Below are 248,007 nucleotides of genomic sequence, written 5' to 3'. Positions count from 1 at the left end.
ACTCATTATGTTTGGTCCATTGTAAATTGTTCTTGAGTTCAGGTAAATGGCAATTTATAACACTGAAAGAATCAAATTGTCAGTTTTGTTGCCTTTGTTTTAATTAAGGATACTTTGGAACCTGTAAAAGGGTTAATAGTTACTTTCATATGCTGCCTAACTATGGAGTATTTTAAACTAATTATCCACATAACTGTCCTCCTTTGCAACTGAATAAAATCTTTTTATTAAAATATTGTAATATATTTTTTTTTTATATTTGGCAGTTTTCATTAGCACATTATTTTTCCAGTAGGAAGACTCTTCTGTGGAAAGAAATCCTCAAAAATGCTACCTAAAGACTAAAGTGTTTGTTTTAAAAAAAACAAAAACAAAAAACTACTTTTCTCCTTTTAGACTCCAGAAACAGTTTCCTCCTAAAGTGACTTCCTTTCTGGAAATGATTTTTGTTTCCAACCATGTTGAGAATCCTTTTTTTTTTTTCTCATTCCTTCTCTCTTATTCTTTCTCTTTCTCCCACCCTTCCTCCGTCCTTTTGCTTTTCTGGTAATAGCAGAGAGGAAGGGGGGGTGGGCACAGGGAAGAGGGAAAAGAGAAAACAGAGAAAGAATTGCATGCCATTACGCCTGAATATATCCTTTACTTGTAGATAATCCCATCCGAGTTGCACTTTTGCCTTTTATTTCCGTTTTTGGACACCTCTTTTATCATCCAGCCAGCTGGGACAGACAAAGCACTGTTGGTGCCCTGAGCGACAGAACTCTGGTCGGGGGCTGGCTGTAAATTGACGTGGCATGGAAATTCTCCGCTAAGTTGTAGCAGTTTGCATGTTTCTCCTAAGACCAAGCCCAGCCTCCCAGAGCTGTAGCTTAATCATCATGGGTTCAACGACTTTACAGAAAAATGGATAGAAAAAGTCTTCGGCTCCTTCCTTTGGACTCAAATGTTTTCTTTTTGACTACCTATGGTTTAGCTGGAAAAATCAAAGCAGTTAAGTCTGTAACTTTCTTTTTGCAGCTAAAACAACAGAATTTGCTGCTCTCCCTCCCCTATCCTGCAATTTAATTCCTTACAGATTTTGCTATGGGGTGCGGACTTAGAAAGCTAGAAGACCCTGATGATAGCAGTCCTGGAAAAATATTTTCTACCCTGAAGAGACCGCAAGTGGAAACAAAGACAGAATTTGCTTACGAATATGTATTGCTGGATTTTACTTTACAAGGTAATTTTTGCTTCTATTTTATTTGTTAAATGAAATCTTTCAGAGAAGGCACTAGTTTTTTTAAGTGTTGCTTGTGAATTTTTAGACTAGTCTTCACGATAGATTGTGTAAGTCTAACAATAATGCTTTGTTTCCTGATTATGTTTTTGAAAGATTTTTGTTTTGTTTGCTTCGTTTTTGTAATATGGCTCATATGTACTTTATAAGATTAGAAAAAAATGCCTGGAATTATTTCTTTCATTTTTAAATCAAATGCTTATTTGTAGAAGGATAGATAAAAATATTTGACTTCCCAGCCAAAGAGCTGTAGCCTTAATGACAGTTTGGGTCTTGAAAAAGATCTGAAAGTCACAAGAAGGTGGCATGTAAGGTACATGATTTGCATCGTGAGGAAGAGTATTTGCTAAGATAATTCTGAGGTTTCCAACTATGTAAAATTTTGTGACTGTGCTAATCATTTTATATTTTTGACCAAGCTAAACTTGAAGTTTGAAAATACAGTAAAAAAAAAAAAAAAGTAAGGAAAAAAAGATAGTCTTCTGTAAGACACTTCCTTTGCTTGGTGCCCCGTCCTTAACAGAGAAACTCCCTGTTCCAGAAAGTTAGAAACACAAATAAACAAGCCCAGATGGCAGCCCTGCGGAAGGAGCAGAGGCAACTCAAACTCACAAATACTTTGCCTCACTTCTTTTGGAAACTTTAGAGTATACAACTGCGTGGATAAAACTGAGCTTTTAAAATAGAACAATATCTTTAATCATGAGATACTGAAAATGAAATTTAGGATGTCTTGCTTGCTGTTAGAATTTCCAGATATCAGTATTTTAAGTTCTTATTACAAAGTTACACTTTCATTCTAATAAGGTACACATTTTATCAGTTAATAGAAAGTTTATACTAAATTAGTTATCATGTTGGATATTAATTTCTTTTCAACTTAAACACAAATTCTCCATTTTTTGGTTTGTTGTGTGAACAGTGCATCTTTGTGCCAGAAGCAAGAACAGCCCATTTTTCTTTGTCAAAAACTGAGCTGGCCAGCAAGCAAACTCCCTTCCAGGGACATACAAAATCTGTACATATACTTTCAACATATTCACATTTCTATTTTTATCTAAACCTAAGGCTGCCGAGGAAAAAATGTCAATACTCTTCATTTTATTTTTAATTATGGAAGTTAAAAGTGGATGGAGGAAACAGTGACAATCAGAGAACTAACCAATCACGTGAATTTTTTCCATACTTTTCAAAAACCATCCTTTGAGAAATATTCATGATGTGCCATGTTTTCTCCGTTGATTGTTCTTATCCGTTATTTTTAGGGCAAGTTTCTGTAAATTCATAGGACACAAACACACACTTTCCTTTACCTTAAAACCTTGTCTACTCAAACTTTAGGCCAGAGCCATTTTGATCTGCACTTTAAGAATTGCTGCACAATCCGCCCTAGGATCCCAGGTTTTAAAGTAACTTGACATTTTTTTTCTGCTTTATTTCCTTCTAACCATGCTAACAGTCTCGAACGAATGTGTATAAATGCAGTCATGCTTGAATCAGAAAGGTCTACAGCTTTCTTCAGGAGGCATTCTGGCTTTGTTTTTCCCGGAAGCCCTCCTCTCTGTGGAGGAGTGTCATTGCTCCCTCCACCCTAGGTGTTCGGAGGAGGTAACGGAATGTCACACTGTGAAGTGTAGGTACAGGCACAGATGGCCAAGGTTAGCACAGAAAGCAGGCACATATTTTAAAGTTGCATCTGGTTCCTATTTGGTTGAGGCACCGCGTCTCCTGGTGCCCCTTTCTGTCCAGTTCTTCCACACTTTTTTTTGTTGTGTTTGTTTTGTTTTTGCCTTTGCCTTTGCCTCAGAAGCCAAGACTCTGTATCCCCCCCCCCCCCAACTGCACAAGCCACCTTTCTTTATCCTGTTCTCTGACCTCCACCTGCCCCTCCAGTGTATAGAGGAACGAGGCCGGGGGTGGGAGAGTGGGGAGAACATGCCAGCCTTCTGTTCAGCGCGGGCAGCTCTGTCCTGGGATTGCTGTGAGTTCTAACTAGTGGCACCTCCTGCTTCTCAGGGGCCACTGGGAGCGACCTTTCAGGAAACAGAATGGTCTGGTGACAGCTGTGTGTGCTCATGACCCGCCTGTCTCGTACCTTGTTTTCCTCCTTTTTTTCCAAACAGAGGACATGAGACAGAGAGTAAAGTCTCAGTGGGTCAAGAGGAGGAGGCCCTTTGAAATTACCAGGACCCCGTGTTCGGAAGCCTAATTATCCTGAATGATTTCTTTATTTTCCATTCAGTTTCATTCTCTATCTCTCTCTCTCTCTCTCTCTCCCACCCCCTCTCCCTCTCCCTCTCGCGTGCTCTCTCTCTCTCTCTCTGCTTCCCCACACTTTTTTTGGATGGGTGGGCAGGGGGACTTTGAGCCATTATTTACATCTCCATGGGAGAAATAATAGCACAGTCATTAAGTACACAGGACTCTGGAATCAAAGTTCCTGGATTCCGAATCAGGCTCTTTCACTCTCTAACTGTGGCAGGTTTGTAAACGTTGCTATATCTCAGTTTCCCCTTCTGAAAAAGAAGGGTTCTGATGGTGCTCACATAATAGAGTTGTTTTGAGGATTAAAGAGGATAATACAAGATAATCCACTTAATAAAAGTTAACTATTATTATCCATCCTGGCTTTGTGCCAGGTCTACCAACTGCACTAGTGAGATTTTGGTACAATTTTTGTGATAAGTTTTCTGGATTATTGTATAGTAACCCACGAATGCGTATTTATGAGCGTGTGTGAGTGTGTATATGAGCGTGTTACAGAATTTCTTAATGAATAGTTAAATTAACTCTGCAAAGGATCCAAAAGTGTTGGTTTCATCCTTAAAGCCCAGAAAAGAATCTGAATAACAATAGCCTTAAGGATTTTTAAAGCACTTACAGCTTTAAGATTAAAGGAGTTTTTACAATACTAAAAACCCAACAGGACAGATGGTAGCTTTGAATTTCTATTAAAATTATGTAAAATATATGAAGTAAAATGTTGCTGGCCCCTAACTTGCTTCCTTATTATTAAAAGAAGAAACTCTCATTTTTTTTATCACTGCTGTTCACAGCAATCAATACATATAACATATGTATTCTGTAGAAGATGCTGATATATACTGGAAATACAAAGAGGAATGAGACAGTTTCTGCCCTCAAGTATTTTATATTCTAAAGGGTCAAACTGGACAAGATCATGAACGCCTCAAAATCAGGAACTAGATCTTATCCACCTTTGTATCCCCTGTGGGTAGCACAGTGTTTGGCACATGAACAACGGTCAATAAGTTTTATTGAATTAATGAATAAAAAAGTATAATACAAGATACAAGAGATGTCAGAAAAAGGAAAAATCAATTTTGAATAGGATCAGTTGGAATTGGAACCAGGACTTTAACTGACCCTGATGAACATTTAGGGCTTATTAGTCAGAAAAGGATTAAGAGGTTGAGACATATTCAAGGACCACTGACTAGAGCAGTGAGCAAAGGGGTGGGGGCAGGGGGAGTTGTTGGAGAAAGGGAGAAAATTAGGTTGGAAATAAATGGAGTATGAAATGCTGTGACCTGGCTAAGGAAGGATTCTTTTATTCTACTGGAATTACGTAGCTGTAAAGGCTTTTGAATGAGTAGTCAACAGGTACAGAGAAGTATTTTTAGAAGATTAGTGTGAGATTGAGTGGGAAGAGATGGGAGCGAGGCTACTGATTTAGAAGGCCTCTTGTAGTGGTCAAGGCTACAAGTGGACAATTAGGACACGCATGTGGGGAACAGCAAAAGGATGGAATGCATGGGGCAAATATAAGACGATATGAAGAAGGAACTTACTAGCTTTTGGCTGGCTGGATATGAAGGGACAGAAAGAATGAGGAATCCAGGATGACTTCCTGCTTCTGAGTAAGTGAGTGACTGAGCCTGAGTAACTGTGGAAATAATGATGCCTCTCACAGTAGGAAGGGCATCCCAGAGAGTCGGTGTGTGGTAAAGAGCAGTTCCGTCACAGGCATGTTGCATTTGAGGGGGCAGTGGACATCTTACAGATACATCAGGACTGCTTCTATGAGAGACTCTTACAGATACCAGAGCTGGAGTATGGTGATTTCCACAAGGATGAATTGAAATAGGGGAAGTCTTAAAGAGAGGGAATGTGGGAAGGGCATAAGCATCTTGGGCTGAGTTGTCAGGCATATTTAGCCATAGTGAGACAATTCAACAAAACGACAGAGAAGGAAGACAGTCAGGACCATGTAGCACCAGAGAACACAAGGAAAGGAAAGGCTTCAAAAAGCAAGAAGTGGTAAGTAATTTTAAATTGTAGAGAACTTTTTAAGAATGAAGATACAGCCCTGAAGAGAACGCGTTGAGGAATCAACAAGCAGCGAATAAAGGATCAGAAATGAGGGAAGGAAGCGAATGGGAGAAGAAAAAGAGAAGGGAAGGGTGGGTCCAACTAAATTTTCTGTATCTGTCTGAGTCTATTAAGTTCATGAGCATTTCCTCAAACAGTCAAAAGTGACGAAATTTACTCAAACATGAATGTAATCCCTGTCATAGTGCCTAGCCCAAATTCCTACCAGGTGATAAAACCTATATGGGGAGTCCCATTATATTTGAAATGGTGAGGTATTTGGTTTAGAAGAATAATAAAACCTCACAAATCCAGACTATTGTGGAAGAGAATGATCCCAGCCTGAACTGAGAGAGGAGAGAATCTCTCATAATAGCGTGTACAGTTGATCCTCTTAAATACTGATGTTGAGAGAAAATAGATACCCATTTCTATCGGCAGTGTAACTTATATCTTCTATCCTACATATACTACTTATATCTGGGTGGACAGCTACTCATTCATTGCACTAATATTTGCTGAGTACCTACTGAGCTAAGAGCTAGGGTACAAAGATAAATAAAGCCTAGTCCCTGGTCTTTATGAACCTGTACCCTAGTGAGCATCCTACGGAGGGACACCCAGTGAGAATGTGTACATCATACACTATACTATGATACAGGCTATGCTGGAAGGGTGAGGGTTATAGAAGCATATAGCTGATTGGTGGGATCCAGAAAGATTCCTTAAAAGATGGGTCACCTCCATCTGAGGTAGGATGTAAAGTATGAGTAGGACTTAGACAAAGGTTTGTACCCACAATAGAGAAAATACAACTGCAAATTTATAAGGAAAAAACAAACAACCCAATAGGAAAAAAGTGCACAAGGAATTTGGACAGGCACTTCACAAAATAGTTAATCCAAAAGGTCACTGGACATATGAAACTGTGCTCAACCTTATTAGTAACCGGGAAAACGCATGTGAAAACCACAGTGAGATACCACTAAAAATTATCCAAAATGGCTAAAATTTTAAAAGACTGATGATACCACGTGTTAAACTGTACACCATTTTGAGGGGGAAATGCTTTAGCATTACCTGGTTAGCTGAAGATACACCAAATACAGACATGTGCGCATGCGTACTGTGAGGCACATACAAGAGTGTTCAGGGAAGTGTAATTTATAATAGCCCAAAAGAATGAACAACACAGAAATCCAAGAATAAGAGATTAGAAAAATCAGTTGTGGTATACTCACACAATGGAACACTATACTGCAAAGTCAGCAAACTCTTTCTGTGAGGGGCTACACAGTAATTATTTTAGTCTTTGTGAGCCACGTGGTGTCCATCACAATTACTCAGCTCTGCCATTGTAGTACCAACATACCTTATGTTATGAAATAAGCCATAGGCAGTACTTTGCCAACCTGGACTGTACTGCAGTGAAAATGAATGAACTAAAACTATGCAACCTACACAAGACAAATCTCACAGGCATAATGCTGAGTGAAGGAAGACAGACACTGGGGGCACCTGGCTGGCTCAGTGAATACAGTGTGCGACTCTTGATCTCGGAGTTGTGAGTTCAAGCCCCATACTAGGTGTAGAGATTACTTTAAAAAAAAAATAATAAAAATTAAAAATCTTTAAAAAAGAAGAAGATAGATGCAGAAGGATATGCCACATGATTCCATTTATATAAAACAAAAATGGACAAAACTGAACTATGGTGTTTAAGGCTGCATTCTTGGATAGTAGACTAGAAAGAAGAGAAAGGAAATGATGGCCATAAAATCCAAGATAGCCCAGAGTGGGAGAGGGGGATTGTGATTGGAAAGGGCAAAATGGAAAGCTTCTGGAGTGCCCGCCATGTTCTGATTTTTGAACGGATGGTGGTTACCCACGTCCTGTCAGTGTTTATGTTTTATTTTATTTTTGTATGTCAGTGACATTTCTACCCCTACCCAAAAATCTGTAAAAGATTAAAAAAAAAAAAAAGGCTAAGTAGGAAGTATAGGTAAAGCAAATAAGGCTGAAAGACAAGATATACAAACTCAGAAACGAGAGAAAATTTCATGGTCTGTCCGGGAACCACAGATAAAACAGAATGGATGGAGAGAAGCTCAGGAAGGAGGCAGCAGTGAAACAGAAAGCTGCACGAGTCTGAAATGGTCATAATTTGATCTTTCATTTATCTGTCTATAGTAATGAACCCGTAGTTCAATAGAGTTTTAGCATATTTAAAACTACAGTTACATTACTTCAATTAAATATACTAATGAGTGACTATAAAAATGGCAGCTTCCATGGAAACATAAAAGATTACATAACTTGGATATTGTTCATCTAGCAGTTCATATTGCTAAATAATTTTAAGCATTTTGATAAGTAGAGTAAACCAAATATTCCTTTTAATATCCATATGTGAAATTGCTTAACAATTTATTATAGTCCAAAAGCTTTAGCCTAACTCATGTCTGAACTTTCACAAATTCTTAACATGACCCAAATCAATGGAGTTTTACTTTCTTATAGGCACTGAAGTGTATGGCTGTGGAGTAATCTTGTCTGGTTTAATCGCAGCCTCACCACTTACTAGCAATTTGGACAAGTTACTAGATCTCCCTCTTCCTGGGTTTCCTTATCTGAGAATAATGATAGTATCTACCTGATGGAGTTTTGTAAGGGTTAATTAAGATTAGGCATGTAAAGCATTTCACATAGGGCCTGGCACAAAATAGGCATTTGGTATATGTTACCTATTATTTTTTACTATAATTCCTAAATATATATGGAGATTGACAGTCTATTCCCTTTTGAAAATATGGCGAAATTACTTGCCAGTGTTTGTACATTGTATGTTTATCTGAGGAAATAATGTTTCATAAATATTTCAAAAACACATACCAGTCTTCAGAAGTAAACTGGTGGAAAGAACATATATATGTCTTGGACAGTTTTCATAGAGTTATGTCATCAGAGCAAAGCTTTTGGCATTGAGCAAGTTCTTAGCTTTATACTGGAAGGTAAATCTTTCTGTTTCTAAAATGTGATCTTTGCCTAAGAAGCTTTTAAGCAAATGAGCATAAAAAAGTCTATTGATATTTTATTTTAGAAACTATGAAGACAAATGTTGAAATGTTGCTTGACTTTCAGTGTGTTTCAATTTTAATCATAGAAATCCACTTTGCATTTATACAGTTTTCAAAGCAATTACAAAATATTTTCTTTCATCAGTAATCCACAATAGTCTTTAAGGTATAATAAAGCATTTACAAAGAATGCAGCATCAATTTCACAGTAACCAACCACACCCAATAATGCTGTGAACAGCACCATTTGTTCCTTCTCCCAAAGAGCTGAGAAAGAACGGAAGGTGGCTGCAGAGCTAGGAGGAGGAAGACGGATGGCTTGCAGCTGCTGCTCACCGCCTGTGCTGTTCAAATTCTAGCCAAAACAACTACCACCTCCCCCTGAATTTCCTGGTATCAAAAGTAATAGAGCCAAGGGGTGCCTGGCTGGCTCAGTCAGTAGAGCATGTGACCTTGAACTCAGGGTTATGAGTTCAAGCCCCACATTGGGTATAGAGATTACTTAAAAACAAAGCCTTAGGGGCGCCTGGGTGGCTCAGTGGGAAGCCTCTGCCTTCGGCTCAAGTCATGATCCCAGTGTCCTGGGATTGAGCCCCACATCGGGCTCTCTGCTCAGTGGGGAGCCTGCTTCCTCCTCTCCTTCTGCCTGCCTCTCTGCCTACTTGTGATCTTTGTCTGTCAAATAAATAAATAAAATCTTTTTTAAAAATTTAAAAAATAAATCTTGAAAAAAAAGTAATTAGAAAAATAAACAACAACAAATTGACCCTCTGATATTACTGCCCCAGTATAAAGACATCAGATCAAAGGCTTGGCCTCAAACACCGAGCATGTTGTGGAGGGGAAGTACTCACTCTGGTCAGCACTGATGAAAATTCCTCTCTGCGCACAACTCTCCCCTTCCTCACACCTCTCAGCTCAGTCAGGCTTTCAGTCTCTTCTCGGCACAAGTAAGAATCAAAGGGACTTACATGAAGGGAAGTCCTCATAAAAATTCCTGGATTTATTTTTCCTCTCTATGCTCCTGGCTTTACTTTTCTTGAATGATGTTTAAAGCAAGTCCCAATGTCAGATAAGGAGGACAATTTGTTAAAAGAGTGAACCCCAGCCCTTCTATCACCATCCTTCTCCTCTTCCCATTAATGAAGAATTGGATCACTTTTTCTGTGTCCTAGGATGCTGGACACTGTCTATTGTGATCTAGGTGGCCCGGCCTGGACCTGAGCAGGCTCTAGTCAGCAGAGTTCCTGGTGTGACCCACAGCAGAAGTTGCAAACCAAGGAGATAATGGGCCATATTCAGCCTTCAGACAGGTCTCACCTGGTGTGCACAGTATTAAAATATTTGAATTAACTATCTTTTTTTTTTTAAATGTGCAAATATTACATAAGAATCTGGATTTGGGGGCCGCCTGGGTGGCTCAGTGGGTTAAGCCGCTGCCTTCGGCTCAGGTCATGATCTCAGGGTCCTGGGATCGAGCCCCGAATCGGGCTCTCTGCTCAGCGGGGAGCCTGCTTCCTCCTCTCTCTCTGCCTGCTTGTGATCTCTCTGTCAAATAAATAAATAAATAAATAAAAAGAATCTGGATTTGGGGTTCTTCTTAAAAATTAGAAGATCCAATAACAACTGGGCCCACATGCTTATATGGCAGCCCTTAGCTGAACCTACTACTCTCTTTGGATGAGGTTCTGAGTCTTTTCTAGGTCCCACAGCCCCCTCCAGAACAGGTCCTTTCTTCATTTTAACAGCCTGGTGCCTTCAGCTGCCTTACTGGACACTTAAGTGTCCTTACTGGGACTCGGTGTACTAAGTCAGTGAGTTAGGAAGCCCTGATCTGGACTGTGAGCTTCAGAGCACCTAATCCACAGGGTGAGTTGGGACACGAGATCTAGAGCATGCATAAGGACCTCTGATCTAGAGTGTGAGTTAGAGACCTCTAGAATTCTACAGGATGGGAAGCAGTCCGTGTTTTTGGAATAAATCCAAATCTCTACAGTGATCTTCTTTCTGGAAATTTTTTAAGTGTCTTTTTTTTTTAAGATTTTATTTATTTATTTGACAGACAGAGATCACACGTAGGCAGAGTGGCAGGCAGAGAGAGAGAGAGGAGGACGCAGGCTCCCCACTGAGCAGAGAACCCGATGCGGGGCTTGATCCCAGGACCCTGGGATCATGACCTGAGCCGAAGGCAGAGGCTTTAACCCACTGAGCCACCCAGACGTCCCCTTTCTGGAGATATTTAAACCAACAATGACATCCTTGAAGACACCTTCACTGGAAGTTCTCTTTCCTGAACTGGACCACCAAGAGACAAACACAGCCCTGGTGTCTGAGTGTTTACTCTGTGCCAGGCACTGGGCTCACGTTACTATTGAACAATCTATGAAGTACTACAGTTACTTATCCTTGTCTCAGAGAGGCAAAGTAACTCATTTCAGATCTAGTAAATGGCATAATCATGATTTGAACCCAGGTGATTTGCTTCAAGAGCCTAACACCCTGAGGAAAATACTGCATTGCCTCTCTTTCTGGAGGAAAGGACCTTATTTATTTAACAAAGCAGGCAACCATTGTATGGCACATACTGCACGCCAGCTACTTTCTAGGAACAAATATTAACTAATTTAATCCTTCTGACAATCCTATAGGGTAGATCCTATTTTGGGTGGGGGAAGGGAGGGGTAGATCCTATTCTCATTCTCACTTTGCAGATCCTATTCTCAATCTCACTTTCCAGGCTAATAAGTGTCAGAACTAAAATTCGCATCCAGGTTCTAGAGTCTATTTTCTAAACCCATGCTCCATGAGAACCCTGGAGCTCTGTTCATTGAATATGTTACACCTAATTTTTTCATTTGTTGGTCTTTTAGTAAGTATTCTTAAGCACTTACCGTAACTGTCATGTCTGTGCTGAGGGCTGCTTATCGAAAGGCACAGACCTGGGCACCTGGGTGGCTCAGGGGTTTAAAGCCTCTGCCTTCAGCTCAGGCCATGATCCCAGGGTCCTGGGATGGAGCCCCACATCGGGCTTTCTGCTCTGCAGGGAGCCTGCTTCCCCCTCTCTCTCTGCCTGCCTCTCTGCTTATTTGTGATCTCTCTCTGTGTCAAATAAGTAAATAAAATCTTAAAAACAAACAAACAAAAGGCACAGAGCTGCAGATAGAAGAACACACACACTTGAGGCAGTTCAATACTGACTATAAGGCACTGAGCCCAAAGAAACATGATCTTTACATAAACTTATGTTAAGATATAGTTGTATAATTTTTTTCTCCCTCTCTAACTTTTCTAGATTTCTCAGTTTGTAATTCCTCCGAAAACCGCTGTGTGTGTGTGTGTGTGTGTGTGTGTGTGTGTGTTTAGAGCATTAACATTTCTTTTGCTTTGAGACTCAAGACAATAACCTTACTTTAGTGAGAGTACAAGAGGGTGTGGAGTTGACCTGGAAAGCTGGACTTATTCCGTTGACATCACCAGAGAACGAGGTGTTCCTTAGAAATACATTCTCCACCTGAACAGGAACCCCCTTAAGCACCAATGTTATTCTGTTATAACTATCTTCTTGGTGATAGTTTTTAACATGTTACATAACTCTGCCTTTGAAAACCATATTCTGAAACAAGAGAATGGAGGGAATGAGTTCATTTTCATGATCAGTTTGGGACAACGAAGTATAGAAAGCCCATTAAGTGACCCTAAACTGTAAAGTTTTTATAGTTCTTTTATCTAGTTTTATAATTCATTTTATCCCTCTGATGTCATCTGTCTCCTTGTTACTGTCATTGTGTCCTTGCTCCTCCTTAGTGGGTCTCTGAGCCTCGACCAAATCACTTGGCACTGGACATGAGATGCTTTCAAGTTGTACACACAGGCAGAGTTAAATAACGCTGAGTCTCATAGTTGTGCCCTTTTCAATTCTCTTTAGCCCTTCCAATCAGTTTGGAATTAATGTATCTTTAACACCTCTCTAATGGCTAATTTTCCTTTTCAACAAAGAGAGAACAGAGGTATGGTTCAGAATCTTTGGTAGAGATCAGTATCTGGCTAGAATCTAGTATTTTCATTGTATTCATTTGTATGACAGCTTTCTACTTATGGTAAGTGATTCTGCTTTTATGGTCATATGAGAAATATAGATTCCTTTTGAAATAAATGGAACTTTAAATGAAAAGTAAGAGGCATCTGTGTGACTCAGTCAGTTAAGCATCTGACTCTTGTTCTCAGCTCAGGTTTTGATCTCACGGTCGTGGGTTCAGGCCCCCGCACTGGGCTCCACACTTTAAAAAACAAAAAAGAAAAGAAAATTAAAAGAGGAAATTTAAGAATATGGAAATCCAATGGTACTCAGATATGACAAAATTTGTGAATGTGTGCTCAGTGACCTAAGTTTGGGATACACCACCTCAGTCCAAACACGCCTGGTAGTAAGGGGAGCTGAAGGCTCCAGGCCTCTCATGGAAAAGCGGGTGATCCTTGCGAGGCCCGAACCTACACTTAAAGACCTGAGTGTGTCAGACTCATGCTGTGCTTCCCAGCCAGCTGCAGCTGGGGTGAATACTCGTCCAGGTGGCTGTCCCCTCCACCGTTCAGCCAGTGCCACACCAGCCTGCTGCTTCTGTGGGACAGCCCTTCACATACATCCAGATGGCATCCTGGGTCCTCCCTTCCTTGACACATAAATTGTGGAACACCTGTAAGGGCCTTCAGACCCCTCACTATCCTGAACACCTTTTTTTAATGTACTCCAGCTTGAAACTGCATCTGATTTGGCCCTTAAATTGAACATAATCCACTTATTAATTCAACAAATATTAACTGAGCGTCAGTGTGGTAGGCACTGTTCCAGGTATAAAGAAGTCGTGGTGAACAAAGTGTGACTATCCCCCTGCCTTCATAGAGCTTTCAGTGTGGTGAGGGAGGCAGACCCTAAATAAGATAACGGGGTGACGGGCACCTGGGGGGCACAGTCAGGTGGGCCTCCAACTCTTGATTTAGGCTCAATCATGATCTCATGGGTCAAAGTATCAAGTCCCAGTTTGGGCTCCACACTCAGCGGGGAGTCTGCTTGAAGATTCGCTCCCCTGCCCCTCCCCCGACCCGCATGGGCATGTGCGCACAGGTACCCACTCCCTCTCTCTCAAATAAATCAATCTTTAGAAAAAGATAACCAGGTGAATACACTAGTATATTCTGATTATTATTTAGATGGTGATAAATGTGTAGGGGAAGGAAAACAAACGAAGTATTCCAGTGTTGCTATACTGAGCACAGAATTCAGTGAGCCAGCTTCCTGTGGAGGCAATTTTCTTTCAGATGACCATAATCACATTAGATTAACTGCTAACTTGTTTTTTTAAGATTTTATTTATTTATTTGAGAGAGAGACAGAGAGAGAGAGTGGCAGTATAAGAGGGGGAAGGGCCAGAGAGAGAAGCAGACTCGCCACTGAGCAAGGATCCCGATGTGGGGTTTGATACCAGGAACCTGAGATCATGTCCTGAGCTGAAAGCAGATGCTTAACTGGCTGAGCCACCCAGGCACCCCTAACTGCTAACTTAAAATTAATCTGTGGTCAGCTGAAGTCTCTAGGGTTTCCTCCTTCCCCCACCAAATGAACATGTATTAAATCAGATTTTTCTCATTCTGTGTTTTGAGCTATGAAAAGAACTAAGAATTTATCCCTGTTCAGATTTTTTTTTTAACATTTATAGCACCCAACCAAGAGTTCTTCAAATCCTCATTCTCTTAGCCAATGTATTTGCAACACTTCTTTGTATTTAATTATCATTTTTCATTGACTCCAAAACATTGTTGATTGTAAAACACATTATTACTTTATGTACTGCTAAGGGAGAAAAAAATGTATGAATTAAACTATGACTTACTACTTTCTCACTTAGTTAATTTTTGCCAATGATAAAACATCTTTCAGACATTTTTAAACATTAATTATTCCTTCCACCTCTCTCCTACATACATAGAAAAAGGAAAACTAAGTGCAATAAAAATATCCCTGAAACATCTTTAATTACACTCAAGCCCCAATTCTTCCAAATCATTTTCAAACTCAGAGCCTATGTGTCCCCTTTTTTCCATATAATTTTTTCCTCTGGGCTGTCAGGAGCATTAGAAATGCCACATTTCTTAAAAGACTGTTGGGCTTCTCTCTGAAGCACCTGACACCCATTCTACAGGTTTGCCACTGGGGCTTCCTTGATATTGCCAGAAGCTACCAATGGCAGTTTTCAGGCAAGAAACAGGGAACTAGGACTCACAGTTGTAGTTCAAGTGATCCTTAAATGGTGTGTTGACTGAAACCTCAAGCACTCTGTTTAGTCATGCCATATGGGAAAACAACCCAACTTCACACAGGTAATGATATCCACTGTCATTATCACCTGCCAACAGTAGTAGTTAATGCCAGGACAGATTTTCAAGCCAAGGCATATCCCTTACTCTTGTATTGAATTTTATAATTTATGAAGACACACTTTCATAAAAATGAAATGCTCATCTCTACTCATGTATTTTTAAGTTATCATCTGTAATCTACATACATCTGTGTTTCACTTTTGTCAGGTAAATAGTATTTCTCATAAACTTCAAAATTTCTTATACTTTCATGAATTTTTAAGTTTTCATTTTGCAGCCTACCTCATTAAGGTCATCATTAAAACCAATGGGAAAGCATCAAAGTTTTTTTTTTATTTATCTGTCATCATTTTGAGGAAGAAGTAATAAAACACCTTTTTAACGGGGTGCCTGGGTGGCTCAGTGGGTTAAGCCTCTGCCTTCGGCTGAGGTCGTGATCTCAGGGCCCTGGGATCGAGCCCAGTATCAGGCTTTCTGCTCAGCAGGGAGCCTGCTTCCCCCTCTCTCTCTGCCTGCCTCTTTGCCTGCTTGTGATATCTCTCTCTGTCAAATAAATAAATAAAATCTTAAAAAACAACACCTTTTTAAACCAATAAACTAGTGCTATTATACTTTAAAAAAAAAAAAAACTTTGACCTAAATGTAATACCTAAAGCTATAAAACTCCTAGAAGAAAATATATGGGAGAACCTTCATGACATTGGATTTGGCAAAGATTTTTCAGATATAATGCCAAAAGCAGAGGCAACAAAAGCAAAAATAGGTAATGGGACTATAACAAACTTAAAAACTTCTGTACATCAAAGGGCACAATCAACAGAGTAGAAAGTCAACCTATGAAATGGGAGTAAATATTATATCCAGAATATATAAAGAACTCCTACAACTTAACAACAAAAATAACCCAAGTTAAAAATGGGCAAAGGGCTTGAATAGGCATTTCTCCAAAAATGATACACAAATGACCAAGGAGCATATAATGTTCAACATCACTAATCATTAGGGAAATGCAAATCAAAACTACAATGAAATATCACCCCATACCCATTAGGATGGCTACTATTAAAAAAAAAATGTACTAAAAACAAGTGTTGACAAGGATGTAAAGAAATTAGATGGTAAACTTTATATTTTCCCACAATAAAAAAGGTTCTATGTCAAAGAAAATATATATCCTATATGTACATATTAAAATCTACTTTCTCCTTCTGAATTTGATGACCTTAGATACTTTATATACACCGTTGACAGGAATGTAAAATCATGTTGACAGGAATGTAAAATCATGCGACTACTATCGAAAACAATATGGCCATTCCTCAAATAATTAAAAATGGAATTAACCATATAATTCAACAATCACACTTGTGGGTATATATCCGAAAGAACCAAAAGCAGGATCTCATACAGATATCAGCACATCACCCTTCATAGCAGCAGTATTCACAATAGGCAAGTAGAATCAACTCAAACGTCCACTGATGTATGAATGGATAAACAAAATGTGGTATATAGATACAATGGAATCTTCTTCAGTCTTGAAAAGAAATCCTGTCACATGCTACAACATGGATGAACCATGTGCCGTTATATTAAGTGAAATAAGCCAGTCACAAAAAGACAAAATAAGTTGACCTACGAACAATACAGGTTTGAACTACACAGGTTCACTTACATGCAGGTTTTTTTATGAATACAGTACAGTACTGTAAATGTCTTTCTCTTCCTGAAGATTTTCTTCATAACATTTTCTTTTCCCCAGCTCACTTTATTGTAAGGAGACAGTACCTAATACAACGTGTTAACCGACTATGTTGCTTCCAGTTGACAGGAGGCCATTAGTAGTTAAGTTTTCAGGGAGTCAAAAGTTATCTGCAGATTTTTGTCTGCATGGGGGCTGATGTCCCAAACCCCACGTTGTTCAAGGGTCAACTGTAATGTATGATTCTACTTATATAAAGTATCTAAGGTCATCAAATTCAGAAGGAGAAAGTAGATTTTAATATGTACATATAGGATATATATTTTCTTTGACATACAACCTTTTTTATTGTGGGAAAATATAAAGTTTACCATCTTCACCATTTTTTTAAAAATTTTATATATTTATTTAACAGAGAGAAAGATCACAAGTAGGCAGAGAGAGAGAGGGAAGCAGGCTCCCTCCTGAGCAGACAGCCGATGCAGGGCTCGATCCTAGGACCCTGAGATGGTGACCTGAGCTGAAGGCAGAGGCTAACAACTGAGCCACCCAGGCGCTGCTTCTTCACCATTTTTACGTGTACAGTTAGCGGCATTAAGTACATACACATTATATGCAGATAAAGATTATAAGCAGATACCATATAATCTTTAATGATGAAGGTGGCATTATGGAACTAAAATAAATAATGTTAATTATTATGAACTGCTGAGCACCTGGTAAAATACAGAATCGTTGAAGTATTTTCAAATATTCTATATTTACTAACAACTTAAGTGCCTTTTGAACTCAGTAAGTACCTCTTATATATCAGCTGCTGCAGCCCTCCATTCCCTGGGATGGGGGCAATTTCACAGAGAACAAGCAGAGCGAGGGTTGCCTGAATTGCTCGGGGAAAGCAGACTTTTCCCAATCCTCAGTTCTTGGTTTCTGGGGTTTCATTCCAACTTGTGGCACGAGAGTAGACTAGGTGAGACAACGTGGGACCAAACATGACTCCAAGCACAGCAGCAAGGGAAGCAAAAGCAGCAGGATGGAGAAGCTCTCCAAGCCTACAGCCTCATTCTGTGTATGGGATGTGGCCCTTTGACAAATTTCTCCAGTTTTCACTCCAAGATGGAGCTAGTTACACCCGATGTGGCTCCACCTCTCATTCCTTTTTAACCTCCTTTTCTATGTGGTTTTCTCATCGCAATATTACTAATGTAAGGAACATAAAATGGGGCCTGAAGTTAGAGCCGACTGAAGTGAATATGACCTTGAACTCTCCCTGGTTAGATTCTCACCAGGATCTTTACCACCTTCACTTTTACAATCAAAAGAGTAGCAATTCCACAACACTGCCCATGTGTTCATTCCCTGTGGTGTCTCCCTCCAACAAGTCCTAGAGAAATGGTACTTTTGTTCCTGAACTTAATAGATAACTTTTTTGGTTTCCATTAGCTAACATTGATGGCTTTCCCTCCTTTATGCAAAAATTTCACCTCCTAGTTCCCCTTATGAACAGAATTTCCAACTTAATGTAATAACCTAAGGAAAACACTGGGCACAGAAAGAGTCATAAGGTAGGTTCCTTGCCCTGAAGAAGAGACAAACATAAAAACAAGTAACTCTCATCAAGTCTGAAAGGGAACTAGCAGAACCACAGCACAGGGGAAGAGGTGATTCACCAGGCGCAGGGAGCAGGAAGGGAAATCAAAGCCTGGCGGCGTGAGACAGTGTGCAAGGTTCAGGAAGTGCAGTAGTACACGCCCGCCCAGCAAGACGCACCAGAAAACCGGTGACAAGAGGGAAGGCTGAATGAGAAGAAAGAGGCCAGACCATGAAGATTCTTTGGTATCATGCTAAAGCATTTCCACTTTGGACAGTAAGCAACAAGATCTATTAAAAGATTGCATTTCTTTAAAATGTTGTGGAATTGGTATGCAATTCTAAAAATAAGTTTAGGTTATGTTTCATTCCTTAGTCTTAACAGTTTATTCTGTTTTATAGTTTGTCCTTTTCTTTGTTTGGAAATCAGGATTGGTCGTTAAAGAGTAAAACCATATGAATGGCAGAGTGATCGCCTCACAACCACGCAGGACAGGGCCGTTTTTGCCATGAAACCCATCTGTTCCTTCAAAGTCCAAGATGATTCTCTGTGTTTTCGTTCCTATACATAACGATAAAGAAAATATATTGTAAATAGAATCGTGTAAATCCAAAGGAGGATCAGAATTTGAGGAAACGGATCTGTCTTGGTTTATTTAACTTTCCTATTGAGTGTTTTATTTTCTTTTGGGAAGTTGGCAGGAATACCCAGTGTTGGAGGTTCTGTTCCATCACGTGGATATTAGTGTTAGGGGAGGTGGGGATTTCCTCTGACCCTTCTTCTTTGTCTGCCTCTTAACCTCCTTCCTGTGTTCAGGCAATTAGCAGCAGTTTTTTGCTGGACTCCGCTGACCAAACTGACAGAAGGCCAACAGCCAGCATTGCCTATACCTGGAATTAATTTCATATGTTTTTTTACTCAAGAGAATCAAATTGCAGGTCTATTTCTAGATACAAATTCTTGATTGTTTTCCAGAAAATGAGGAATATTGTTACAGAAAATAAAATTGTTTTTTAAATTAATTCTGCCTGAACATGAAGAACATTTTCCCAAATAACACACCCTTTTCCTTTTGCTAAAAACTGTACACAACATACTGCTCTGTAGTTTCTACAGATCTGCCCTGCTTCAAAGAGATAATTCAACTGCGTATCAATTTTGCATTTAAAGTTCCTCTACATTTAGGAATTTTACTTATTAAAAAAGAACGTCTGGGGCACCCGGGTGCTCAATCAGTTAAGCATCCAACTCTTTTTTTTTTTTAGTTTTATTTGCCAGAGAGAGCACATAAGCAGGGAGAGTGGAAGGCAGAGGGCAAAGCAGGCTCCTGCTGAGCAAGGAGCCTAATCCCAGGACCCTGAGATCATGACTTGAGCCAAAGGCGGACGCTTAACTGCCTGAGCCAACCAGGTGCCCCAAGGGTCCAACTCTTGATTTCACCAAGGGTCATGATCTCAGGGTTGTGTGGTTAAGCCCCATGTCAGGCTCTGTGCTGGTGTGGGACTGCGCAAGCTTCTCTCTCCCTCTGCCCCTCCCCCAATTCTTTTTCTCTCTCCCCCTCTCTCGGGGAAAAAAGACTTTCTGGTTTCCTTTACTTTTCAATTCCTTTCCTCAAGCATTTATATAAGTATTGAAATCAGTATTCTTCTAAGTGAAGTAAGTCAGAGAAAGACAAGTATCATATGATTTCACTCATGTGGAATTTAAGAAACAAAACAAGAGGGGTGCCTGGGTGGCTCAGTGGGTTAAAGCCTCTGCCTTGGGCTCAGGTCATGATCCCAGGGTCCTGGGATCGAGCCCCACATCGGGCTCTCTGCTCGGCAGATAGCCTGCTTCCCTCTCTCTCTCTGCCTGCCTTTCTGCCTACTTGTGACCTCTGTCCGTCAAATAAATAAATAAAATCTTAAAAAAAAAAAAAAAACAGGATGAACACAGGAGAAGGGAAGTAAAAATAAAATAAGTTTAAAAACAGAGAGGAAGGCAAACCGTAAGAGACTTTACAGGTAAGAGAACAAACTGAGGCTTGCTGGAGGGGAGGAAGGTAGGGTGTGCTAAATGGGTGATGGGCATTAAGGAGGGCACTTGCTGGAAATGAACACGGGGTGTTACACGTGATAGAAATAAGAAAGCACTTGACGACCTCTGCTTAACAAATATCATTACATCCACTTGTAATTTTTAGATTTGTATTAATTTTATATTAAAAAATTATGCATCGGGGGCACGTGGGTAGCTCAGTTGTTAAGCATCTGCCTTCGGCTCAGGTCACGGTCCTGGGATCAAGTCCCATATTGGGCTCCCTGCTCAGTGGAGAGCCTGCTTCTCCCTTTCCCGCTGCTGCTCCCTCTGCTTGTGCTCTCTTGCTTGCTCTCTCTCTGTTAAATAAATAAATAAATAAAATATTTTTTTAAGTTTAATTTAATTTAAAAACAAATAAATAAATAAATAAATATGCATCTTATCCTGTTCAGAATTGTAAAAACAATTAGCTCTTCAACTTAATATTGTTTCTCTTATGTATGTCTTCAGTATCTATTAATGGAATACAGTCACTCAAAGGAAATCCCAAAGAATAAAGCTACCTTAATTGAAAAATATGTATAAGGCAACTCTACTTTAAAACATATTGGTAATATTACATATCTACCACCTTAGAAGGTTACTTTTGCTTTTTTCCACAATTAATTTAGATATAATACATATTAGTGTAACTTTATTTGAGATTAAATCATATGAATATGCTTCCTATTCATTAGGATTATCACACATAGATAGAAATAATGTTTTATAAAATAATATTTTATAAATGTGCAAATTTCTCATTGCATTTGCTATTTCAGCTTCGCCGAACCCAGAAGTCATCAAGATAAATTCAATTCCAGATATAGTAACAAAAGTGGAAGACTACTATCTTAAAGGATACATTGTTGGAGCCATTCATCCTGTGATACAACCTGTGGGGCAGAGGAAACACCTACCGGCAAGTTACATGTACAGAGTGGTGCTGTTGCGCTGGAAATCAAGGTAAGCCTAGGGCTCAAGGACACAGACGAGGAGCTGTTGAGACAGTTTCTTCAGCTACAAGAAAAGGAAGTTTGAATGTAGTGATGAGGATTAAAGGATAATTAGGGAGGTTGGTTTAGAGCACATTTTCCAGTAATTCAACCTGGACTGAGAGAAGGAAACTTACACCTCCTTCCTTTTAAAGCTCCTCATTGATTTTAGCGCTTTGCAGAAAATGGATCCTACCTGAGGATGTCGGTGAACAAAGGAAAAGGAAAATAGACTCAAAAAGCTCCTAGAACCTTCAGCAGAGCTACCGTCAGCTACAGGTCGTGTCACCGGACTGAAAGAGCTGACTGGACCAAGGAAGGCCACTTTCACTGAGCGTTGTTTTTTTTTAACTGTCCTATAGTATTTTATTTATAGTGGCGACAGAAACCCTCTCTCCCTTTTAAAACTTTCACAGCAGAAAGACCTACCTGCCAAGTTCTCACAAATCAGATAGACTTACCAGCTTTTTCCAAAAAAAAAGTAGGATGTAAAAACCATTTTTAAACTTTTTTTTAATAGCTGTTTTCCCAAACAATACTGCAACCATTTTTGTCAGCCTCGCTTGTAAGTTTGATAGTTTTCAAAATAGAGTTGCCCTTTCCAATGAAGAATGAAAATAACCAATAACATATCAATAACATATCAATTTTTTTTTTTTTTTTACACAACGCTGGCACTATATCAAGCCATCTCAAAGACCAGGGTAAACACTGTTTTCTCTTTTTAGTGCTGGCCTAGTAATTGATCACTTTAACTAGGAAAGGGCTAAGCAAGGAAAGAAAAATGAAATAGAGGGGGAAAAAATGAAAATAGAAGGGAAAAAAAACCAGGAAAATTGCAAAATCAAACAAACAAAAAAGGACTTTAAAAAATTCCAGTTGTGGGGCGCTTGGGTGGCTCAGTGGTTTAAAGCCTCTGTTTTCGGCTCAGGTCATGATCCCAAGGTCCTGGGATCGAGCCCCGCATCGGGCTCTCTGCTTGGCAGGGAACCTGCTTCCTCCTCTCTCTGCCTGCCTCTCTGCCTACTTGTGATCTCTGTCAAATAAATGAATAAAATCTTTAAAAAAAAAAATTCCAGTTGTGCTTTTAAGGGACACTGCCCTGCTACTCAGTAACTGCCACCTTATAGAAATCTGAGAGGGTTTGTATGGCCCCAGCTTTCACCATGAGATGGAACTTCATCTGGTATTTCAAGCATTAGTGAATAAACATGCTATTTTATCTCAGGGTAGCAACGCTTATATCCTAATTACAAATCTATTAAACTATGTATAAATTACTGTTCCTCTTTTAGCATAACTTCCAGTGGACTTAGCAGTGCTCTGACAAGACTAAGAATAAGCAAGGGGTAAAGATCAGAAAAGGAAAAAAGGAAAAAGACAGGATGATAGTTTTTTGCACTTAAATAGGACACTTACTTGTGCTTCTGTACAAAAATGAGGTATAACAGTGATCTGAAACCATTTCTCACAGTTTTTATTAAAACGACTGGTGAATTTTTTTCTTCCATATTAAATTAGAAAACAAATTAATAGAGGTTTAAACTAAGAAAATTAAAATTAATAGAAGTTACTCTGTTTTTCTAATATTTTTACCTAAGAAAACAACCATTAGGCTTAAGGGGAAAAAAATAGTCTTGACCTTATTTATGAGTTGCTCACTCATTTTAACATTGAGCATATTAGCTGAAAATAATCAACTAACTTCCAACATGAATATATTCTCTGTTACAGCCCGAAGCATTTGGCAGTACCCAGTGGACAAAGATGCCCGAGACTTGTGATTGAGGAATGTCCTCTAACTGATGAGACACAAACAAATGACATAGCAAAAGAACTGATAGAAAAGGTACATGTAGGGGCGCCAGGGTGGCTCAGTGGGTTAAGGCCTCTGCCTTAGGCTCAGGTCATGATCCCGGGGTCCTGGGATCGAGCCCCGCATCGGGCTCTCTGCTGAGTGCAGGGCCTGCTTCTCTCTCTCTCTCTCTCTCTCTGCCTGCCTCTCTGCCTACTTGTGTTCTCTGTCTGTCAAATAAATAAATAAAATCTTTAAAAAAAAAAAGAAAGAAAAAAAGAAAAGGTACATGTATATACTTTTCCATGTGGTATTGAGAAAAACTTGGTATTTCTTCTTCATCAGTTTCCTTTCTTACTTTAAAAAGAACAAGGAAATATGGTCAGTGACTTCTCCTTCCAAAGGTTAAAACATACTGAAGCACACATACCAAATTGTACACTTGGAAACAGCAATGCAGGCCAATGAAACAGAATGGAAATGCCAGAAATAAATTTACACACATATAAGAAGTTTGGCAATAAACCTGATGAAATAAAATTGGGGTACAACCATCATTTAGTAAGTGCTGCTCAGAAAATGGATAATTGTTCTGTAGAAAAATAGACTCTACACATTTTAAATGAGATAAAGGGGTAACTTTTTTACCTAAAAAAAGTCCAGAAGAAAATGAAAGAGTATACTGAGTAGACATACTCAATTATAAATAGGTTGAGGAGTTTGAGTATATAAATATAACTTATATACTAGGAAAACTAAGCTTTAAAAAAAGAATGGTGGGGAGGAATTCTCAACAAATGTGTCCTATGGGAGCTTCATTTAGAATTTACAGGAAACAAATCCAAATACATGAAAGTAATACCCAGTCTTGAATGGAAAGACAGAATCCATGGACAGCAAAATACAAAAGCAAACACGAAAGACACTTGGAAAAAGGGTCAACCTAACTAATAATTTTTAAGTAAAACAGTATTAATACCTCACCAATATTAACTGAAAAATTAAATTGAAGATATTAAATCTAGTGTTGAAAGAGCTTTAAGAAAGTGTTTGTATATTGCAACTGGTATTGTAATGAATTAGTACAGTGTTTCTGAATATCAGTCTGGTGATAAAAATCATAAATCCCATTTTACCTCTTCTATTAGAATCTATCCAAGAAATTAACTAAAAAATGGAAAGACTTGGGCGCCTGGGCGGCTCAGTCAGTTGTGTCCAACTCTTGATTTTAGCTCAGGTCATGATCTCAGGGTCTTGGGATCGAGCCCTCAGTGGGGCTCTCTTCTCAGCAGGGAGTCCGCTTCTCTCCATCTCCCTCTGACTCTCGCTGGTCCCGCCCCCTGCCCCCCACTCTCCCTCTAAAATAAATAAATAAATCTCTTTTTAAAAAGAAAGAAAAGGGGGGAAATAATTTTTATATGAAGATAGTTTAGTGATCAGTGAATAAGGGGCCAGATTCTCAATATCGGAAAACCAAGGAGGCGGCAATGGTACATCCATACAATGTAACAGTTTATGGAGATTGAACAAGTATATTGACTGTTGACCTAGAAAAGTCTACATAATATAACTTAATTGAAATTCAAATAAAAACTGAACAGTATATATACATATTAATTAAAACCCAGAAAAATTATACATTCATGAGTATTCTAAATTGATGGGATTTTAAGTGAAAGTTTGTTCTTAGTTGCACTGACGTATTTGTAAGGTTTTAGCTTTTTTTTAAAGGAATACAGCCAAAAACCTAAGGCATTTCAAGTAAGCAACTGTGAAATTTGTTCACTGTTTCTATTATTGTCACCAAGTTTTAAATGGCCATGTGTGTCTGTAGTTTCGTGTACAGCCAGTTATAGCTGCTAATGATGTTCCCTTTTAGGTATAATGTCACCATTCAGTATTGTTTTCAGGAACAGTCCTTGAGACTAGATTTTTATAAACAACCTACACATACTGTTTACTACTACTATTCTGGGAAATTTCAATTTATTTTTCTGGGAATAAATCCACTCCAAAAAATTTCTTTTGAAACAAAAATGTAACTACTAATTTAGTCTTGATAGATCACCATCAGAGCCCTTGTTTTGCATTTAACTTCCTGGACACAGTTAAAGATCTATTTAAACAGGAAAGTAACTGTTCTTCCAACAATTAAAGTAATGGGGTTATTTCATGAAGAGAAAAGCTTCAGGAAACATAGCACGTGAGCTCTTTGAACATTTGCTCCATGTGTGGACAAGAGCCATAGATGATGCCAAAAGTTATTTTGGAACAGCTGTCTTACAAAAAGAGTTTATTGTTAAATAGCTAGATTTTAAGTCATTTTATCATTATATCAATATTTACTCTATTTTTAAAATTAGGTTTATGAGTGTTTTTTCTTGGGATTTTAAAATAAAAATAATATTTTAAAAATATCAATCTTCCAACTTAAAAAAATGGAAAAAAAAAACATTAATATTCTATTTGTTACCAGACTTTTCCGGATAAAACGTCCTAGTAATAGAAAATAGAAAAAGCCTTCTGCACTTTTTCACCCAAATGAACTAATAAGGCCTAGAGGAAGAACTGACAATAAATGTACCCCTTCCCACCTGCAGCACCATGCCTCCTTACCACTTCTCCTTCCTCCCCCAGGACATCTGATACAAAGGACAGTTTGTGGTTATTTTTAAGGCTTCATGCATTGTTACAACCTCAGTATGTTCATTTATAAGAATAAATGATACTGTGTCAGTGTCGGCCTCTGTCCCAGCTCCACACACCCACACCTCTGTCCTGCTCAGAATTCTCTTTTTTGGCTGATGCTGAATGACCATTGTGGGCATTGCTGTCTGGTTTTGCACCAATTGTTCCTGGCCCCTTTCATTTATTTCATTTCTGACCATAGGTGTTTGCATTTGCAACATCCACCATAAGTCTTTTTCCCCTCCCAGGTAACATTTAAAATATTTAATTTAGGGGTGCTTGAGTGACTCAGTAGGTTAAGTCTCTGACTCTTGGTTTTGGCTCAGGTCATAATCTCAGGGTCAATGAGATCAAGCCCCACACCAGGCTCCTCACTCAGCAAGGAGTCTGCTGGATGATTCTCTCTCCCTCTCCCTCTGCCCCTCCCCACACATGCTCTCTCTCTCTCTCTCTCTCAGATAAATAAGTCTTTAAAGAAATCATTTAATTTAAATGTTTAAAACAGTGACCAAATAAAAGATGTTGTTATTTCTTCATTTTTACTTATTTAACAAGTACTTATAGAGCACCCACAGGTACAAAACAGCACAATACAGAAATGATTAATACACACACACACACACACATATATATATATATTATATATATGTATATACAGTCCTAGCCCTCAAAAGAATTGCCAGTTTAACAGAGGAGAAAAACTAGATACAAAAAGAACAAAGAAATGAAGCAAAAGCAGAGTAAGGGAAAGGTGCCTAGCAGATAATCATCACTCTCAAGGTCTCACATTATTTCACCTCATTATATTATGTGCTCCTGAATCCTGTTCTTTAACTTACATGATTGAATCTAATCATGTGCATTTGGCCCGATAGAAACAGCATTAAGATATAAGCATACGTGAAAGCTTCCTGAGAACGAATCAGGCCTACGCATTATATGTAACACATTTGTCAAGAATTAGACTTGTAACATTTTTCTTTACCTGCATCAAGAAAACAATGCTGTATGTTTTTGCTTTTAAATTAATGTTCTCATCGCTTCTCGGCCTTTTGGCTAAGATCAAGTGAAATTCATGTTTCTTCTTTATTCATTAGGATTGTGTTGTTTTTAGATTTCTTGGAATAGTTTTTAATATTGCCTCAATGAGAGAAACCGTTGTTAACAAGTCTGTAAAAATCATGTTATAGAATTATTAGTTCTTCCCAAATAGTAACTTTTTGAAGAAAAACATGATTCCTGTTCTCATAATTTCTAAAGCGTATCTGTTTGAAGTTCTGTTTGAAGAAGTCACGGTAATAGTGACTTAGGAGGAGTGCTTTATTGGAGGTTATTACTCTGTGTATGAATGGGTCTTTGCTTAGTGGTCAATTTATTTCTTCTTATGGGTTTCCTTAATAAGCCTATAGGCTAACTGATGAAGTAATCAATGTAAATGAATTTTACATTTTGTTCTATAATCTCTTTTCAGATTAATATAGCTGCTAAGAGAGGAATGAAATTTGTTGGATTCATATCACAGCCTTACCCACCACTTAAATTTTGCAATGGAACCAACCATGATGGAGATACGGAATCAACACTGTCTGTGAGACACACTTCAGAGGAAAACTGTAAAAGTTGGAATGAAGGAACATTGAGTGGGCAATCATCTGAGAGTGGAATTGAGGAAGAACTTCATCATGAAAGTGGACAGTGTCAAATGGACCGAGATGGCAGCCCCAATTACTCTAAATCCAGAAGGGGAGAAGGTAATAGACGAGAGAAGTAGAAATAGTGCAATAGTTTAAATTTAGCAAAAATAAATTTTTCATTTTTCTTTTAGAAATGTGAGGCAAAGTAAATTTCTAAAGATTATAAATACTGAGTAAACTAATACAAACTTGTCTTGAATTTTTTTGAAATTATTATAGCCAAAAATAAGATAGGGCAGATCTTCAAATAGCTGTTCGTGGCATGGTCGTACAATGCCATCCACATAAGGAAGTTTTGTTTTGAAAACTGGTTTCCATCTAGTCATTCACCAGCTCCTGTATAAAATGGAGGCTGTGTGTGCACAGAAAGTGATTCTATAAACATAGAGAGCTGTTCTGACTCATGTTTGTTTTTAAAAACAGTGTGTGAGAATTTTAGTTTTGGCTTTTCCCATTTCATGGATGGTTTTTGTCTTTGAAGTTAATTGGCTTTCTTTGATCATCAATTAGAATAAGAAAATGCAATTCATGATGAAACCATTAATATAACAATAGTGCCTGCATCCTAAAATAACCTTAAACATTAGTCTTATTCTACTTTGCCAACTGGCAAGTCTTCCAAAAAATTGAGACTGCTTTTTCATGTATTTTGGCCTGCTCAGAGTTTTCTGCTACCTTCGCAGGCGTGCTTTAAAAGGCACTACTAGATGCAACATGGAGGGTTAAGGGGGTAGGAGAAGAATAAATGAAACAAGATGGGATTGGGAGGGAGACAAACCATAAGTGACTCTTTTTTTTTAATGTTATTTATTATTTATTTGACAGAGAGAGAGAGAGAGATCACAAGTAGGCAGAGAGGCAGGCAGAGAGAGGAGGAAGCAGGCTCACTGCTGAGCAGAGAGCCCGATGCGGGGCTCGATCCCAGGACCCTGAGATCATGACCCGAGCCGAAGGCAGAGGCTTAACCCACTGAGCCACCCAGGTGCCCCCATAAGTGACTCTTAATCTCACAAAACAAACTGAGGGTTACTGGGGGGAGGGGGGTTGGGAGAAGGGGGGTGGGGTTATGGACATTGGGGAGGGTATGTGCTATGGTGAGTGCTGTGAAGTGTGTAAACCTGGCGATTCACAGACCTGTACCCCTGGGGATAAAAATGTATCATATGTTTATAAAAAAATAAAATAAAATAAAAATAAATATTTAAAAAATAATAATAAAATAAAAGGCACTACTAGAGAAAGTCAAAGACGATGCATACCTTAGAATTAAGAGCTCTGGAGTCAGACTGCCTCAATTTCTTCATAGAAAGGGGGTTGTTGTGAGAAGTTGCTAAAGATAAGACACTTAGTCCAGTGCCTGCCGCAGAATCAGTTCTTTATTAAGTTAACTGTTGTTGACTGATCCTTTGATCCGTGCCAGGGCTGAAACTGCACACTCTGGTGTAACACACCGCACACACACACACCGGCCTTCCAGGTTGTAGTGAGATGTACTCAACATTCTGAGTATGGCAGAGACCCACTCGACCATGATCAGCACCATCTTTTTAAGAATGAACTAGAAGCATTTTCTAATTCATCATCTCACCCCTCCTCACCACCACCACCCTCCCATTTTCTTCCCCAGCTCCCTAGCTAACAACCATCCCGATTTTCCTGCAGTGCAAACATTTTAGGAACAAAAGGGTTGTTGGAGCTATGGTCAGAGATCTATTTTCTATCTTCCATACAATGCTATCTTTAAAGTCCTGCTGGTTCCCATCCTAACTTCGATAACATCAGGTGTTTATTCCAGTCCTTTTAAGTTCTAAATCCAATATGCTACCAATTTAATTAAATTATCCATCTTTAGTTTCTACTTTCTTTTTTTAATTTTTTAAAAAATTTTTAGAGGGTGGATGGAGGGACAGAGAGGGAATCTTTTTTTTTTTTTTTTAAGATTTTATTTATTCATTTGACAGAGAGAAATCCCAAGTAGGCAGAGAGGCAGGCAGAGAGAGAGGAAGAAGCAGGCTCCCTGCTGAGCAGAAAGCCCAATGCGGGGCTCGAACCCAGGACCTGGGATCATGACCTGAGCCGAAGGCAGCGGCTTAACCCACTGAGCCACCCAGGTACCCCCAGAGAGGGAATCTTAAGCAGGCTCCATGCCCAGTGCAGAGCCCAACCCAGGGCTTGGTCTCACAACTCTGAGATCACTACCTGAGCTGAAATCAAGAGCCAGACGCTTATCAACTGAGCCACCAGGAGACCCTAGGCTCCACTTTCTAAATAGTTTAAATCATAAACTTCTTAATAATTTGTCTATGACAGTATTTCTTAACTTTGTGTGCAGGGGTGGGATGGTGGCAACATGAGTTTGAGGGAGAGACACACAAAAGACCTCTTAGAGAATCTGCTGAAACCCATGGAGACTCAATTCAGAAAAATGTACATGGGGGCACCTGAGTGGCTCAGTTCGCTGGGCATCCAACTCTTGGTTTTGGCTCAGGTCATGATCTCATGGTCATGAGATCTAGTCTTGCATCTGGCTCCACACTCTGAGTGGAGTCTGCTGGAGTTTCTCTCTCTTTCTCTCCCCCTGCCCCTTCCCCTACTTGAGCACTCTCTAAACTAATTAATTAAGTTAAATTAAATCTTTTTTTTAAATGCACATAACAAAAAAATGCACATGACATACATACCTCCAAGTACTTTTGCAATACAAGTGGCGTTGGTCTTCCAAAACATAACCATATAGGTGGGTCCATAGACCACTCCCCAAGTCAAGAATTTGTCAATTTATAGGGCACCTGGGTGGCTCAGTTGGTTAAGCCTCTGCCTTCAGCTCAGGTCATGATCTCAGGGTCCTGGGATCGAGCCCCACATCCAGCTCTCTGCTCAGCAGGGAGCCTGCTTCCCCCCTCTCTCTCTGCCTGCCTCTCTGCCTACTTGTGATCTCTCTCTGTGTGTCAAGTAAATAAATAAAATCTTTAAAAAAATTAAAAAATAAAAATAAAATCCCTGACTAAGGACTGACAACAAGCTATTAAAAAAAATTATAGATGCATATATACAATATCATACTGCTTTAAACGTTTTTTTAAACTGCAAAACATGATATATATTAATGGGTATATAAATGTGCATTAAGAGAGTAAAAGCTTGAATGAGAATAATAAACACCAAATCATTATAGTAGCTACTTCTGGAGAATTGGCTTAGGGAAGATTACAAAGTGAGCCTCAACTACATCCATTTCTCATTTCCTGGAAAAAAGTCTAAAGGAAACATGGCATAAGGTTAACATTTAATAAAGCTGAGTGGTAGGTAATTTTATTAATTCTCTATGCTTATCTGTTTGCTTGAAACACATGAGTAATTAAAAGAAAATTTTAGGAACCTTTTTAATAAGTGAATAAATAAATATTTTTTCTTCTTTCTGAATATCTATCCCCAGATAACAAATTGTATATGGTATTCAATGTTTTTGATGATGAATCAACCTGTTGGACCTATCAGGAAGGCGTCCTGTCAATGAAAGTAACAAGAAAAGGATCTGTCATTAGTACGCTTGATGCTGATTGGCTGGAATTAACTACATTTTATTATAAGCAAGGCTTGTCTTTAATTGATTCTTTTGTATGCTGGGAAACATCTAAAGGTAAGTTATATATTATGATATATTCATAACTAAAGAATTTGAGCTGTGTCAGAGCTGGTGGAAATGTTTTTGCCTTTCAAGATCTGTGGCTAAAAGGACAGGTATTAATCATTAGGAATTAGATTGCAATTATGACATAGCCATGTAGCTCTAATTTAAAAGTTTAACCATCATGCTTTCCTGTTGCCACTGCTTTTGGCAACCTTGAAAGGAAAGAAAATAAACAGGTGACAGAATTTCCACTAGACCCAAAAAGCACTAAGGAAAACCTTCTTCCCTCTGAGCCACAGGTCCTGATGACCCAGATTTTGGACAGTGTGTCACATCTGGTCAGGGCCAGTGACTAAGAAGCCCAATCATGTTCCAGTTTGTATGGCATGGGTTGGCATGACCGTAAATGAGAACAGCAAGGTGTAAACAGCAGGCCTTTCCACATCCCTGTGAAACAAAGGTCTTCAAGCTCAGCCTCCTTGAAGAGATGGCCTGTGATCTGTCTTCCAGCCAAGCACAGACTTGTGAGTGGGGCTCTGAGAACACTAAGAACCTGGAGGATCCAATGCCCTCTGGTCCCTTGTGCCTTTCCTATGTTCCTTTTTGTGCAAGATAACATGACAGTAAGATGAGCGGAACATCCTCAAGCCCTGTTTTCCCATCACCACAGCTGCATACTCCTCCCCAGGGCTCAGCTTTCTTTCCTGAAGAAGTTGATGCGCCCAGAGGCTGGGCACAGATTCCCCCTGTGAATCATAATAAAGAGATTGTGATGATAGATAGACGGATAGATGATAGATAGATAGATAGATAGATAGATAGATAGATAGATAGATAGACAGATGCAAGCTTAACCGTCATATGTGGTATAATTATAGTGGAATGTTTGCTGTTGGGTTGTAACTGTCAGGAATAGACAAAACTGTATGATTGACTAGGATTTTCCAAATAAGATGCGTTATAACAGCCCATTTAGGAGGATTGTAATTGCATTTGACAGTTACTGTCCAAACTTACACACTATCTCAAATTTGGACACTATCTACCATGTATTCTAGTCTATATCACTCTATAATTTATATAGAAAATAACCTTTGGTTCAAAAATGATATTGACTCTATTTATTTCTGCCCCCTTTTATCTTTCAACTTCCCCTAGCCTTCCTCTTAGTTGCAATGGAACATGTAATCATTCATGTCTATCACAAAAACAAACAAATCTTTCCAAAAATTTCTTTCTAGAGAAACTATTTTGAAAAAGAGATTAGTGGTAAAAGAAAAGAAAAATTCATGGTTAGGAGATTTGAAAAATAAGTTAGGAAGGATGAAGGCTATGAAAACCAGGGTAATTAATTACCTCAATGAGGTTAGAGGAAAGAAAAATAAAAGCAAATAAGATGAGATCTCAATATACCTTATTATCATTAATTGGACTATCATTCCGGAGGCGCCTGGGTGGCTCAGTCATTAAGCGTCTGCCTTCAGCTCGGGTCATGATCCTAGGGTCCTGGGATACAGCCCCATGTCATGTTCCCTACTCAGCGGGAAACCTGCTTCTCCCTCTCCCACTCCCCCTGCTTGTGTTCCTTTCCTCGCTGTGTCTCTCTCTGTCAAATAATAAATAAAATCCTTTAAAAAAAAAAAAAACCATCATTCAGTATGGAGTTTCCTCAAAAAGTTAAAAATTGAACTACACTACGATCCTGCAATTGCACTACTAGGTATTTCCCAAAGAATACAAAAATACTTTGAAGGGACACATGCACCCCGATGTTTATAGCAGCACTATCAACAATAGCTAAATTAGAGAAAAAGCCAAAAAGTCCATCAACTGATGAATGAATAAAGATGTATGTATGTTTGTGTATATATACACATGCATACACACAAGGGAATATTACTTAGCCATCAAAAAGAATGAAATCTTTCCTTTTGCAACACTGTCAGATGGAGCTAGAGTGTATTATGCTAAGAAAAATAAGTCAGGGAAAGACAAATGCCATATGATTTCACTCATAAGTGGAAGAAACGAAACAGATGAACCATAGGGTAAGAAGTAAAAAAGAGGGGGGAGGCAAATCATAAGACACTTTTTTTTTTAAGATTTTATTTATTTATTTGACAGACAGAGATCACAAGTAGGCAGAGAGGCAGGCAGAAAGAGACGGGGAAGCAGCCTTCCGATAGCCCGATGCGGGGCTCAATCCCAGCACCCTGGGATCATGACCTGAGCCGAACGCAGAGGCTTTAACCCACTGAGCCACCCAGGTGTCCCTTTTAAGAGACTTTTTTAAAAAGATTTTATTTGTTTATTTGAGAGAGAGAGAGCATGAGCAGGGATTGGGGGTGCTGAGAGAGAGGGAGAAGCAGACTCCCCACTGATCAAGGAACCAGACATGGGGCTCAGTCCCAGGAACCTGGGATCATGACCTGAGCAGAAGGCAGACGCTTAACTAGCTGAGCCACCCAGGTGCCCCATGAGACTCTCAACTACAGAGAGCAAACTGAGGGTTGTTGGAGGAGAGGAGGGCAGGAATGATCTAAATGGGTGATGAATATTAAGGAGGCACTTGTTGGGGCACCTGGGTGGCTCAGTGGGTTAAGCCTCTGCCTTTGGCTCAGGTCATGATCGCAGGGTCCTGGGATCGAGTCCCGCATCGGGCTCTTAGCTCAGCAGGGAACTTGCTTCCTCCTCTCTCTCTCTCTGTTTGCCTCTCTGCCTACCTGTGATCTCTGTCTGTCAAATAAATAAAATCTTTTTAAAATTTTTTAAAAAAGGAGGCACTTGTTATGATGAGCACTGGGTGTTATATGTAAGTGATAAATCATGAAACTCTACTCCTGAAGCCAATATTAGAGTATATGTTTAACTAACTAGAATTTAAATACTTTTTTTAAAAAATCAAAAAAAAGAAAATCAGTTTATCAGTAAACCAGGCATACCTTAACTAACAGAACTAAAGACTTTGGGATGGACATCGGGGAGGGTATGTGCTATGGTGAGTGTTATGAATTGTGTAAGACTGATGAATCACAGACCCTTACCCCTGAAACAAATAATACAACATGTATTAAATGGAAAAAAAAAAGAACTAAAGGCTTTGGGTAATTATCTAAAATTATCAAAAATCATGGTCCAGAGGCAGCTGGGTGGCTCAGTGGGTTAAACCTCTGCCTTCGGCTCAGGTCATGATCTCAGGATCCTGGGATCGAGTCCCGAATCAGGCTCTCTGCTCAGCGGGGAGCCTGCTTCCCCCTCTCTCTTCCTGCCTCTCTGCCTACTTGTGATCTCTGTCTGTCAAATAAACAAATAAAATCTTTAAAAAAAAAAAAAAGAATCATGGTCCAATAGGTTCTTTTAACTAGAAACCAAGACTAAGGATCTAGGCCATTGGAACACCCAGAAATTATGGCCCATAACACACAGCCCAGAGCTGTGCTCAATAGATATTCCTTAGTATTTTTGGTTATTATAAACTTCTCCCAAGTTGGCCTTTTATGGAAGCACCAAAATCTAGTAAGAAGAGCGGATAAGACCAGGGTTTAAATGTTATGTCCTCAACTTAGAAGCGGGTGATCTGGAGAAGTTAGGGAGCTTACGGAGCCACATTTTCCTGAAAGGCAAATAAAAATATGCCCTGCTTTACTGCTGTGAAAATTTAATAAGACATAGGGTGTACGAAGTGACTCCACCGTGCCCCGCCCCTGCCAGAGCTCCTTTCGGTCTGTGGGTCTCTCCCCGCGGCTCACCGAGGGCCGTCACAGCCCCGCGGGCCGCCCGCTCGGAGGTCGGTGTACGCTTCTGTAGTTCTCTTTCTTCTCTTTCTCCTTCTCTTCCTCCCAGAAAGTCTAAGTTGGAGCCATTTCAAATTTTGGTTCGTGACTAACTGCTGAAGGAAAAACGAAAAATACTCCTTTCAAAATCCCTTTCAGGCCTGCCGGCCTTGGGCCTCGCCTGGTGAAAATAAAATCAGCCCCAGCAGTTGCCAGCCGGAGCCTCCGGAGGCCTTTTGTTCGCAAAGCCTCAGAAGCTGTTAGAGAGCCCCGGGGAGAAGCTCTCCCTCTCAGCAACTGGGAACGTCTCATTAGCCATCTTACATGGAGGGCTTTGCCAAGGCCCTAACGAGCCACCACGGTGTGTGGGGTCTGGCGAGTCGGTGTGTCACTCGGGACTTCCCGACGAGCGCAGGCAAGCGGCGGAGGGGACCTGTGACCCACGCCTGTGTCACTGTGAGAAGCAAGTCAGCGGAAGCAGGCTGAATCGGTTGCTTTGTTCTGGGATATGTGATGCCTGACAGCTAGAGCACGGGGGACACAATGTGTGTTTTGTTTTGTCTTGCTTCCATCCTCTTCCAAAATACTGTCAGAAGTCAGCCTGTCACGAGGAATAGACAGACAAAACCAGACGTTGCACAGACGTTTAAATACATTACTGCACAAATCTCGTTTTATAAAATATCTTCCTCTAGAGACAGGAGAGGAGGAACAAACTTTTAAAAAGTTTTCTCCTTTGGTGGGGTCACGGTGGAGGGGTCGCGAGGTCTGTGAATTCTTCTTCAGCGTCCTTTCCCACGCACCCTCAAAGCCTTTTCTGCTTCGAAAAGCTCCCCGGGAGAGGCACCCAGTGGCCCACTTGCTGTTCTTACAGCCTGAGGGTTCCCACTGCGGCGGCCTCCTGTATCTGACCTTCTCCAGCACTGCCAGGCCCTCACCAAACTGGTCCTCTGCTGGAGTCACTGCATACGCACTGTAGGGCAAAAACCCTAAATGGTCCCAGGAGAGCCTACAACAGGCTTCCCCAGATGAGCCAACAAAGACAAAGCACTTTATTTTACCAGAATGTGTAGAGTTTCAGTGGGCAGTTGGCATGGGCCGAGATGAGCGGCTTTGCCAGCTGGTAGAAAACACACACACACACACACACACACACACACGAGGTCCTCATACTTTACTAGCCTATAAACGCCCCCATCATTGTCCGAGAATAGCCTCTCCCCACCTTGAGTACACTCGCATTTTAAGGCTACATTTTAATTTTTTTAGGAATTTTTAGACTTAAATTCATTTCGATCTCTTCACTCCTATAAAAACGCTTGTGTGGAGCTAGCAGGCCAGCCGCACCAGAATGAGGAGTGGGGTAGAGTACTCACAAAGCAACATGTCCTAATTCACTTCACATGAACCTCAGACGAGAGTAGGGACATCTTCCCTCCTCTCAGAAGGCTGGCCCGGGGCATAAGGCAGTCGGGCAGCAGCGGTGTGGAAGCATACATGTCTGACTTCAAAATTGGGAGAAGCGCGGCGACCTTACCCAACGTGATACTGTAAGGAGGGGTCGAGAGGTCCTGCCTGACGAATCACCAGTCACACCGAGACTGGAAAGCCAGCATTCGAGAGCCAGAGACAGACCGTTGTAGGCGGAAGAAACACCCCCAGATGTTCAGAAACCCCAGGGCGGGAAGGAGTATCAGGGGAAATGTCTGTGTCGCTGGAGCAGGGTATGAAGGGAGACCGGCTCCAGGCAAGGTAGGAGAGGTGAGCAGCAGCTGCTCTTAATATAACGCAACAAGAGCTGACCTGTATTTGTACGTATTATTATATACCAGCATTGTTCTAAGCACTTTACAGTTTTTAACTCATTTAATCCCCACGGCAACACCATGAGGTTGGCATGATTATTCCCCTTTTATAGATAAGGAAGCTGAGGCACAGAAATATTAAATAAAAATGTGCCCATGCTCATGTCCCGAGACAGTGAGGCACCGGGGCATCTAGGTGGAGTGTGGGCTCTTAGCCAATTAGCCGTCCTGCCGGGATTGATTTTTTTTTCCTTTTTTTGTCATCCTACCAGGATTTTTATTCCAAGTCATTCGCTAAAGATTTAAAGAGGGACTTATGACCTGATCTGCATTTTTTAAAAGAACCTCTTTGGCCTCATTTTGGGAAGTGGATCAGGGAGGGCAAGAGTGGAAGGGGGGTGCCATTAAGAGGCTGTTGCATTGACTCATACAGAGATGAGGGTAGAGACGGAGAAAAATAAACAGGCTGAGATTTGTTTTGGAGACAGAATGTTTATGAATAATCTCCAAATGAGAGTTTCTATATGTGCTCTCCAGTCCTCAGAGATGGTCCAGGCCAAAAATGACACGTGGGCCAAAAATACTAAAACAAAAGGTTACTTTTCCTCGCATTTACAGAAATGTCAATGTCACGTATAGCTGAAATGAATGTGTCAGGACACGTGTCCAGACAAGTAAATCGTTCCCTGAGAGTCCTTTAAGCTTGTGCTTCTCAAACCAGGGTCCAAGTACCCTGGGGGTATGCAGCCTTGTGCTAGGGCGTACAAAGGTTCACAGGATAAGACTCTTCCTAAAATATCAGTATTACTCAAGATGGGGAGATGGAGAACCACACTTTTTTACATATAAGAACATACTTGAAAAGAATGCAAAGTTTGCATGGATTTTAAGATACAGCCTTAGAAGTGAGAGAATTATTCTTGCCACACTCGAAGTACACTTCCAACTGTTCTTGGAGACCATCCTCAAGGACAAAGGTCTAGTTGCCTTTGCTATTGCTGGTATTTGGCTTTAAAAAAAAATTAAGCAGCACTGCATCAGGTCAACAACCTGTAACCTTTTCATATTACGTACACATAGAAAATGGTAATATTCTATAAAGCACACAGGTAGAAGAGGATAACGTTTTTCTGAGTGGGAGGGGGCGCCCTACATCTTGGCACTCCTGTAGCAGGCTCTCTGCATACCAGCGAGCCAAGGCATACTGGGTGGGAAGCTCTGGGATGTGTAATGTTAAGAAGTGACCCCGTTCGGGAAGAGTTATTAAGTAATTGGTCAGAATTATCACCTCACCCCATTACCTGAAAGATTTAACACACCAAGCACCCAAACAGTCACTCTCCATGAGACCGTCCCTGCCACCCTGCCTTGCCACCACTTCTGTTAGGGCGAATTTTTCAAGTAATGTAAGTACTTTCTGCTGTAATTATCCTTCGTCAGTGGCTCTAGGGATTGGCATGGGCCCCAAGAAGGTCAGCCAGGGTTCTGGGAGCTCTAAAGTGAAAGGGAGGGACCTAAGTATAATATCCACATAGTAAAGTGCGTTAACCTCACGAGTACAGCCAAATAGAACACAAACGTTCAAGATATAAAACATCTCTTTATAGGTCAGTTGTATCTCAATAAAGCTGGGAGGGGGGAATTTAGAGGGGAGGGAAATGGTACAGAACAATTCCAATATCCCAGAAAACCACCTCATGACCCCTCCCAGTCAATATGCCCCCCCCCCAGAGTAAGCACCCTTTTGACAGCCACCCCCATAGATCGGTCTTGCCTGTCTCTGAACTTCACACAGATTGACAAATACAGTATGTACTCTCTATCTGGTCTCTTTTGCTCAACATAGTATCTGAAATTCATTCCTGTTGCTACACAGCAGTGAGTCTTGCTTGTTTATTCTTGTGTGGTATTGCTCTGTATGAGTCTAGCACACTTTCATTCTCTCTAAACCAAAAGAATTTAGAAGTACTAGGGTACCCCAATACTGAGAATAAGGAAACAGACACAGAGCCACAAACCCGATGGTTCTCACATTATATAATCCCCAAGTAAATAAGAGGCAGATTATAATTACACAATTATCACAGCATATAATTATTTCTAAAATTCATACCCCCATTCTAAAAAAGGACTTGGGGCATACATAGTTTTATAGATGGTGTTATGATGCTCTAAACTTAGAGTCAGAAAGATTTACTTCCCCTGGTCACTTTGGGGTGACAGTGGACAAGTACATTTAAAGGAAGTGGAACATATACATATGCTGTAATCAGAAAACTTTTTTAATTCCAACTAGTAAATTAAACTTTACTGGGTTTTGGGAAACCTGTCTGAACAATGTAAATTCTTCATGATGCTCTGCCCTAGCTGTAAATAATGTAAATAATAATAATAGTAGGGAGTTTCTCTTAAAGTTCACAGCCTATTAATAAAAATCAAAACTAAAAATTACATTGAAATTATGATTGTCTTTTTTATCTTTAAACTTAAAAGATCACTTGAAAACTTTGTAGGTTATAATTTAGATAACTGTCCACCAGGGAGACCTTGATGTGACATTGTACAGTATAAAAAACCAAAATGTTTAACCAGCACGTGACCATGGGAAAATTGTCTCCTATTGCAAAATAAGACACAAAAGAACGTCCATAAAATCAATTAAGTTTTCACCAGCTGGTTATTGTCAACTATTCAAGAAAATGTCAGAGGCCCTCCCTTAAAACTTCCTTCCCAGCAGGAATTCTTTTGACAATGACCTCTGTGTAAGATTTTCCTGTTACCATTCTTTTATGATTTTTTTAAAGCATCATGGAGGTGAAGAATTGTTTTGTGTTTACAGTTTTTGAAGTGGTCTTACCTCACATTAGTTTTAATATCACACCTGTAACTTCAATGATTAACATTTTTTATGTTTTCTCTCTTACTGGTGTAATTCATACACATAAACATACAGACCGGAAACCAAAATTTGATTTCAAGGTGAAGGTCATTTCCCGATGCTTTCTAGGCTTAGGAAATCCACTTGCTTCCCATTGTACAATATTATTTTATCTTGGTTTTCTTATCGTAGTTTTTATATTTACAGTGTGATTTTAATTCAGTAAAGTGCAAACCTGTCTTGAGCTTTCCCACAAAAAAATATAATAATAATAACCTTCAAAGAGGAGGAGGAGGGGGATGTTGATTCAGCCAAAACAAGAGCTTATTCATTTGTATGCTTTCATTTCTGCTTACTAAAGTGTTATCTAAGGATTTAAATGATCTTAAGAGACACTCAGTATTTGCAACTCTTCTTAATTGTATCCTTTTCCTCACAGGGGACCATCTGCCTAAATCTTTGGAAGGATTCTTTATCTACGAAGAAGAGGGTTCTGGAGTTCCAGGTTCCATTAGGAAAGGAAATGATGCCATCGTAGTAGAACAATGGACCGTTATTGAGGTAAACTGCAGTTTTCTGACAGTTTAGCTTTACTTTTTTATTTAGTTTCACATGACAAAGATCTTCATGGACTAATCCAGGCAGCATCCTTCAAACACGTGTCTGTGCAGGGTTCAGAATTTCATCACAAAGATATCACCAGACTTTGTTCACATTTGTGAAAAGGCGATTTCCTTTACTCAATGTCCCACTTCATTATAAGACAGCAAAATAATCACCTGTATCTAGATAGCAGTAGGTCCCCATGCTAATCCGAAGTAAAGTTCCCTGGCACTGAGATTCTCTTGACGCAAGCCATGACAACCGGCTAAAACTGAAAAAAACTCGGTCAATAACTACGATTTTATCTCCAAGCAAGCAATGTGACTGACTTTTTTATTTACCTTGTGAATTAACTTTCAAAGGCAAAAATATCCAAAAGGTGTTCTCTCTCTCGCCAGGCCAAATATGTACACACAGCATTGTCCTTCCTAGTCAGAGGTGACATTGCTGCTGATGTTGTGCGCTCTGCATTCAGATGTCCCCGAGTGGACTGCCCTTGAGGTGTACAGACTGAATTCAGGTATATCGCGTTGTGTGTATGAGGTCCTCACTGACGGGCTCCTTCGTGGACATGGTTGCAGTTCTGGCCTTCTAAGGGCATAGAGAGAGGCATAGCTCATTTTCAAAGAAACTAGAAATCCCACTGAGCGGGGAGAAAAGGATTTGGGGAGAGAGGTAAAGCTCCAAGTAAAAATCAATTCCAAATGAGTAAAAAGCAGGAAAACGACTCCACATCTAAGCCCCACTCACCTTTCACGTCCCCATCTCCACTCCCTACTCTTGTCCTCCCTTCCCAATCCCTCGACCAGTGCTTCTAAAACTGTGGTCTATAAACTACTTGGACCCAAATGACAACGGAGCTTTTTTAAATGCAGATCCCCAAGCCCCGTACCTTAAAGTCTGATGCCTGAACAAGACCAGGGGAACAAGAGAGAAGGAAGGCGCAGACTCTGGAGAACCATATGGAAACCTCTCTCCACGCTGATCCCCAGTGTTTCTACCTTGGTTCAGGGTTAAAAGGCAGCAGGTAGCAGAAAATGAAGGAAGAGTGCAGCTGGTGAAACCGCGTTTCGTGGAGCGTGAATTCCCTTTCCTGTCACACCCACCTCCCTTCATCGCAATCCCCTGTGTAGTGGGTTGTCTTTGCCTTTAAGACTGTGAGCGCTTTTGCTTATTCACACAGGGGTACGAAATCAAAACGGATTACGGCCCCCTGCTGCACACTCTGGCTGAGTTTGGATGGCTCCTGACAAGCGTGTTGCCCACACCTGTACTAAGACATGACAGGTAATGCCAAAGGATCCTTACAAACTCTCATTTAATCCTAAAACATAGCTCATTTGTTAGAGAACTCAGTTCAACGAATGCTTATTTCATGTCTACAAAAGGTATTTCACCGAACTTCCAATCTGATTTCATGAACCTTGGAGATCAGCTCATCTAATCCCCTCCAGTTGTAGATGTACCAGCTACAACATCTCCTTCGGGCAGGGGCGCGGGCAAGCTCGGGTTCACCAGGCAGAACCGGGCAGGGGTGTGGAGACTGACTCCCAGCTCAGGGCCACTCAAGATACCAGCTCTTGCTAGAGTGAAGATCGAGTGGACATCAATCAGCAAAACAGAACAACTCGGCCCCCTCTGTAGACCCTTTGTCCTCTTCGGTACTGTGTGTGCAAATGTGCCCTCGCCACAGTGCACAGCCAGCGTCAGGACCGCAGTGCAGGCCGGGAGGCCCAGATGCAGAAGCACAGGCACTGCGGCCTCCCCCGCCTCCAGTGAGGTGGCTCAGCGCCCCCCCACCCCCCCACCCCCGCCAGACTTGTTAGCTGTTCGTGCTCAAATGAAGTGCGCGCATTAGAACCAAAATGCCTTTACTTCCCCAATACCAACCTTTCTTATTTCTTTTCCTGGGAAGGAAAAAATGAATCGTACCTTTTTTTAAGAGAGAGAAAGACAGAAACCGGTAAGTCTTCCATATAAAGTGCTTTGCTGTCCCAGGGACTCAGCCATGTTCCCTCTACCTTCTTTGGCTTCCAGAAAATGATTGAGTGCCAGCCTGGCTCTGCCTGGGCATGGCTGCCTGCAGAGGACAGCACAGTGCCAGTGGCCTTCCCCTTCAGTGGCCTCAGGGGCCCACTGATCAACACTGAGTAACTGTCAGGGGTAAAGGTGGCAACTCCTTTCTCCGTCTCACCCACCCTCGCCCCTTCTCTGGGTTTTCCAGCCCAGGATTTACCCCTGTCCAGTATCCCAACTTCCTCACAAACTTTAAAACATGTGATTGCCATGGCTTTATAATAAAACCGCATCTTCTTCAGACAGGGAGAGGGACAAAGATTGATGCAGAGTAAAGATACTCAAGCTTTGAAAGGAGGGGTTAGATAAGCAATTGGTCTGCTTTTCGTCTCAGGGATCTGTTGGTAATTGTTCTCAGATGACTTGTGACAACTCCCTGACGCATTATTTCCCAACTTTTTAAACCTGGGACATTCCTGTTAGGTCACAGTACAGAGATAATTCTCAAGATTTGGTCTTCAGACCAAGCAGCGTGGACCCCCTGGGGACCCCATGCACAGACAAACGCTGGAAGCCCACCCCAGTGGAACAGTCAGAAGCTTCGAGGGTGAGACCTGTAAATCTGCATTTTCACAAGTCCCTGAAGCTCCTTAACTTTAGAGGAATTTTGCAGAAGGTAGTGAGAAAGGAACGCCTGATCCCTGCCTTTCTACCCCGCACAATCATGCCCAAGCATTGATCTATTCCACTCCCCACCCCCTCTGAGTGACTTGTGTATGCGGCCTTCTCATCTCTTTTTGGTGATTCTCATGGGTGTATAATTTAGGGTGTCATCTAGCTCATTACTCTGAATTCTGAACCTTTCATTTTCCTTTTTCATCAATGAAAAATATATTTATCTTTCCATTTACTCAGGGATTCTGCTCTCATGAGTCTAAGTTTTTCTTGGGACACCTGGCTGGCTCAGTCAGTAGAGCATGTGACTCTTGATCTCAGAGTCCTGAGTTCAAGCCCCATATTGGGAGTGGAGCCTACTTAAAAACTTTTTAAATATTTTCTTAAAGTGGTATGAATGACTGATTGGGCACGGATTAGTTCTAGCCTACCAGGCTGGGCTGGGGCTCCTCCAGCATCTCCTGCTTCCGGTTGGTTTGGGGATGAGGACAGGACTGAGACTGAAGGTGGGAAGGAAAAGCCCTCGAGTATAATGTGAAGGGAGAGGGTGGCAGAACCTGGAGCCACAGTTGACTTGACCATCTTGTCCAGCGTGTCAAACTACATAAGGTCACAGGCTGTCCCCATTGAGTAGAAGGCTCGGCTCACTGGAAAGAGGAGTGGCCGCACGTTGTTTCTGAAGCAGAGGTAGCACCACTATCTCACCACCATCCCAGCTTCTCCTGTCCCCTTAGGACGCTTGAGGCACCATGGGGTCAGAGCAGGGCTCTCAGGCCCTCCTTGTGAAGCCTCATCTAATGTGTAATTAAAGAAGCAAAAAAGCTAGTTGCAGGACTGCCTATTTAACGACTGTTTGTAATAGCAAAAATCTGGACGCAATATCAATGTCTATCGAAAGGAGTGGTGTGTGTGAGGACTGAAAAGCTGCACAGCAAATTCTAGCAAATGGTCAGCTCCTGGGATTACGGATGGGGGTCAGGACTACTTTGTCTTTATACGTTTTCTGTGATTTGACTTCTTACAAGGAATACATATCTATTCTGTGATTTAAAAAAAAAAAAAAAAAAAACGATTTTAGGGGCGCGGGTGGCTCAGTGAGTTAAGTGTCTGCCTTTGACTCAGGTCATGATCCCGGAGTCCTGGGATTGAGCCCCACATCGGGCTTCCTGCCAGCAGAGAGCCTGCTTCCCTCTCTGCTCCTCCCATCACTCCTGCTCTCACTCTCCCTCTCTCTCAAATAAATAAGATCTTTAAATACATACATACATACATACATACAATTTTAAAAAGTAAAAAAAAAAAATCAATCAATTAATGAAAAGATGTGAAAGCTATAGGTAGTGTCTGTCTTGAAGGAGCCTGTGGCTGGTTAAGCTTGAATTTAGTACATAACCAGGCTTGCACTCAGGTTGAGGCAGGTCAAGCTTACGTACCTCAGCAAGTGCAGGTTGTACAAAGAGTGAAAAGGAGAGGATAAACTTCCAATTTAGATGGAATCTTCACTTAGTAATGAGATTAAAAAAGCATCCCCACTTAGCAGATCCCCACTTAGAATCTGCTATTTACCCTGGATAGAAGATAGTAGAAAAATACTTTTTTTTTTTAATTTATTTATTTATTTGACAGACAGAGATCACAAGTAGGCAGAGAGGCAGGCAGAGAGAGAGAGGGGAAGGGAAGCAGGCTCCCTGCTGAGCAGAGAGCCCAATGTGGGGCTTGATCCCAGGACCCTGGGATCATGACCTGAGCTGAAGGCAGAGGCTTTAACCCACTGAGCCACCCAGGTACTCTGGAAAAATACTTTTTAACAATAATCACCCTTATGCAACAAGGCACACTAGAATAAACTACTGTTTATTCTACTGTTTATTCTACTGTTCTCCCATATGCAAGGAACATCATGTAATATTGATATTTATTTTGTTCCTTCACTTTTTGTAACTTGGGTCCTTTCAGGTGTCTGCAAGGCCTAGGATGAAAGTGAAAATTCATTGTTATTATCTGGTAACAAAGATGATTGCTAAAACCTGTTAATCCTCTGCTTCGTCCAAATACGCTCTCTCTGCCACAGTCACATCTTGTCTTGGCTGCTTCAGTAGGCAGAAAGGTTGTCCTCACTGTCAGCCGTACCATCTTTAAACATAAAGAGAAATACTACAGACAGTTCATGTTGGTCAAGGTAGAGGGTAGAGCCGAAAAGTTTTTTGGTCTCTAAAACTAGGAGAGTCCAGGCTGTGAACTAAGAACAGCTCATTTTAATTACAGCCTCACCGTGAACTAGCCATGGGACCTTGGGAAGTCACCCAACCTCCTTAAGTCTCATTTTCCTCATCTGGAAAATGGTACAATAATATCAACTTCACTGGATTGTCATAATGATTCAGCAAGACCATACCAGCAAATACCCATGCCAGAGGCTCTGCAAACCAGGCTAATAAGTTAGAGCTATCTTATGGAAACCAATCCTTTAGCAGAGCCAAAATCCTGAAGAAACTGAACCTAATTATACTAATTACACAAGGGTGATCACGCCACCTGTCCTAAATCAGGATATTCCAGAAAATGTAGATACCATAGTTCACTCTATGCCAAATCAGCCCTAAGGATTACAAGCCAAATAAAGGAACAGAAATAAATAACAGCTATAAAGATACAGACTTACAGAGCACGAGGGTGGCTCAGTTGGTGAAGCGACTGCCTTGAGCTCAGGTCCTGATCCCGGGTCCTGGGATCGAGCCCCGCATCAGGCTCTCTACTCATCGGGGAGCCTGCTTCCCCCTCCCTCTCTGCCAGCCACTCCACCTGCTTGTGCACTCTCTCTCTCTCTCTCTCTCTCTCTGTCAAATGAATAAATAAAATGTTTAAAAAGAGAGAGAGAGAGAGAGAAAGATATAGACATACAAGTATACCCGCACCGAGAAAAGCCAATATTTGTTATGATCTTTTGGGAGCGCCCACATGTCTGCAAACATGACTTAGAACCAACCATTGCCAATAAAAATTTTCTTCTTTAAATGTTTTTGCCTCTTACACAACAGTAGTGTCTTAAGCAATTTCAACTTTTCCCCAGTCTTCTGTCACTTAAACCATAACTTGAATGGTCTATACATAAGGTATTTTCCTCCCATTTCTTTCATTACTCAATTATATTGTTACTGGATTGCATAAAAGTATTTTCCCAGTGTGTCCTTACACTAAGGTTGTTGCTTCATTATCCTAGGCAATATCACACCACCAACGTTTAAAGCGACATTGCCATGGAAACTTCATAATGTGGTAATCAGATAGCACTACATTATTCCAGGATTTTTGTCGTCAGCTGTGAAAACTTGCCAGAATCCCTTCTTAATCGTTATCACTATGTAATTATACAAATGGGCCCAATTCTTTTCTTTTCCAGAAATCAAGATGAAAATTGACACTAAACTCTTAGGGCAAATCTGGTAGAGGATCAAATTACCTCAATGAGCAGCTTAATATTGCTGACCTTAAAATAATCACCAGAATAAAATGCGAGAGGAGCCCAAGTTCCATCTGTTTGGCTATCTCAAACCAGCAAGGTCACTCCCCTCTTCCTGAATAATAATCTGGAAAGGGAGGAGGGAGGGAGCATTTTAACAAGAACCCAAGGTGATTCTGATGTACTTTCAGAACACTGAATTATAGCCTTACGGAGAGAGAAAGCAAACACAAAACAGAAGAAAGGTGTATACCCTCGTTTTTATCATAGAAGACAAAATTTAAAGACAGGGTCTTTTGGGTACCATGAATCAAGTTATACTGTTCCAAGAATACAAAAAATCTGGTCCTTAGGAACAAGACCTGAATAACAAAAAGAGGAAACTGTCTTCTCTCTGTGATGGGGTGAGAGGGGGGCCTGCTCCATCTTGCATTCTCGGCAGCCCTGTGGTCACCACAGCCCAGAAGCACGAGAAGTCTATGCAGCCGTTTGAGACACTTAAGTGCCCCCGTGATTTCCTCTCAACCCTCAAGTGGCAGCCAAAGCCGGGGCTGCATATTTATAGACAGGCGAGGGACAGGCTAGGGCTTCATGTCTGGTCCGTTTTAATGCAGTTTTCTCCCCTTCTAATTTAAATTCTGTAGAAACAGTACGCTGTAATTCAGAGTTAAGTTCATAGTAATCGTGCAGTGAGCAGCATTCTGATAAGGCCGCATCTTTTTAAATAATCTGTTCGTCTCCTGCAGATATTTCCAGTTGTCCCCTCCTCATCTGAACTTGAAGTTGTGACATTTTTCAGGCAGAGAGGTTGGGAGGAGCTAAACTGTGGGACTGCTCTTTTTAGTTTTGTAACGTAAGCACACTAACGTGAGTATGACCCTGAGAAACAAACCAGGGTCATCAAGCAAAGGAACTTTGTGACGAAGCACATAGATATAAAAAGGTGCATGCTAAAATTGAGTTTTATAATTTTGCTTTTAAAAAAGTGAGTTTTATTTCCTGTTTTAAAAGCAAGAATTTACTCACTTATCTGAGTTGCAAACATTAAACATGGCAATTAATGAATGAATGAAATGATGCAAAACTAATCAGAAAAATAAATTAACCTAACAATTCTGTTTCCTCTAGTCTAATGGATTTTGGAACCAACAATGAACGCTTTTGTAAGAGCACGTTTGTTTCATAAATGACCAGGCAGTTGTAGATAACCAGTTCATTTGGAACCAGCTTAGCTGTATTCAAACCGAACCACATTTTCACATTTTATTTTAAAATGTTCTTTCAGTTCAACTCAAATACCTACTGAGGGCCTGGTATGTACAAGGCAATATTTTACCCACTCTAGAGGCTGACTGTGGCCTCATAATTGGCTTGGAGACACAACACAGTTACAAGTAACTAACGCAGCTACCCCTGAAACTAATAATACACTGTATATTAACTAAACTGAAGTTAAATTTAAAAAAAATTTTAAACACACAGACAAGTAACAATACAGAACCGACTGTGACAGGTGCCTCCGCAGAGGGCTAGAACATGTATTCTCAGGAGCAGTGATACTGCCCCGGGGCAGTGAAAATTGGTTGTGGGAGGAGGTGAAAAAATTCTTAAGATACTACAGTGGTTTGTGGCCCTCTAAAAGGTCACAGAACATAAACATAAACACAGCATATCTTTAGTATTAAATTTTTTTTTAAAGATTTTATTTACTTACTCGACAGACAGAGATCACAAGTAGGCAGACAGGCAGGCAGAGAGAGAGGGGGAAGCAGGCTCCCCGCTGAGCAGAGAGCCTGATGCGGGGCTCGATCCCAGGACCCTGAGACCATGACCTGAGCCGAAGGCAGAGGCTTTAACCCACTGAGCCAGGCACCCCAGTATTAAAATTTTTATTTATTTATTTTTTAGAGAGAGAGATTGAGAGTCTGAGCAGGAGGGGAGGGGCAGAGGGACAAGCAGACTCCCTGCTGAGCAAGGAGCCAGACTCAGAGCTCCCTCCCAAGACCCTGAGATCCTGACCTGAGCCAAAGTCAGACACTTCACCAACTGAGCCACCCAGGTACCCCTCTTTAGTATTAAAATTTAAAGGGGGCGAAGGGGACACGGTGCCCCTGGCTCAGTCAGTGAAGCCTCTGACTTTGGCTCAGGTCAGGATCTTAGGGTCCTGGCTCTACACTCAACAAGGAGTCTGCTTCTCCCTCTCCCTCTGCTCCTCTCCCTGTTCCTCCTCTCTCTCTCTCTCTCAAATAAATAAATAAAATCTTTTAAAAAATTTAATGGGGGATGTGGGAAATTAGAGGAAAAAGATCTAAAAAGAAATTAGAGGAAAAATATCTAAAAAGTCTTCTTGAGGAAGCGATAATGAAAGAGTTGAGCAGAAGACAGGTGATATGCTTGAGGACTTCAGTGAAGGAGGAGGGCTGGGCTAAGAAAACTGTGGTGTCTGAGGGAGACCTTCAGGAAAGAACAGATCTCCCCAAAGCAGAGGAGAGGAGAATACGCCCGATGGCAGACAGGGCTAAGTATTTATCACTCAGTTTCACCTCCCGCAGCAGCATTCATCTAGTGGCCGCCTCTAACACTCTAAAACACAAGGATTCTGAGACTAGAACCAGGCTTAGCAAGAAGGAACACAATGACCGGTTAGTGACGTCTGCCACGTGCGCAGAAGGCCGGAGGTTGATGTGTGAGCACCCCAAGTTATCTCCTTTCTCTGGCAGCCTTAAGCAAAAACAAATTAACAAACAAACAAGAGAAAACAGGAATGTGCAAGATATATTCAAGGAAAAGTGAATACAGGCTGATGAATTCCTAAAGACCTCCTCTAATTTAAAACCCAAAGAATTCAAGACTGATTTTTGCCAGATAATAAATGTGAAAGGGGAGGGAGCATATGTATCACGTGTAAACCTACAAACATTCTCCCGCACGTCACCATTGCATGTACTCCTGAAACAGTCTGTCTTCAACACACACGGAGGAAGTACCCAAAACACAAATGGGGGTAACTGTAACCACTTGTGTAATTTCCACTGGACAGTCCACCTGCTGTTGGAGCCTTAGAAGCACCCTGTGTATTTCCTACTCTCTTCACTCAGGGGTAACATCCCAGTTTTTAGGGTAATCACTTCCGGCCTTGGCCTAAGAGTTTGATCATTCATGTATGTATACCTAAACAATGCTGGTTTTGAAATACATACATATATGTACACACACACATATATAAAATATATTTCAACGTGTTGTTTCTTTCACTTAACATTGTGAGATTTACCCTTGTTGTTTCCTGTAGCAATTTATTAATCCATCCTGCTTACTGGTGATGGCGTTGCCTCCAACGCTCGGTTCTGACAAGCAGCGCTGTCCTGGACATGAGCAGGGATCCTAGTGCACGGGGCCACGACCTTCTCAAGGGTATAGATCTAGAAGTGGAAGTGCTGGGCCATAGGGCATCTCTTTAGCTTTATTAGATAAATGCCAAACTCCTTCCAAGTGGAATGTTGCAGTTTGTGCTCCTAACCACAGAACAGGAAGTCCCTATTGCTCCAATAAAAATATTGTCAGATTTTTACATTTTGCCGTCCTAGTGTGGATACAGTATGATCTCGGTGTGGTTTTAATTCGTATTTACGTAGTTACTACTGAGATTAAGCATATTTTCATATGTTTATTGGCCACTTGGATTTTTCTTTTGTAAAGAATCTATTTAAATCTTTCTCCTACATTTGAAGTTCTATTTATAAGACTTTTTTATATATATATTGGATATAAGTCCTTTATTTGTTACATGTGTTGAAACTATCTTCCCTAATTCTTTGTGGCTTGTCTTTTTACTCTTTTTGTGATATCTTTTGATTAACAGAAATTTTTAATTTTAAAATAAGCAAATGTATCTATCTTCACCCTTCTTGGTATATTAAGAATAATCTTCCCCAGGGCACCTGGGTGGCTCAGTGGGTTAAAGCCTCTGCCTTTGGCTCAGCTCATGATCCTAGGGTCCTGGGATGGAGCCCTGCATGGGGGGGGGGGGGTCTCTGCTCAGCAGGGGGCCTGCTTCCTCCTCTCTCTGTCTGCTTCTCTGCCTACTTGTAATCTTTGTCATATAAATAAATTAAATCTTAAAAAAAAAAAAAAGAAGAATCTTCCCCTATCCTAAAGCAGGAGAAAGGGGAAAGGGGAGAAGTGAATTATTTTTACATTTGGCTGTAATATGAGACATTTTAATATCTCTAATTAACATAAAATTCTCTAGGTACAGTTATCATAGCTGGTGTACCTAAAGAGTAAGTTTTGTGAGGAGGAGAAGGAAGAGTTAAAGCTTAAAAGAGTCATACTAAACATCAATGAACATCATAGATGTAAAAATACCTAAGAAGCCTTTTATTTCGCCTCCAAGACTTTGCTCACTTGTTATGATTTTTTTTTTCTAATGCATGTTCTGGACACCAATACATTATCATAGAAACCAAATGACCACTTTTTCATAAAGTATTTGAGTCTTCAAATATTTACTGAGCACCATTTAGAAAGGGGACCTTCTGGGGCGCCTGGGTGGCTCAGTGGGTTAAAGCCTCTGCCTTCGGCTCGGGTCATGATCTCAGGGTTCTGGGATCGAGCCCCGCATCGGGTTCTCTGCTCAGCGGGGAGCCTGCTTCCCTTCCTCTCTCTCTGCCTGCCTCTCTGCCCACTTGCGATTTCTGTCTGTCAAATAAATAAATAAAGTCTTAAAAAAAAAAAAAAAGAAAGGGGACCTTCTGCTAGTTAACATGCAAGATGCAGAGGTAGGGAGATAAGATCCTCAGGGAGCTCAGACGTGGTAGCAGGGAAACGTGTACCCCGGGAAAGGGAATGAGCTCTATGTGATGTTCCATGGGGGCCTCAAAAGGGAGGTGTTGCTCTTCAGTTGAAGACTGAAGACTGAAGACTTTCTGCAGGAGGGCATCCTCAAAATGAATCTCAAAAGATGAGCAGCCCGGAAAGAGGCAGAGCTGGTGTCATGGGCACTCCAGTGGGAGAATGCCACAAACAGGAATTCCAAGATGAGACATGAGCAACTGACAATTCACACAGGACTATCAATCTTGGGTTTTTTTTACATTTTAAAGAACGTAGAAAGACTTGCTCCCATCTACCCACAAATTCTAAGTGCTTCAGCTCTGTTTCAAAGATCCGTGAGGGGCACCTGGGAGGCTCAGTCCGTTAAGCGTCTGCCTTCAGCTCAGCTCCCGGTCGCAGGGTCCTGGGATTGAGCCCCGCACCGGGCCTGACGAACGGGGATCCTGCTTCCCCCTTCCTCTGCCTGCTGTCCTCCCTGCTCGGGCTCTATCTCTGTCAAACGAATACATAAAATCTTTAAAAAAAAAAAAAAAAGATGTTTGAAATCATAAGCAAATATTGGACCAAACACAAGTTCATGTTGTCCTCATAACTTCCTACAAAAATAATCTACAAGTTTGAGTATCACTAAAGATACTACCGCATGGTGAGAGAGCCGCTTCTTAGTCTTGTTTTTGTGCTTGTTTTAAGTAATGCTGTTCACTCTTAACTGAATTCATGGGGTAAATTTTTTAAGGCACAGTTTCATAATACACCTTATATGTGGTACTTAAATGCCAAACGGGCCAATAACTTACTTACTCCTGTCTCTCCTTCCTTTTGCCATACGAACACCAGAACCTGTGCGGTCTGTTTAAACAGTCTAATTGGCCCAAGGGAAAAATGAACACTTGTCTTTATTTTCTTCCTTATTCTCCGGTACAACTCCTAAACATTATAAGCTGAAATGATACATTTGGGAGATGCTACATAATGTCTGAACTTCTGCAAAACAGTCTGTGCTTATCCATTCATTACGAAGTTTTCCAGTCAGAATGGAATTAAATTAGGCCACTCCTCTCTGTAGTCAAGGCTTTACTGAGTTCATTCTACATTTCTTTTTTTTTTTTTTTAAGATTTTATTTATTTATTTGACAGAGAGCAAGACAGCAAAAGAGGGAGCACAAGCAGGGGGAGTGGAAGAGGGAGAAGCAGGCTTCCCACCGAGCAGGGAGCCAGACGTGGGACTCAATCCTAGGACCCCAGGATCACAACCCGAGCAGAAAGCAGACGCATAACAACCAAGTCACCCAGGCGCCCCTCTACATTTCTTGTATAGATAGTATGGTGTTGTAGGAAATAGAGGAGACTCAAGACAAAACTCCGAAAAAACTCTGGGTCTCAATTTCATTGTCCATAAAATGAGGAAAATAATATCTTCTGTGCTCACCTTAAAGAGCAATCCTAAGGGGGTGTCTGGCTGGCTCAGTCAGTGGAGGGTGCACCTCTTGAGCTCACCGTTGTAGTTTCGTGCTCCAGCCTGGATGTAGAGATTATATAATAATGAAATCTTTTTAGAAGGTGGGGGACTATGATAAGAAACAAGCGTGCTCATTTACATGGAAAGGACTCAGTACATCAAAAGCAAACACAAATCCAAGTTACCCTTCTTAGTTCAGTCCGTGAGGTCTTCTGCTGTTGGAAGTCATTCTTTTTCTTGGTAGTCTGTTGAGGCCATAGCAAACCCCACTCCCTTAAACAACACCAAAACAGAAAGTCTTCCTTTTGTCTTCATATGAAAGGCATAGGAGGAGGTAAGGAAGAAGAAGGAAATTTTATTGAGCGTCTACTACGCTGCAGGATCCGTGCTAAGAATTTTTCTTCCACCACCTCACCAATACTGTAAGAACCACCTCTGTTTTACAGAAGAGAAAGAGAAGGCTCAGAAAGTCTGGGTGACTAGCTCAGCATCACGTAGCTAGTAAGTGGCAACACTGGGATGCAAACCCAGCATTGGTCTGACTCGAAAGCCAAATATGCTGTTTCCCCCACACTCGACTACCTCTCCAATAAATATGTCACCGACCAATGATGTGTCCGCACATTTCAAAGCTGGTCAAAAACCCATTTTCTCTCCCATCTGTGGCCTGACTCCTCTGCTTCTGCTGTAAATACAATCCTGGGCTCACTTTGCCCAGATCCTACGCTAGTGTTGGCCCACATTGAAAGGTGAGTGTAATACCAAGACAGAGAGCAAAAGGCCCTTGTCCCATGGGACAGCAGCAGTGCTGGTGGCCTTCTTGCTTCTTCTAGGTCTATACCTGCCCTCTGGTTTTTGCCTGATCGTAGGTATGAACTGAGAGCTGACTGGGGCTTTAACCTTTCACTCTACTTCAACAGATTTGGTCTGGCGAGACACCTGGACCTGACCTGGTTCTCCCACCAGTCTCATTTTCCAGGAGGCATCACCATCTGACCTTTGCCTTATCTCCTTTAATCTGGATCAATGTCCCAGATCCCACATGGACTTTGGCCTCTGGAGTCATGCTACTTTCCTGGTCCCCTTTCTGCACTAATGACCCTCCTTCCCCTTCCCCAGACTGGGCCCTTTTATGCCTTCCCTGCTCCCCACCACTGCTTGCGGGGAACTGATCCCCCCAGGCCTTCCCCGGCTGACCTGTCCCTCATGCTGCCTGTGCCCTCACGCTAACAAGGGCACAAGGGATCATCTGCTGCCCTCGGGAAGGAAGAACTAGTGGATGTTTTCGCATCTTTGTAGACTATTCCCTTGACCATCTTATCCTTGCAGCTTATACTCTTGACCAACACAGGTTGTGCCAGAAATCTTTCAGAGCTTGTGTGTAAATCAACCGTTTCTCAAAAGCCGCGTTCATTTCTATTACATCAAAGCATGATTATTAATAATGTCTATTAATAATAGTATAAAAGAGAATTTGAAGATTCTTAAATTCCTCGCAGGAAAATTGTTGTAGGAAATAGGAGACAAAGGTTCTGTTCTCTAAGCATCCAGGGCATTTGAACAACTCTCTGGTCCTGTAATGCCATATCTGTCAAATCCTTTCAGAATTGTGCTACGGGGCAAATATTCTATCCCAGCTCAGTAAATAGAATTACTTCAGGAGCCACAAGAGACTGAAGCACTCAACCTGCCAACTAGCTGTCCCTCTGTAAAGCTTCAGACTTCTTTCCCTTAGTTCCACCATGTTTAAATTCTTCAGACCAGAAAGAGTTCCATATCTCACAGTCGTTCTGAAAATAGCAGGACACATTTTAAATCAGAATGGCCCTGGGGGGCTTGGCTGGCTCAGTTGGAAAAGCATGCAACTCTTGATCTCAGGGTTGTGAGTTCAAGGCCCACAGTGGATACAGACATTACTTAAATAAATAAACAACAAAGACAACAACACCAAAAGAAAACTTTTAAAAATAAAACTTAATGTGAAAAAAATTCAGAATGGCTCTCAGAAAACCAGGAACATAGCAGTCTCAGACATATTTCAAATTGAGGAGCTTGTACTCAGGACCTCCTCAAGATATGGAAAGAGACTGTCCTCCCACAGTCTTACCTGGGCTTCTGGAGACTGTCTTAAGACAGTCGGCCTTTGAGAAATCATCTATTCATTTACTGTTTTACCCCATTAGGAAAGGTTGCGAAGCCTGCTCTAGTTCAAACATCACACCCTAGGGCATTCAGACCTGTACCATCCTATAATGGGTTGGAAAGAACTCACTACAGGGGTCATTCACAATCCCTGCCCTGACATTCTCCTGCTTTCTATTCAAGAAGAATATATCCTTCCTCATCTTTGCATAGTTCTAGGCCTGGTTCCCTCGTGGGATTCTCTAGCTGAATCATACACTTTGAACAGTACCCAGAAGCAACCACTGATTCAGGGGTACCCTCTCCCCTGACTTTTCTCTTATAAGATATTCTAGATTCTGAGACATTTCCCTTCCACTTAACTCCACCATACATCTCATTAAATGAATAGGAAAAGCAGAAGGAATAGACAAAGTAGAAGGAAATCACATTTGTTGTACACCTTCTAGTGGCAGGCACAGCGGAGGTCTTCATACACATCCACATACTTACCCTTCGCAAAGTCCCTGACGGGAAATGAAAGTTAGAGAATTTTAAAACTTTGCTAAAGTCACCAGCTATGAGGTGGTATCATCAGCTATTATGGAAGAGCTGGGATTTAAACCCTGGAACTCTTTGGCTCCAAAGCCACTGCTTTTCCAGCATATCCTGTACGTCCCAAACACAGACCAGCCTATTCTGCACACTGTTAGTCTCTTCCCTGTATGCCTATGTCATAATCCATGTCTCCTGATGCTTGTTCCCAAAAGTAACAAAATACGGTTGGCCCTTAAACAACATGGGTTTGAACTGCACGGGTCCACTTATAAGCAGATTTATTTTAATAAATATAGTACAAAACTGTAAATGTATTTTCTCCTCCTTATGATATTTTTCATAACATTTTCTTTTCTCTAGCTTATTTTATTGTAAGAATACAGTTTATAATATATTTAACATACAAAATATGTGTTAGTTAACTGTTAATATATTTGGCAAGGTTTCCAGTCAACAGCAGGCTCTTAGTAGTTTTTGGAGAGTCTAAAGTTTATGTGGACTTTTTTTTTTAAGATTTTATTTTGGGGGCACCTGGTGGCTCAGTGGGTTGAGCCTCTGCCGTCCACTCAGGTCAGATCTCAGGGTTCTGGGATCAAGCCCCATATCGGGCTCTCTGCTCAGCGGCAAGCCTGCTTCCCCCTCTCTCTCTGCTGCCTCTCTGCCTACTTGTGCTCTCTCTCTCTGTGTCAAATAAATAAGTAAAATCCTAAAAAAAAAAAAAAAGATTTTATTTTTAAATAATCTCTACCCCCAAACTGGGGCTCAAATTCACAACCCCAAGATCAAGAATCAAGAATCAAATGCTCTACCTACTGAACCAGCCAAGTGGCCCCCCATGTGGATTTTTGACTGGGGTGGGGAGGGGAGGGTGTTGATGCCCTTAAGCCCCACGTTGTTCAAGGGTCAACTACACTTCATACCAAGTCTTTTCTTCTAATCAAAGATAAAGTTAAACTAAACTGATATTAGACTAGAAGCATTCTTTTAAAAATAAAAAAGAAACAGTCTCTCATTACCACTTTGGGGAAAATTTTGCTATTTCTCAAAATTCAACAGTAGCAGTAAATTTGGGATTTTCAGATGGTGTCGGGTTGACATATACCGCTAGGGCCGGAGTTTCAATGTTGCATTTGTTTTCCAGAAAAAGAGCTCCGCATAAAATGCAGCTAATAGTGAGGTTTTGTTTGGGTTTTTTGCATAATAAAAGTCGTAACTGAGCAACATTAGCTACAGACACTCCTCCCATAAATCCATGGAGACTGTGAAAAGCATTTCAGAGAAATACAAACCCCAAGGAGTCTTTGGCAAGGGGTAATTTGCCATGATGATAGTTAAATAAGGAGAATACTGAGTAGCTGACTACAAAGAAGCATCTGAAAATAAAACTAGCTGTGGCTCAAGCCCCTCATCTGAAAATGTATATAAAATCTCTCCCATGTGGCAGCCTAAATTAGTCTCCTCTTCTTATGAGGCAAATTTGACAATGCATACCAAGAAGCTTAAATCATGCCCTTTTGACCTAATAATCCCGCTCCTGAGACTTTATCTCAAAGAAATAAGTCGTAAGAATAAGGAAGACTATCCATATTTTACAGCAGCATTATTTAAAATTTAGTGGAAAATTGGAAACAACCTAATTTTCCAATAATACAGGAAAGGCATAATGCATTTTAGTATCTTAATTCTTTGAGAGACTGCAGCTATTAAAATATGATCACAAGTGTACAAACAAGGAAAGGGGTGTTTAATGAAAAGCATAGAACACAGAAATGTGGAAATTCACATGTTGATAAAGACTAGGAGGGGGCAAAAAAAAGATAAAAATACATTAGCATATTGAGATTACAAGTTCTAAACAAATTTTTCTTTGGTAAGGACTGTATTCAGCTTTTAGGCATTTTTTCTTGTTTTTCCAGTTAGAACTTATATAAAATCATATTTCATAATTATTTTTGGATCAGAAGATTATTTTACAAAGGATACATATGAAATATTCTAGCCAAGGATGAAATTGAGAATTACTAATTTGCAAATACTAATGTTATTGCTTTAATTTGCAGTGAAGGGAATTTGGCTACAAAACAAGTTGTGTTCCTTCAGAGACCAGTTATGTGGAATTCAGCGGCTCAAACACCAGAAGTGAGTAAAACGGATGCTTTATTACTAAATGTTCTATTGAAGCATTTAATCCTTAACTCTCATTGTGATTCTAAATGGTGAATACAGATGAGGAAATGTGGACTTGATATGGAAATATTCTCTAAACCAACATATAGCAACAAAGGAAATGTGTCAGTAACTCGGTGCTGGGAGACAGTTCTGAAGGGGATCAAAATATGTCACCCCAAAATCTGCCACGTGGGCAATGTATTATTTTCAGCTGAACGCAGTTAAGAATCACAGACATAGGAGTAACTTTCTATCCCCTCCCTTTGTGATAAAAAGCAGGGCATAAATTTCCTTTTTTTTTTTTTTTTTCTTAATAAATTCCCCTTTTTAAAGATAACACAGGGTCGCCTGGCTGACTCAGTAGACTCTTCATCTTGAGCTCACTCTGACTCTTGATCTCAGGGTTGTGAGTTCAAGCCTCATGTTGGGTGTAGAGATTACTTAAAAAATAAAATCTCAAAAAAAAGGAAAAAGGTAACATAAATTTCCATTTGTAAAGTTGTCCTCCTTCCCTATACTAGGAAGAGAAGACGCCTACTAATCATCAGAGAGGACTTATTGCTAGATGCGGCACTGACTTGAGTCTACATAAGTAAATCTTACTAAAATAACCCTTATCTTCCATTAGGTTCACCACATATGCACCTTTCCACAGTCTGCTGCCCATAGAAGCCCAAAGCCCTGTTCCTTTGTCTAGTCACTTTGCTAAAATCATATATAAGCTCCCAGGTCTAACTGCCTCTTTAAGTTTTCACTTTTTCTTTGTGAAGCCCCCATAAACATCCAAAATAAACCTTTTCTCATGTTAACCTGTCTTTTGTTAGTTTAACTTGCAAGCCTCATGAGATAAGAGGGTAGAGGAAAATTTTTGTGAGTGCCTAATATTGCAACAGACATACGGATGGCCCACACACATGTGAGAAGATGGTCAGCATCGCTAATCATCAGAAAAATGCAAATCAAAGCTGCAATGACAGATCACCTCATGCCAGTCAAAATGGTTAATATAAAAAAGATAAGAAATGAGAAGTAGTGTGAGGATGTGGAGAAAAGGGAACCCTTGTGCACTGTCGGTGGGAATGTAAATTGGTGCAGCCACTGGGGAAAACTGTATGTAGTCTCCTCAAAAAACAATAAAGCAGAATTACCATATGATCCAGTAATTGCACTTGTGGGCATTTATCCAAAGAATGTGAAAACACTAATTTGAAAAGAGATATGCACCCCTATGTCTACTGCAGCATTATTATTTACAATAGCCATGATATGGGAAAAGTCCAACAGTCCATCAATAGGTGAATGGATAAAAAAGATGTGATCTCTGTCTCTCTCAATATGTATATGTATATATATGGTAGAATATTATTCAGCCATAAAAAAAAAAATAAAGTCTTGCAGTCAGCAACAACATGGCTGAATCTAGAGGATATAATGCTAAGTGAAATAAGTCAAGTAGATAAAGACAAGTACCATATGATTTCACTCATATGTGAAATTTAAGGAACAAAACAGATGAAAAAAGAAAAAAACAAAAAAAAAAAAACAAAAAAAAACAAAAAAAAAAACACCAGACTTAAATATAGAGAACAAACCTGTGGTTACTGAGGGGAAGTGGGTGGGGAGATGGATAAAATAGGTGAAGAGGATTAAGAGTGCACTGATCTTGATAAACACTGAGTAGTGGATGCAATTGTTGAATCACTATTTGTACACCTGAGACTAACATAGCACTACCAATACTACCATGCATTACCAATACTGTAGTTTTAAAATAATAATAATAATAAATAAATAATAAAATAAAAATATTATAGAGATTCCATTTATATGATAGTCTCAAAAAGATAAAACTTTAATTGGAGAACAGATCAATGGTTGCTAGGAATTAGAGTTTTGGGGAAGGGAAGTGATAAAGGGATCCTATGGAGGTTTTAGAGGAGATAATGGAACTGTTCTGTATCCTATTGTGGTTACACAAAACTATGCATAGCTGTGGAAATTCATAGAACTATATACTTTTAGCATATAATAATCTAAAAATTAAAAGATTGCTTTATAAATCACATAGACTACATTTCTTATGTCTTTGTCCTTCATTAAAGACTTTCCTTGGTAGAAACAAAAAGAAGAGTAGAACAGATGAAACTAGGACCTGGTTCTTTGAAAGAATTAATAATATCAAAAAACCCTTGGCCAGACTTATCAAAAAGAAAGGAAGAAGGACCCAAGTAAATAAAAGTATGAATGAAAGAGGAGAGATCACAACCAATACGGAAGAAATACAAACAACTATAAGAACATATTATGAGTAACTATATGCCAGCAAATTAGGCAACCTAGAAGAAATGGATGCCTAGAGACATATAAACTACCAAAACTCAAACAGGAAGACATAGAAAACCTGAACAGACACATAACCAGTAAGGAGATTGAATCAGTCATCAAAAATCTCCTAAAAAACAAGAGCCCAGGGCCAGATGGCTTCCCAGGGGAATTCTACCAAACATTTAACAAATTGATACCTATTCTTCTGAAGCAGTTTCAAAAAATAGAAATGGAAGGAAGATTTCCCAACCCTTCCTATGAGGCCAGCATGACCTTCATCCCCAAACCAGACAAAGACCCCACTAAAAAGGAGAATTACAGACCAATATCCCTGATGAACATGGATGCAAAAATTCTCACCAAGATACTTGCCAATAGGATCCAACAGTACATTAAAAGGATTACTCACCAGTCACCTGGGTGGCTCAGTGGGTTAAGCCTCTGCCTTCAGCTCAGGTCATGATTTCAGGGTCCTGGGTTTGAGGCCCGAGTCAGGCGCTCTGCTGGGTGGGGAGCCTGCTTCCCCCTCTCTCTGCCTGCCTCTCTGCCTACTTGTGATTTCTGTCTCTGTTGAATAAATAAATAAAATCTTTAAAAAAAAAAAAAAAAAGAGAGACTACTCACCATGACCAAGTGGGATTTATTCCCAGGCTGCAAAGATGGTTCAACAGTTGTAAATCAATCAATGTGATACACTACATTAATAAAAGAAAGGACAAGAACCATATGATCCTCTCAACAGATGCAGAAAAAGCATTTGACAAAGTACAGCATCCTTTCCTGATCAAAACTCTGCACAGTGCAGGGATAGAGGGAACATATCTCAATGTGATAAAAGCCATCTATGAAGACCCACAGTGAATATCATTCTTTCTTTTTTTTTAAGATTTCATTTTTATTGATTTGACAGAGAAACACTGAGAGAGTGAACACAAGCAGGGGGAGCGGCAGGGGGAGAAGCAGGCTTCCCTCTGATCAGTGAGCCAGATGTGGTGCTTGATCCCAGGACCCTGGGATCATGACCTGAGCCAAATGCAGACGCTTAATGGTTGGTCACCCAGGTGCCCTGCAAATATCATTCTCAAAGGGGAAAACCTGAGAGCTTTTCCCCTAAGGTCAGGAACTCAACAGGGATGTCCACTATCACCACTACTGTTCAATATAGTACTAGAAGTCCTAGCCTCAGCAATCAGACAACAAAAAGAAATAAAGGCATCCAAATCCACAAAGAAGTCAAACTCCCCTCTTCACAGATGACATGATATCCTATGTGGAAAACCCAAAAGACTCCACCCCAAAATTGCTAGAACTCATACAGGAATTCAGCAAAGTAACAGGATATAAAATCAATGCACAGAAGTCCATTACATTTCTATACACTAACAATGAGACAGAAGAAAGAGAAATTAAGGAGTCAATCCCATTTACAACTACACCCAAAACCATAAGATACCTAGGAATAAACCTAACCAAAGAGGCAAAGGATCTACACTCAGAAACCTATAGAACACTCATGAAAGAAATTGAGGAAGACACAAAAATTGGAAAAATGTTCTATGCTAACAGATTGGAAGAACATTATTGTTAAAATGTCAATGCTACTTAAAGCAATCTACACAGTCAATGCAATCCCTATCAAAATACCATCAACTTTTTTCACAGAACTGGAACAAACAATCCTAAAATTTGTATGGAACCAGAAAAGACCCTGAATAGCCAAAGAAATGGTGAAAAAGAAAACCAAAGCTAGTGGCATCACATTGCCTGACTTCAAGCTCTATTACAAAGCTGTCATCATCAAGACAGTATGGCACTGGCACAAAAACAGACACATAGATCAGTGGAACAGAACAGAGAAGCCAGAAATGGACCCTCCACTCTATGGTCAACTAATCTTCAAAAGAGCAGAAAAGAATACCTGATGGAAAAAAGACAGTCTCTTCAACAAATGCTGTTGGAAAAATTGGACAGCCACATGCAGAAGAATGAAACTGGACCACTTTCTTACACCACACACAAAAATAGGCTCAAAATGGACAAAAGACCTAAATGTAAGAAAGGAATCCATCAAAATCTGAGAGGAAACACAGGCAGCTAAGTCTGTGATCTCAGCCACAGCAATATCTTGCTAAACACATTTCCAAAGGCAAGGGAAACAAAGGCAAAAATGAACCACTGGGACCTCCTCAAGATAAAAAGCTTTTGCACAGCAAAGGCAACAGTCAACAAAACCAAAAGTCAACCAACAGAATGGGAGAAGATATTTGCAAATGACATAACAGATAAAGGGCTAGTGTCCAAAATCTATAAAGAACTCATCAAACTCCACATCCAAAGAACAAATAATCCCATCAAGAAATGAGAAGACATGAACAGATGTTTCTGCAAGGAAAACATCCAAAAGACCAATAGACACATGAGAAAATGCTCCACATCACTCGCCATCAGGGAAACACAAATCAAAATCACAATGAGATACCCCTCACACCAGTCAGAATGGCTAAAATTAACAACTCTGGAAATAACAGATGTTGGTGAGGATGCCAAGAAAGGGAAACCCTCTTACACTGTTGGTGGGAAGACAAGCCGGTATAGCCACTCTGGAAAACAGCATGGAGGTTCCTCAAAAAGTTTAAAATAGAGCTACCCTGTGACCCAGGAACTGCACTACTGGGTATTTACCCCAGAGATACAAATATTGTGTCTGGAGGGGAACCTGTACCCCAGTGTTTATAGCAGCAATGTCCATAATAGCCCAACTATGAGAAGAGCCCAGATGTCCATTGACAGATGAATGGATATAGAAGATATGGTAGATATAATATACAACTGATACTATTCAGTCATCAAAAAAATGAAATCTTGCCATTCATAATGATGGGGATGGAGCTAGAGGATATTATGCTAAGTGAAATAACCCAATGAAAGAAAGACAATCATCATATGTTCTCACTCATCTACGGAATTTAAGAAACAAAACAGAGGATCATAGGGAAGGGAGGGAAAAATAAAACAAGTCTAAATGAGCGAGGGAAACGGGGAGCCTGGGTGGTTCAGTGGGTTGAGCCTCTGCCTTCAGCTTGGGTCATGGTCTCAGGGTCCTGGGATTGAGCCCCGCATATGGGCTCTCTGCTCAGCAGGGAGCCTCTCCCTCTGCCTGCCTCTCTGCCTACTTGTGATCTCTCCCTCTCTGTCAAATAAATAAATAAATAATCTTTTTTAAAAAATGGAAGAGGAAAAAAAAATGGGAGAGGGAGACAAATCATTAGAGACTCTTAATCATAGGAAACAAACTGATGGTTGCTGGCAGTTGGGGGGAGTAGGGAATGGGGTAACTGGGGGGTTGGCATTAAGGAGGGCACATGACATAATGAACACTGGTTATTATATAAGATTGACAAATCACTGAACTCTACCTCTGAAACTAATAATATATGTAAATTAATTCAATTTAAAAAACAATAAATCTTGCCCCCCCCCCAAAAAAGACTGTCCTTGATAATGAAATTCTCATGAAGTAAGGCTATGCAGGGTTAAAGCAATGTCCTTCCTATCTTGTTCCTTTTATCTATTCTTATTTTTCTTTTGGTGGGAGGCCTCTAAATGAATTCAAGGATGTGACATTCAGTAGGATAAGAGATTCCCAACCAGGATTTTAACTCCATCTATTAAATGTTCCCAACTTTTTCTTCCAAGATTTTTTCTTCTAAGATCTTTGGAATTCAGAAAAGAATTTCTTTTTTTTTTTTAAGGGAGAAGATATCTTTTTTTTTTAAATTTTGATTTATTTATTTATTTATTTGACAGACAGAGATCACAAGTAGGCAGAGAGGCAGGCAGAGAGAGAGGAAGGGAAGCAGGCTCCCTGCCAAGCAGAGGAGGTAATTTTAGGTAATTTAGGTAATTTTAGGTAATTTTTTATTACCTAAAAGTCTCTATTTCAGTTAGATTCTTCAGCCCATTTCTCTTTGATAATTATATAAAACTATTTAGTTTCCACTAACTCAGAGTAGAGTTTCCACTCAGTGGTGTTTTCAGGAGTAGAAAACAAAACATGAAAAGGATTCCAGGGGATGGGGTGCGTGTGTGTGTGTGTGTGTGTGTGTGTGCACACGCACACACGTGTGCACGAGCGTGCCACACTCCCCAAGCCTCCATACCTTCATCTATAAAATATGGACAATGTTAGTACTTACCACAGGGTTGTGAGGGGGATTCAATTAGAATACATGTAGAGAGCTTAGCACAATGGCTGGTCATATGAAATGTTGCTTTTGTTTTCAATAGGAACATTTTTCTTTCAATACTCGATAATTAAACACTACAATAATTCTATGGGAAAAGTGAAGAAGAATCTAGAAATTCCTAATGACACTCCATTTTCTCCAGCTAAAAATTACCTTCAGCTAGTATGCCGGAATGTAGTGTATTAATGTTTTTGATTATCCAAAAAATATATACATATACATATACATGAAATATGGTAACATATTAACATGTTTAGAATTAGGGTAATGAGTATATAGTGTTTGTTGTATTAACCTTTAAACTTTCTGTCTACTTGAAATTTTTCATAGTTAGAAAGTTGGGGAAAATCAAGCTAAAAAGCATTAGTGATCAACAACTTTTTCATGTTATTAATCAGTAACTAATTAGTTACTAAGATGCTATACCAAAAAGGCCCATAAAGAATGATTTAATACAACAGATGAGTCTCTCTCTCCCAATAGTCTAAAGATGGGCAGGACCTCCAGGGTAGGGCAAGGCTCTGCTTCATGACTGGTCAGCCCTGCTGCCCTCAACATTTGGCTTCTACCTCTGGACCCAGGGCTGGTCACAGTTGTTGCTATGTCCAGCCAGCAAGAAGGAAAGAGGAATTCCAGACATTCTTCAAAGGCACTGACCCTTAAGTCACATATTTCTTCTCGCATCCCATTGACATGAACTTATCTATGCCACCATGAGGGTTTGCAAGGGAGGCTGGGATATGCCATCTGGGCAACCATGCGCTGGTGCCACAGTGAAATAGCACATGGCTGGCCACAAATTGCAAGGCATCAGCAGGGAGGAGTCCCATTATTGAAAGAAGGAGAGAATAGGGAGACATGAGTTTAATGTTTAATTTATTTTATTTTCCTTCTTTAGAGCAGTTTTACATTCAAATAATATTCTTGTCTTTAAAATTTACCTCAAAATGAATGATTTCAGGAGGTAAAGCCTTCTTGGGCACATCTATGGAATCCTTTCTCTAACACAAACGTAGAAGTGAAGAAGCAGCAGCAGGAAAATGTTCTAAATTAGATCTTTTCCAAAGTAGCTATAATGAGGTCATAAAAAACTAAGAAATATTTAAGGTACACCTTAACTTCTTTCTTTACCTTACAGTGAGACAATTACTAGACTTTGTTCTTACTTTTTCAGTCATTTGAAGTTGATATGAAATTATCTGAAAATCACAAGGGTCATAATTACTCATCAATTGTTAGTATCTTCAACTGAGGTCCATGTGAAATCAAGTCAGGTGCCAGTGTAAGCACAGGATGTCGCGTGTCTCAAAGAGCATTTAGTAAAATTCAAGATAAAAGCATTTTGCTTTTATATTTAATGATGTTCTTCACCTAGGGAATGCTTTCACTCAAAGCAAATGGGTTTTTCCTGGTATGAGCTGAAGAGGAGGAGTGGTCCCTGCTGCCACAGGGCAAGGTTCAGGCTGGAAAACAGCTCTCTTCTAGGCCACCCATGCTATGACCTCTTGGTGTCCCTCCCGGGCATGTAAGGGACAGAAACCCTGCTCAGACAGCCTATGTATATAAGGGAATTTATTGGCTTCTAGGTGGGAAGGATACTGGCATAGCTTACAACATCAAAAAAGGGCTCAAAGAACCCTCAGGTACCGACATGAGAGAGTCAATATCGCCGGGATGTTCTTCATCTACTTGCTTCATCTTCTGTGCGCATATGTGCAGAAGGCTCCTGCTAGGGCGGGCACGGCCACCTCACCAAAAAGAGCTTCTTAGGGCACCTGGGTAGCTCAGTCAGTTAAGCATCCAACTCTTGATTTAGGCTCAGGTCATGATTTCAGGGTTCTGAGACTGAGCCCCCACCGGGCTCTATGCTGGGCATGGAGCCCGCTTAAGATTCTCTCTCTCGGAGCGCCTGGGTGGCTCAGTGGGTTAACCTTCAGCTCAGGTCATGATCTCAGGGTCCTGGAGTCGAAACCCATGTTAGGTTCCCTTCTCAACAGGGAGTCTGCCTCTCCCTCTGCCTCGCCACTCTGCTTGAGCTCACTCTCTCTCTCTCAAATCAATAAATAAAATCTTTAAAAAAAAAGAAGAAGAAAAAGAAAAGATTCTCTCCCTCTCCCTCTGCCCTTTCCCCACCCTCTTCTCTAAAAAAATAAAGACCTTCTTTATCCTACAGTCCATCTAGCAATCCCAGGGAAGGACTCTGATTGGATCTGATTGGGCCATGTGTCCACACAGCAGCAGAGAAGAAGGTGGATAGGAAAACTGGTTTTTCCTTCCCAGACTTGAATAATTTTGACAACCCCAAACTGGGATGCCCCAGGAACAAGTTCTGTGAGCAAGCACGGGTTGTGTCTCTCCATATGTTTTCAAAAATCTTTCAAACTCTTCCAAGTGGTACTAGAGCTACATTTCAGCTTGCAGAGTCTTCCTGATCCCAGCCCCGCAAGCTTGAGACACACAAGGAAGACACGTCCTGAATGTCCACTCCAAGTTTTTACTGCTTTATAAACTTCATTCTTTCCTTTTTGTTTTTAAGACCCTGACAGTGAAAAATGGAAGCCAGAATGGTAGGATACCCTAAATTCAACTGACTTGTCATTGAGTCTCATATATTTGAAATGGGTCACCCATTTTTAGCAAATATTGACACTGATTCTCAAAAGTTAATAGATTTTTAAATTTTATAGTGAAAATATCAGAAAAAAAAAAAAGAAAAGTTACATGAATAAGCCTGACCATGTATCATGGAAATTTTCTCCTCATTGACATAAATGCTAAAAATAGAGTGCTAAGTTAAAAAGTGTGTTGTACACATCTATGTGTGCATAAGCAAATACATATTTACAGAAAGAAACAGTAAAATATGGCAAATTTTAACAGTGGTATCTCTGCAAGATAGGATTGTGGGTGGGTTTTGTTTTTCTGTTTTTGCCAGACTTTCTACACTGAACATGTATTATTTTTGTAACTGAAGGAAAATTATATTTGGGAAACACACAAATCTTTGACCTTAAATCTACTCATATTTTTGCAGCTGTGGATGATATTGAGTTCGAAGAATGAGATAAGATACTTGGGATCTAGTTTGAGACCAACCGTTCCCTGACCTTGGGCAAATCCTGTCTTTCTTCTGGGCCTGGATCCTACCTCTATAGGATGACGAGTAATAGTAGATGATCTCTCAAGACTGGTCGGGCTCCTACATTCTAAATTATGAGAACATTGCAACTTGATCTGTTGGAAAAGCTATTAGCTCACATGGAAAGTGGGGTAGGGGAGGCAATAGCATTGCTGAAGATGTATTTATTAAGATCATATGGTAAAAAAGTAAAAGTGTTCTGAAATATTTTTTAGACTTAGCATGCTAGGTATTGTCATCTTCTAATATTTGAAATTTACATTTGGTGGCTGCTTACTTATTAATACTTATCTAAAAGTAAATTACTATGAGTATCATATCATTCTGAATAACATCCACATTTTATTAAGAAAATTCTCCTTGAGGGGTGCCTGGGTGGCTCAGTGGGTTAAGCCTCTGCCTTCGGCTCAGGTCATGATCCCAGGGTCCTGGGATCGAGCCCCACATCGGGCTCTCTGCTCGGCAGATAGCCTGCTTCCCTCTCTCTCTCTGCCTGCCTTTCTGCCTACTTGTGACCTCTGTCTGTCAAATAAATAAAATCTTTAAAAAAAAAAAAAAGAAAAAGAAAAAGAAAAAGAAAATTCTCCTTGAGTATGTGAACTGGTTGACATACAATAAGGAATTTATTGCAGAATTTACATTTGGCCCTGTTCCTGGTGAGAAAGGAAAGATCCAGGCAGCCAAGTGCTCCCAGGCATCCCTGCCTTCCTACTTTTCTCTCAGTCAGCGCTGAGAGGTCATTCAAGAGTGAGCGCGTTCCTTCTGCGTGTGGGAAAGGGCGCCAGTGGTCTGGCCACACTCATCAGCCCTTCCTGCAGCCACGAGGCCGAATCCTCACTGACCAGCTCCCGGGGACAGAGAGAATGTGCCATTCTCAAACTTAACACCCGAGGATAAAGCCGTCAGGTTCCACTGCTTGCATTAAATCCCATACTTCTGGTGTGAGAATCCAAAAGAAAAGGATCTGAGATCTGATATTTGCATTTGGTGAATACAAGGGGGCCAATGGAAGTGTCACAGCACAGCCCTGTCTGATTTGGGACCATGAAGGCTCTTGTTGAGGCAGGACCCACTCTCCTTAAACTCGCCCAAGGCCTCCAGTAACTCTGCCAAGAAAAAGAACTATAAACGCCTTCTGTGCGACTTGCTAGGGGCTGCTGCTTCCCACACAAGCAACGTCACACGTGGTGGTTGCATTCCATGTTGGCCTAGTAAATCTAATTTAATAAGGCTTTTGTTTGCATTGTATATTTGCCATGAAAACCAGCAGACAATACTTTCGTATTTTACACACTAAGTTCAACAAACCTATGGGTTAACAGAGTTTTCTCAGACCAGCCTGGGCATCTGACTTCTACATTTTGTTCCTAAGTTTTATAATTGTACCTCTTGCATTTAGGAAAATACGATCCTAGGTCCTAACTAACATATAAATGAACTTCTAAGAAATAAACTGTGTAAATTGGGAAATTACTATGCTTTTTTATTTATCTTTTTAAATTTTATCTTTATCTTTTTCTGTTTATCCTTGTTCAGACTTTTGTACCTAAGAGGATGTGATCATATTCCTTTTTTTTTTTTTTTAAAGATTTTATTTATTTGACAGACAGAGATCACAAGTAGGCAGAGAGGCAGGCAGAGAGGGAGGGGGAAGCAGGCTCCCCGCTGAGCAGGGAGCGCGATTGCGGGGCTCCATTCCAGGACCCGGGGTCATGACCTGAGCCAAAGGCAGAGGCCTCACCCACTGAGCCACCCAGGCACCCGGATGTGTTCAGATTCTAATATGTGCCGTTATCAGTATTAAAGATGCCATTGTAGGGGAATCTCATCAGGACCCGGAACATCCACTTGTTAAGTTGCTACAATTTCCTCCCCGAGATTTCCTTTTATTGACTTAGATACCTTATTTTGACTTGTCACCTTGGCAAAGACCATGTCCTCCTCACTCTGAACCGCACCAGGGACATCGCAAACACATCCACAGTTTCTCGGAGAGTCCGCAGACCGAGCTGCTCCGGCGGGCTGCAGCAGGACGAGGAGAGAGGGGCTGCGCGACCGGGAAGACCCTCGTGCCACTCTGCAATATAAACGTGGTGGGAATCATGGTGACTCCTCGGCGCCGTCAGTGTCTATGGGACCTGGGTGTGAGGTGGCCAGCGCAGAACTTTTGGGCTGTCTGGCTCCTAACCGACACCAAGAAGAAAAATGGAACTTTAATATATTTTTACCCTGTTTTGTTCCCCAAAGTACGATCTCGGCGGGGTTCTCTCCCCCGAGCCCGAGGGGCCCCTGTACGGGTACCAGACACGTACACAACCCGTCAATGAGCAGAAGGATGCGCCGGGAAGCTGCTGCGCGTGTGCAACAGACAGGAGCTCGGTCTCACCTGGGGGGGGGGGGGGGGGTGAAGGTGACTCGGAGCTGGTCCTGGGAGACGAGCAGGATTTTGAAGGGAAGCGCGGAAAGGACATTTTGGGCAAAGTGTGGTCTGTGCTAGGGCGGAAGGACAGGAAAGCCCCCCCCCCCCCGCCCTTTTCACCTCCCGTTGCCCATCTCTTGTGTTTCAGAAGAGAGCCAGCCGGCACGTGAAAGGTGAGGACAGGAGCAAAGTCACCAGCAGGAGCATCGGGTCGGACACGGCCGCATCACCGCCCGCAGAGAGCAGAAACCTGCCCGAGGAGCGCCCCCTCTGTCCGTCGAGGGAGCGCTGGGCGAGCGAGCGCAGGCCGGGCCCGCACGGCAGCGGCTCCGGGCTCAGCAGCAGCGACAGCGCGCTGCGGGACCTGGACGACGGGCAGTTTGACCAGGAAGACGGAGTGACTCAGGTCACTTGTATGTGACCGACGAAGTCACGCCACAGAAGGCCCTGTAAATAATCATTCCAATAATCGCCAACTGACTTTATTATATTACTTCATCTGCATTTATGTAATACCTTAAATTTTTCCAGACTCAGGCTTTCCTCTAATCTGCATAAACTTTGGTTCAACCTCAGACAAGGAAACATAACCAACATATTTGTAAATTTAGAATCATGTTTACACCTCTCTCAACTAAAACATCTGTTTAAACAGATGTTCCACTAGGTTATTAACCAATAATCTACTTCAGTTTCTCATGAATGTACAGGGTGTACTTTTCGTTCAGTTCCTGGAGAGAAAACTAAATAGATCAACCAGTATTTCACCTAATTAGAAAGTTCTCAGGAAGTCAGAATCTTACTTAAGTTAAAAAGCAATCTATCTCTCTCTTTGAAATCCTTCTCTCTCTTTCATATACCTGTAAAGGGCAAATTAATGAAATACCTATTTCCTGAATATAACAATTAATCCAAATTTTGTCTTTTAGTGATGACATGTATATACAAAGCAAGCTCCCATTTGTTAAAATTTTCTTCAAAAACATCATTTTGTATGTCTTTGCTTTTAAAGAAAGGGTCACCAAGTTACCAACCCTGTACTGACTCATTGAGCTTCAACTTTACTGCTTCTAATGGCCTAGATATAGAGGAAAGCAGTCTTCCTCAAAATTCAATATGAAAAGAACCCATAATCTTCAACATTTAAAAACTTTAGTAGAATGAAATAATTTTCTTCATCTTAAATTGCAAGAATAAAAAGGTACTCAGAGTCCATGTGTATGGAGACCCATCTCTTCTATCTCTGCTTTTCTTGCTCTGCCTTGCCCAGTCTTTCATAAAGATTAAAATTCTACATCATAGAGGATTTTCATCTATCTATGAAAGGCTTACTTTGAAATGTGGGAATCTTCAAGTGAAATACAACTGACTTTGCCATTGATGAATGCAGCCTATTATCTATTTTTATTAGCATTGGTGTTGACATTATAAGATCATTTGAATAATAAAATGTCATTTGTTACTGGGCTATCATTTTTTATCACAAATGCTCATAATATGCTTTGTACATATGATGGATAATTATTACATGTTATCAAATATAAAGTATGACTAAACTGGGAAGATCTCCATGAATTGTTGACAAGATCAACATGGAATTACTCTACTTCTACCACGCAGAAGCATTACCTCTGTAAGTATAAATGAGCTGATGATCATTTTGCTTAGTATTATACCGGAAATAGCTATCAACAATATCTGTAGAAATGGGTTTTTTTTGTTTTGATTTTCAGATGAACTTGAGTCCCATATTCAGAGTTGGTGAGTTTTGGGTAGAAACAAATATTACTTCTGGAGCCCAAAAAGTGTTATGAGTTATGAAGCACAGAGAATGTTCTCAGAAAGGTCAGTGATTCCAATACCAAGATCTAAAAGAGACTCCTGTATCATTTTTGTCACCACACAGAAGGGACTTCAAGTATTAAAAACAGAGATAGAAATTTATACTTCTAATTTAAAGGAAAACTAGGGAATCTATCAATCACTTAATTTTTTAAAAATTGTGTTAAGCATCTATTTTTTACAGTTTGCTTTTAATCCAAATGTTATTTCTTCTTGTTAAAAAAAACTTAATATGAAAACTTAGCAGTTATATCCCCAAAACCTATTTTTTAAGCATTTACTCCAACAACTACCCTTAAGTTACATGGCAAAACTGTATTACTGTGAATAAATAATGACCAAGTGGTTCTAGAGCATCTTAAATATATATAAGTAGCTCCAAGTCTATTTAAAAAAAAAAAAAGATAAAAAAACTTGGACTCTATATGCCCAAGGAGTTAAATGTGACCAATGATTATCTGCAACTGTATATTTAGTTCTTTTCATGACACTATGTAATTCTAGGGGCCCTAGCATGTGAACATATGAATTACTAACACCTATAAGTTATAACACAAAAGTATTAGGATCATAAATGTGGGTGTCAAGTTGTGCCGTTCGCCTCGGTGCAGTATCTCCAGGACTTCTGTCTGGGGTCTTAAAGACCAGCTGTCCGTTCCTTCCCATTTGAATCGAAGGTCACCACCCTCTTATCTTCCATGAGCAACATTTAACACCTGCTCCCCAGAGAAACCGCCTCTGAGCTGATGAGCAGCTCTATCAATGTCACAGCCGTTCCCTTCAGTGTTAAATAAATGAACAGATAAACGGGCTTTCAAGAATCTTCAGACACCCATACAAGCAGGAGGCAGAGCTATAGTCAACCCAAACCACAGCTATGGTCAGGAGCAAGTGTTTATATATTTGAATATAAATGTACCAGAACCGGTTTCATTTCTTTCATCCTGGGAGAGCTGAGAAACCGTCTCATTTTCCTAGCCTTTCCCCACGACCTTGACTCCTCACCACCACGCCTTCTGGGCCCGAAGGACTGTGGCTCTTTCAGCATCAGGCTAAAAAGGATTTCCTTCTCCCAGATCCTCAGGGCCCCAGAGTACCCCTGTATGGAAAGCCTAATCAGCGGAGAATTCACATGGAATATGTGTTAAAAACGGAAAGCGTCTGTCACTAAACATGCGAAATCAATTTATTAGCAGGTATGTAGGAAAGCTGGCTAAATACCAACCATCAGAATTCGGAGCACATCCATTTACATAATATTCCGTGTGGCTATTTATCATGCCTTGAGAGTGAAATTTATTTGTGCAATTACCTTAAGTTTATAGAGCCAGTTCTGACAGGTGATTAAGTTCTAAGATGGGGCTTGAGGTGGAAAATTAGGTAAAACTTTAAAATAATGAGCCCGGTTTCTGATATGGTCATAAATCCATTCCAAAAATGGATTCCAAAAGTGTTTTGACCGTTCATATCATTGTATGTATCAGTATCAAGGTGATTCTTGGTAGGCTTATACAAGCAGCATTTTTAGTTGGAAGCAACAGAAGTTGACCTTGGCTCATTTTGCATTAAATTTATTTCAAAATTTAATTTCAAAATTTATTTCAAAAGATATCTAGAATTGGACTTCATCAAAATTTAAAACTTCTGTTCATTAAACTCAATTTTAGAAATGAAAAAAGAAGCAACAGACTGGGAGAATATGTTTGCAAAATACATACCTGACGAAAGATTCGTATCTAGAATATATAAACGGCTCTTGCAAATCAGTAACAAAAAGACGCAGTACCCAATTTTAAATGGGCAAGAGGCTTACACACTTTTTTTTTTTAAAGATTTTATTTATTTATTTGACAGACAGAGATCACAAGTAGGCAGAGAGGCAGACAGAGAGAGAGGGAAGCAGACTCCCTGCTGAGCAGAGAGCCCGATGCGGGGCTCGATCCCAGGACCCTGAGATCATGACCTGAGCCGAAGGCAGCGGCTTAACCCACTGAGCCACCCAGGCGCCCCGAGGCTTACACACTTAATGAAAGAAAATACAGAGACTTCTGCTCCCAGAAAGATGGAGTAGATTCCTCCCGTGAAGTATGTATATCTAAAAATCCTGAACATTATATATAAAACAAACACAAGATGACCAGTGTCAAATTCCTTGGTTTTATTTTTCCTCACATATCTCAGACTTGAGACCTGAAGAAGCCAGTAATCTAGAAATGCCCCTGTTGCAGATCAAAGCACGCTGACAAAAACCTAGCAAGACAGCAAACATTCAGACAATAACCACTCTACTCCGGACAAACTCCAATAAAACCTGTGACCTCACCCCTACCTATAACCAGTGTGGACTGAACGGGAAGCATGGATTTCCACCCTCACAGGTCTATACGAAGGGGCTCCAATACCTTGGATAGAGTGATGTCAGAGAAGGGCAAGCAGGGAACCATAATTTCAACCCCACTGGCCAGTAACCTTATCCCAGCCCCCAACCTTATCCCAAAGTGTTAGTGGAGATCACGTAGGAAGCTTGGACTTCACCCCCATCCAGTAGCAATGAGGTATGTCTGTCTCTCCCCATTGTGGTGGCCTCAGAGGAGGCTTCGTGCAGAGTCAGGACTTTAGCTATTGTTCTGTGGTAATGAGGCCACTTCCACAGAGGCGTCAGCAGGGACTATGTACGCAACTGGAACTCCCAGCCCTGCACAGGCCAGCAGTGGAGACGAATACCCACATCAGGCATCAACAGAGGTTGAGTGGGGAACTTGTTTTTCTACTTCTACTCAGCACCTTGCAAGCAGTACCCCATTTCCCACACTTGAGTCGGGTCAGAAAAAGCCAGATGATACAGAAGGTATATATGAGATCTAGAATCTCATAATATAAAAATATCCAGTTTCAGGAGACAATTATCCCTCAAACCAGGAACTAGAAAGATCCCAAGCTAAATGAAAAAAAGACAAAAAATAGATGCTAACAGTACAGAGACATCAGAACTAACTTTAAAAGTGTTTGGAGAACCTACGATGAAAAATGCTTCAACAAACAATTATGAATGTGCTTAAAACAAATGAAAAAAAATAGAAAGCATCAGCAAAGAAATAGAGGATATAAAGAAGAACCAAGTGGAAATTTTAGAACTGAGAGTTGCAGTACCAAAATAAAAAGCTCAGTGGATGGGCTCAGCACAGAATGGAGAGGACAAAAAAAAAAAAAAAAAACGGGGGATGGGGGGTGGGGGCTATCTATGAACTGAAAGAGCAATAGAAATTACTCGATCTGAACAACAGAGAGAAATAGATCAAAAAAAAAAAAAAAAAAAAGGACAACCCCTTCAGGGTTTTGGACTGTAACGAAACAACAAAGGTGTAATATTCACATCATTAGAGTTCTGGGGGCTGGGGGGAGTATTGGAGAAAGGGAATCGGGTGGCTGAAAATTCCCAAATCTGTTCAGAGACAAACTAACCTTCAAGAAGGTGAAACCAATCTTCGATGTTGAAAATCACAGTAGTGGCTGCTTATGGGGTTGGGGCGGTGGAGGGGGAGGTGACTGTTAACTTGGCTCACGCAGGGCTGCTGTAACAGAATACCACGATCCAGTGGCTTTTAAACAATAGAAATCTGCTTCTCACGGTTCTGGAGGTTCAAAGTCCAAGATCAAGGTGTTGGCAGATTCAGTGTCTGGAAAACTCTGCTTCCTTATTCATAGATGGCTATCGTCTTTTTTTTTTTGTTTTTGACCTAAACTCAGTTTAATAGTGTATTAGTTTCAGAGGTAGAATTAAGTGATTCATCAGTTGCATATAACACACAGTGCTCATTACATCACGTGCTCTCCAAGTGTCCGTCACCCAATTACCCCATCCCCCGACCTCCCCGCCAGCAACCCTCAGTTTATTTCCTTTAACTAAGGGTCCCTTATGGTTTGTTTCCCTCTCTGATTTTGTATTCTTTTTCCTTCCCTTCCCCTGTGTTCACCTGTTTTGTTTCTTAAATTCCACATGAGTGAAATCATATGATATTTCTTTTTCTCAGACTGATTTATTTCACTTAGCATAATACCCTCTAGTTCCATCCATGTCCTTGAAAATGGTAAGATTTCATTTTTTGATGGCTGAATAATATTCCATTGTATATTATTACCACATCTTCTTTATACATTCATCTGTCAATGGACATCTGGGCTCTTTCTACAATTTGGCTATTGTGGACACTGCTGCTCTAAATATTGTGCAGGTGCCCCTCTGAAAGACTATGTTTGTATCCTTTGGATGCATAGTATTGCATTTGTTAGGCCATAAGGTAGATCTATTTTCAAATTTTTGAGGAACCTCCATACTGTTTTCCAGAGTGGCTATACCGGCTTGCCCTCCCACCAACAGTGTAGGAGGGTTCCCCTTTCTCGGCATCCTCACCAACATCTGTTATTTCCAGAGTTGTTAATTTCAGCCATTCTGACTGGTGTGAGGTGGTATCTCATTGTGGTTTTGGTTTGTGTTTCCCTGATGGCGAGTGATGTGGAGCATTTTTTCATGTGTCTATTGGCCTTTTGGATATCTTCTTTGGAGAAATATCTGTTCATGTCTTCTGCCCATTTCTTGACAGGTTTATTTGATCTTTGGGTGTGAGATTGATAAGTTCTTTATAGATTTTGGATACTAGCCCGTTATCTGTTATGTCATTTGCAAATATCTTCTCCCATTCTGTTGGTTGACTTTGGGTTTTGTTGACTGTTGCCTTTGCTGTGCAAAAGCTTTTTATCTTGAGGAGGTCCAGTGGTTCATTTTTGCCTTTGTTTCCCTTGTCTTTGGAAACGTGTCTAGCAAAATATTGCTGTGGCTGAGATCACAGACTTAGCTGCCTGTGTTCTCCTCTCAGATTTTGATGGATTCCTTTCTCACATTTAGGTCTTTTGTCCATTTTGAGCCTATTTTTGTGTGTGGTGTAAGAAAGTGGTCCAGTTTCATTCTTCTGCATGTGGCTGTCCAATTTTTCCAACAGCATTTGTTGAAGAGACTGTCTTTTTTCCATTGGGCATTCTTTCCTGCTTTGTCAAAGATTAGTTGACCATAGAGTGGAGGGTCCATTTCTGGCTTCTCTGTTCTGTTCCATTGATCTATGTGTCTGTTTGCGCCAGTGCCATACTGTCTTGATGATTACAGCTTTGTAATAGAGTTTGAAGTCAGGATGTGATGCCACTAGCTTTGGTTTTCTTTTTCACCATTTCTTTGGCTATTCAGGGTCTTTTCTGGTTCCATACAAATTTTAGGGTTGTTTGTTCCAGTTCTGTGAAAAAAAGTGGATGGTATTTTGATAGGGATTGCATTGACTCCTATAAATTGCTTTAGGTAGCATAGACATTTAAACAATAATTGTTCTTCCAATCTGTTAGCATAGAACATCTTCCCAATTTTTTGTGTCTTCCTCAATTACTTTCATGAGTGTTCTATAGCTTTCTGAGTGCATAACCTTTGCCTCTTTGATTAGGTTTATTCCTAGGTATCTTAGGGTTTTGGGTGTAGTTGTAAATGGGATTGACTCCTTAATTTCTCTTTCTTCTGCCTCATTGTTAGTGTATAGAAATGCAACAGATTTCTGTGCACTGATTTTATATCCTGTCACTTTGCTGAATTCCTGAATGAGTTCTAGCAAATTTTGCGTGGAGTCTTTTGGGTTTTCCACATAGAGTATCATGTCATCTGTGAAGAATGAGAGTTTGACTTCTTCTTTGCTGATCTGAACGCCATTTCTTTTTGTTGTCTGATTGCTGAAGGTAGGACTTCCAATACTATGTTGAACAACAGTAGATAGCTGTCTTCTTGGCATAACTTCACATGGTGGAAGGGGCAAGGGAGCTCTCAGACTCTCTTTAGTATGGCAATAAAGCCCATTCGTAAGGACTCCATCTCATGATGTAACAAACTACCAAATGCCCACCTCTCAAAACATCAACTGAGGATTTCAACATTTGAACTTTGGGGGGACATAGCCATTCAGTATATACCAACTATAAAGGCACACAGGGGAACTTTCCGGGGTGACAGAAATGTTCTATATCTTTATCTGGTTGAAACCCAAATAAAGGGTTGAAATAACACAAGTGTATGCAATTGTCAAAAACCCATTGAACTATATACTTACGATAGGTGCATTTTATTATGTATAAATTGTGTCTTAATAGAAGAAATACTGATTGGAGAATTCACAGAGTTGTCAGGAGGACTAGAGAACCAAGCTCAATGTTAAGCTTCCAGGACAAAGTGCAGATCTACACAAGAGAACAAGCCTGTTGAGGCACCAAGGGCCACTGTTGGGACTCCAACTGTCCAGGTCACAGCTGTAACCTTTTTCAGGACCTTGCATCCCCTAAACCCAAATGTTTCTCCTGCCATCCTTTTTGGCAAAACGACTGCCCTTTGTTCAACATTCTTCCTCTCCTGACTCGCTTGTGAATCAGCATCTCACATGGGTGAGCCTGTGCTCAACTTGGGAATGAGTCTTCTGGGTTCTACTGAATTAAGAATATGAGTGGCATTCATCAGGCTCAATTCCCCAAACATAGCCCATATGTTTATTTATGGTGTCAAGTCAAACTTTGGTTGGACCTTAAGCAAAAAGATCAAAAGTTACTATCAACAATAACGGAACAAACCAACATCCTGTGATTCCTGATATATGCTGAGAAGGACACAATATCATTTGTGGCTCTCCTGGCAAAAAAAAAAAAAAAAAAAAAGCACAGCCTGAATAAAATCATTAGGAAATGCTAGATGAACCCAAACGTTCTATAAAACAACTGACCAACATAGCTTTAAAAATGCCCAGGTCATGGGGCACCTGGGTGGCTCAGAGGGTTAAAGCCTCTGCCTTTGGCTCAGGTCATGATCTCAGGGTTCTGGGATCGAGCCCCACATCGGGCTCTCTGCTCAGTGGGGAGCCTGCTTCCCCCCCCTCTCTTTGCCTGCCTCTCTGCCTACTTGTGATCTCTCTGTCTGTCAAAGAAATACATAAAATCTTAAAAAAAAAAATGCCCAGGTCATGAAAGACAAAGTACATGAAATATAATAGAAACTGTTGACAACTAACTGCAATCCATGACCCTGGACTACATCCTAGATGGAGAGGAGGGGTGGCTGTTGTGTCTACAGGAAGTTATATAACATAACTAGGACTATGGCCTGCTGATTAGAATATAATATTGTATCAATGTTAAATTTCTTTTTTTAATTTTTTAAAAGATTTTATCAGAGAGAGGGAGAATGAGAGCAAACACAAGCAGGAGGAGCAGTAGGCAGAGGAAGAAGCAGACTCCCTGTCAAACAAGGAGTCCAATGTGGGACTCGATCCCAGGACTCTGGGATCATGACCTGAGCCAAAAGCAGACACTTAACTAACTGAGCCACCCCAGCGCCCCTCCATGTTAAGTTTCTTGATTTTGGTTACAGTACTGTGGCTATGTAAAAAAATGTCTTACAAAACAAACACAAAAATATTTAGACACAAAGGGACTAATGCCTGGCACTTAACTCTCAAATGATTCAGAAAATTAAACGTGTGTACGTATCTATGTTGAGAGACAGAGAAATAGAAAATTTGATAAAGCAAACGTGGCAAAATGTAAACAATGGTAAAACTAGGTAAAAGGTATATGACAGTTCCTTTTTTTAGAGTAAATTTTACACCCAGCATGGGACTCAAGCACATGACCCTAAGATCAAGAGTCTCAGACTCCACTGACTGAGCCAGCCAGGTGCGCCAAGACAGTTTGGGGGGTTTTTTGACAGCTCCTTTTACTCTTCTGGCAACTTCTTTGTAAGTCTGAAATTCTATCAAATAAAAAGTTTCCAAAAAAAAGTTCACCAGTCAGCCAGGAAACATGACATATGTTTACTACAAATAGCAGCTTTCTTTTTTTTTTTTTTTTTTAAGATTTTATTTACTTACTGCAGGATGAGCATGAAGAGGGGAGAAACAGAAGGAGAAGCACACTCCCAGCTAAGCAGGGAGCCCAACGTGCTGCAGAGGTCCATGCAGGGCTCCTGGGGGACTCCATGCAGGGCTTTATCCCAGGACCCTGAGATCATGACCTGATCCCGGAGGCAGCTGCTTAACTGACTGAGCCACCCAGGTGCCCCACAAATAGTAGCTTTCAAGGGGTTTGCTATAAAGCAGCAAATGCATGACTTTTAGAAAGTCTTGGTTCTGGGTCTCATTTGGGTACTGACACCTGGTATCATGGCTTATAATAAAGCTTATCCTCTCCACCAATTTAGTTAAAGATCCAGCATATTCTACTCAGAATTCTTACAGTGTGTTAAAAGGCCCCTTGAGGATATTAAAAATGCTATAAAATAATTGTATTAAATCCTGTAAAAATTTCTAACAAGAGATGTCAAGCCCTAAAGAAAGGAAGGAGATTAAAACTACTGAGTGGCTCATATTTCCCAGGCCCGGCGCTTTCACATGTGCTGTCTCATCCTCACCACAGTCATCTAAAGTTGGGTTTATTCCAGTTCACAGATTTGGAAACTGAGATCCAGAAAGTTACAGCAAATTGCTAATGATGCATACCTTTGAAGGAGAGAAACTAGAATTCAGAACTTGGCTTGATTCCAAGTTCACTGATCACTGGGAAGTGATAGATTTTCCAACTCAAAGTAGTATTTCTCTTTCCTAGAATTTCCTTTGTCCCTTTCTATTCTGAGCATTTAATTAGGTGTCATTCGAGCTCTGCAGGGAAGACAATGGATAATACCGGAAAGTACCAACGGAAGTAGTGATTAATCTGCCAGATTTTCCTCACCACTGCTAAACTGTCTACAAATCAATGTCAACAGAGAGCTAAACTCAAAAAGCTCCATTCATGACTAATCCTTCCAACTCCCTCACAAAATATCAGGCAACAGTGAGATTGCCAGGATGGCAAGACACTTATGGGAAAATCCACTCAATACTTTTGACTTATTAGGAGGAAACTCAAGAACGACTTATGTGTGATTGGTCATTCCCTAGCAGTAAAAGAGAAAGAATAAAAAGAAAGCTATTACTTATGAAACAGGAAAAAAAAAAAAGGAACTAATTAAAAAGGAGGTCACCACCTAGGAACATAGTTGAGAAGCAACTAGACATTAATTGTCTTCAGTTCATCCTCTCTCTGCTGTATGATATTAAACAAGTTGCCTAACGTCTCTGAGATTTAGTTTACCTGTAAAATGGGGACAGTAATATTGATTTCGGGGGCAATACTGAAGATTGCACAAACACAGCATCTGCCACATTTCGTTGTTGTATATCTAGACAGCAGCTTCAAAGGACAATCAGCTCTAGTAACACAGAGAACAAGTTTTATTTTTTTTTAAGTTCCTTCACCTAGTAAATCATTTCCCTACAAAACTACTATCTCAGTTGCTGAAAAAGACATTCCAAAGCATGTACCAAAGCATAAAATGTCAGTGAAGCAAAACAATAAGAAATGTAAATCAAGTTATTTTCTCATCAAAAATGGGATTACTAAATAAAACACTAAGGGGAATGAGAAGACTTGCCTGCATGGAAAGAAGTTTGAATGGACCCATGAGTTTCACTCAAATGTTCCTTTTTCCCTCCCTGGTAATCATTGCTGTGTCTGAGCCACTAGGCCTGGCTCTGGCTTGGGCTGGCTAAGAACCACCCAAAGAGACATATGGGAAATCCTGAAGTCCAGGCTTTCCAACCTAAGAATTTCTTTTATTGGTTATGCAAAAAAACACTAAAATGTGATCTAATGGGCATGCTGATCTTTAGGGATGAAGTTGTCTTCCAGTGTGAACTGGCATCTCACATGGGTGAGCCCATGTTAAAATTTCAAAAAAGAGAACCACTCACATCACTGTAACACATGTGGTTAGTACAAGTGATTTTCTATTTCTTAAGGAATGTCTTTTGAAAATCAATCTGAGGGTTTTGGAGGGGCGGGGTGTGGGGGGTTGGGAGAGCCTGGTGGTGGGTATTAAGGAGGGCACGTATTGCATGGAGCACTGGGTGTGGTGCATAAATGATGAATTCTGGAACACTGAAAAGAAATTTAAAAAATAAAAATTTTTTAAAAAAAGGAATGTCTTTAAATTTCAGTAATTAGTATAAAACTGAAACACACCAAATTTGGATATTTTTTACATTTCCTTCTTCTTTCCCAGACTAAAGGAATAGCCTAATGTTTATACTACACGTACAAAAAGTGAGATATAAAATTTCAATATTTTGGGTGCCTGGGTGGCTCAGTTGGTTGAGCAACTGCCTTCAGCTCAGGTCATGATCCCGGACTTCCAGGATCGAGTCCCGCATCAGGCTCCCAGCTCCTTGGGGAGTCTGCTTCTCCCTCTGACCTTCTCCTCTCTCATGCTCTCTCTCACTCATTCTCCCTCAAATAAATAAATAAAATCTTTAAAAAAAATTTTTTTTTCAATATTTTTTTCTGAAAATATTAGTTCCTTAACCACACATCATTTTTTTGAATTTGTTCTTCTGGGAAACTATGCATCTCAAACTTTTTATTTTTTAATCCCCTCCAAAAGTATTAAGATTTCATTTTTTTAAAATGTCCATCTTTATGATGCAGCTGCTGTCTGACGACAATGTATGTGCGTCTCTCCGTTTCTTCCCACATAGTTATGTAAAGAGCTACTGCCACAGACCCATGTTACAATGAATGAGATTCATTCCTTATTCCAAAATACCTTCCAGATGAATAAAAGATTTAAATGTAAAAAACAAAACTATAAAAATATTGAAATAATATATGACCAAATATTTAAAGCATAATTCAAAACCCAGAAGCCATAAAGGAAAAAAACTATGTAAATTCCAAGACTAAATATTTACAACTTCCACCAGGAAAACACTCCATTAATAACACCAAAAGGAAAACAAAAAACTGGAATCGAGAAATGATTGAATTATAGGGGCGCCTGGGTGGCTCAGTGGGTTAAGCCTCTGCCTTCAGCTCAGGTCATGATCTCTCAGGGTCCTGGGACTAAGCCCCGCACGGGCTCTCTGCAAAGTGGGGAGCCTGCTTCCCCTCTCTCTCTGCCTACCTCTCTGCCTACTTGTGATCTCTGTCAAATAAATAATTTTTTAATTAAATGATTGAATTATAAAGGGCTAATATTCTAAGTATACAAAGAGATGTTAATAAAATACAGATACACGGCCAAGTAGAAAAAAAAACTGCAAACAACACAGATAGTTTTTTTTTTTTTTTTTAAGATTTTATTTATTTATTTGGCAGAGACACAGCGAGAGAGGGAACACAAGCAGGGAGAGTGGGAGAAGGAGAAGCAGGCTCCCCGCTGAGCAGGGAACCCCATGCGGGGCTTGATCCCAGGACCCTGGGATCCTGACCTGAGCCTAAGGCAGACGCTTAATGACTGAGCCACCCAGGCACCCCCACAAATAGGTAGTTTAAAAAAACATATATAACCAAGAAAAAAGATGATTTCAACTCACTAATAAAAAATTGCAAAACACCAAAAAAAAAAAAAAAAAGATGTCATCTTTCTTCTCACTGAGCTGGCAGAGTTTTAAAACGATTGCTAATACCCACTGTGGCCCAGTGCGTAGTGGAGAGGAGCAGCCTTCTTGTGGAGTAACCGCTGAGACAGCCTTGAAGATGCAGGAACGGTGGGATAAAAAGACAGAAGCCGGACACAGATGAAACAATGGGAACTGCTGCACTCGTCTGGGACTGCTGACTGCTGGTCTTGCTACAAAAATAAAAAATAAAAAAATAAAAAAGCGATCTTGTTTGGATAAGCCACTCCTTTTCAACACATGCGGCGGAAGGCGGTCCTACTCATACGAGGAGTAGCGCAGGGCTCCCGCGCTGGCGGCAGCAATGCCCAGAGACATGCGAGGCAGCACCGCAAAACGGAGGAGGCTGAGCTTTGGAGCGGGGACTGAGTTCAGATCCTGACCCTGCTGCTCGTTCCTTGGACGCTGAACAACTACTCTGAAGCTCAGTTTCCTTGTATGTAAAATGGGGACAGCAGCAAATCGTATGAAAACGAAGTGGCATCATGTGGGAATGTACTTACCACAGTTTCTGACACCAAGTTAGCTGCTCGATAAATTGAAACTAATTTTTTTAAATGTCTAATTTTAAGGTTTTTTTTGTTTTCAAAGATTTATTTATTTATTTATTTATTTATTTATTTATTTGAGAGCGAGAGAGATTGAGAGCACAAGTAGGCAGAGCAGCAGACAGAGGCAGAGGGAGAAGCAGGCCCTCCGCGGAGCAGGGAGCCCAATGTGGGGCTCGATCCCAGGACACTGGGATCATGACCTAAGCCGAAGGCAGCCGCTTAATCAACTGAGCCACCCAGGTGCCCCTAATTTTAAGTTTTTGAAATAGTTCCTTTTCGTATGGCGAACAAGATTTCTCCTGGGAAACTTCAGAATAAATACAGGGCATCTTTAAAATGGGAATATCCAGGGGCACCTGGGTGGCGCAGTGGGTTAAATCCTCTGCCTTAGGTTCAGGTCAGGATCCCAGAATCGTGGGATCGAGCCCCTCATCCGGCGCTCTGCTCAGCGGGGAGCCTGCTTCCGGCCCACCCACCCCCCTCCGCCTGCCTCTCTGCCTACTGGTGATCTCTGTAAAATAAATAAATAAAATCTTAAAATAAAATGGGAATCTCCACAAACATTTAAATATATTTCTACTTGGGCGCCTGGGTGGCTCAGTGGGTTAAGCCGCTGCCTTCGGCTCAGGTCATGATCTCAGGGTCCTGGGATCGAGCCCCGAATCGGGCTCTCTGCTCGGCAGGGAGCCTGCTTCCTCCTCTCTCTCTGCCTGCCTCTCTGCCTGCTTGTGATCTCTCTCTCTCAAATAAATAAATAAAATCTTAAAAAAAAAAAGAAAACCATTTAAAAAATTAAAATATATATATATATATATTTCTACTAGTTAATAAAAAGTTTCGCCACTGCTCTACCAAGTGTATTAGGCAGTTGACGGGATCTCCAGAAGAGCCAGAGCCCCAGGACCAGATGCTCAGCAGCCAAGAGCAAATCACGTCTGCGGACAGTCATGCCGTGTCACTAGGGGCACAGAGGCCGCGAAAGGCAGGTATCTCTAATAGAAGACGGAGGAGAATATATTTCAAGAATGCTTTTTAGTTTTCAATGCTCAGGCCCTTGACAGGGATGAAATCCTCCTCCCGAAACAGACCCCCGGTGAAAGGACACAGATTCGCTCGCTCACCCACTCATTCATTTAACAAATATTTATTGACTCTCGGTCAGACGCCATGGTAGGGACTAGGGACTAGAGAACAAACAGGCAGTCTTGCCCTTCCAGAATCAATAAGCTAGCAGAGAGCTATAATAATAGAAATAATGATATAATTGTAGTTGATGGAAAGAAATACTCTTACAGAAAGCAAAATTTGCTAGGAGAACATGTAACAGATAAACCTAATATATTCAAGGTCAGGGAGGGCTTCTCTAACCAAATGATAATGATAAATAATATTTCTAATAAGAGCATGTGTTTGTGTTATAAAATTATAAGCAGATCGTTCTAAATGAAGACCTATAAACTTTTCAGGGGTCCCAAGAAAGGTTTGAGACCAGTTAAAAAAATATGGTGGCTGTAAAAATAATAAAAACTGCAAAACTAAAATATTTAATAGCTATGAAATATAAAACTTATCAACATTAGTTCCCCTCATACTCACGAAAATGTCTTTAATTTTGAAAATAATAGGTAGATTAGCTTTTCTCAATTCCAACAAATTTCAGAGAATGTGTGATTATTGATGAGAACACATAGCCAATTGTAAACTGAGTGACCAACAGAGAGCCCAATTCTTAAAACCATTCACAAAAAACCGTTCAACTTTATATTTTTAAATATAAAAATTACATTTAATGTGAAAGGGGGTTACATTTTAATATATTTGGTTTTGTGCAGGATAGAATCCATTACCTACAAAGATCTTAAAATTGTCTGACTTTTAAGGTCTTAGGCAGCTCAGTACACGGAATCCCAGACCATAAAAGCAGCAGGTGGCTGTGTCAGGGTCTTTAGCGGTAGATATAGGTGGTCGCAGGCACTGGACAAGAGGCAATCAGGAACTCGCAGGTTGAAACATTCTTCTCCCGTAGCTTTAGCGGACATTGACATCAAGAGAAATCTAGTCCTGTCACCCTCCACCTGGCCTCCCATTCACCATCACCAATACATTTCCAGGCCACATCTTTAATGATTTTTATTTCTGAGTGCATATATAATGAACTCTGGGGTACTGGTGAGCCCTTGAATCTTGCAAATGAGTGAGTCTGAGAAGTGGCAGATGATAAGAATGAGGCCTTCAACTGCAGGGCTCTGACAGCCAGAAAGACACCCTTGAGAAGCATCTCCTTCTAACGAGACTCTCCCTTCTGACCCTTAACAACCATTTCACAGACTGGCCTCTAGGAATGGCCCAGAAATGTGACCGTCAGTATGGTCACATTCTACTTGCTATTATCTTGCTCAATCTGAGCTCTCCTGATGGGTTCTTCTCATAGTGATCGCTCTGCATCTGGAACTGGTACTTAGTTATAGCAAAAAAACTTAGTCTGTACCCTTGCCCTAAAAGTTGACATCTTATTCAGAAATAACAAACCTCATTTATTCCACCCATAGTGTTCTTACCACCAAGCTCATTTTGCCACATACCATACTATATTTCCCTTGCCCCAAGCAATGCTTGAAAACTCCCCTCCTAATTCCCCTAAATCACCACTTGTTATTTTAAATCCTGTTGTATTAACACATTTAACTATGATCAGATGTTCAAAACAACTATATATAAATACACCACCAAAGAAAATTGATTGGTAAATGGATAAGGTATGAATAAAACTTAGAAAAAACTCCCTATTAATGTGAATGAGCAAAAAGGATATTTTAACAGAGGTTGTTACCAAGACATAATCTCTTCAACTAGTAACATAAGCTATTACGGTAGTCCTCCCTTATCTGCACGGCATACCTTCCAACACCCCCCGTGGATACCTGAAATCAGGGAGAGTACTGAACCCTACATAGCATATTGGTTTTTTCCTATACGTATATACCTATGATAAAGTTTAACTTACTAGACACAGCAAGAGATGAACAACAATTAATAAAACAAAGACAACAATACACTGTTGTTGTTTTTTTAAAGATGTTATTTATTTATTTGACAGACAGATCACAAGTAGGCAGAGAGGCAGGCAGAGAGAAAGGGGGAAGCAGGCTCCCCACTGAGCAGGGAGCACGATTGCGGGGCTCGATCCCAGGACCCTGAGATCATGACCTGAGCCGAAGGCAGAGGCTTTAACCCACTGAGCCACCCAGGTGCCCCGACGACAATACACTGTAATGAAAGTTAAGTGAATGGGGTCTCCTCTTGCACTGTAATCAGCCTCCTCGTGATGATGTGATGTGATGAAATATCTACATGAGGAGATGAGTGAGGTGACTGGCGCAGGCCCTGTGATACTGCCACTGACCTTCTGAACACACGGCAGGAGCGGGTCATCTGCTTCCAGACCACAGTTGACTACGAGGAGCTCAAACTACAGAAAACGAAACCGCAGATACGGGGGAAACTGTTTTATAACACAAAACTGCTATGTTACTCGGTGAATTTTTTTTAACTTTTTAAAGGTAATTTTCACAAGTAACACCAGAATGTGGAATTGAAAGACTATATATTGTAAGATTTTCTGAACTTACTTATGGAGAAATTGAAAATCTACAGTTAAAGATGCACTTTTGCATAACTAGTTCCTCTGCTTTGGAGGTCAAAGTCATCACTGTGTCTTCCTTCCCCAGCAATCTTGTTTCTGGTGCCCAGAAACTGTGGGGTTTGCACAGCTGTTATCTAGAGCTTATTTTATAATTTGCTTTCAAAATCATAAATACGGCCCTGAAAATGTTTCATCCATTTACCTAACTGGACAGATGCAAATGTATTCTCACTAGAAAACAGTGTTTTTTTAAAGGAAAACCATTCATGAATTATGTCCTCTGCATTAATAGATTACAATATCTCAATTTTTTCACTAACTAGACCTGGATTATAATAGATTGAATTTTTGAAAAGTGAGGATTTGAAATTCGGTGTTTGATATTAAGTCACTTGACACACAGAGAAGGCTCTAGCCGAGTGACGACACCCGCAACGAGCAAGTCTGACTGAAAGCAGCGCATCTGGGTCCTACTTGAGAGAGCCATCAGTCAGCGCGCGCTTTACGGGAAGCCCCGGGGAAGAATGGGTACATTGTGAAGCCTTTGGCATACTTATAAATTAGCTAATGAAAGCTGGAGGCAAATGGGATTTTATCCAGTTGATGACTGACCTATTTTTAATTTAGAATTGTAAGCCGGAGAAGGGGCTGTTTATAATCAGCCAAAATCACAGTAGTGATTAAGATATGCCCTAGAAATAAATCGGAGATTTGGAAGTCCCCAAACATCCCTGCTATTTAGTGTACTACATCTAATGTACCAAATACTCTTATTAGATGAAAAGATTTCGCACAACTGCCCACCTCTAACCTGCTCCCAGAAACTTAAGATAATGACTGCATTGTTAAGCTCTGGCTCCAAGAAGCACTTTGCTGCCCCAACTAGAGAGTCTTATCAAAAATAGAGTTTAACTTCGGTATTTTAAGAATGGAGATCACCAGAGTCCAAGAGAGTGGAGGAGTAGGAGAACTTAAGTTTGTCCGGTCCCAGGAATTCGGCTAGATCGCTATCAGATCATTCCGAACCCCCGTAAGCTCAACCACAGAGCTACGTGAAGAAGAGCAGCAACTCTGTAAATAGAAAAGCCGTCACCTTCTTGAAGGTAGGACATGCGGAGGAGCGAATCTGAGGTGATGTTTGGGGAGATAGACCATGGGGGGAAAGGGGGCCTCTGTCAGCTCCCGGCAAGTGAGAGCACAAAATCCAAACTTTTAGAAGTCTGCTCGCTGAAAGACATCACTCCAGTGGCTAAGCAGGGGTGAAACCCTCGCTGGGACAGTGAGGCCTCAGGACTCGGGGTCACAGAAGGATCGGGGGTGCCTGAGTGTGGCAGAATTCCAGGTATTGGAGTAGGGAAGCTGCTGCAAAGACCGAGCCGAGGAGCGGGCGCTCAGCCCGGGGCTGCCATAAACTGTGATCTGAGGCACAGTCGGGCCACTACTTTCAAGCAGGGTCCCCACAAGTGGCAAATCCAGGGAGACCCCCCAACTTCCTCCACTGGGAGGAGTGGTGTGGAGTGCACTGCAGGAATCTGCTGGGTTTGGAGACTCCACACGGGGCGTGTCCAGAGATCGAGACTCTCGGTCACAAGCCAGGTGAGCTCGGAGTGTGGCCAGAGACCAAGGAGCCGGAGTGATTGCTTTTCTCCGAGGGCGCACTGAAGGAGGGGAGAGAGCTCTTGGGTCCTCCAGCCCAAGGTTGGGAGGCCGCCATTTCCATTCTTGTCCCCCAAAGCTGTTCGGAAAGCTTTCAGGGAACAAAAAGCTGCCAGAAGCAAACCCAAGCAGGTTACCGAGCCGGCCCCTGGCAAGCGCGTGAGGGTCAACACAACAGGCCTCCCCCGGATCAGCAAGAACACCAGCCAACACCAAGTTTACTGATCAATGAGAACTGCAGAACTTCAGAGCTACAGGAATACAGCACAGAGAATTCATGGCTTTCCCCCATGAGTCTTTAGTCTTTCAAAGTTATTTTTTTAAATTTTTTCCTTTTTCTTTTTCTTTTTTTTTTTTAAAGATTTTATTTATTTATTTGACAGAGCGAGATCACAAGTAGGCAGAGAGGCAGGCAGAGAGAGAGAGGAGGAAGCAGGCTCCCTGCCAGGCAGAGAGCCCGATGCGGGACTCGATCCCAGGACCCTGAGATCATGACCTGAGCTGAAGGCAGAGGCTTAACCCACTGAGCCACCCAGGCGCCCCTCCTTCCTTTTTCAACCAATTATTTTATCAATTCTTTTTTTAAATCCTCTTTAATTTTTTAATTTTCATCTTTATAGTTACATTATATCCTTTCAATATATTTATCTTCGCATATGTAAGTTTTTCATTTTTTATGATTTTGAGATGTAGTTTCTTCTAACAAACTGAACAAAACACCCTCAGGAGAGAGTACACTGCTCCACTCAGCTCACCTATTTGTTTATATCCCTTTTTTGTTTCTCATTTTGTTTTGTTTTGATTTTCTTTTAATTTCCTATTTTACAGTTACATTCTTTTTTTTTTTTTTAAGATTTTATTTATTTATTTGACAGAGATCACAAGTAGGCAGAGAAGCAGGCGGGGTTGGGGGGCAGGCTCCCCACTGAGCAGAGGGCCCGATGCGGGGCTTGATCCCAGGACCCTGGGATCATGACCTGAGCTGAAGGCAGAGGCTTAGCCCACTGAGCCACCCAGGTGCCCCTTACAGTTACATTCTATTGTTTCAGTGTATTTATTTTTATACATATATATGTTTTTCTTTCTTTAAATTTTGGTAACTAGTTTTCTGAAAAACAGACCAAAATACACAGAATCCAGTGTACTGCTTTATTCTGCTCCCCTATCTTATTATATCCTTTTCTTTTTTAAGTGTCTTTTTTTTTTTTTTTCCTGGTCTCTTCTGATTTCTTTAGTGCATATTTCTCTGGGATTGTTGTTGCCATTTTAGTATTTTGTTCTCTCATTCATCTATGCTTCTCAAGACAGAATGAAAAAATGGGAAAACTCACCTCAAAAAAAGAGAACAAGAGGCAGTACTGACTGCCAGGAACCTAATCAGTATGGACAGAAGTAAGATGTAGGAACTAGGGTTCAAAATAATGATTATGAAGATAGTAGGCAGGCTTGAAAAAAATCATAGAAGATACTAGAGAATCCCTTTCTGGAAAATAAAAGAACTAAAATCTAACCAAGTCAAAATAAAAAAGGCTATTAATGAGATGCAATAGAAAATGGGGGCTCTAACTGCTGGGATAAATGAGGCAGACGAGAGAATTAGGGACATGGAAGACCAAATGATGGAGAATAAAGAACCTGAGGAAGAGAGAAACAACTCCTGGATCATGAGGGGAGAATTTGAGATATAAGTGATACCATTAAGCAAAACAATATTAGAATAATTGGGATCCCAGAAGAAGAGGGAGCAGAAGGTATATTGGAGCAAATTAAAGTGGAGAACTTCCCTGATCTTGGGAAGGAAACAGGCATTCAAGTCCAGGAAGCACAGAAAACCCCCTTCAACATCAATAAAAGTAGGTCAAACCCTGACATATAATAGTAAAACTTACAAATCTCAGAGACAAGGAGAATATCCTAAAAGCAGCTTGGGAGAAGAGGTTGGTGACCTAAAAGAGTAGAAACATTAGACTGGCAGTAGACTTATCCACGGAGACCCGGCAGGCCAGGAAGGACTGACAGGACATATGCAGGGTGCTAAGTGAGAAAAATATGCAGCCAAGAATACCTTATCCAGCTAGGATGTCATTCAAAATAGAAGGAAAGAGAAACTTCGAGAACAAACAGAAACTAAAAGTATTTGTGATCACCAAACCAGCCCTGCAAGAAATATTAAAAGGGATCCTTTGAGTGAAGAGACCCCAAAAGTAACAGACCAGAAAGGAACAGAGACAACATACAGAAACAGTGACTTTACAGGTAATAAAATGGCACTAAATTCATATCTTTCAATAGTTACTCTGAATGTAAATGGGCTAAATGTGCCAATCAAAAGACACAGGGTATCAGAATGGATAAAAAAGCAAGACCCATCAATATGCTGTCAGCAAGAGATTCATTTTAGACCCAAAACCTCCAGATTGAAAGTGAGGGGCTAGAAAACCATTTATCATGTTAATGAACATCAAAAGAAACCTGGATGGCAATCCTTCTACCAGAAAATTTAGATTTTAAACCAAAGATGATAATAAGAGATGAGGAAGGACACTATGTCATAAAGGGTCTCTCCAACAAGAAGATCTAACAATTGTAAATATTTATGCCCCTAACATGGGAACAGCCAATTATATAAACCAATTAATAACAAAATCAAATGCATCGACAATAATACAATAATAGTAGGGGACACTGACACCCCCCTCACTGAAATGGACAGATCATCTAAGCAAAAGATCAACAAGGAAATAAAGGTTTTATTTTTTTTTAAGATTTTATTTATTTGAGAGGGGGAGAGAGAGATTGCAAGTAGGCAGAGAGGCAGGCACAGAGAGAGGGGGAAGCAGGCTCCCTGCTGAGCAGAGAGCCCAATGCGGGGCTCGATCCCAGGACCCTGAGATCATGACCTGAGCCGAAGGCAGAGGCTCAACCCACTGAGCCACTCAGGCACCCTGGAAATAAAGGTTTTAAAGGACACACTGGTCCAGATGGACATCACAGATATATTCAGAACATTCCATCCTAAAGCAACAGAATACACTTTCTTCTAAAGTGCACATGGAGCATTCTACAGAACAGATCACATACTAGGTCACAAATCAGGTCTTAACCAGTACCAAAAGGCTGCGATTATTCCTTACATTTTTTGGACCACAATGCTTTAAAACCGGACCTCAATCACAACAAGAAATTTGGAAAGAACTCAAATACATGGAGGCTAAAGGGTATCCTTCTAAAGAATGAATGGGTCAACCAAAGAATCTAAAAAGTTCATGGAAACAAATGAAAATGAAAACACAACTGTTCAAAATCTTTGGGAATACAACCAAAGTTATCCTAAGAGGGAAGTACGTATCAATAAAACCCTTGTCAAGAAACAAGAAAGGTCTCAAAAACACAACCTAACCTTAAACCTAAAGGAGTGGAGAAAGAACGTCAAATAAAGCTTAAACCTGCAGAAGAGAAATAATAAAGATTAGAGCAGAAGTCAATGAAATAGAAACCAAAAGACCAGTACAGGGACACCTGGGTGGCTCAGTCGGTTAAGCCACTGCCTTCAGCTGGGGTCATGATCCCGGGACCCAGGGATCGAGTCCCACATCGGGCTCCTTGCTTGGCGGGGAGCATGCTTCTGTCGCCGCCTCTGCGTGCTTGTTTCTCTCTCTCTCTCTGACAAATAAGTAAATAATAAAAAAATCTTTAAAAAAAAAAAAAACAGTACAACAGATCAAGAAAACTAGGAGCTTGTTCTTTTATTATTTTTTTTAAGATTTTATTTATTTGACAGACAGAGATCACAAGTAGCAGAGAGGCAGGCAGAGAGAGAGAGAGAAGCAGGCTCCCTGCCGAGCAGAGAGCCCGATGCGGGGCTCAATCCCAGGACCCCGAGACCATGACCTGAGCTGAAGGCAGAGGCTTAACCCACTGAGCCACCCAGGTGCCCCTAGGAGCTTGTTCTTTTAAAGAATTAATAAGATTGATAAACCTTTGGCCAGACTTATCAAAAAGAAAAGAGAAAGGACCCACATGAATAAAACCATAAATGAAAGAGGAGCGAGCACAACCAACACTGAAGAAATACAATTATAAAAACATATGATGAGCAACTATATGCCAGCAAATTAGGCAACCTAAAAGAAATGGATCCGTTCCTAGAGACATATAAACTACCAAAACTCAAACAGGAAGACATAGAAAACCTGAACAGACACCTAACCAGCAAGGAAATTGAAGTAGTCATCAAAAATCTCCTAAAAAACAAGAGCCCAGGGCCAGACGGCTTCCCAGAGGAATTCTACCAAACATTTAAAGAACTGATACCTATTCTTCTGAAGCGGTTTCAAAATGGAAATGGAGGGAAGACTTCCCAACTTTTCCTGAAGCCAGCATGACCTTGATCCCTAAACCGGACAAAGACCCCACCAAAAAGGAGAATTACAGACCAATATCCCTGATGAACATGGATGCAAAAATTCTCACCAAGATACTTGCCAATAGGATCTAATAGTACATTAAAAGGACGAATCACCACGACCAAGTGGGATTTACTCCTGGGCGGCAAGGGAGGTTCAACATCCAGAAATCAATCAATGTGATATGCTACAGGGGCACCTGGGTGACTCCATTGTTAAGCCTCTGCCTTTGGCTCAGGGCATGATCCCATGGTCCTGGGATGGAGCCCCACATCAGGCTCCCTGCTCAGCGGGAAGCCTGCTTCTCCCTCTCCCTCTCCCACTCCCTCTGCTTGTGTTGCTGTGTCTCTCTCTGTCAAATAAATAAATAAAATCTTCTTTAAAAATGTGATACACTACATTTAAAAGGGAAAGGACAAGAACCATATGATCGTTTCAAAAGATGCAGAAGAAGCATTTGACCAAGTACAGCATCCTTTCTTGATTAAAACCCTGCACAGTGTAGGGATAGAGGGCACATACCTCCATATGATAAAAGCCATCTATGAAAACTCCACAGTGAATCTCATTCTCAATGAGAAAGAACTGAGAGCTTTTCCCCTGAGGTCAGGAACACAACAGGGATGTTCACCATCACCACTGTTGTTCAATATAGTATTACAAGTCCTGGCCTCAGCAATCAGACAACAAAAAGAAATAAAGGGCATCTGAATCAACAAAGAAGTAGTCAAACTCTCACTCTTCACAGATGACATGACACTCTATGTACAAAACCCAAAACACTCCACCCCAAAATTGCTACAACTCATACAGGAATTCAGCAAAGTGGCAAGATATAAAATCAGTGCACAGAAGTCCATTACATTTCTATACACTAACAATGAGACAGAAGAAAGAGAAATTAAGGAGTCAATCCCATTTACAACTACACCCAAAACCGTAAGATACCTAGGAATAAACCTAACCAAAGAGGCAAAGGATCTACACTCAGAAAACTATAGCACACTCATTAAAGAAATTGAGGAAGACACAAAAAATTGGGAAGATGTTCTATGCTAACAGATTGGAAGAACAATTATTGTTTAAATGTCTATGCTACCTAAAGCAATCTACACAGTCAATGCAATCCCTATCAAAATACCATCAACTTTTTTCACAGAACTGGAACAAACCTAAAAATTTGTATGGGACCAGAAAAGACCCCAAATAGCCAAGGAAATGTTGAAAAAGAAAACCAAAGCTGGTGGCATCACAATGCCTGACTTCAAAGGCATTTTGTATGACTGTATGACTTTACAAACAAAGCTGTAATCATCAAGAGCATATGGCATTGGCACAAAAACAGACACATAGATCAATGGAACAGAACAGAGAAGCGCGAAATGGATCCTCCATCTATAGTCAACTAATCTTCGACAAAGCAGGAAAAAATATCCAATGGAAAAAAGACAGTCTCTTCAACAAATGCTGTTGGAAAAACTGGTCAGCCACATGTAGAAGAATGAAATTGAACCACTTTCTTACACCACACACAAAAATAGGCTCAAAATGGATGAAAGACCTAAATGTGAGAGAGAAATCCATCAAAATCTGAGAGGAGAACACAGGCAGCAAAGTCTGTGACCTCAACCACAGCAATGTCTTGCTGGACCTGTCTCCAAAGGCAAGGGAAACAAAGGGAAAAACAAACTACTGGTACCTCCTCAAGATCAAAAGCTTTTGCACAAAACCAAAGTTGACAAAACCAAAGGACAACCAACAGAATGGGAGAAGATATTTGCAAATGACGTAACAGATAAAGGTCTAGTACCCAAAAGCTATAAAGAATTCAAAACTCAAAACTCAAACCCAAACCCAAAAGAATAAATAATTCAGTCAAGAAATGGATAGAAGACATGAACAGACATTTGTCCAAAGAAGATACCCAAATGGCCAACAGAAAAAAACGCAAATCAAAACCACAATAAGATACCACCTCATGCCAGTCAGAATGGCTAAAATTAACAACTCTGAAAATAACAGATGTTGGTGAGGGTGCCAAGAAAGGGAAACCCCTTTATCCTGTTAGTGGGAAAGAAAGCTGGTGCAGCCCCCTTGGAAAATAGTATGGAGGTTCCTCAAAAAGTTGAAAATAAAGTTACCCTATGATCCAGTAATTGAACTACTAAGTATTTATCTCAAAGATACAAATGCAGTGTTCTAAAGGGGCGCCTGCACCCCAATGTTTATAGCACCAATGTCCACAATAGCCAAACTGTGGAAAGAGCCCAGATGTCCACTGACAGATGAATATGGATAAAGAACATGTGTTTTATATATATATAGAATAGAATATTATTCAGCCATCAAAAATGAAATCTTCCCATTTGCAATGATGTAGATGAAGCTAGAGAGTATTATGCTAAGTGAAGTAAGTTAATCAGAAAGACAGTTATCATATGATCTCACTCATACGTGGAATTTAAGAAACAAAACAGAGGATCATAGGGGAAGAGAAAAAAAAAATAAAAGGAAATCAGAGAGGGAGACAAACCATAAGAAACTTCCATCATAGGAAACAAACTTAGGGCTGCTGGAGGGGAAGAGGTGGAGGGATGGGGTAGCAGGGTGATGACCATTAAGGAAAGCATGTGATGTAATGAGCTCTGGGTATTATATAAGACAATGAATCACAGAACTTTACCTCTGAAACCAGTAATACATTATATATTAATTGAATTTAAATTTAAAAATACTAAAATAGAAGTCATCAGTCTTAAAAAAAAAAAAAAAAAAATGGAGGTTACCTGATGGTGCATCTTTACGTACTGGTACTACTGAGAAATCACATGGGAAATGATGCTAGTTTCCTAGGCCCCATCCTTTCTTCGTCTTTTCTACATTAACTTCCACACTGTTCAGGGATTTGAGGCCCCAGCTCTGCACTATCTATCTGTGGAAATTCTGGACCAACATTTAATTTCTGTGGCCTTGGTTTGTTGTTGGGTTTTTGTTTTGTTTTTAAATCTGTAAAACAAGAGGACAAGGGAGCCTCAACTAACCAATTGCTAAGATTCTGGGATTCTGGCTCTGAATATTTCTTATCTTTTTCCTTGGGATTTGCTAATACCAGCACAACAGAGCCCTCTAAATTGTGCTAAAAGAGCTCTTACTTTAGATTCAGTTTCTAAAATTAAGCAAACCCAAGTGATTCAAAAGTGGTGATAGGGATTCAATGTCCATGTTGCTCCCAAACAGAAAAATGTGTTTCCCAGTCTAGAAAGTGCTATACAAGACTGCACAAGCCTGATAGCGCTAAGTGTACTAAAGATTCCAGACCAGCTGGTATGGGGCACACTCAAGTCTTACAAAAAGAATAACTAAATAGCAATTTCCCCTATCCTTACCGCGTATCTACCTGAGATGCACCTAGAAATTCTGCAATGGCAGCCATCTTTGTAAGCAACCAAAACATCACAGACCTGTTAAAATTTACTTGATTTCTGGGGTGCCTGGGCACAGTCAGGGGTGTTCAACTATTGCTTTTGGCTCAGGTCGTGATCCTAGGGTTGTGGGATTGAGCCCCAGGTCAGGCCCTGCACTCAGAGTCTGCTTGGGACTCATTCTCCCTTTCACTCTGCCCCTTCCTCCTGCTCTTTCTAAAATAAATGGATAAAATCTTAAAAAAAAATTTAGGGGTACCTGGGTGGCTTAGTCAGTTAAGCATCTGCCTTCAACTTGGGTCATGATCCTGGGTTTGGGGATCGAGCCCCATGTCAGGCTCCCTGCATGATGGGGAACCTGCTTCTTCTACTCCCACTGCTTGTTTTCTGTCAAATAAATAAATAATAAACAAATATTTTTACCTGATTTCCCTCAATCAAATCAACCCAAAATACAAGAGGGTTATTCTCCCCCAAAGTCATGGTTAAAGATTCTCATATAGTATTATATGAGAATATATTATTGTATTATATAATTTATATTATATTATATAATTGTATTATATTATTTATAGTATTTATCTCATAAAACAAGACTTTTAGGGGCGCCTAAGTTGCTCAGTCAGTTAAGCAGCCGCCTTCTGCTTAGGTCATGATCCTGGGGTCCTGGGATCCAGCCCGTTCTGGCAGCGGGAGTCTGCTTTTCATTCTGCCTGTTATTCCACGTGCTTGTGCTGTCACATAAATAGATTAAAAAAAAAAAAAGGCTTTTGAAATCCACCGAACTATTAAGATTCAACATGTCTGAAGTAGTCTGTCACATTTAAAAGACGAAACAAGGTAACTGACAACTCTGACCACAATCTGCTAAGAGGCAGAGGGTCAGGGGCTATCCTCTTCCTCTTTTTTGCTCTATGTAGCTTTCATTATCCTCTGCAACCCTGGGAAAAGCAGATGGTTATGCCCCAAGCCCACTCTTTCCCCTAGGAACTTACCCTAGAAGTGAATGTTTTTGATATCACCAGATTTATCTCCCCTTAAGGAAACAATAGCTACAATTACTACTTCTTGTTTTGGAGTCTTTTACCTCATCTCCTGATGATACATCAGAGGGACTCCTAAAGCTTTTCTTTTTTTTTTAAAGATTTATTTATTTATTTGACAGAGATCACAAGTAGGCAGAGAGGCAAGCAGAGAGAGGAGGAGGAAGCAGGCTCCCCGCTGAGCGGAGAGCCCAATTACGGGGCTCGATCCCAGGACCCTGAGATCATGACCTGAGCCGAAGGCAGAGGCTTAACCCACTGAGCCACCCAGGAGCCCCAAGCTTTTATTTTTTTTTTTAAAGATTTTATTTGTCAGAGAGAGAGCACTAGCACGGGGAGGCAGGCAGGGGGAGAAGCAGGCTCCCCACAAGTCTGATTAGGGGCTCGATCCCAGGAGCCTGGGATCATGACCTGAGTTGAAGACAGTTAACCAACTGAGCCACCCAAGCGCCCCCCTCCCCACCCTGGAAGCTTTTAAAACTGTGACCCTCCCATTCCAATCAAATCAGTTTCCAAAGGTAGAACCCAACCATCTGTAGTTTTATTTTTATTTATTTTTTATTTTTTTTTAAAGATTTTATTTATTTGCCAGAGAGAGAGGAGAGCGAGCGAGCACAGGCAGACAGAATGGCAGGCAGAGGCAGAGGGAGAAGCAGGCTCCCCGCCAAGCAAGGAGCCCGATGTGGGACTCGATCCCAGGACGCTGGGATCATGACCTGAGCCGAAGGCAGCTGCTTAACCAACTGAGCCACCCAGGCGTCCCCCATCTGTAGTTTTAAACTCTTCCTTTTTGATGTAAAGAGAGGTTTGGAAAACATTCTTCCAGCCCACTGTCTTGCAACTCTCCTACTCTTTCACAAACTGGTAAGCAAGGTCTCTGAATCATATAATTGTTTCATGTATCAAAAACGTAGTTATTAACGGATCAGTACAAAGAGGTTGCGGTAAATGGTAACCTGCGGAAATGGTCTCAAGGTCAACATTTTCTTTCTTTTTTTTTTTTTTTTATTTGACAGAGAGAGATCACAAGTTGGCAGAGAGGCAGGCAGAGAGAGGGGAAGGGAAGGAGGCTTCCTGCTGAGCAGAGAGCCCGATGTGGGACTCAATCCCAGGACCCTGAGATCATGACCTGAGCCGAAGGCAGCGGCTTAACCCACTGAGCCACCCAGGCGCCCCAAGGTCAACATTTTCAATCAGAGACTTAAATGAACCATGTGATTGGAAGGCATAAAGAAGTAGGTAACATACAAGAAAGAGAAAGTACCACTAAAAGATTAAAAATTAAGAGTGTAGGGGCACCTGGGTAGCTCAGTGGGTTAAAGCCTCTGCCTTCGGCTCAGGTCATGAACCCAAGGTCCTGGGATTGAGCCCTGTATCGGGCTCTCTGCTTAGCAAGGAGCCTGCTTCCTCCTCCTCTCTCTCTGCCTGCCTCTCTGCCTACTTGTGATCTCTGTCAAATGAATAAATAAAATCTTAAAAAAAAAAAATTGAGCATAGCATGGAGAATTGAGATTCACAATGAATTTGAGAATTGCTATGGTAGGCTGAATAAAGGCCCCCAAAAACATCCATTTCATAATCCCAGAACCTGTGACTGTACTTAGATAAATGGGATTTTGCAAATGTGATTAAGGATTCTGAAATGGGGAAATTATTTGGATTATCCAGGTAGGCCCAATGACATAATCACAAATCCCCTGAGAAGGAAGCAGAGATCACTATACAGTATCAGGCAATGTGATGATTAAGGGAGAAACTAGAATGATGCGGCCACAAGTGATGAATGCCTTCCAGCCACTTGCAGCAGCTAAAAGAGGCGGGGAATGGATTTTCCCCTGGGCTTCTAAAAAGAACCAGGAAACTAATTTTAGCCTAGTAAAACTGATTTCAAGCTTCTGATCTCAAGAACTGTAAGAAGGAATTTATATTAAGTCACTAAACTACTATAGCAGATTTCAAAAATGAATACAATGACGAATGGTTATCTCAAGAATCAGAATCCAAGATCTGCATTTATTTTATAAAATGTTTAAAAATCCAGAAGCACCAAATATTCTGGGCACCTGTGTGGCTCAGTTAAGTGTCTGTCTTCAGCTCTGGTCATGATCCCAGGGTCCTGGTATAGAGTTCTTTATTAGTGGGCGTGGGGAGTCCCTGCTCATCAAAGAGCCTGCTTGTCCCTCTCCCTCTGCCCTTTCCTCCAGCTCACTAAAAATAAATAAATAAATAAATAATTTAAAAAATTTAACTCGTTTAAAAACCCAGAAGCACCAAGTATTTTTTAAAGTGGTTTAAATATTACCAAAATCAAGGAAATCATAATTTTTCTCTATATACACCTGGTTTTAAAGACACAATGACAGGGGCACACGGTTGGCTCAGTCGGCTAAGCATCCAACTCTTGGTTTTGGCTCAGGCTCATGAGATTAAGCCCCACGTTGGGCTCAGCACAGAGTCTACTTGGGATTCTTTAAAAAAAAAAAAAAAAGAAATTTTTTAAAAAATTCATTTGAGAGAGAGAAAGAGCGCACAAGCGGGCGGAAAGGCAGAGAGGAGAAGCAGACTCCCCACCGAGCCAGGACCTCGAGACCAAGACCTGGAGATCATGACCTGAGCAGAAGGCCTCTCCTTCCCCCTCTGCTTCCTCCCTCCCCACTTTGCACCTACATGCATGCTCTCAAAAAAAAAAAATCTTAAAAAAAAAACACAAAAACACCATGACATTTTTTGGGGCAGTTAAATACAAATTTCCCACAAATATCAATAGAGTTCTATTAAATTACCCGAACCGCATAAAATGGATATCTGATTTCGAATGACCATATCCACCATTTCCTTATCTCAGGAGTTTTGTTGTTCCTTTGACTCCTCTCGGTGTATCTCTGAGGGAGACAGAGGAAAAATACAAGGACACAATTATATTGTTCCTGCGTGATTCAACCTATTACTTTAAAAACAACGTATAAGGCATTTTTCTTTTTATTTATTTATTTATTTATTTATTTATTTCACAGACAGAAATCACAAGGAGGCAGAGAGGCAGGCAGAGAGAGAGGAGGAAGCAGGCTCCCTGCTGAGCAGAGAGCCCGATGCGGGGCTCGATCCCAGGACCCTGAGATCATGACCTGAGCCGAAGGCAGCGGCTTAACCCACTGAGCCACCCAGGCGCCCCAGGCATTTTTCTTTTTTAAAGATTTTATTTATTTGACAGAGAGAGAGATCACAAGTAGGCAAAGAGGCAGGCAGACAGAGAGGAGGAAACAGGCTCTTCCTGAGCAGAGAGCCCGATGTGGGGCTCGAGCCCAGGACCCTGAGATGATGACCTGAGCCAAAGGCAGAGGCTTAACCCACTGAACCACCAAGGCACCCCAGGAAATTTTTTAAAATAACATTTCCTGGGGTGCCTGGGTGGCTCAGTCATTAAGCGTTTGCCTTCAGCTCAGGTCATGGTCCCTGGTCCTGGGATCGAGCCCCGCACTGGGCTCCCTGCTCTGCAGGAAGCCTGCTTCTCCCTCTCCCATTCCCCTGCTTGTGTTCCCTCTCTCCCTGTGTCTTTTATCAAATAAATAAAATCTTTTAAAAAAATTTAAAAAATAACATTTCCTTCTAGGCACTGACACTAAGAAAAATCAAAAATATTAAAATCAGCAAATATAGATATGTAGAAAATTTTCACATAAAGCATACTGTATAAGAATATCCCTTTGAAAGCATCACAAACAGGAGTGAAAATCCAACAAATCCATTAACTATAACTTTTGTTATAGTTATAAGAATTTCTAGTTTTGTACAAGATATAGATGGCCCTCATGAGATCCACCCAAAATAAAGTGGTAAATACACTACTAATGGAATTTTGAGATTTTATTTTTAACTCGTCTCTACACCAAATGTGGGGCTTGAACTTTACAACCCAAGATCAAGAATTGCATGCTCTACCGACTGAGCCAGCCCAGGCACCCCCACTGTTTACAGAATGATAAACTGCTTTTACCAAGCTTTATAGCAGCAATACAGAATAAGATAAAATGCTAACTTCATTTTAATAAATGAATAGCTAATTTTGAATGTTGATGCTATAATTAATCCTAGAATCAATATCAGACATTTAATTGACATGCTTCCTTCATGAATATAAATTCAAAATATCAATTGTATTTATCCTTTGGAAATTTAGGTTATTATCAAAATTTAGTAGTCTGCTTAATTACATTAAGTTCTCATATCTGATATACAGCTTTTAGTACTATAAAAATAAATGTAAATAGAAAAATCAAACAAGTGAAGCAATGTAATTAATTACCAGCCCATATAAAATAAAATAAAATACCCAGGTATCCCCAAATATTAAGAGTGAGACTCCTAGTTAAAATTTTTGGAGGAGTGGGGCGCCTGGGTGGCTCAGTGGGTTAGGCCTCTGCCTTCAGCTCAGGTCATGATCTCAGGGTCCTGGGATCGAGTCCCGCATCGGGCCCTCTGCTCAGCAGGGAGCCTGCTTTCTCCTCTCTCTCTGCCTGCCTCTCTGCCTGCTTGTGATCTCTGTCAACTAAATAAAATCTTTTAAAAAAAAATTTTTTTTGGAGGAGTAATCTAACCCTCTAGTAGATTCACTTGGTAGTTATCTGACTTTACTATGTACACTACAATAAAAATATGTTTTTCAGAAACCACATTTGGATCTTTAGACCATCTCAAATACGCCACTGAATGTGTTGTACATCTGTAGTGGCTGCTTAGTTAACAATTAGCTGCATTCAAGAAATGAGTATCATCTACTTTTACTAAAACATTTACAAGCATGGAAAAACACCCAGAAACCTTTTAACCACATTCAAGTACTCAAAAAATAATAGAAAGGGGTGCCTGGGTGGCTCAGTCAGTTAAGCCTCTGCCTTAAACGTCTGCCTTCAGTTCAGGTCATCATCTCAGGATCTTGGGATCCAGCCCACATCTGGCTTCCCTGCTCAGCAGTGAGTCAACTTCTCCCTCTCTGCCCCTCCTCCCTGCTTATGCTCTCGTTCTCTCAAATAAATAAAATCTTTAAAAAAAAAAAAAAAAAAAGGTATATAAATAAAATGTAGAATTAACTATGCAAAGAAAACTATAGGAAACCTTCAAGCAAAAAGTTGTCATCACATAGACAGTAGGGCAAAAGACCCAGGGAAAAAACAATTTAGTTCTATTACAATGAATTTCACATCAGTTAGTAAACATGTTTAAAACTATAACATGGGGGGCGCCTGGGTGGCTCGGTGGGTTAAAGCATCTGCCTTTGGCTCAGGTCATGATCCCAGGGTCCTGGGATCGAGCCCCACATCAGGATCTCTGCTAAGCAGGGACCCTGCTTCCCCCTTTCTCTCTGTCTGCTGCTCTGCCTACTTCTGATCTCTGTCAAATAAATAAATAAAATCTTAAAAAAAAAAAAATCCATAACATGGTCCTTGCTAACAATGTAATCATGGATTTCTAATTTGATTCTGATATTAAAAAGCATGAACTCATTAAGAATTTAACTGAGAAACTGTTTGAGAAACCCAAATTTACAGAGAAAATCAGAAATATAGACACACAAAAGAATGATAGAGAAACATAAATTATTAAAAGTTAGTTTTCCAGATATGATAGAGGAAACAATGAGCTGACTACAGGATCAAAATAATTTAGTGAGGGGCGCCTGGGTGGCTCAGTAGGTTAAGCCTCTGCCTTTGGCTCAGGTCATGATCTCAGAGTCCTGGGATCAAGCCCACATCGGGCTCCCTGCTCAGCAGGAAGCCTGCTTCCCCCCCACACCCGTCTGCCTCTCTGCCTACTTTTGATCTCAAATAAATAAAATCTTTAAAAATAATAATAATAATAATAATTTAAGGAAAATAAGTTTTAACTTTCAGATCAATGTTGGATAATCAAAAGTGCAATCTAACTTCCTTATTGTCCAAAATTGAGTTTTCTATACCCCTCTTCTTAGAAGATTTATTGTATAATTCCTTTGCTAGGCTAATTTTTTAAAATCCCACTTAGGGGGTTAAAGCCTCTGCCTTCGGCTCAGGTCATGATCCCAGAGTCCTGGGATCGAGCCCCACATCGAGCTCTCTGCTCTGCGGGGAGCTTGCTTCCCCACCCCCCTCTCTGCCTGCCTCTCTGCCTACTTGTGATCTCTGTCTGTCAAATGAATAAAAAGTCTTTAAAAAAATAAATAAATAGGGACGCCTGGGTGGCTCAGTTGGTTAAGCAGCTGCCTTCGGCTCAGGTCATGATCCCAGCGTCCTGGGATCGAGTCCCACATCGGGCTCCTTGCTTGGCGGGGAGCCTGCTTCTCCCTCTGCCTCTGCCTGCCATTCTGTCTGCCTGTGCTCGCTCGCTCTCCCCTCTCTCTCTGACAAATAAATAAAATCTTTAAAAAAATAAATAAATAAATAAATAAATAAATGAAATTAAAAAATAAAAAAAATTAAATCCCACTTAGGTACCATACATGTGTATTTTCAAAATTCTGTACACAGTATTAAAGAAAAATAGTAACTTTCATTTAGGTCTTACCTAGTAACAGTGAGTGAATTTCATAGTACAACGAATATGAATGAGATGTCAGTATGAATACGAAAGCAAGCCTACAAACTGATGTTTCTTTTTGGGTTTGTTTTTGTTTTCATGATCACTTCCAAACACAGTATAGGGAAAATGGAATGAGTAAGAAAAAAACATCGTATTTTATTTCCCCCATTAACACCAAATCATATTATTCAGAATGTATTTCAAAATACTTAGCCAGATCACCAATCCCATCCACTGCCTTAGTTCAAATGTTCACTAAGAAAATAAGCAAACAACAGAAATCCATTATGAAACTCCATCTATAGAGAACAGCTACATTGCTATATATAATTTATTAACTTAGTAATTTAGTCTCCCAATATTTACCAAGTTTGTGTAAAAATTTCTATTCCCATTGGTTTATAGTGACATTAATATAAATGCATAATTTCCAAGTCAACATTCCTTTCACTATGAACATAAAACTTAGAAAGATACTTGTGGGTTACAGTAAAGTAATGACTGGCTGCTGGGATAGCACTGTTCAAGGCCAAATAAACGCTGGAAGGCTTAGAATGGCATAAATATATATACACACACTCTCAATACACTACTACTTCCCACATTTCTGCTATACATCCTTGTTGTATAATATGGTATAAATTATTTCCTCAAACTTGAAAAAAAAATCCAGATGAATACATTTTCATCTTCACTTCAAAATAACCCTTTTAAATTAAAATAAGTTCCCATTTGTTAACTCTGTTCAAGAGATGGATTTAAATATTTTCTTCACTACATGTGTAATATTTTTTTTACCCCATCTTAGTGCCTCATTACAACCAGTTTAACAATAAGACCTCCAGTTGTTGAAAGTTGCATTCAGTAGATTAAAAGGTTGTAAAATCTGCAGTTGAATCTTTAAGACATGAATCATAACAAAGTTCAAAAAATGTATGACCATCAACACCCTGGAAGCTGTGAATTATTGCCAAAAAACTCACAAGTGCATATAATTCAAACATAAACTTTGTGGGGAAGGGATGTAAAATAAATACTATAATATTTTTCAATTCTATTTAAATGTTACTTAGATGCTTAGATGAAAGGATTAATACTACCAACAGGAAGAATCAAACTATTTTAAAGACTGCTTTCCAAGTAATTAGAGCAATTTCGCAAAACAAAGATAAGCAAGAGCCTATGCCAATACATTTTTCCTGTAGTGTAATGTAATTGCTAATATGAGGTATAATCTGTAAGCAATTAATACAAATATAAATAGGTATAAGCCACACTAACTCACAGTCTGGTGAAAAGCTTCTCAGCTACTGTAGTTTGGATAGGGAGTTAAAAGAAATGAGAACGGAAGAACAGGGCAGGTTTCCAGTGGGAACGTCATTTACGTGCCTTATCATTATCATCATCTTGTATTTAACAGTCCACCGTTGAAAAAGGTAAATCCTTTCCAAGTATGCTGGTCTAGAATATACTTTAGTAGCACAGTAAGATTATTTAAGTATTACTAATACTTCATTTGCATTTATATTTGGATTATACACATAATCATATGTGTATCAAAAACTATAAACAATTTTAAAACATTTTCATCTCATTTCTGAAAAGTTAACAGTTAAGTCTGAACTATGTACTATAGAATTTTCTAGAATATCTAAACTAGGGGTAAAACTAAAGGAAAACTTGACTATTTCTTTAGTAAATGGCTTGTGCGAAACCTCAAGCTCACTCATCTTTTTATAGATGGGTTTATTTGATGAGGATTGTGATCCAATGATTGTTTAGCAGCAATTTTACCAAACTGTAAATTCTTTATTAACAGGCATTATAAACAGATAATACTAATCTTATTTAAAAACCATGAGTGCCACACTGGTGAATATACAGCTCATGAATAACTTAAAAAGTATTTCCCATTTTAAAAGGCAACACTCAGCATACAAAAACCTATACTAAACAAAGAAGCTATAATATGGATACATGATTGATGTGTCTAAAATGATATATATACAGTACATAATTATTGTTAATTATGTAATCAGTACATTTTTTTCTATATGATTCCCTTCATGCTTCACTTTCCCCAGAAACTGAATTCTGAACTTCCTCTTCTAAAATTGGTACAATCAGGTTATCCTTGGACATCAAATTATATTTCATCACAAATTTAGTAAACCGGTGACACAAAAATGTTTCGTTCTGTAGAGAGAAAGGAAAAAAAGTAATTTTAGCTTACTATTCAGAACCAAAAAAACTAGACATAGCATCAACATATGACCACTATCAATCGCTAAACACGCGTCCGGACACTGAGGAAATACACTTACTTCATATTCGTCAAATATCTGCCGATGGTGGAAATACGCATGTGAGAATATCCTGTAAATCCTACGGCACACCGATCCCAGTTTTGCTACAGAGGATTCCTTTATGCTAACCCTAGAAATAGGAAAGAAATCAGAGTCATAGAGCTGGACAGATCTCACAGAAAAATAGTCTCATCTTCTCAATTCGCAAGTGTGGAAACTTAGACCTAGGGGGAAAAAAAGTGACCAGTGCAAGGTCACAGTACTAGTAGGGGGCAAGACTAGGACTAGGACCCCTGTTCTCTACTCCTAGGCCAGTGCTGTATCTACCTAACCACAGCACCCAAGAAACTCACTGTTGTAACTTTTGAAACTTTAAAGTTCATTGCAATTAAATCCCTGACAAATCAAAACTGATTAAAACTTAATACTTTGTCCACTAAAGATGATTAAAACCACTAAAGGGAATTGTTTTATTCTATGCAACTTGACTTTTTAATAAAAAATGCCTACAAATTTTGGTATTAAAAAAATGTAAAGGGGCACCTGAGTTGGCTCACTTGTTAGGCATCTGCCTTTGGCTCAGGTCATGATCCCAGGGTCCTGGGATCGAGTCCCGCATCGGGTTCCCTGCTCGTGGGGCTCCCTGCTCGTGGGGCTCCCTGCTCCCTCTTCTCTCTCTCCCACTCCCCCTGCTTGTGTTCCTGCTCTCACTATCTATCAAATAAATAAAACCTTAAAAAAAAAAAGTAAAAAAAAATTTAGGGGCACCTGGTTCAGTCAGCAGAGTGGGCGACTCTTGATCTCGGGGCTGAGTTTAAACCCCATGTCAGGTGTAGAGATTACTCAGAAATATAAAATTTTTTAAAATGGGTCACCTGGGTGGCTCAGTGGGTTAATAAGCCTCTGCCTTCACCTCAGGTCATAATCTCAGGGTCCTGGGATCGAGGCCCGCATCGGACTCTCTGCTCAGTGGGAAGCTGCTTCCCTCCCTCTCTCTCTGCCTGCCTCTCTGCCTACTTGTGACCTTTCTCTCTGTCAAATAAACAAATAAAATCTTTAAAAAAAAATTTTTTTTAATGTACATAGGATACTGAAGCAAAAATTAGTATTTTTAACATATTTTATACGACCTCTATATTTGGGGGAAAGAACTTCCAAATCTCTCCACCTGGTAACAGATATCTTAATCGAATAAAGGCCAGGCAACAAATCTCTCCAATAATATAATATACAGAAGCTTCGTCCCAGATCTGAAAAACCTACAGGCAAGATAAAGAATCCTTCGAACACAAGCAGTCCAACTTAGGAAATTCTGCTCTCTAGGCATACCATGTAAGAGGACGCTAGCTCTGCACAGATTCAAGTAAGTCAGTGTGTAAGTAGCCCGACACTAAAGCATGAGGGGGAGAGCCTCGGAGGACGCACAGCAGCGGCGACTACTCTTGACTACACTCACCCGTGAGCTTCAGGGGCCAAGTCCTGCGGCTTTTAGTTTAACCACAACCCTAAATTTCAAAATTTGAGTAATTCTGAACTAGTTAAACATATAATAGCATTAAAAAAAAAGTTTTAAAGAATACAATGCAGTAACAGCAACCTAGTTTGTTTTAATAAAAATACCAATCTTCTAAATTAAATCCAAAAAGTTTAACACTAAGTTTAAAAGCTTTATTTACCTGCTAGGAAAATATTTATTGCTATTCAGAAGACATGCAGCACCATCGAGTGTATGTCTAGTATAGTCTATTGCAGGACACTATAAAAGAAAGGATATACATGAGGTCTGTTTATTATATATTTGTCTTATTCCAAAAACCTGAGCATGTTTGAAGAAAAAGTCTCTTACAATATCAGAATGATTGTAAAATTCAATGTTACAACAAATAAAGTTATATTAAAAAAGTAAACAGGTGAATTAAAAAAAAGTAAACAGGTGAAATTAATTTTAATGATATATTTTATTTAACTCTATATAGCCAAAATTATGTCAACATATAATTGATATAAAAATTATTAATGGGTTTCTTTGGGGTATTTAAAAAATAAGATGTAATTCACATACCATAAAATTTCTCTTTTAAAACGCGTAACTCTCAAGTTTTCAGTATATTCACAAATTTATGCTACCATCACCAACTACATTCCTGAACATTTTCATCACCCCAAAAAGAAACCCAGTATCAATCAGCAGTCAATTCTCATTCTCTCCTCCCCCTAACTTGGAGCAACAATTAATCTACTTTCTGTCTTCCATGGATTTGTCTATTCTGGGTATTTCCTAAAAATGGAATAATATGGGGATGCCTGGGTGGCTTCAGTCAGTTAAGCCCCAGACTCCTGATACCAGCTCAGGTCATGGTCTCAGAGTCATGAGATCCAGCCCCACACTGGGCTCTGCGCTGGCCATGGAGCTTCCCCTAAGAGCCTCCCTCTCCCTGCCCCTCCCCCTCTCAACGCCCCCCTCCCCCACGGACACATTAGCTCTCTCACTCTCTGTCTCAAACAAACAGAAAAGGAATAATATGTGGACTTCTGTGTCACTTAGAATGTTTTCAAGGCTCATCCATAGTGTAGCACTGAGTACTTTATTTTTTTTTATTCAAAATATTTTGAGAGTTTAATGTTTCTAATATATACAAAATGTTGTAATCCCTTATAACTTCCCTTTTATGGCTGAATAATATTCCACTGTGTGCATACACTACATTTTATCTGCTTATGCATCCTGAGTTATTGAAAACTTGGTCATTTCCATGTCTGGCTATCATTAACAATGTAACTATTCTAGTGTACAAGTTTTATATGGACATATGTTCTCATTTCTTTTGGGTATATACCTAAGAGTGGAATTGCTAAGTCATATAGTTAACTATGCTTATCTTTTTAAGGGACTTCCAAACTGTTTTCCTAAGTGGCTACAGTATTTTACAGTCCTATCAGCAGTATATGAGGGTTCTACTCTCTCGACATCCTGGCCAACACTGGTTATTCTCTTTTATATTTTAATCATTCTAGTAGATGAAGGGTATGCCATTGTGGAGTGTATCTTTTCTTTTTCCATTTAAAAAAATGTGGCGAACTATATTTTAGATGAGGGCACCTGGGTGGCTCAGTTGGTTGAGCAACTGCCTTCCGCTCGGGTCATGATCCTGGAGTTCTGGGATTGAGTCCCGCATCTGGTTCCCTGCTCTGCAGGGAGTCTGCTTCTCCCTTTGACCCTCCACCTCTCGAGCTCTTTCTCTCTCTCTCATTCTCTCTCTCAAATAAATAAAATCTTTTTTTAAGATTAATTTATTTAATTTAGACACAGACAGAGATCACAAGTAGGCAAAGAGGCAGGCAGAGGAGGGGGGGCAGGCACAGGCCCCCTGCTGAGCAGAGAGCCTGATGCGGGGCTCGATCCCAGGACCCTGAGATCATAACCTGAGCCGAAGGCAGAGGCTTAACCCACTGAGCCATGCAGGTGCCCCTCAAATAAATAAAATCTTAAAAAAAATTTTTTTAATTTAAAAAATGTATTTCAAATGAATTTTGCCATTTCAACTTTTTTAAAAGTACAACTCAGTGGCATTAATTACATTCACTATTGTGCAACCATCACTACTATGTGTTTCTGACCAAAAGTTTTTCATCATCCCAAACCGAAACTCTATAAACCATTAAGCAACAACATCCCATGCCTACCATCCTTTCTAGATATTTCATGAAAGTGGAATCATACAATATCTGTCCTTTTCTGTATGGTTTACTTCATTCAGCACGATGACCTCAAAGTTCATCAACATTGTAGCATGTATCAGAACTTCACTCTCTTTTATGGCTGAATAATATTCTATTCTATACATTCTGTTGATCCATTCTCATCGTGGTTTTGATGATTAATGATGCTGAGCACCTTTCCATATGTTTTCTGGCCATTTGTTTACCTTCTTTAGAGAAATGTCTATTCAAATCTTTTGCTCACTTTTTAATTGGGTAGTCTTTTAACTGCTGAATTGCAACAGTTCTTTATATATCTGAATACCAGACCCTTATCAGAGATACGATTTATAAAAAATATTTTTCCCACTCTTTAGACTGTCTTTTCATTTTCCTCACAGTGTCAAGGCAAAAAAATTTTTTTTTAAATTTTGAAAAAATCTGATCTATATTTTCTTCTTTTATTTGTACTTTTGGTGTCATATCTAAGAAATCAGTGCCTAGTCCATGTGAAGAGTTACACATGTGTTTTTTTCTAAGAGTTTTATAATTCTGGTTGTTTTATTTGGCTTTTGATCCATTCTCAGCTAAATTTTGTGTAAGGTGTGAGGTAGAAGTCTAACTTCATTCTTTTGTATGCACATATCCAGTTATCTCTTAGTAAGATACGTGATATATTGCCTTCTTGTACTAACTCTTTGAAACTGATATTTTACTTTACACTTAGAGCACATCTCAGATTGGACTACCAACATTAAATGCTCTGTACCACATGTGGCTCATGGCTATTATTGTATCAGTATAACTTTAGATCTTTAATTGGTTTCTGAAAAAAAATTTTTTTGGAGTGGGAAGAAAAGTTTTACCTTGTTTTAGCTGCTTCCTTCCTTCCCTACCCCCCCCTCAATTAATTCTCAGGTAACTCATCCTACTTTCTATCATTTTTAACACCAAAAAGTTGGCAAAATACAGAAGGTTACCAAATAACAAAGTTTTATAAATTCTATTTTGCCAAGCATATATGTAAAATGCTACTGCGGTCTGCATGTGACTGAAAGGGCTAGCAGATAATAATACATTATAACCTTTGTCACTTACACTAAGTGTCACTTATCACTGTGTACAGTTAACTCAATTTGCTGCAATGAGTCTCTTTAATTCTCAAGACATTGAGTAAATCATCACTGGTGCGGAGTACCCTAACTCTTCTACTTCAGAATCCTGCCATTCTTTTAACCCAAAAGAGCAACTTTTTTAGCTACTAATCTGTTAGTTGCTATTATTTCCTGCCTGCATAATTATTCCAAGAGTTCAGAAAGTATCCTTCCAAGATTTTCTTTTGTTTTATTTTTACATTTAAATCCCTTTCCGGAAAACTATCCCTTGAACATTCTACCATGATCTTCCCTTGACATATAAACAATTCAGTGGAGCTTGTCTTCAGCAAGCAATGTTACAATTTTAAGACTCATTCACAGGACTCAATGCTGATGATCATCCTATCTTACATTTAATATTAATCAAGAAAAAAGTAGATGTGACAATGAGAGTACATATAAATCTCACAATCACAAACTGGGTATCTTTTCTACTCTAAAGTGAGAATAAAACATCCTTACTATTTGCAAAAATTAAACTTGTCTTCTTGATTCAATTTCTTAATTGCAATTATCATGTAATTCACTATACTTATTAAGCAGCAATTTCAGTAACTTATCAATAAACTGCTATGTGGGTTTTCCCAGATGTAAAATGATACACAATCTTAATATTGCTTCAATTAACTAACACACACACACAAAAACAGCCTGAATAAAATCAGTCAACCAAATAAGCTCTATTTGCTTAGACAGGTACAAGATACTCCTTATTTTAGAAAATTTACATTCTAAAATAAAAGAACACCAAATGTTCACTTTGCAACTAGAAAGTCACCTGTTGTCAAGTCTTAGAAGTCTAGCAATAAAATGATTATCTGCAGGTCTATAATTCTACAAAACTGGCCTAACCCAAATATTTTCAGCACGTTTAAGTGTCAAGTATAAAGTACTACAGATTGAAAGGAAATGCAGATCAAGGCAAATGCAATGCATAAACAAACCGGCTGTAATTACTGAGATAACTAAGGAAAATTGAATTATGTGCTATTAGATAATATGAAAGAATTATTTCTAACTAAAAATGTTCTATAAACAATTGCTACTTCCTATATCCTCACCTTGACAAAAACCAAATGAGGAGAAAACAAGAATAACTTTTTCAATGTAGGACCAACTATGGAGAGGAAAATCGTTATGGTTGGTTTCAAATAAAGGGTAGGAAATATTAATAAAATGTAGAGCAAAAAATATTGACCTATAAAGTCAGAGAGTCCTAAAGCAACATTACATTAATAGATTAAGCATCAACTAGTAATCACCAACAGTTACTCCTATCAAAAGAAATTATGACTAGAAAAAAAGAAAAAATTATGACTGAATCAAAAAACTAAACACGTATATGTCACCCATTATACATTAGATATCAGCATGATATGACAGATGTTATTCTGTGATAGCCAGTAAATCATAAAGTGAGTTCTAACCCATGATATTGCCCAATTACCAAAAAATTAACACTAATCCTAAGAAATTCTAAAATAGCACGGTGGCAATAAATTTGCAGTGAAGAACTCTAAACCAACTAGCAAAAACAAACAGCAAACTAAACACTAAAAATTTATCTACCACTCTCGGAGAGATTAAGGTTATGATGATTTTATCAGTCATTCTATTTCATAATTTCTCACCTCTTTTGGAGTTTTATGAGCTGCACAAAGAAAAATCCACTGTTCAGTTGCTGTCATCTGAGTACATGTATCTGGATGGCATTCACTCTGTTAGAAAAGAGTTACATTTCTTAATATATAAAGTTTATCATTTGGGTTACTACATTTCCACATAAAATTCTAGAATAATTAGAAATGATGGCTAAGTCCTTGTAAACACCTTAAGTTACAAAAACAGAAAAATCAGAACTTCCAATTGTAGCTTTAACTTAAAGAAAATATTACCTGAAGTTTAACAGCAAGTCCATTTAGTTCAAGACAGAATTGCCTAAAAATGCAAATACATAAATGAAAAGTCTTATCCATTCTCCACATTATTTTTAGAATTTCTAATTATAAAAACAGAATCCCATTCATACCATCCTTCCTCTCTCATCACCATTATCAACCACCATTGGAATTTACAGGGCACATTTCTTAAAAAGACATACAGATTAGTAAGTAAAACCCCAAACTAACAACCCTAATAATGTTCAATATCAGAGTACAGTGAGTCGATCAGACTTATACACTGGAAATTCTGAGAAGTAATCTGTAAATATATACTAAAACCCTTAGGAAGTGTATATTTTATTCTAAGTCATTCTCCTAAGAATCTATTCTAATAAAATAATCAAAATTCCATGCAGATATATGTACAAAGATGTTCAGGGAAAATACACAGAAAAATTTTTTATAAACATTTTTTTGAAATATTCCAAATAATCAGCAATTGCAGAGTTGTAAACTGTTGGTATATATATGTTGTATATACACAAACATTCATATAGAAAAAGGACTAGGGGCACCTGGGTGGCTCAGTCAGTTAAAGGTCTGCCTTCAGGTCAGGTCATGATTCCGGGGTCCTGGGATATGCCCTGCGTCACGCTCCCTGCTCAACAGAGTCTGCTTCTCCCTCTTCCCTCCCCGTTCCTTGTGCTCACCCCTCTCTCATAAATAAATAAATAAAATCTTTAAAAAAAAAAGACTAGATCTTTTATATGCCTATATATTTTACAAGTTTTGTTCTGATTACAAACAACATACTCCTTATAAGAAGTCAAACACGAACATATAATGTACAATAAGAAAATCCTCCATAATTCTACTACCTCTTCCCAAAAGTTATTATTTACAACTAAATTTGATTTTCTATGCAGAGTAAAATATATTGGGATCATATCATACATAATTTTGTAACTTGTTTTTGGTCACTTAGTAGATTGCAAGCATTTTTTCATGATATACTTCTCTTCTAAAACTGCCAAACTAAGAATTATAAAGCCTAGAACAATGCTCAGAACCTAGCGTTTTATACACACACACACACACACACACACACACACACACACACACATATATTTTTTAATTTTATTTATTTATTTGACAGAGAGATCACAAGTAGGCAGAGAAGTGGTGGGGGGAGCAGGCTCCCCGCTGAGCAGAGAGCCCAATGAGAGGCTCGATCCCAGGACTTTGAGATCATGACCTGAGCTGAAGGCAGAGGTTTAACCCACTGCAACACCCAGACACCCCCAAAAATATTTTTGAATAAATGAAGAATGGAGGAAATTTCATAGCATCAAGATTATCTTTTTTTTTTTAACCATTTTTAAGATTTTATTTATTTAACAAAGAGAGACATAGCAAGAGAGGGAACACAAGCAGGGGGAGTGGGAGAGGGAGAAGCAGGCTTCCCGCTGAGCAGGGAGCCCAATGTGGGGCTCGATTCCAGGACCCAGGGATCATGACTGGAGCCAAAGGCAAATGCTCAACCAACTGAGCCACCCAGGCACCCCCAAAATGATCATTTTTATATGATATGTCATTTTTATATCATTGTATATGAAAAGACAATCATTTATGTTATAAAGCTAACTTACTTTATTGCTGTCAAACTACTGAACGCACTACCTCTTAAAAATTTACCAATCACTATGTTTCCCCAACAAATGAGAACAATCTGATTCCCTAAAAATACAAAGCTACAAAGGTAAAAGACAAGACAGTCCCAAAGGGGGGGAAAAAAAAAAAACCCACACACCAAACCCTGCCCACATATGAAAGAAAAACTATTTAAAGTTTATGATAACAGAAGAAATCAAACAGCCAAATTTTCACTTGTCTATGAATGTATTTCCTTTGAGATCTCTAACAATAATGCTCTTTTTAAATCACAAAAATATCACTACTTCTGAATCAGCACATCACCCTCTACTCCCCCATATCTGTAACTTTGCATGTTTCAGGTTTTCGAGTTGTTTTCCACTCAGTAATAAAGACAGGTGGCGAAAAATAAGTTTCTCATCTAATTTAGCTCCCTTAGGGCCAATAGCAAAATTAAGCTACCAATCTGGCAGTGCTATGGGTACAATCTGTGGCACACAGTGCAAATTTAACAGCTTCAAGTTTACTCAACATAGGGCTAACAGATACAGTTGTGCAGCTGAAGAGACAAGCCAGAGCTGAAATCCAGCCTACACTGTAATTTCTAAACCATGCATCCTGGCATGGGATTGTATCCACTCAGAAGGAGCACCTCTTCCTATTATAAATATTCCATATGGGCTAGTGAGAGATTTGAACGAAGTCTCGTTAACACCATAATTATCAACTATATTAACCAATAAAAAAGAGCAAGTATTAAGCCTCAAATCAATTACATCAAGCACATGAAAAAAACTAAAAAGTTACTTCTGAAACTCTTCTTGGTGAACTATAAAGATGTATAGACTATGATAAAGACACAAAAGAATATATTTGTGATGTTTAATACATAAATACAAAACCAAAATAAACTGGATAATATTCAATGGAAAAAAAAGTAAAAATAACAGCACCAGAACAGGAGAAAGATTTTATAAATGTGCAATATAAAATATTACATATTTTATAGTCTAAGTTAAATAGGGAGGAAGAGTTGTTCTTAGATCTGAAATTAAGATCTTGTTTACTAAAATCAGCCCTTGGGGGTACCTGTTGGTAAAGCATGTGACTCTCGATCTCAGGATTTCAAGCCCCATGTTGGGTATGGAGCCCTATAATAAATCAATCAATATAAATTTATGAACTCTAAAATCAGCCCTCACTTCTTTGGAATTACACTTGTGGAAAAAACATCCTCATTTATTTTCATCATTAATCTCAACAGGTAAGTAGGTCGTTATTTTCAAAGCTGATTAAAGTAAGGCAGAGAATATGCACTGAAGTGCTACCTTGATTTATAAGAGCAGGAAAATATCTACATGTTCATACTTTCAATTATCATGCATTAAGATGTAGTTTTTAAAAACTGGATCTGGAAAAATGAACTATTGGGACTTCATCAAGATCAAAACCTTTTGCACAGCAAAGGAAACAGCCAACAAAACCAAAAGACAACTGACAGAATGGGAGAAGATATTTGCAAATGACATATCAAATAAAGGACTAGTATCCAAAATCTATAAAGAACTTATCAAACCCAACATCCAAAGAACAAATAATCCAATCAAGAAATGGGCAGAGGACATGAGCACACATTTCTGCCAAGAAGACATCCAGATGGCCACGAGACACATGAAAAAGTGCTCCACATCACTTGGCATCAGGGAAATACAAATCAAAACTACAGTGAGACACCACCTCACACCAGTGAGAATGGCTAAAATTAACAAGTCAGGAAACCACAGATGCTGGCAAGGATGTGGAGAAAGGGCAACCCTCCTACACTGTTGGTGGGAATGCAAGCTGGTGCAGCCACTCTGGAAAACACCATGGAGGTTCCTCAAAAAGTTGAAACAGAGCTACCCTACGACCCAGCAATTGCACTACTGGGTATTTACCCTAAACATACAAATGTAGTGATCTGAAGGGGCACATGCACCCAAATGTTTACAGCAGCAATGTCCACAACAGCCAAACTATGGAAAGAACCTAGATGTCCATCAACAGATGAATGGATAAAGATGTGGTATATATGTACAATGGAATACTATGCAGCCATCAAAAGAAATGAAATCTTGCCATTTGCGACAATGTGGATGGAACTAGAGGGTATTAAGCTGAGCGAAATAAGTCAATCAGAGAAAGACAATTATCATATGATCTCTCTGATATGCGGAATTTGAGAGGCAATGTAGGGGGTTTGGGGTAGGGAAGGAAAAAAATGAAACAAAATGGGATCAGGAGGGAGACAAACCATTAAAGACTCTTGATCTCACAAAACAAACTGAGGGTTGCCGGGGGGAGGGGGGGAGGGAGAGGGTAGTTGGGTTACGGACCCTTGGGAGGGTATGTGCTATGGTGAGTGCTGTGAAGTGTGTAAGCCTGACGGTTCACAGACCTGTACCCCTGGGGCTAATAATACATATGTTAATTAAAAAAATTAAAAAATAAATTGGATCAGGGTGACTGCGAGCTCAGTCAGTAAAGCATGCAACAATTAATTTTGGAGTTGTGGGTTTGAGCCCCATGTTGTGTGTAGCAATTACCTAAATATAAACTCTGAAAACAAAACAAAACTAGATCAAGTAGTCAAGCGATTTGTCCAAGAAACTGGTGGAATACAAAGAAATCTTAGCAACCTGATATTGCTGAACTATTATGATAAGACATGATGTCTTAGCAATATCTAGCAAGAAATGTGATCTAATTTATTTATGGAAAGTCCTATTTCTACTCCACATATTATGTAAAAATCAACTCAGAATGTAACAAACCCTGATGAACATATATTTCATGCTACATTCTTTATATTTCACCTATCAACTCATCTCAGCTCCCATTTACAGTGGCAAGTTTGTAACTTCCGGAAACAACTTTGTAACTTTAGGATTTAGCTGTTTTTAAAGTTAACTCTAGTTAACTAGTCATCAATTTGCTCATTTAAAGGGCATCATGAAAAAGTGCCCAAGCTCCTTACCTCAGAATTACAATTAAGTTTTTAAATATTCATTTATTTGAGAGAAGAGAGTAAGCATGCGTACACATATGCTTGCAAGCCAGGGGGAGGGGCAGAGATAGAAAGAGAATCTCCAGCAGACCACGTGCTGAATGTGGAGCCTGACAGGGGACTCAGTCTCATGACTCTGACTGACATCATGACTTGAGCTGAAATCAAGAGTCAAACACTTAAACTACTGAACCACCCAGGTGCCCCCAGAATTACAATTAATCTTTATTTATCACATGGAAGACTAGAAGTTCACAGTAGGCAACTCATCAGGTACCAAGCCTAGACTAGGGCCTTCTTGTGATCCTCTATAGGAAAATAAAGTTTGGGGTGCCTGGTGGCTCAGTGGGTTAAGCCTCTGCCTTCAGCTCAGGTCATGATCTCAGGGTCCAAGGATCGAGCCCCGAATCGGGGTCTCTGCTCAGCAGGGAGCCTGCTTTCCCCTCTCTCTCTGCCTGCCTCTCTGCCTACTTGTGATCTCTCTCTCTCTCTGTCAAATAAATAAATAAAATTTTTTTAAAAAATCTTTAAAAAGAAAAAAGAAAAATAAAGTCTATCTTGAGTGGATAAATTGAAATAATGCATTTGTGGTTAAGGAATAATTTGTGGTTAAGAAAAACTGTGCAGAGGCACCTGGCTGGCTCAGTACATAGAGCATGCAACTCTTGATCTTAGGGTTGTGGGTTCAAGTCCCACTTTGAGAGGTAAGGTGTAGAGATAAGAAGAAAAAAAGATAAGGAAAGAGGGAACGGGCTCCCCGCACCCCCGGGAGGAGAAAGAGAGAGAAAGAATAAAAGAACAAAAAGCTATGTAAATAGAAAATAATGCTCATATCCATAAATGAAGAAAAAAATCAGTAAATAACAAAGATGAAAACTTTGTAACACTGAAAACACAAAAGCTTTAAAATCTGGCTGTTTAAAGTCTGCGATTACATAAAGATTTTATTTATAATTCATAATCATCAACATTAAAGATTATTTTTACAAGAGGAAGTACTACTACTATTTTGATACATCATAAAGATTTACCTTAAATGTTCATATTTCCATACACCTTCATCTTGGCCTTCAGGTGGTTCAAGTATTTTGTCAATATTGGAACAGTCTGCTCTTATGTTTTGTTGAATATACTATAAACAAAAAAAGTCCTCATAGTTAATTAAGATATTATACTTCATGATAAATCTTATGTTAAATATATTTAATTTTTGAACACATGACTGCTCTTACGTTCCAACTTTTTTGGGTTATACATAAAACAAGAAACCAAGTACAAAATCATAATCACTAATTCAGAAGAAAGGAGGTAATCCTTACCTATGCTTTCTCCAATTCAACTTCTTTGGGGTAAGATCTACCATATAAATGCAGATACAGTACTTACCAGGACTGGATATGGGATCAAAACTGTAAACTACAATCTTCCTAAGAACATAAAATGTAGACGATATAACTATGGTATACAGTATCGGATTCCACTAATATCAATTATCTAGAATAGGCAAATCTATGAAGACAAAAATAGAGTTGTTTAGGACTGGGGAAAGAAGAGGAGACAAAGGAGAACAGAGATAACTGCAAATGTAAATGAAATTTTTTTCAAGGGGGAATGGAGATCTTCTAAAATCAGACTGTTGTGATTGTGTGCAACCTTGTGAATATACTAAAAACCATGTATATATATTTTAAATGAGCGATTTCTATGGTATGTGGTATCCCATAAAGTTGTTTTCAAAAAATGTCCAGCAGAAAAACTAAGTTAAAAGAAAAAAAGGCATGGACATTCACTTTTAATTTATGTAAAATAAAACTTTAAATTTCGGATCTTTTTTTTTTTTTAAAGATTTTATTCATTTGAAAGACAGAAATCACAAGTAGGCAGAGAGGTAGGCAGAGAGAGGAGGAAGCAGGCTCCCCGCTGAGCAGAGAGCCCAATGCGGGGCTCCATCCCAGGACCCTGAGATCATGACCTGAGCTGAAGGCAGAGGCTTTAACCCACTGAGCCACCCAGGTGCCCCATAAACTTCAGACCTTTTTAATGTTTCATGCATTCTATGATATAAATACTGTGAAATTTGAATAGGTTATATTAGCTTAAAATGCCTGATTACAGAAACTGAATAACTACAGGGCCTGTTAAAGCTATCGTTTATGCTTATTTTCAGGCAATATTTCCTGAAGATTACTCTCATGTCAAAAAACTGCTCAAAAGATTCTGACTCCCTAATGCCTATTTATTTATTTTAAGATTTTATTTATCCACTTGACAGAGATCACAATTAGGCAGAGAGGCAGGCAGACAGAGAGAGAGAGAGAGAGGAGGAAGCAGGCTCCCTGCTGAGCAGAGAGCCCGATATGGGGCTTGAGCCCAGGACTCTGGGATCATGACCTGAGCCAAAGGCAGAGGCTTTAACCCACTGAGCCACCCAGGCGCCCCCCTAATGCCTATTTAAACCACTCTCCCTAACTTTCTTTTTTTTTCTTTTTTTTTTTTTTTTAAAGATTTATTTATTTGACAGAGAGATCACAAGCAGGCAGAGAGGCAGGCAGAGAGAGAGGAGGAAGCAGGCTCCCCGCTGAGCAGAGAGCCCGATTCGGGGCTCGATCCCAGGACTCCGAGATCATGACCTGAGCCGAAGGCAGCGGCTTAACCCACTGAGCCACCCAGGTGCCCCTCTCCCTAACTTTCTGACCCAAAGTTCTAAATTCCAAAGTTCTGCATGAAACTGATTTTCTCCTCAAGCAGAAAACAGCAAATTCTTTACCTTTTCCACTGGCCACCTCAAACTCCATACAATTTTTTTTTTTAAGATCTTATTTATTTGAGAGAGAGAGAGAGAGAGAGAGAGAGAGTGTGTGTGTGTGTGTGTGTGTGTGTGTGTGTGTGTGCATGAGCAGGGGGAGTGGGAGACGAAGAAGTTAACTCCCCGCTAAGCAGGGAGCCGGATATTGGGCTCTAGCCCAGGACTCTGGTATCATGACCTGAGCGGAAGGGAGACTGAGCCACCCAGGCACCCCCACACTATTCTTTCCAAATTCTCCCTCCCCCAGCACATTCAAATCTTTTCTGGTTATTCTAGTACTCACAGAACTCTGATTTCCTCCATTTGTCACTATATAATCTAAATTAGCAATTTGTCTATGCACTCTTACCTTTCCTGCTCCCTTCACACCTCCTATAGAACTCTTACAAGCATTTATTTATATATAATATGTAACAGTTATTATCAAGGGTCTCCCTCAAATAAAAAAGAGAATTTTAAATTTTAGTATTAGCATCTGGCACATAGGAGATTTTTAACAAATGTGTATTGTCTTTTCCTAAACTATATTACTTGAAGTCAAGGATAAAGATATGTAATTACCTAAAATGTTAAAGCCATGAAAGATTAGGGATGAAAAAATTTACCAGAAATGGAGTGTGGGTCCCTGATTCTTTAATATTCTTTAGTGGTACCAAAGACCGTTTGGTAGTGAGCACACAAAAATATATTCTCTGCAATATGGTTTGCTCATAATCAATATTAATTTTTTTTTTAAAGATTTTATTTATTTATTTGACAGAGAGATCACAAGCAGGCAGAGAGGCAGGCAGAGAGAGAGGAGGAAGCAGGCTCCCCGCTGAGCAGAGAGCCCGATTCGGGGCTCGATCCCAGGACTCCGAGATCATGACCTGAGCCGAAGGCAGCGGCTTAACCCACTGAGCCACCCAGGCGCCCCTCAATATTAATTTTTTAACTACATATTTAGTAACTGAATTTATGTATAATTATTAAAGTTTTTATAAGTAGAATTATAAGCTGTCAACCGTTAGGGAATCTAAAACTTTTTTTACTGATGATTTATCAAAACCTGTTTAGCCTGCTAAAACAAAAATATCAACATTTTCTATGGGATTAAATAAAACCAGAGCCTAGGGGCACGTGAATGGCTCAGTCGGGCATGTGCCTTTGGTTGTAATCATAACCCCAGGGTCCTGAGATCAAGCCCTGCATTGGGCTCCTTGCTCGACAGGAAGCCCGCTTCTCCCTCTCCCCTGGCTTGTGTTCCCTCTCTCGGTTACTCTCTCTCTCTGTCAAATAAATAAATAAAATACTAAATAAATAAATAAAACCAGAGTCTAGACATAATATTCAAGATGTCCAGAATACAATCCAAAATTACTCGATATACAAAGAACACATGAAAATCTCAGTACAAGAAGAGTGTACTGGAGGAAGGGAGTTGTGGGAAGCTGTTATTGTTTAATGGGCACAGAGTTTCAGCTGTTAAAAGCTGAAAAGTTCTTTTAAAAAAAGATGAAAGGGCAACCCTTTTGGGTCCCTTCCTCTTTGGGAACTTTTTACTATCACTCAATAAACTGCTTTGCTGACCACCAAAAAAAAAAAAAAAAAAACCTTCAGATAGAGTTGGTAATGATCACACAATAATGTGAATGTACTTAATGCCACAGAACTGTACACTTAAGGGGCCCTAGCTGGCACAGTCAGTAGAACATGCAATTCTTGATCTCAGGGCCATGAGTTTGAGCCTCATATTGGAGGTAGAGTTTACTTAAAAAATTAAAAACTTAAAAAAAAATACATTTAAAAATGGCAAAGTGGGGGCACCTGGGTGGCTCAGTGGGTTAAAGCTTCTGCCTTTGGCTCGGGTCATGGTCTCAGGGTCCTGGGATCGAGCCCCGCATCGGGTTCTCTCTGCTCAGCAGGGAGCCTGCTTCCCCCTCTCTTTCTGCCTGCCTCTCTACTTGTGATCTCTCTCTGTCAAATAAATAAATAAAATCTTAAAAAAAAAATGGGAAAGTGGTAAATTTTATCCTACATATATTTACCACAATAGAGAAAAGCAGAGTGAACACCAGACAAGAAAACCCAAAGAAACCCATGCCAAGACACATAATCAAAGTGCCAAAAACTAAAGATAAGCCATTGAAAAAAGATACAGGACCTACAAAATGTTTAAAAACTGTAGCTTTCTCATCAGAAACCACAGACAGATGGCACATGTTGAGAGCGCTGAAAGAAAAGAAGAGTCAGGGCACCAGTGTGGCTCAATCAGTTGAGATTCTGCCTTTGGCTCAAGTCACGATCTCAGGGTCCTGGGATTAAGCCCTGCATTGTCATCATCGAGCTCCCTGCTCAGGGGACAGTCTGCTTGTCTCTCTCCCTCTGCGCCTCCCCCATCCCTTGCTCACTCACCTTCTCTCTCAAATAAATAAAAATCTTAAAAAAAAAAAAAAATTCGTCAGCCCAGAATTCTGTATCTAACAAATATACCCTTCAGGAATGAAGATAAGGACATTATGAGAGGAAAGAAAACTAAGGATAATTCCAAGCCAGCAGATCACTCTGAGAGAACTGCTAAAGGAAGTTCTTTAGACAGAGGAAATAAATAACTAACAGCAACAGAAAAATTTAGAATATCAGGAGCAATCGAAATTATAAATATCTGGGTATAAATATAATAAACCATTCTCCCCCCGAGTTAAAATATGTTTGGCAGGTGAAAGCAAAAAATATAACATTGTCTGATGAGGTTTTCAATGTAGGTAGATGTGATACAGACGACAAAAGCATAAAGGGATAATGGGATCTATAGGAAAATAGTTTTTACATTTTAATTAAAGTGGTAAAATACTGATTCTAAGTAGACTGAAAAGTATTTAGTAATCTCCAGAGCAATTATCAAAAACATCATATAAAGAGATACCTGGGGTGCCTGGGTGGCTCAGTTTGTTAAATATCTGCCTTCAGCTCAGGTCATGATCCCAGGGTCCTAGAGTGGAGCCTCACATCGGGCTCCTTGCTAAGCAGGGAGCCTGCTTCTCCCTCTCCTTCTACCCCCCACCCCCCTAGTGTGTATGTGCTCTCTCTGTTGAGTAAATAAAATCTTTAAAAATAATAAAAATAGGGACACCTGGATGGCTCACTCAGTGAAGTGTCTGCCTTCAGCTCAGGTCATGATCCCTGGGTCCTGGGATCAAATCCCACATCAGGCTCCCAGCTCAGCAGGGAGTCTGCTTCTCCCTCTCCCTATCTCCCTCCTCCTGCTTGTGCTCTCTAAGAAATAAGTAAAATCTTTTTAAAAAATTAAAAATAAAAATAAATAAGTAGATACTCAAGGGGTGCCTAAGTGGCTCAGTTGGTCAAGTGTCTGCCTTCGGCTTAAGTCAGGTCTCAGGGTCCTGGGATCGAGCCCTACAACTGGCTCTCTGTTCAGCAGGGAGTCTACTTCTCTGTCTCCCTCCACCTCTGCTCCTGAACTGTGCACATGCACACACTCTCTCTGTCAAATAAATAAATAAAATATTTTTAAAAGATTTTATTTATTTATTTGACAGAGAGAGAGAGTGAGAGAGGGAACACAAGCAGGGTGTGTGGGAGAGGGAGAAGCAGGCTTCCCGCCAAGCAGAGACCAATGCGGGGCTCAATCCCAGGACCCTCAGATCATGACCTGAGCAGAAGGCAGACGCTTAATCAATGAGCCACCCAGGCGCCCCAAATAAAATATTTTTAAAAATAAAAATTTAAAAAGATAATCAAAATTAGAATTAAAACACTAAAAGTGGGGGTGCCTGAGTGGCTCAGTTGTTAAACATCTGCCTTCAGCTCAGGTCATGATCCCAGGGTCCTGGGATTGAGCCCCATGTTGGGTTTCCTGCTTGGTGAGTCTGCTTCTCCCTCTGCCTGCTGCTCCCCTGCTTGTGCTCTCTCTGTCAAATAAATAAATAAAATCTTTTCTAAAAAAGAAAAGAAAAATAAATAAGGAAATAAAATAGTAAAAGTGCTCAATCCGTAAAATGGCAGAAAGGGGGAAAGGAACAAAAAAAAGGAGGGAACAAACTGAAAACAAGTAATATGATGGCAGACCTAAATCTAAACATAACCTACCAGTAATTAAATTAATATTAAATGGCCTAAATATACCCACTAAAAGACAAAGACTATCACAAAGAATAAGACAGCCATACACTGACTGTAAGAAACTTACTTCAAATATAATGATATAGGTAGGTTAAAAGTAAAAGGATGGGAAAAGATATACCAAACAAACATCAATCAAAAGGAAGCTGCAAGGAATGAAAAGTGGTTCAAAACTAAGAAAAAAAAAAAAACCAGAGCACCTGGTTGGCTCAGTCGGTGGAGTGCATGACTCTTTTTTTTTTTTTTTTTAAGATTTTATTTACTTATTTGACAGAGATCACAAGTAGGCAGAGAGGCAGGCAGAGAGAGAGGAGGAAGCAGGCTCCCTGCTGAGCAGAGAGCCCAATGCAGGGCTCGATCCCAGGCCCTGGGATCATGACCTGAGCCGAAGGCAGAGGCTTAACCCACTGAGCCACCCAGGTGCCCCGAGTGCATGACTCTTAATCTCGTAGTTTTGAGTCTGAGGCCCACAATGGGTGGAGATTACTTGGAAATAAAAATTCTAAAAAAAAAATTTTTTTTTAAGATTTTATTTATTTATTTGACAGAGATCACAAGTAGACAGAGAGGCAGGCAGAGAGAGAGGGAGGAAGCAGGCTCCCTGCTGAGCAGAGAGCCCAATGCGGGGCTCGATCCCAGGATCGAAGGCAGAGGTTTAACCCACTGAGCCACCCAGGTGCCCCTAAAAAAATTTTTTTTAATCAATGAATATACTATGTTAATATACAAAGGGAAAAAACCACAACATCTCAATGCAGAAAATGCATTTGATAAAATCCAACATCTCTTCATGATAAAAACATTCAGAAAACTAAGTGCAGAAGAGAACTTCCCAATTATGATGAAGGGCATTATGAAAAAAATGTCATACTCAATGGTGAGAGACTGAAAGGTTTTCCTCTAATATCAGAAAAGAGACAAGGATGCCAGCTTTCACCATTGCTATTCAACAATGTGCAGGATTTCTAGCCAGAACAATCAGACACCAAAGAGAAGTAAATAAAAGACTATCTCTATTTGCAGATGACATAATCTTATATACCAAAATCCCAAAGAATCCACAGGAAAGCTAATAAACAAAATCAGCAAAGTAGCAGGATGCAAGATCCATATACAAAAGATCAGTTTTGTCTGTATATTCCTTCAATGAATAATCCAAAAAGGAAATTAAGAAAGCAATTCTAGGGGCACATGCACGGCTCAGTTGGTTAAGCAACTGCCTTCGGCTCAGGTCATGATCCCCCAGGGTCCTGGTATCGAGTCCCACATTGGGCTACTCCTGCTCTGCAGGGAGCCTGCTTCCCCCTTCTCCTTCTGCCTGACACTCCCCTTGCTTGTGTTCTCTGTCAAATAAATAAAACCTTAAAAAAAAAAAAAAGAAAGAAAGCAATTCTTGGGGTTCCTGGGTGGCTCAGTCAGTTAAGCATCTGACTCAGTTCATGATTTCAGGGTCTTGGGAGCAAGTCCCACATCAGGCTCCCCACTCTGAAGGGACTGCCTCTCCTTCTGCTGTTGTGCAACTGAAGAAAAGCCCTGGGGCACCTGTGTGGCTCAGTGGGTTAAGCCTCTACCTTTGGCTGAGGTCATGATCTCAGAGTCCTGGGATCGAGCCCCACATCAGGCTCTCTGCTCAGGAGGGAGCCTGCTTCCCTCTCTCTCTGCCTGCCTCTCTGCCTACTTGTGATCTCTGTCAAATAAATAAATAAAATCTTTAAAAAAAAAAAGAAAGAAAGCCAAGCCAAGCCAAGCCAAGCCCTGGATCCAGTGGTTTCACTGGTGAATTTTACCAAACATCTGAAGAACATCAATCCTCCTCAAACTCTTCCAAAAGACCAAAGAGGAGGGCATACTTCCTAATTCATTCTATGATGCCAGCACTGCATGATACCAAAGCCAAACGAAGACACTGAAGGAAAACTAGAAACCAATACCCCTTATAAATATGGATACAAAAATTCTAACAAGCTGAATTCAATTGCAAATTAAAAGATTATACATCACGATCAGTGGGATTTATTCCTAGAATGCAAGGATGGTTCAACATGCAAAAACTGATCAATATACAACATTAAAAAACAAAGGGGGAAAAAACCCCATATGTTATCTCAATTGGTGCATGTGACAAAATTCAACACCTTTTTAGGATAAAAACAATCAATAAACTAGAATTAGAAGAAAACTAGTAACATAGTAATCCAACATAATAAAGGTCATATATGAAAAACCCACAGTGCTCCTTATACTCAATGTGCAAGACTGAAAGGTTTCCTCTAAGATCAAGAACAAGACAAAGATGCCTGCTTTTGCCACTTCTATTAAAAGCAGTATTGGAAGTTCTAGCCAGGCAATTAGGTGAGAAATAGAAATAAAAAGCATCAGGATTAGAAAGGAAGAAGATTGCCTGTTTACAGATGACATGCTCTCGGTATGTAGAAAACCCTAAAGATTCCACAAAAAAAAATTGTTCGAACAAATAAATTCAATAAAGTAGAACACAACCCCTACTTTAAAAAAAAAAAAAATTATTTGAGAGAGTGAGAGAGAGAGCACACGAGCAGCGGGAGAGGAAGAGGCAGACTCCCCTGCTCAGGGAGTATGACGCCTGAGCTAAAGGTAGACACTTAACCAACTGAGCCATCCAGGCACCCCACAACCTCTACTTTTTTTTTTTTTTTTAAAGATTTTATTTATTTATTTATTTATTTATTTGACAGACAGAGATCACAAGTAGGCAGAGAGGCAGGCAGGGAGAGAGGAGGAAGCAGGCTTCCCGCCAAGCAGAGCCCGATGCAGGGCTTGATCCCAGGACGCTGAGATCATGACCTGAGCCGAAGGCAGAGGCTTTAACCCACTGAGCCACCCAGGCGCCCCACAACCTCTACTTTTAAAGGTAGAAACGTTTATACATTTTTCCTCTTATTTTTCCTAATTTCCAGACATTGAGCTCTAAGTTTATATCTCTGTATCCTCCATAAGGCCTACCTCATTGCCCAATAAACACTTGCTGATTGAACAAATCCTTTTTTTTTTTTTAAAGATTTTATTTATTTGTTTGACAGAGAGAGACACAGCGAGAAAGGGAACACAAGCAGGAGGAGCAGCAGAGGGAGAGGGAGAAGCAGGTTTTCCCCGCGGAGCAGGGAGCCCAATGTGGGGCTCAATCCCAGGACCCTGGGATCATGACCCAAGCCGAAGGCAGACGCTTAATGACTGAGCCACTCAGGTGCCCCTGAACAATACATTATTAAAAGGCAATGTCCAAATAGCCATTCATTCATGAATAGTCATCCATTTCCTATACGAAGTATCTAAATATTATACTGAGTCCATTCTAAAGGTTTTTGGTATTTGTTAATATTATGACTTGTTTTTTATGCTCAAAGAATTCAACTGCATTCCTATTTCATTTTCTAGGATCTTCAAATAACACAATAAATCCAAGTAGATATCTACGTTTATTATCTAGCCATCAAGATAAAGCCAGCTTCTGTTTATTGAGTATTTTTCCTTTAAACACGCTAGTTAACTAATGTCTAGTCCAATATACTAGTACACCCTGATTTCAGTCATCATTTTGTTAACCCCTTAAAGCAACTTTTAATAATTAGCTACAGAAATTATTTTTCCCCAGATTATAGATTTTATTCATTTTGGAAGAACTGCTACATTTTTTTTTAAACCCAATAAATATATAATGTGATTCTCATTAAGAATGTGTAAGAGTCGGGGCTCCTGGGTGGCTCAGTTGTTAAGTGTCTGCCTTTGTCTTGGGTCATGATATTGAGCCCCACATCCGGCTGCCTGTGCGGCAGGAAGCCTGCTTCTCCCTCTCCGGCTCCCCCTGCCGGTGTTCTCTCTTTCACTGTGTCTCTGTCAAATAAATAAATAAAATCTTAAAAAATAAATAAAAATAAAAGTACGTGTAAGAATCTCTTGAGGGGCTTTTCAAACCAAACATGCTACAGAAACCCACCTCCTTGATATTCAATGCCTTAGTGAGCTACTTGGTAGTGGCAACAACCTAAAGGGAGGCATCTTAGCCCTCACGTATATTAGAGCGGCACAAAAGTTAAGAACTAATGGGAACTTTTGGTAAATTTAGATACATGTTCTCAAGTGTTCAGTCACCAACTAGGTATGTTCTCTTTCCTACTTCATTATGTTATTCTAATTTAGCATTCAATTAACTTTGAATTAAATTCACTCTAAAATCAAATTTGGTACCCTAATTTGGTAGATTATTAAAAGATACTAAAATGTACTTAAGTTTCATTACAGTCTACTATATCATCTTAAAACAAAATGGAGGATTGATAAAAGTTTTAAACATGGATTCTATTATTTCCATGGACTCTGACTTGTGCTAAAAGATATAGGAATATTTATGCCAAAGGAAGTAAAATGCTTAGGTTATTGGAGTTGCGAAAGAAACTACAGTTATTACCTGCTGAACTGCTAGGGTACTGTCCATTTCATCAAAGGATTCATCAGGCCAATTATAGAAATCCTATAAAAAAAACTCATTGTTAAAGCACATACAAAGTCAAAAAAGGCAACAGTACTTCAATTCTTAATAAAGATCCAAAATTGCACTACAGAGAAAGCTCTCATACTCTAAGTAACAGGATTATCAGTGAATAAGGGAACTTTACTCAATGTTTTTAAATGAACACCAAGATTTTATATAACTGAACTACAAGTTACATTTTTTTCAACCACAAATCCCTCAAATAGGGCTCCCATAAACTTTTCATGTATTACCTGAAGACATAAATCTATCACTTGTTTGTTTTTGGTGGTTTAATATTTCTTAAAAAGTCAAGCTGAAAAAGAATCTCCAAGCACTGGATCAGTTTTTTACTTTAAGAAAACAGTCTGTGGGGCACCTGGGTGGCTCAGCGGTTAAGCCTCTGCCTTCGGCTCAGGTCATGATCTCAGGGTCCTGGGATCGAGTCCCACATCGGGCTCTCTGCTCTGTGGGGAGCCTGCTTCCTCCTCTCTCTCTCTCTGCTTGCCTCTCTGCCCACTTGTGATCTCTCTCTGTCAAATAAATAAAATCTTTAAAAAAAAAAAAAGAAAAAAAAGAAAACAGTCTGTGGTGGGGTTAGGTACTGTTCCATAAGTACTATTGTAGACTGACATTATAAATTATTATTCCAATTCCAAATGGTGTTTCAAATTTCTAAATCAAAATATGAGCTTCATCAAAAAGTAGTCATCCAGTCTTCTTTTAAGGGCAATCAATACTTTTGTGGATCACATGCACTGGTTCTGAATTCCTCTATAGATAGTCCAATCCACAGATATTCCCCTAAGTGATTAAGAGTCTTTCCATCTGACAGATTTTTTCAGCAATATCTACATATGGCAAGGTCTACCTATGTATCTTTAGCAAGCAGTACAATGCCTAACACATAGTAGTTGCCTGATAAATATCCCTGGGGTATAACTGGGGGAAACAGTAGTAGTGAACCAATGATCTGTACCAATTAACATGTGTAAGTCACCAAACACCTTAAGCAAACTGGAGCAAACTGAAGAATTCAGTGTATGATACCACATGAATAGAAGTTTAAGAAATCCAAAGCATACCTATAGATATAATGCGTACATAGGAAAAGTATGAAGAAAAGGAATGATAATCACCATCACTGGTTGGAAGGAGTGGGGAGAAGACAGAAGAATGTGATAAAGAGGGATTCATCTATGTTAGTAACGTCTTAGTTATGAGGGTAGGTGATGGGTATACCTTCTTAAATGTCTTAAACTTTTCATATCATTCTTTTTTATAGCTGCCCTGTATGAATGAAAATGAATTTTTTAATATGTTAAGAAATAAAAACAACTTTCTGGAAATTCTTCCAAGATGTCTTTCCCTAGATATCACCTAAGTATTACTGAAGACTAGTTTTTAAATTGTTTCTATGTAATTTATACTGAAAGTTGTTTCAATCAGTATGCTTTGACTATTCTTTCCTTTAAAAAAATTAAGGTAGTTTTAAAAATATTTTGTTTTAAAAATATTAGAAAGCACATAAAGGAATATCCAGAAAACATACAAAACTGTTAACTGGTAATCAAGTGTTTTGTCTCATCACAATTGTCATATAAACACAAAAGGAACCAAAATCAGCTTAATGAACATTCTCATCTATTTCAGGGAATAAACATTTATTGAATACCAACTACATGCCTATATCTCAATCTAACCAATTAAAAAAAAAAGTAGGAAAAAATGTAGGAATATATAGTTCCAAATAAATCATTTAGAATAGACCTATTTCAGTGAAGGAAATTAGTGTGACAAGAAATAGGAAAGAATGCTGCTCATGCCGTCTTTTTTTTTTTTAATCCTGACCTTTCCTGTGATGATTTAACAACCTTGATCTATGACAATGTGGAAAAAAGCAAAGGAAATTTTTTTTAATGTGACTTATAACACAGAAAACAGATGTTACAATATTAACTTAAAATATTTTATAACATTTCAAAAAAATATTTTATAACATTTCAAAATTAAAGAGTAAATAAAAATGGATGGCGAGGGGCGCCTGGGTGGCTCAGTGGGTTAAGGCCTCTGCCTTCAGCTCAGGTCATGATCCCAGGGTCCTGGGACCGAGCCCCGCATCGGGCTCTCTGCTTAGCGGGGAGCCTGCTTCCTCCTCTCTGTCTGCCCCTCTGCCTACTTGTGATCTCTCTGTCAAATAAATAAATAAAATCTTTTAAAAAAAAAATGGATGGCGATTCTCAGAATGTGAGTACAAAAGTCGACCTCTGAATATAATAAGAGAAACAATGTTTCCAAAGAAAAAGAAGTAAAGTTATCTGAGAAAAGGGCATTTATAGAAAAGTTTGGAAAAGGTCAAAACAATAATACATAAATTTCCAGCAATATGTCCATAAAACGGCCAGAAGCAACTGAGAGCTAAGTCTGACTCTATAATGGGATGTTTAAGCTCAATACTCTAAAATTCAGTACTTAAAAAAAACTTGTTAAAGAGAAAAGGTCACCAGTGAACTAAGAATCCAGAGACTATGAAACCTTGAGCAAATGCAGCCGATTCTCTGGGACTCGGTTTCCCTATCTGTATCATGGATCTAGGAAGGTGTCTGGATCTAAAAGGTACTTTGAAAGGACTCCCTTTCTAAATTTTTTCTAAAATTCTGTACAGTATATTAAAATCTATTCTCTGGCATATGGTCAGAGCTCCATCGTTTTTTCCTGGGTCTTCTTCCCCCCCACTTATATCACCTTTTCTTTAAAATTACACTTTGACACATCTCTTCCGATGTTAGAGCATATACTCAACAGCAATGTATTTCAGCTGGTAGGTTAATCACGTCAAATCTAAATGCCTGTTTGACTTTTCTTTATAATGTGAGACATACCGTCTTTTGAAAACCCCCCCGAATCAATGCCTAACCGAACACCACCTCACCCCTAAATACTGCCCTATTAAAAGTGGATAAAATGACCAGTTCGTCCCCTGACCACGCCTCCTGTAACAAGGAACGACATCTAACCAGAGCAGCCCGAGGACGAAAGCCTGCTGGGGCATAGAACAGCTGCAGCGAGAAATGCTCAAAGGCGAACTGCAGGAGGATAAAGTAAATTGTCGCCACCCGGATCCGGCTAGACAGGCTGGATGGCAGAGGCCGGGCAGGCACGTCACAAACCAGGAAGGAACCGGAAGCCAGGAAGAGGCTGGCCGTGTTTACACCCCTCCCGCCGTGGCGCCCCCAACCCTCCCGAAATCCCCAGGGTCTCCACCTGGGGGGCCGCGCCCTCCGACGACGGTCAGCTACGGTTCAGGGGAGAGACGAGAACAAGCAGCCGCTGCTGACACGCTCTTGGCCCCGAGCCTCGGCGGTCGCCGCCCGCGTCTTCCACCCACCCCTCATGCCCACCCTCAAGTCGGGGCTCGGCAGGCCTCACGAGCCGCCGCCGCCTCAGCCATACCCCGGGGCTGCGGCTCCGGAAGAGCAGGCCGGGTACGGGTGCCCCTGCCCGCCAGCTTACCGCCCCGGCCCAACCTCCTCTCGGGGGCGGCCAGCTTCCAGGTGCGGCGCGGCTCGCCACCGAGAGTTCCAAGGCAGGAAAGGTGCAGAGAGAGTACCTGCGCCTTGGTGCCCGGCCTGTTCCTCCTCAGCACAGCCGTCCCCTCCGCCATGACCATAGTGCCAGAGTCTGGGCGGCTGGAGTGGATACCCGGATGTAGGGGAAGGCGGCCCGCGCCGGGGGGAGAGAGGGGGAAGGCGGGCGAGAGGGGAGGGGCGCGACGGGGTGGAGCGGCGCTCTGGATCCGGACGTCACGGGGGGACGGTAGCTGACGGATCAGCCGTAGCCCGCGCGGAGCAGGGCGGGAGGCCGGGGAGGAGTCCCAGAAAGGACCGGCTGGCGGAGGGAGAGATACAGAAAATGGAACAGCCGACGACTCACACGGCGCGACGTGGAGGCAGGGAGAGACAGGGCCGCGGGGGCGGGGAGTGGCTTCGGGAGAGCGGGCCGGCACCGAGAGCCCCTGCGAGAGTGAGCAAGGCCGGCGTAACCTGTCGGGCCACTCCCTGGGCTTACATTAGTCGCGCTGAAAAGACAGGGTTTGCACAATGGTGACTGCTTCAGTAAACCCTTGTACAAGCAGATACCCGGAGAAGCATAATTCTGCCCCCGAATCCGCCTAGACAAAGTGAAGAAACAGGCCAGCAGTCCGGGAAAATTCCTCAGACCCCCGCAGGAAACCGACCCAATTTCAAAAAAGACTAGGGCTTAGACTGTCAAATGATGTTTCCACCATCCGCTGACTTCAAAGCCAAGGACCTTTTCAATGACAAGTTTGTGTAGATAAATGACTTAGAGGCTAATTATCTGAGAGCGTGGACATCTGGTATTCTGCGTTAGGCGGACAAAATTAGCTCTTATTTTTTTGCAAGTCAGAAGCAGGAAGAGAAAACGAATGCCCCTTGACAGATGGTGGGAGTTGTACATCATTACATGATTCTAAATTTCTTTTGTTGCAAGTTTTAAGTGTTCTCCTAACGTTATGTAATCAACGAAAGTTGGGCAAACTTTTGTTTCCTGTTTAGAAACATTAAATCTTTGATCTGGGATGACGGAGGCCATAGGATACCAGATGTGAAGCCAGCTCAAAGGGTAAAAACCGCATATACTAGGGTGATTTCCAAAAGAAAACATCAAATAACCCATCAAATACACCTAAAGGTGCATTGAGAATGCCTGAGGGCTGTATCACAGACAGCCTCCAAAAATGGAGGGAGGAATGGTAGAAAGGTTCATTAAACTAGTGGGTGCAAATTGCACTGAATAATTGTCAGAGACTTGGAACTTTGCTCAAAGGGGTTAGACAACAGGAAGTTGGTTTGCCTTTAAGATTCCTCCTTTCTGGAAGATGTATAGACTGGTAACTTCTCCAGAGCAAGTAACTTAATTCCATCACTACTTCCTAGTATATTAATTTATTCAACAAATATTTATTAAGCCCCACTATGTGTTCAGCACTGAGGTACAAGTATGAAAAGGCCCAATCTTTAACCATAAATTGCTTAGAGTGTAGCAGGGGACAGACGGGCAATCACCAATTCTCTTGCTAAATATGGTGAGACTCTACGACAAGTGGCACCCAAATGATGCCTTCCTAAGAGGCATGAGGTGGGCCCGGGGAAGAGCAGAGTCCTAAGGCCTCTAAGTCTGTGAACAACTCTTACCTCCAAGGATTAAATTAAAATTTCCCAGTTTGTGTGGTAGTGTCCCTCACTTGCAAGTAACAGTTACCTATAATTGAAGGGGCTCATCTTAATGTTCTCTTAAGTCCAGATTTGTTATATGATTTCACCTCATCTGAAAAGAACAAGAGAAAAACTGAATAAGTAGGTTTTAAATTCAGGAACAGAATATGCATTCATCTCTGAAAAGTCTGATAAGGTTGCATTGTGATGTCAACTCTGGCCTTGCTCACAGGAAGAACCTTGTTCTTTAGAGTTAAAATGTTTCTAACTCATAACCTTCACATTTTAATTCCTCTGTCAGTCTGCAGATTATGACCCCCAAACAAAAACAATTTTCTAACCAGTGTTAACCAGTGTTTGAGGGGTGAGAGGGGGAAGTGAAGAAGAAAAGAAAGACAGCATGAGCACTAATAAAAATTGCATGTAGTAATGGGTTACTTGAATATTTTGGTTAAAGAAGGAATAATCTTTTTAAAGGTAATATGGCCATATGGAAAAAACTCTGGGATGGGATTCAGAAAATCTAGATTCTCTTGCCTGTTGACTATAAGACTTTGAATGAACTATCAAAAGTTTCTTTATTTGTAATGAAAATAATGCACGGCACTTCTTTCTCTCTACCTCATAGAGGATGAAAGCAAATATAAAAGTAAATATTCCTGGGATACCTGGCTGGCTCAGCTGGTAGAGTATGTGACTTGTGATCTTGAGGTGGTGAGTTCAAACCCCACACTGGGTGTAGAGAGTACTTAAAAATAAAAACTTCAAAAAAGTAAATATTCCTTGACTTTTTTAAAAGATTTTATTTATTTATTTGACAGAGATCACAAGTAGGCAGAGAGGCAGGCAGAGAGACGGGAGGAAGCAGGCTCCCTGGTGAGCAGAGAGCCCGATGTGGGGCTTGATCCCAGGACCCTGGGATCATGACCCGAGAGGAAGGCAGAGCTTTAACCCACTGAGCCACCCAGGCACCCCAATATTCCTTGACTTTTATTAAAGTTTTAGAAGAAAATATTTTACAAATCCAAAATATCATAAGTAATTTCAAAAATATCTATCTTATATGAAATTCTCTTTGGGGAAGGTTAAAATCCAAGTAAAATAGTGAATGCCCATTGTGTGAAGGACAATAAGCAAATGCTGAGAAACATAAATAAGATGTATAAGCTTCTTTCCTCAGAGAGTTTAAAAATGAATGGGGAAGGGTGATATATAGATTACTATATTTTACTATACTACGTAACAAAATGTCAGGGCACCCTGGGTGACTCAGTCAGTTGAGTGTCTGACTCTTGATCTTAGCTCAGGTCTTGATCTCAGGGTCATGAGTTCAAGCCCTGCATTGGGATCCATACAGGGTGTGGAGCCTAGCTGGAAAAAAAAAAAAAAAGGCAGCAAAATGTCTTAAGTCTCTTGTTGTCCATTCCCCTTCCCAAGTGTTCTTTGCAAACACACTTTTTTTTTTTAAGATTTTATTTATTTATTTGACAGAGAGAGAGATCACAAGTAAGCAGAGCAGCAGGCAGAGAGAGAGGGGGAAGCAGGCTCCCTGCTGAGAAGAGAGCCTGATGTGGGGCTCGATCCCAGGACCCTGAGATCATGACCTGAGCTGAAGACAGAGGCTTAACCCACTGAGCCACCCAGGCGCCCCTGCAAACATACTTTTATCTTGATCAGTATCCATCTCTCCTCATGTGACCAGGGAAAGGTAAACCCATCTCTAGTTGAGGTTTGAGTCCCTATTGTCCTAAGCCAGGGTTTGGTTAAATGGTAAGCATCTGACTCCGTTTAGCCTTAAAGAGGTATAAAAGTATATCTGATGGAGGCCTTTGGAAAGATTTGGGGGAAGAGATAGGGTTAGGAGAAAGGTTTTCTTGTTCTTGAGGAGATACCAGAAGAGAGAGTTCTTTTTTTTTGCCCATGAACTTTGCCAAGTTCCTTAACTGCCTTAACCATATTGGCTTGAAGAGAGCTAACCTAAGCGCAAAACTGACACACTATGAAGGATGCATGAAGTAGTGAAAATGTGGCTTAAAGTATGGGTAGCATTTCTATGTGGAGATGCAGACTTCATCCCAGGCCAAGCAAAGTTGAGGCAGCAGGGAAGTATGGGGAGGTATGTTCATAGTTGAACAGAATGAATAATGAACAACATATTTAAAAGATTTCAAACTTAGACAACTTTGACTACACTACAGATGAGAAGCTACCAAAGTCCCATGGCACTTCACTTTTCTCTCTAGAATTCTAAAGCATTTGACTAAATCAGTGATTATAGTACACAGCTGCCAAGATGGGTCCCAGTGATTATTATATCCTGGTATGTACACTTTTTAAAAAATTACTATTTTTTTTTTTTTTTTTTTTTTTTTAGAAATCTCTATACCCATTGTGGGGCTCAAACTCATGACCCTGGGACCAAGAGTTGCATGCTCTTCCAACTGAACCAGGCAGGTGCCTCATTTCCTGTTTTCAAGAGGGCACCTGATGTCTTTCATGAAGTTAGCAGCACTTTCTGTCTTTATTTTTGCAATGACACGAATTCCCATCTAAAACTGTGCTGGGGACCTGGCTGACTCAGTTGATAGAGCATATGGCGCTGGATCTTGTAGTTTTGAGTTTGAGCCCCATATTGAGGGTAAAGTTTACGTAATAAATAAATGAAAGTATGTTATTAATTTAGTTGTTCACTTCTCTCTCCCCAATTTTATTCATTCCTGTTTCTCCAACAGTGCCTGGCACATAATAAAAAAAAAAAATTAATGACTTAAAGGGAACAAACTGGCCTTTTTGAATTGACACTCAAGTCACGTAAGTAAGTACCCACTGATGCTTTTGCAAGTCAAGTCTCCAGGCTAACCATTTTGCAAGACTTGGGCTAAATTTTAACATGTCTTAAAGAACCAGACTTGGGATGCCTGGGTGGCTCAGTTGGTTAAGCCACTGCCTTCGGCTCGAGTCATGATCCCGGGGTCCTGGGATTGAGGCCCGCATCAGGGTCCTTGCTCCGCAGGGGGTCTGCTTCTCTCACTGCCTCTGCCCGCCTCTCTGCCTGCTTGTGTGCGCTCTCTCTCTCTCTCTGGCAAATAAATAAAGTCTTAAAAAAAAAAAACAAAAAAACTAGGCTTAATCTGTAAGAGGGAAGGGGGTTGGTTGGATCCATTCTTTATGTCTTATAATAAGAAAATCTCCAGATAAAGTTAAGACTGAAATTTAAAAACAAACAAACAAAAAAACTGTAAAAACACCTATAGAAACCATGGAAGAACCTTTAAATACTGGAGAAGACTTTTCAGTTTGACATTAATACCCAGAAGCCATAAATGGAAAATACTAATGTAGCTATACTAAAATGACTTCCTGCAAGTTCAAAGCATAAACAGAATCAAAGCCAAAATGATAAATTGGAGGGAAAAACTTATCACAAAGAACCAATTTCCATAATCAATAAAGATATCACACAAATCTTAAAAGGCCAATTGTCCAACAGAAAGACAGGTAGAGGATATTCACAGTCAATACGAATAGTCAGTTAGCAGTAAAGAAACAGAAGTGACTGTCAAACACAAGATGCTCACCTATTCATAAAGATAAAAGTAGAATTGTTTGGGGTGCCTGGGTGGCTCAGCGGGTTAAGCTTCTGCCTTCAGCTCAGGTCATGGTCTCGGGGTCCTGGGCTTGAGCCCCGCATCAAGCACTCTGCTCAGCGGGGAGCCTGCTTCCTCCTCTCTCTCTGCCTGCCTCTCTGCCTACTTGTGATCTCTGTCAAATAAATGAGTAAAATCTTTTAAAACAAAAAAGAATTGTTTAAGAATGGCAACATAAAACCTTTATAACATCTTCTATCATTGAGGCTGGGAAGAAATCAGTCTCATACATTGCTGTTAGGACTATTAATTGATAGAACTTCTAGGAAGGGCAACTTGGAGATATGCATGTGTATATACACATATGACTAAAATCTACATACCCTTTGACATAGTGATTAATCTTATACTTGTTCACGGGCAAAGTAATTTATGCAAAAATTTTATTCACTGCAGAAGTATTTCTAATTTAAATAAGACTAGAATTTAAATATTCATCAGTGGAGAATGCTTAAATTATGATTCACCCATATAATAGAACATTACACAGCTATAATGAAAAATGTAAAGTTTTTTTTTTTTTTTGACAGAGATCACAAGTAGGCAGAGAGGCAGGTAGAGAGAGAGAGGAAGGGAAGCAGGCTCCCTGCTGAGCAGAGAGCCCAATGCGGGGCTCAATCCTAGGACCCTGGATCATGACCTGAGCCAAGGCAGAGGCTTTAACCCACTGAGCCACTCCGGCGCCCCTATGATGAAAAATTTAAAAAGCTCTAGGTTCTTTATAGAGTCAAAGACTATTATAAAAAAAGGTGTCAAATGGTATGTATGGAATGTTATTTTTTGAAAAAGAAAAAATGAATATATGTATTTCACATACATGAGACACACATGTATACATGCCCTAGCACACACGCATGCACAGGCACATACACATGCAATGTATACATAAGATACCCCTGAAAATATAAAATGTAACACTAGTTGCCTCTGAGGATGGAACTGTATGGCTGGGGAATAGGGTAGGGAAGGGTACTTTTAGTGTAGATCTCTTTAGTGTATATCTTTTACTTTTTTTAGATTTTATTTATTTATTTGAGAACAAAAGTGAGAGAGATCACAAAGGGAGAGGGAGAAGCAGACTCGCTGCTGAGTGGAGAGCCCAATGCTGGGTTTGATCCCAGAACCCTGGGATCATGACCAAAGCAGAAGGCAGACGCTTAACCAACTGAGCCATCCAGATGCCACAGTGTATATCCTTGTGAATTTTTAACTATGTGAATGCTACCCATTTTTTTTTAACTTATTTATTTGACAGAGAGAGAGAGAGAGAGATCACAAGTAGGCAGAGAGGCAGGCAGAGAGAAGGGGGAACCAGGCTCCCTGAAGAGCAAAGAGCCTGATGTGGGCTCGATCCCAGGACTCTGAGATCATGACCTGAGCCGAAGGCAGAGGCTTCACCCACTGAGCCACCCAGGTGCGCCCCCCCTCCATTTTTAAATAAAACCAAAGTTTAAGAAACAAAATAACAGGCCTGACTCAAAATGTTAAGGGACATCTAGGCCCCTCCTTTTACAATTAATTCTTAAACCAAGAGGTGATTTGTCCATGTCATATAACCAGTATGTAAGCAACACAGGATCCGAGCTTGGATTTGACTGGGCTTTCTCTAGAAGGATGCATAAGGGTAAAGGAAACCATATAAATACTCTTCACAGAAATAAAAAGTTCAAAACTCCATTTTGGTGTGGGTGCAGAGAAAACAAACAACTTACTGGAAGAGGCATGATTTGGTGTCACTCTGGAGAGCAATCTGGTAGTCTTTACCAAGGTTAAAAATGTTCACAAATAGCTAAGTGCATGGGAAGACTTGCCTTATCAGATATCAAACTTACATATAAAAGTTTATATTTATATTGAATACAATGTGGTAGAATAGAGAAATCAATGGAACAAGGCTATAAAACCCACAAATAGACTTATTTAAAAATTTAATGTACAATAAAGGTGATTCCTCAAATTTCAAGGTGGGGGAGTGATAGTGGGTGAAATGGATAATCTAACAAAGTTGACACAAGCTAATTGTTGGTCAAAAAAAGTCAGACACATAAACCATATAGTAAATAAATTAGGGATTAATTACTTACATGTTCAAAATTTTAAAAACTACTAGAAGTGAAATTTGACTAGCTAGAAATTAAAAATGCACATCAAATTAGGACAAATATGAAAGTTAGTACCTCTAATATATAAAACCTTATGACCCATATTGGTTGATGGTAATGCAAAATGGTGCAGCCACTACAGAACACAGTATATAGGTTCCTCAAAAAATCAAAAATAGAGGGGCACTTGGCCAGCTCAGTCGGTGGAGCGTGCGACTCTTGATCTTGGGGTTGTGACTTAGGGCCCTGTGGTGGGTGCAGAGATTACTCAAAAAATATAAAATCTTTTAAAAAAGTTTAAAATGGGACCACCAAAGTGCTTTTTAAGATTTTATTGGGGGGAGGGGCAGAGGGAGAGGCAGACTCTTCACTAAGCAGAGAGCCTGGTGCAGGACTTGATCCCAAGACCCCAGGACCACAGCCTGAGCCGAATGCAGCTGCTTAATCAACTGAGCCACCCAGGAACCCCAGAAACTACCATAGTTCTATCGAGCAATCCCACTTCTGCATATTTATCCAAAAGAACTGAAATCAGAATCACTAAAAGGTATTAGCACTTCCATGTTAATTGCAGCACTATTCACCAAAGCTAAAGATGTAGAAACAATCTAAATGCCTACGTACCAGAAGAATGGATAAAAGAAACGTGGTATATACATTCAGCTTTAAACAAGGAAATACTGCAATATGTGACGTGAATAAACTTTGAGGACATTATAAATGAAATAGCCAAATATAGGATAAATATTGCAATAATCCACTTACGAGTTATCTAAAATAGTCCCTCATAGAAGCAGAGTAGAATGGTAGTTGCCAAGCACTAGGGAGGGGGGGAAATGGGGAACTGCTAATCAAGACATAATGTTCCAGATAAGCAAGATGAAAAATTCTAAAGACGTGCTTGTACAACACTGTGCCTATAATGAATGTACACTTAAAAATCTGTTAAGAGGATAAATCTCATGGTGTGTTTTTATCATAATAAATAAAAATGAAATCTTATAATGCCAACTTTTTAGATAAAAAATTGTGTAAAGCATACACTTTCTGGAACAATAGGAGGGAAAGCCACATTAACAGTAATACTCATACAACACAATAGCTTCCTGGTAATTTTATTCTCAATTTCCCCAACTTTTGGTGTCAAATAGTTTACGACACACTTTTTTAAAGATGTTAATCATTGAGAAAGAGATCGCATCTGAGGTGGGAAGAGGGGTACAGCGAGAATCTCAGACTTCATGCCATGCGTGGAGCCCAAACTCACAACCTTGAGATCATGACTCGAGCCCAAATCAGGAGGTGGACACTTGACTGAGCCACCCACGCACCCCTTAAAGGCACACTTTAAAGTCAGACAAACCTAAGTTCAATTCCAAGTTATAATTATGATTAATTATGAAATTAAACAAGGTTATATATTAAATGCCTAGACCAGTGCACGGCAAATGCTCAAATATGGTAATATAATTACAAAAATTCCAGTTGGAATTTTACCTCCGTTATTTTTCTGTTGACCAAAAGATAAAGGACAGCATAGTGTTGTGAAACATGTGGTTCCACACCCTCAGGACCCTGAGTTTTGGTCTACGTTTCTCATGCCAAAATTATTCTCCCTACTCATTCCCAATATAATCTCATAACCTAAAATTATTTTAAGATTTTGTCAGCGAGAGAGCAAGAGTGTGAGCACAACAAGCAGTGAGAGGGAGAAGGCTCCCTGCTGAGCAAGGAGCGCAATGTGGAACTCAATCCCAGGACCCTGGGATCATGACCTGAGCCAAAGGCAGATGCTTAACCAACTGAGCCACCCAGGTGCCCCTAAAATTACTTCTTTAGCAATTCTTCTAGGCAAGCTTTATGGGACTACTTCTATGGTACAAAAAAAAAAAAAAAAAAAAAAAATTCCCCCATCCTTCTAACTTAGATTATAAATGGAGTCCTGAAATTTTAAATATACCAAGGATAAACCAAGGTTTGGAAACTATTGCCTAAGATCTCAAAACTCATGTGCTTGGGTGTTTGAAAAACAAAATTGGGGAACATGGCCTCTGCACTGGTTACCTAACTACAATTTACCAGCCACAGAGCCTTGAAGAAGTTTCCTCATCTCTACTCAGTCTTCTCATTGGTAAAACAGGGAAATCCATGCTTGACAAGGTTGTAAAGAGCAAAGCTGATTATCTAGCTGTGCTTCAGGGACAACAGGAAACTGATGACCCACTAGGGTGCTGCAAATCGAGCTTTTCATCCTAATTCTCATAACTGAGGATGACAAAGATTAAGCTTTAGTATACCAAATGGCACTAACACATACATTAATACACATACTTTACTGATACGGACAGGACCAAAAGTTGAGACTTATTCTGTGCAACTTACAATTTTTTTTAAAGAGAGATCATTTGAGAGAGAGCACAAGCAGGAGGAGCAGCAGAGGGAGAGGGAGAAGCAGCCTCCTTGTTGAGCAGGGAGCCTGATGAGGGGGCTCAATCCCAAGACCCTGGGATCAATGACCTGAGCCAAGGGCTCAGACGCTTAAACGACGGAACCACGCAGGTGCTCACCATTAACAATTTCATTTAGATTTCACTTCCACAAGACAAATACAGGTCACACTCTAAAAGACATGATCAGACTCATTTTTAGGTAACCAAAATTAGAAAATTTGACCAAGAACGGCTGGTCTGAAAGGCAAAGTCTAGGGGTTTGTAATTAAGTCTGTAGGACCGTTTGGGTTCAAATTCTCTCCCCAGCTGCTATAGCTAAATTAAGGTATTTGTCCAGGTCTAACTCCGTTTCCTATTTGTTAAATTCAACAAATTATGAACTAGATACCAATTATTACTACTCAGGTGCTACCCATACCGGATCTCAGTGGTTATCGACCATGATTGAAATGTCTATTGAGTGCTTAGAATTATCTGACAAAGAAACCACAGATGAAGTTTTGGAAGCAGCATCTGGAGGTAGACTGCCAAATCCCGGTTTTGCCCCTTCCTACTGAGTGTGTGTGATTATTACTCAATCTGCTTGAGTGCCTTACCTTCCTCGTTTGCAAGAAGAGAACCACCATACCCTAGAGGGTTGTTCAAAGATTAAGATAAGCCATGCACACTAAGTACCCACAACAGTAGCCAGTGGACAGAAAATGCTCCTGAGGTGTTGGCTGTAATCACCATCATGCAGCATCAGGCACTTAAAAGGCATCCAACCAATGGTAGCTGTTAAACCAGCCATGGATTTTTACAAAGTAAATTATGTAGTAATATCAAGTATTAAAAACTAGACAACCTCACCAAGTTTTTCTAAATACTTACAAAACAAGGTATTTAACCCTAGCTCCATAAATGAAAAACTGAACTTCAATGTAATCTTGTTATAGATGAAGTTAAAATACTGCTACTTTGGGGGGCTGGAGGGGTTGGGAGAGGGTGGTTGGGTTATGGACATTGGAGAGGGTATGTGCTATGATGAGTGCTGTGAGGTCTGTAAGCCTGATGATTCAGACCTGTACCCCTGGGGCAAATATTACATTATATGTTAATAACAATAATTTTTTTAAAAGTACTGCTTTTAAAATGTAATTAAGTATAATTCCATGGCTTTTTATCAGCATCAATATCTATGTGATAAAGTAAATTCAGTGTGAAGATTGGAAAGCCTGTTTCCCAGAATTCTCTGCAGGTTACTAAGAAACATAAAACAAAAACCACTGGGGAACCCTAAAACCAGCTTAAATCACCAAATAAAGATTAACCACTCATTTATCCACTTTTTATTTGCTACTAATTTTATCAGTACACTAAAACTAAATTTTAGAGACACGGGATATTATTAGTTTGGATACTATTAGTTTATTATAAAAGAGACATGAAAATTATTTACATGATGAAAGATTTCACTACTTCACTGGAATGGGCAGCTTCACTTCATGCCATTTTAATAATGATTTCAGTCCACATACTTTCCAAGAATGTCACCATCTCTAAATAAGAAATAATCCTGCAAATAGAGAAACCATTAGTTAAGAAAACTAATAAAAAATACTTAACTTTTTAAACAAGTATTTATTTATTTGACAGAAAAAGCCGCAAAAGGTACAAGGAGCCTGATGTGGGACTCCATCGCAGGCCCCTGGGATCATGACTTGAGCCGAAAGCAGCTGCTTAACCAACCAAGCCATCCAGGCACCCCACAAATATTTAACTTTAAGAAATAATAAATTTACACACCTTGTCATCTAGAACTACTTTGGTGCCTCCATATTCTGGGAGAAGAACTTTATCTCCAACTTTCACACTAACTGGTTGAATCTCTCCACCCTTAAAAAATAAGGATATTTATCAGTAAAACATCTAATTTGCAAAGATTTATACCTTTTATTAACTGAATATGCTTATTCAAATCAACTGTTAGAAAAAGATTTGGGACCAAATGATATAATTTACACTATAATCACAGTTCTTCGCTCAAAAATTTCACTGCAGAATTACACTTTAAAAATGCACACATAGAGGCTTAAACTAAAACCTAATTTCAGAGTAAAGTTCAGAGTTAAAATGGCAATGCTAACTAAAGCTAACTTTTTATTGTTAAATATTAACATAACCTCCAGACTACGTGAAATAAATCAGTTTTAAAAACCAGATATAGTAGTCATGTTTAACTTTTTTTTTTTAAGATTTTTTAAATTTATTTATTTGTCAGAGAGAGAGAGAGAGAGAGAGAGAGCAAGCACAGGCAGAAAGAATGGCAGGCAGAGGCAGAAGCAGGCTCCCTGATGAGCAAGGAGCCCGATGTGGGACTCGATCCCAGGACGCTGGGATCATGACCTGAGCCGAAGGCAGCTGCTTAACCAACTGAGCCACCCAGGCGTCCCTAACTTCTTCTAATACATACAAATCCAACAGGTATTTCCAGAATTTGGAACATATACTTCTTTCATGATTCCATCTCCTTTACATCAAAGTGCAGATTTAAGGAGAGAGACTGCAGCATAGTGCCCCCTCCTCAGAGCCTTCCTATTCCCGAATCCAGGATACCTCCTTGCTGGAACTTTCTTACAGGCAACTGGAACAATGCAATTAATGTATCTGACCCCAAAGGCACTTATTGGGTATTCAGGGTGACTTTGAGATCTGAGGTTTAATCAATTAATTGGAGGAGAATGCCTGAAAGGCTAGGTCTGATCTGTTCCTTGTTCAGAAGTATACAAACTAAGGCCAAAAATGGTTAAAAGATTAGGGCAATTAATAGTGTTAGAGATTAGATCCAGAGTTTAAATTTCCTCTCAACTCGTAAAAGTACCCCTGGATCATCCTTAAGTATTACTTTTTGTTTTATCGAGACTTTAGAATTTGAAGAAAACATTGGTCATACTAGATTACCAAAGGGTTATTAATTTTAATACTCTGCAACTCTCCATCACACAAAATAAGCAACTTCATTCGAAAGTCATTTTCCTTTAAGAGATGAGACGTGCCTGGATTAGGGAATAATCCTGAAAATAACACAAAGCTGTTTAACAGACTACTTTTATTTTTTTTTAAAGACTTTATTTATTTATTTAAACAGACTACTTTTAATAATCACCAAGGATTTCTTTTCTCACCTCCACTTCACATAAAAATAGTTCCACTTTAGCCCCATTTACCTTTCCTTTAGAGCCGGATCCAACAGCTACTACTGTTGCTTGCAACACTTTTCCTTGAGATTTTTCTGGAAGCATGATACCGCCTTTGGTTACAGTTTCAGCTGCACTCCTTTCAACTAAAACGCGGTCAAAGAGGGGAAGAAACTTTCTAAACGCCTGTCCTGCCTGTAAGAAGAGAAATGTTAAATCTGAAATAAAAGCAGTTACGTGTTTACCTTCTAACCGTTACACATCAAAAAGCACGTGTGGCTTTCCAAATCAACGCCAAAACTCAGATTATTCGTGCAAGAAAACCATCTGAATATTTTGTTCTGCATTCTGGGTTTAATTTCCCATTCCGTATGTTAGGGGTCATTGTTGCTCCTCCTCTGGTCAGCAATCAAACGAGCTTTATGGGCAACCTTAGTTTATTTCAAGGTCAAGTATTTTTCCTTCCTCAGATTTCCCTGGGAAAGTTCAACAAAAATAGTCAACCCCTGCGCCTGAAGCCGCGCTTTTCAAGATATTACATACCCACAAAGGCCTCGCAGGAGACTCGTGTGTGCCGCGGCGCGTGCGTTCGGGTCCCCGCCCCCAGGCCCCCAGGCGTGCCGGGGACACGCGTGCAGAGCCCTTGGCGGAGAGAAGGGTCGGTGGGCCCCGGCCTTTCCAGGGTTCCTGCAGGCGCGGGTCACTCAGGGACCCCCACCCCTCCCGCAAGGCCCAAACAGAAACGTCCGGTCATCTCTGCGCCTCTCCCTGGCCTCCAGCCCACGCGGGACTCACCATGACTCCAGCCGCCGCAGTCCGTACTCCTCTCTAGAGCTGCCGCCGCTGCAAGGAGACACGCAGTCAGACCCGGAGCCCACGTGAACGTGAGAAAAGGCCGCGCAGCGCGCAGGCGCGCTCGCTCCCGCCCCCCGCTCCTCCCCGCAGAAGAGGGCGGCCGCACCAGCGCGCGCTGCGATTCGTCCCCAGGTCTGCGCGCTGGCCACTGACGCGAGTACAGGGAAGCGGAAGAACAGAGGAGTTCTTTCTAGGCTTTTCTAGGCCGCCTGCCTAGGTGAAAGTACTAGCTCTTCGCCCCTCTCCCGGAAATGACGCGCTTTGAACCTTGACCCACTGAGCGCGCCGCGCTTCCCCGAAAGTTCTGGAACCGAGGGCAGCCCGGGAACTAGCCTAAGCCGGCCGGAGCAGGCTGCGCCCGCGGGCCCGGCGCTGCTCGGGTAGGCAGGGGCGGAGCTAGCGCGTGGCCTGTGCCGATTGCGGGGCCCCGGCCTACGGAAGGGGTGGGAGCCGCCCGCACACGCGGTGCGGCGGGGCGGGGGGAAAGCGGCGGAGGGAGGGGACACGGGCTCTTTGCCGTGCGCGCGGTGCACTCTGTCCCTCACTCGTCTCCGACGGCCTGCCTCACCGTGCGCACGCTCCGCCGCTGCCCCGCAGGTACACGGCCGTCCCGCGCCGCCGCTCCGGGCGCCCCGGACCCCCGAGCCGGCCCTCTCCCCCGTTGTGGTCCCGCCTGATTGGGTCGGAGGGCGAGAGCCAGGGCTTTTCTCAGGCGCCGCAGGCCCGGAGCGCTGGGCCAGGCCTCACGGGTCCATGTCGGTGCCCATCACGTGCGGCGTGGATTCCTCGCCGGGGCAGGGCGCAGGAGGGAGGGCTTGCCCGGGACTCCGGGTGCAATCGGGAGAGTGTATTCCCGTGGGCTTTCCGTGGCAACCCTGTCCTGAACGACTGCAGGGCGCCGGGGAGGGTGGTCGCAGCCGCCTTTGGCCCCCCGGACAGCTCTCCACTCTTGACCTTGCTGAGGGCGTCCTAAAGGAAAGACACGTGGGGCCGGGCGGAGTGGGCCGGGCCGGAGCCCCCAGCATCGCGGCCCTGCGGGCTGCTCTGATACAGTAACCTGAGTGGATACATGAAGACACATCTCGCTAAGCAGATATTTGCACCGTCAGGAATGTTTTTTCTCCCTTGGTCGCTCTAGTTTGTAGCCCACCCCTTTCCTGCAGCCTTGGTTTTTCAGGAGGACATTTGGAGTGGATTTGCTCTCAAGGCTATTTTAGCGGTAAAAGAGTAACTCGTTTGTAGCGGCCGGGGTAGGTGGCCTTGGGCAATGCGATGGTGTGCTTTGTGCTGGTGCTCTAGGCTAGGCGCGGGGACGGCCTCACGTGGGGACTTACGCAGGTACTTGGTGTTCTGAACCTAGTTTCCGTGGCCCGGGAGCAGTGACTGGCAGAGGTCAATCCAACTTATATCTAACGTTTCTCGTTCTGTTGTGGCGTATAGATGCCATGTTTGCTGTAATACACAGAGGTACTGCTAGTATTGATACACTGCTAATCTGATCGTTTCCCCCTCCACAGAAATGCTTCGATTACCCGCAGTCCTTCGCCAAATTAGGCCAGTGTCCAGAGCACTGGCTCCTCATCTCACTCGGGCCTATGCCAAAGATGTAAAATTTGGTGCAGATGCCCGAGCCTTAATGCTTCAAGGTGTAGACCTTTTAGCCGACGCTGTAGCCGTTACAATGGGGCCAAAGGTATTGATGTTTTTTATTCTGTTGTAATTTATAGTATTGAGTTAAGGAATAATATTTTCATGGTATCAGATAATCACACCAAGCTATTGAATGGTAAGTACTTCCATATCCATTGTTGAGAAACCCCAATATACCCATAAGAGTTCCCAGTTACTGCTTAATCTTTTTTTTCTTTTACTTAGATACAGTGGTCTTAAAACTTAAACTGTTTTTTTAAAATTGCGGAACTTTGTTTCCTATAATGTGTGATGTAACTTGAGTAGTAACTCACAGATGAAAGAGGATTGGCAAATAGGCAAGCGAGATGAAGTCTACCTTCCAAGTTTTAGATTTTTTTCCCAGTAGTTCATACCATTGACGGAAGTATGTAATTTATCTCCAGTCGTACTTCAAGTATGTGCTTGTAGGTGCTAGTTTTACTTAATATTTTTCTGTTGTCCATTCTGTTCCAAAGCACATTTAAAATTTTCTGTTCCAAAGCACATTTACTATTTTAAGTCTCATAGAACACGGAGAGGTTGGTGAGGGGTAACAAATAATTTGAGAAGGCCTGTGAGGGTGGTGCACAAGTGATGCTTGATTTCAGATTGACAGCTCCAATATCAAAGTGTTGCTATGTACTGTATATATAAAATATATATAAAAACATGGCATGCCTCACAAGTAGCAGCTTTGGTTCAGATACAGAAGCTGCCATGCTGTTTGCAACATAACTGAGATTTAACATGGAAGCAGCCCTCCCTGGAAGAGTGACTTACACTTCGCTTACTGTTAGTATTTTAGTAGCTACATTTTAAAGCCAGTTTAAAAGTAAATTTTCTCATTACTATCAAAGGTAGCAGGCACTGGACAAAACTTAACAATAAATTATGTGAAGAATATTTTCAAATTTCGTTATAACCTACCAAGGTGTTTTGGTGTATCTTGTGTGGGTTTGTTGGAGGGGGGTGTTGGTGTTGTTTTTAATGAGATGACATCTCTTAGTCTCTAGGATTTTTATCTTTCATAAAATCTCATGCAATAAGCACTTGGCAACAGAAGAGGTCATTTTGTCTGTAAGCTAAGAATACTGATAAATTTGCTTTTGAGATGGGTGCTGCAGATCTGATAAAAGTGACAATTTGTGTTGGGACTTTGAAGTAATTATCCTATTATTCAAAACTGCTCATTGTGTTTTCAGCTAAATAGCACTTAAAGTATGTGTTCTGTTACACTTTTTTGTTGTTGTTCTCTAATTATAGGGAAGAACAGTGATTATTGAACAGAGTTGGGGAAGTCCCAAAGTGACAAAAGATGGTGTGACCGTAGCAAAGTCAATTGACTTAAAAGATAAATACAAAAATATTGGCGCTAAACTTGTTCAAGATGTCGCCAATAACACAAATGAAGAGGCTGGGGACGGCACCACTACTGCTACTGTCTTGGCACGCTCTATTGCCAAGGAAGGCTTCGAGAAGATTAGCAAAGGTGCTAATCCTGTGGAAATCAGAAGAGGTAGGAAAGTCTCTTCATTGTCACCACAGTGTTTTGAAGTGTCTTAAAAAGTTGATTCTGGTTTCTCCTCTCTCAAAAAATAAAATCTGAGTTTTCCTTAAGCAAATAGTGATTGGATTCTTGGCTTATGTGGTATGTGCTATGCTAGGTGTTAAAGAGGAAAATAGGACTAAGACATTACTTGTCCTTCTCTCCCCTGTGTTATGAGCTCCCTAACCCCCTTCCTGCAGCACATAAGGAAAGTTTATTGGAAGATACAGCATGTACTGTGTACCTTGAAAATAGTAAACTTTCGGGGATTAGCGTAGAGAGATTATACAGTTTTGATATTTTACAAAGTAGGGCTAAACTAAGTCAACCAGGATGTCAGTTTTTTTTACTATATATTTAAAAGCAGGGTTTTTTGTTTGTTTTTTGCTTGTTTTTACTTCTTAAGAGCACATGGTACGTTACTGGTCTTCATTCTGTTTCTTATTGCTTGCTTTGGGGAACTAGGCCACAATTTAAAGATCTGCTTTTCAGCATGAGCTTCATAGTGACATTGACTTAAGTCCTGTCACTGCCGTTTTCTAGCTGAGTATTAAAACTTGGTTTTTCTATCTTGAAAGTGTAATTGCTACTTATTTCTAGGGCATATTATTATCCAAAAGAAGACTTGAGAGTAAAAGGGCATGCTAGTAACAGTTTTGTCAAAATTGGCATCCCAGCACACTGATGTGTCAGCATTCTGTTTATTTCCGTGTTGGAGGTCCAAATGAATGTGTTACATTAAAAGCAGTTTCAAGGCGCCTGGGTGGCTCAGATGCCACCTGGGTGGTTAAGTGTCCGACTTTTGATTTGAGCTCAAGTCTTGATCTCAGGGTCATGAGATCAAACCCCCCACCGGGCTCTGTGCTGGGCATTGAGCCTGCTTAAAATTCTCGCTCTCCCTCTCCCATGTGCCCCCCCCCCCCCCGGCCATGCTCTCCCCTTCTCTCCAAGTTTGATTGTAAATAACGGACAAGTATTAACTGAGGTTATTAAGATTACTTCTCCAAGAAAATGATTGTTACTATACACCTTTCTTTGGATTTTTTTGAAGTTATATTTCTCAAAGAAGGGAAAGCCAGCACTAACCCCAGCTGAACAAAATTGGGTTCTCTTAAATCCATGTTGTGATGCTGTTGACTGCTGAAACAAATATATTGCTTATAATGACAGATTAAATGAGGAAATTTCAGGTAATTAAAAAACCTGTAGGGGTATAACTGTGTCATTAAATTGAGAGAAGTGTTGGGTGACCCTGTTGCAAACATACAACATGATTGGATTGGGAATAGTTTACACAGAATGAGTTAAATGATGAGATTCTTGTAATTACACACTGTTCTTTTTCCTTAGGTCAGTTTTCAAAATAATTTTGGCTTGTGAGTTTGTATTGATCTATGAAGGTTCCTGTTTCGGTGCATGCCATTCAACTCCCTGAGATTAGGAAAAGTGCTGGCACAGAAGCATTGTATAGGCTATTAACACATAAAAACGTTTAACATGAATTGAAATTTTTACTTGACCCGGAACCATTAGAGAGTAAGTATTATAATGGCATTTATTCTTGAATCAGGTGTGATGTTAGCTGTTGATGCCGTAATTGCTGAACTTAAGAAGCAGTCTAAACCCGTGACAACCCCTGAAGAAATTGCTCAGGTAAGGATTTTTCATATTTTATGATAAATGTGATTATTTCATAATCACATATCAGTGTCAGAATAATGATACCAACCAGTCACTAACCTTGAAAGCATTTCTTACTGCTACAGAACATTTGAAAATAATGCAGTGACCATTACTAGAGTCTTAGTGGGCTACCACTTTAGTTCCACATGGTTGTGAGTAAAACTTGTTTCTAAGGAAAATATTCTTTGGCCAATTGTCAAAAGGTGCATAATTTTTTGTCATGTTAGAATTTTGCCACTTTTTGGGGGCGGAGGAAGGCCTCCCTTTTTAAAAAAAGAATAGTTGTATGTTTATTTCATACCTTTTAATAACAGTGTAGCCAAGTGATGAATTTAAAAATAATTGAAAACAGAATCAATGCTTGGTTAGAGATATTAGACCATATCATCATTGTCCATACTCTCCTCCCTGCCCCCTGCTGCACCCCATCACTTTGGAAGTTAGTAGGAAAGGGAGGGGAGCTGCTTGAGGATGCTGGCCTTAACCTTTTTAACTTGGAAGAGTAACTTGATTGTTTTAGGTTGCTACCATTTCTGCAAATGGAGACAAAGAAATTGGCAACATCATTTCCGATGCAATGAAAAAGGTTGGAAGAAAGGGTGTCATCACAGTAAAGGCAAGTGTTTTTAATGATAGCTTGGAAAGATTGATCATCAAAACAGTTTTCAAATACAAAAATTGAAACTATATGTTTCATATATTTGAGTCCTTTATGCATAGTGCTAGCATTTATGTACATTAGAGTAGTTATTGAGTTCTGTGTGAATTTTTAGCCTTTGCTATCAGGAAATGAATTCGTTCTAACTTAAATGATACTGTCTTCTAGATGTAAAAATTCAAATACGCATTTTGGAAATTTTTGCAGAATTGTTGGAGTTGATGCCTTACGGCATTTGCATACTTAACACTTGTGATCAGTGGGGTGTCTTTATTATTATTATTATTATTTTTATTTTTAAAGATTTTTATTTATTTATTTGACAGATAGAGATCACAGGTAGGCAGCGAGACAGGCAGAGAGAGAGGAGGAAGCAGGTTCCCTGCTGAGCAGAGAGCCCGATGTGGGGCTCGATCCCAGGACCCTGGGATCATGACCTGAGCCGAAGGCAGAGGCTTTAACCCACTGAGCCACCCAGGCGCCCCGTCAGTGGGGTGTCTTAATCTGGCTTATCATTACAATTTTTTGTGCTTCCTTAACAAAATTCATAAAACGAATTGATTTTTTTATAGGATGGAAAAACACTAAATGATGAATTAGAAATTATTGAAGGCATGAAGTTTGATCGAGGTTACATTTCTCCATACTTTATTAATACCTCAAAAGGTAAGTCAGTAAACGAAATTTTAAAAATATAGCTTGTGTGTGTCAGACTGTAAGCATTTACCAGGTCATACTTCTAAGAAAATAAATATATATGTATTCCAAAAGTTACGGTAAATAAGAAATGAAAGGAAAAACATGAATTCATTAGTCACTTGAAATGTACATAGAAACTGTGGTTTATAGGATTTTCATTTAAATAAATTACAGCTGTTTTCAGAATATTGTTAGCTTTTTAAGTTGGTTTGAAAGGTTCTTTGTTTTTGCAGGTCAGAAATGTGAATTCCAGGATGCCTATGTTCTGTTGAGTGAAAAGAAAATTTCTAGTGTCCAGTCCATTGTACCTGCTCTTGAAATTGCCAACGCTCACCGTAAACCCTTGGTCATAATTGCTGAAGATGTTGATGGAGAAGCTCTGAGTACACTCGTTTTGAATAGGTAATAAGCCACGGTATTTGGTTTACATTTCCAAGTGAAAGGCAATTTTTTTGTTTTGATGTTTGAAATCTCCATTATGTACCCCCACATTGAACCACTTGTGTTAGTATCTAGCATTGTGTGTAATACAGGTGTGGTTCATGAACTCTAGATCCCATTATAATGGTTCGTTCTTTTTGAATGGGTCTGTTTGAAAGTCCTTAGTATTTTGTGCAGGTTTTTCATAAAATAGTCTAAGTTTATATGTCATGTCTATATTTTTATTATAAATGTTTACAGTTTTGAAGAAATGACTTTTTCTGGAAAAATATTTTCACAATTGTAATTTTGCATAGGAAGAAGTAAGTAAAGTATTTTTCAAATTTTAGATCAAAGTGTATTGTCAGTGTTACATAATCTCTTAAAGTTTTAATTAATGTTAAAATAGAGGAGTTGACACATAACCTAAGATAAATTGAGGTCTATTCATTTAATTTAAAAATCTGTAATGTATTTTTTTTTTTAAGATTTTATTTATTTATTTGACAAAGGTCACAAGTAGGCAGAGAGGCAGGCAGAGGTTGGGGGGGAAGCAGGCTCCCTGCTGAGCAGAGAGCCCGATGTGGGGCTCGGCCCTGGGATCATGACCTGAGCAGAAGGCAGAGGCTTAACCCACTGAGCCACCCAGGCGCCCCTGTAATGTATTAATTCTGACTTTAAGACAGGTAGTTAATGCTGTAAACAGAGTTTTAGGGTGTTATTGGGGTGCCTACCTGGCTCAGTCAGAAGAGTATAGTCATTCCAGTAGTAACTTGATTTAATACTATGTAGAACCCATAGGACGGGGGTAAATGCTCATTTGATCCCCAAATTTAGTAATTAGTAACTGTTTTGATTTTCACAATCTATAAAATTGTTATCACTGTGTTTAACTTAAAAGTTTTTTGTTTATATTAACATTTTTGTTCCTGGGTTGTTTAATGGGAAAGTAACCGACAATTTGTGAAGAAGGTAATTGGATATTGGCAAATACGGATGAATGGAAAGTTGCTCTTTCTTGTCTTTATGTGACCAAAAGTTGTTAGAAAGCAAAGCGTGGTTTCCAGGGGCGCCTGGCTGGCTCAATATATGTGTCTGCCTTCGGCTCACATCATAGTCCTGGGGTTGACCCCCGCACTGGGCTCCCTGCTCAGCGGGGAGCCTGCTTTTCCCTCTCCCTCTGTGTCCCCCCAACTTCATGCTCGCTCTCACTCTCAATAAATGAATAAAATCTTTTTTTTTAATGTGGTTTTCTAAGTAATCGTAGTATTTAAAACCTAAGAGCTAGACAAACGTTTTTATTAAATTTAAGCCTCATTATTAACTGTTTTTAACAGGCTAAAAGTTGGTCTTCAGGTTGTGGCAGTCAAAGCTCCAGGTTTTGGTGACAATAGGAAGAACCAGCTCAAAGACATGGCTATTGCTACTGGTGGTGCAGTAAGTAAAATATATGTGACCTTGCTTTACTCAATGTCTTATGCTTCCAGGCCTAAAATTTATAGGTAGAGTTTATTGTTTTCCACAGTGAGATATTACTGTCTGAACCATCTACTTTGTGTTTCTCTTGGATATCTGCGAGGTGAAGGTTGGATTAAAGAGTGCTAAGGTGCCTTCTCTGACTTGCCATGAGTCTTGCCCAAGAATAGAGTTATTTGACCACTCTGTTTTTAAGAAAACAGTAGAAAAGATATAGGACTTAGAAGATTTTAGGATCTAAGGTCTAGTCCCAGTTCCACCAAAAGTGACCTTGGAGAACTTTGAGTTTATTCTTTCTCAAATGAAGCTGATTATATTGAGGATTAAGTGAGAGGTGGGAAGTACAGTGAAAAACTTGATCACGGCTTATCTGGACTAGGAATTGTCTTTATCTCACATTTCAGAGAAATATAGTATTACAAGATGGTCCTCTCACCAGAACACTAGCATGATGTATTGTTGATAAACCTGGTATAATGAAAAACTAACCTGCAGCTGATTCATTTTTAAATGTTTTTGTGTAGGTTTTTGGGGAAGAAGGATTGACTCTAAATCTCGAAGATGTTCAGCCTCACGACTTAGGAAAAGTTGGAGAGGTCATTGTGACCAAAGATGATGCCATGCTCTTAAAAGGAAAAGGTGACAAGGCTCAAATTGAAAAACGTATTCAAGAAATCATTGAGCAGTTAGATATTACAACTAGTGAATATGAAAAGGAAAAGCTGAATGAACGTTTGGCGAAACTCTCAGATGGCGTAGCTGTGTTGAAGGTAAGATTCATTGCTGTAAATGAGCCTGTTGGATTCTGACCCCAAGAATGATCTTGTTTCTGTGATATTCCCTAATAGTGCCTTGTAACCAACATGTTTTGGGAAATAGAGATAGTATATACTCTTCCTCCTTAAAACCAGATTGAATCTTAGAAGTGTTGTTGTGGAAAAGGTGTTTTGTTAATGATCACTTTGGTATTGGACTGATGTGGGACATGGCACTCACCCTATTAGCTGTTTAATCATGCAGTCATTTTTTTGTTTGTTTGTTTAAGATTTTATTTGTTTATTTGACAGATAGAGATCACAAGTAGACAGAGAGGCAGGCAGAGAGAGAGGAGGAAGCAGGCTCCCTGCCGAGCAGAGAGCCTGATGCGGGGCTCAATTCCAGGACCCTGGGATCATGACCTGAGCCGAAGGCAGAGGCTTTAACCCACTGAGCTATCCAGGCGCCCCATGCAGTCGTTTTTAAACAAATAGGCAACCTTTATTACATACCTTTTAAAAATAAACCCAGTGCTGTTTAGTGACTTGCCAGTCAGCATCTTGAATGGGAGAAGCCCATACTAACTGGGATTCTTTTAATCTTTAGGTTGGTGGGACAAGTGATGTTGAAGTGAATGAAAAGAAAGACAGAGTTACAGATGCACTCAATGCTACACGAGCTGCCGTTGAAGAAGGCATTGTTCTGGGAGGGGGTTGTGCCCTGCTTCGGTGCATTCCAGCCTTGGATTCATTAACTCCAACTAATGAAGATCAAAAAATTGGTAAAATTGCCTTACGAATGAGTTGATTTGCAGCCTCACTTCAGTCTAGTAGAATGTTGCTGCTGCCCATTAAATAGAATAAATAACAAAGCAGCTTCCTGAATGACAAAGACAGAAGAGCACTGATGATCAGATAATATGTGAAAGATCCAGTCACGTCTTTCGAGGGGAATGATTTGAACTTTGAAATTTCCCAGCTGGGGTTTTCCTTTCTCAGTAGTCTCACAAATAGAATTGTGTTGTAATTTTTACAAAAGAATGAAACTAAATTTGCTAAATTTGTTATCTTTAGGTATAGAAATTATTAAGAGAACACTCAAAATTCCTGCAATGACCATTGCTAAGAATGCAGGTGTGGAAGGATCGTTGATAGTTGAGAAAATTATGCAGAGTTCCCCAGAAGTTGGTTATGATGCTATGCTTGGAGATTTTGTGAATATGGTGGAAAAAGGAATCATTGATCCAACGAAGGTAAATAGTTGACCATTTTCTTAAAAATTCAAGAAGTCTTGGTTCAAGTCGTTCATTTTTCACTAAGAAAAAAGGAAATTATTTTCTCAAACTTTTTTCTTAGGTTGTAAGAACTGCTTTATTGGATGCTGCTGGAGTGGCCTCTCTGTTAACTACGGCAGAAGTTGTAGTCACCGAAATTCCTAAAGAAGAGAAGGACCCAGCCATGGGCGGAATGGGTGGAATGGGAGGGGGTATGGGAGGCGGCATGTTCTGATTCCTAGAATAGTGCTTTACCATTATTAATGAACTGTGAGAGGAAGCCCACGCTGTGCTCCTCACCCATAACTTCAGAGAAGTCAGTTGAAGGAAATGACTGAAGAAAAGGCTGGCTGGTGTTTAAGAAAATCACTATAACCATCAGTTATTGGTTTCAGTTGACAACATATAATGGTTTACTGTTGTCATTGTCCATGCCTACAGATAATTTATTTTGTATTTTTGAATAAAAAGACATTTGTACATTCCTGATAACTGAGTGCAAGAGCCATGTACCAATGTACTGCTTTCAACTTAAATCACTGAGGCATTTTTACTACTATTCTGTTAAAATCAGGATTTTAGTGTTTGCCATCACCAGATGAAAAGTTAAGAAGCAGCCTTTCTGTGGAGAGTAAGAATAATTGTGTACAAAGTAGAGAAATATCCAATTATGTGACAACCTTTGTGTAATAAAAATTTGTTTAAAGTTGATTGTGTTAGCCTTTCCATGATGTAGAAGTTCAGAGAAATGAAAGCCAGTAGAGGAGGGGTAGGGTTTGGTACAAGCGTGTAAAACAGTGTTCCACCTGCAGTGTTCTGCTGTTTCTTTGCTAAAGACGGTTACACTACCACAAAGATAACATTTTAAAGGTGACAACTCATTCCTGTGGAGACAGTATTTTATGTTGAGGTCTCGTCATAAAGGGGCAATCTGTCATTTCTTGTGGAGATAAAAAGATATTTCAAAGCCACGGCATAAGAAATAGATTCCTGGGGCACCTGGCTGGCTCAGTTGGAAGAACATAGAACTCTCGATCTTGGGTTTGTGAGTTTCAGCCCCCAATTGTGTATAGAGATTACAAGGGAAAAAAATGGATTCCTGTTAGGTGATAAGGGCAGGGTTTGTATTGTAGGCATGTACTTAAGTGGAAAGGAGAGAGCTGTGCCATTCAAGCATAATGAGTAGTGGGGAAAGGCATCCTTATAGGATAAGCTCAGCCCAGTGTCTTCACTTCTATTAAGAATTTAAACCACATTTCTGGCTCAGTGCACTTGGTCTTCATTAGAAATGGAAACAGAATGGAATTATGGCTTATTTTAATAATTGTACCTGGTGTGTGCATGTTGGGGGCAGAATGATTCACAAGACAACTGCTTTCTAAGCTTACATTATAAATTGAAGGCATAAGATCTTGTGAAATGATATACAAGTTGTTGCTTTCGCCTATGCCGAAAGACCTAGTCTGCTCCTCAGTTTGGCCTTGGGGCGGCTGCCTAGAGACAGGTATAAGCTAGGCATTGAGGCAAGTGCTCTTGTGTACAAAACTTGGACAGAACTAGAAGGAAAAAAAGTCCCATCAGAGATCAAAACCCAAAGTCACTTGAAATCTGCACCTAAAATTATGTCCTTTGCTTGGATTAGAAACAATGACAAGAGATTAAAGGGGACTAAATAAAAGGCATTTTAAGTGAACAAAACATGCCTAGAATGTAGTTTTGGCTACAGAAGTAGCAAAAGACAAACTAGTATCAAACCTTAGAAAGTTTATATAGTTAATTATCTTAAAGGCCAAGCTCTGTGATGAGAAGAAAAGGTAAGAGATGAAAAACTCCTGGACTTCAAAAGATTATTAGAGCATGACCAGCCTAAAGAGATGAGCAGAGGAAAAGAATCAGTGCTAGTCACTACATACTAGAATTAACTCTAAATCTTGGATTAGGGACTCCTTACTAAACCTATACCACCCTTACTGTAAATAGGCTGTGAAAGGTTAAGTAGCTTATACAAAGTCGCAGATAATTAAGTGGTAGACATCAGATTTGAACCTGGGTTTGAAGAGCTTACACTCTTAGACCAAAGAGCCAGCCTGGAATAAATCCCTAAGCCAGGATCTAGGCAATTACAAAACCCTTTGAAAGCTGTAACCAAAGAAATCATTTAATCAAGAAATTATATTTTCCCCTCTGTCACTAACCTTACAGAATGCCAGCTAGGCTAGGCATTATTTCTACCCACCCCCCCATATTTCTCTAGGACAAGAGAAAAACAGAAAAGACTTTTCAGATTCTGCCATTTGAGAGTCCCTCCAGTGAAAAGCCTGGCTCACCTAATCACTACACTACACAGTGAAACCCACTAGTCAGTATGCCCTACCTTATTGCCAATAAGCTTTTTAGTCCCTTCCTTTCAAATAATACCACCACCAGACAAGCCTATACATGAAGGTGGAATAGCAAAACCCAGAAGGGATCTAGGAGAAACTTAAACAAATCTAATAACTTAAAAATGAGATATTGTTGCCATAAACCAAGCCATAACAAAAAGGAACAATTAGAAAACGTTCTTGGAAATTAAAACTATGGCCAGTATAAAGTTAACAGAAGGGCTGGAGAATGGAATTGAGGAATTTAAAAAGCAGCATAAAAACATGGACAGTCAAGTATCTAATTACTTAGGAATGCCAGAGAATATGGAGAGGAGGAAATTAACAAATAATTCAAATTCCTCACAATTAAGGGGCCCAGCACAATTAATTAGGACAAGGCAACAGGGCAGATGAGCATGTAATTTCAGACTACCCAGGATAAAGAGTCAATTTTAAAAGCTTCCAGAGAGGGGCGCCTGGGTAGCTCAGTTGTCAAGCGCCTGCCTTTGGTCCTGGGATCGAGCCCCCCATCAAGCTCCTTGCTCTGTGGAAAGCCTGCTTCTACCTCTCCACTCCTCTGCTTGTGTTCCCTTTCTCGCTATGTCGCTGTCAAATAAGTAAAATCTTAAAAAAAAAAAAAAAAAAAAAGAGCTTCCAGAGACCAAAAAAATGGATCCTATACAAAGGACTGGGGATAACAGTGGCCTAAGACTTCTCAAGCATGGCACTGGATGCCAGAGTACGATTAAGTCAGATCTTCAAATTGGGATGAGGAGGGAGAGGATATTATCTTTAGAGTTCTATACTCAAGTGTGAATATAAAACAATGACATTCAGACACGGGGTTTCTAAAAATTGACCTCCCACTTGCCTTTTCTCAGGAAACCACTAAAGGATTTCCTCAGCATTTTGAAAGTAAATTTTAAAAACAGGAGGCCAAGATTCAGGATACAGGGAGCTTCCAAAAGCAAGGTGAAGGGAAGTCCTGGGATCAGTACAGGGGAGCCCTAGGATGACAGCTGCATCACAGCCCAGAGAGCAACCAGCGCAGACCACAGGACAACGGGGTGGCTGCAAGGAAGTGAACGACTGAAGACCAAACCTAAAGTGGTCTAAGCACTTGGAACGCTATTCTCTCATATAACCATGAAGGCAAAGTTGCCAATTGCAAGGTTGGTTCATTGAGCCCTTGATGTTCGAGTTGGCTCTTCTGGAATTACTGCCTCTTCCCTCCATGACAAGGTGACAGATGTAACTGCAAAGCATGTCCTCAAAATCAGGAAAACACCAAGGAAAAGTTTCTCTTGGTTTCCAGAGAGAAAAACCTTACCTAGCAGTCCTATCCCATCAAACTTCCCCTAAGATTCCAATGACCCAGAAGTCACTTCAAGGAAAGTTGATAAAAATGTTGTTTTCTCTCTTCCAGTACAGAAAGCACTGATGCCAAGCTGAAGTCCACAGGTCACGGCCTCCAGAGTGTTGTATTAGATAAAGCAAAGGGCATAGGGACTGGAGCCAGATGCCTGGGCATATATATATATCCCATCTCTACTTACTATAATTTGGGTTCTCACCTTACTTAGGGAACCTCATGGTTGACTAAGATGGATGGCTAGATCAAGGTGATATTTGTGTATTCCTGGGCTCCCTCACCAAAATTAGCATCTACATACTCTCATTGTAGCAGCTCAATTAGATCCCGACCACTAAGTTAGATTCTGAACCCGAGAGCTTATCTATGGCATTTACAAGAACAGTGATAAATTACAGGTTCTTCTATCCATCAAAAGAAAAGTAATATAAGCAGGGATAAAAAAATTATCTGGATCTTATCTCTGGTATTTGAAAAATAATTTGCTTTTGAAAAAGCAATTATAGGGGCACCTGGGTGGCTCAGTCGGTTAAGGGTCTGACTTCGGCTCAGGACATAATCTCGGGGTCTTGGGATTGAGTCCCGCAGTAGGCTCCCCACTCAGCAGGCCACTGGCTTGTCCCTCTTCCCTGCCCGGCTCATGCTCTTGCTCGCTCTAATAAATCAATAAAATCTTAAAAAAAAAAAATAAATAGGGGCGCATGGGCGGCTCAGTGGGTTAGGGCCTCTGCCTTCGGCTCAGGTCATGATCCCAGGGTCCTGGGATCGAGCCCCACATCGGGCTCTCTGCTCAGCGGGGAGCCTGCTTTCTCCTCTCTCTCTGCCTGACTCTCTGCCTACTTGTGATCTCTGCCTGTCAAATAAATAAATAAAATCTTTATAAAATAATAATAATAATAAATAAATAAATAAATAAATAAAAGGTAATTATATACAAACTACAGACACTCTGAGGGGATACCTCATTTGTAAGTGGAAAGACACTTCTTTACCTGTGTGAAGCCCAAGCAGGCTGTAGGAGTCCTTCACCACTGTATAACCAGCAAGTGGTACACGGCAGGCAGTCAAAACAGATTTATCAAAAAAATTGATGCAAACATGCTTTTATGTAGGGAGCTAATTACTGAGGTTTCTTGTTGATCTGAGGAAACAAATAGCACTCTGACTAGAAGGTAATGCAAAAGGGTTGTTGGGTATGGAGTGAAAGGAAGATCAGTATTAATTAAAGGAAGGCTGAATTTTGCCCAGATTTGTTTCATAAAATGCTACAGTGAGACTTTACTACGTCTAGTTAAAATACACATGGATAGGGGCACCTGGGTGGCTCAGTGGGTTAAAGCCTCTGCCTTCAGCTCAGGTCATGATCTCAGGGTCCTGGGATCAAGCCCCGCATTGGGCTCTCTGCTCAGCAGGGAGCCTGCTTCCCCCTCTCTGTCTGCCTGCTTCTCTGCCTATTTGTGATCTCTGTCTATCAAATAAATAAATAAAATCTTTAAAAAAAATACACAGGGATATAACATAGGATTTCAATAACCAAAATAACTGTACAAAAAATAAACAAATTAACTTTATTAAGTTACCACTTCAGTCCTTCGACATTGATTTGTTTACAAAAATACCAGTTTGAAATATATTATGGAAAGTGAGTACACACAATAAATAGAAAATAGGGATGCATGGTGCTGGAACCATATCAACCAACTTATCGTAATCCATTGCCCACTATTATAGGCAAGATTTGACGAACAATCAGCATTATCGAAAGAGTAGTGAAAGTACCTGGGAGAGGGTTGCAAACTACAAGAGAAGTAGCTTAAAGCTCTGGACCACTCACCAAAAAAAATATTCACTGTTTATCTGGGAGTTAATCTCACTATTCATGGCACTGAATTACCTACCGCCCGTAAGAACAATTTAAAAATAAGGAAAGTAGCCAAGGAACCTTCATTAACAGTATTTTTAAGTCAAAGTTTACTTTAAATATCTGATGATTACCCAAATATCCTAAGCTAAGAGGCATGTCCTATGACAATAAGTTATAAATAGTCTGAATTTAATAACTTAAAGATGATATGGTTAATAGAATACCTACTACGTGAGTATCTCAACTAACTTTCAAATAAGGTGATAATTAAAAGGTTTAAATTTACAGTTTCAATTTCTGGTAAGAGTGCTGTCCATATTCTAGCAATAGTGATGACATCCCATTATCGTAAACATGCTAATACACCCATTACTCTGAATTACACTTGATTGAATTCTATATACATGTGGTTCCATATTCCAAGTGCAAATTCTCAATGGTGCAGATTTATAATCAAAGCTGGGTTTAACAAATGCTTTCTGACTCCTGAAGGCAAATGATAAAAGCACTTCCTAAAAGTGAATAAGCTAAAGTTATAAGTAGGTGACCAGTTCTTTTTCCCTTTACGTGTGATGAACTTCATGAAGCATTAATTCCCGAGGTATATTTGTTTCTGGACCATACAGCTTACACGCTCTTCTTTCAAAGGCAGCTACCATCTGCTTTACAACTTCATCAAAAAACAGTGTGGCAAGCTGAGAGTGTAGAAGGGAGCGAAATTCAAAAGAAATCTGTAGGAAAAGGTTAATTATTTTAGGAAGATCTTTAACTCAATCTCTACTTAGAGTAGTGGTATACACAGTGTGAAATGGGCTGCCTGGCCAGTATCTAAGGCAGAGCTGGAGGGGTGTATCTAGATGAGATTTTTTAACCTCCCTCAGAAGATAGATGCTCAGTTTCCACAGTAAACCCAACTCCTGCTGGTACCATAAGCTTAAGTAAACACAGCCTCAATGTCATTTCAAGATAAATAATCTGCTTTTATTATTAAGTTAAAGAAAACTGGAAAAAAGCTTTACTGAATGAACACCATATTATTCTGGCTTCTTTTTTAATGTGCCCCTTTTAGATCTATCCTATCTCTCAAAAGGAAATAAAGTAGGGAACTAATCCTGCTGATAGGTATTCTGGGAAAAGTAGCAGCAGGAAGAGGAGAGTGAGCCACTAAACAGATGGGGTAGGTGGTACAATCTTTAAGTCAACAATGATTTAGAATTTCATTTATATCTCCTCAAGATATAAGTCAAGGCAGATGGTTTGAGAAACAGTTCTTAAAGGACCAAATACCCACTAACTTTTTTTTCCCACTAACTTTAAAAACTGCTTTAATTTTCATTTTTTGATAGTTTTTCATTTTGAAGTAATTTCAAATTTATAAAAAAGCTTGGAAAAATAGTACAAAGATTTCTCATACACCCATCACCCAAATTTCCCTTTTTCAATGCCTTATATAACCACAATGTAATTAGTAAAGCCAGGAAATTAAGAGTTAATGCTATTAGGTAATAACACTAATATCTAATCTACACAGGCCTTATTCAAATTTCCCCAACTGTTCCATTACTGTCCACTCATTTCTGAATGAAAACAACTTAAGAGCTTAGAACAGCAGCATATAGTAATTTAATCAAAATTATGACTATTCCTTGAAATGCAATGCCTGAGTTGCAAATACAGAGAAAAACTCATGTATTATCTGTTCAAAGAAAAGCCACAAGTGGCTTTAAGTTTTCTATAGCTAAGGTGATGTGAACAAGGAAATACCATAGTCCCTAGATTTTAAAAACACATTTTCCCCCTTCTGCACTTTATTTCTGTATCATAAACCAATGTGTAGATATTATTTGGTGTTAATAAACCGTTATTAAGCTCTTAGTGAAGTCATAATATGTGTCTTATAATCTGTGGACCTATAAAAATGAGACAATAGAGAAGCAATGACTATTCAAGGTTTCAAGAAATACAAAAAGAGAAAGATTCATTAGTAATCCTTCTTATAAAGTTTGTATAGAAAAAGGTATTCAATATTCAGAATTTGAGATTTTCTGAAAGCCGTCTTTCAGTAATCACTATGCACGTAAGATTCATGACAGCAGGTGGATTCTAATCAATGGATTATTCCTTCTTTATCAACTTCACCTGATACTTGGAACAAACCAACGGCTGTAAGAGAGACTTACTGAAAAATCCAAGGTACAAGTTCTTGGGTAGCCAGGAAGACCTGGGCTAAAACGCCAAACAGTCTCCAAATGATTGAAAAGCCTCCCATCAGTACAGGATGCCTAGAATGAAATGGAAAAAAAAAAAATGCAGTAAAATTCCATTTAGACTGTCTAGAATCTACAGTTGAGAATGATTTATTTAATTTTCAAAATTTTTTTAATAAAATCTTTTTTTTTTTTTTTTTAAGATTTTATTTATTTGACAGAGAGAGAGAGTAGGCAGAGAGGCAGGCAAAGAGAGAGAGGAGGAAGCAGGCTTCCCGCAGAGCAGAGAGCCCGATGCGGGGCTCGATCCCAGGACCTTGAGATCATGACCTGAGGTAAAGGCAGAGGCTTTAACCCACTGAGCCACCCAGGCGCCCCTTAATTTTTAAATTTTTAAGGATTTATTTCATTTTAGAGAGAGAGAGCAAGATAGAGCATAAGGTGGGGTGGAGAGCAGAGGGAGACAGTCTTAAGTAGACTCCGTGCTGAGCGTGGGCAATGCAGGGCCTGACCCCATGACCTTGAGATCACAACCTGAGCAGAAAACAAGTCAGTCGCTAAACCAACTGAGCCACTCAGGTGCCCTGAGGATGATTTCTTTCTAAAATATGTTTGTACGTCAGATCACAGGGGATAAAAAAAACACCTCATTTTCAGTTTGGTACTAGAAAGTAATCTCTTGCCAATATAAGCCATTTTCTTTCCTCCTGGGATCCCCAAGATTGTCAGTTCCGCCCTTCACGGCTGGCTGTCACTCAGGGTGCTTACAGTTTTCTCCTTCATCAGCAAAACAGGAAGTGATTTTTCTGGAAGTTTATTTCCGGCCCTGCCACTTATAAGTAATCCTGAACCATTTAATTCCCTGTACCATATTTCCTTAAATCTATAAAATAAGTATAATATATATTTTATGCCATCATTATATGTCTAAAATAGTTATAAGGTATCTGGCACAGATCCCAAGTAGGGTTCTAGAATTCTCCTTTCCTACCAAAGATTTTTCTCTCAGCTGTCACATTTACTGACATTATTCTCTATTTCTAAGGGCAACTGTGGTTCTAGTTTTCCTGAGTCTGGCCCTGGCCCATGTCCCTGATCCATTGCTTTCTAACCTCTAATCTCTTCACTGTTCATGTTTATTTTAGATGTGTATGTACACACTGAAACACAGTATTTAGAGATGTACAGTGGCATCTTGAGATTTCCCATGCTGTATCATTCAAAGAAGGCTGATTGAGACCCACTAAGAGCTGCCTCCTGCAGTGTGAAAAAATGGCAGCCTAGAAGATTGTCAGGACTGATTATGACTTTGAATGAAGTTCAGCTTCTTTACTTAGTATCCTAAGACACTATCTGGGCCTTAATACTAGTAGACAACTGATCTCAAGAATACGTATCACCTCCTTCCCTCACCAGCAAACCATCTTTTAAATTCTTTTTTTTTTTTTTTTTAAATTCTTATTTCAAAGACAACACCCAGGGCCCCTGGGTGCCTCTCAGTCAGTTAACCCTCTGCTTTCTGCTCAGATCATGATTTCAGGGTCCTGGGATCAAGCCGCATGTCAGTCAGGCTCCCTTCTCAGCGGGGGCTCAGCTTCTCTCTTTCCCTCTGCTCCCGCCCTCACTCTCGTGTGAGAGTGCTCGCCTCTTTCAAATAAATAAAATCTTAAAAACAAACAAACAAACAAAAAAACAAAGTCAACACCCCCCTCCCCAACTAAGCCTTAAGTTTCCATCTCTTTTGGCATCTCCTGGGGCCAATAAAAAATCAAGTCTCTCTATTCTTTTTTTTCCTTTTTTTTAAAGAAAACACTCACAAGCCAGGGCCAGGGTGAGGGGTGGGGAGGCAGCACAGAAGGGTCAGAGAAAGAATCCAGGTGCCTCTATCCCTTTTTTCTTTGATAACGTATTCCTCTTACCAGTTTAGATGTCCCTCCCATGAGCTTATACACTACAGATCAGCTAAAAGGACTTGCACATATAATCTCTTTTCCCCCAGAGTGTACTTTTTCTTCCCCAGCTATTGGCTCCCTAAACACAGAATGCAGGATTAATTCTGACTATATCTGGATCTCTCCACAGATAGTTTCAAGTAGAAGCCAAAGAGCTTAAAAGATATTTACAGTTTATTCCTCACTTCCTCTTCATCAAAACTCTTTTGAGTCAATTATCAGATGAAAACACAGTAGAATCATTATAAAGAAAATCAATTGCATCCATATTAAAAAGCATTTACAGAGAAATGCTGTTTCCACATTTATAAAAGAAAATATTTTAATTGTTAAAATGGAAACCAATAAATGTTTTAAAATTTATTTAGACATGATAAAGTAATAGTCATCAGAATGCTAAATAATAACTAAATTTAGTCACATGCTAAGTTAGTGAGGAAAAGTGAAAGTTTTCTTCAAGGGTTCAGTTTTATATACAGTTCAATAATGACCATCTAATTTTTATTTTTTGTTTTTTGGTTTTTTTTTTTCAAAGATTTTATTTATTTATTTGACAGAGATCACAAGTAGGCAGAGAGGCAGGCAGAGAGAGAGAGGAGGAAGCAGGCTCCCCGCTGAGCAGAGAGGCCGATGCGGGGCTCAATCCCAGGACCCTGGGATCATAACCTGAGCCGAAGGCAGAGGCTTTAACCCACTGAGCCACCCAGGCACCCCTGACCATCTAATTTTTAAAAGCATCAACAATCTACTATAAAATCTTATTATTTCAGTTACTGAACTTTAAGGTAAATGTTCTACCCTTCTTTACAATCATATAAGGAGCTTATACGAGGGGTGCCTAGGTGGCTCAGTTAGTTACGCATTTGACTCTTGATTTCAGCCCAGGTCATGGTCTCAGGGTCATGAGATTGAGCCCTATATCGGAGTGGAGTCTGCTTAAGATTTTCTCAATCCCTCTCTCAAAAAAAAAAAAAAAAAGGCAGCTTATAGGAAATTTAACAATGAAGGAGAAACAGTTATTGGGAATACTCACTATAATATACCAACTTCCTCTGACTACTTTTTCACAAAATGTGGCAGTGCTGTATTCATACCAATAATCTAGCCCAAGGACCCACAGATTTTTCCTGGTATGTTTAGATATTGCTAACGGCCTCATTCCTAACAGAAGAGATACTGACTACAATAGGAGGTGTTATGATGACGACCTACAACTGGTTCTTCTGATGAACTGACCTAGACCATACAAACTATGGCATGTAAAATCTTTAGCCTGTGCCCCAGGCAGTAAGATTTCCTGAACCAATGCCTTTATTAAATCTGCTGAAAACCTTCAAGGGCTTCTGGCCATTGCAAATTCATGTACAGTAGAATTACTGATTTGTCACAGGCACATTTGGGGCAATAAATAATTTGCAGAAAAAAAGTCACATGGCTTGTGCTGATCCCTTGGTTTTAATGATTTGAATTTTGTGCCACAGGCTTGTATTAGGTATTAAAATCCAAAACATGATTCCAGGGACAACTGAAAGCTGAGTGTATGTAGTTGCGTGTTATTCTCAAATACATCTTCAAACAATAAATTAGCACATTAAGTGAAGAAGCTTATTTTAATGGAAAAATAGCTTTGGGATCTGACATACAGTATGAGTTTGCATGAGGTTCATAATTTCTCTAAGCCTCATAAAATTGAGATAGCAATGATCATTTCATAGATGTTATTATGAAGATTTTTTTCTTTCTTTTTAAAGATTTACTTATTCATTGGAGAGAAAGAGAGAGAGAGAGAGAGCATTGCACACAGGGGCAAAGGGAGAGAGAGAGAGAAATTCTAAGCAGAGTGCGTGCTGAATGCTTAACCAAACACAGGGTTTTTTTTTCCCTCCCAAGAGTTCTTTTAGTTAGATGCAGCATAATACATGAAGATTTAAAGTTATAAGACCCTGAGGTCAGGAAATAGAAAAATGTTTTAAGATTATATAGATACTCACTGGTGTCAGAAAGACTGAGCCAGGGTCTTGGCTCTGTAACCTAGGGCAAGTTACCTAACTCTTCTAAGCCTTAATTTGCTCAACCATAAGATGGAGAACAGTTAACATTTGAATCTCAAAGGGCTGTAGAGAAGAATAAGTTAATAATTCCAGTAAAGCCCTACAAAGAGCTCTCTTACAATGCTAGCTATTGTAAGAGAGACAGCACAGTATAGTAGTAAAGAACTCCAAAACTATGAGACAAACAGGTGGAACCGTCACAATGGCAAAGTCCCACTGGGGCATGGCCTTTTAAGAGGAGTTCAAGTTTGAGAGTAAGACGAGTGTGGACTCCCAACTTTTAGCTTCACTGGACAGTAGACTTTCTCCAGTATAAGAGACGCAACCTCCCTCAGTGCCTAACAAGGAGCTGACAAAGGCATTTAGCTCTGGCTAATTACCAAGAAATGATATCCTATGGGCATAAAATACAACTAAGCTTTAAGCCTTTGGTCAAAAAACTCTAAGAATTCACAAGAACTCGATGGAATTCTGCCTTTCTGTGTGTTGAAGCCTGGGTATCTGTCTATACATGTCCCCTCTTCTGACAAGGGTAAGATAATCAGTATAATGCATGTAATAGTACCTCGCATTTCAGTACCCACTGCATGGCAGGATGACCTCAACAATGTTTGTTACCCACATTTGTATCTTTTTTACCCTTCTTTAGCCTCTCACTTTCCCTTAACTTAAAAAAAAAAAAAAAAAAAAACTAGGGCAAAAATTAACTTTAAACATTTTTCATTTGTGTGGTCCAATCTTTCCCAAGGGTCAGTAATCCTCAAATGAAGAAAAAGCTTCTTATTTACATATTCTAGTAAAATTTCTGTTTGGAAAGAAAAATGCTAATATTGTATAAAACAGCATAGTTAAGAGACATAAGAAATTATTTGTTTTTTCGCCCTCCTTCTCTCATTAGTTTAGGGAAATACTTTTAAGCTATTATACTTTAACTCGTTTGATATAATCAACATTTGGGAAATATTTAAAAACAATGAAAACCAAAACCATTACCTTTACCAAATGTGGTTTCACCAAGGTTACTACTGATGTGTAGCGCTCCAACACAGGTGGAAACCCAATTTCTAATCGTGTTTTGCAATATCCGGTTCTCTTTGATATTACATCTGATTTTTTGCACCAAGGAACAAAATGCTTGTAATCCTCCATTCCTGATACCACATCGTACATTTCCTGCATAGAATATCTTGAAAAAAAAAAAAGGAGGTGTTAACTACACCTAGTTATAAGGCACGTGAATACTTTAAACTGAATATAAATAAAACTTAGTGTGTATAAGGCAATAAATCATTTGGCAATCATGCTAAACCACATAATGAAATGAATGACTTCAAAGCAATACAAAAAAATAAAAGGGAGCTAAATATTTGTATAAAGCAGAGGTCATAACTTAGCACACCACAGGCTGAATCTGGCTTAGAGATGTGTTTTTTGAAATTTTAATTAGTGGCCATCATTTAAAAATCGAGAGTTTGGAAAAAAAATACAAAAAACAAAAAAAACAGGGTACCTGGGTGGCTCAGGTCATAACCTCAGGGTCCTGGGATAGAGTCCTGCTCGGGCCTCCTGCTCAGTGGGGAGCTGGCTTCACACTTTGCCTCCCCACCTCTCCCCTGCTCGTGTGCTCACTCTCTCTCTCTCAAACGAATAAATAAAATCTTAAAAAAAATACCCTCAACTGAAAGCAACTTAAATACATATCAGAGGATGGACAGTAATAAATGCTTAATATAATAAGAAGTATTAATAAATTATGGTATATCCATACTGCGGAACTCTCTACCAGTTATTTAAAAGAATTAAATCAAATATATACTTAAAGTTTGTTTGCTTGTTTGTTTATTTATTTATTTTAGTAATCTCTACACCCAACATGGGGCTCAAACTCATGACCCTGAGACCAAGAGTTGTGTGCTTTTCTGACTTAGCCAGCCAAGCACCCCCCTTTGTTTTTAAAGTTTTGTGTCTTTTTTTTAAGATAAAATATATACTTTAGAGCAAGGAGGTTTACAATATATTATTATATGAAAAAAAGCACTTTACAAAGCAGGCAGTATATGGATAATTCTATTATCCATTTAGGAAAAATTATAAGTAAATACTATATTCCTCACTTTTAAACATTTGATGTTTAGTTTTTCCTGAAACTAATTGTTATGTTAATAGAATATCTGTAATGAAATACAATGTGGGGCTCGATCCCAGGACCCCGAGATCATGACCTGAACTGAAGGCAGATGCTTAACAGAGCCACCCAAGCACCTCAACAATAAGTTGTTTTTAACTCAAGAAAAAGAAGTAGGAGTAAAGATAGCACATATACTTCTATACTGTTAGGTTTTTATACAAGCATGTAGTATTTTTGTTATTTATAAAAAAAGAAGCCATTCTAGAACACAAGGGAAACCTCTCATTCTTTTAATGAGCCAGCATAATGCCCTGCCAACCTGAATATGACAACATAAAAAATAAAATCTGGAGACTAAATATTAGCAAATAAAATCCAGCAATGTATTAAAAAAAATTAGCAATCAAATGCAACTCTTTTAAAGATTCATGGATGGCTTAAAACCAAGAATTATATTATTATAACCATATTAACCAAAAGAATAAAAACTGTGTAATTCCCTCCATAAATGATCAAATAGCATTCCCATTAGAGTTAGAAATAAGATAAAGATGCTAGTTATTGTGGTTAGGTAATGTTGTTTTGGGGAGGAGTCCAAGATGGCAGAGGAGTAGGAGACCTTAGTTTCATCTGGTTCCAGGAATTCAGCTAGATAGTTATAAAATCATTCTGAACACCTGTAAACCCAACCGGAGAGCTAAGAAAAGAATAGCTGCAACTCTACAAGTAGAAAAACGACCACTTTCTGCAAGGTAGAACAACAAGATGGAAAAACTAACTTCAGAAAAGAGAAAAAGAGGCAGTACTGACTGCCAGGAACCTAATCAGTATGGACAGAAGTAAGATGTAGGAACAAGGGTTCAGAATAATGATTATAAAGATACTAGGTAGGCTTGAAAAAAGCATAGAAGACACAAGAGAATCCCTTTCTGGAGAAATAAAAGAACTAAAATCTAAAGTCAAAATCAAAAAGGCTATTAATGAGATGTAATAAAAAATGGAGGCTCTAACTGCTAGGATAAATGAGGCAGAAGAGAGAATTAGGGACACGGAAGACTAAATGATGGAGAAAAAAGAAGCTGAGAAAATGAGAGATAAACAACTCCTGGGTCATGAGGGGAGAATTCAAGAGATAAGTGATACCATTAACCAAAACAATATTAGAATAATTGGGATCCCAGAAGAAGGCGGGGGCAGAAGATATATTGGTATATTGGAGCAAATTAAAGTGGAGGACTTCCCTAATCTGGGGAAGGAAACAGGCATTCAAGTCCAGGGAGCACAGAGAACCCCCCTCAAAATCAATAAAAATAGGTCAACACCCTGACATATAATAATAACATTTACAAATCTCAGAGTCAAGGAGAATTTCCTGAAAGCAGCTTGGGACCAGTGGTCAGTAACCTGCAAGGTAGAAACATTAGACTGGCAGCAGATCTATCCACAGAAACCAGAAGGCCAGAAAGGACTGGCATGATATATTCAGGGTGCTAAGTGAGAAAAATATCCAGCCAAGAATACCTTATCCAGCTAGGATGTCATTCAAAATAGAAGGAAAGAGCAAGTTTCCAGGTCAAACAGAAACTAAAAGAATTTGTGATCACCAAACAGGCCTGCAAGAAATATTAAAAGGGATACTTGGAGCAAAAAGAGACCCTAAAAGTAACAGATCAGAAAAGAACAGAGACAACATATAGAAACAGTGACTTTACAGGTAACACAATGGCACTGAATTCATATCTTTCAATAGTTACTCTAAATGTAAATAAGCTAAATGTCCCAATCAAAAGACACAGGGTATCAGAATGGATAAAAAGGCAAGACTCATCAATATGCTGTCCGCAAGAGACTCATTTTAGATCCAAAGTCACCTCCAGATTGAAAAGGAGGTGGAAAACCATTTATCATGCTAATGAACATCAAAAGAAAGCTGGGATGGCAATCCTTCTATCAGACAAATTTAGATTTTAAAACAAAGATGGTAGTAAGAGATAAGAAAGGACACTATGTCATAATTAAAGGGTATCTCCAACAAGAAGATCTAACGATTGTAAATATTTATTTCCCTAAAATGGGAGGAGCCAATTATATAAGCCAATTAATAACAAAATTAAAGAAACACATCAATAATAATACAATAATAGTAGGGGACTTTAACACCCCCTCACTGCAATGCGCAGAACATCTAAGCAGAAGATAAACAAGGAAACAGGGTTTTGAATGACACACTGGACCAGAGGGACTTCACAGCTACATTCAGAACATTTCCAACCAGAAGCAACAGAGTATACATTTTTCTCCACTGCACATGGAACATTCTAGAGAACAGATCACATACTAGGTCATAAATCAAGTCTCAACTGGTACCAAAAGACAAGGATCATTCCCTGCATATTTTTGGACTATAATACTTTGAAACTAGAACTCAATCACAAAGGAAATTTGCAAAGAACTCAAATACGTGGAGGCTAAAGAGCATCCTACTAAAGAATGAATGGTCAACCAGGAAATTAAAGAATTAAAAAAAATCATAGAAACAAGTGAAAAAAAAAAAACACAACTGTTTCCAGTCTTTGGGATACAACAAAGGTGGTCCTAGGAGGGAAGTATATATCAATACAAGCCTTTCTCAAGAAACAAAAAAGGTCTCAATACACAACCTAACCTTCTACCCAAAGGAGCTGGAGAAAGAACAGAAAATAAAGCCTAAACTCAGCAGCAGAAGAGAAATAATAAAGATCAGAGCAGAAATCAATGACATAGAAACCAAAAGAACAATACAACAGAGAAAGGACCCAAATAAATAAAATCATGAATGAAAGAGAGAGATCACAACCAACACTGAAGAAATACAATTATAAGAACATATGCTGAGCAACTATATGCCAACAAATTAGGCAACCTAGAAGAAATGGATGTGTTCCTAGAAACATATGAGCTACAAAAACTTAAACAGGAAGACAAAGAAATCCTGAACAGATACATAACCAGCAAGGAAATTGAAGCAATAATCAAAAATCTCCTAAAAAACAAAAGCCCAGGGACAGATGGCTTCCCAGGGGAATTCTACCAAACACAAAGAAGAATTACTACCAGGGTGCCTGGGTGGCTCAGTCAGTTAAGCATCTGCCTTTCCCTCAGGTCATGATCCCAAGACTGAGCCCTGCAATAGGCTCCTTGCTCAGCGGGGAGCCTGCATCTGCCTCTCCCTCCACCTGCCACTCCTCCTGCTTGTGCTTTCTCTCTTGTTATCTCTCTCTCCTTGTGTCAAATAAATAAATAAAATCTTTTAAAAAATTACTATATACTTCTGAAGCTGTTTCAAAAAATAGAAATGGAAGAAAAACTTTCCAACAATTTCTATGAAGTTAGTATGACCTTGATCCCAAAACCAGACAAAGACCCCATCAAAAAGAAGAATTACAGACCAATATCCCTGATGAACATGGATGCAAAAATCCTCACCAAGATACTTGTCAATAGGATCCAACAGTACATTAAAAGGATGAATCACCACGACCAATGGGGTTTACTCCTGGGCCGCAAGGGTGGTTCAACCTCTTCAAACCAGTCAATTTAATACACTACATTAGTAAAAGAAAGGACAAGAACCAACTGCTCCTCTCAAAAGGTGTAGAAAAAGCATCTGACCAGTATAGCATCCTTTCTTTTTTTTTTTTTTAGCATCCTTTCTTGATTACACTCTTTTATTTTTTTTAAGATTTTTATTTATTTATTTGACAGACAGAGATCACAAGTAGGCAGAGAGGCAGGCAGAGAGAGAGGGGGGAAGCAGGCTCCCCGCTGAGCAGAGAGCCCGACACAGGGCTCGATCCCAGAACCCTGGGATTATGACCTGAGCCGAAGGCAGAGGCTTTATTTAACCCTCTGAGCCACCCAGGCGCCCCTTGATCACACTCTTAACTACACTTCTTGACTACACTCTTCACAGTGTAGGACTGGAGGGAATGTACCTCAATATCATAAAAGCCCATAGCAAATATCATTCTCAATGGGGAAAAACTGAGCACTTTCCCTAAAGTCAGGAACACAAAAGGGATGTTTACTACCACCACTGTTGTTAAACACAGTACTACAAGCCCTAGTGTCAGCAATCAGATAACAAAAAGAAATAAAGGGCATCCGAATCAGCAAAGAAGCCAAACTCTCACTCTTCGTAGATGACATGATACTCTATGTGGAAAACCCAAAAGATTCCACCCCAAAATTGCTACAACTCATACTAGAGTTCAGCAAAGTGGCAGGATATAAAATCAATGCACAGAAATTCATTGCATTTCTATACACTAATAATGAGACAGAAGAAAGAGAAATTAAGGACTCAATAGCATTTAAAATTACACCCAAAACCGTAAGACACCTAGGAATAAACCTAATCAAAGAAGCAAAGGATCTGTACTCAGAAAACTGTAGAACACTCATGAAATAAATTGTAGAAGACACAAAGAAATGGAAAAATGTTCCATGCTCATGGATTGGAAGAACAAACATTGTTAAAATGTCTATGCTACCTAGACCAATCTACACATTCAATGCAATCCCTATCAAAATACCATCAACTTATTTCACAGAACTGGAACAAACAATCCTAAAAGTTGTGTGGAACCAGGAAAGACCCCCAAATAGCCAAAGGAATGTTGAAAAACAACAAAACAAAGCTGGTGGCATCACAATGCCAGACTTCAAGCTCTATTACAAACCTATAATCATCAAGACATTATGGTACTGGCACAAAAACAGGCACATAGATCAATGGACCAGAAGCCAGAAATGGACCCTCAACTCTATGGTCAACTAATCTTCCACAAAGCAGGAAAGAATGTCCAATGGAAAAAGGACAGCCTCTTCAAAAAGTGGTGCTGGGAAAATTGGACAGCCACATGCAAAAGAATGAAACTGGACCATTTCCTTATACCACTCACAAAAATAGACTCAAAATGGATGAAAGACCTAAATGTGAGACAGGGATCCAACAAAATCCTAGAGAACATAGGCAGCAACATCTGTGACCTCAGCCACAGCAACACATCTAGACACATCTCCAAAGACAAGGGAAACGAAGGCGAAAATGAACTACTGGGACTTTCTCAGGATAAAAAGCTTTTGCACAGCAAAGGCAACAGTCAACAAAACCAAAAGGCAACCAACAGAATGGAAGAAGATATCTGCAAATGACAAAACAGATAAAGGGCAAGTATCCAAAATCTATAGAGAACTTATCAAACTCAACACCCAAAGAACAAATAATCCAATCAAGAAATAAGCAAAAGACATGAACAGACGTTTCTCCAAAGAAGATACCCAAATGGCCAACAGAAAAAAAATACAAATCAAAACCACAATGATACACCACCTCACGCCAGTCAGAATGGCTAAAATTAACAATTCAGGAAACAAGAGATGTTGGTGAGGATGCCGAGAAAGGGGAACCCCTTTATGCTGTTGGTGCAAAGGCAAGCTGGCGTAGCCCCCCTGGAAAACAGTATGGAGGTTCCTCAAAAATTGAAAATAGAGTTACCCTATGACCCAGCAATTACACTACAAAGTATTTACCTCAAAGATACAAATGTAGTGTTCTGAAGGGGCACCTGCACCCCAATGTTTATAGTACCAATGTCCACAATAGCCAAAGTGTGGAAAGAGCCCAGATGTCCATTGTCAGATGAATGGATAAAGAAGATGTGCTATATATATACATACATACATATATATATATATATATATATATATGTATACACACACACACACACACACACACACAATGGAATACTACTCCTCCATCAAAATGAAATCTTGCCATTTGCAACATGGATGAAACTAGAGGGTACTACACTAAGTGAAATAAATCAATCAGAGAAAGACGATTATCATATGATCTCACTCATATGTGGAATTTAAGAAACAACACACAGAATCAGAGGAGAAGAGAGGAAAAAATAAAATGAGACAGAATGTGAGAGGGAGACAAACCGTAAGAGAATCTTAATTATAAGAAACAAACCGAGGGCTGCTGTGGGGAGGCGGTGTAATTGGATAGTAGACATTAAGAAGGGCACATGATGTATCTATAACTCTAAAACTAATAATACATTTTACATTAATTAATTGAATTTAAATTTAAAAATTTAAGTAATTCAAGATGAAAACAAAACATTGTTTTCAAAGTATTAGTCAATGTAATCAAATCAGAACATGAAATATGAGATATATGTGTGTAACAGTATTACGCGAAATGACCAGTCGGCAGGTTACAGGACTATCAATTCAGAAGAGAAGCAATTCAGAATTCAGTCAAGTAACCTGTTACAGAACTTTAAAAATTAATGCCTTTCCTATATTAACAAGAACCAGTTAGAAAACAGTCTATACTATAGAAATGCAAAACACCTACAAATAAATTCAACACAAAAACTTCAGGGCCTCAATAGAAAGCAAACAAACAGAAACCAACAGTCTATGGAACACGCAAAAGATGAGTGAATAACGAGAGCCAGATTCATATTATTCTTATAAACACTCACCACTGTTACAACATAATTCAACTTAGAAATGATAACAGTATTTGAGACCACCGCTGTGGCCTGACAAAGACGGCTGGGAGTGTGATTCTGTCCCCTCTTCAACAGGTACAGGGTCATGATCAATCAGGCCACGCCCTACAACTACCCAGTGCCCGCCACCCCACAGGGCCCAAGCTTGGAGGGGCTAAAGAAACTGGGAGCACCTCTTATGGCAGGGAGGACACCTCCTCCCAGTGGCCAATAAAATGTGAAAAGGGAAAGAAAAAAATATATACAGTAATTTAAACAATCACAATCTAAATTACAAAAGGGATGCTTTGGAATAAGAGAGAATGAGTCTTTATGTATGTTTAAATTAATCTTTATGATCATGAAATGAAGTCCACAGTAGAGGGGAGGGGAAAAAAAAACCCTACCTCCTAAAACCTCTGAGGTTTTACTCACTTTGAGATAAATGCTAAAATAAATCCCATGAAGAAGTATGAAATCTTGTAGCCAGGAAGTTAATTGTAATAAATAATAAAATGATTTATTTTATATAATAATAAAATAATGTAATAATGAAATATTTTAAAATTGTAATAAAAGCATCTAAGAAAGTAGTATAGCATAGTGGTCAAGGGGATGGGCTTGGTAGTCAGAAAGGACTATGCTCAAGTACCAACCCTAAAGCCACATGACCCTGGGTAGGTTGTTTTGCCTCTCAATTTTATTTTCTTCATCAATAACTAAAAAGTAACTCTACAGGGTTCTTTTAAGGGTTAAGTGAAATCATTTTGGCATAGTACACAAAACTTAATAATCATTTAATAAAGGGACACCTGGTTGGCTCAGTCGGTTAAGCGTTGGACTTTGGCTCAGGTCATGATTTCAGGATCCTGGGATGGCGCCCCATGTTGGGCTCCTCACTCAGTGGGGAGTCTGCTTGTCCCTCTGCCCCTCCCTGCTTGTGCACACGCTCTCTCCTTCTCAAATAAATAAATAAAATCTTTAATTTAAAAAAAGAGCACTTGGGGCGCCTGGGTGGCTCAAGGGGTTAGGCCTCTGCCTTCGGCTCAGGTCGTGATTCCAGAATCCTGGGATCGAGCCCCGCATAGGGCTCTCTGCTCGGCAGGGAGCCTGCTTCCCTCTCTCTCTCTCTGCCTACTTGTGAACTGTCAGATAAATAAACAAAATCTTTAAAAAAAAAAAAAGGGGCACTTAATAAATAGTAACTAATATTATGTGTTTATGTCAAATATGGAAAAAAGGTAAGATGATCACTCGGTAAGACCAATTTGTAATAAAAAGAAATTCAGCATGAGAAAGAATAAGGAAGTAAATAACAATAAGTAAATATGGTGGGAAAAAAATCTTAGGATTCATGCATGACACTTAATGTACATTATCTCCATGAGCTTTAGTTTCCCCATCTCTAAAATGGGAATAACAACACCTACCTTACATGGCTATTGTGAGAATTAAATGAAACTATAAATATAAAGCACCCAATAATACCTGTCAAATGACAGGCACACAGCATAAAAAAAAGATATTGGTAGTGATACAAACGTAAAACAGACCAACGCATTATTTATCTTTTCATTCACAGATACCAGCTCTGGCAAAGATGTCTCCCTACCCGATTATTTAGGCTCCCTTTACATGGTGTTATTGCTGGGAAGAAGTTGCTCCCCCCGCCCCAGAGGCTACTATTCCCAATTTCCCTCTTGCATTTAGATGGTATTATGTGACTAGTTCGTGCCAATAATCCCTTCCAGATCAATATGGTTGATTTTTTTTTAAAGATTTTACTTATTTATTTAATATTTATCGCTGTGCAGGGGAGAGAGAGTGCACAAGCAGGGAGAATGGCCAGAAGAGGAAGAAGGCTCCCTGCTGAGCAAGGAGCCCCATGTGGGACTCGATCTCAGCACGCTGGGATCATGACCTGAGCTAAAGGCAGACACTTAACTGACTGAGCCACCCAGGCATCCCTCAATGCGGTTTAGAATCGAGTCTATCTTTAAGAGACTCCGAGGACTAAGAAATTACAAAAGGCACAAGTTAGATGGAGCCTAGGTTCCTAAGCTGCTGCCCATGGATGGGGAACACCCACTTGAACTTTACATAAGAAAGAAATAAACTTTGGGGTTTTACCTGTGTAGCTGCTAGTATTACCTTAACCAATACAGTGACTTAGCCAGTAATAAAGGTAATTTTAGTGACAAAAGCTGAGTCTGCTGAAGGTCCTTCACTACAGAAAAATCAGAACAGAAAAAGCTACTGAAAAAATTAATGAAATGCACTTGTACAAGAATTCATGTAATACTTAATGGCCTGCTGAGACCCCCTTGTAGAAATTCCCATATGAACAGATGCTGTATTTCTGGTTTAGCAGAACTGCAGTCTCTCTATTCTCTTCTCTATATAACCCCTAGATCAAGGGCCCAGCCTTGCCCATTGCATGATTCTGCAAATAAAGTTTTATTAGCACAGAGTCACACATTTATTACATATTGTCTACAGCAATATGTCACTTGGGGTACAATTACAATGACAGAGTTGATTGGCTGCTACGGAAACAGTACGGTCCACAAAACCTAACATATTTACTACCAGGTCCTTTACAGAAAAAGTCTGACAACCTACGCTCCAAGTGGTAGGAGCCGCTTAGCACATCTGTATATTACCTACCTATGCATGTCTATATGTGAGGGAGCTATATAAACATATTGGGCCCAACATACCACTAATGTTGCCACTATAAAAACAAACGGTGTACAAAAATGCAGGTCTAAACAGTTCAATTACTTCCTTTACACACCAAGGTTTAAATCTATCCTATAAAGTTACCACATAATTATGTTTATTCAACAAATATTTATAAAAGAGCAAAAGCTATGGAAAGGCCCAACTAGAAAAACCAAAGCATAGTCTGTACGAAGAAAATCCAGGAAAAAAGTCACGATATTCTACAGAAAATTGTGAACATACTCCTTTAGCAGAACTGTTATTCTATACAAACCCTATAATTCTCCTCTCTGAATATTCTTTTCTTTTGTTTATTAATGGTGCAGCAATTTTGAAGAAGGTTCTTGAGTAGATCTCCTTAGGCAAAATTGAGGTATGTAGCAGAAGAGTTCTGCTCATCAGTATGCCACAGGAAGCTGAATATCTAAAGAGACAAAAAGTACTTGATTTAGAGTAGCACTGAAAATTAAAAGAAAACACAAATTAGACTGTAAAATACTTATCACATGTCACTTTTTTTTTTTTAAAGTAATCTCTACACCCAACATGGGCCTCAAACTCATGTTCCCAAGATGAAGAGTCACATGCTCCATCAACCAGCCAGCCTGGCACCCCAGTAACTGTCACACTTTAGAAGGCTTCACAACTTTAGAATATTCCTGAAAAATGCACACACACACGTAGACATAGACACAGTGCGCACACATGTATGCACAGGCACACAGAAAAAAAAGTTTCTTAAGTGCCATAAAGAAAACTAAAAATAACAGCTTACAGTTAGGGTTAGAAGTTTCTGGCACAAATGGTATCTTTCCCAGAAAGTTGGCTTTCAGTCTATAGTCACAATATATTCTTCTCATACACTTGCTAGAATATTCATCATCTATTTTCTTTTCTTTTTTTTTTTTAAAGTAAACTCTACCCGCAATGTGGGGCTCGAACTCATAACCCTGAGACCAAGAGTCACATGCTCTACTGACTGAGCCAGCCAGGACCCCTCCATCATCTATTTTCTAACTCATCTATCCAGGTTGTCTCCCCAGCTGGATCCAGAGGTTCCTTACTTCTTGATCTACTCCGAGACTGGAGACTGGAGATCTAGTGGCCCTGTTAGATCTGTTGCTTTGTTCTTTCCCTTCCAATCTCCGTTTCAATGCACATATGTAAAAACTCATGTCAAGGAAACTAAAGTGTGACTTGTTTGGGGTACTTCTAAATATAGATGCCTGATATACTTTTTTTCACACGAATATTTTTGCCTTTCCCTACTAAGATTATTACATAACTATTTTATACTACTATTCATGTATTAGTTCACATACTTATTGAGCTCTTGTTCTGTGCTAGGCAGTAGGGATATAATGGTAAAAATAAAAATTCACTCTATGAGGATTACTTTGTAGGTGAGGATTCAAAAACAGTGCTAAGAAAGAAATGGGGGTGGGGACATGTAATTGGGAGCTCCTCTAGATAGGGTAGTGTAGAAGTTTTCTGAGGTTATATTTCAGCTGCAACTTAATGGAAGAAGTTAGCCATGGAAAGAGAGAAATAGGTATGTATGTACATAAGAAATGTGTGTGTGTGTGTGTGTGTGTGTGTATGGAAGGAGGAGAAGTAGATGGGGGGCATTCCAGGTAGTAGGGAAAGAGCTTGGCAGTATCCAGAGACTAAGACTAACAGTGTAGCAGCATTATAGCAGGCCAGGAGAGTACCATGAAATAATGTTAGACAGACTAGAGCTGGGTCATGCTAGGAATTATTAACCAGGATAAAACAAATTGGAATTTATCCTTGGTGAGAAGCTGTTTAAGAATTCCAAGTAAGAGAGTGTTATTTCATTAAATCAAATCTTCAAATTATTTTTTTAAATGGTATTTTTTAAAAAAGATTTTATTTATTTATGAGAGAGAGACAGCGCGCATGCACACTGGAGGGGCAGAGGGAGAGGGAGAATCCTGAAGCGGAATCCCTGCTGAGGGTAGAGCCCAAAGTGGGGCTTGACCCCAGAACCCTGAAATCATAACCTGAGCCAAAATCAAGAGTCAGCCGCTTAATCCACTGAGCCACCCAGGCGCCCCCAAATTATTATTTTTTTAATATTTCTTCTTTTTTTTTTAAGATTTTATTTATTTATTTGACAGACAGAGATCACAAGTAGGCAGAGAGGCAGGCAGAGAGAGAGAGAAGATGAAGCAGGCTCCCTGCGGAGCAGACAGCCCGATGTGGGGCTTGATCCCAGGACCCTGGGATCATGACCTGCGCCGAAGGCAGAGGCCTTAACCCACTGAGCCACCGAGGCGCCCCTTTTTTAGTTTTTTTAAACGGGTTGGGGGCTGGGAAGGAACTGCAGAGGCTACCCCCCCACCCACTCCTGTCCCACTTATAGGCCACCAACTGCCAGTGATGCCCAGGTATGGGCCAACCCTCCAGCTCCATCCATTTTCAGGACGAGCTGATTCAGCATGTGAGCTGTTAAACAGTTCTTAGTGGGCCCAAATTATTTTTTTTTTAAGATTTTATTTATTTATTTGACAGAGAGATCACAAGCAGGCAGAGAGACAGTCAGAGAGAGAGGAGGGAGCAGGCTCCCTGCTGAGCAGAGAGCCCGATGCGGGGCTCGATCCCAGGACCCTGAGATCATGACCCGAGCTGAAGGCAGCGGCTTAACCCACTGAGCCACCCAGGCGCCCCCCAAATTATTTTTTTAAAAGGGTAATGGATGGCCTGGTCAAAACTCCTTATGTCATACATAAAATTTGCTTTATAAAATAGAATTTACATATAAATAAAATTTCTTTAAGGACATAGACACCCTACAATGTGGCCAGGGAGGAAGAGACAATGAAGTCAAACAAAGAATGGTTGAAGAAATGGGGAATATTCAGCCAGAAGACAGGGATGATACCTGAGAGTATGGTTCCAAAATGTAAAACAAAAGTCCAGTTGGATGGAAACAAATTTGGGCTCCAGAATACAAGAAAGAACTTTTGAAAAATTAATACTCTTTATAAAAATTAGATGGGCTTGGGGCACCTGGGTGGCTCAGTGGGTTATAAAGCCTCTGCTTTCGGCTCAGGTCGTGATCCTAGGGTCCTGGGATCGAGCCCTGCATCGGGCTCTCTGCTTGGCGGGGAGCCTGCTTCCTCCTCTCTCTCTGCCTGCCTCTCTGCCTACTTGTGATCTCTGTCTGTCAAATAAATAAATAAAATCTTTAAAAAAAAATTAGATGGGCTTATTCCAGAGGCAGTAAAATAGAGGTCAATGAAAATGGTTAAGCTAAACACTGCACAACTATTAATTAAGATGTAATGGAAAAGAATAAAACATATAGGGGCGCCTGGGTGGCTCAATGGGTTAAAGCCTCTGCCTTCGGCTCAGGTCGTGATTCCAGGGTCCTGGGATCAAGCCCTGCATCAGGCACTCTGCTTAGTGGGGAGCCTGCTTCCCTTCCTCTCTCTCTGCCTGCATCTCTGCCTACTTGTGATCTCTGTCAAATAAATAAATAAAATCTTTAAAAAGAAAAAAAGAGTAAAACATATGAACTGCATTGATGAACTTATTGGCCCCTTTTAAGATTTTAAGATATTTATGTATCCAACTCTAAATAACACTTCAAAAAAATGAACAATGGGGAAAATATAGTAAAACAAGACAGCTTTCAGAATTCTAGGTTTTCTAAAGGGATATCAGAGGAAGTATTTGGTTTTATAATGATGGTAACAGCATATTTTAAAGATATCTATGATATTCTTTTTTAGTCAAAAGAAGTTTTAGATAGATTCATCTCCTAGAGAGAAAAAGATGTTGCCATTTTAGATAGATTCATCTCCTAGAGAGAATAAAAGTGTTAGTGTTCCCAAAAATCTTTAAAAATATGGTTTGTTATGTGAATCTTATTTTAAAGGCAGAGATAATATTAAAATAAGCCCATTGTGATTTTTCTTTAGAGTAAACCTATGGAGTTTGCTTAGCAGTCAGATTACACCAATAAAAATGAATGACAGTCACTCTGCTAAATGAAGCAGAACAGCGGAAATAAAAAAGTAGGCAGTTAATTCACCTCCCCTCTTTAAAAAGTCACATAATTTAGGATCTCTGTTAGTTATATTGATCACAAAAAGCAAATCTGGTGTACAAAATACCTAATCACATTTCCCTTGTAAGATATTCTTTAGGCGACTTTGTTAAAAGTTTCATCTATTTCCCCACTTTTCGTATACTTTGTCACCTATTATTGGAAGCCAATTATGAGACAGATATTGAGCACACTTAATAATTTTCTGATAAATCAATGTCAGAAAAGGCAGCATCTCTGAAAACCTTTATTTAAAAAAATCTAAGACCACTGCTTCTGAAGAGGTGACGTGGTTGACTATGAAACCACTGTACATGGTTTTGAATTTTGTACCAAGTTTATGTAATACCATTGCCCCAACCTCCCCTTCTCCCTGCCCCCCCCCCAAAACCCCCAAACAACCCTTACACAATCTGATTACAATTATTAAAGAAATATCTGTGTTTAGAGCACGCTAATAGTTTTCCTGGTGAGTTCCCAAACTATGGTTACAAGCCCTGGACAGCACATCCATTTTCACACATTATCAAGAATGATGTCTTCAACTGCAACGAGGAGACATACAGACATATGTATTGTTAAACTATGAAATTAAAACTGAATCAAATGATGGACCGCTTTTTGTCACTCACCTTCCAATAATACTACATCTCAAATACTCTAATAAAGGCCAGAACGTATGTTAATGCTTTTGCCTAAAAATGAGCTCATAAACTCCCTCCCTCTTCATTATTATAAATAAATATTTGTCTTGGAATCTAAGCCTTAATTCGATCATTAAAACAATCATATTTTTTCTTAGAAATATGAGTTTTATTTGCAAGCCAACATTTTATAAGGGTAACACAAACAATTTAAAGCAGGATAGGCTATGTTCTGCTTAGAACTAGTTTTTCAGGTTGTTTCCTTCAGCAGGACTAAACGATATGCGATATTTTATTTCAATTTCAACCATTATTTGTCTAAAAGGATTGAGAGTTGGCGGGGGTTTGGGGTACTTGAAAAATTCATTAAATCTAAATTCCTGGAACTTAACATTTGTGCTTTCTCCCTTCATTCTGTACTGTTTACAACTGAATACACTTTAGACACTGTAATTTTCGAGCATAATTTATTCCAAAGTCATCAGTAGAAAGAAACGAAGCGGTGGAAGTGTGGAATCGTTCCTGACTCCACCTCCACCCACCAAAAAGGAACCAACCAGGAAAATCAAGGGCTGGTTCAAGGTTACAGGACAAGTTACAGTCGAGTGGAAAACAAAATCGAGGTCCCCTACTTCGGCTACGTTTTGTTTTGTAAGCACGGAAGGGCGGAGTCGAGGACCCCTACCCGACGCTGGGAGAGTACTTCCGGCCAACTCGCCGGGGAGCAGAAGAGGGCTCGCCGCCGGGCCACGAACTCCCGCAGCCCGGCAGCCGGCCGCTCGCGAGCCGCGAAGTTGGAACTTTCCGAGAACCGCGACGGCAGGCCGTGGGGGAGGAGCCCGGAAGAGTCCCAAGAACCCGCGACCGGCTACTTTATCCGCGGCCGATCAGTCGCGCCGCCGCGGATTCACCACCTCTCGCGAGGGTAGCGAGTCACCGACCCCGGCGCAGCGTCTAAGGCAGGCCCGCGAGCCTCTCGCCCGGAGTGACGAGCGCGAAGCCCGAGTCCCTCAAATGCCGATCTCAGGACACTCTCTCCCCTTAGAGACGCCAAAATGCCTCCAGTCCGGCGCCGCCTCACTTCAAAATTCCTCGGTCCCTCCACTCAGCAAGCCCGGGCCGAAAGCTACCCCCGTCGCAGCACCCCTGTTGTTTATTACCTGACGTTCCCCGCAGGCCGCTGCGCCGGAGCCGGGGTTTCGGCCGCTGCCGTCGTCTTTGGACGGCATCCCGAAACCACCTTCCTCAGAGCCCTCTGACCGGTCCGAGCTGCCATGATCATCTCACTGAAGCCGGTCGCCACCTCCGGGACCAGGGCCACGGCACCGCCCTCCTGCGGCGGGCCGAGCCGCCCGGCTCGGGCCTTCCCACCAATCGGCGGGCCCCGTGAGCCGCCAGACACGCCCCCTCTTCCCACCCTGAAAGCGCAAAGCTGACGCAAGCTCCCACTTCCTGTAAGGCCTACTGTAAACGCTGTCGTCATCCTCCTGGCCAATCCGAGGGAGCGCAGGGCCGCCCGGACACACCCCTCTGCAGGGTCGGCCTCTCGTTGCAGCCGCGCGCTCCTGCGCCTTTTTCACGAGACTCGCGGTGAGCGCCCTCTTCACCTCCCGCGCTGGAACTCCTCCCCGCATTCGCCAACCGACCCCGTTCTCTAGGCTGCTGTTTGTGGTCGCGAGGCTCGGCGTGAGAGTCCAGCCCAGGGGTGGGAAGAAGCTCGAGTTTCTGGGTGTTAATTACGTAACTGTCCAAACCGTGAGTGCCGAGCCGGACCGCCCTCGCTCCTGGCTGCGAAGTCCGGCCTTCGGAGTCTCTCTGTTTAATGATTGTCTAACACATGCCCCGCGCTTACCCAGGAAGTTGTTGCGAGGGTAACGTGAGGTCACGTCCTTAGGGAAGAGACTCCGTTCTATTAGCCTGCCTTTTTGTGTGGCCAACATTTTAATTGGTGTTCATGGGTAGTGTGGGTTTCCTATAGTTTAGACAAACCCGACGACTTTGCTTTAATTTACCCATTTCATCAATCAAGTCATCAAATCCTGACGTCCTTTTCTCCTCCTCTTTGTTCCCAGGTCCTTATTCAACCATTGTACGTTTTCTATAAACCGACTATCAGTACTGCCTACTGAATACAGTTGTGAGGAGTCCGTGAGAAGGTTGATTGAATATAGCTAACAGATGCTGGGCACATGTCACAGAAAAGAAAAAGCAGGGTAATGAGGTGGACAGGGGTCAGGTAGGGTGCTAATCTGTGTGGGGTGGTCAGGTGGGCCTCTGAGGAGGTGATATTGAGCAAAGGCCTAAATGAAGTGAGGGACTGTATGAGTATTTGGGGAGAAAAGAACTTCTGGTGGAATACCAAGTGCAAAGGCCCCAAATAGAAACAGTATTACCCTGTTTTATGAAGAGCGTGGTCTTTGAATCATAGGAGGAGAGAGGTAGGGAGTGAGGTCAGAGGTAGTGAGGGCTTTATCGAAGGGCCTGGGAGGCCATGGTACCAACTTTGGATTTTATTCTAAGTGTGAAGGGAAGTCATGCAAGTTTAGAGGTCAGAATAGTGACTTCATCTAATTTACATTAACAGATATTCCAGCTGCTGTGTGTATGTATGATTATTTGGGGGGGATGATATAAATATTGATATAGGCAATTTGTTATTTTTTTTTCTACGCTTGCATTGTTCATTGCAGTCATGCTTTAGGGAGTGAGTTGAAATCACCAGCTACAAAGTTTGTCAAACACTTTTCAATATAACACAGGATGTACGTGTTGATCGTGGCGGTTCCGTAGCTGCATGCAAACAATTCTATATTAGATTACCTTCAAGTACAGAATGCATGCTCTTCTTAAGTATTTCCAGTAATGTCTTCCTTAAAACACATTTTTATCATATTACTCCCCTGCTCAAAAACCACTTGTCTAGAAAATATAAGCGTTACACTGCCGCCACCTACTAAGTTCTATTTCAAACTATTGGTATTGTTTTTTTTTTATTATTATTATTTTTTATTTGACAGAGAGAGAGAGATCACAAGCAGGCAGAGAGGCAGGCAGAGGGAGAGGGGAGGAAGCAGGCTCCCCGCGGAGCAGAGAGCCCGACGCGGGGCTCGATCCCAGGACCCTGGGATCATGACCTGAGCCGAAGGCAGAGGCTTTAACCCACTGAGCCACCCAGGCGCCCCTCAAACTATTGGTATTGTTAACTAGAAGGCCTATTAAACCTAATTTTTCTGTACAATACATGATATGCTTATGTACTTAATATAAGGCCTTTTAAATTTGTCAAACATTTTCTCATTCAACTCTTCCAAGACATATGAAAATACCTACTGAATTGGGTCACCTAACTGAATATAGTTTCCAATAAAAAAGGTTTTTTAAGGCAAACAAAACAATCTTTGTAACAGGTGACAGTGCATGGTACTCATTTGACTTCTCAGCAAAGGAAATAATGTCATAAGCTTAAAGGTGATCATAAACTCTGGCTCAGTTTCAGTAGATGACAGTGCTTCCATAAATTGGGGGTTAAAAGAGATCTATCAACATGGAAAGATTGGTAGTAAATGAAAACTCAGCAGAGATCTGTGAGAGGCAGTCTCTTAGAGACCAAACCAACTATGCTATCAAGAATATATTTGACAGGGGCGCCTGGGTGGCTCAGTCGGTTAAGCCTCTGCCTTCAGCTCAGGTCATGATCCCAGGGTCCTGGGATCGAGCCCCACATCGGGCTCTCTGCTCCACAGGGAGCCTGCCTCCACCTCTCTCTCTGCCTGCCTCTCTGCCTACTTGTGATCTGTCAAATAAATAAATAAAATCTTTTAAAAAAAAAGAATATATTTGACAGAATACTATATGTTAAATATTCTTGCCAAAATAATTGAATCTGAATCTGGTCAAGCTTTTAAATAAGCCAGTTTAAACAGGGGATAGAAGAACAAGGTAAATGACACCAAGAAGATTCAATCTCCCAAATAATATTGGAAATTTTATAGGATGAGTGACCCAATTTCTTCAACAAATGTCAAATACCAAAGGAGGAATGATGGGGCACCTGGGTAGCTTAGTTGATTGATTATCTGACTCTTGATTTTGGTTCAGGTCATAGTCTTGAGGTCATGGAATCAAACCCCGCATTGGGCTATTGTGGACTGAGCATGACTCTGCTTGGGATTTTTTCTCTCTCTCTCTATCCCTCTTCCTCACCCCTACTCATGCTCTCTCTCTAAAAAAAAAAAAAGAAAAGAAAGAAAAGAAAAGAAAAGGAGAAAGGAGGCAGGGCACTGTGGTAGATTTATTTTTTAATTTTTTTTAAGAGAGGGAGAAGGGGAGAGGCAGAAGGAGAAAGGGAATCTTAAGCAGACTCCACTCCCAGCTCAGAACCCCACATGGGCTCACAATCCTGAAATCATGACCTGAGCTGAAACCAAGAGTCTCAGAGGCTTAACAGACTGAGCCACCCAAGTGCCCCCCTTCTTTTTTCCTTTCAGTGTTACCCTAACACAATGTTAGATTAGTTTCAGGTGCACAGCAGTGATTGGATAAGTTTATACATTATGCTGTGTTTACCATAAGTATAGCTACCATCTATACTGATTAGGTTTAAAAGATTTAAGAGGCATTTTTAAAATTTTGTTTTGAACAAACTAAATATAAAAAGATATATACAAGACTAAGAAATTCAAGTGAAATCTCTACTTAAGTAAAGATTTATACTGAAGCTTTTACAAGTGAAATAAGATGTCTGTGATATGCTTTAAAATAATCCAGTGGAGGGTGTAGAAATAGAGTGGATAAAACAAAATTGATCATTTGTTGATAATTATTGATCTGGATGATGGGTGAATGGCGAGTTTATAATAATATATCTAATTTTAATGTATGTTTGAGACATTTTGTTATATATATATATATGTATATATATAATATTTAATATAAGAATGTTGTTAAACAGGGATTGCAGAACCATGGTGATGAAAAGTGGATACTGATATAAGAAAGTAGTAGGTATCACCGCATGTCCCAAGGACCATTGGTAGGTTTGATGATTTGCTGAGAAGACTCAAGGGACTCAACATATAGTTGTACTGACAGCTATAATTTATTACAGCAAAAGGATATTAAGCAAAATGAGTAAAGGGAAAAGGAGCATGTGGGATATCCGGGGGAACTGGGTAAAACTTCCAAGGGTCCTTTACCTGTGAAATAAAATCAAACAGGACATGCTTAATTCTTCTGACAATTCTCACCACGTGTGAAATGCCACCAACCAGATAAGCTCATTAGAGACTCAGTGTCCAGGGTTTTTATTGAGGGCTGATCATATAAGCATTCTCTGTCATGTACTCAAATTCCAGACTCCACAAGGAAAATTGATGCTCAGCATAAACCGTATTGCTTGTACAGTTTAAGAACAGCAAGTCTTATCAGTTCTGGGAATGGTGAAAACTTACCCGAAATACAAATCTCCAAATGCCAGCCAAAGGCCAATCTTGTAAGCAAGCCTTTCAAAGAATAGCAGGCAGGCCTGACTTTTCTGCACACTCCCCTCCTGCTAAGGGAACAAGGAGGAATTCGGGGTTATCAGAACTTAGAAATTTAGTCCCAAAATGCTGCGACCTAGATCTCTGAGTGGAGGCCACTGCTTGGCTGGTACCAGTGCCTAAGAAGCATAGAGGTAACACATCCCTACTCTCAAGCCCCACAGAGCTGGGTTTTAGGTAGCCGAGGAGGAAATGTGGGTTGATATGTGTACATCTGAGGGGTGCAATGAAGCCCTTTTGATCCAGTCCTTCACACACTATGAACATAGGAAACAGGTTTAAAAAAATAAGTAACTTGCACAAACTAGAAAGCAGCACAGCCAGCAAGGGAACACTTGTCTTCTGACCTTGCATCAGAATGCTGCTTTGTACTCTATGACTTCTTGAAAGATGAAGCAGCAACTTTGTAATACTAAAATATTGGAACTCTTTTTTTTTTTTTAAAACAGCTCAATTAGAGCCAGTCAGAACTCAAAACTTGAGATTCAAACCAGAAATGTGAACAAGAGAAAAAAGGACAATTGACTACCCAGGAAGCCTCACAAAGGATAACAATATAGTTTAGGGGCTCTTCTCAGCTTTCCAGATTCAGACATTTTTAGTTCAGGACATTCAGAATCTATCAGGAAAATGGGTTTCCCTGGTAACATAACCAGCCTCTTATCCAATCCTAGAATTCCTCTTTTGCAACTCCCTGCCACATACTGTGGCATCTAGTCACAGAATTTCTTCTACAGACACTGTAGTGTTTGTTGCCTAAACTGTCCTATTTTCCTATAGGGTCCTCTTTCCTATTCCCATTGTCTTTCTCCTCTACTCCCTTTCACCTGGCTAATTCCTCCTTCATCCTATGAAACTGATCCAATGTTACCCCACCCAAAAAAATCTCACCCTGGGAATTATATTTAGCTATAGATAGCATGGTTTGATATTTCTGTACAGTCCTAAAATCCCACAAATATATTTATTCTAACCACTTCGTATTATAATTGTTTCTATGTGTCTTCCTCTCAGCACTGGACTGCTAAAGAAGCTGAAATACGGGGCGCCTGGGTGGCTCAGTGGGTTAAGCCGCTGCCTTCGGCTCAGGTCATGATCCCAGGTCCTGAGTTCGAGCCCCACATCGGGCTCTCTGCTCAGCAGGGAGCCTGCTTCCTCCTCTCTCTCTGCCTGCCTCTCTGCCTGCTTGTGATTTCTCTCTGTTAAATAAATAAATAAAATCTTAAAAAAAAAGAAGCTGAAATACTAGGATTTGGGTGGTATTTCTATAATATGTGAAAACAATAGGCAAGATATTTTACATTAAGATTATTATTTTAAAAATCCGAGACATAGTTTCTATTCTCCTGTCTTCTCCTTTTGGTGTGCAATATTCTTTCTTTAGTCAGTTTGCATATGGTATGAGTTTCAGATCTTTCAGCTCTTGTATCCTCCACAAGCAGCACATTTTGTTGAGACTGCTGTTAAAGGTGCTTTTGTTACATTAGCAAATTCTGTTGGCAACTGGGATGTGGTCGGTTTAGACCAGAACACCTGCCCTCACTAGGCGCTATCAGCTACTCAATTCATTTCCAGTTAAGCCTGTTTCCTTCTATTTTTTCCTTTTACTTTTGGGATTATTTTTCTTAACAGAAAAGAAAGAAACACATGAATTGAAGAGTGCACTTTGTCTTCTGTTATATTGAGCCGTCTACCTCGGGTAACAAAACCAGTTTCATTATTCTTGTTTCAAACGAAAGCTTTTGTATTTTCCTTAGCATTTTGTCTTAAGTGTCAGCTCATTGAGATTTTAGCCTTTCTGAGATATTTTTACAGGTTTTTACCACTTTAAAATTTCTTTTACTTTTTTTTTCCACTCAAGAAATCTCATACTCTTTTTGTAAGTTATTAAGTTTACAACATGCTAAACATTTTACCCAAATGTGGGAAAATGGTCTGGAGATTCAAAGCACAATAAAATAGTTATATGAAAAGAAAAAAACAAAAATAGCTAGTCAAAGTTATTGTAGCTGGCAGTACTTAAAATTGGTAATTTGTATTTTTAATTTATTTTTTAAAGATTTTTTTAAAATTGAGAGAGAGAGCAAACTACAAATATTCAGGGCACCTGGGTGGCTCAGTTGGTTCAGTGTCTACCTTTGCCTCAGGTCACGATACCAGGGTCCGGGATCGAGTCCCTCATTGGGCTCCCTGCTCAGGTGGCAGCCTCTTCTCCCTCTCCCACTCCCCCTGCTTGTGTTTTCTCTCTCACTGTCTCTCTCTCTTTCTGTCAAATAAATGAAGTCTTTCTTAAAAAATGCATGTTACTGAGTTCTGTATGATTGTCCATCTCTATATTACTGAATCTTAGAGAACTCCAATTTCTGGCTGAGTATGCCTTCATTTTTGTTTTTGTTTTTCTAGTAACAGATCTTCATATCTTCTCACTTTTTCAAGCATATTCAAAAGACAAGAAAACCTATAAAAGAGGAATCTGAAGGGAAAAAAAAAGAGGAATCTGATGTTTAACTGAAGGGTGCTCAGGGCAAGATCAGTTTATCTCAAACCATCAGCACAGCCTTTATGATCTATTAACAAGATAGATATATGTAGATGCGATTGTCCTGCTGTAATAACGCCCTGCTGAAGTTCTTCGGGCATATTGCACATTCCCCAGCATCTTTACTCAGTACATCCTTAGATTATCAGTTCATTATGAAAGGATATCTCCGGAACACCCAGATGGAAGCAATGCACAGGGCAAGATATGCGGGAAGGGGAACCAGAGCTTCCATGCTCTCTGAGTGAGCCACTCTCCCTAGGAGCCACATGTTTACCAACCCAGAGGTTCCTGATTGATTGATTGATTGATTGATTTATGTAGGCCTTCTTTCATCTTTTGGCCTTTTTGTTAAAGTCCAGTTTTATCAGGAAGCTCCTTATTTATTCACATTAGCATCTTTATGCTTGAATTCTTTCCTCCTTTTTTGGAAGCAAAAATCTGTAATTTTTGCCAACACCCACCTTCTTAAACAGTCTTCGCTTTAGGAATCTCCGGTTTAATAATTAGAAAATATGTATATGGAATGTGCTTTGTGTATACATAACAATCAGTGAATATATAAAACACTCTTAATCTTTGAGCAATAAGACAGGTGAGGAAATGTTTTTACTTTTTGTATCTTTGAGGAGATACTTTTAAAAAATATTTTATTATTTGAGAGAGTGAGCTCGAGAGAGAGCACGTGAGCAGGGGCAGAGGGAAAGGGAGAAGCAGACTCCCTTAATGAGCAGGGAGCCTGATGCAGGGCTTGATCCCAGGACCCTGGGATCATGACCTGAGCTGAAGTCAGATGCTTAACTGACTGAGCCACCCAGGTACCCTGGGAGAGGGAGGGGGAGGGAAGATAATTTTGAATAATTTGTAACATACTCTTTTTTGGGAAGCAAAACTACATTACCCATGACATTGGATTTGTCAACAAAACATTGGATTTGTTTAATAGGACACCAAATGCACAAACAACAAAAGAAAGAAAAAAATTGGACTTCATCAAAATTAAAAATTTTGTGCATCAAAGGATACTGTCGACTGAGTAAGAAGTCAACCCATCATGAATTAGAAAAACTCCTGTGTGTCTCCTTTACTACTCACACAAAACACTTCACTTCTGGTTACCAAATGTATGAAAATTTTTCCCACACCAAATAATTCTGGGCAATACCAGCTGGGTGTTATTACCATTTAACTCAGTTCCAACACTGTCTCTACCTGGAGATAGTGTCAGATCCTACGGGTTAAGGGCTTAGTCCCACAAGACTGTCCCCATCCCATTTCAGATGCCACTTGCAAGTAGTCCACCGCTGGGTTACCCACAACTTCTGCTTCATTTGGCTGGAAATCAGAGATCCTACAACCCTCCTGAGTTTGAGGCTTACCAGTTTATTAAAGGATCTGATAAAGGATACGGAGAAGCTGCCAGATGAAGAGATATATAGGGCAAGGTGTAGGCGCGTCCCAAGTGCAGGAACTTCTGTGGAATTGGGGTGTGTTACCTGCTCAGTCAGTGTGGATGTGTTCTCTAGCCTGGAAACTCTCTGAACCCTGTACTCTTGGGATTTGATGGAGTTTCCTCACACAGGAATGATCAATTATTAACTCCATTTCTGGCCCCTCTCCCTCTTTGGACAATTTGGAGTGCGGCTGAAAATTCCAAGCTTCTAATTATGGTTTGGTCTTTCTGGGGACCAGCCTCTGTCTAGGAGCCCATCAGGGTCTCCTCATTGGCACAAAAGATGCTCATATTTCTTTTAATCACTTAGGAATCCTCAGGGGTTTTAGGAGCCATGTGTCAGGGACAGGATCAAAGACCAAATATTAGAACAAGAGATATTCCTAGTGTTTTTATCATTTAGGAATTTACAAGGATTTTAGGAGATCTGTGCTAGGAACTGGAGGCACAGACCAATGAGTACATTTTCTATTATTTCACATACAGAATGGAAGAAGATATTTGCAAATAATATATCTGATAAGGAATTAAGATCCAAAATATATAAGATTTCCTAGAATTTAACAAGAAAAACAAAAGCCACCTCAATTTAAGAATGGGCAAAGGGGGGATGCCCGGCTGGCTCAGTCCATAGAACATGTGAGTCTTTATCTCCAGGCATGAGTTTGGGCCCCACACTGGGCGTAGAGATTACTTTAAAAAAATAAACATTAGAAAATGTTTATTGGATAGACATTTCTCTAAAAGATGTACAAATGACCAAGAGGTATATGAAGAGATGCTCAAAGTCCTTAGCCAATAGGGAAATGCAAATCAAAATTACAATGAAATACCACTTCATACCTCCTAGGATGGCTATGAAAAGTGATACACAGAACATAAGTGTTGATGAGGATGTGGAGAAATTGGATTCCTCATACATTGCTAATGGGAATGTAAAATGGTTTAGCTTCTGTGGAAAACAGTTTGGTGGTTCCTCAAAAAGCTAAACATAGAATTATCGTATTACTCAGCAATCCCACTCCTAGGTATAGATATACCCAAAAGAATTATTTATGAGACTGATGCGCTGTCTGCTGCGCTAAGAAGGCACTCCAAAAGAATTATTTAATGCAAAGACTCAAACATATTTATAAGCCTGTGTTCACTACAGCATTATTCACAATATCCAATTGGTGGAAATGACCTAAGTGTTCATCGGTGGATGAGTAGATAAACAAAATGTGGTATATACACACACCGCAAAATTACTCAGCCTTAAACAGGAATGAAGTTCTGGTACATGCTACAACCCGGATGGACCTTGAACGTGTTAGGCCAAGTGAAATAAGCCAGACACAAAAGGACAAATATTGTATAATTCCACTTATATGAAATATCTTGAAAAGGCCAATTCATAGACACAGAAAGAAGGTTAGGTATTACCAGGAGCTGGAGAGAAGGGGAAGTTGCTGCTTAATGCTTACAGAGTTTCTGTTTGAGGTGATAAAAAAAGTCTGGATAAAGATAGTGGTGAAAGTTGCACAAAAGTTTGTCCTTAGTGCCCCTGAACTGCACACATTACAATGGTTCAAACGGTGTATTGTTCTACATATTTTACTACCAACTTAAATAAATAAAAGAATGCCTGCCAGATATGGCCCATGGGCCAGAGTTTACTGTTCCTTTTTTTTTTTTAATTTAAGATTTTATCCATTTTTTGACAGAGAGAGATCACAAGCAGGTAGAGAGACAGGCAGAGGCGGGGGCGGGGGGGGGGGAGGGAAGCAGGCTCCCCACTGAGCAGAGAGCCCGATGCAGGGCTTGATCCAGGACCCTGAGATCATGACCTGAGCTGAAGGCAGAGGCTTAACCCACTGAGCCACCCAGGCGCCCCAAGTTTGCTTTTCCTTCTATAGGACATCATGATCTTAGTGCCCCACTTAATCCTTTCTTACTCACCTGAGGATCCGTAGGACCATTTATGTTGACAGTCTAATAGCAAGATATCCCTACTTATTACCCTTGCTCACTGTCTGAGTTAAAAGCCTCTCTAGTAATCATCCTCTCCTATATCCTCGTTATACACCTCAGTGTTCCTTCTCAGCTGATTTTCCCTCTTAAATCTTTCGTTTAAGCCTTCTGGAACCTGTAATCTGTGATTCATAAGCTTCCCCTCTCAATACATCTTTTAATATAAGTACCTTTTTTCACTTCTTTTATATTTCAGTTATGATATTTTATTAATATTTTTCAAAATTATCCGTGTGACCAGGACATATTGGCTATGATTTTTATTTCAGGAGAGTATAGGAGGTGTTGTATAGGGTTGAGAACAATAGAATTAACTGCATCTTGGCTTCCCCTTGAAGCTTTCCTGTACTTTCGCTCTCATATGGAGGCTGCTTATTTTTTTCTCACATAGGCACATTTTATCTAAAAGTGGGGGTGGGTGACAAGTGTTGAACACTTGGCTACATTTATTTCTTTTTTTGATCATTGGTATACTGGAGATCTGTTTCTCTTCTCCCAGAATTCAGATGTAGATAAGAAAAGAGGCTTTGACTCGGGCTCAGGTCATGATCCCAGAGTCCCGCATCTGCATCTGGCTCTCTGCTCAGCAGGGAGCCTGTTTCCTCCTCTCTCTGCCTGCCTCTCTGCCTACTTGTGATCTCTGTCTGTCAAATAAATAAATAAAATCTTCAAAAATAAATAAGTTGAAAAAAAGAAAAGAGGCTTGGATATGCAGTGTTTCTCAATGAATGGTAGTAGGCCACCTGGAAAGAATTATTAGCTCTTTGGCTCCACCTGAAATCTGCTACATCACTCTGAAGTTTGGGTTCACAACCAATACTTTCCAAGCTTCTCGGCACAGGGGTGGGGCCTGGGGGTGGGCAGGGGACTCCTGGGTGGCTCAGTTGGTTAAACATCTGCCTTGGGCTCAGGTCATGATCTCAAGGAGGTCCTAGGATTGAGCCCCACATCAGGCTTCCTGTTCAGCAGGGAGTCTGCTTCTCCCTCTCCCTCTGTCTCCCCCTCAACACCCCCGAGCCCCTGCTCATGCTCTCTTTCTCTCAAATAAATACAATATTAAAAAAAAAAAAAAAGCTGCTCAGAGGATTTGAGTGCTGTTAGAATTTGAGAATAAGTGCATTAGTGGGAGAGAAAGGTTTCAGAACTGAGCACATGCATGTGCCCCCTGCCCCTGCTAACTTCCACACAGGGAGACTCCTGGAGAGGTATAACAATTGGTAAGCTGCCGTGAATTAGAAAAAGAGGCTTTAAAAGTTATTTTATTTTATTTTTTTTTAAGATTTATTTGACAGAGATCACAAGTAGGCAGAGAGGCAGCCAGAGAGAGAGGAAAGGAAGCAGGCTCCTGCTGAGCAGAGAGCCCAATGTGGGGCTCAATCCCAGGACCCTGGGATCATGACCTGAGCCGAAGGCAGAGGCTTTAACCCACTGAGCCACCCAGGTGCTCCTAAAAGCTATTTTAAATTAGTCACCATTCCAAGAGAGAAAAAACGTTTGAGAATTTTGGAAGGGGCATTTGCTAACCCATGTACTATCTATGTACTAACTATGTACTTCAAGAGAATAGGACCATTGTGTCTTTCACTCCTCCCTACTGCTTTCAGACCATTACTTACCCACATTTTGGTGAAAGCTCAAACTTTGAGTCTCATATCCTTAGGGAATAGTGTTATCCTCTGTCTGTCTGCATCATTGTCATCTGATGGAAGACACTTTTTTACATTGTAGTGGAAGTTATAGTGGACTACCCAGTTGCCTTTCTTTCTCCCCTCATAACTGGAACCGTTGAGAATTCTGTGGCAGCTCTCGGATGCATCCCTCTCTGGGTTTTGCTTGTAGTTAAAAGAGAGCTACTTCTCCCAAGGTCATGCCCTCTTCCTGGGGAAATTCATATCCAAAATCTTGTTGATATGAAAGTATAAAGGCCCAACTCCCTTGCCTCAATTTAGGTCAACTCTGAAGGGCCATCCCATCTCCAAAGCTCCCTCTAGGGAACCTAACCTGTGATCCAAGAAAGCAGACTCTAAAATAGGACTTTTAGCTCTGAATCACAGTCTGCCTGGCAATGAGGACCCTCTCATTGATGGTAAGTGAAGCACAAATAGATTCTACTGAGGTATTGGAGGAAAGCCACTAAAATGTTGAGAGTGACTAATCACTTATTAAAGGTTAAATATAAAAGCTGGAGGGCATTCTTGGTGGTATATAAAGAGTCTCATTGGCTGCAGGTAGAGAGCAAAAAAAAAAAAAAAAAGCTGATAATTAGGTTTAGGACTTAATATTGAGTAGCAGATCTCCAAAAGTGGACAGAATTTTCAGCCTCAGCATATTTCTTACACAAAGTGAGGGCCCTGATTGGGAAGGATTGCAGTCCTAAGAAATAGGACGAGGACATCTGGGTCAGTGCACTCAAGAATCTTGAAATCCTAGATTTCCCTGAGTGCTCTAGGCTTACAGAAGTGGCCTAATTGTTTCTGTTAAAAAGCTAGTACTCCCTCATTGCTTGAAGAACATACAGAGACCTCTGACTTATAAGACAACAGGTGTCCCGCTCAGGAACTTTCCTTATGTTCCTTCCTGGACACCAGAACATTGGTGGTAGCAGACCAACATTGGATAGGGAGGGTTTGTCACTATGAAAGCACTATCTCATGATATGAAGGACCCGTGAAGGCAGTGCTAACACTCTACTAGGATGCTCTTAGAAACTCAGAGAAAGTTCTTTTATTAAAAAAAAAAAAAAAAAAGGTGGGGGCTCCTGGGTGGCTCAGTGGGTTAAGCCTCTGCCTTTGGCTCAGGTCATGATCTCAAGTCCTGGGATCAAGCCCTACATAGGGCTCTCTGCTCAGCAGGGAGTCTGCTTCCCCCTCTCTCTCTGCCTGCCTCTGCCTACTTGTGATCTCTCTCTGTCAAATAAATAAATAAAATCTTAAAAAAAGAAACCTCAGAGAAAGCAATAGCCCATACTAAGTGGCAGGAACCACAGGACTACTGTGGAAGATGGTGGAAGAAGGGGTGATCAAAGGAGTCAATAAGTGGCTATGCTAGAATAAATATTCAGTGCTAAATATTCAATAAATATTCACTGCCAAAAAACTTAGCAGTTAATTATGTTCCATGGGGAGGCTCAGAGGATACTCTGTTGCTTAAGGCTATAAGGAATGTGAGAGAAGCACCAGCATCACTGAACAGGACTGAGGCTAGGGTGAAGTGAATGAGGTACTTGCCTCAGGTGCAAAACTAAAGAGGGGACCAAAAAGCTCTGTAATCAATATAATCTTTAAATATATTTTTAAAAATCGAAATTAATGCAGAAAAATCCATGTGAACAAGATAAAATCTTAAATAAAGGCAGGATCAATATTACTGATTTTTCCTTTTGCCTCAGGCTCCAATATGGCCTAGGGAAAGCACTGTTAGTCATAGTGGCTGTCCTTTATAGGCCTCAGGTGATAGTAGCAGATAGAGTTACAGAGCTAAGCTCCATGAGAGCAGTGGGGATGATGGGATCCCCAAACAGAGGCCAAGTGGTGATGCTTAACCATCAAAAGCAAGGTGGGGACAATTATAATTAGCACAGGGTTGGAATGGGAATGGCTGCCTGGGGGGTGCTGACCTGAGAATGATATTTAGATGGTTAATACAGTAGGATGTCCTTAGAGGCAAATTGATGGGCAGCGGACAAGGGTGTTGTTCAATCTATTAGAACTGGGTGAAATCAAGGATGAATGTTCAGGAGGCTGAAGGCAGCTATTCCAGTTAGAGAAAAAAGAAAAGTAATTCTTTAGTTTTCAGACCTGAGCTAGTTTTCAAACTTAGAATGATTTGATTTTAGACCATTTGATTGAAAGAGAAGCTAGGTCCTCCAGGAAGTACCATGTAACACCAAAGTATGCATTAATGAATCCCCTAGTACTTCTCCAAAGTCACCTACCTATCCTATTGCTCTGGTAACTATACCTTGGGAAAAGTGGAATAATCTAATATGTTGAGGGCCATGGACACAGAGTCCAAGTTGACACTGAGACACAAAGTGTGGTAGCCTGTTAGAATGGTGGTAGATAGGGTCAGAAATGGAGTCCTGGCCCAGGTCTGGCTCATGGTGTCCAGTGTCATTTTCCAAGTTCCTAAATGTGTAAATGTAATGAACATACTTAGAAGCTGGCCAAACTTCCATGTAAGTTCCATAGCCTGTAGAATAACATATGGGGAAGGCTACTAAATAGCTCCCCCGCACACCCTGCCAAGATATTAAATAAAAAACATTATTATATTCTAGGAAATATGGCAGAGATTGGTGCCTTAAAGACCTAAAGCATGCAAGGGTAGTGGTTCACATTATATTTACACTTAAGTCAGGCCCTTACAAAGCTCACACATATCCTGGAGGATGAAAGTGAATTATCACATTCAACCAAGAAGTATCTTCAGTTGCAGTTGCTGTGTCAAGTGTGGTATCTAGCACAGATTAACAGATTAACACGTGTTCTGGAGTGCTTGGGTGGCTCAGTCAGTTAAGTGTCCGAATCATGGTTTTAGCTCTGATCATGATCTCATGGGTCAAAGTTCGAGCCCCACATCAGGCTCTGCATTCAGTGGGGAGTCTGCTTGAAGACTTCCTCCCTCTGCCCCTCCCCCTCCACTCTCTCTCTTTCTCTCTCTCAAATAAATAAATAAATAAATAAAAATTAAAGAATTGTTTTCAATCCCTAATGATATGGAGGATTTAAAACTGTGTGCATTCTCCTGGGCTGGACAACAGAGTACGTTTTAAGTTTTACCCCTGGATTATGTTGACTCCCCTATAATACCATCTATCATAATAACTCAATCATAATACAGTCTTTTTTTAATATAGTCTTTTTTTTAAAAAAAGATTTTATTTAATTAACAGAGAGAGCAAGCACGAGCCGGGGGAACAGCAGAGGGAGAAGGAGAAGCAGACTCCCTGCTGAGCAAGGAGCCCGACATGGGCTCGATCCCAGGACCCCAGGATCATGACCTGAGCCAAAGGCAGATGTTTAACTGACTGAGCCACCCAGGTGCCCCAACTCTACCATAACATAATCTTAACCAATATGGACAGCTGGACATAGAGCACAACATTGTATTAGTCCACCATGCTGATGCATTGTGTTAATCTTGTTAATAAGACTAGATGACCAGGAAATGGTAAGTACATGGAGGCCTTGAGAAGCCATATACTCTAGAGGGTGGGAGATAAATCCAAAGAAAATAAAGGGTCTGCTCCATTAGTTATATTTTTAGGGCAGGATTTCTCTACTGTGGCACATTGACATTCTGTGCCAAAAGTTTCTAGTTTGGAGAGCTGTGCAACATAGGATGTTGTGCAGTATCCCTGACCTCTAGATGCCAGTAATTTCTCCCCTTAAGTTGCTCTAGGTCTTACAGTCCAGCTTAGGAAGGCAGACCCCATAGAAACCTCACAATACAAAGTTATTACTTAGAGTTCTGTGGCATTTCAGGAGCATGGCAAAGCATGCAATCTTTATCTCACTCCTACGGGGAGAATCCTGGTTAGGTGACTGACATTGGGTCAGTCTGACAGGTTGAGGAGAAGTTAAGCAACTGAAAGAGGGTAGAGGAGATGGGGTTGGAAATAGGAAGGGGGACCCTCTAGGCAGAGGATAGAGCTGTGCCAACCAAAAATGTCTCTAGACGTTGCCAGGTATCCCTAGGAGACAAAATCATTTCTAGCTGAGAACCACTGTTTTAGGGACATAGTGGCCTGGGGCATGCCTGGACATCCCCTCCAAAGTAAAGGACAAACTAATGCATCTTGTGTCTCCTATCACTAAAAAGGAAGCACGAGGCTTAGTTGGTCTCTTTGTGTTCTGGGTGGCATCAAAAACTGATGTACTGTACTGTGGCTGTTGTTACCAGTATTGCCAACTTGTTGACTCTGGTACCTGCTGACAACACAGCACCTGTCATTGACGCAAGGACTCTAGTCTCTCCAACATTCCTTACCCTTCTTCATAAATCCTACTATTTCTCTGATTCTTATATACCACCTTCCTCTACCTCCTACCAATTTCTTAGTTTAACTAGTGACAACAGCTAGTCTAAGGTGAATCATTAATGATAATGTTTCCTGCTTTTTATGTACATATATCATGGAGAATCCAGTAGCAAAAATTATGTAGTTGCTCCCCCTGTGTTAGCTAACAGAGGCAATATAGAGCAGGAAATTTAGAAGCTATCTTCATTCAACATTCATTCATTCATTCAACAGTGTAGTAGTACTGCAGGTACCTATGGTACCATCTTGTCTCCTGCCATTTTCCCCCCATCCCTTATGTCACTCTGGAGACATACAGACCTCAAGCTCATTCCCACCTTGGCACATTTGCACTTACTATGTCTGAAATACTCCTCTCCCCAATCTTCATTCCCTTATTTCATTTAAGTATCTGTTGAAATGTCGTATCCTTGGATATCTCATCATTTATGTTCATATTATACTTCCATCCTGACCCCTCTCCCTCCCTCATTCTGCTTTTTCTTCATAGTATTTGACAGTACCTGAAATTACACACACACACACACACACACACACACTCTCTCACAGTTATTAATCTCTCTCCCTCAGAGAATCTACGCTCCATGAGGACAGTGTCTTATTCACCATTATATTCCCAGCATCTAAGATAATGTCTGGTAATTCTACTACTGGGTACTTTCCCAAAGAGTATGAGAACCCTAATTCTAAAAAATGTATACACCCCTATGTTCACTGCAGCATTATTTACAACAGGCAAAATATGGAAGCAACCCAAGTGTCCATCATACATGAATGGATTAAAAAATAGATGAATGGATAAAGATGCATTGTATATATAAAATGGAATATTACTCAGCCATAAAAAGAATGAAATATTGCCATTTGCAGCAACATGGATGGTTCTAGAGGTATAATGTTAAGTGAAATAGTCGAAAAAGACAAAACACGATATTTCACTCATATGTGGAATTTAAGAAAGAAATGAACAAAGAAAAAAAATGAACAAGAACAACAACAAAAACAACCACTAGACTTTTTTTTTATTTTTATTTTTTAAAGATTTTATTTATTTATTGACAGACAGAGATCACAAGCAGGCAGAGAGTCAGGCAGAGAGAGAGGAGGAAGCAGGCTCCCTGCTGAGCAGAGAGCCCGATGCGGGGCTCCATCCCAAGACCCTGAGATCATGACCTGAGCCGAAGGCAGAGGCTTAACCCTCTGAGCCACCCAGGCGCCCACCACTAGACTTTTAAAATATAGAAAACAAACTGGTGGTTGCCTGAGGCGAGGTGGGTGGGTGAAGGGGATTAAGAATCCACTTACCGTGATGATCGCTGAGTGATGTACAGATTGTTGCATCAGTGCACCTGAAACTAATATAACCCTGCACATTAATTATACTGGAATAAAAAAAAGAATAAGTATTAGCTAAACACGAGTTATGGATATATATGGATATATAACTAGGATGATTCTACTTACATAAAAGTTTAAAAAACAAGCAAAATCAAACAGCATATTTGATAACATACATATGTAGTAGAAGTATAAAGAAGTACAAGGTAATAACACAAAATTCAAAAATGGGGGGGCACCTAGGTGGCTCAGTCATTAGGCATCTGCCTTTGGCTCAGGTCATGATCCCAGGGACCTGGTATTGAGCCCGCATCGGGCTCCCTGCTCGGCAGGAAGCCTGCTTCTCCCTCTCTCTCTCCCCCTGCTTATATTCCCTCTCTCGCTCGCTGTCTCTGTCTCTGTCAAATAAATAAATAACATCTTTTACAAAATTCAAAACTGGGTATTTTGAGTATGACTGGTAGAGCCATAACTAAGGCAAGGCATACTGGAATCAGCACACGAAAGATTGATCATGCTCTTGGATAGCAGCTGCATAGGAAATTGTAATGGACATACTCTATATACAATGTGCTCCATAATTTAACTTGAAAAATAATGTCTGGTATACAATAGGTCCTCATTAAATATTTATTAATAGGTCCTTGATAAATATTTTTTGAATGAATGGTGAAATTTGCCTTTGGCATTTTTTTTAAAGATTTTTTATTCATTTGAGAGCGAGAGCATGAGCAGAGGCAAGGTCAGAGGGAGAGAAAGAAGCAAACTCCCCACTGTGCAGGGTGCCCAGCATGGAGCTCGATCCCAGGACTCAGGGACCTGAGTCAAAGGCTTAACCAACTGAGCCACTCAGGTGCCCCTGCCTTTGACATTTCTATCAATCAGGTTTTCACTGGAGAAACAGACCACCAGGAGATACATATTGAGAGATTCATTGCAGGGAATTGGTTTATACAGTTGTGGACACTGGCTAAGAAAGTCCAAAATCTGAAGGCCAGACCATCAGTAAGGGTAGGTTGGAATTCTCCAGCACAGGATGAAGTTGCTGTCCACGGGTATAATTACCTCTGCATCAGCGAAGCCTAAATTCTGCCATTAAGGCTTTTCAACTGATTGAATTAGATCTACCCAGCTTATCTAGAACAATCTCCTTTACTTAAACTCAATTATTGTGGACTTAAAGCACATCTACAAATACCTAGGTTGGTATCTGTTTGAATAACTAGGGACTGTAGCTTAGCCAAGTTGACACATTAGAAAACATCACACCATTCCAGGCACCAAATGCTTCTTTCTGGGCCACAATCCCTAGTTGTCTGGGACACCTGCTCAGACTTTGAATCTAGATACTTCACCATTATGAATCAAAGAGAGCTCTCAGTTGACTTTTAACTAGAAAAAGAAGCTAGGGGGCGCCTGGGTGGCTCAGTGGGTTAAGCCGCTGCCTTCGGCTCGGGTCATGATCTCGGGGTCCTGGGATGGAGTCCCGCATCCGGCTCTCTGCTCAGCAGGGAGCCTGCTTCCCTCTCTCTCTCTCTGCCTGCCTCTCTGTCTACTTGTGATCTCTCTCCGTCAAATAAATAAATAAAATCTTAAAAAAAAAAAAAGAAGCTAGTTAATGAATTCACACTAAGATGTTAATATACTGCTCTTCTGTTCTAGTTAGGCCTGGAATAGCTGGAAGGAAGAGACATCTCCCCATGTTAGTTCAAGAAAGGCAGTACTGGGGCGCCTGGGTGGCTCAGTGGGTTGGGCCGCTGCCTTCGGCTCAGGTCATGATCTCGGAGTCCTGGGATTGCATCGGGCTCTCTGCTCAGCAGGGAGCCTGCTTCCTCCTGTCTCTCTGCCTGCCTCTCTGCCTGCTTGTGATCTCTGTCAAATAAATAAATAAAATCTTTAAAAAAAAAAAAAGAAAGGCAGTACTGATTTTTTTTTAAGATTTTATTTGAAAAAAAAAAAAAAGATTGTACTTATTTGAGAGAGAAAAAACAGGAGTAGGAGGGGAGGGTAGAGGGAGAAGCTGACTCCCCACTGAGGAAGGAACCCAATGCAGGACTTGATCCCAAGTCCCAAGGACTTAACCCACTGAGCCACCCAGACAGAGGAAAAGCAGTACTATTTAAAGAATGGGCCATTAGATGGTTGGGGCTGGAGATGGTTCTGGATTTCGGGTAGCTGTGGAGACTTGAACAGCAGAAATTTGCGAACCCTCAGTCTTGTCATTAAAATATTTTCCTTTGATTCTTTGTTTCAATAGCAACTGATAAGTCTTTTCATACTTCCAGTTCAAATTTCCAAGAGAAAGAATCTTTTTTTTTTTTTTAAAGATTTTTTATTTATTTATTTGACAGAGAGAGAGATCACAAGTAGACGGAGAGGCAGGCAGAGAGAGAGAGAGAGGGAAGCAGGCTTCTTGCTGAGCAGAGAGCCCGATGCGGGACTCAATCCCAGGACCCCGAGATCATGACCTGAGCCGAAGGCAGCGGCTTAACCCACTGAGCCACCCAGGTGCCCCAAGAGAAAGAATCTTGACTTAGCCAATAACTTTTATTTCTGTGGGTAGAAATGTCCTGTATTCCAAACCAGGTTCTAGGTAGCTGGCCAGGTGCCTTTCCTTTGAAGAGAACATCCCAGTGCTATTTTCCTGAGCAGAGACTTTGGTCAGGTAGCTGAAGCTAGAAGGGAAAGTCAGGCATGACAGGCACACTGACTGACATATTTAGAACATCATCTCAAGGTTATCTCTTATTTAACTGAGTAATGAATTAAATTTTCAGAAATAAGATTCTGTAGTTTTGGAACTTTAGGCATAACTGAAAGGGAGATAGAAAGTTTTGGATTTTTGGCCTTGGGTAGGGAGAGTCTGATTCCTTTGATATGAGGCATCTAGGAAACATTACACATCAAGATTGTGGGCCACTTATCCATAACAGTCCTTATTTTACCTGAGAAAAGATGGGCTTGGGGGCACCTGCATGGCTCAGTCAGTTAAGTCGCTGTCTTTGGCTCCGGTCATGATCCCGGCATCTTGAGATGGAGCCCTGCATTGGGGTCCCTGCTCAGTAGGGAGTCTGCTTCTTCCTCCCCCTGCCCTTGTGGTCTTGCTTTCTTTCTCCCTCCCTCTCGAAACAAACAAATAAATAAAATCTTAAAAAAAAAAAAAAAAGAAAAGATGGGTTTGATTAACTGTCAGTGGTTTTCCTATAGCACAGAACTCTAAGGCCTATTTTATAGTTTTATCCCCAAAGGTGCTTTGAGCAAGTTACAACTAGCATTTAACATTCTGCAAAATTATTGTAACTTGTTTTTTGTCCAGAAAAATTATGTATGCTTGCTACTTCGCAATATTTTTTTGAGACTCAGAAAAGCCAACCTCCAAGTACCCATGATTAGAAAAGGAATGGGGGTGGTTGGCTGGCTCAGTCGGTAGAGCATGTGACTCTTGATCTCAGGGTCATGAGTTCAAGCCCCATGTTGGGTGTAGAGCTTACTTGAAAAGAAAAAGAATGGGTTTTCCTTTTAATTGGATTATATCACTGTCAATTGTCTGGGTTTTAAAAAGATCAGATAACCTTTTCTAACCTGTGAAACAGAAAACTTCACCAGAAAAGGGCAGGAAATGTATTTTAATTGATATCTGAATATTGTTAATTAGTATTGAAAATGGAAAGTAAAAGGTACTTACTGAAAAACCCTTGTTAACTTACTGTCAGAATGTCCAAGTCATTGTTTTATTAAAGACAAATTAGTCTTTAGAAGAAGACTAAAAGAAGGGAATCTCTCTTGATCTTTGGCAGATTGGCAGATTTTTTCATATCTCACTATCTCATATATGCCTTTGTCCTACAAAAGTTAACTTAATACCTAGTAACCTAGAGAAATATGCATATAATACAATGTGGCCAGCAGGTCCAGCTTCTCTTTTGGAAAGACAAAGGACATGTGATACCTACTTTGCACATGCTTTTCATTTCATCTCCTTTTTCTTTTTTTTTTTTAATAGTTTATTTTTAAAAATCTCTACACCCAACATGGGGCTCAAACTCAGCACCCTGAGATCAAGAGTCACATGCTCTTCCAACTGAGCCGACCAGGCACCCCACCTTTAATACATTCTTTGTGTGTGTATTTATAAAAATATGTGCTCATAGCAAAGTATCAGGAAAATGCTAAAAATTATTTTAAAAGTTCATAATTTCATCATTCATAAACATCTACTATTAACACTTCAGTAAATTTCCTTTGCATATATATATATATATATATATATATGTATATATATATTTTGTACTAGGGCTTTTTTTTTTAAGATTTTATTTATTTATTTGAGAGTGAGAGAGAGAATGAGAGGGAAGAAGGTCAGAGGGAGAAGCGAACTTGCCATGGAGCTGGGAGCCCGATGTGGGACTTGATCCCGGGCTCCAGGATCATGACCTGAGTCAAAGGGGTAGCTCAACCAACTGAGCCACCCAGATGCCCTCCTTTGCATATATTTTTACAGGACAGTAATTGCCTTGTAGATACAAATTTACCTTTTTTTTTTTTTTCTACATAAAGCCAACAAATGCAATGACCTTGTGATTTTTTTTTGTTGACATGGATGGATTTTTTTATATTGTGGATTATTGATGGATATTAACACTCTTCTGTAATTCCTTATTTCCCAGGCATCCTTTTTTCCTTTATTTTAAAATATGCTATTTTGTACATATAAAAGAATATATGTAATCTATGTGTAGGTTATAAACCATGTTAGGAATATCCGTGGGCCCTCTGCTAATCCAAGAACTAGAGTTTACCAATAATTTGTATAATAACCTACGTTCTTCTCTTTCATCCCCTTCCTCCCCCAACTATTGTTTAACCTAAATTGAAACAACTAAATTAAAAACTGAAAATTTTATCCCATCAAATTGATTTTTTTCATTGATGCTAATAAAAATCCCATTTTGTTACCAAGTTTTCTACTATTTGTGTTGTGACTCTATCACACAGCCAGGTGAACTGTTTCCTTTGTGATAGCTTTAACCTTAATCCTCACTTGTTTTCCTGGGCTGCTTCCGGTCCCAACTTCCCTTCTAAGTTATGTTCTTTTTCATTTCTAAAGTCCAAGGCCAGTGTGACAGTTAAGAATTATGCTCATGTAACTGATGCATAGAAAAAAAAAAAAAGACAGCCATATTCGCATCTTTTAAAAATTCCTCATTTAAGAATGACATTTAGGATTAAGAGAGGCATTTCATCACCGTTACTGCTGACCATCAGTGGTCTTCTAAGAACCTATAAAGTTAAAAGGCTTTAAAAGTGTGGCAAAGTTCCTTCTGTGTGATTTAATAACGGTGTGACCTTGCATGTGTTACAGATATCCCCGCCCTAGTTTTTTCTCTCATTTCTTAAACGGGATTAGCAACAACTTGTTCACGTTACTGGGTTATTTGTAAGGTACAATACTGTCTGTAACAGAACTCCTACCCAAACGGTAATCATTTAAAAGGAAAGAAAAATGACCTTGAATTTCAGCGCGAAGGAGGTGACTGTTAAGGACTGTTTGCACAAACTCTCCACCGCAACAGCTGAGGCAGATGCTAAGGAAGACTTTTCTGTGGCGCCAGTGCACTTCCCGGTCGATTTGGGAAAAGGGAATGGACGCTTTGAGGTTTCTTCCAGCGCTAAAACCCGTAGCGTTTCCTACAGTGACTGTTAACTGTCCTACACCATCCACTCTCCTCCCACGCCAAGCTATTCAGTTAAAGGCATCAAGATTTGCCTAGTCCTTTTCTCGTATCACCAGGAAAACTGCCTCCCGACCCGGTCCTGGCTCCTCCCCCTCCCCCACAATGCATCTCTCTGTTCCATCTAGGTGGCGGCTCTGTCACGTGTCACCCGACGGAGCGCGCGCCCGCTTGGCGCATGCGCAGAGAGCATTCCCCAGCTATTTTTCTCCGTGGCAGCGGCGGCGAGCGGAAGTCCTTGGGAGCGCCAGTTCCGTCTGTGTGTTCGAGTGGACAAAATGGCGAAGATTGCCAAGACTCACGAAGGTAAGCACTCTTCCCATGGTTAGGTGTCTTCTCTGCTGCCCAGACTGCCCACACTCTATTTTCCTAGTTTTTTGCCTCGGCCTGTGGTTTCTTTGGTGGGGTGCCGGGCCCGCGCTTGGGGGTCCTGGTGGTTTCCTCCGCGCTAGCGGCGCAGGCCACTGCCCCACGTAATGGCGTCCTACTCATACAGCGCCGGTAGGCGCTTTGTTCCGTGTTTGGGTCCTATTCCTTCAGAGTTGCTTCTCTTTTCTGGCCGGAAGGCCTCGTTCAGACGGCTCGCCAACAAGGAGTCCAGGGCAAGGGATCGGGGAAACGGGCCTGGAAGCCTAAAGTCTCGCTCGCCTTTCGGAACTGTTGTCCGCACGGATTTTGCATAGGAGAGTCAGGAAGCACCGAAATACGGCAGCCGCTTTTCAGGCAGCCCCAGATGGAGTTTAGCCTAACCGAGACCCATGCCTCTTAATCTTGTCTAATTTGTCTTCAGGCATCTAAAATACTTCGTTTTGGGTTTTTTGGTTCGAAGGGATTTGGGAATAAAATCTAGTGGTTTTTCTTCCCTTGATCACTTGAATATTGGTCTTGTTCTTTGGAGACTGATTATTGGCGGAAGAAGGAAAAGCACATGATTTTTATTAATGGCCAAAGCTTTCGAGGTAGTTGATCGTTTTATGGAATACGGAGAATACAAAATTAGGAAAATGTTGAGAATAGGCGGCGTCCTTTAGGGAGTACCAGTACCCAGAAATGGCAGGAAATAGGGTCACTTCAGAAAAGATGAGGCATGGGAATTTGGAGGTGCGTTTCTTGATTTCTGACGTGGAATCTGAGGTGTTCATCAAACACGAGGTTTCCAAGAGTCGCTTCTGTTTCACTCGTTTCCAGGTGCCTGGTTTAGTCTGAGTCTGAAGTAACAAAGAGTAAGGCCGTCAGAAGTTTTACAGGCTAATGGGGAAACGTGTATACGTCTTCATTCTTTTATTATGCTTAAATGGAAATAGAACATGTTGGGATCGTGGGTAACGGAGTGATTAATGTACGTTTAGGACTGCTTCATAGAGGAGATGACGTGTCCCTGGTCGAAAAGGATCAATCCGTTTTAAATTAGGGTGGCACATTTGAGCTTGAGAGAACATCTTGTAACGAGGCAGGGAGTCGTGGAAAGTGTGTTTGAGTAGTGGACTGTGGCAGTGCAAGGAAGGAAAATGTAGACGAATCTGGAAAGGTTGTTTGGGACCAGAACGTGAATGACATCGAGTAATTGTGTTACCCACTAGAACTGAAGTCCAGCTTTCTGCAACTTCTGAAACATGCTCATTAATTGGCAATGATTTTAATATTCTTTTTAGATTTCAGCACTGTTTTAACCCTGAAGGGTTTTTAGGCACTTACTCTTCTGTCATTAGACTAATTTAGACATACCTTGCAGAGTGATTAGAAGATGTAAAGATGTTGCTATTGTTTGTTCATTTGGGGCATTTTGTGGCATTGATTACTTGTTTATTGGTACTTTCAAGATCCTTTTGGACAGGAGAATAAAAGTTTGGATCAGTTTTCCTGCTTTTCTGAAACCCAGTTAAAAACTGGTCTATAGAAGATTGAAATTCATTGGCCATATTTGCTATTTTACTTGGAATCCTGTCAGTGTGAAATAACTGATGCTGTAAAGAAATGTAGGAGTATTCAGTTAACATTAGGGCACTGTGTACAAGACACTGTCCATCACTGAGTATAAGATAGAAGATGGTAAATGTTTAGTGGAAGTGCACTGTAATGTTCACATAGTTTCCTACTCCCTTCCTCGTGATATTTTTCTAAAGAACTGTAGTCCTTTATGGTGCATCTCTGTTTCCGCGAATAAGTCCTCTTTCATAACTTGGAGCAGAATTCTTGGTGGGTTTTAATTTTTTTCTTTGTGGAGCTACTATAGCACTTTATTATATTAGAATAGTCTGTTGTGTGAAGGTATCATCCACTTTGAGATTATTGTGTGCAGGAACTATATCTTGTATCCCCGGTACCTAGTGCCTGATGGGTACTGCATACTAACATTTATTGAGAGATTATATTGGAAATACTAAAAGTTTCACAAGAAGAGATCATTTTAAGCTAACTTCGGAATGATTGGATAGGTTTGGATACATTGTTTGGCTGAGATAAGTGAAAGTAGGACTTACAAATATATTGGGAACCTCCTGAACTGAGAGGAAGAAGTGTTAGGTTAGCATCACATTAAAGGTTCTGAATACTGCGCTAGATTTGGCTTGGCTTTCCAGTGACTACAGAATAAAGTGCCTTACTCCTTCTCCCAGGTGACAAGTTACTTCTGCGTTTTAGGAAAGTCGTTGTTTGCAGTGTGAAGAATGACAGACCAACAATTCTTTTAAGCTAGTGGAGTAGTTGATACAGGAGGACTGGAGTATGAACCTCACTGGAGTTAATTTTTAAAATGTATAGTACTTGTTTTATTTTTTGGAGTTAGCCATCATATTGCCTTTTTTTTTTTTTTTAAGGCTATGGTTTTTTGTTTTGTTTTCTTTTAGATTTTATTTATTTATTTGAGAGAGCAAGAGATAGAGGGAACAGAAGCACGGGAGGGGCAGAGAGAGAGGGAGAAACAGACTTCCTGCTGAGCAGGGAGCACGATGAGGGGCTTGATCCCAGGATCCTGAAATCATGATGTGAGCAGAGGGCTCAACTGACTGAACCACCCAGGCGCCTCCCCCATCATGTTGCTCTTTTAAGTAAAGAAGATTATGTAATCTTTTTATCCTAAGTAATGTTACTGAAAAAGACTTTTCTTTGTTGTGTTTTGTGATTTTATTTTTTAATTTTTTTTAAAGATTTATTTATTTGTCAGAGAGAGTGAGCACAGGCAGACAGAGAGGCAGGCAGAGGCAGAGGGAGAAGCAGGCTCCCTGCTGAGCAAGGAGCCCGATGTGGGACTCGATCCCAGGACGCTGGGATCATGACCTGAGCCGACGGCAGCTGCCCAACCAACTGAGCCACCCAGGCGTCCCGTGGTTTTATTTTTAAAGTAATGGCTGCATCAATAATTTTTACTTCAGTTTTGTGAATAAAATAATGCTGTGTTCAGACTGAACTGGGTTATTGCTGTACCATCCTATATGTTTTTTTCACAGATTATTAGTTCCATTGTTGAGCCAAACTGATAACTGTTTATTTTTCTAATGCTGTCATATTCCTTTTGAATATTTTTGCTAGGATCAGCCCTTAACATCCTCTTTAAGCAGCCTGATTGTTTATTACTGTCGTGGCTTACATTGTCCCGTATTGAAATCTAAAAAGAGCTGGACTGGTTCACATCAATAAAATCCTTTGGACCTTTCTGCATATTAAGTTGTGTCAAGTGTATACAGTTGTTGAAGTACATAATCTTGCTCTCCAGCAGTTCACATATTGTTGCCTTTGACAAACGAGGAAACACTCTTTTTCATCTTGGAATGGGGAAAACGGATTATCCTAAAATCTCATATATTGGCTCGTTTTGCCACTGTCTCTTGAATGGATTTTGGGGGGATCACAAAGCTGAAAAAGGTTTTTCCCTAAATTTTTGCTTTTAGAATGTCTGGAATAGTCATAGTAGTCTTCATTTTCTGAGATTTTTATTTTTCTGTGTTCAGAATACTTACTTTTTTGGTTTTGTAGGCTTCTAGTGTGAATGTTGCTAGTAAAAAGAAAAGCAGGGCGCCTGGGTGGCTCAGTGGGTTGGGCCGCTGCCTTCGGCTCGGGTCATGATCTCAGGGTCCTGGGATCGAGTCCCGCATCGGGCTCTCTGCTCAGCAGGAAGCCTGCTTCCCTCTCTCTCTCTCTCTCTCTCTCTGCCTTCCTCTCCGTCTACTTGTGATCTCTCTCTGTCAAATAAATAAATAAAATCTTTAAAAAAAAAAAAAAGAAAAGCAAATGGCTTAGATTTTCTTTACTGTGTAATTATTTAAGAATTGATTTAAGTAGTGCTAATAAGGGATTAGTAAGGAATTGATACTATAATGATCAGTTAAAAAATTTACCACCATAGTGTTCTTGTTGAGCTTTGTGTAAGGAAAAGTGTGAGAGTTGGGATATAGAATATACTTTCTATTTTCTGGATGTCTTTTAAAGGTGTCATATGTGAGAAATCCTTGCTCACTTGCTTCTGCCTGTCAGAGAATAGGTAACACGGACCAGACTAAGGTGTCAGTAACATCCAAGGGCTGTGCCTCTGTGCCATGTAATGAACAGTGATTATAACATTGAAAACAATCTAAATTAAAAATGAGGAATAAAAAGATACATCAAGGAGGAGAAAATGCTGCAAGCTGGATTAACATCTGGAGCGTGGAAGAAAGAAAAGGCACAAAAGTGGAAACCAGTAGAGAAACAGAATTGGTGGAGAGCAGTTAAACAGTTTTATCAGATGTGACTAGTGATGTTTTGTCTCAAAGTTTGATATTTAGGTTGTAGGTTAAATTATAAACAGAAGGTTAGATGTTGCCCATCTTTTAAAAGACCCCCCCCCAGTTTTGCACTATTCTTTTGAAGTCACACTCAACTCCCACTTAAAACATATGATGTATTCATATCAGAAATGTTTGTAATTTAAATATTTATCACCTTTTTTCTGATTATAAAAGTAATGTAATTTTAAAGGAAGTGAAAAGTGGAAGTCATTTTTAAAAAAATATTTATTGATTTGCAGAGAGAGTGTGCTGTGCACAAGCAGGGGGAGTGGCAAGCAAAGGGAGAAGAAGGCTCCCTGCTGAGTAAGGACCCTGATATATGGGACTCATGACTTGAGCCAAAGGCATACACTTAACTAACTGAGCAACCCAGGCATCCCAGAAATCATTTTTGAATGAGTTGAGATACCAAGTGGACTAGCTCACAAATTTCATTAATTCACACTGTTAATTAATGTCTATCTTCTAGGGAAGGGTTTGTTCTCTGATACTTGGAAGCATTCCTAGGATCAGAAATCCCCTCCAAAAAGAGGGGAATTTCAATCGAATAATGACATTTATCTTCTGTAGGTAGTTGGAGCAAATTTAGTTTGGAAATGTATGTTTATATCTTAACATTTATTAGGATTTTACCTTACCATCAGCAAACTAAATAAAACTAGAAAAGGAAAAGAAATGACGAAGATCGAGAAGAATTGGGGCTTTTAAGATGGAAGATACTTCATAAAAGAGCTAAAAAAAAAATTCTGTTTACATCCAGCAGAGGACTCCATTTCAAAGAAGAGAGAGCTTTTCTTTTTCTGTTGTGTGGGGCCAGAGGCCTTGGTTTCAAGGGGCTAGAAGAACAAAGAATGAGTGAAAAAAGGGCAAAACTTAAGAGAACCATGCTTACGTTCTTTAAACTTTTTTTTTTTTTTAAAGATTTTATTTATTTGACAGAGTGAAAGAGGGAGAGAGAGCGCAAGCAGGGGGAGCAGCAGGCAGAGAGAGTGGGAAGCAACATCTCCGCCTAGCAGAGAGTCTGATGCAGAGCTCTGAACGCAGGACACTGGGATCATGACCTGAACTGAAGGCAGACGCTTAACCGACAGCCACCCAGGCGCCTGTTTTTTTAACTTTCTATTGAAAACTGCAAACATACAAAAATAGAGGAGTGAAATGAACCCCCATGTTGCACCGTAGCTTCAACAGTTAAAAACATGGGCCTGCTTTTGTTTATCTGTATTCTGGTCCCTTCTTCCTTCCCATTATTTTGAGGCAAATACCAGGCATCTTTTATCCATATTTTTCAGCGTGTGTCTCTAAAATGTAAAAACTTAAAAAAAAATTATTGCACCTAAAATTAATGCAACAAAATATCCAGTGTTCAGTTTTATTGATTGCCTTATAAAAAATTCATTTTCCAGTTCATTTGAATCAAGTTCCAAATAAAGTCTGTACATCGATTAGTCTTAAATCTTTTATGTTCCTCCTCCATCTTCTTTTTTCCTTGCAGTTTATTTGTTGCAGCACCTTTTTCTTGTAGAGTTTCCCATAGTGTGCAGAAACAGGGAAGAGAGTGGAGCAAATACCCACTACTCTCTCCTAGACTCTCCTACAACTACTGCTGCTGTTAAGATGTCTGGAGGCCCACAAACAAGGGAGGTAGGCAAAAAAATTACTGGCTTTAGGAATGAACATAGTTCTGAAATCATACTTCAGGCATAGGTCGGACCAGTCATGGCAAGGAAATCTGATGAAGGACTTGCAAAATCAGGTGCCCCTCCCACTATAATTTTATTGGCAATGAATGTACTTTCATAGTTCTTACATAGGCAGTTATTTCTGTCTGAGATAGTTTTGCTTGAGTGCCTGTAATACTCGTACCTTAAAATAGGAATACCAACTTGAGAAAAACCTCATTCTCAGATAGTTTACCTTCAAGGCTCCTCCTTTAGTGAGGCTCTTGCAGACTCTGGTAAATAAAAGTTGAATACTTTTTTAGCGCACATATACATACGTGTGCGCATATGCAAGCAGCCGGGAGAGGGAGGGAGAGAATCTTAAGCAGACTCTGTACTGAGCATACCCTACAAGCGGCTTGACGCCATGACCAGCTTGAGGCCACAACTCTGATTGCGACCTGGGCAGAAACCAAGAGTCGGGGCTTAACCCGCTGAGCCACCCAGGTGCCCCTAAACACGAGTTTAATACCTAACTAGTACTTTGATTTCTTATCTAAGGCTCTTTTAAGTTAAACCAGTATTAGACTGCCAACTCTGGGGATTTGAAGGACAACCCATAACTTCCATTTTAAGATTTGAAATCTGCTGTCATGATTGGAAATTCTTATTTTGTTTTCAGCGTCAGTAACTGAGAGTCTTTCTGTATATGCTCCCGCTCCATAGATTGTGCTCAAGTTGTGGGGAGGGTTGGGTGGGGAACAGAAATGAAGCTTTCGATAATTTAGAAATCCACATTAGATATATCTGTCTCCTGATTACCACCCTCCCCCCGCCTTTTTAACACCATAAAGCCGGTATTTTACTAATCTCACTTATCCCAGCTCTTCTTCATTTTACTTGTTTTCATTTCTTCCATTTCATCTCTCAAAATGATTCTTCCTCTGTTACACGGAATAATTCAGCTCTTTTCTGTTCTCAGACTCACGTAATCAAACCCACCAAAAGGACTTTGTAAGTTTTTCATAAAATTAAACATGTATACTGCTTTAAGACCCAGCAGACTAGATATTTATCTGTAAGACTAGGTATTTACCCAAGTACTATTAAATGCTATATTTACTTAAAAACCTGTGCATAAGTGTTCTGTAGCAGCCGTAGTTGTAATCTTTACAAACTGCAAGCAACCTGGATGCTGTCGTGCATTGGAATACTACTTGATAATGAGAAGTACTGATCGATGCGTCATGAAGACTGGAGTATTTGTGGGTCCACGTGGATTAGAGTGCCAGCTTTTATGTGTGGCCATGAGGAGATGGCCATCGTCTCTTCTTGTCCAGTCACTAACAGATAGTATCCATTTTTCTTTATCTTCACATCTGAATGTCTCAACTACAGGGGGTCTGAATTGGAAAGGGATTAGTTAGGAACAGAGGATTTATTCATGCTGGTTATAACTGAAGTAGGAAGAGAGTAGCATAAACATTTCCTCCTTTCTCTGTCTCCTCAAGTCTTTTATTTAACATTTTGGACCTCTGGTTATTCTATTTGGTGTGTTCCCTTTTTTTTTTTCTTATTGTTGCTAACAAATCTTACACATTTGTTGTCAGAAATGATCTTGCTCATCTTTGGTTTGTATTTCAGAAAGTACAGGAATGCCTGCATACTGGTAGCTACCATTTTGTGTGGGACAGCTTTGAAAATAAGAGATTAGAGGCAAACTTTTCCTTTCCGAGAGATGCAGAATGTTTACAAAATTTGGAAAAGTTACTTTTAATGACACTCCTATAGATTGAAAGTTACTCTTTAGTTATTAAGTAGTGTAAGGTACAGAAAAGTACAGGAGAAAATAAAATTTAATGAGCCCAGTGTGATCGATTGTTCAGATTTACTGGTTCTTAGTATTTTGCCATATTTGTGCCACAAATTTAGTTTATTTTGTAAACAAAATATCCCAGTTATCTTGTTTATAAATTTTGTTTGTATAAATATTTGAGTTTATTGAGTTTATCATATTTCATATTTTGCTGCATAGTTTATTAAATAATTACTGAGTTTTCTAGTTTTTTAATTCTGTCATTTTGCATAACTGAGTTGTGGAAGCTGTTGTCTCGGTTCGTGGGTAATGTGATGTTGGTGTAAATGTGCTGCAGTTTACAGTGCACGAACAAAACCCAGGAGCTTCTTAGGCTTTTTATCCATAGTTTCAAGCAGATACACAGCACCTGGTTTGCACATAAAATTGAACTATACAACTTGTAGAAATTTGGTAATGAACTCCCTTCAGAATTAATTAACTATCATGACCTGCCTCGCCCCTAGGTAATTTTGTTGCTGAATTTTATTTACTAAGATTCCAGTCATGATATATAACAAATGAATTTGGTATTTTGAGTCGTTTTGCAATTAGAAAACTCTGTTGCTAATCCTTACATAAAATCAGCAGGTAAGATTCAGTAGATGAAGGTAGTTCCTGAATTAATGTTATCCAGATAAAAGACTAGCTGCTGAAAACTTGGGACTGGAAAAACCAAAGGAAAATAAAACTATGATGTATTTTTGTGTGTGTGTGCGTGTGTAGGGGGAGAGCAAACTGTACAGCATGTATAGTATGATGCAGTTTTTTTGAAACAACACCCCTTTCCTATTTTTGGTGGTGGTGGTGGTGGTGGTGGTTCTGTATGAGCTAGAAAAAAGTATAACCTGCCCTAAATGGGAAATTTTGTTAAGGACCAGCTGGGGTTGGAAGTGGAGAGTTTTCTGGATGTTTGTTGCTAAAGTAGAAACCTGGGTTTTCAGTTCGAGGTTCCGGCTTAATGTATCTGAAGCCTGGAGTCAGTCCTTGTAACATGGGCCCCAGGTGATTTCAGTGTAGGTTGTTAGTAGTTATACTGATGCTGTAGAGGTGGAGACCACAGAGTATTCTGCTGGCTTGATTTACCCATTGGTATGTCCTGTTTGGATCCTGATGGCAGTAGTATTTGTGGTCTGCTAGAAGAACCTATTTACTTACGAGTGGTCCCTGCATCTAGTGTTTGTTTTTAAGCCTCAAACATTTTAGAAATGCAAATGTTCAGAAAGAAAAAAATAAAGACTTAATCTCCACTCACCCATTAGACCGAAGTTTCTTCTGTATTTCAGGGCAGAAAATTCTGGGGGTAAGGGAAGAGACCACATGTGGATTTAAACTTTTAAAAAATAAACGTCAAACAGAAACAAAAGTAGGATATTAAAATAAACCACCCAGCTTACATGAGGATATTTCTATTTGTGATTGATCATGGTGGGGGCCCCTGGCTTCCTGGGCTGCTGTAACAGTTTTGAGGGGAGAGAGAGATGCCAGAAAAAGTAGTAACTGTGGAGATAGTGGTGCTGTGGATGCTTGATAAGAATTTTGAGATGTGATGACAAACTGGAGCTGCAAAGTTCAGTGGTAAACTGTTCTGTTATGTTGCGTTTCTGAGACTTGCTCCCACTTTTACAAGGGAAAATGTGGTCCGGCTAGGCTTTGGCCTGTATACTGTTCCTGCGTTTTCTGCTTTAAGCCACGCCCATCTTAACTACAGCGGGTTTTCTCCCTCTTCTGAGGGCGTGGGTTGGGCATTTGCATTGTGCCATTTGAATCTTTTTCCTTTTGGTCCTTGCAAACTAGTAAGTGAGCTTTTTTAAAGTGCCTAGTGTCAAAGGATTTTAATTTAGTTGAAGGTAACTAGCTGGCAAGAGTTCATTCATTCATGGAATGCTTTTAAGTACTTCCATGTTCATTATCTCATTTAATCTTTTTTTTTTTTTTTTAAAGATTTTAGTTATTTGACGGACAGAGATCACAAGTAGGCATAGAGGCAGGCAGGCAGAGAGGGGGAAGCAGGCTGAGCAGAGCCTGATGGGGGGCTCAATCCCAGGACCCTGAGACCATGACCTGAGACGAAGGCAGAGGCCCAACCCACTGAGCCACCCAGGCGCCCCTCATTTAATCTTTAAAAAAAACAAACATGTAGGAAACTGGGACACAGAGGTGAAATAACATTAATTTGTGGAGAAAGCCTTTATTTGAAGGCAGACATTTTGATTCCAGAGCTCAGACTCTTACTCATAAAATTAATGTCATGGTGTTTGCAGTCAAACTATGTAGGGCTCTGAATTCTAGGCTATAAAGAATTTAGACTTTATCCTTTATTATTTTACTCTTCAGAGTGTGGTCCTAGATGTTTAGGACAGCACCTGAGAACTTGTAAGGAATGCAGAAACTTGGGTCTGATCCAGGCCTCCTGCATTTTAACAAAATCTGTAGATAGTTTGTTGCCCATTCTAACTTGAGAACCACTCTCCATAGTGCTGTTGGTTTTTCATGTCTGGTCTTGTTGAGTTTATTTATTTTTTAATTAAAAAAAATTTTTTTATTTGTTTGACAGATATCACAAGTAGGCAGAGAGGCAGGCAGAGAGAGAGGAGGAAGCAGGCTCCCTGCCAAGCAGAGAGCCCAATGCGCAGGGCTCGATCCCAGGACCCTGGGACCACGACCCCAGCTGAAGGCACAGGCTCCAACCCACTGAGCCACCCAGGTGCCCCTGGTCTTGTTGAGTTTAAATGATCTTGAATCGAGTGCTGTTTTTTGTCCCTTATCAACATTGACAGTATTGTTTTTTCATTTGGGGAAAGGTTTTAGAATTTGACAATAATTTAAACTTTGGTAACCTGTTCTAATTTGTAGTTAATGAAATGGTAAACATCTCTTCTGTGTACCAGTATTATCTCTTGAGGTAGGGATGTATTAAGTGTATTAAAAATCAGTACTAGGGGGCGCCTGGGTGGCTCAGTGGTTTAAGCTGCTGCCTTCGGCTCAGGTCATGATCTCAGGGTCCTGGGATTGAGTCCCACATCGGGCTGTCTGCTCAGCAGGGATCCTGCTTCCCTCCGTGTCTCTGCCTGCCTCTCTGTCTACTTGTGATCTCTCTCTGTCAAATAAATAAATAAAATCTTTAAAAAAAAAAAATCAGTACTAGGTATAGTTCTACTAACTCCTTATGTATTATAGTTATTTTAAAGTTCGTGTATTTAGAAGAGTAGTTTGATACCATATTCCTACTAGAGATATGCATTGTTTCGGGTCTCTTTGGAAAATTAAAGTCTGTATTAACTTTCTTACAGATATTGAAGCACAGATTCGAGAAATTCAAGGCAAGAAGGCGGCTCTTGATGAAGCTCAAGGAGTGGGCCTTGATTCTACAGGTTATTATGACCAGGAAATTTATGGTGGAAGTGACAGCCGATTTGCTGGATATGTGACATCAATTGCTGCAACTGAACTTGAAGATGTGAGTTACTGAGTATCATGAGTCAAGCATTTCTTTGATGAACAGAAATATAAAGGAATTTTCTCTTTTAGTCATCTTACTTAATCTGGGAAGACTTGGGGAGTTGAGGGATTTTTCTTTTGGAGACTAAAACTGTTGAAGGTGTCCTTCCTCTTGAAGGTCCAGAAACTTCTGAAAGTGATCACTTCTGAATCTTTATGTTAAAACTAATTTGTTTATCCAGCAAAGAAACTGCAAATCAATTGAAATAAGTCAATCAAAGAAAGACAACTATCATATGATCTCCCTGATATGAGGAAGTGGAGATGCAACATGGGGGTTAAGGGGGTAGGAGAAGAATAAATGAAACAAGATGGGATTGGCGGGGAGACAAACCATAAGAGACTCTTAATCTCACAAAACAAACTGAGGGTTGCTGGGGGGAGGGGGGTTGGGAGAGGGGGGTGGGGTTATGGACATTGGGGAGGGTATGTGGTATGGTGAGTGCTGTGAAGTGTGTAAACCTGGTGATTCACAGACCTGTACCCCTGGGGATAAAAATATATGTTTATAAAAGATAAAAAATTAATAAATTTAAAAAAAAATCTGCAAATCATTAACTGGCATAAAGTAAATCCCTCTTGTTCCCTCCTGAGCTCTATCTAGAGTAGCCAGTGTGAGATGTGACTTCATTGTAGATAGCCATCTGTCCTTGCTACCTTTGACTACTGACTTGTGTTTGATGCTGTGTGTGGTTTTCCCCTTGGCATCCTTTTTTTTAAGATTTTATTTATTTATTTATTTGTCAGAGAGCATAAGTGAGCACAAGCAAGGGGAACAGCAGACAGTGGGAAAAAGCAGGCTTCTTACTGAACAAGGAGTGGGACTCGATCCCTGGACCTCTGGGACCTGAGCCAGAGGCAGACACCCAACCCGACTGAGCCACCCAGCCATCCCATCCCTTTGGCATTTTATTTATTTATTTATTTATTTTTTTTTTTTACATTTAATTTTTTTATTTTTTCAGCATAACAGTATTCATTATTTTTGCCCCTTTGGCATTTTAATAAGAACTGAATGCTTCTTATTACTGATGCTAATGGCCTTTTTTAGTTACTCTGGAGGATGACCACTTCTCATTTTGAAGTGCATCCCTCCAAAAGTGTTTTTATATGGTACTCATAGCTTGTTTTGTCAGACCATTCCAAATATCCACATTTGGTGAAGTGGCTGTTCATTTTTTTGCATAATTCAGTAACAAACATTTTATGTATATGGATTTTATCAAACTTGTTTTTATGAAATGCAAGCCACATTTTATTTTCTAGTTGGCACTTTTTTCTTTTAAGAAAAATTTTAAAGTTCTAGTGGTACAGTTTCCAGAAGCTAAGGGAGAAATTGTGATTTTTGTTTTTGAATAAAATAAATGAGGTGTTAAAATCTTGGGAGTTAATCTATTGTTGCACCTCTTATAGTTGTAAAGTAGCAGTATAACATTGGTCTTTGAACATACTGCTAGGGAGACAAATACATTTAAAATTAATTATATTTTATATGTGTGGTTTAATCATGTTTAAGAAACATGAGTTAAAAAAACAAGGAGGGGCAGCTGGCTGCCTGAGTCAGTAGCGCATGAGACTCCTGAGGTGGTGAGTTTGAGACCCACATTAGGTGTGGAGATTACTTAAAAATAAAACCTTTAAAACAACAACCAGGAAACTAGAGAATTCTAAATAAGCTGTTGGCAGTTTCCAAATTTGAAAAACAAAAAGTATTTAAAATTTTTCTTTTGAAGATTTTTATTTATTTGTCAGAAAGAGAGAGTGGGAGCAGAAGCAGGAGAACCAGCAGGCAGAGCAGGTAGAGGTAGAAGCAGGCTCCCCACTGAGCAAAGAGCCTGATGTGGAACTTGATCCCAGGACTCTGGAATCATGACCTGAGCTAAAGGCAGATGCTTAACTGACTGGGCCACCCAGATATCCCCAAAAAACAAATTTCATTATGCTTTCTGTAAGAAAATGAAATGCTCAGGCTTTTTAGTCCATACCTACTTCATTTTAATTAGCTCCATAGAAATCACTCCTTGTTTAGCCTTTTTTAAAAGAGAACTAAATTTAATTTCTTTAAAATGTTTATGAATTGAAAGAAAACGTAGGTGTTTGCAAGTTTTATGAACAAAGGTTTGGATACCACTTTGCCATTTAGTCTTTTGATACCATGTTGAATCTGTATATTCTTTGTAATTTTTTTAAAAAGATTTTATTTATTTGACACACAGAGAGAGATCACAAGGAGGCAGAGAGGCAGGCAGAGAGAGAGGGGAAAGAAGGCTCCCTGCCGAGCAGAGAGCCCCATGCAGGGCTTGATCCCAGGACCCTAAGATCATGACCTGAGCCAAAGGCAGAGGCTTAACCCTCTGAGCCACCCAGGCATCCCTATTCTTTCTAATTTTTAACTGCTGACATTTTCTTTGCAATTTTTTTGGGGGTATTTCTTCTTCTTCTTCTTCTTTTTTTTTTTAAACAATTTTTATTAATATATAATGTATTATTCGCCCCAGGGGTACCGGTGTTTGAATCATCAGGCTTACACATTTCACAGCACTCACCTAGCACATACCCTCCCCAATGTCCATAATCCAGCCACCCTGTCCCTACCCCCCTGCCCCCAAACAACCCTCAGTTTGTTTTGTGAGATTAAGGGTCTCTTATGATTTGTCTCCCTCCCGATTCCATCGTGTTTCATTTTTTCATTCCCAGCCCCCGCCCTGCCTCTCAGATTCCTCATATCAGCAAGATATAATTGTCTTCCTCTGATTGACTTATTTCCTCAGCATAATACCCTCTAGTTCCATCCACATCGTTGCAAATGGCAAGATTTTGGGTGTTGTTGTTTTTTTTTTTTTTTTTGGATGGCTGAGTAGTGTTCCAGTGTATATATATACCACATCTTCCTTATCCATCCATCTGTTGATGGACATCTAGGTTCTTTCCATAGTTTGGCTATTGTGGACATTGCTGCTATAAACATTTGGGTGCGCGTGCCCCTTCGGATCACTACGTTTGTATCTTTAGGGTAAATACCCAGTAGTGCGATTGCTGGGTCGTAGGGTAGCTCTATTTTCAACTTTCTGAGGAACGTCCATGTTGTTTTCCGGAGTGGCTGCACCAGCTTGCATTCCCACCAACAGTGTAGGAGGGTTCCCCTTTCTCCGCATCCTTGCCAACATCTGTTGTTTCCTGACTTGTTAATTTTAGCCGTTCTGACTTGTGTGAGGTGGTATCTCATTGTGGTTTTGATTTATGTTTCCCTGATGCCAAGTGATGTGGAGCACTTTTTCATGTGTGTGTTGGCCGTCTGGATGTCTGCTTTGCAGAAATGTCTGTTCATGTCTTTTGGGGGCGTTTCATTGCAGGATGACGATGACTACTCATCATCTACAAGTTTGCTTGGTCAGAAGAAGCCGGGATATCATGCCCCTGTGGCATTGCTTAATGATATACCACAATCAACAGAACAGGTGACTTTCCTTTTGTTCTTCTCCCCTCCTGCCCCTTTTTAAAAATTAAAACCAGAGTTTATTCAGCTAAGGAAAACTGAATGTGTCAATTTCCGTGGAAGCTCACCTAGTTTAGAAATCAAGTTGTTGGAATGTCTTGATGAGAGTTGATTGCGAGGATTAGAAGTAATAACTGATTTATTTTGTTAAGGTAATCATTTCATTAAATAAAAAAGGTAATCATTTCGTGAAGAGTTGAACGATGTGGACATGTATATTGTCTCATTTCCCTCTGTCTTAGTTTTTCATATTAATATTTATCCTGAAATGATAGAAGAGAATTCTTTCATTAGTAGGTATTAAACATTTTTATGTGTCTTCTCATGTTCTGGTTTTTACATACTCTCTTTGGTTATTTAATAAAGTGGTTATTAATGAAACATACCTCTTTTCAGTATGATCCATTCGCCGAGCACCGACCTCCAAAGATTGCTGACCGGGAGGATGAATACAAAAAGCACAGGAGGACCATGATAATATCCCCAGAGCGTCTTGATCCTTTTGCAGATGGTAATTCTTTCCCACTTTTCTATAAGTTTTCAGGAATTTATTTGTCTTAAGTTGTCTTTAGCCCTTTGATTTTTTTTGGCATGCTTATGAATTTGCTTTTCTTTTTTAAAATCCCCCTTATTATAGATATGTATATAGATTTGGTTGAAGTCACAGATGCCATATTCTTCATCTTTATAATGCAAGTTTTCTTTCCAGGTAGAAGGACAAGAAAATAATGAGCCAATGCCATAGAAACGCAAAGGGTTAAAGGTTTTTCTTTTACTTTTGTTTTGGGTACGCTTTCTATACTTGGAACAAATGTGTTTTTCTGCTCAAAATACTTTCAAACTATTGAAAGTTTTCATTCCAAATCCTAGACTTTTGGGCTTGTTACTTTTGAGAAACTGTTTCTCACATTAGAGCTCCCCCCATATTGCTCTAAATATAGTTTAGTAAATGCACCTACTTTGCTCTAAGCATACTTAAAGTTAAAACAAAAGTATGTATACAAAGACTTTGATATTTTTAATAGTTGGAGTCTGTTTTGCTAATTTTAGTGTGCAGGTCAGCACAAGGGGCATAGTGAGCCTGATGGAAGCTTTCCTCAGGTGAGTTTCAAAAACAAAATTAGGTGCCTGTTTCTTAGAATTAGATTCTGCTGCAGGTTTACAAATTAGACTTTCAGCCTGCATGAATTAGTAGGGATATTCTTTTTTTACTTGCATAATTGTAATTGATTTAAACATGTATGTCAGAATTCACAGGCCCATACTAACTGTCCTTAATTTCTTTCCTACAGCAGTACTGCTATATGCCAGTCCTGTCTGCATTCTTAAGGGTGCAGTTCAACACATCCTCTCTAGATTATGGTGAAAAAGTATTCCAAAGGAAGTCATATCAGAGCTAGTGTCAGAAAGAATGACACTATTCAATTGGGCATGATCTTCAGCATAGGAAATGTCTTAGAATTTTATTACTTTTTCCTAAATTGTGATGCTATACTACTGGTATAGCTAATTATCACATTTCTAAAACATAGTGTGCCTCTGTGAATCTTGTTATGTACTGTTTGGGCTTCTTTAAGATATTTTGAAGTTTGAAAGCACATGCTGAAACTTGAACCAAGAGACTAACACATCTCTTTGTACACCACTTTTCTTCTGTGTGCAACATAATAACTGGTAGAAGTAATATATTTCAAGTAATATGTTTCCGATTGTAATTTATACTTTCTAAGAAAATAAAAATGTTTTTGGGTCAACGGAACTTAAAAAGAATGAAGCCCTTTTTAGTAACATGACATCAGAGTAAGATGATAGGTATATTTTAAAAGTCAGATTTTCTAAACTGCAACTGTTTTAGAACGTTATATGGAGAACTTCTCTAGATATAGTTATTTGTAGTCAGGATTTTAACAGCTTGCAACAGGTAATGTTTTGAATATAAATATCTTTCCAAAGTGTTACTAATGGTAAAGAGATAATTTTCTAGGCTTCTATTCTGCTGCTTGAAGTCAGAACTGCTGATGGAGACAAAGGCACGAAAGTGTACGTATTCCGGATTAGCAACCCAGGAACCCATCACTTCTGAAGACTCTAAACTGTGCTGTCATTTTGTTTTTATATGCATTAAAATATTTGTTTTAAACTGCTGTAGATATGTTTGTGTTCAAACAGGTTAAATTGATCAGCAAACTCAATAAAAAGTAAGATGTATAATTATTAAAGCTTTCCATCAAAAAATAAATTAAATGATTATGCAATAACATAACATTAGAGCAGGGCAGATAAATCAATTTAACCTAATTATCTTTTATTTATTGTACTCTTGTCCTGTTGCTGTTCTTTTCTGCAGGAGGGAAGACCCCTGATCCTAAAATGAACGCTAGGACTTACATGGATGTAATGCGAGAACAGCATTTAACTAAAGAAGAGGTATGTGAGCGTGATTTTTTTATTTTGGTGGTTGTGAAAGAATGTAAAAAGAAAGTTCAAATTGAGAGACTTTTATGTTTCCTTTTTATTTGTTGCACAAGTAATATTTTTAGTAGTATTAATAAAAATTAAATTGAGAAAGAAACCTTACCCAAAATTCTGGCTCCTCCCAAATTAAACTTTTCATACTTCTATATCCTTTTCTAGTCCTTGGCCCTTTGGCTGTATGTCTGGATGTGTACACATACATGTAAATGTATGTGTAGCTATACACAGACATGTATCTTACGGTGGTTATATCTGGGGGGAGGACTGGTGGTGTGTGTCTGAAACAAATGGCTGAGGGAAAAGTCATACAGTTAAATCATTCCCTGAAAAGCTTCTAAAATCTTCCATAAGATTCAGTTTGGGTATGGGTAGAGAATTCTGAAGGATTTTTACTGACCTGAGGTGATAGCTCCATTTTGTTTTAATAGTAAGCCTCCATAACTTTATTACAAATATGTAATGTGTTATATGGAGTAAGTGTGGTAATGGAACCTTATTTAAAATCATGGGGTAAATTAAATGTACATTTGTTATGACTACGTTGTATATGATTTATGTAGTTATAATTTTTAAGTTTCTGCTTTTAGCCACTTTTCTATCTTACTACATAGTCTGAACTGTTACATATGTGAATTTTAAATAAAATTTCTTCCATGAAAGCGTTACTCTTTAAGATTTTACTTCACTGTTTTTAAAGTAGGGTGCTCTGTGTTAGAAATTCCAGAGGTGCTCATCTTTTGTTCAGAAAGACATTGTATAGAACTAGAAATACAGAAAGGAAAGGGAAATAAGGAATGAGACTCCTAGTAGCATAGAAAGCACAACAAGCGAAGACAGTGACATTAAATTGAAATGACTGCTGATTATATGAAAATATGTTGAGAAGGTTTTGGAGATACTCAGTGCCTGTTGAAATATTTTTAGAGAGAAATTAGGCAGCAGCTAGCAGAAAAAGCTAAAGCTGGAGAACTAAAAGTTGTCAATGGAGCAGCAGCATCCCAACCTCCCTCAAAACGAAAACGGCGTTGGGATCAAACAGCCGATCAGACTCCTGGTGCCACTCCCAAAAAGTTGTCAAGTTGGGATCAAGCAGAGGTAATTTATTTTGATTTTTAATGACGATTGTTATTATTTTTGGAATTTCCCTCCCACATGGAGCGTGTTAGCCTACTCTTGTCGACATCAAGTTAACACAGACCAGGTGGCTCAAACAATAGACACTGATTTTTTCACAGTTCTGGAGGCTTGAAGTCAATATCAAGGTGCCAGCAAGGTTGATGTCTGGTTAGAGTACTCTTTTTGGCTTGTAGAAGGTTGCCTTCTTGCTGTGTCCTTATGTGGCCTTTTCTCTGTGTGTGCATGAAGAGAGTAAGCGAGGTCTCGTGTCTCTCCTAAGGACACCAGTGCTATCAGGTTATGGCCCTAACCTTATGACCTCATTTAACCTGATTACTTCACTAGAAGCTGAATTTCTAGATACAGTGACATGGGTGGTTAAGGGCTTCAACGTAAGTTTTTTTGGGGGAAGACACAGTTCAGTTCATAACCTGGAATAAAGGAACGTTCCTTCTGGAGTATTAAAATAGATACTTCAGTATGTCACATTGTGGAGGTTGAGTACAGTATAGTGATCTTCATTTTTGAGATGGGTAATTGAACTATCTGACCACTGGTGTCGCGTGGGTAGTGCTACCGCATTACCTTAGTCAGTTTGTTTTCTTAGAGAACGTCTTTGGGGATTGTTTTTATTGTTTGATTTGTTTATAAACTTTTTCAAAATTGTAAAATAATAATAACATAAAATTGCCATTTTAACCATTTTACAGTGTACAGTTTGGTGGCATTAATTACACTTACAAAGTTGTATAACTATCTCCACTAATTTTGAAATTTTTTCATTACCTTGAGCAAACAGTAATCATTAAGCAGTACTTCTCTATCCCCTCCAGCCCCAGAGAAAATTTCAGAAGAATTATATCTCCTTGAGAGCTTTTTAGTTGAATTTGTTTCCTGTTTTTCCTTTCCAAAATAGAAATAATAAAAAACCTTAAACTGTTCCCACTATGAAATTGACCGGTATGCCTACGTCTGTTCTCATTTACTCCTTTATTTCTGAGTTGTCAGTGCAGGTTGAACAACTTCATTACATACTATTTCCCATCCCCTGTTACTACTCAGAGACTTTTGTATAACGTCAGTTTTTTCTCTGTACTCCAGGTTATTATCAGCAAACACTTTGTACCCATTTTTCTCTTTAAAGAACAAAAAACTACAGGAAACCATCCCTTGATCCTCACATCCCCTTCCAGGTGCCACCGCATTTCTGTCTCTTCACCGCAGAACGCTTTGAATGAGTTGTCTAAACCTGCAGTCTCTGCTTATCTCGTCTTCTGCTTATGCCACTCCACCAAAGCATCTCTTGTCAAAGTCACTTGACCTTCTGGTAAATTCGGAGATCAAGTCTCAGTCCTCATATCCTGTATCATAATATCATAGATTCTATCATTTATCAGTGGCATTGACCATTACTTGATTCCCTTTTCTTAGGTTCTGGACTTCAGTCTCTCCTGTCCTTCTTATACTTTCCTCACTGACTCCTATTCCTCAGTCTTGTTTGCTGGATCTTCCTCCGCTTCCTTGAACTTGGGGGTTTTCTAGTGCTTAGTCCTTGGACCTCTTTTCCATCTAAATGCATTCCATAAGATCTCGTTCCTGTCTTCATAGACCATCCTGTAAGACGCTCCTAAATGTACAAATCTATCCCCTACGTGTCCTGGGTTCCCAGACTTGACACTTTCATTTGGACGTTTAATAGACATTTCAGAACGAGTTTTTCTTTCACTTATCCTTTCCACCCTGTTCCCATGTCTGTTGGTGCGAACCAGATCCTTAGAGTCACGTCAGTGTCATCCAGTAGTTACTCTCTTGTCCCAAATTCTATCCATAAGTACATTTTGTTGGCCCCACCTTTAAATATATTCGGAATCTAACCTCTTTTCATTACCTCTTGTCTCCACCGCCCTAGTCTTAATCACTTATTTTTTTTTCCCCAAAGATTTTATTTATTTATTTGACAGAGATCACAAGTAGACAGAGACGCAGGCAGAGAGAGAGGAGGAAGCAGGCTCCCCGCTGAGCTCGATCCCAGGACTTTGGGATCATGACCCGAGCTGAAGGCAGAGGCTTTAACCCACTGAGCCAGCGAGGCGCCCCGTCAATAATTTTTTTTAAAGTTTATTTATTCACTAAAGTAATCTCTGTACCCAGTGTGGGGCTCAAATTCATGACCCCGACATCAGGAGTTGTATGCTCTTCCACCTGAACCAGCCAGGCACCTCCTAAGGTCACTGTTTCAGTGTAAGATTACTGCAGATTTATTTACACACCATGGCAGTATTTTCCCAAACCCAGAATTGGGATATAATAAACCTAATAATTTCCTCACACTTGAGTTTAAGGTAGACCTTGAAGAGTTCCCATTTGCTTGCTGATATGTGAGATTTGGTTCTCTAGAATATGTTATTATTCAATTTATTATTTGTTTTAAAGATTTATTGATTCAAGAGAGTGAGAGTGCACAAGCAGGGGCAGAGGGAGAAGCAGATTCGCCTGCTGAGCAGGGAGCCTGATGTAGGGCTCGATCCCAGAACCCTAGGATCATGACCTGAGCCACCCAGGCACCCCTAATTATTACTGTATTTAATTATGTAATTGACAATGCTAATTTTAAAAACTGGGAAAGAGAAACTTGTGCTGTTATTTGTATGCTCATGAAACCTACACACGAGAATTTGTCTGTCTTATAAAACTATAGAGTTTCAGATGCTGTTTTCTTTCATTGTGCTCGTTTAACACAGCTCCATCCTAAATCAGGACTGTGGGAGTTACAGTAGATAGTACAAAGAGTTTATTTCCTACCAGATCAGCAGAGAAGCAGTTGCCAAATAGGAAATTTTGAACAATTTATCTGCTTCACTCACCTAATTGAAAATTTCTCAGCCCTGAATGATACATAGAATCTTCTTAATGGGAAAAAAAATTGAGCCTTCAATTTGTTGTGGTGTTTATGCAGTTTGCAAGTATAAAGCTAAATGGAATTCTTGTGTTGGATAGAGCATCTAATTTTAAATTAAAAAAGTGTATTACAAAACCTGTGGAATACTTCAGCGTCTTAAATAGAAATTTTGTTTGCCTAACACTGAAGCACCTGCTGCTTTGATACTGTATTGTCTGCACTGTGCAGGTTCTGTTACCACGGGCTGTCAGATGCCTTGCATCACCTACTCCTTGTCTCCATTCGAACGATAATGGGAGCTTTGATTACTTCACTCTACTTCTGATGTTTTTTTTCACTAGTCCTGTCAGCATCAGTTTGAGGATAGTACAGATGTGATTGTAAATCTGAGGGTTTGAAGTTCTGTGACAATATCTAGTTATAAGATAATTACCCAGGTGATCCAAAACATACTTAGATTAATTAAACACACAAGAAATTGAACAAAAACACTAAAATAGTATCTTAGTGAAAACTCATAGATAATATGTCTCTAAGCACAGTTTGGGAAATATTGCTGTAATTTAAAGTTGACATTTTTGATTGCAGATCTAGACAGAGAAGATTTAGTGATTTTTCTCAGAGTTATGGAGCTACTAATGATATATCCAAGACTTATACCCGAAATACATTTTTTTTTAAGATAGGGCTTTTTCATTGCTTCAGATTAAAACTTCACATTGTTTTTAGTCAGACATATTTGCTCTAAAGAAGGTATCGCTTAAGCAGGGCAATTTACTCATTTATACGGAATAAGACTAAAACATTTGTAATTTTTTTGGTAGAAATTTTCTAGTTATTTTTATGTGGCTGTGTAGGTATGTGAAATCAAGTGTCTTTTGCTTTGTTAAGACCCCTGGACATACCCCTTCCTTAAGATGGGATGAGACACCAGGTCGTGCAAAGGGAAGTGAGACTCCTGGAGCAACCCCTGGCTCAAAAATATGGGACCCTACCCCTAGTCACACACCAGCGGGAGCTGCTACTCCGGGACGTGGGGACACACCTGGCCATGCGACACCAGGCCATGGAGGCGCAACTTCCAGTGCTCGTAAAAACAGATGGGATGAGACCCCCAAAACAGAAAGAGGTACTTCTGTTGGAATCTTGGTGTGGTTTGTGTTTGGGTGAGATACTGACTTGAATGAATGAATGATACGTTTATAGGAGGAAATCTGTTCACATCTCTAGTCCTGGGTTAGAAAGGCAAATAATCAGTCACTTTGGGGATAGAGAACTAAGGAGATCGTATCATATGCCTTAATTCTTTTCCCTTCTTGAAAACATAAAATGTACCATTTTAGCCATTTTAAGTGTGGTGTTTAGTGGTGTTAAGTACATTCATAGTGTTGTGCAGCCGTCACCACTGTTCATTGCTAGAATTTTTCATCATCCTGAACAGAAACTCTGTACCCATTAAATGATAGCTCCCCATTCCCGCCTCTTCCCAGCCCCTGGGAACCTCTGTTCTATTTTCTGTCTATATAAATTTGCCCAAATCTCTTGGTGTTTTTTTGTGTAAACTGTTTTAAGCTATGTTTTATTAATTTTTCGTGAGAGTAGCTGTGAGAAGTTAAGACTTAATAGTACATCTGTTACACTAAAGTTTTATAAAGGATTTCTAATGCTGTGGGAGAGGGCTTAACATAGGAAAGAAGCAGTTTAGAATGGGACATGAAGCGTAATCTCGACTGTATAGAGAAATCAGAAGTAGCTCAGGATGCACAAAGTGGCTGTCTCTGGGTTGGGCTATTATTGTGTCTGGTTAAAAAAATACTTTGGTTTTTCCACTCCTCAGTGATTACTGTGTTTTTGTAATTAGTGGGAAAGAAACAAAAAATAATGTAGAAGGATAAATATGAAATGAAAATTTAAACTTTAAATGGGTCTCCATTTTAAGGATATCCTATTTTTGAACTTGACTAGTTTTAATATGTTAGCTCTTTGAGAATAAACAGTAATTTTTTAACAGTAGTTAAAATGTATTTATTTCCTTTTTTTTTTTTTTTTTTTTTAAAGATACTCCTGGACATGGTAGCGGATGGGCTGAGACGCCTCGAACAGATCGAGGTGGAGATTCAATTGGTGAAACACCAACTCCTGGAGCCAGTAAAAGAAAGTCACGTTGGGATGAAACACCAGCCAGTCAGATGGGTGGAAGTACTCCTGTTCTGACCCCTGGAAAGACACCAATTGGCACACCAGCCATGAACATGGCTACCCCTACTCCAGGTAGAAAATCTCCCATTGGAAATAATTTTTTCCCCGGAAGTATTTTGAATTTTTTTCCTCTTAGGTATTCTGTTTGCTATTAATGCCTACTTTTAGCAAGAATAACTGGATTAAAAAGTTTGGGTTTGATTTTATAATATGAAACAATTAAAATTACAATTGCTATTAGGCGTCTTATATCCCAAGGGCCTATGTAATGATAAAGACTTGCACTATAGATTGTAATGGAAATTTGCTCTTTTGGTAGGTCACATAATGAGTATGACTCCTGAACAGCTTCAGGCTTGGCGGTGGGAAAGAGAAATTGATGAGAGAAATCGCCCACTTTCTGATGAAGAATTAGATGCTATGTTTCCAGAAGGATACAAGGTAATAACAAGTATCGGTTTGGTGATATTTAGGATGTGAACTTTATTTAAATGTTTTTTGAAGAAATTGATTAGTCAAGTTTATATTGGCCTTGCCCAAGTTTACTACTGCTGTACTTTTAGCTATTTCCAAGTATATTTCAGTTCCAAAAAGTAATAGAGATGAAAAAAATGAATGACATGAAGCTTTTATTACTTTTGGAAGGTGAGAAATTACAAGGACTTCTAGGACCGTACTTTGCACACTGCTGCCTTGGTGTGGAATAGTTTGAGGCTTTAGTTCATCAACTGTTGGAGATTGAAGCTCACACTTGGTCACAGTCTTACTTTGTGCCTCACAAGATTTTGTGTGCTTAAGTTCTGGATTGCAGATAAGCACAAAGGATATTCTCTTTACCATAGCAGCTTGAAGTTTATTTTGAATTACAAAATTTTCTAAGTACCCGGGACTCAGGAACCATTTGCTGGTCTAAAGGGAGTCTGTGGTCGTGTAGCTGGAACGTAAGACATCTAGATGGCCTTTCCAGAGCCTTATGTTGCCAGTGCCTGCTGCTTTTTAAGAGTTTGTATATGTCTGTTTTTCGCCTTGTTAGATTTATATTAGAGTGTTTTAAGTGTGCATGAATTTTACAGCCTCCGCATAATGCTATGGAAATAGATGTTCTACAACTTACTGTTGACTGCCTGCGTGTCTTCTCAGCTGCAGTCATGATTTTCTTAGTATCAATAGGAGAGAAAAATTTTCGTGAATCTTAGGAGAAGTTTTTGGTTTAATCAAATGGTGTATTTTATAGGGCTTTGGTAAATATTTTACTTTTGGTTTTTATGCATTTAGTTTTATACACTTAACTCATTTTTGTTCAACTTAAATATTACTATTCCTTTTATAAAAATGCAGAGATTTATTCGAATGGCTTTTCATTTTATTAAAATTAACGGTCTATTTGCACTTTGTGAACTTACTTCCATTTATGGCCTTTTGGCTCATCAGCTTGTTTATATAGGTTAATGTTTGAAAGTGATCAGAATTTCATAAGCCTGCTTTAGGTATCTCATTTTCCGACATTCCTAATATTCTTAATTTATATTTCAATTAGGTAAGAAATATGAATGGTTGTCATACAGATTTTCAATATAAGAGCCCAAAGATGGGATCAGTGTTAATTCTTGCTTCCAAGCAAGAAGCGTTTAGCTGATAAACTGTAAGATATTTAGTGCAAATATTACTCATTGTGTTCTTATGTAAAATAATGAAACTTTATTTTATAAAGTCAAGAAAATCCTAAACTGTCTTTTAACTGTACTAGGTACTTCCCCCTCCAGCTGGTTATGTTCCTATTCGAACTCCAGCTCGAAAGCTGACAGCAACTCCAACACCTTTGGGTGGCATGACTGGTTTCCACATGCAAACTGAAGATAGGACAATGAAAAGTGTTAATGACCAACCATCTGGAAATCTTCCATTTTTAAAACCCGATGATATTCAGTACTTTGATAAACTTTTGGTGAGTGGTAATAGCAGAACTAAAATACTACTTTTTACTTAGGACTTCAAATTGCAATATCTTAATCTACCTTTACATTTTCTCTTTTTACTCTTAGGTTGATGTTGATGAATCAACACTTAGTCCAGAAGAGCAAAAAGAGAGAAAAATAATGAAACTGCTTTTAAAAATTAAGAATGGAACACCTCCAATGAGAAAGGTAAATACCAGTTCACTAAGTCATCAGGTTCTCTGTAATTTTATGTTTAGAAATCTGTAATTAATCTTTTCATCTTTACCAAGGGCAAAGTATAAGAGAAAGAAAGGTGTGTAGTATGAGGGATTTAGCTTTTTAATCAAACAATTTATGCTAATAAGGATGTTGAAAAATGAGATTCTCCTTTTTGTTCTCAGGGCCTTTAAAACATGCTGAAGACACTAAGGTAATTAGTGGAATTATGTGAGGAATTACATAATACCATGTAATCTGAAAATGGGCATTGCTTTAGTGGAAATCGAGGAGTTTTATATTATACCCTGTGGCTCCATTATCGTACTAAATTATTACGCTCTTTTGAATTAACTGAAAACATTGAACTTCAGTCACAGGAGTTCAGAGTAATTTGATGGGAATGCACTCATACTACTCTGTGTAAGATGTCTGTGAAGTTTACACTAAAAACATTAAGTTATAGAAAATCATGGAGTAATTTGCTTGTTCAGAATGCTTCATTATAAAGGATTACACCTTTTACTCTTCCCTTTCTTCCCCCAGGCTGCATTGCGTCAGATTACTGATAAAGCTCGTGAATTTGGAGCTGGTCCTTTGTTTAATCAGATTCTTCCTCTCCTGATGTCTCCTACACTTGAGGATCAAGAGCGTCATTTACTTGTGAAAGTTATTGATCGAATATTATACAAACTTGATGACTTAGTTCGACCATATGTGCACAAGGTTTGTTCTCCTCTAGTAGTGTTTCTGCTGGTTGAATATTTTTTAATATAAAGGGAATCCATGGGTTTTTATTTTATTTTTTTTTTTTTTTTTAAAGATTTTATTTATTTATTTGACAGAGAGAGATCACAAGCAGGCAGAGAGGCAGGCAGAGAGGCAGGCAGAGAGACAGGAGGAAGCAGGCTCCCTGCTGAGCAGAGAGCCCGATGCGGGACTCGATCCCAGGACTCCGAGATCATGACCTGAGCCGAAGGCAGCGGCTTAACACACTGAGCCACCCAGGCGCCCCAATCCATGGGTTTTTAAAGCCAGCTTATTATATTCGTGAAATTTTAAAAATTCTGAAAGCATAATAGCCGAGGCATCCATTCATAGTATAAAGGGAAATTTCAGCCCGTTGTAAGACATTGAGTTAACCAGTATTAAATTTATATGTCCTGAGACCCTTTTCTTTGCATATGCATACATTACACATATACAAATATGTGTGTGTGTATATATATATAGAAGGAACTTTTTGTCATTTTTACAATGGATTCCTGTATTCATATTTTTTCATTTGCTTTTATTGGTATAACATTAGGATGAGAAAAGATGTGTGTCGGTAGCACACCGTTTAGCATTAAGGATCCATCTTCCTGCTAGTGGTAATAATGGCTTAGAATTGTAAAATGGAGATTGATGTATAAGTTGCTGTCTTCTAAAATGTTGACTGTTAATCTGTGTGATTAATAGTTCTTCCCAGTTTTTAATCTTAACATTTGTCTTCGTTTATCTTGAACTTGCATAGTTACAATTTTTGATTCGTCCCTTGATTAATAAAGTCCTGGTAGTTATAAGTTTCCTAGTAAAATATGTTTTGTACATTTGTGTGTTTAAATAAATGGCCTATAATACATTTTTCTATGTGTATAAAACTTTGTTACATGAGTATGGCATTAGTAATTGGTGTAAAAATGTAGCTCTTGTTCTTTTTCAGATCCTTGTGGTCATTGAACCATTGTTGATTGATGAAGATTACTATGCCAGAGTGGAAGGTCGAGAGATTATTTCTAATTTGGCAAAGGTATTTACATTGTATTTCTAGAGGAGAAAGTTTGTCTTCATCTATGGGATTATTTGATTATATAAAGAGTTAAGGGTTAAAAAAAAAGAGTTAAGGGTTCATGTTATCAACTTACGACTGTCCTTGTTTCTTGACTTTGTAGGCTGCTGGTCTGGCTACTATGATCTCTACCATGAGACCTGATATTGATAACATGGATGAGTATGTCCGTAACACAACAGCTAGAGCTTTTGCTGTTGTAGCCTCTGCCCTGGGCATTCCTTCATTGTTGCCCTTCTTAAAAGCTGTGTGTAAAAGCAAGAAGTCCTGGCAAGCGAGACACACTGGTATTAAGATTGTACAGCAGATTGCTATTCTTATGGGCTGTGCCATCTTGCCACATCTCAGAAGTCTAGTCGAAATCATCGAGCATGGTAAGTTGTAATATAACTTTGTCTTTTATAAGACAAGTGTCCTGAATTTGGCCTACTGATTTGGAGGGATAAATGGAAGGGCTTTAACTATATCAACACATTATAGTTTATAATAGGACTTGTAACATTATCTGATTGTAGGCTGTGGTTCGTACTGGCTTTGCCTCGTTTTGTCTGATGTGAACAGTAGTATCAACTAACTAAAAAGAGAAGGAAAAAAACCCCTTTAGATATATTCAGGCTAGCAAGCATGCTGAGAACAGTTAACTCCTGTTTTGCAGTTTGTTCTGCAGTTTGACACAATGGTGAGGTTGTGAAAATTAGGAAATGTCACTTAGTTACAACCTGTGTTTGGTTTTCTAGGTCTTGTGGATGAGCAACAGAAAGTTCGGACAATTAGTGCTTTGGCCATTGCTGCCCTGGCTGAAGCCGCAACTCCGTATGGTATTGAGTCTTTTGATTCTGTGTTAAAGCCTCTGTGGAAGGGTATCCGCCAACACAGAGGAAAGGTGGGTTCACCAGATAGATTTTATTTTTCATTGGATTTCTACTCATTGAGGTTAAGGGAACTTTAATTTATTAAGTATGCAAATTTTTTATTTTAAAATAGGGTCTGGCTGCTTTCTTAAAAGCTATTGGGTATCTTATTCCTCTTATGGATGCAGAATATGCCAACTACTATACCAGAGAAGTGATGTTAATCCTCATTCGAGAATTTCAGTCTCCTGATGAAGAAATGAAGAAAATTGTGCTGAAGGTAATTGTTACAAATTTTTATCCCAGATTTGTTCATCAAATTGGATGTGTTTCATGGTTCAAAGAGAATGTTAAAGCACGTTAAAAAAAATAACTGTTGTGTGTTAAGCCAGGCCAGTTTTACTATTATTTTTTAACCTTTTAGGTGGTAAAGCAGTGTTGTGGAACAGATGGTGTAGAAGCAAACTACATTAAAACAGAGATTCTTCCGCCTTTTTTTAAACACTTCTGGCAACACAGAATGGCTTTGGATAGAAGAAATTACCGTCAGGTAAACTTTCATTGTAAAAAATATTTTCAGGGACGCCTGGGTGGCTCAGTTGGTTGGGCAGCTGCCTTCGGCTCGGGTCATGATCCCGGCGCCCTGGGATCGAGTCCCACATCGGGCTCCTTGCTCAGCGGGGAGCCTGCTTCTCCCTCAGCCTCTGCCTGCCATTCTGTCTGCCTGTGCTCATTCTCTCTCTCTCTGACAAATAAATAAAATCTTTTAAAAAATATATATATATTTTCAAGGTATTCCTGGCTCTCTCAGCCCGTAGAGCCTATGGCTCTTGATCTCAGGGTTGTGAGTTCAAGCCCCACGTTGGTTGTGGAGCCTACTTCAAAAAAGAATATTTCCAAAAATTCTTTCAACTAAATTTTTAAGTCCGCTCAAATAAATGTTACATATTATTTTTTGCCCTGGTTACCTCACAGTATGTGCTTGATTGTGAAAGGAAATGGATTTTAGTTAGCCAGTTAACTTCCATTTTGATTTTGCATGCTATGATCAGTTCCCAGCCAGGAATTAATGTCTTTGTCTAGTTGAACGAAATGCTGAACCTGTCTAGGTAAAACATGACTACAGTCTTACCTTAAATCACTTTGACATTTACCCACAGTTACGGTTTTTTTTTGGTCACCTTTGTTTTTAAGGTTTTTAAAACAGGAGTTAACTGTTCTCAGCATGCTTGCTAGCCTGAATATATCTAAGGGGGTTTTTTTCCTTCTCTTTTTAGTTAGTTGATACTACCGTGGAGTTGGCAAACAAAGTAGGTGCGGCAGAAATTATATCTAGGATTGTGGATGATCTGAAAGATGAAGCTGAACAGTACAGAAAAATGGTGATGGAGACAATTGAGAAGATTATGGGCAACTTGGGAGCCGCAGATATTGATCATAAACTTGAAGAACAGTTGATTGACGGCATTCTTTATGCTTTCCAGGAGCAGACTACAGAGGTATTATTACGAATTATATAATGGCAGATGGATGCATTCATGTTTGTAAAACACATTACTTTTCAAACAAACAATTATTACTAAAAAGTAATTGAGTTTAAAATTTTAAAAATGCTCTTGGTCTCATTCCAGTTGTCTATGGAATACTCTTCTACTTTAAATTTTTAGATTTCATTTTGTTAAAACAATATTAGCATTTTTAAACTAGTCAGTCACAAACTGACTTCTAGTTCACAGCGTAGTTCTAAAATGTAACTTCGCTTTTCTTTTCTTAGGACTCAGTAATGTTGAATGGCTTTGGCACAGTGGTCAATGCTCTCGGCAAACGAGTCAAACCTTACTTGCCTCAGATCTGTGGTACAGTTTTGTGGCGTTTAAATAACAAATCAGCAAAAGTTAGGCAACAGGCAGCTGACCTGATCTCTCGAACTGCTGTTGTCATGAAGACTTGTCAAGAGGTAAACTTTTGTGTGAGATTCGTACTTTTTCACCAGATAGTTTCATGTGAATAGTAACATTTTAATATTATTATTATTTTTTATTACAGGAAAAATTGATGGGGCACTTGGGCGTTGTTTTGTATGAATATTTGGGTGAAGAGTACCCTGAAGTATTGGGCAGCATTCTTGGAGCACTGAAGGCCATTGTAAATGTAATAGGTATGGAATTTGCTGGTCATGTAAGAATTTTTTTGTTTTGTTCCTTTAACTTCATTTTTTTGTGTGTGTGTTTTTGTTAAAAGTAAAATACAGAATCGTATTTAGGAGTTGAATAATGATTTCTAATATTTTGTTTTACTTCAAAATTATAGTGAAGTTGGGATGTCCCAGAAGTCTTATTTGTTTAAATTCATTTATATTGTACTTTAAAAAGAGAAAAGAGGACAAGGTTAGGACCTGTAAGAGAGGTGGGAATAGTTCGAGCTTAAGAAACTTTGAAATCCGATGGAATAGAGATTTCCTAATAAAAATAGTATCTCACCTGAAATATATTCAGGGGGTGAGAGGAGACAATGCTGAAGTTTTAGTTTTAGGACAAAATATTATATATTTCTTTAACCTTGAATTAGTACATGATTATGGCAGGTTTTTCTGTTTGCTGTCATGTTCCAGGAACATAACCAGGGAGAAAAGTGAGTTTTTTAAGTTGTTGTTTCATTTTATTTATGTCTAATTCTTTATCCATTCAGTTTTCTAACCCAAAGTGAAGACACGAGTATATTACAAATGCTCTTGGGTATGGAGAGCAGAGATTTTATTATTTTAGGAGGTTATGGTGAAGCAAACAAATGGTCTCTTTTGTTTAATCTTTCATTCCAGTTGACATGACTGTTGGGAAAGTGACTTCTGTGTGGTTTAGAGGAGCCAAAATAACCTAGCAGGAGGTCAGACTAGCTGGCTCTGTAGCCACTGTTTCTCTCAGTTTATTTCATAAAGTCTTTTCTTCAATATAGGAGATCTTTGAACCATCGCATTTACATATAATCCCCAATTTAGCCCTGTCTTCTATACTTGAAGATAGCTGTTCGCCAAAAATCAGTTACTTGGCCACTGAGGGGCTCTGGTTTGCAGGGAGTTTTAAACCATATTGTTAATCAGGGAAACATGGGGAAAGCAATGGAGAGAGAATCAGAACAAGCAGTTCTAGTTAGAGCAAGAGCCCCCTGCCAGCTGCCTCCTTTTTTCTCTCTTCATAGGTGTAAATACCATCCAAGTATGCCCTGCATTGCAGGGAGACTGGAGATCTGTTTGTTTTGCAGTTAAAGGGTAAGGGGGCCCTTTCTGGAAAATTTTGCTTTAATTTACATGTCTACCTCTGGCTTATAATGTTGTGTATGGCCGGAACATAAACCGTCCCCATATTTAAATGTGAGTGTACAAATACATTCCAGAACCAGATAAAAGTTTTTTTTTTGTTGCCGAGTATCCATCATTCTTTAAATCACTTCACTAATTTCTTTCATTTCTATGCATAATCAGAAGTTTTAATAAAAAGTTAAAAATTCTGAGTCTAGTCAGAATCTGGAGCTTTTTCTTTCCATAGGCAGCTGTAAGTTTCTATTTATGCCTGGTCGTGTATATTATATTGCTGAGTAAAAGGTTAAATGAACAAAGGGTATAGTTCAGATGTTTATTGATAGTGTGTTGACTTTTGTTAAATAGGTATGCATAAGATGACCCCACCAATTAAAGATCTCCTGCCTAGACTCACCCCCATCTTAAAGAACAGGCATGAAAAAGTACAAGAGAATTGTATCGATCTTGTCGGACGCATTGCTGACAGGTAAGCAGATTATGTAAACAGTTTTATGAGCTATATTGGTTTTCACATTTAGCCATTTTTTTATTTACTGCAAATTTGCTTAATGTTGTTAATATAACTATATGTGGTAAGACTATCCAGTGAAATTTTCAGTGAAATTTCAATTTGAATGGTAATGAGAGGTGGCAATATGGTTTTAAGATTAAACCATCCTTTCTGAAGAGTAATGTTTTTATTTAATGCTTAAACTGAGTAGGCGATTGTGTTTTGAGAACTGAATTGTAAGTTTACCTTCAAAAATTTCTTGTTGCCACCAAAAAAAATAACTTTTTTCTTAAATTAGGGGAGCTGAATATGTGTCTGCGAGAGAATGGATGAGGATTTGCTTTGAGCTTTTGGAGCTCTTAAAAGCTCACAAAAAAGCTATTCGTAGAGCCACAGTCAACACATTTGGCTACATTGCAAAGGCCATTGGGTGAGTATTACTTACCTTTACATATGTATTTTTAACTTTGTCATAAACCCATAGTGTTAGAAAAGCTTTTGTATCTGTTATTATCTAAAGGCACGGTGTCAGTAATACAGTTGAGAAGTACATCATTTAACCACTGACCTTCAGTTTTTGAGATGTTTTCTTAAATTTCAGATTGAATTAAAATAGTTTTAGGTTTTGTTTTGTTTTTAATTATGTATTTATTTATTTTTAGAGAATAAGAGCAGGGAGAACGGATAGAGGGAGAGTCCTAAGTGAACTCCCACGCTGAATGTGGAACCCACTGCAGGACTCGATATCATGATCCTGACATCATGACCAGAGCCGAAATCAACAGTCAGATTCTTAACTGACTGAGCCCCCCAGGTGCCCTTAGTTGGAGAGTTTTAAAATTTAATCACACCTCAGATATTTTCAGAAGGAAAACAGTACCATCTTTAGAGTAATTTCAGATTTTTGTTGGTCTTTTTCAGGATATTGTTTAAAATGTTACGGCCAGTTCTTAAGAAAACAATCAGCATAATTTAAGTCTCATGTTAATGCATGTGTGTTGTTGTTTTTTAAGATTTTACTTATTTTGAGAGAGAGAGAGAGAAAGCAAGCACAAGCCTGGGAAAGGGCAGAGGGAGGAGAAGCAGACGCCCCGCTGAGCAGGGAGCCCGCCATGGGTCTTGATACCCGGACCCTGAGACGTGCACTGAAAGTAGACACTTACCTGACTGAGCCACCCAGGCACCTCAGTGCTTTGTGTTTTAAAAATAATTTTCTAGGGATGCCTGGGTGGTTCAGTTGGTTAAGCATCTGCCTTTGGCTCAGGTCATGGTCCCAGGATCCTAGGAATGAGTCCTGCATTGGGCTCCTTGCTTTGTGGGAAGCCTGCTTCTTCCTCTGCCTCTGCTTCTCCCTGCGGCTCGTTCGCTCTCTTTCTCTCAGATAAATAAATTTAAAAAATAATTTTCTAAAATGAATCCACAAACAACTGAAATTTATAACTTCTAGATAATCTATGGTTATTTGCTTCCACTTCATCAGAATCAAACTACAAGAAATAGTCATTTTGGAAAATGAGATACCACATATACATGTAGCTTAGTAACAGAAAATATTTTCAGACAATAAAAACATAATAAAAGTCAGATTAATAAGACAAAGTCTCTTTACCCTCACCCTCTTTTGGTAGCAGTAATAATTTATTTCAGCAGTGATACATTCAAGATATTTGCAATGAACAGCCTTTGTGCATTTTTTTTTTAATAGCTCCCGTGTCTTTCTAAGTTGGTGGTAAAATAAATGCTTGAAGACGTATAGATGTAATAAAGTTACGTGAGAGGGAAGATGAGAAAAGGAAAGTAGATATTGTGTGTTGGGGCATGAGAGACCATCGGTTGGATACTGCCAAGCTCTAGTGGCCATGTTTTGACCACTCTAGAATTATTTATTCTAATCATTTAATTAAATTTTATATTAGGAAGTTTACTAAAGACTAAAAATTACATTTGAAAATGAATCCATTGAATTTTTTTAAGAGATACATTTTTAATTTCTTTTTAAAAAATATTTTGTTTATTTGTCAGAGAGGGAGGGAGCACAAGCATGGATAGCAGCAGGCAGAGCAGGCAGAAGGAGAAGCAGGCTCCCCACTGAGCAAGGAGCCTGATGTGGGACTCAATCCCAGGACCCTGGGATCATGACCTGAACCAAAGGCTTAACATACTGAGCTACCCAGGTGTCCCTTTTATTTATTTTTTAAATGTCTATCTATTTATACTTTGCGGGGGAGTTAGCAAAGCAAGGTTTATTGAGTGATAGCAAAGTGATAGTACAAAGCTCCCAAGGAGGTAGGGGACCTTGAGAAGGTTGCCACTTCACAAGATACTTAATGGAAATGAAGTTCCTGGGTATTTGGGAACTCAGTTGTTCAGGTATCTTGCCTTCAGCTGAGGTCGTGATCTCAGGGTCCTGGAATTGAGCCCTGCTTTGGGCTCTCTGCTTTTCCCTCTCCCTCTGTGCTCTCCTTTCTCTGTCTCTCTCTCTCAAATAAATAAATGAAATCTTAAAAAAAAAAGTTCTTAAGTAGAAACAAGTGCCAATTTTGTCATAAAATTTAAAAGTTCCTAGTATTTACCATAAAGTTGTATTTATTTGCACTTTCTTCTTTTCAAAAAAAAAAATTGACTTTTAATCTGATAGTTTGTTGACGCGTTGCTTTTTTTCAGCCCTCATGATGTCTTGGCTACACTTTTAAATAACCTCAAAGTTCAGGAAAGGCAGAACAGAGTTTGTACCACTGTAGCAATAGCTATCGTCGCAGAAACATGTTCACCCTTCACAGTACTACCTGCCTTAATGAATGAATACAGAGTTCCTGAGCTGAATGTTCAAAATGGAGTGTTAAAATCACTTTCCTTCTTATTTGAATATATTGGTGAAATGGGAAAGGACTACATTTATGCTGTAACACCATTGCTTGAAGATGCTTTAATGGATAGGTAAGTGACCTAAATTAAATGCAGCAAAGTAGTTATAATTCTTCTTTTAGAACTTACTGAAATAATTATTATATGACCTGTTTGTTATGGTGCAGGTAGCAAAGGGGAATACTGGCCCGGATTTTTATGAAACTGAACATGACTGTTCAGATAACATAAATGCTATAGTGGTTCCTCACATTTTCTTTTCCAAGTATCCCCTCATCTTTTTAATCCCCCTTTCATATCTTAGGCCAAATACATTTTGAAAAGCGGTAGTTGATAAGCTTTTGTTTTAAAAATTAAAGTCAAATAGAGGAAGTGATAAGTATGAACTTATTGATGTGACAAAGAGACCTGATCTGTTTAGCTTTATGTTACTGGATGTGAAGCAAAGATTTCCATTAGGCTTTTGAACTTCTGAACATAGCCATGCCCCTCCCATTTCAGGTCCCCGCTTGTGCAGAGAGCGGCCATTAATCGAGCACTGCTTGAGTTGTTGGACCGACTCCTGATGCCTCTGTCTAAACTGATGTAGAGCTTTACGCACAAAAGTAACTGAAGAATGTAAAGGAAAGGTCAAGGTCCAGGTAGTGGGCATGACTGTCTTGGCTCTTTATTTTTCAGGAAAGATAAGCTACTCAAATTGGAGCCAGTTCAGTTACTTTTGTGTACAGATTAAAGTTACTCATTCATCCCCTTCCCAAAGGGAGACTTAATAGGACTCAACAAGTTACCACAAGGAAAAATGCAAGACAGAGACAGAACAAGAATCGTGCTCTGTAAAAGTCTGGACACCTTGGGCCCAGTAAACTAGAAGCACATTGTTCATACTCCTCAGTGAGGCGTGCCTGAGCGTCGTAGCGCAGGCAGTCTTTGAGGTGTGTGCCCTGAAGTTAAACAGTATATTCTGTGTACTGTGAAGTTGAGGTGCAGCTCACTGAAAGTTACTAAATGAGAGGAAACAATACTTTATTTGGGGAATTTATTAATGAGGAATATTGCTTTGCCAGGAGGTCTAATAAATGAAGCGTTATTACAGTGACGATAAGAAATACAGTCCTTAATTCAGTGTGTTTTCTTAATACCTTTAAGGTATTGTTATTTCCTTTGAAGTCAAAGAGCGTGAACTTGTTCTTTATACCCCCCCACAGCCTTGTTACCTGATGTTTGTACTCAGTTGGGTAATTGTAGAATAACTCAGTGATTTGTCATAAACATAAATGCAGTTAACATGGGATGTTTGAAAAAAGTTTTGGTCCTTCTCCCCAAATTGCATTTCTGAATGAAGGCAGGCACATATTTGTAAAATTAACACTGTGTCTTAACAAAGAGCTTTTCTCCCCTTACCCTGTTACAGGGACCTTGTACACAGGCAGACGGCTAGCGCGGTGGTGCAACACATGTCACTCGGGGTGTATGGATTTGGTTGTGAAGATTCACTGAATCACTTGTTGAACTATGTATGGCCCAATGTGTTTGAGACCTCTCCACATGTGATTCAGGCGGTTATGGGAGCCCTGGAGGGCCTGAGAGTTGCTATCGGACCATGTAGAATGTTGCAGTATTGTTTACAGGTAAAGTTAAGATCTTTAAAGGGTTACTCAGTGCAGAAAATCCTTTAGTTGAATTAAGTCACTGGTGCTAATTATGAGTAGGGCATTTCGTACCATATGGGAGGACGTTGGTGGGGGAGGGGAGGTCACGTTTTGTCTTTGCTTAGTGCAGTTTTGTACATTTGTCAGGTTTTCCCCTCTTGAAGGGAAGTATTCGGAACCCATCTTTGTGGGCTTTTTGCTTAGTTTGGCTAAGGTGATGTATGTTACTGAAAACTGAAATTAAATATGGCTTGTAATTATTCTAGGGTCTGTTTCACCCGGCCCGGAAAGTCAGAGACGTGTACTGGAAGATTTACAACTCCATCTACATTGGTTCTCAGGACGCGCTCATAGCACATTACCCAAGAATCTACAATGATGATAAGAACACCTATATTCGTTACGAACTTGACTATATCTTATAACTTTGTTTATGTTGTGTTTAATGCACAGCTGTTTCACCTCTTAAACTTGCTTCGATTTGGTGATATAAACTTTTAAACATTGCAGATCAGGTAGAACTGGTCATAGAGGAAGAGCTAGAAATCAGTAGCATGATTTTTAAATAACCCGTCTTTGTTTTTGATGTTAAACCGTAAACGCCAGTAGTGACCAAGAACACAGTGATTACACACGCTATACTGGAGGGATTTCATTTTTAATTCATCTTTATGAGAATTTAGAATTCATTCCTTGTGTTTAAAGGGAATGTTTAATTGAGAAATAAACATTTGTGTACAAAATGCTAACTTGTGTGTGTTTTTTGAACATGACTTGTAAAATGCGGAACTTTGATGAAGTACTGATTTGTGTAGAATAAGTGGCTTAATTTTATTTTCTGTTACCTGGTTTATAGAAAGTAGTTAGCAGAATATAAACTATATAAAGTGATGGCTTCTTTGTCAAATTCCATTGTTCTGTTGATAATGACATCAAGAAGAGTAGCTTTGAGGGTTCACCTCAAACTAGCGCAACCGTTCATCACCATAGAAAATAATAGCACCTTTGCTGACCTGTCTTGCATAATACTATTTTGCACTTACATAGCGCCTTTCATCTCTTGATTTCTCAAAATGCTTTATGAACATGTTTAA

General features: G+C 39.8%; 5 protein-coding genes and 2 long non-coding RNA genes across 17 annotated transcripts; 3 read left to right on the top strand and 4 right to left on the bottom strand.

Annotated features, from left to right (window-relative positions):
* Positions 1 to 1,075: 1,075 nt before the first annotated feature.
* On the top strand, positions 1,076 to 71,159 carry RFTN2 (raftlin family member 2). Of its 4 annotated transcripts, none has more exons than XM_047720672.1 (9): positions 1,076 to 1,222; positions 21,194 to 21,377; positions 23,141 to 23,255; positions 27,361 to 27,640; positions 31,020 to 31,223; positions 40,110 to 40,231; positions 41,457 to 41,560; positions 57,459 to 57,537; positions 69,846 to 71,159. In XM_047720672.1, exons 1-9 carry the CDS (start codon positions 1,084 to 1,086, stop codon positions 70,116 to 70,118), a joined length of 1,500 nt encoding a protein of 499 aa, XP_047576628.1. In that variant the 5' UTR covers positions 1,076 to 1,083; the 3' UTR covers positions 70,119 to 71,159. The 4 variants fall into 4 exon arrangements, with proteins under 4 accessions (XP_047576628.1, XP_047576626.1, XP_047576629.1 ...); XM_047720670.1 differs by lacking the exon at positions 69,846 to 71,159 and adding an exon at positions 69,240 to 69,788; XM_047720673.1 differs by lacking the exon at positions 69,846 to 71,159 and adding an exon at positions 58,196 to 58,600.
* LOC125094977 (uncharacterized) lies at positions 40,254 to 45,030 on the bottom strand. Its single transcript, XR_007125755.1, has 2 exons — positions 44,992 to 45,030; positions 40,254 to 40,544 (listed from the first exon to the last, which is right to left on the bottom strand). It is a non-coding gene; the product is annotated as an uncharacterized LOC125094977 (long non-coding RNA).
* Positions 52,694 to 69,666, bottom strand: LOC125094976 (uncharacterized). 2 transcript variants are annotated; one of them, XR_007125753.1, is made up of 4 exons: positions 69,596 to 69,666; positions 69,199 to 69,461; positions 52,877 to 53,028; positions 52,694 to 52,779 (listed from the first exon to the last, which is right to left on the bottom strand). It is a non-coding gene; the product is annotated as an uncharacterized LOC125094976 (long non-coding RNA). The 2 variants fall into 2 exon arrangements; XR_007125754.1 differs by having other exon boundaries at positions 52,905 to 53,028.
* A 33,349-nt stretch (positions 71,160 to 104,508) lies between the features above and the next one.
* On the bottom strand, positions 104,509 to 147,101 carry HSPE1 (heat shock protein family E (Hsp10) member 1). 2 transcript variants are annotated; one of them, XM_047720667.1, is made up of 8 exons: positions 133,163 to 133,321; positions 129,490 to 129,552; positions 119,152 to 119,252; positions 113,434 to 113,476; positions 113,170 to 113,256; positions 108,359 to 108,438; positions 106,701 to 106,812; positions 104,509 to 106,572 (listed from the first exon to the last, which is right to left on the bottom strand). In XM_047720667.1, exons 1-8 carry the CDS (start codon positions 133,220 to 133,222, stop codon positions 106,441 to 106,443), a joined length of 678 nt encoding a protein of 225 aa, XP_047576623.1. In that variant the 5' UTR covers positions 133,223 to 133,321; the 3' UTR covers positions 104,509 to 106,440. The 2 variants fall into 2 exon arrangements, with proteins under 2 accessions (XP_047576623.1, XP_047576624.1); XM_047720668.1 differs by lacking the exons at positions 104,509 to 106,572; positions 106,701 to 106,812; positions 108,359 to 108,438; ... (3 more) ...; positions 129,490 to 129,552; positions 133,163 to 133,321 and adding exons at positions 144,294 to 144,543; positions 144,774 to 144,863; positions 146,195 to 146,359; positions 146,960 to 147,101.
* A 159-nt stretch (positions 147,102 to 147,260) lies between these two features.
* On the top strand, positions 147,261 to 157,910 carry HSPD1 (heat shock protein family D (Hsp60) member 1). Of its 2 annotated transcripts, none has more exons than XM_047720665.1 (12): positions 147,261 to 147,399; positions 148,537 to 148,712; positions 149,954 to 150,206; positions 151,807 to 151,889; positions 152,440 to 152,535; positions 153,150 to 153,243; positions 153,510 to 153,678; positions 155,034 to 155,133; positions 155,697 to 155,942; positions 156,535 to 156,709; positions 157,002 to 157,180; positions 157,284 to 157,910. In XM_047720665.1, exons 2-12 carry the CDS (start codon positions 148,539 to 148,541, stop codon positions 157,434 to 157,436), a joined length of 1,722 nt encoding a protein of 573 aa, XP_047576621.1. In that variant the 5' UTR covers positions 147,261 to 147,399; positions 148,537 to 148,538; the 3' UTR covers positions 157,437 to 157,910. The 2 variants fall into 2 exon arrangements, with proteins under 2 accessions (XP_047576621.1, XP_047576620.1); XM_047720664.1 differs by lacking the exon at positions 147,261 to 147,399 and adding an exon at positions 147,485 to 147,616.
* A 4,568-nt stretch (positions 157,911 to 162,478) lies between these two features.
* Positions 162,479 to 186,525, bottom strand: COQ10B (coenzyme Q10B). The gene is made up of 5 exons (XM_047720666.1): positions 186,296 to 186,525; positions 180,691 to 180,840; positions 170,007 to 170,199; positions 164,984 to 165,085; positions 162,479 to 163,534 (listed from the first exon to the last, which is right to left on the bottom strand). Exons 1-5 carry the CDS (start codon positions 186,415 to 186,417, stop codon positions 163,367 to 163,369), a joined length of 735 nt encoding a protein of 244 aa, XP_047576622.1. The 5' UTR covers positions 186,418 to 186,525; the 3' UTR covers positions 162,479 to 163,366.
* Positions 186,526 to 187,309: 784 nt separating this feature from the next.
* Positions 187,310 to 247,662, top strand: SF3B1 (splicing factor 3b subunit 1). Of its 5 annotated transcripts, none has more exons than XM_047720660.1 (26): positions 187,310 to 187,348; positions 209,922 to 210,099; positions 221,366 to 221,532; positions 224,927 to 225,031; positions 225,466 to 225,580; positions 227,417 to 227,496; positions 228,469 to 228,639; positions 232,451 to 232,688; positions 233,618 to 233,830; positions 234,078 to 234,199; positions 235,506 to 235,703; positions 235,801 to 235,902; positions 236,458 to 236,637; positions 237,617 to 237,703; positions 237,846 to 238,116; positions 238,480 to 238,625; positions 238,727 to 238,873; positions 239,018 to 239,143; positions 239,871 to 240,092; positions 240,368 to 240,550; positions 240,640 to 240,751; positions 242,255 to 242,375; positions 242,698 to 242,829; positions 245,064 to 245,336; positions 246,676 to 246,892; positions 247,180 to 247,662. In XM_047720660.1, the coding sequence occupies exons 1-26, from the start codon at positions 187,325 to 187,327 to the stop codon at positions 247,336 to 247,338; spliced, it is 4,089 nt and encodes a 1,362-aa protein (XP_047576616.1). In that variant the 5' UTR covers positions 187,310 to 187,324; the 3' UTR covers positions 247,339 to 247,662. The 5 variants fall into 5 exon arrangements, 4 of the variants coding, with proteins under 4 accessions (XP_047576616.1, XP_047576615.1, XP_047576619.1 ...); XM_047720659.1 differs by lacking the exon at positions 187,310 to 187,348 and adding an exon at positions 209,554 to 209,684; XR_007125752.1 differs by lacking the exons at positions 187,310 to 187,348; positions 245,064 to 245,336; positions 246,676 to 246,892; positions 247,180 to 247,662 and adding exons at positions 209,554 to 209,684; positions 241,789 to 241,858 and having other exon boundaries at positions 242,698 to 242,769.
* Positions 247,663 to 248,007: the final 345 nt, after the last annotated feature.

The sequence above is a fragment of the Lutra lutra genome, chromosome 3 (assembly GCF_902655055.1).
Source record: "Lutra lutra chromosome 3, mLutLut1.2, whole genome shotgun sequence".
Classification (NCBI taxonomy): Eukaryota; Metazoa; Chordata; class Mammalia; order Carnivora; family Mustelidae; genus Lutra; species Lutra lutra.
This window is presented reverse-complemented; position numbering and strand designations above follow the sequence as displayed.

What these genes read in the sequence shown, in the direction of transcription:
- RFTN2 (XM_047720670.1), top strand. Translation starts at nt 1,084, where the DNA reads ATGGGGTGCGGACTTAGAAAGCTAGAAGACCCTGATGATAGCAGTCCT. An exon ending in CTGTTGCGCTGGAAATCAAG is followed by an intron (nt 21,378 to 23,140) that starts GTAAGCCTAGGG and finishes TCTCTGTTACAG; the next exon opens with CCCGAAGCATTTGGCAGTAC. An exon ending in CCTGTACTAAGACATGACAG is followed by an intron (nt 41,561 to 57,458) that starts GTAATGCCAAAG and finishes TTTAATTTGCAG; the next exon opens with TGAAGGGAATTTGGCTACAA.
- HSPE1 (XM_047720667.1), bottom strand. Translation starts at nt 133,222, where the DNA reads ATGGTCATGGCGGAGGGGACGGCTGTGCTGAGGAGGAACAGGCCGGGC. An exon ending in GGCCGGGCACCAAGGCGCAG is followed by an intron (nt 129,553 to 133,162) that starts GTACTCTCTCTG and finishes TTTTTTTTATAG; the next exon opens with GATTTCTATAATTGGCCTGA. An exon ending in AGATATTTGACGAATATGAA is followed by an intron (nt 106,573 to 106,700) that starts GTAAGTGTATTT and finishes TTCTCTCTACAG; the next exon opens with AACGAAACATTTTTGTGTCA.
- HSPD1 (XM_047720665.1), top strand. Translation starts at nt 148,539, where the DNA reads ATGCTTCGATTACCCGCAGTCCTTCGCCAAATTAGGCCAGTGTCCAGA. An exon ending in CCGTTACAATGGGGCCAAAG is followed by an intron (nt 148,713 to 149,953) that starts GTATTGATGTTT and finishes CTCTAATTATAG; the next exon opens with GGAAGAACAGTGATTATTGA. An exon ending in GAATCATTGATCCAACGAAG is followed by an intron (nt 157,181 to 157,283) that starts GTAAATAGTTGA and finishes CTTTTTTCTTAG; the next exon opens with GTTGTAAGAACTGCTTTATT.
- COQ10B (XM_047720666.1), bottom strand. Translation starts at nt 186,417, where the DNA reads ATGATCATGGCAGCTCGGACCGGTCAGAGGGCTCTGAGGAAGGTGGTT. An exon ending in CGGCCTGCGGGGAACGTCAG is followed by an intron (nt 180,841 to 186,295) that starts GTAATAAACAAC and finishes TTGTCTCTTTAG; the next exon opens with ATATTCAGCTTCCTGTGGCA. An exon ending in CTTGTACCTTGGATTTTTCA is followed by an intron (nt 163,535 to 164,983) that starts GTAAGTCTCTCT and finishes CTTTTCCTACAG; the next exon opens with ATTTCTTTTGAATTTCGCTC.
- SF3B1 (XM_047720659.1), top strand. Translation starts at nt 209,565, where the DNA reads ATGACCTTGAATTTCAGCGCGAAGGAGGTGACTGTTAAGGACTGTTTG. An exon ending in TACCACAATCAACAGAACAG is followed by an intron (nt 225,032 to 225,465) that starts GTGACTTTCCTT and finishes ACCTCTTTTCAG; the next exon opens with TATGATCCATTCGCCGAGCA. An exon ending in AGTCGAAATCATCGAGCATG is followed by an intron (nt 238,117 to 238,479) that starts GTAAGTTGTAAT and finishes TTGGTTTTCTAG; the next exon opens with GTCTTGTGGATGAGCAACAG.